The 261,318-nt window shown below is 43.7% G+C and overlaps 3 protein-coding genes across 4 annotated transcripts; all 3 read left to right on the top strand.

Moving 5' to 3' along the window:
- Positions 1 to 5,531: 5,531 nt before the first annotated feature.
- PTPN12 (protein tyrosine phosphatase non-receptor type 12) lies at positions 5,532 to 66,557 on the top strand. Its single transcript, XM_073551402.1, has 14 exons — positions 5,532 to 5,673; positions 9,714 to 9,790; positions 11,412 to 11,507; positions 12,983 to 13,021; positions 14,512 to 14,583; positions 15,041 to 15,100; positions 17,796 to 17,938; positions 18,027 to 18,093; positions 18,175 to 18,252; positions 27,757 to 27,852; positions 48,054 to 48,136; positions 58,829 to 59,763; positions 63,139 to 63,231; positions 65,743 to 66,557. Exons 1-14 carry the CDS (start codon positions 5,547 to 5,549, stop codon positions 65,796 to 65,798), a joined length of 2,022 nt encoding a protein of 673 aa, XP_073407503.1. The 5' UTR covers positions 5,532 to 5,546; the 3' UTR covers positions 65,799 to 66,557.
- Positions 66,558 to 80,963: 14,406 nt separating this feature from the next.
- LOC141054182 (uncharacterized) lies at positions 80,964 to 85,611 on the top strand. Of its 2 annotated transcripts, XM_073551404.1 has the most exons (3): positions 80,964 to 81,777; positions 81,965 to 82,030; positions 84,266 to 85,611. In XM_073551404.1, exons 1-2 carry the CDS (start codon positions 81,040 to 81,042, stop codon positions 81,983 to 81,985), a joined length of 759 nt encoding a protein of 252 aa, XP_073407505.1. In that variant the 5' UTR covers positions 80,964 to 81,039; the 3' UTR covers positions 81,986 to 82,030; positions 84,266 to 85,611. The 2 variants fall into 2 exon arrangements, with proteins under 2 accessions (XP_073407505.1, XP_073407504.1); XM_073551403.1 differs by having other exon boundaries at positions 80,964 to 82,030.
- Positions 85,612 to 101,606: 15,995 nt separating this feature from the next.
- On the top strand, positions 101,607 to 233,378 carry RSBN1L (round spermatid basic protein 1 like). The gene is made up of 8 exons (XM_073551405.1): positions 101,607 to 102,119; positions 151,892 to 152,008; positions 192,582 to 193,216; positions 199,681 to 199,818; positions 204,490 to 204,632; positions 214,933 to 215,100; positions 229,401 to 229,509; positions 232,323 to 233,378. The coding sequence occupies exons 1-8, from the start codon at positions 101,681 to 101,683 to the stop codon at positions 232,929 to 232,931; spliced, it is 2,358 nt and encodes a 785-aa protein (XP_073407506.1). The 5' UTR covers positions 101,607 to 101,680; the 3' UTR covers positions 232,932 to 233,378.
- Positions 233,379 to 261,318: the final 27,940 nt, after the last annotated feature.

Genomic DNA, 261,318 nt, shown 5'->3' on the forward strand with positions numbered 1-261,318 from the left:
TTGGATGATTTCTCCCTTTCTCTCTCTCTCTCCCTTTCTCTCTCTCTCTCCCTTTCTCTCTCTCTCTCCCTTTCTCTCTCTCTCTCCCTTCTCTCTCTCTCTCCCTTTCTCTCTCTCTCTCCCTTTCTCTCTCTCTCTCCCTTTCTCTCTCTCTCTCCCTTTCTCTCTCTCTCTCCCTTTCTCTCTCTCTCCCTTTCTCTCTCTCTCTCCCTTTCTCTCTCTCTCTCTCCCTTTCTCTCTCTCTCTCCCTTTCTCTCTCTCTCTCCCTTTCTCTCTCTCTCTCTCCCTTTCTCTCTCTCTCTCCCTTTCTCTCTCTCTCTCCCTTTCTCTCTCTCTCTCTCCCTTTCTCTCTCTCTCTCTCCCTTTCTCTCTCTCTCTCCCTTTCTCTCTCTCTCTCTCCCTTTCTCTCTCTCTCTCTCCCTTTCTCTCTCTCTCTCCCTTTCTCTCTCTCTCTCCCTTTCTCTCTCTCTCTCCCTTTCTCTCTCTCTCTCCCTTTCTCTCTCTCTCTCCCTTTCTCTCTCTCTCTCCCTTTCTCTCTCTCTCTCCCTTTCTCTCTCTCTCTCCCTTTCTCTCTCTCTCTCCCTTTCTCTCTCTCTCTCCCCTTTCTCTCTCTCTCTCCCTTTCTCTCTCTCTCTCCCTTTCTCTCTCTCTCTCCCTTTCTCTCTCTCTCTCCCTTTCTCTCCCTTTCTCTCTCTTTCTCTCTCTTTCTCTCTCTTTCTCTCTCTCTTTCTCTCTCTCTTTCTCTCTCTCGCTCTCTCTCTCTCGCTCTCTCTCGCTCTCTCTCGCTCTCTCTCGCTCTCTCTCGCTCTCTCTTGCTCTCTCTTGCTCTCTCTTGCTCTCTCTTTCGCTCTCTCTTGCTCTCTCGCTCTCTCTCTCTTTCTCTCTCTCTTTTCTCGCTCTCTTTCTCTCTCTCGCTCTCGCTCTCTCTCTCGCTCTCTCTCTCGCTCTCTCTCTCTTTCTCTCTCTCTCTCTCTCAAAAAAACCCTGATCTGTCGCATCAGTTTTTCGCAATCTGCGCAGGATCCGCTTTTTATAACTGACGGATTGCGACTGATTGGGAAAAAACTGATGTGTGAAAGAGGGCTAATCCGCAACGTGTGCACAAACCCTGAAGAAGACCCATCACCAGCTCAAAAAAGTGGCTTTCCCTCTTATTTCTGCTGCTTTCTATTTACATATTTTGACCTGGTATCTGGCCCTCTTTAATGCATTTTTTTAAGGTCCATGGCCACATTTCTCCATGCAGCGGGCGGTATGATGGCTGCCTCTCTGTAATTCAGCATGCTAGTAGTGCGCTGTCCTTATTATAATAATAATAATAAATTTTATTTCTATAGCACCGACATATTCCGCAGCACTTTACATTTCAGAGGGGATTTGTACAGACAATAGACATTACAGCATAACAATAATCACATAGATTATAACAGATACCAAGAGGAATGAGGGCCCTGCTCACAAGCTTACAGTCTATGAGGAAAGAGGGAGACACGAAAGGTGGGTGGTAACAGTTACCCTGATTGTATGGACCAGCCATAATGTTAAGTGTGTAACAGTACAGACACAGAGGGCTAATGGATGCATAAAGCATGTGGGAACATGATGCGGGGAACCTGGTTATGGTAAAACTTTTGACTGTGCCACACAGGGATAGATTAGGTTGTGTTGAGGCGGTAGGCCAGTCTGAATAAATGCGGGGGGGGCATGCTTAAAATTGTAGGGATTGGGGACTAATCGTATTGACCTGGGAAGTGCATTCCAAAGAATTGGTGCAGCACGTGTATAGTCTTGGAGACGGGAGTAGGAGGTTCTGATTATCGAGGATGCTAACCTCAGGTCATCAGCAGAACGGAGGGCACGGGTAGGGTGGTATACTGAAACAGGAAATGTAGGCTGGTGCTGAGCCATGGAGAGCTTTGTGGGTGAGGGTAATAAGTTTGTACTGGATTCTGGAGTGGATGGGTAGCCAGTGTAATGACTGGCACAAGGTAGAGGCATCGGTGTAACGATTGGTGAGGAATGTGATCCTGGCTGCAGCATTCAAGACAGATTGGAGAGGGGAGAGTTTGGTAAGAGGGAGACCGATTAGAAGAGAGTTACAATAGTCGAGACGAGAATGAATAAGAGAAACAGTAAGAGTTTTTGCAGAGTCAAAAGTAAGAAAAGGTCGAATTCTAGAAATGTTTTTGAGGTGCAGATGACAAGAGCGAGCCAGTGATCGGATGTGGGGGGCAAAGGAAAGCTCGGAGTCAAGTATGACCCCAAGACAGCGGACATGTTGCTGGGGAGTAATAGTGGAACCACACACGGAAATGGCAATGTCGGGTATAGGTACATTAGTAGAGGGAGGAAACACAAGGAGTTCAGTCTTTGACAAGTTCAGTTTCAGATATAGTGAGGACATGATGTTAGACACAGCGTTTTGACAATCGCCGGTGTTTATATCGCCGGTCCTTCCTTAATTCCTCCCGTTTTTATGAGTCTATATAAAATTGGAGGCCAATAGAAGTACTGTTTGGGCTATAACCGGCCACATGACACGGATAGACCTGTGCATGAGGCCTAATGAAAAGGATCTATAATGGAGCATGGCAAGACTGATCTGCTTAGTCCTGTTAGGGGAGTGTAATCTAAATGTGAGTGAATGGGGACTGAGTAATACTGTTGAGAGCAGGGTCCTAAAAATGGATGTAGTAAATCTGTCCAGGCAACATCATATGCAGTTTCCAATATGAGGAAGAATGACTAGCTCCACATGAACATGTAAGCTGATGGAGTGATTAGGTTTAGCCATGTACAGTGAAATCCCTTTCTATATTGCTAGTGGTTTATTTAGCTTTCTGTGGAGGGGACAGAAGCCAATGGGTAAACTGTCAGAAATGTGCCGTTGTGCTCGGTGCGGACATTGCCCAGGATTGTCTGGTTGTGTGAGACACCACTGTATGTACTGAACGTCAGCGCATTTTCTTTATAAAACAAAATGTTCTTTAAATACCCAAAGGCCGCCTGTTGAATAGTAGAAATGAGCGCTTTCTTGTTTTTGTCGGGGTGTTACTGTTTGGCTTGAGGTTTTCCTATGGGTAATGCGTGGGCTGAAATTGTAGGATGACATTACAATGGCTTTGGAGATGCTGCGAGTTATACCAATTTCTTGACTCGTTACTTCTTTATTGGAGGAAGTGCTGATTAGCAGGCGGTCACGTGGAGTGAGATGTGGTTTATACGGCAGGCCCTCGCCATCAGACCGCTGAGCGGCTGTACATGGATGGTCATGCCCTCTCTACTTCCCTTTAGCTACGTTGTGACACCCCTCACCTAAAATAAGAACAAAGCAACAAATATTACATCCAAATCCCCAAGCTCTCGTAGAACTCTACTTCTCTTTCTTTGTATGTAAAAGTTTTCAAGTGTCCATGAAAATGGAGGCCGACTCGTTTAGGGGCTGATAAGACGGCCATAATGGTTGTCACCAGCTCTCCTAGAAACCTTACTCCTATGTAGTGTGTACGTTTCCCCCACAGACGCCATGCCTGTGAGTGTTCGTGTGGACCCCATAGGAGGCCTGTCCTGCCTGCGCCGTGAGACCACTGTGAAAGCAGGAAGCAGAGTTTTGCCGCTCTCAATTGTTCCACTGACAGTGACATCCTTCATGCCATATGTGGTAAAGGCTGGTCACCCGTCTCGTGAGTAAGCAGGACTGGCGTGTGCCTTGTTTTCCAGCTGCTGCAGTCATACTGTGACCTCAGTGGATCTCTAATAGGGGGGCAGGCTAGTGATCCTCCTGGCCTTTTCCATCCCTCAGCCCCTTGATGCCTTTATTTCACATTGTAACGTCTGTCTCTGATGGCCATTTATATTATCCACAACCAACAAATGGAAATGTAGAAAATGAAGTATTGCCTCTCTGGGTTGGCAGAAATCACTGCTGTGAAACAAAGCATCAGATATGGAAACCATATCCTATCGCATTTCCCTCCCCCTCAACCCCGTGCAATGACGACCTACCCGATTTCTACAGAAAATACCATTGATGTCTCAATCCGTTATCTGCCGTCGTCACTGCTCATGCTTTGGCCACCAGTGCAACAGTGACCCCATGGCGTAATGCAACGTTCCTGGGCAGCTAAAGATTGACATGATTCTGGTTCCTGCTAATAAATGGTCTTTCCGTAATGAAAAATTGCCCAATGTTCAGTGTTGCACAATGTCCCCTTCCACTATCTCTGATGATTGTATGTTTTCCGGATCTCTGTTTGCTGCATATATAGAGGGTTAATGCGGCTGTAGCGATACACTGGCTTCCAGTCATGTTGCTGCACTAATGCACATTCTTGCCAATGGCCCTGGTGTTCCTTGGGTTTAATAGTAGATGTGTGGTGCATAAATAATATCCCAGGTAATGATTGGCAGTCAAGCTTAATATACTGTGTGATCTACAAATGTCTTTTAGGCTAAGTTCACACTGGGGGTTTTTGCAGCGCTTTTTTCATGCGAATTTTCAGCTGCGTTTTACAGTACCAGCAAAGTCTGAGATTTCAGAAATCTCATGCACACGGTTTTTTTGTCCTCAGGATTTTTGTGCTTTGCATGTTTTTTTTTTTTTTTTTTTTCAGCATTTGTTCAGCATTTTTCTCCCATTGAAATGAGTGGGAGCTGAAAAACACACCAAAAGCACAGGTATCAGGTTTTGCTGCGTTTTTTTGCCAAAACCAGATTCTGTAGAATAGGATTTTTTTTTCAACAGTAAACGTTCATCAGCGTGCACAAGACAGGATCTAGCATGCCAAAACCGCAAGAAAAAACAAGGAAAACAAGCTTTTCTTTTTTTTTTTTTTTTCTATAGCTTCTTTCCTGCGAAGAGATCAGTTTTTTTGCTGCAGAAAGAAAAGGTTGAAAAAACGCCTGGTGTGAACTTGCCCTTATGGTTTTCATAGGAACTGATCTTCCATATCTGGCAATGGCGGCTACACTCTGTATATCGTTTACGTCAAGTCAGCCCACCATCGGTGGGGGTGCCGAGGGTCAACCAGCACTCATCTGCTATTGATGACCCATCTTGTGGAAAGGACATTGATATCTTACTAGATACCTGTTCAGTATAGCAGTGGAGAACGCCTATGAATTGTATTTAATTGGATCCCTTCTAATTTTGGGTGGTATCTCCATACATGCTCATACAGGGACGGTCACCAGCCAGTGAGTGACACCGCCATGTGCACCTCTGTGGAATCCATGGATTTTATGCAGCAGAGTACAGGGCACAGACCGGCCGCAGGTCTCCTGGCCCCAGTCTGACAGCCTACCTATGGCCGCTGGGTTTGGTTGGCAGGGCCGCGGCCTTTCTCCGCACTGACTGTGATTCACAGACGTCCTAAAGTCTTTTCCCGACCTGTACGAAGTTGGACAACGTTTGCATGGTGACGGGTTCTAAACTAATGCAGTCATTATAACAAATTAGACTTGGCGCTTTTCATCATCCCATCTGATACTATACATTTTACCATGGTTTAATCGAGGCTCTCCGATTTGCCAGTAATATTGTATCCATGTCGTCTTTTTTACAGAGATTAAGAAGGCTGTCCACAAAATACAGAACGGAGAAGATTTACCCGACAATCACTGGAGAAAAAGAAGAAAATGTCAAAAAGAACAGATATAAAGATATCCTGCCATGTAAGTCAGTGTCCATTGTGTGGGGGAACCTTAATGTTCTGGTGCAGGTTTTCAGGCTAAAAATGGATAGGTGTCCGTGCTCCGAAATCTGTCACCAGGTTTCTGCTTCTTGATCTCAGGACAGCAAGCGATGGGGACGGAGACCCTGATTCCAGCACTGTGTCACTTACTGTGCCCTTTATAATAATCCCTGCTATATCTGCTAGGCATTTCCTGAATATCAGGGACCACATTGCAGGAGCTCATCATTCAGAGAACTAGCGGAACTGCAGCAAATAAGAATCTTGTATCAAAACTACAGCAAGCAGCCCAGGAAGCCCAACATTAGAATAACGATTTTTGCTCTAATGTATGCTGTTATTGATGGGAGCTTAAACCTGGTGACAGTATCTGCAGCTTTTCCCATGTAAGCTCAGCTTCAGCCCTTTGTGCATCCCATTCAGTTTTGGGGGCAGTAAGGGACGGTGTAGCAGATGCCCGATTTTAAATAAATTACGGTTCCTTTGGTCCATGATTGACAGCGGCCACACTTAGCGCACTTTTTCCCTTTCTTCTGTCACTGTAACAGATACCATTGTCACCCTTTTAACCAACTTTCGCTCTCCAGGAGTTAACAGGGAGTCATTGGTACTTTCGGTCCTCTCTAGCATTTAATCATAGTAGAAGAATGATACCGGACTAGGCCTCCCACTGTGCAGATGAGCTCTGATATAGTAATAGTTCCTAAAGGTATATTTCCGTCAGGGTACGTGTAACACATATAAGAAATAATGAGTGGCTTCATTGTGTAGTGTGATGGTGCGTCGGGGTTAGTGTCAGTACAACTGCAGGAAAAGAAAGTGAAGACAGGTTTAGACTCTGTTCACATCTGTGTCATATTTTTTTCTGGAATAAATTGAAATCCCAATGCTGTGACTGTCACTCGATGGACACCGGGGATGGGCGACAAAGTAGAGTCATGTTCCTAGTAATGCAAGTGTGAGCTCGGATTTCGGAACAAGTGTCCTACTATACATACTGTTCTGGGTCCGTGCCCACGACCAGGCATTGCTGCGGGTTTGACACTCCTTCTTTTTGCAGCATCAATCCCGCAGCAGGCAGCTGTGACAGCATAGTGAATGGGATACGTAGAAATTCCCTGTCCACTCTGTGTCTGTGCACCTGCTGATCACTCCGAGGCTGAATGCAGCATGTCCTTCAGGTCCGCAGCATGTCCGTATCTCTTGTGGAGACAACAGACATGTAATCAATAGAATATATTTAAATCTGCCCCGTCCAGTGAACACATGCACATATACCTGTGTTCAATAGAAGGCAGCGAGATTACTCTGCATCAAGAACGCTGCTACTTCCGGATCGTGGCCACATAACCTAACAATTTTTGGGTCATTTTTGCAAATCTGTTTTGGGAAGCTTCGATACAAGTGTAACAGTGTATTTGTGGTTCTTTCTATCCCTACTGTTCCCAATCAGGATGGGACTGAATGCTAAATTTGAAGAGCAACAATCCAATTTTGGAGGGGTACTGTCAAAGTAAAAAAGTGCTTTTAGTAGTTGTCAAAATTTAAGATAATGTTGGCTAGGGGCCCACTGCGTCCATGCACCGAGCCACTGTATATGTATGGAAGCCTTTACAGACATGTACTGTAACATCTCCATAGGCAGCCAGTCACCAGACGAAGGCTGACAGTGTGCTCTCTGTCTGGCCCGTATATGTCTGCAGATCATCTCACTTTCCTATACGGACACTACAAACCGCCTAGCCTATGTAACCCAGCAGTGTGGACCAGTGCTTTAGCATTTGTTCCAAAACAGGGGAAGGAGATTTTCTCCTCCATTATTGTGTTGGCATCTGATGAAGGGTCTGGCTGGCTCCGACTATTGTTTAAGCCAGCCCCCTTCTCTGATCATCTACATCATCTCTGACAAAGTTTTATTCTTTCACATTTTGACATCTTAAGAACTGTTATCTCCTTGGACAACACAGCTCAGCATTTTACAGCTGAGGGGAAAATCTCCATCCAGTGGCAAAAATGACAAAGCTAGACATGCTCGGCTGTTTTGTATAGCGTCCCCCCCTCCGGTCTGTGATAGACAAAAATGGGACCTTAGTGAGCCAAAAATCCCAGTTATTTGTAAGAGGGTTATAAAAGCAGCGTAGTTTAGTTGTGCTGGTGGGGTTCTGTAGCCTGCTCTCCTGCTAGTAGATTGGTCAACAACAGTGGTGCTCTGAGCATCTGTGGTTGGTTTGCAGTCGTTTGTGCTGATGGACTGCCTTCAGAGTCCAGAATCTTTTCTTTAGGCATCATTCACACTGCAGTTTTCACATGAGTGCTACCAGTATTCCTTATGGATGGCGCTCGTACGTGTGATAGTCTATAGGGTTGTTCATATGCTAGTGAATTTTTTTTCTTTTTTTTTTTTTTGTGGACAGAGAGGTCCAGGCAAAATCAGACATGTCCTATATGGATCCTAGTGTCGGATCAAATCAAACTCTGTGATGAAAGTCTATGGGTCAGTGAAAAAATTGAACAGCATTAAGATGCCATCTGTGCTGTCATTTTTTTCACTGACTGGGGTTCTCTACTCACATCCTGAACTTTTCGTTTTAGCTGCCTTCGGCCTGGGTCTGACACTGATCCCCAAACTTAAAATTTGTACTTTTTTTTTTTTTTTTTTTTCTACATAATGTTACTGTTTAATACAAAATTACACTAAGGGGAATTTCTCAGTAGGATCAACCCCCCTAAGCAGGCGATATGGGCATGTAGGTCATAGAAAGTAGAAAAAAACAATACCTTGATATCTACAATCCAATGTCTTATTCCAGAGAATTCCACATTTTTCTTGCCCCAATATAGTTAAGGGTAGCCGTAGCTCCTGGTCAACTCTCCTTCCCCCACAGCTGTTCTACTGGTGTCATCAACCTTGAAAGCTGAGCAGTGTGCAAAATGCCTGCATGGGAGTGTTTTCTTATATGGAAATGAGGTGTTAAGAACTATGGGTCTGACACTGATCAGCATGAGAATCTGCCTCCAGAGCTGCTTATAAATGCTAGGGAGAGTCACCAGTGTGTAACATGTGATCAACACTTAGAGTAGTAGAACTAAATTGTCTCCTTACAAACAGATGTGCTGCAGCTCTCACAGCTCTGCTGCATTGTAACGCTGCCTGTGAGATGGAAGCTCTGAGGAACCTGCAGATGTGTCAGGTATAATTACACCAAGCTCTGCAGTGAGAGCAGAGTGGCCATCACACTGGTATCCTTAACACATCACACTGGTGTAGCCATCACACTGGTGTAGCCATCACACTGGTGTAGCCATCACACTGGTGTAGCCATCACACTGGTGTAGCCATCACACTGGTGTAGCCATCACACTGGTGTAGCCATCACACTGGTGTAGCCATCACACTGGTGTAGCCATCACACATCACACTGGTGTAGCCGTCACACTGGTGTAGCCGTCACACTGGTGTAGCTGTCACACTGGTGAAGACATCACACGTCACATTGGTGGCCATCACACTGGTGAAGACATCACACGTCACACTGGTAGCCATCACACTGGTAACTCCCCTTCATGTAAAATAAGCTCTGGAGGCAGTCATTTACATATAAGAAAAAAGTTCATTTCTCTCTGGAATAAGACATCATACTGCAGATATCAAGGTGTCATTATATTCAGCTTTCAATGTCCTACGTGCCCATATAGAGGGCTTAGGAGGGTTAATCTTACTGATAGATTCCCTTTAAGGTGTAATGTGCTAGGTGTAATTTTCAGTGTGGGATTAGATGCCCACTTTCAGAAAATATTATTTTAATGTGTTTTATCATTCAGGTTTAGTTTTGCGTTTTCAAGATATAACAATTGTGCTGTCAGTGAAAGGGTTGAATGTCAGTCCATCGGGATCTGGAACCAGCATGCCCTACATTCCTGGCTCCTGTAATCACGGGGAGCGAGACACCAGATCCGTCGTATGTGAATATTTCTCTTCCTCTGTGTTAACATTGTAAACCCTTTTTGTCACTCACACAGTTGACCACAGTAGAGTTAAACTTGCACTGAAAATTCCACCTCATGAATCTGACTACATCAATGCAAATTTTATCAAGGTAAGCCATGTCCGTGTAGCCTTGGTGCACACAATGTTATGGTATATGCTGATCATCTCGACATACACGCCAATAGGAGAGAACGAGGGCAGCCGCCGGTCACTGGCTGGATCACCTCTGCTTGGCTTGTATCGTGTGCATCTACCTTCGGTACAATGTAGCTTCCACTTTCCTAGTAGCCTCACATAGGTGATTCTATATGGAAATGCAAATAACACATGGGAGTAATACCATATATACCCATGTATAAGCCGACCCACCTAATTTTGCCACAAAAAACGGGGAAAACGTATTGACTTGTGTATAAGCCGAGGGTGGAATCCATAGAATATGCCCCCATATGCTGCTCCATAGAATATGCCCCCATATGCTGCTCCATAGAATATGCCCCCATATGCTGCTCCATAGAATATGCCCCCATATGCTGCTCCATAGAATATGCCCCCATATGCTGCTCCATAGAATATGCCCCCATATGCTGCAAAAAAAAAATGCCATACTCTCCTCTCCTGGGTCCATCGCTGCTGTCTGCCGCTTCTTGTGTCAGTGACTGTTCAGCCAGCAGAGGGGCAGCGCGCACTAATCACATCACCGCGCCCCCTGCTGGCTAAATGTCACTGACACAGGATGCAGCAGAGACAGCGGTGAGCAGCAATGGACTGGGGGACAGGTGAATATCCTATACTCACCCATCCTGCCGCGGTCTCTGCTGCCTCGCTTCTCCACTGTCTCCCTTCCTGTCTTCAGTGGTCAGGCAGTACCGCTCATTACACTCATGAATATGCGCATATTCATGAGTGTAATGAGCGGTACCATGTGACCGCTGAATACAGGAAGGGAGACAGTGGAGAAGCGAGGCTGCAGAGACCGCGGCAGGACAGGTAAGTATGATCTCTGACACCCCCCGCCGACCCCCACGTATATGACCTGTGTATAAGCTGAGAGTGGGACTTTCAGCTCCAAAAAATGGGCTGAAAATCTTGGCTTATACACGAGTATATACAGTAAATCTATTGCTAGTTCTTTGTACAAAGTGTTGTGGCTAGGCCCTGTTCACATCTGCCCTCCATTACAGTGGCAGAGCAACAGAATTGAAGTCTGTCTCCTGATCCGTCACATGAGACACCATCAGCGCCTTACATTGATGTCTGTTGGGTATATCTTGGTGAATATGTTAATCTTGAATTGGATCTGTTACCATACTTCACAATGCAAACTGCATCTATTAATAGATCTCGTGGACCTTATAAGGCTGGTTTACTTTGAAAATCATGTCAGAATGGCTGTATATTTTTTTTTCAAACTTTTCCTTCCTGATATTAAAATTAGCAATTTATTAGTCCAGCCAGTCTTAATAATCAGGATTGTAAATGCATTTTGACATGGATTTTCGAACTTGGTACACCAGCCTCATCAGGTCTAAGATTTATTTTGCTAGTGGAGGCTGTCTGTATTGTAAAATCTTGTTACAGATCTGCTTTAAGTCTAACATGGACTTTGAGAAATGGAAACATTACCGTTAAATTGTGTACACAGTGATCTTTTTGTTTGGCACAGGTACCTGTGCAGATTACCATATGCGTTGCATACGGCTTTACATAATCATTTTCTCTCTTTCCAGGGAGTCCATGGCCCTAAAGCATATATAGCAACGCAGGGGCCTTTAGCTAATACAGTAATAGATTTTTGGAGGATGATTTGGGAATATCAGGTGAAGGTAAGTCAATAGAAATGTAAGTGTTCTGTTTAGCATGAAGGATATAAGACAGTATCCAGCTTTGCCTACCTAGATCCATTCTGGTTTTCAGGACGGATCCCTATAGTTTTGTGCCGATCTAGATTAGCAGTGATTGTTTCTACCTTAGAAATGTAAGGATGCCTTTCTTAGCTTCCATAGATGATGCATTCCAGGTTTTAATCCTTTTCACACATAGAAGACAGAGTTTTTCAATTGAGTTTGTGTTCAGAAAGAATATTATGTATTTGGTTTGGAACAATGCAAAAACCATGTAAAATGATTGCCTCCTAAAAATATTATTCTTTTTTTTTTAAAGAATATTGGATGGTTCATTTAGATTGTCATTAGGGTGTGTTCCCACGTGGTGTATTCACACTGGATTTTCTGCTGCGTATTACAGTGACTGCATTGTGGATAAGATTACATGATCTCATTCACATGCTCAGAAAAAAAATCTGCAGGATAAACTGGCCTGGCGTTGTAGATTCCATGTCGGCGTCGTGCCAATTCATGCTGCGTATGTCGCCTGATCAGCATGTAGTACCTACACGTTTGTGATGGGTATGGCACCCTTAATCATGGTGAATCTTAGTTTTTTTTTGTAGTGCATTTTCCACTGTGATACTCCTGTAGGTTTTATCCAGTCAAATGATATTGCTGACTTAGGCCGGTTTCACATTTGCGTATGGAGGAGCTGCGGACTTCCTCTGTGAAGCTCGCCCACAGCCGCACCTCCTCCGGTCAGCTCCGCTTCCGTCGACATTCGGCCTGCGTACCCTATCTTTAGCATTAGGTACGCAGGCCGTGCCGATGTATGCTGATGCCTCTGCATGTGTCGTTTTGACGGTGCTGCGACTTGCACCGAATGCAACGTGTTGCATTTTGGTGTGGTTGCTGCACCGTCAAAATGATGCATGCGGAGGCATCCGCATACACTGGCATGGCCTGCGTACCTAATGCTAAAGATAGGGTACGCAGATCGCATGCTGACGGAGGCGGAGCTGACCGGAGGAGGTGCGGCTGTGGGCGGAGCTTCACAATGGAAGTCCGCAGTTCCTCCATACGCAAATGTGAAACTGGCCTTGCCTGTAGAATCGGTCGTCACTATTAGATCGGCTCCCCCATAGATAAACGTATGGATGTACTGTGAATGGAGCTGCACTGCATAGCTCTTTTCATTGTGTAGTACTCAGCAGCAGCTCCTATCGAAGAGAACCATCCTGATCTGATGTCCTAAGGACAGGTCATCACTACCATCTGACCAGACCACCCCTTTAAGGTGCATGTGAGCAGTAGCATTAAGTTACAAGAGTGATCTTGTTTCACAGACAAATGTATAATACACAGGTTTTTCTTGTATCAATGTAATGATTGAGCCATTTGAAATAATGTGGAGGGAAAAAATATATTGTTTTAATTAAACTAATGTGACTTTTTCTATCTTCAATTTCCAGATAATTGTAATGGCTTGTCGTGAATTTGAAATGGGAAGGGTATGTATTGTGGAGACATCGTGAGTTGCATGAATCTGCACTTCCTTTGGGGTTTGAGTAATGCAGGATTTCCTTTAACTGCTTCTGACCAACTACAATGTGGGACCTAGAAGCTGAAGCCTGCTCGGGATAGAGGCCATTTATGAAGCATAATCTTGGGTTAGATTACGAGATCTTAAGCTTTTTGCCCTAAGTAAATGTGACAAGGGAGAGGAAACACGAATGTTTCTTTGCAGTTCCTCCTGTTGTGGACGCTTGAAGGAAATTACTGTCATGTGTAACATGTGATGGCAAAATGTGGAGTCATGTTTAATGAGGTATCGGAGCTTGATGAATGCAGTGCCTATAGCAGTATACTGTTAGTAGAGCACGTAAATCTAGAGATGGGCGGACCCCAGGATGTTCAAGTTTGGATGAACAGTTAAAAAAAAAATTCTGGTTTGGGTACCCGAACACTGTACTTGAATGGGGAGGCTGAATATGTAGTGTTTGCCACGCTGTCGCTTGTATGACATTGCGACATCCATTGCCTCTGATCGGTGTCTCATTTGACAGCATGGGAACCGTGGCTGTCTGACCGCTGGTAGTGATTTTTGCTGCCGATCAGAGGCAATGTTTGCGGCGCTGTCAAACACATGACAGTGCGAAAAACACCTGGTGTTTGTGGCGATCTTCATAATATTCTATGGAGGAAAAATGAATCTATAAGTGGCTAATAAAAATAATCAAAGAATCACAGTATGGGGTCTGACTTGCTCTACAGTAAGCCAAAATGGCACCAGAATTCCCTAGATACCCGAGTGGAGTGCTCCCACACTGCCCTCAATGGTGAGTGATGTCTTCCTTCTGTACCTGTATACACAGCCGCCTATCGGTCCGTGAGCAGGTGGAACGCTGTACTCCTATCAGAGTCTAACATATTCTTTGACTCCTTTCAGTCAATCTTTTTTTTTTTTTTTTGTGTAATAATCTTTTTAAATTTGCTCGAATTTCACTTTTTTTTTTTTTTGTGAAATACAGTCCTAACCTACATGTGGGAGCAATGCAATAAATACCTATCTGGGGTGTGAGGAGTCTCAGATTTCCCCACAGGGATCTCAAGTGAAATACTTGCTGCCGTTTATTGGTGTTGCTCTGTCCATCAGCACACCATGGTAGTGTGTATTGTGCCATTAGCTATTTCAGGGAAATGGTGAGGAAAATGCAATTCCCTGCATCCCAGCATAGTAATTACTGGAAGTCTATTCGTAAAGGGATTGATTTCAGTATTATATTAAGCACTGTAATTCTCTTATGCCATGTGTCATTTCCACATTTTGCGACTGAATACCCCAGTGACTGATTTTTCCACTTGTAAGATTTTAATATTGTCCATAAAGGTAACAGTTACTTGCTAATCAGCAGCTAGAATACTGTAGTTTTAACAAATATATATATATATATATATATATATATATATATATTTTTTTTTTTTTTTTGTGTTTTAACAGAAAAAATGTGAGCGCTATTATCCAAATTTTGGAGAACAAGCTTTAACGTTTGGAACTTTTCATATTTCTTGTGTAAGTATACCTTCATGAGGAGGTTGTATTTTAGGTGTAGTGTCACGCGTTCAGCACTACCTGTATGTAGAGCTACCGACTAAATGTAACACTGCTGCACTATTTCATGTTTGTGTAGTAAGTCATTTAAGAGTTGATCAAAAAATACACAGGACCCTGGCCCCGTCAGCCGTTTTGGTAGTCTTTGGCAGCCAGACCATAGATATGCAAACCCCTGCTTGCTGGTATCCCCAGTGCCTCTACTAATTGGTAGGCCCATTGAAAACGATGACGCCATACTGGACCTACTGATGAAAAGGTGCCAAGGATTCCGGATTCCAGGTTTGTAGGGTCTTGGTCTGACAGGCAAAGACTACTGATGTGATCACTGGATTAGGGTGAAGCAAATCTTTTTGATCATCTCTAGCCATGGATGTTACTAATAGACTGGATAATTCTGTCTTTTTATATTCTGTAGGAGGAAGAACAGTCCAGAAAAGATTACTTTGTTAGAACACTTACGGTGGAATTCCAGAATGTAAGTTTTGTACGATATTGGGCCAACAATCACAGTCTTCATTTTCTTTAAGATGGTTGTGTCCTGAATGATGATGCAAATAACAGATCACTTAAGGAGTTGTCTCACTAAGGCATCATCTTTGCATGAACCTTGGTAAAACATTTAGGCATTATGAGCAGCTGCCCCACAGGCAAGTTTGTTGTGGCTGATACTTATGGCAACTGCTGTTACCTTTCTTGCCACAGCTCACATTGATGTGCCGTCCTGGATGAGCTGCACTACCTGAGCAACTTCTGTGGGTTGTAGGCACTGTCTCATGCTACTGTACAGTATATCTAGGGGTGAGAGCAATAACAAAATGCAAAAGTAACCAAAACAGCCAAAAAGGATGAGAACCGAGAAATGGTCTGTAGTCACCACTTGCAGAACCACTTCTTTATAGGGGTTGTCTTGCTATTTTCCTATCATTTCTACCTGTTGCCAATTCCATTTGCACAACAGCAGGAGAAAATTGATTCGTAATCGGTGTTGCTTCATAACTGGACAGGTTGTTTTCGCAGAAGTGTGATTGACTTGGAGTTACATTGTGTTTTTTATGTGTTGCCTTTATTTTATTGAGCAGTGTATATTAAAGGGGTTGTCCACTTTATCTTAACAAATGTATATGGGATGTGATTTTTTTTTTTTTTTTGTCTTTTACTAATTTATAAGTATGCAACATAGAAAAAACAAGACGAGTCATAACCCATCAAACCCACAGAACTATGAGCAGAGAAACACAATGGTTAAAATCTGTCATTTGACATATGACAAAATCCTGTAAAGTGCCAGACATACTGTAGACATAGCCCTGCCTCACTGCCAGCTGTGCAACATTACCAGCTCCTTACAGAGTTGCGGAGTAAATGCTCCATGTGACTTCAATTATATCAGTATTCCAGAAGCACAGGTCCTCACCACTGCCACTGTTTAACAAGGTGGTATCCTTACCATTCACAGACCTTGCATTTGTAAATAGGGGAATTCTGACATTTTATGCTTGGTGACCACCAAGTGATGTAAAGCCAAATACCTGATTGCTCTCCCATATGTGCAATTGGTTGTGAAATGCTCTTTATGGAAGAAACGGCTTTGGTATTTTTTAATATGACAAAGAATGTACCGTATATTTTAATCCTTGTCATTCTGTAATTGTTGTTATAGGTTATGGCTCATCCTTTTTATAAAAAAAAAAAATATATAAAAAAAATTGCCATCTCCAATTATGACAGACAAGCACCTCTTATATTCAACAATTTTTTTTTTTTTATGGAAAAAAGGTAGGTTTGTGTGGCAAATGTCTTATGAAGGTATTTTGGTAATATTTAAGCATTACAGGTTCTTCTCCTGCACTTGTTATTGCAGCTTTTATCAGACTGTATAGGTCTCCTGTCCAAAAAATGTCTGCTGGTGGAGGAGCATGTGACCAGACTCCCCTAAATGAAAGTCTGCTTTCCCACATGCCGTGTTTAATTGGAGAAGCATGATGGCCAGATCTGATCACATGCTCCTCCATCATCTGCCGTTCTTATTGTGCAGTCTGAGGAAAGCGATACCAACAAGTGCAAGAACCTGCCATACCTATGTAATAGTAAGTGCCACAAAATCATGTCCCCAACACATCTGGTAAAGTAGATAAAGAGCAACCCACAGGAAACCCACCAGGATCAGGGAAATGTTCACATTTTCTTTAGGAATTTTTATATTTTTTGCTTTTTTTTTTATCTCCTTTCATTCCCTTAAAGGGAATCTAAACTATTAATATGGTCATGCAGGTCATAGACTACTGAGGAGAGTGATGCCGGTGTGTCTCATATCAGATGCCTTGTTTCTGATATATCTATCCCTTTATATAAGTGACCTCTTCCAGGCTCTGGGGAGGACGGAAGCTGACTGGAAGACAACTCTGCCTCCAGAGCTTATTTTACATGTAGGCGGCATTGAGAGTGTGCCACATGTAACTAACACAACAGGAGAAATTAAATTTGTCCGCTTGCAAACACATTTTTTGTTTTTCTCTGAGCTCTGCTGTGTAGTAGCAATATAGAGGAACCTGCAGACGTCAGGTATAATCGCACACCGCTCTGCTGTGAGAGCAGAGAGCGGCCATCAGTGGTAGCACCGGTAACCATTCTAAATCGAATACTAAACTAAGCTGCAGAATCCAGAAGTGGACATCAGTCTCTAAAGATGCCGTTCAGAATCCGATCGCCCTGTGTATCTAAGGACTTCTAGAAATTGCTTTATAATGGATTTGGCCAATACAAACTAGTATTCCAAGGGGATATTAAGATGTTAATTTTTTTCTTCTACTTTGTAATCTTCTTTGTGTTTCAAAGTACTCTTGTTATTTCTTGCTTTTAATTAACATCTGTAATAATATTATAGATTTGTTGTGCATTTTGCAGAAATTTTCAGTTGCGGTACTTCAGTTTTTATCAAGTATAGGAGTTTATTTACTTTTCTAGTTACTATCCTTTTATTCTTTACATAGTCAAATCAAAAGGTAGCTCCCGGCATTACCGAGAATGAGGAGCTCCCATTTTCAGATGGAGACTTGGTCACCTTTATGCAGCTGTTTTGAAAAGAAATAAATGTTAAGCCATGTGCACATGTGGCAGGTTTTGCAGTGCAGCAAAGCACAGTGTAATTTTTTTCCCATTCTGTTTGGAAGGAGACGCGTAGGATTCTTCAGTTTCATTATGTAAATTGGCCGGACCACGATGTGCCATCATCTTTCGACTCTATTCTTGACATGATTAGTTTGATGCGGGATTATCAGGCTCACGATGAGGTTCCATTATGTATTCATTGCAGGTATGCATCCTTTACAGAATTGTATGAAATGGTAACCCCATTGTCGCCTCATCAGACTGTAAGTTGAGTATTGTCGTCCTCTCTTTAGTGCAGGGTGTGGACGGACAGGAGCCATTTGTGCAATAGATTATACATGGAATCTGCTGAAGGCGCGGGTAAGTGGCAAGCATGAAAACCACAGTTCAGAAGATTCCAGCTGTCCGGAGGTATTAATGCATTATTGTCTTTGTCATCAGAAAATACCTGAAGAGTTTAATGTTTTTAGTTTAATTCAAGATATGAGGACGCAGCGTCATTCGGCTGTCCAAACCAAGGTATGGAATTTGCACCAGTTACAATTGGAAACCACCTGTAGGTGATGAATTATTTTTTTATTCAAATCTGAGCCATATTTACTTTTGATAATTAAGTTACATGCAGTTTTTGTATTCATTCAGTGTTAAATCTTGGGTTTAGTGTCAGCTTTTTTGAAGGAAAATTAAAATTCCGCTGTAACTTGGCAATGGGCTATCAATGTACTACTAATAGTGTAATCCAACATTGTGATCTCCAGAATATGTACTCTTTTCACCAACCATAAAACTTTTGATTGCTGTAGGAGCCTGTGCTGCACATGGTTTAAAGGGAATCTGTCACCCTATTTTTTGCCTATCAGCTGCCGGCACTGACATCAGGGGCTTATCTACAGCATTCTGTAATGCTGTAGATAAGCCCCCGATGTAACCTGAAAGATAAGAAATATGAGTTAGATTATACTCACCCAGGGGTGGTCTGGTTTTGGTCCGATGGGTGTCACCGTCTGGTCCGGCGCCTCCCATCTTGTAACGGTGATGTCTTCTCTTTGCTGCCTGTCGTGGCTCCAGCGCAGGCGCACTGATCTGCCCTGTTGATTGCAGAGTAGAATACTGCAGTGCGCAGGCGCCGGACCTCTGCCAGTGGTGCTCTGTTTGGCTTTTCATCTCTGGCTTCTGACAGATCACTGATCCCTCACTGACCTATCCCCTAACTTATATAATGACTGTATGTATATATGTGAAAAAAAACAAACCCTTCTGCAGGCAAGCGCCAGCTGTGGCATCTGTGCTGCAGTATAATCACGTGTACTTGTGTATACGTATAGCTCTGGCAAAAATGAAGAGACCACCACATCAAAACAGTGTCGTGGGCAGTCCATTCTCCAGACCTGAACCCCATTGAAAACCTCTGGAATGTAATGAAGAGGATGATGGATAGTCACAAGCCATCAAACAAGGAAGAACTGGTTACATTTTTGTGCCAGAAGCAGTGTGAAAGACTGGTGGAAAGCATGCCAAGACGAATGAAATCTGTTTTTAAAAATCATAGTTATTCCACAAAATATTGATTTCTGAACTCTTCCTGAGTTGATTCTAAATGATTATGAACTTGTTTTATTTGCATTATTTGAGGTCTGAAAGCACTGTTTTTTTTTTTTGGTTTTTTTTTTTTTTTGGTTTTTTTTAAATTTTGACCACTTTTCTTTGATAGAAAAAAAATACAAAATTTTTTGCTTGGAAATTCGGAGACATGTCAGAAGTTTATAGACTAAAAACAATTTATATTTTACTCAAAAATATACCTTTAAAGAGAAAAATCAGACAAACTGAACATTTGAAAGTGGTCTCTTAATTTTTGCAAGTGCTGTATAATTAATGTGGTTGATGTTATCCTGATATTCAAAAAAAAAAAAAATCCATTTGAAAATGGCACCTGCGAACTAACTAGCAGCTATCGGTGTATGTAGAGGTGATCCGATAGCTGCTACTGCGCCGGTGGCGCCATATTGGTGGAGGAAATTTTTTTTTCTCTAGCAAGATGGTGCTGCGTGCACAGCAGAAGCTATTGGATCACCTCTATATACACCGGTAGCTGCTACTGCACAGGCATGGCGAGCACCATTTTCAAATGGATTTTTCTCTAGTTACCCCCCCACGACAGCATACCTGGAGGACATTCCCCTTTTGTAATAGGGACAGGAAATGACAAAGGTTAAATAACATCCTCCCCCTCAGTTTTCTTTCCTATCCCTACTAGAGATGAAGGCATCATCCTCTGTGTACTGTGCCAGCAGCGGTCACTGGGGGAGGGAAGACATCTGACCGGGCAGCAGGGGAGCAGACTTGCCGCTGCTCCCGTCTCCATCTTGGACTCGGGACCTCCCCTCCATTCCGCACCTTCGGGCAAGGTCTGGGGGGATTCTTCGGCTGGAGTCCTCTCGGAGCTCTCCAGCCTCTCTCCTCCTCCGACGTTGCGCATCTGGGCGTGCACGCGAGACGACTTCCGGGTCTGAAGCTGGCGGTAGGATTTGACATTACACGCCGGCCAGTTTCACTATGTGGGAGAGACTTATTTGCGTTCCACGCTGGAACACATGGCTGTTGGTGGGCCTCAACCCCCCCTCCCGGACATCGGAAGGAGGAGTTCCTCTAATCAGAGGGCGGGTGCTGGGTCTGGTTGCCCATAAAGGAGCCCCGGACAAGGAAGAACACCTAAAGAAGGACCACTGTGTGGTGAATAAGCATGGAGATGTCAGGTTCCTCTCGCTCTGCATCTGCAGATCCAACACCCTCTTAGTCCCAGTAAGTTCTCTGGTATTGGCCATTCCCTGTGTGCAGGTTTAGGATCTTACGGTTCCTAATCCCATTTCTTGTAGGAGGACAAGGAACCTGCACCAGGAAGCAAGTCTAAGACTTCACGGAGAGATGTGCTGTCTGTACGAAAAAATTGGCCTCTTCACATAAAAAAAAGATTATTCAAGGAGGGCACGGAGAAGGTCATCAGGGAAGAACAACCATCCATGATGGAAAAACTAGGGGCCTAATCCAACAGGAGATTAAAACCTCTCTGGCTGCCTTTTCCCATCCCACTCCCTCTCCCAGTGCCCCTCCAGAAGCTAAAAAGAGGAAGCTTAATCTAGAGGAAGAAGGGAATGGTGACTCTTAGGATGAAGCGTCGATTCCAGACGAGCCTCTTGAAAAAGGCAAATTATTCTTGGACCCAGAGGTCTCCCAACAGGAGCGATATTCTCCTCAGGGGATATAGAGGAATTCCTCACGGCAGTGAGGAAGACAATGGAAATTGAGGAGAAGACTGTCCAGACAGTACAGGAAGAAATGTTTGGGGGGTCTACATTCTAAGAAGAAGCAAATATTCCCCATTCATAAATATGCAGGATCTAGTCCTAGAAGAGTGGGAATCTCCAGAGAAGAGGCTCACCATTCCAGCAGAGATGGACAGGTTCCCTGTAGACGACGAGACGGCATCATGCTGGCCAGAAATTCCAAAAGTCGACGTCCAGATTGCTAGGGTAGCTAAGAAAACCACACTACTATTTGAGGATGCCTCACAGTTGAAGAATCCTCTGGAACGCAACATGGATGGGCTATTGAGGAAATAATGGGAAACCTCAGCATCTTTATTGAATATCAATGCCATATCTACTTGTGTGGCCTGATCGATGTGCTGTTGGCTGGGGCAGCTGGAGGAACACCTGGCTACAGGCACCCCCAGAGAGGACATCATAGCTTCTCTACCTCTCCTCCAGAAGGCAACCGGTTTCCTAGCAGATGCCTCTGCAGAATTTGTGACAGTGGCAGCAAGATCATCAGGATTATCAAACACTGTGAGAAAAAATGAAACTGTGTAATATCCCCTTCAAGGGGAAATACATGTTTGGTCCTGCCCTCGATGAGCTGTTAGAAGAGGCTTCTGATAAAAAGACCTTACCAGACCCTAGGAACACTAGGAAAAGACCCTTCCACCCACAACAAGAGCAAACACCTCAGTATAAGGGGAAGGGCAAATCTGTGTGCTGGAGCTACCCGAAAGGGGGAAAAGACAAGAATCTTTTTCTTCCCCGCTCCCAAAGACAAAAGAAGCAATGACGCCATCACGGTGGGAGATCGCATTTCAAACTTCCTTCCGCAGTGGCAAAAGATCTGCTCAGATCAATGGACTCTAAAAGCAGTGAGGGAAGAAATAGTTTGTCTCATATCCTCAAAAGACAACGCGGCTCTCCTCTCCAGAGTTCAGTCCACCCTGATAGCGGGATTCGAAGACCTAATAGCCATAGGGGTAGTCTCCATTGTCCAGGAAAGAGAAAGGAAGAGGGGACATAACTCAAACCTGTTCCTCATAACAAAAAACAAACTGGTCTTACCGGATAATAATCAATCTAATACCATTGAATCAATATGCAGCATACAGAAGATTCAAGATGGAATCCGTCAGGTCAACAGTACCTCTGATTGATTGGGCAGGAGGATTTAGTCATGGCGATGATAGACCACCTACAAAATTCGTATTATCTCATCCCGATCCATCCAACCTATTGAAGATTCCTAAGGTTCGCAATCGCATAAGGGGAACACACAGATCGTTACCAGTTCAATGTCCTCCCTTTTGGACTATCTTCAGCCCCAAGGATCTTCACAAAGATCATGTCAGCGGTCATGGCTTACATCAGGGGCCAGCACGTATGTGCATAGTCCCATACCTCAATGACCTCTTGTTGGTGGCTCCTTTGGTACCCATGCTACAAGAACGCCCACAGATGACAACCCAAATCTTATCGTCTCTGGGCTGGATAGTGAACCTCAATAAATCAGATATGGTTCCTGCAATAACAAAGACATTCCTAGGAGTCCTATTAGACTCACACAACCAGATGTCCTTCTTTCCCAAACAGAAACAGATCTTACTAAAAGCAAAGATAAAAATACTACAGAGAAAGGAGATATCAAAACGGAAAAAAACGAAGAATATGTCCAATGTTCAATTGAATTAAATATTTATTATGAAGGATACAAAACAATAAATGCAGGGGTGGGAATGAATTACCAAAAGAAGGGGCAACACAAGGGGTCTATTGCACAGATATTATGCACTACAATGTACTATGACTGTATAGAAAGTAACATAGTTATAAGAAAAATTAATGAGCCACAAAAAATCCATCAGCCACAAAATTCATGTGCTGATATACATGATCATAACGTGTAAAGTAAAAAAAAAAGTAATAGAAAAGCACAAATTTATAGAATTATAAAAACCAATCCATGTATAAAGTGCAATGTGCAAACATTCATAAATAATGGGCTCAGGCACAGGTAAATAAAAAATAAATGAATCATTAAAGTGCAATATGCAAAAATTTAATAAACAATGGGCTGAGGCACAAAAACCGCATAGATGTATATCACCAATTAAACTTATGACTAGTGTAAAACGCCATATGGGCAAGGAATGTCACAGCAGATAACCATATAAGAATGCTCAGTGGCAGGTACAAAAAAGGTATCCAGTGACAATTAGTCATGTCTGCGGTTGCAAGTGAAATGTTTCCAAAATTACATATACAAGTGCCAGGAATGTTGCGCCCAATCAATACCTTATGCCGGCGTGCAATAGATCCCCAGGATGCACCCATCCCCGACGTGCGTTTCGGCGTCTGCCTTCGTCAGGAGATGGTATCATTAAGGTGGGCCTTGTCAGTTCTATGACATCCTGTATCCAAATGGTAGCATCGGCGCAAGCACACACCAGGACACTTCAGACCCATATCCTGGCAAACTGGGATGGATCCCCAGAATCCTTGGACAGGAAGATATGGATACCACCTTGTGTAAAGTCCTCACTGACATGGTGGCTAAAGAATGATAATTTAAGCAGAGGGGTTCACTGGACACAAGACCCAGCAGTCACTATAAAAGTAGACGCCAGCGGGAAAGGATGGGGAGCCATGGTATCCCAACACGTATTACAGGGATCCTGGTCGAACGAGGTAAGCCATCGGTCCTCAAACTTCAGGGAACTCAAGGCCGTAGAGGAAGTCCTCAAGACCGCAGTAACCTTTCACAGGGGGTACCCATGTGAAAATATATTCAGACAACATAACAGTTGCCCACCTTCGGGAAGTGCAAGACACAAGGATCTGAAGGCAATATCAAACAGAATATTTTTGTGGGCAGAAGAACATCTTCTCTCCCTGTCCGCTCTGCACATAAAGGGTGCGGTAAACATAGAGGCTGACTTTCTGAGCAGGACAAGGATTCATCCTGGGGAATGGAGTCAAGACACCGAGGTCTTTCAGATACTGACCAGAAGGTGGGGCCATCCAGAGTGGACCTATTTGCAAACGCTCAGAACGCAAAAGTGGATCAATATTATTCACTAAACCCTGCCGATCCCTGCCTAGGGGTAGATGTGTTAGCCCACACATGGACATTCAGACTGGCTTATGCCTTACCTCCACAACCAATTCTTCCAAGAGTTATACAAAAAATGAGGGAAAGGGTCAAGGTAATCTTAGTAGCTCCATTCCGACCCCAAAGAAGCTGGTTCGGGACCCTTGCCAACCTAAGGGTAGAAGGACCGATGGAGAAAGTTCCTGACCGAGCGTAGTTCTATCAGGCACCAATATTTCATCCGGATCTTGAGAGGTTGCACCTGTAGGCCTGGCTTCTGAATTCTCAATCTTGAAGACCAGAAGATTGTCAGAGAGTCTTTAAGACATTGCAGAGAAGCCGAAAGGCAGTGACCAACTCCATTTACCAAAAGATATGGAAAACATTTATTACATGGAGTGCACCAAAACGACCTAATCCACACCAGCCGAACATAGCCCGGATCCTGGATTTTCTGCAGGAAGGGCTAGAGAAAGGTCTCAGACCTAGCACCCTCAAAGTCCAGGTGGCGGCCCTAAGCTCATACTTTGACCAAGCATTAGCAAACCACCGATGGTTTTGAAGGTTTATGACAGCAGCATCTCGTATATGTCCAAAGACTATGAACTTAGTTCCATCCTGGGACCTCAATGTGGTCTTAAATGGGCTCACATTACCACGTTTTGAGTCCTTATCAATAGACGTAAACAGACTCGCCTGGAAAACAGCATTCCTGGTAGCAATAACTACAGCCAGGAGAGTGGGCGAAATACGGGCTATCTCTATCAGTGAACCCTACAAGAAAATCTTACAGGACCATCTTGTTCTTCGATTGGATCCGTCTTTGCTACCCAAGGTCGTCTCAGAGTTTCACAAGTCTCAAGAGATTATTCTTCCCTCCTTCTTTCAAGAACCGAGAAATAAAGAGGAAGAACAATTCCACACCTTGGATGTTCGAAGAACGGTACTCCGTTATCTCCAGGTGATGGAGAAAATTAGGAAGAACCAAAACCTGTTCATTCACCTTCGAGGTCCAAATAGGGTGAACACTTCCAGGTCCACAATCGCCAACTGGATCAAGAGAGCAATCTTGGAGGCATATCATGTACAGGGCCTTCCACCGCCGGAGAAATTTACAGCTCACTCAACGAGAGAAACATCTGTTTCCTGTGCTGAGAAAGCCAGTGCTTCCATCGAGCAGATATGCAGAGCCGCTACTTGGTCCTCGGTCCATACGTTTTCTTAACATTACGGGCTAGACCTGATGTCAAAAGAAGACTTGGGCATCGGGAGAAAAGTCCTTTAAACTATAGTCCCTCCCTAAATGTTACTCTTGGGTACTGCTCCAGATGTGCTGTCGTGGGGGGTTACTAGAGAAAATAGAACTAAACTTACTAGTAATTCGGTTTCTAGTAACCCACCACGACAGCAGGAGTAATCTCTCCCTTTGCTTAATTTAAGTTCTTTTAAATGGAATAAATATAATTTGAAGCATTCCTTCTCATGTGGTCCTTTATAATAACACTGAGGGGGAGGATAAGGGAAGGGTTATTTAACATCTTTGTCATTTCCTGTTCCTATTAGGAAAGGGGAACATCCTCCAGGTGTGCTGTCGTGGTGAGTTGCTAGAAACTGAATTGCCGGTAAGTCTAATCCTTTTTTTTTTTTTTTTTTTTTATTAGGATAACCGCAACCACATTAATTCTAAGCACAGCAAACATGCGATTATGCTAAAGTGCAGGTGCCACCACCAGCGCCTGTCTGCAGAAGGGTTTTTATATACTGTGTTTTTCGGACTATAAGATGCACTTTTTTGCTCCAAATATGTGAAGGAAAATGGGGGGTGTGTTTTATAGTCCAGATGTACAAGCTCTGGCTGTTGTGGGGAGGTGGAGGAAAGGCATTGGAGGAGCAGCGGGTCACAGGAGGCTGGAGCCGGCAGCTCCGGCTAAATCTTGTTCCTGCTGCTAAAGAGAAATGAATATTCCCTGCATTCCATGCCCATGGGTGTGGAGGACAATGAATATTTCTTTCTCTTTAATAGTATCTTGGTATGATTGCCCCCCAACCCTGGTTCTGGTATGCATGGCCCCATCAGAAAACATTAAAAAACTCAAACCGTTACACTTGCCTACTCGGCGCTTCCTTGCAGTGTCCTGCTCCGGTGTCAGCAACTGCTTTTTGCTTGTAATCAGCGCATGACAGGGATTTAATGCGCTGCTCACAAGCCGAGCACAGCTGCCGGAATGCTTGCCGGGACTGTGCTTGCAGAGAGCAGTGAGTATTTGTTGCTCTTCAGTACCGTGCAGTGTCAACCACCGGCTTCCTGCTGCTGCCGGCAGTCAAGTGTGCCGATACTCGAGAAATGAATGGGGGCCAATCATACCAGAATAGGGATGGGACCATGCATACTAGGACGAGATGGGGGCCCTGCAATAAAGATTAAACAACAACCTCAAGACAGATTTCATCACCCTAGGTCTCATTTTAATCAGTGTACTGGTGCTGACCTGACACTGTCTGTAGGTTACTGTGCACAATCCTGCTGACAGGTTCCATTTAACTCATTAGAACAGTAAGGGGTTTACTTGTTACTGGGATGGGAACAGTGGAACACAATCCAGGTATAATTCGTTATCTGAATAAGGATTTGGTTTGTATAGTTAGTAGGTATTGGCTGAGCAGCAATTGACAATTGTGTGTATATGTGTGTTTTGGTACGTGAGTGTATATTCACACACAAACCCACTTTCAAAATTTTGGGATGGTGTGTAAAATGTAAAGACAAGAATGCAATGATTTGGGATTCTCTTGTATCCATATTTTCATAACAGAACATGGATCACAGATCAGAAGGTGAAAGTTAGACTGTTTTTATTTGATTTAAAAAAAAAAAAAAAAATATAGAATTTTAGAAATTGGCAGCAACACATCTCAGAAAAGCTGGGATAGGGCTATGTGTGCTATTGTGCAGCATCATCTCTTTTTACAACAGTCTGCAAACAGTTGGCAAGTAAAAAGATCAATTTTATGAGAGGAGTTTTCTCATTTTTGTCTCCTTTGCCGAATATCATACAAATCATTGCATTCTTGTTTCCTTTATATGTTACATAGCTTCCCAACCTTTTTGGAATTTGGGTATATGTATATTATGTGTATATATTATACAACATGTATGTGGCAGCACCGTGGCTCAGTGGTTAGCGCTGTTGCTTTGCAGCACTGGGGTCCTGGCTTTAAATCCCACCAAGGACAACATCTGCAAGGAGTTTGTATGTTCTCCCAGTGTTTGCGTGGGTTTCCTCCGGGTTCTCCGGTTGCCTCCCACATTCCAAAGAGATAGGGAATTTTAGCTAGTGAGTCCTAGTTGGAACAGTGTCAATATCTGTAAAATGCTGAAGAAAATGTTAGCATGCGTAATACATTTTTTAATATTTACCATTACTCACTGTTACGATACTGCAGTCACATGTAAAGCGCCATGGAATAAATGGCGCTATAATAATAATGTGACTAAAGACATTTCTGCTAAGTGTGGATAACCCCTGTAACAGCTATTGTCTCAGGTGTTTTATACATAATGAAATCTTGTGCCAACTGTTGGTTGTACCAAATCCTGTTTTCTTCTCTGTGTAGGAACAGTATGAACTTGTACACCGTGCCATAGCTCAGCTTTTTCAGAAGCAGCTGGAGGTGTATGAAAAGGAGTCCAGAATGATTGGGGATGACTTGGTATGTAAAACTGAATTAGAAATATATTGCCATGTTCAGTGTTATTAGTGGCTATAGAAAAGTAAAGGGAACCTGTCCAGAAGCTCTTGCTGCCCAAACCGCGTGCAGCATGAATTTGAGCCTTTGCTGCACAAATGCAGGTAGTTATATTCTTCGGCATATCATAAAAAATATACTTATGATGATCTGGCTGGAGGCTAGTCTGACTCCACCCCGATTGGCTATTCCAAGCGCTGCTGAAACATTGCGTGTGCATACACAACACCGCGGTTCTGGGCTAGTCTGGTCTCTGGCTGGATCTTCAAAGTCTGTTTTTTATTCGGACTCCCATGACAGCACCACGAGAGAGGGGATCCGCCCTATAGGAACAGGAAACCTACAGATACAAAAAGGGCGGCACCTCTCCCACGCATCAGTTGGTTTCCTGTTCCTGAGGGGACGGGATCCTACAGAAGAACCGGATCCCAGGCCGGCCAGCCGATACCGGTAGCGAGGGGGTCTCTTACCTCGGCCTGGTGCGGATCTCCTGGAGGAAGCCACGGTGGCCCAGGATGGGTGTCACGGCGGTGGCGTGTGCAGCAGGGAGCGGCGTCCGGAGGATGTCCGTCTCCGGAATTAGGCCACCGCCGGTAAGTAGATTCCCCCCGGGGGTTCCCGGCTCTGGCGGCGCAGGTACGGCGCTGTGCAGCGGGCTGCGACCGGGTGGCGCTGCTTCCGGGGCTCCCGGGCGTCCCGCGTGACTTCCGGGGTTTCCCGGGGTAGCGGTGACGTCAGGGGGCGGGCGGAGGATGCGCTTCCGGGTCAGCGCGCCACTGCGCATGCGCGAGGATTCCAAAATGGCGGCGCCCATCGGAAACACTGATGGCGCCGGGTCCGGCGCCAGCTGGGGTAGGGAGCCCCGTTAAGGAGGGGGAGGGGCGCGGCATGGATACTGCTGACCGGAGGAGGGGTATTTAGGCGGGACCCTGGCAGGGTACCTTGCCTTGGCCACATTACTACATGCAGCAGCAGTGGTAATGGAGAGTGATCGAGAGCAGCAGCAGCGGCAGAAGCAAGGGCGACAGCAGCGGCAAACATCACTGCCGCCCCTGGATGACCTTCGGCAGGTCAAACAGAAAAAGAAAGTGTCCCGTGACAGTAATACGGGACGAAGTGACCAGTCCACTCGTAAGAGCTCCTCCAGGCAGACAGGAGCATCGACCGAAAGAAATCCCCCTCGTTCTCCGGTACTTGATTGTGGCACTGGTAAGTGATCTTCGTGAAAGCTCACTCAGTGACGGGACCCCCCTTCTGTGTTTTTTTTCTAGGGGAAAAAAGCTACAAGTAAAAATAAACATAGGGAATGCGCACTCTGTGCATGCCCATTACCGGACGCGTGCCTCAAAAGATTGTGCCCCCCCTGTATTCAGCAGACGGTGGCAGAAGAGTCGCCCGCAGTAGCGCCGAGTTTAAGGGACATTGTCAGGGCAGAAATGAGGGAAACCCTAAAGTCCTTGTCCCAGCCGCAAAGTCTAAAGGGCGAGGTCCCGGCGGAGTCTGATTCCTCGGTAGAGTGGAGAAAAAGCAGAGACTCCCAGGCTTCATCTCCCTCGTCCTCCTCAGGAGAAGAGGACTCGGGGCGATTTTGTCTGCCTCTTGACCGGGTAGACAGGCTGGTCAAAGCAGTCAGAGGGACAATGGAGGTAGAGGAGCCTAAGCCCCATTTGTCCATGCAGGATGTCATGTTCTGTGGGCTGGAACAGAGGAAGCGGAGAGTCTTTCCGTTAAATCAAAAGATACAGGATCTGATCCACAGAGAGTGGAAAAAAACGGACAAAAGAGGGTCGCTACCACCAGCCCTCAAACGAAGATACCCCTTCGACGATCCGGCAGTAAGTTCTTGGGACAGAGCCCCCAAATTAGACGCAGCCATTGCAAAGGCATCAAAAAAATCCTCGCTCCCCTTTGAGGACATGGGATCCCTTAAAGATCCCCTAGACAGGAAGGCTGATACTTTCCTGAAAAACACCAGCAGTGGCTTCAACGTGCACGGCCAGGTCCATGATGGTCTGGTTGGACCAGTTGGAGTCACAGCTAAAACAGGGTACATCAAGACAGACAATTCTTGTGGCCCTACCGACCATCCAGGAGGGGGCAGCCTTCCTAGCAGATGCCTCAGCGGATGCAGTGAGAATGGCAGCAGCAGCAGGTCTCTCTAATGCAGCTCGCAGAGCCCTGTGGCTAAAGTGCTGGCAGGGAGACATCCAATCCAGAGCAAAGCTCTGTGCGATTCCATGTGAGGGCGAATATTTGTTTGGAACTGTCCTAGACGAGCTGCTTGAGAAGGCGGGGGACGACAAGAAAAGATTCCCAAACCTTTCGTCAGCGTTCTACCGTCGTCCATTTGGTAGAAGGAGATTTGGTCAGGGGAGAAGGCGCAACTCTTCGCCTGTTAGAGATCGGCCCAGATGGGAAGACAGAAGGAGACGAGGTACGGGCTATATGTTCACACGCTCGTCGAGAGATCAAAAGAGACCAAATCAATGACTAGAAGTTCCCGTGGGGGGTAGACTGTCATCCTTCTTCCCGGCATGGTCACAGATTACGAATAGTGACTGGGTGCGTAAGGTAATATCCACCGGGCTTAGGTTGGAATTTACCCAGATCCCGCGGGACACCTTTAAACTAACCCCCTTAAGATCTTCTCATCTCGAACAAGCAGCTTTAGAAGCGGAAGTCTTGAGCCTATGCCAGAAAAATGTCCTGGTAGAGGTTCCAGAAGCTGAAAGGGGAAGAGGGTTTTACTCTCCCCTGTTTCTAATCCAGAAACCTGATAACACATTCAGAACGATTATAAACCTTCGTTCCCTTAACGAGTTTTTGATTAATCATACATTCAAAATGGAGTCCATTAATACAACAATAAAAATATTGTTTAAAGGTTGTTTTATGGCAGTCATAGATTTGAAAGACGCGTACTATCATGTACCTATCCATACAGACTTCCAGCAGTTCCTGAGGGTGGCAGTTTCAGTAGAGGGCACAGTGCGTCATTTTCAGTATAGAGCCCTTCCCTTTGGTCTCTCAGCAGCACCCAGGGTTTTTACAAAGATAGTGGCCGAAGTTATGGCTCACTTACGGGAGGTTGACGTCTTAATCATTCCATATTTAGACGATTCTTGATTGTAGGAAAATCGGTGGGTCATTGTAAATCCCAGATAGAAAAAGCTAGATCCAGGTTAGAAAACCTGGGATGGATTTTAAACTACGAGAAATCCCGACTCCAGCCCTTAAAAATACAGAAATTTTTAGGGTTAGTACTAAATTCAGAGACTCAGCGGTGCCTGCTGCCACTAGATAAATTACAAAAGATACAGGAGCAGGTTCTTCTGGCAATTGATAATCCATCTATGACCCTCAGACAGGCCATGTCCCTGTTAGGCTCTCTAACGTCGTGCATCCCAGCAGTAAGGTGGGCACAGTTCCATACCAGACCCCTTCAAAACGACGTCTTGGTTAATAGCAGAGCCCTTGGAGGCTCCTTACAAGGTCGGATGTGGCTAAGCCCCTCAACTGTTACATCACTGAGATGGTGGCTTGATAGCGAGAACCTAGCGTCAGGGGTGCCCTGGATAACACAGATAACCCGTATTATAACCACAGACGCAAGTTCCTTCGGTTGGGGAGCCCATATGGGGGACATAGTGTTACAGGGACAGTGGGATTCTGATTCTGATATCTCATCCAACCAGAGAGAGCTATTGGCGATAGAACGGGCAGTCAAGAAACTCATTATCTACCTACAGGGCCATCATGTGAGGATACACTCGGACAACCAGGTAGCGGTAGCATATGTCAACCACCAAGGTGGGACCCGCTCCAGCGCTCTGATGCAGATAACAGAACGGCTCCTCCAGATAGCAGAGAAAAATTGTCTATCTTTAACCGCGCTCCACATCAGCGGAAAGGACAACGTAAGAGCAGACTTTTTAAGCCGCAAGGCTCTAAGACAAGTAGAATGGGCTTTGAACAAAGATATTTACCACCAGATTGTCCGCAGATGGGGTCAGGCAGAGGTAGACCTCTTTGCCACCAGAAAAAACAGAAAAGAAAGATTGTTCTGCTCTCTGAACCCCAGGGAAAATCCCCTGGCGGTGGATGCCCTCCTGATAAGATGGGACTTTTCTCTGGCATACGCCTTCCCACCATTGAATCTTCTTCCTCTGGTAGTCAGGAAGATCAGAGAGGATCGGGCAAAAATCATACTGATTGCCCCCTTTTGGCCCAGGAGGACCTGGTTCGCGTGGTTGAGGACCATGTCGGTAGGCGATCCCTGGGTACTGCCGAACCTTCCGGATCTCCTCTACCAGGGGCCAGTCAGCCACCCACAAGTAGCGGGACTTCATTTGATGGCGTGGTATTTGAAAGGTCACTAATAAAAGATAGAGGGTTCTCCAAGAACTTAATTGACACCCTCCTAAAAAGCAGGAAATTAACTACCACTAATATCTATGCTAGGACCTGGAAACGCTTCCTGTCCACCTTTCACTTTGACATCAGAGACGGAATTCCCACGAAACATATTCTGGAATTTCTCCAGAAAGGTTTCGAATTGGGTCTCTCCACAAGTACGCTAAAAGTACAAGTTTCAGCCTTAGGGGCCCTGTTTGCAGGTGATATTGCAAAAGATTATTGGGTAGCAAGGTTCATCAGAGCAGCGGCCAGATCGAGACCTATACACAAAGACAGATGCGTGCCGTGGGACTTAAACCTAGTCCTTACAGCCATGACGGAAAGTCCGTTTGAACCTTTAGATTCCGCCTCACTAAAGATTGTCTCTTAAGACAGCATTTCTGGTAGCAATAACATCCGCACGTAGGGTGAGCGATATACAGGCACTTTCCAGATTGCCCCCTTACACAGAGTTCTTACAGGATAGGGTAATCCTAAGGGCAGATCCAGCATACCTTCCCAAGGTAGCAACACAATTCCACAGGACACAGGAGATAGTTCTGCCTTCCTTCCTCCCTAATCCAACCAACCCTAAAGAGCAGAAACTCCAGGCGTTAGATATTAGGAGATGCTTACTGACATATTTAGCAGCCACGGATCCTTGGAAGAAGGAGAACGCATTATTCCTATCCTTCCAAGGTCCCAGGAAAGGATACAGCGTATCAAAACGCACATTAGCAAGGTGGATTAGGGAGGCTATCTCTCTTGCCTACACAGCAGGTGGCGGCCCAGCTCCACAGAATCTGAGGGCACATTCCACTCGGGCCATGGCATCATCCTGGGCGGAAAGAGCTGGAGTATCTATTGATCAAATATGTAAGGCGGCCACCTGGTCATCTCCTTCCACCTTTTTTAACCACTATCGGTTAGACATGGGGGCCTCCTGATACCTCACCTTCGGGCTAAGGGTGCTGCAGGCTGTAGTCCCTCCCTAAGTTAGTTTACATCTCTGTAATTCTCTCGTGGTGCTGTCATGGGAGTCCGAATAAAGTATTAAGTTACGTACCGGTAACGGTATTTTTCGGAAGCCCATGACAGCACCCTTAGTTCCCTCCCTTGTTCACATATAGGGGTGCACTCCTTTAGAAGATTGTTCATAAAATCACCTTATGTGGGAGATGGTATAAAATAATTCTGGTAAATAGGGTAGATAGGTTGTATATATCATATGTTGTGTACTAACCATGGTAGCCTCTCAAGCTCTGTAATCCAACTGATGCGTGGGAGAGGTGCCGCCCTTTTTGTATCTGTAGGTTTCCTGTTCCTATAGGGCGGATCCCCTCTCTCGTGGTGCTGTCATGGGCTTCCGAAAAATACCGTTACCGGTACGTAACTTAATACTTTCTGAAACGGATTACTTCAAAGAATATACCTGGCTGCAAATGTGCAGCCAGGCTGCGATTAATGATGTCCATAGTTTGAGCAACATGAATTGCTGACAGGTTCCCTTTAAATTTTAATACAAAAAAAAAAAGTTTAGATGCGCTTCAGTTACTATAATACCTCCTTTAGGCTAGTTTCACACTAGCGTTTTTGAGCGCAGCGACGGCCTGCGCACGGCCGCCTCTAAGCCCCACCCCTGCCGCGCCTCCGCCGGTAGCTCCGCCTACCGGCGCATTACGCTGCATGCGCCCTGCGTCCCCTATCTTTATCACTGGGGGCGCAGGCCGTGCGCAGTATGCGTTTGGCGGCGCATGCGTCCTTTTGACGGTGCGCCGACCTGCACCAAACGCAACCTGCTGCAGTTTGGTTGCGCCGGCGCGCCGCCAAACGCATACTGCGCACGGCCTGCGCCCCCAGTGATAAAGATAGGGGACGCAGGGCGCATGCAGCGTCATGCGCCGGTAGGCGGAGCTACCGGCGGAGGCGCGGCAGGGGGCGGGGCTTAGCGGCGGCCGTGCGCAGGCCGTCGCTGCGCTCAAAAACGCTAGTGTGAAACTAGCCTTAGAACATGCTTTCATCTGCATCTCGGCCAAAATTCTGACACTAATTACGGAGTATGGGAATTTTCTCTTTTTGAGGCTCTGACACAGGAATTCATGTACTCTTTATAGAAAAGGGGTGCACAACATTTTTTGGTCCAAGGGCCACATTGCCATAATGAACCAATGGCCACCAAAAAATGTAGAGGGGTACTTACATGAATACATTACCAGAACCACCATCAGTACATGAATTCATCACAGAACAAAGTTTTGAGTAATTGAGCAGGATTTGGGGTTTGTTTAAAAAAACAAACAAAAAAAACGCTACCTTAGGGGGCTCATGCTCATCTGCATAAAAAACTAACAAGTGCAATCCGATAAAATCAGATTGCACGCTGACTGTTATTCTATGATAGCATTGGCTATGTACATAGGCTGATTTTTATGCACTCATTTCCTACAAAACCTGACATTTCATCAGACGAGTACAGTAAATTCACAGTGTGACCCGTTAGAATAGATATACAGTGGGGAAAAAAAGTATTTAGTCAGTCAGCAATAGTGCAAGTTCCACCACTTAAAAAGATGAGAGGCGTCTGTAATTTACATCATAGGTAGACCTCAACTATGGGAGACAAACTGAGAAAAAAAAATCCAGAAAATCACATTGTCTGTTTTTTTTTCATTTTATTTGCATATTATGGTGGAAAATAAGTATTTGGTCAGAAACAAAATTTCATCTCAATACTTTGTGATATATCCTTTGTTGGCAATGACAGAGGTCAAACGTTTTCTGTAAGTCTTCACAAGGTTGCCACACACTGTTGTTGGTATGTTGGCCCATTCCTCCATGCAGATCTCCTCTAGAGCAGTGATGTTTTTGGCTTTTCGCTTGGCAACACGGACTTTCAACTCCCTCCAAAGGTTTTCTATAGGGTTGAGATCTGGAGACTGGCTAGGCCACTCCAGGACCTTGAAATGCTTCTTACGAAGCCACTCCTTCGTTGCCCTGGCGGTGTGCTTTGGATCATTGTCATGTTGAAAGACCCAGCCACGTTTCATCTTCAATGCCCTTGCTGATGGAAGGAGGTTTGCACTCAAAATCTCACGATACATGGCCCCATTCATTCTTTCATGTACCCGGATCAGTCGTCCTGGCCCCTTTGCAGAGAAACATCCCCAAAGCATGATGTTTCCACCACCATGCTTTACAGTAGGTATGGTGTTTGATGGATGCAACTCAGTATTCTTTTTCCTCCAAACACGACAAGTTGTGTTTCAACCAAACAGTTCCAGTTTGGTTTCATCAGACCATAGGACATTCTCCCAAAACTCCTCTGGATCATCCAAATGCTCTCTAGCAAACTTCAGACGGGCCCGGACATGTACAGGCTTAAGCAGTGGGACACGTCTGGCACTGCATGATCTGAGTCCATGGTGGCGTAGTGTGTTACTTATGGTAGGCCTTGTTACATTGGTCCCAGCTCTCTGCAGTTCATTCACTAGGTCCCCCCGCGTGGTTCTGGGATTTTTGCTCACCGTTCTTGTGATCATTCTGACCCCACGGGGTGGGATTTTGCGTGGAGCACCAGATCGAGGGAGATTATCAGTTCTCTTGTATGTCTTCCATTTTCTACTTATAGCTCCCACAGTTAATTTCTTCACTCCAAGCTGGTTGGCTATTGCAGATTCAGTCTTCCCAGCCTGGTGCAGGGCTACAATTTTGTTTCTGGTGTCCTTTGACAGCTCTTTGGTCTTCACCATAGTGGAGTTTGGAGTCAGACTGTTTGAGGGTGTGCACAGGTGTCTTTTTATACTGATAACAAGTTTAAACAGGTGCCATTACTACAGGTAATGAGTGGAGGAAAGAGGAGACTCTTAAAGAAGAAGTTACAGGTCTGTGAGAGCCAGAAATCTTGATTGCTTGTTTCTGACCAAATACTTATTTTCCACCATAATATGCAAATAAAATGAAAAAAAAACAGACAATGTGATTTTCTGGATTTTTTTTTCTCAGTTTGTCTCCCATAGTTGAGGTCTACCTATGATGTAAATTACAGACGCCTCTCATCTTTTTAAGTGGTGGAACTTGCACTATTGCTGACTGACTAAATACTTTTTTTCCCCACTGTATACATAGAATAGATAGAAAGATATCAGTGTCATATATAATTAGTGCAGTGCATGTGTAGTTTAATTTTCATGTATTTAGTTAATTCAATAACTTAAAGAAGTGATGTTGGGTCCCTTGAAATTTTAATAACCAGCTGAGGGAAAGTGGACAGCAACTGGTGGCTGATGTTTATAGCCTGGGAATAGGGTAATAAACATGGTGCTTTTTAGCTCACAGCTGTATACATGGACTTTCCTTGTTATTAAAATGGAGAATTCCCCCCCCCAAAAAAAAACAAAAAAAAAACTACATGAGGCCCCCTTATTGATAACCAGCAAAGGCTAGGCAAACAGCTGCTATCTGATATTAATATACTAGGAAGGGGCCATAGATATTGACCACCTCCCAGACTAAAAACATCAGCTCTCAGCCACCCTACCAATGGCCCTGCCATAAGATTCCTGGCTTGGCCTCCGCTCTTCCAACTTCACCTGGTGCCGTGGCAAGTGGAATAATAGTATTGAAGTTGATATCCGCTTTGTATTGGCATCTGACATCAAGCCCAGGGGTTAATAATGGAGATGCGTCTATAAGACACCCCCATTACTAACTCCATAGTCATATATTTTAAAAGAAACGCAGCCTAAATTTCAAATATACGCCCCCCCTCTCTTTTACTCTTATAATTGTAAAAATTAAAAATGATAAAGCAAACTTAAACTTACCTGTCTGATGAGAAGATAAACTGATGCCCGTTTCCCCGGTAAAAGACAAATAATAAGCCACCATCATCCTCACCTATCCAACAAGAAGATAATCCCTTGAATAGTTTAGCTCTGCTACATCTCAATGCCTTTCTGAGCTTTAGCATGATGTGAGCATTTAGGCTGGCAACCAGCAGAGACACTGAGCTGCACGTGAAAGCATAGCATCAGTGTCTCACGGTGATGTAAATAAGGTGAGCGGAGTTCAGAGCTGATAAACTCCATTCACCTCACGGACGTTACCACTAGTGTGAGAAAGCGCTCATGCCCTAGCTGTTACATCAGTGAGGTGAATGGAGTTCATTGGCTATGAACACCGCTCACCTTATTCTTGTCACCACGAAACACTGATGCTGCGCTATCACACGCAGCTCAGTGTCTCTGCTGAATGCCAGACTGAACGCTTTCACCATGCCATTGTTCAGCATGGCATGACATCGAGATATACAGTTAGGTCCATATATATTAGTACAGAGACAAAATTTTTCTAGTTTTTGTTCTAGACATTACTACAATGAATTTTAAACAAAACAATTCAGACGCAGTTGAAGTTCATACTTTCAGCTTTCATTTGAGGGTATCCACATTAAAATTGGATGAAGGGTTTAGGAGTTTCAGCTCCTTAACATGTGCCACCCTGTTTTTTTAAAGGGACCAAAAGTAATTGGACAGATTAAATAATTGTAAATAAAATGTTCATTTCTAGTACTTGGTTGAAAACCCTTTGTTGGCAATGACTACCTGAAGTCTTGAACTCAAGGACATCACCAGATGCTGTTTCCTCCTTTTTGATGCTCTGCCAGGCCTTCACTGCGGTGGTTTTCAGTTGCTGTTTGTTTTTAGGCCTTTCTGTCTGAAGTTTAGTCTTTAACAAGTGAAATGCATGCTCAATTGGGTTGAGATCAGGTGACTGACTTGGCCATTCAAGAATATTCCCTTTTTGCTTTAATAAACTCCTGGGTTGCTTTGGCTTTATGTTTTGGGTCATTGTCCATCTGTAGTATGAGACGACGACCAATCAGTTTGGCTGCATTTGGCTGGATCTGAGCACACAGTATGGCTCTGAATACCTCAGAATTCATTTGGCTGCTTCTGTCCTGTGTCACATCATCAATAAACACTAGTGACCCAGTGCCACTGGTAGCCATGCATGCCCAAGCCATCACACTGCCTCCGCCGTGTTTACAGATGATGTGGTATGCTTTGGATCATGAGCTGTACCACGCCTTCGCCATACTTTTCTTTTTCCATCATTCTGGTAGAGGTTGATCTTGGTTTCATCTGTCCAGAGAATGTTCTTCCAGGCTAAGCAACAGCACATATGAAAAAGACTTGGGTATACTAATAGATCACAGACTGAATATGAGTCAACAGTGTGATGCAGCAGCAAAAAAGGCAATTCTAGGATGTATTAACAGAAGCATACAGTACAGTCTAGATCACGTCAAGTCATTATTTCCCTCTACTCCTCTTTGGTCAGACCTCATCTGGAATATTGTGTTCAGTTTTGGGCACCACATTTTAAAAAAGACATCAACAAACTGGAGCAAGTTCAGAAAAGAGCAACCAGAATGGTGACCGGTCTGCAAACCCTGTCTTATGAGGAAAGGTTGCAGGATTTGGGATTGTTTAGTTTGCAAAAGAGAAGACTGAGAGGAGACTTAATAGCTGTCTACAAATATCTAAAGGGCTGTCACATTGTAGAAGGATCAACTTTATTCTCATTTGCACAAGGAAAGACTAGAAGCAATGGGATGAAACTGAATGTGAGGAGACACAGATTAGATATTAGAAAAAACTTTTTGACAGAGTGATCAATGAGTGGAACAGGCTGCCACGAGAAGTGGTGAGTTCTCCTTCAATGGAAGTCTTCAAACAGAGGCTGGACATACATCTGACTGGGATGATTTAGCGAATCCTGCTTTGAGCAGGGGGTTGGACCAGATGGCCCAGGAGGTCCCTTCCAACTCTACGATTCTATGATTCTATTCTACTAAACTGTGCAGGCTTTTTTAGATGTTTTTTTAGCAAAGTCCAGTCTAGCCTTTTTATTCTTGATGCTTATGAGTGGCTTGCACCGTGCAGTGAACCCTCTGTATTTACTTTCATGCAGTCTTCTCTTTATGGTAGATTTGGATATTGATACGCCTACCTCCTGGAGAGTGTTGTTCACTTGGTTGGCTGTTGTGAAGGGGTTTCTCTTCACCATGGAGACTATTCTGTGATCATCCACCACAGTGGTCTTCCGTGGGCGCCCAGGTCTTTTTGCATTGATGAGTTCACCAGTGCTTGCTTTCTTTCTCAGGATGTACCAAACTGTAGATTTTGCCACTCCTAATGTTGTAGCAATTTCTCGAATGGGTTTTTTGTGTTTTTGCAGATTAAGGATGGCTTGTTTCACCTGCATGGAGAGCTCCTTTGACCGCTGTTTCCTTCACAGCAAAACCTTCCAAATGCAAGCACCACACCTCACATCAACTCCAGGCCTTTTATCTGCTTAATTGAGAATGATATAACGAAGGGATTGCCCACACCTGTCCATGAAATAGCCTTGGAGTCAATTGTCCAATTACTTTTGGTCCCTTTAAAAACAGAGTGGCACGTGTTAAGGAGCTGAAACTCCTAAACCCTTCATTCAATTTTCATGTGGATACCCTCAATTGAAAGCTGAAAGTCTGAACTTCAACTGCATCTGAATTGTTTTGTTTAAAATTCTTTGTGGTAATGTCTAGAACCAAAATTAGAAAAATGTTGTCTCTGACCAAAGATATATGGACCTAACTGTAGCAGAGCTAGACTCGTCAAGGGACAAATGGGATATGTTTTTGTCGGAGAGGTGGGTATAGGTTTGCTTTTTTAATTTTTTTTTTTTTTTTAGAATTAAATGGCTAAAAGACTGTGGAGGGGGATGTGGGGATGTTTATTTCAAGTTAAAAATTTTATTCAGGCTTTTTTTTTTTTTACAATTCGACTGGGGTTAATAATTGGGGCGTACTAACATCTTGGCTTGATGTCAGCTGCCAATACAAAGCTGACATTAACCCCAATACTATTTCCCCACTTGCCACAGCACTAGGGCAAATGAGAAGCACTAAGCACCAGGGCTGAGGTTTTTAATTTGGGAGGCGGACAATAACCATGGCCCCTTCCTAGCTTATAATTATCAGCCCGCAGCTGTCCGCCTAACCTTTGGCTATTAATTATAGGAGAGCCCCACTTTTTTTGGGGTCACCCAATTTAATAACCATGAATGGATAAGTGAACAGCTATGAGCGACATCTACTCAGTAGTATGGAGCTCCTGAGCTTGCTCGGTAGACCCCGCAAATGATCTGTGACTAAAATGTATGTCAGCTTGTTGAAGGATTAATTGGAAAGAAAAATATTTTAATCATCAGCTGTATTTAAAGGATTTGGAGACCTTCCTATAGAAATCTATATTTTATTGCTATGATTTACAAGGTTCTTTTGATATGATGAAAGAAACTACCTATGGTCAGCATGTCCTCCCTGTGGTTTTGTGGGTTTCCCTTTCGTACTCTGGTTTTTCCCCATACGTCAAAAATATGGGATTAATGTCTGTAAAGTGCTGTTGAATGTGATGGGGCTATAATAAGCAAGCATAATAAATGTATATATATCACTGTACACTGTCACGATTCTGAAGTTACATACTGACTACAGACATTGCACAATAAAAGGAAGTAAAATATATACAGTGAGTATGGAAAGTATTCAGACCCCTTTAAATTTTTCACTGTTTCATTGCAGCTATTTGGTAAATTCAAAAAAGTTCATATTTTTACTCTTCGCCACGACAGCACCCACTTGGAGAGAGGGATCTGCCCATAGGAACAGGAAACCTACAGAGATAAAAGAGGGCGGTCCGCCTCTCCTCCTCAGTTGGTTTCCTGTTCCTATCGGAACCACAGGATCTCTACAGAAGACATACCTGGGCCAAGGAACCGCCTGTGCAGTGTCCGTGCGAACGGCAGGGGTTCCGGTCCAGAAGCAGCGTCGGAGTGCTGGAATCCGGCTCCCCCCTCGTCTGAGACGGTGGCAGCGCAAAAAAACACCGGTACCGGGTGGAGCCGACCGGGGGTTTTCTTATATGGATACACGTCACCGGGATCTTGGAGGCAGCCATCCCGGTCCGTGTGGGAGTGCGGAGCCCAGATAGAGAAGCTATCTCTGGCGTTCTGAAACAGCGAGGACGCAGGTACAGCGCTGGGAAGAGGTAAGGAGGAACTTCCGGGTTACCGGAGGTTCCTCAGCGTACAGCACATGCGCGGTCTTTCACAGCCACGCGATACCAGCAGAGGAGCACTCCCCGCCCCCTCCAGGAAAAAAAAAAAGGGACATGATTTAATATAGCGGCGCCGGACGGTGTTTCCAGGCCGGGCGCAGGCTAAATGAATGCACCGAAAGCAGGCGCACCTTGGAGGGGGAGGTACCAGGTATTGAAGGGTGGCATAAAAAACCGAGGGGGATAGTGATAGAGCGTGCAGACATGTCTTCCCCAAGACAGGACACGCATCCCCAGGCAGGTGATACAGCGGCAGCGGAACGGCGAGGCTCCTCGGATAGGAGCCACAAAAGTCATGCCAAAAGAACCCCTTCTCAGCCTCCTGAACCGGTACCTACAGCTTCTCTGGGTGAGTGGACGACTCTCTGCCTATCAAGCTGTTAAAGAACCTCTCTCTCTCTCTCTCTCGCTCTCCCTCTCTCTCTCTCTCCTCTGCTATGTCCACCATAGGCTAAAAGGAAGGAAAAATCAAAAAACAAGGAATGTGCCCTCTGTACACGTCCTTTACCGGACTCATATACAAAGAAGCTGTGCAAAAAATGCATTTCTGAAAATACAAAACAGGCTTCAACATCAGCCACAGATATTAGGGCTATAATAAGGGAGGAACTACAGGCCCTAACCCAGTCTAGCGGCATATCTAAGAAAACTAAGGCTAACAAACCAACGGCAGTTAACTTAGATACTGATGAAGACGAAGCAGTAGTCTCTGACAGCTCCAATACGTCTACATCATCCTCTTCCTCTGATATGGAGGGTCGTTCATGTTTTCCGTTAGAGAACATGGACAACTTGGTGAAATCTGTAAGAAACACCATGGGTTGCACAGACACTAAGGAGCCGCAAACGACCCAAGAGATTATGTTTGCGGGATTGACAGATAGGAGGAGGAGGGTTTTTCCCGTTATACCGGCAATAAAGGCCTTAGTGAAAAAGGAATGGGAGAAGCAGGATCAGAGAGGTTATCTTCCCTCGGCTTCAAAAAGAAGGTATCCCTTTAGCGACTAGGAATTGTTAACGTGGTCTAAGGGTCCCGAAGGTCGACGCGGCAGTTGCCTCAGCCTCAAAGCAGTCGGCTTTACCAGTAGAAGACGCAGGGATTCTAAAAGACCCACTGGACCGGAAAGCGGATGCCTCACTAAAGAGAGCATGGGAGGCAGCCACGGGCACGTTTAAGCCGGCAATAGCCAGTACGTGCACAGCTCGCTCTATGCTGGTCTGGATTGATCAGCTAGACCAACAAGTGGAACAAAAAGTCTCCAGAGACAAGCTACGAGCAGCCATACCACTGATTCGTGGCGCAGCGGCATACATAGCAGACACATCAGCCGATTCACTACGCATGGCAGCCAGAACAGCAGGCTTGCTTAATAACGACAGATGAAGCCTATGGCTTAAAAGCTGGAGAAGTGACACCCAATCCAAGGCAAAGCTCTGTGTCATACCTTGTGAGGGTGAGTTTTTGTTTGGAAAAGCGTTGGACGAAATCCTTGCTAAAGCAAAAGAAAGGAAAAAAGGGTTCCCTAACCCCTCTCTCCCATTTTATAGGAGAGCGTTCAGGAGACGACCATTTGGTAGGGGAAGAACAGCAGAGAATCAGAACCGCTGGGCCACGAAAGAAGGAAAAGGAAAAGGTGCTATGTTTAGGGGATCCTCCTTCCGCAGAGATCGGAGCTAAAGAACCAGTCCCTCCAGTAGGAGGGAGACTAAAATTTTTCCTTCAGGAATGGGAGAAAATCACGACCAGCCCTTGGGTCCTGGGCATTATTAGAGAAGGACTAAAATTAGAGTTCCATCATGTGCCCCGTAACTCAGTCATCGTAACATCCCTTAACTCCCCAGTCCAACAGCGGGCCTTAGAGACTGAAATTTTCAGTCTTCTGGACAAAAAAGTCTTGGTCCAGGTGCCAAAAGGACAGGAAGGGAGAGGATTTTACTCCCCTCTCTTTCTGATACCTAAACCCGATGGCTCCTTCAGGACGATAATTAACCTGAAGAAACTGAATACTTTAGTAATAAATCATAAATTTAAGATGGAGTCTATTAGATCCGCAATTAAGCTCCTTTTTCCCAATTGTATGATGGCAGGCCTGGATCTGAAAGATGCCTATTATCATCTTCCCATCCATTACAGATTTCAGAAATACCTCAGAGTGGCGGTCTTCCTCAAGGGCACCATAAAACACCTTCAGTTCAGAGCCATGCCATTCGGCCTTTCCATCGCTCCAAGAGTCTTTACAAAGGTGATGCTAGAAGTGATGGCTTTCTTACGCCAGAAGGACACGCTGATAGTACCCTATTTGGATGATTTTTTGATAATAGGTAACTCAACTAAACAATGTAATGAACGAGTGGCTGATGCAATCTTATCCCTACAGGCTCTTGGTTGGGTAATAAATTTCAAGAAATCCAGAATCGAACCACAATCAGTTCAGTCCTTCCTGGGTCTTCAGCTAGACTCCATAAGCCAAAAATGTCTGCTACCACAGGTAAAGATTACAACAATTAAAACGAAGGTCAGATTAGCGATAAACGAACCACACATGTCGTTAAGGGATGCAATGTCCCTCCTGAGGTCCCTTACTTCCTGCATCCCGGCGGTTCGGTGGGCCCAATTCCATACAAGAGATTTACAGCATTAAATCCTCTTGGAGGAGATTCAGGACCAGGGGAATTTAAGTAAAAAAATCACTTTATCTCAGATAGTCCTAACCTCCCTAACATGGTGGCTAGACAAGAATAACTTATCGGGAGGAGTACCATGGGTAGTAACACCCTCCCGTATAATTACTACTGACGCCAGCCCCACAGGATGGGGAGCCCACATGGGAAGCACCTTCACCCAAGGCTTATGGGATATAAGGGAAGAGCACGATTCATCAAACTTGAAAGAGTTAAAAGCAGTGGGTCATGCATTATATCATTTTCTCCCACAGTTACAAGGAGAGAACGTAAGAATCCTGTCAGACAACACCACAGTGGTCGCATATCTGAACAGGCAAGGCGGGACTCGATCAGTCGCATTAATGTCTTCCGCAAGGAAGATCTTGTCTTTAGCCGAAAAACATTTTTCATCTCTCTCAGCCCTCCACATAAGAGAAGACAATGCGGAAGCGGATTTTCTAAGCCGCCACACACTACGGCAAGGAGAGTGGTGCCTGAGCCGGCAAATATTCACAAACATCGTGTCACTATGGGGCCTTCCCCAGATAGATCTCTTCGCCACCAGGAAAAACAAACAAGTGCGAAGATTCGCCTCTCTGAATGTGACAGACAGCCCAGAAATCCTGGATGCCCTCCAGGCCCCATGGCGGTTCAAACTGGCATATGCCTTCCCCCCCCAATCATACTACTACCGCAGGTGATAAGGAAGATCAGGGCAGAGAAGGCACGAATAATCTTAATAGCACCATTCTGGCCCAGGAGACCGTGGTTTTCATGCCTGCGGGCAATGTCAGTGACCGACCCTTGGGTGCTTCCTTCAACCCCCAGGCTACTCTCGCAGGGGCCATTCTTCCATCCTCAAGTGGACGATCTCCACTTGACGGCTTGGAACTTGAAAGGGAAATGTTGAGGGCAAGAGGTTTTTCGGAAGGGCTAGTCAACACTCTCCTACAAAGTCGGAAATTGTCTACAACAAAAATTTACACCAGGGTGTGGAGAAAATTCCTAGAGTTTCACACAGCCCCTGATTCCAGAGAAATTCCAATAACAGCAATCCTAGAATTTCTACAAAAGGGAAAAAATTTAGGACTATCTGTTAACACTCTAAAAGTCCAGGTGTCGGCTCTAGGGGCCCTCTATAGTTATAATGTGGCAGGGAATAGATGGATTACCAGATTTATCTCAGCCTGTGAGCGGAGCGAACCGGTACACATACCTAGGGTCCCTCCTTGGGACTTGAATTTGGTGCTGGAGGCCCTTACACGTGCTCCGTTTGAACCATTAGACTCAATATCCCTTAAACACCTATCTCTCAAAACAGTACTGCTAGTTGCACTAACCTCAGCCAGAAGGGTTAGCGACATACAAGCACTATCGATAGAACCCCCTTTCCTATTAACATTCCAGGATCAGCTAATATTAAAACCAGACCCCTCATATTTACCAAAGGTAGCAGGGAAGTTCCATAGATCACAAGAAATCCACCTCCCCTCATTTTTTAGTAACCCTTCTACTCCAGAGGAAGAGAAATTTCATACGCTAGATGTTAGAAGAGCAGTATTACAATACATCGAGAGATCTAGCAGCTGGAGGAAGAGTAGGGCTCTATTTATTTCCTTCCAGGGCCAAAAGAAGGGATATGAGGTCACAAGGGGTACCCTGTCACGATGGATCAGAGATGCGATCAGCCTGGCATACTCCGCGAGCAATGAAGATCCCCCGGAAGGTATCAAGGCACGCTCCACCAGAGCAATGGCTTGGGCAGAGAGGGGAGATGTCGCAATCGAGTCTATATGTAAGGCTGCTACTTGGTCAACGCCCTCTACCTTTTATAACCACTATAGACTGGAGTTATCATGCTCATCCGACCTAACCTTTGGTAGAGCGGTCCTCGGCACGGTGGTCCCTCCCAGGTCAAGGTCTCTGAAAGTCTCTCCAAGTGGGTGCTGTCGTGGTGAAGAGTAAAAAGCCGGATTACTTACCGGTAATACTCTTTTAATGAGTCCACGACAGCACCCGTTCACTAACCCTCCCTAGAAGTTAACATTATATATATATATATATATATACATACATACATACACCATCTTAGATGTAGAAATAGAATGAGCATATAGAATAATATAATGGCCTAATAATTGGCGGTCCTCCGGGTACTCTGAAATCCAACTGAGAAGGAGAGGCGGACCGCCCTCTTTTATCTCTGTAGGTTTCCTGTTCCTATGGGCGGATCCCTCTCTCCAAGTGGGTGCTGTCGTGGACTCATTAAAAGAGCATTACCGGTAAGTAATCCGGCTTTTTCTCAGTAATGTAAACTCTGCACCCCACCTTGACTGAAAAAAACAGAAATGTTGATTATTTTTTTTTTTTTTATGCAAATTTATTAAAAAAGAAATATCACATGGTTGTAAGTATTCAGACCCTTTGCTCAGTACTGAGTAGAAGCACCCTTTTGAGCTAGTACAGCCATGAGTTGTCTTGGGAATGATGCAACAAGTTTTTCCACATCTGGATTTGGGGATCCTCTGTCATTCTTCCTTGCAGATCCTCTCCAGTTCTGTCAGGTTGGATGGTGAACAGCCATTTTCAGGTCTCTCCAGAGATAAGTTGGGTTTAGGTCAGGGCTCTGGATGGGCCAGTCAAGAATGGTCACAGAGTTGTTTTGAAGCCACTCCTTTGTTATTTTAGCTGTGTGCTTAGGGTCATTGTCTTGTTGGAAGGTGAACCTTCGGCCAAGTCTGAGGTCCAGAGCACTCTGGAAGAGGTTTTCATCCAGGATATCTCTGTACTTGGCAGCATTCATGTTTCCTTCAATTGCAACTAGTTGTCCTGTCCCTGCAGCTGAAAAACACCCCCATAGCATGATGCTGCCACCACGTTTCACTGTTGGGATTGTTTTGGGCAGGTGTGATGAGCAGTGCCTGGTTTTCGCCACATATACCATTTAGAAGTATCATCAAAATGTTCTATATTCGTCTCATCATATCAGAGAATCTTATTTCTCATAGTCTGAGAGTCCTTCATGTGTGTTTTTTTTTTTTTTTTTTTTTTGAAAGAAAACTCTATGCAGGCTTTTCATACATCTTGCACTGAGGAGAGGCTTTTGTCGGGCCACTCTGCCATAAAGGCCCTACTCGTGGAGGGCTGCAGTGATAGTTGACTTTGTGGAACTTTCTCCCATCTCCCTACTGCATCTGTGAAGCTTAGCTACAGTGATCTTGGGGTTTCTTCTTTACCTCTCTCACGAAGGCTCTTCTCCAATGATTGCTCAGTTTGGCTGGACGGTCAGGTCAAGGAAGACTTCCGGTGGTGCTAAAATTCTTCCATTTAAGGATTATGGAGGCCACTGTGCTCTTAGGAACCTTGAGTACTGCAGAAATTCTTTGGTAACCTTGGCCAGATCTGTGCCTTGCCACAATTCTGTCTGAGCTCCTTGGCCAGTTCCTTTGACCTCATGATTCTCATTTGGTCTGACATGCACTGTGAGCTGTGAGCTCTTATATAGACAGGTGTGTGCCTTTACAAATCAAGTCCTATCAGTTTAATTAAACACAGCTGGGCTCCAATGAAGGAGTAGAACCATCTCAAGAAGGATCACAAGGAAATAGACAGCATGTGAGTGTCTGAGCAAAAGGTCAAGAATACTTATGACCAGGTGATATTTCAGTATTTATTTTTTTAAAAATCTGAAAAAATTTCTACACTTTTTTTTGTTTTTTTCAGCCAAGATGGGGTGCAGAATGTACATTAATGAGAAAAAAATGAACATTTTGGAATTTACCAAATGGCCGCAATGAAAGAGTGAAAAATTTTAAAGGGGTCTGAACACTTTCTGTACCCACTGTAAATACCTTACCAACCAATGCAGGGTTATGAGTCAAACTAGATAGATAATGTTTAAATAAGACTAAAATTTATACTTGTCTTCTAAACCTCTAGGATGAAAATTCTGAAAATGCAGTAAATCCCTCAGAGAATGATAAAATGGATTCTCCACCACCAAAACCACCAAGAATCCGCAGGTAAGTAAAGAGGTCAGATAGTCCTTTTGGAATTTGTGCTAATAGGTTTGAACATATATATATTTTTTTCTTAGTTTAATCATAAAAAGATTATATAATATAATGGTTTTAAGTCTATTTTTAGGCTTAAAAGCTTAAACTGATTTTCAGATCAATACTTTAATGACTTCCATAGGTTGCGGTGTGCCTGCTGTTCCCATAACCTTGGGTTTCAGCTCAACAAATTAAGTTCTTGTGGCAGTGTAGTAAAAAAGCAATTGCTGTGTTGTTGATAGCTGAGTCAGCCCTGCTTGGAAGACCAATGTTACGGTACTTTACCCCTTGCAGAGCTGACACAAACTAGAACATAATAATGGAGCGCTTCCTGTCTTGGCAGTGGACACTGCAGACCCTCACACAGCGCGCTTCCACCCAGATCTCCTCTATCCAGATGACTGTAAAAGGTCAGGTATTGACCGAAACGTCTCATTTTTTGGAATTTCTTCTTTCATTAAATAAGTTCTTGTGAGTGCCAAGTATTTCTACATCACAAACTAGAACATGGCTTCATGTTATGGCAGCATACAGTTAGAGGTGACAGTCGAGGTCCTGAAATGTGGAATCAAGATTTTAAGAAATCCTGAAATCTTCATTATTTCTGTCCTAGTTCATACATGGTTTGCAGCAGTGGGCCTACAAAATGTCCTTTTGTAAATGACACCTATTCAAAAAAAGAAGTCTGAATATTTGGCTGAGGAGCGAGTGCTTATTTAGAAAAAGCTCCAAAAAAGCTGCACCACTATGAACCCGCTGCAGTTTAAGTATTCGGTTTATATTTAGTTATATTCCAGTATGCAGATATTGCTACTTATCCGTAGGATACATGATGACTAATAAATCGGTGAAGGTCCTTCCGCTGAGACCTCCAGTGGCTGCCAGAGAGTCTTACACAGAAGGAGTGGAACAATGGTTGGGCATGTGCAAGGTTCCAATCCTTAGGCACATGCGTCTGGCGTTGTGTTGGTGATGACTACATTAAATAACACTAGTACTCCGGCTTTACAACTATCTTTGGGCTATGTCCCTACTAATGTAATACATGAACAAAAAGCTGCAAGTGGGCACAGAAATGTTTGCGCAGACTATTTCCCTTTGCTTGAATCCTCCCAAGACACTGTAGGTAGGCTGGGCACTTTCCTCAGGTCAGGAACAAAATAATATTGTAAGCTCTGTTTAATGTGAACAGGCTTCTTCTGCATGTTTTAGCAAATATGATCACTGTTTATACTCTTAGTAATTGTGTTTCTGAAGCAGTCATACGAGACTGATCTGCATATTCTGGATATGTGCGCTTCTTTTAGTGTGTTGTGTAGAATAGGCCGTGTATTCCATGACCCTGCCAGTGTATTGTCACTCTCCTCTTATGAATGCCACAATGTTTCTATTTTCGCGTCCTGGAAGAAAGTGAAGTGTTGTCTATTTCTGGCTAAGTGCTGCATTCCCCGGGCTTGGCACCAGAGCTGTTTGATGTTTAAACCCCACGCTCTTAAGACTTGAGGGTTTTTCTTTGGACTTTTGCCAGGAAGCCTCCAAAGTCTTGTTGAATTTGGTTCTTTGTACCCAGCTACACTTGTACTTGCAGTGCTGCTGTCACTCTTCCAGAAATGCTTTGGCTATTACGCACTATTGTGTCCTCTCTGAATGCATACATCCTTTGCCTTAACCTGCAGCAACAGATGACAAACGGCCACTTTGTTAGCGTGTACCCTCCCTGGTGAGACGGCAGCTGTGGTCTGCTACTAGGAAGCAACTGAAAGAATCTACATACCTTGTGGGAAAATGCCAGAAAAGTGGATCTGAAGTTGTGTTGCAGCGCCACGTGTGCAAATGCCACTTATGCAAGAACAATGGTTATTTATTAATGGCATTCACTTTTGTTTATATGGTAATATGTTGAGGAATGCTGAGGCTATTTTATACTGGGTGAACGACCATCTCTCTAGCTGCTAGACCCCACTGTGTTATCAGGGCTGTAGTCAGTGCCGAAGATGCCCCAATCCGTGTAGTATATAGGGTTATTGATGTGCGTTAGGAAAAGCACCGCTTATGGGTCGAGGGTACGAATAGGGCTTCCACCATGCGCCTCTGTAGTGCAGTAGTTTGCTAACGTGATCTGCATAGAGTACATTTACATGTTGTGGTGCGGTAAGATGACATGTATAATATATATATTTTAAAGGAATCTGTCACATCCAGAGACCCAGTCTGCCTCCAGGTAATCTGCAGGTAAATGGCATTAAAATTGTGTTCAACCCCTTCACGACATATGCCATACATGTGCATACCTAGCAAGGGATGGCTGTATGGTACAGCCAGGACCTACCTCTAACAATTGTGGGTGGAGCGGAGCTTTGCCCGTGATTGTTAACCTGTTAAATGCCACTGTCAAATTTTGACAGCGGCATCCGACACCCGCTGGCATGGGGGTGCATCATTCCATATGCCCATCTGCTTGCCTGTGACTTGATCACAGGCCACCGATGGGTTGCTGTGTGTGTGTGTGGGGGGGTGTCTGCTGAATGTTTAGAACTTTTGTTTTTCATAATTTTTTTTTTTTTTTTATCTCCATTAAAAATAAAGATCTTAAAGACACGTAGTATTGCGGTGCTCAGAAAACTCAGATCTATCAAAATATTTTTTATTTTTGGTAATTGAAAGTCTACAAAAAAAGGCTATAACTATCAGAATGTAATATTAATTCCAAAATGGTCTCCATTAACATTTTGCCAACCCCCAACCCCCCCCCCCCCCCCAGGAAAGAAGGGGCACACAGCATCATCGTCCACAAAAATGGAGAATGATGACATAACCAGGGCTGTGGAGTCAGTAAGCCAAACCTGCTACTCCGACTCCACAATTTCCCTTACTCTGACTCCAACTCCGACTCCCTCAAATATTGCTTATATTTAAGTGAGAAATTTATTGTAGTACAATGTGAACATCAGACATTTAATCATTTTTATGATACAATAATCAAGATATTTAGATCATAATATATTGGAATACAACTTTAGAACACAAAAAACTGTAATAAAATGTAAATATGTCATACACTATGTAATATCGATTACATATATACAGTACAGACCAAAAGTTTGGACACACCTTCTCATTTAAAGAGTTTTCTTTATTTTCATGACTATGAAAATTGTAGATGCACTCTGAAGGCATCAAAACTATGAATTATCACATGTGGAATTATATAATTAACAAAAACGTGTGAAACAACTGAAAATACTGTATGTCTTATATTCTAGGTTCTTCAAAGTAGCCACCTTTTGCTTTGATTACTGCTTTGCACACTCTTGGCATTCTCTTGATGAGCTTCAAGAGGTAGTCACTGGAAATGGTTTTCCAACAGTCTTGAAGGAGTTCCCAGAGATGCTTAGCACTTGTTGGCCCTTTTGCCTTCACTCTGCGGTCCAGCTCACCCCAAACCATCTCAATTGGGTTCAGGTCTGGTGACTGTGGAGGCCAGGTCATCTGGCGTAGCACCCCATCACTCTCCTTCTGGGTCAAATAGCCCTTACACAGCCTGAAGGTGTGTTTGGGGTCATAGTCCTGTGAAAAATAAATGATGGTCCAACTAAACACAAACCAGATTGAATAGCATGCCCCTGCAAGATGCTGTGGTAGCCATGCTGGTTCAGTATGCCTTCAATTTTGAATAAATCCCCAACAGTGTCACCAGCAAAGTACCCCCACACCATCACACCTCCTCCTCCATGCTTCACGGTGGGAACCAGGCATGTAGAGTCCATCCGTTCACCTTTTCTGCGTCGCACAAAGACACACTGATTGGAACCAAAGATCTCAAATTTGGACTCATCAGACCAAAGCACAGATTTCCACTGGTCTAATGTCCATTCCTTGTGTTCTCTAGCCCAAACAAGTCTCTTCTGCTTGTTGCCTGTCCTTCGCAGTGGTTTTCTAGCAGCTATTTTACCATGAAGGCCTGCTGCACAAAGTCTCCTTAACAGTTGTTGTAGAGATGTGTCTGCTGCTAGAACTCTGTGTGGCATTGACCTGGTCTCTAATCTGAGCTGCTGTTAACCTGCTATTTCTGAGGCTGGTGACTAGGATGAACTTTTCCTCCACAGCAGAGGTGACTCTTGGTCTTCCTTTCCTGGGGTGGTCTTCATGTGAGCCAGTTTCTTTGTAGCGCTTGATGGTTTTTGCCACTGTACTTGGGGACACTTTCAAAGCTTTCCCAAATTTTCAGACTGACTGACCTTCATTTCTTAAAGTAATGATGGCCACTCGTTTTTCTTTACTTCGCTGCTTTTTTCTTACCATAATACAAATTCTAACAGACTATTCAGTAGGACTATCAGCTGTGTATCCACCAGACTTCTGCACTACACAACTGACGGTCCCAACCTCATTTATAAGGCAAGAAATCCCACTTATTAAACCTGACAGGCCTCACCTGTGAAGTGAAAACCATTTCTGGTGACTACCTCTTGAAGCTCCTCAAGAGAATGCCAAAAGTGTGTAAAGCAGTAATCAAAGCAAGAGGTGGCTACTTTGAAGAACCTAGAATATAAGACATACAGTATTTTCAGTTTCACACTTTTTTGCTAATTATATAATTCCACATGTGTTAATTCATAGTTTTGATGCCTCCAGAGTGGATCTACAATTTTCATAGTCACGAAAATAAAGAAAATTCGTTGAATGATGTGTGCCCAAACTTTTGGTCTGTAGTGTGTGTGTGTGTGTGTATATGTGTATGTATATGTGTGTGTATATATATATATATATATATATATATATATATATATATATATATATATAATATTCACTATGACTTATCTAAGCTAAGACAAAGCCTAGATCCTCAGGCTACATTCAAACCATGGGCGAAGCCAGGATCAAACCTGGGGGGGGCAGAACCTCATGCTGCACACCTCAGCTGCTGCAGAACCTCATACTGCACACCCCTACATTTGAAAATAAAGTCTGCACCTTAAGAAGATGTGGTGATGAATGCAGTCTATTTATTCCAACTATCAACTGATGTTGACGTGTTACTGAAGACGAGCAATGCCTGTCCTGGGCGTCCTTTTGGGCAGCTATGAGGTGTACCTGACTGGTGCTAAAAAAAAAAAAAGACTGTTAGTCTGTGTGCTACCCGGCTTTCATTCTTTTTGGTACAGATAAGATATGGATAGACAGATACGGATGGATGGATAGGGCAGATTTCTAATCTGCTTTTGCTATTGAAAACATTATCTATGAGCTCAAAAACCCTTCAGGTGATGCGGTTTTTTAAAAAGCTGATCTGCTTTTGCAGCTGAAAAACGTATCCTCAAAAAACGCAGGAAAAATGCTGTGTGTGAATGTAGCCTTAGATCAGGAATAGAACAGCCATTTATAGGACATTTCATAACTTTCCCAAATTCTTATGAAAAAATATTCAGCACATTCTGCATTGAACTACTGTACCCAATTTATTTATTTTAGTAGTCGGACCATTTTATACCGACTCCGACTCCACCAAAATGACCACCGACTCCGACTCCACAGCCCTGGACATAACCCTCAAATTATTTTTTATGTAAACTTTTTTCCCCACTTTTTAGTGAGCAGTGACTGTTGTACTCCCCTGCACTGTCCCGATGCTTGGAAGCGAGCAGCTATAGGAAAATAGTTTAATTTTTCTCCCTGTATCTGCTGCTCCAGTAAGCTGGCTACACATGATTTACCACTATATCTGCAGGTAAATGGCATTTCTGGAGGTGACAGGTTCCCTTTTAAGTGGTAAGAACAGTTTTTGTAAAATTTTAAGGAAAAAGAGAAAAACAACGAATTTCAGAAAGCCGTAACTTTTTATTTTTTTCAGTTTATTGTAGCTGTGGGAGATTGTCTGCTGCCATATGGGGGTACATATGACACTTCAACCAATTTTTTTATTTAATATTTTTATGGAGGCATGGTGGCTAAAAATATAAATAAATATGCAATTCTCGTGTTTTCGTTTTTTCCTCCTTAGGCTATGTGCACACGTTGCGGATTCTGCTGCTTTTTCGCAGCGGTTTTGGCCCTGCGGAAACGCAGCAGTTCCGCTGACCATGTACAGTACAATGAAACCCTATGGGGTTTCAAAAACGCTGTGCTGACTTTTCTGCACGGTTTTGCTGCGGTTTACAAACCGCAGCATGTCAATTGTTTGTGCGGATTCCGCAGCGGTTTCATACCTTTACCATAGTAGAGGTGTGAAACCGCAGGGCAAAACCGCAGGTCACTTTACCTGCGTTTCCGCTCGGAAAAACCCACAGCGGAATCCGCAACGTGTGCACATAGCCTTACAGGGTTTCCTGTACAGATTCATTAATTTTATATCTTGATGGAACTTTTCACAGATTTGGCTATTCCAAATATGCTTTTTTATTAATTTATTAAAGGAAGAAAAAATGGTGACTCCAATTTTCATGTCTTATATTTTTCATATTTTTAACATTAATTTTATTTTTCATGTTTCATTATTATTTTTTTTAGTCCCATTAGGGGAGAAAAACTTGCGGTAATTACGGTACTTGTTCTGTATGCTGCAATACAAATGTATAGCGGTATATAGTTAACATGACGTTTTCCACAAGCTGTGCTTTATCAGAGGATAAAGATGGCAGTACGCCCCTGCTGCCATCACAACTCATCAGTCTCCTTGTGAGAAAACAAGGGCAACTTGGCACAATAAGAAGCAGCATACACTAGCAAATTAGATATTGATGCAAAAATAGTTTGCAAAAAAAAATACCAACCAAAACATGAATAACTCTGAATAAGTAATACCAGAATGTGGCAGGAGAAAGACTCCATGTGTCGCTGCCCAGCAGCCTCATCAGGGGTAAACCCAGCGAGTGTTTGCCTCTATCAATATAAGAGAGATGAGTGGATTACTGACAGGTGAAATAATGATTACGAGCATTTTCTCCGTGTGGCATCTGGTTTTCGCGCTCCAGACATTCCCATGCTAATTGCAAGGAAGTATTGATGAGCACATGTGAAAATACCTGACAGCATGGCAGATTATCCGGTCATGTCTAGTCACAGCGCACACAGTGTCAGCAGAATACAAGCGCAAGGAATCGATGCCCCTAAGTTATCTAAAGTGATAATAAAAGCTAATGATTACATGTTGGATCATGTGAGCACATAGCGACTTCTATAAGAAAATAGATAAGCACATACACAGTATATGTACGCTGGATATCAGGGAGGGGTCTACATAGAAAATAACCTATTGTTTAAATCAGATTTCTGTTGGTGATGGTTCTTTCACAATTTTCACAGAACTATTTAAAAGGAATATGACATGGGAACATAACCTTTATTTAAAGGGAAACTGTCTGATGTGTGATCTATGGACAGAAAATCATAAAGCAGAAAGAGCTGAGTAGATGTGTAGCTCTGTAGGAAATGATTAGGTGTACCTTGTATTCAAAAAATCCCTATTCAAATGTGCTGACAGACTAAGACTAAGCTTCATTTGACCTATGTGAACCACTAATATGGTCATACAGGTTATAGACTGCTGAGGAGAGTGATGCCGGTGTGTCTCATATCAGATGCCTTGTTGCTAAGAAATTATCTTTTATCACTTTATATAAATGACCTCTTCCAGGCTCTGGGGAGGATGCTGCCTGGAAGATTACTCTGCCTCCAGAGCTTATTTTACATGAAGGGGGAGTTACCAGTGTGATGGCCACTCTCTGCTCTCCTGATCTCAATGCAGAGCTGTGTTCAATTATACCTCTCCCTTTAGCTTCCAGCTCACAAGCAAACATTGTTGCAATATTGTTTCAATACAGCAGAGTGGAGAAAGGCCGAAAATGTGTTTGCAAGAAGAAAATGTTTTCATTTCTCCTGTTCTGTGTTACTTGTCTCACACTGGTAGAAGCCCCTTCATGTAAAATAAGCTCTGGAGGCAGAGTTGTCTTCCAGGCAGCGTCTTCCCCAGAGGCTGTAACAGGTCATTTATATTAAGTGATAAAATATGATTTTTTGGAATAAGACATCAGATCACATATATCAAGGTATCCTGAAAAACCTATATGCAAGGTGGACCAAAAATGCATACACACCTTAATAGTGGTTATTTATGCCCTTTTTAAAATAAAATTTATGGCAAAAATAAGTAGTATTGAAGGTTGCTAAAGATGTATGTAGTCACGATTGCTAGATCCCCCATGTTGGCAATCAGGAGAGTGAAAATTGCAGTGGCACACTTGACATTCAAGCAACGCAAGACCATTTTGAAGTATTATTGGAAATTTGACACTGTGGGTGAAGTACAACAGTTGTCAATTTCCCCCTCGTTCCTTTAACACCCTTCGAGTTCTACCTGTAGGTGAACCTTAAAGGATGTTTTGTACTGTAGAACACCATCTACACTGGCTGCACTATGAGACAAAATTGAAATGTTAGCAGAGCAATCCCTGTGGACACTTGAGTTAAAGCTTCTTGTGCAGTAGTTCACTTAAAATAGAAGTGTCTGGATGTTAGTGGTGACCACTTTGAGCAGCGATTTGATTGCAGGTGTCAAACACAACTTACTGATAACCTTTGTTGTCTATATAATTTAGTATTACAGCTTTGATACAGATATTTTTGGGGGGCCAACCTGTATATCAATATGTTCAGGTTGTACTGCTCTACAACATTTTGCTGGCAGATCAGGCTGCATATTCAATGTGACAGGTTCACTTGTAAGCTGGTATAACATGGCATTTTAGATACTGTGTGTATTTCTTTGCCTGAATAAAGAAGTTGATTGCCTGGTGAGATATAGTGAAGAGCAGAGAGAAGTAAGGCTGTGTTCACACACAGTTTTTTTAGCGTTTTTTACCGCGGTTTTCACTATAAAACCGCTAAAAATAAGGTGCACAGTCATTTCTATGCATTTTGCACTTTTTGCGCACATTGATGCGTTTTTTACCGCGAAAAAAACGCATCACGGTAAAAACCGCAGCATGCACATTAATTTTGCGGTTTTTGCCGCGGTTTAGGCTTCTCCCATGCTTTTAGAAACCGCTGCGGTAAAAAACGCATCAAAACCGCGCAAAAAACGCACAAAAACCGCCGCGGAAAAATAGGTGCGGTTTCTGGGAAGGGATTCAGGTTTTTGTGCAGAAATTTTCTGCAACGTGTGCACATACCCTAAAGGGTTTTGGCAAACAAAATGGCGCAGGTCCAGGCTTAGTAGTGTCTTGAAGGAATGAGAACTTTGATGTATGATGGATTGGCAGGGCTAGAGCATGAGAAGGACAGCAGTAAGCAGAGACTGAGCACTGGAGATAGACATTGGGTGGTACAGGACTCTAAGGGTAATGAGGACAGGCATCTGGCAGTGAGGAGGTTAACAGTGCCTCCACCTTCAGATATGCAAACTGTCTCTTCAGAGAGGTAGAGGACTAGAACTCTAGGGCCACCTACAGGGCCGGACTGGCCATCTGGCAAATGCCAGAAGGGCCTGTCTGGTGGTGGGCCACCTTGTCTGCTACATTAACAGAATTGCTGTTCTCAAGACACTATACTGTTAAAGGGAATCTGTCACCCCTTTTTTGAGATATCATATAATGATATCATTCAATTGTGTGTCACATAAGGATTCTCTTAGTACTTTTGCTTCCCCCTGATCCCGCACCTTTCATGCATAAATACCTTTTTTATATCGGTTCAGATGTATATAAACTGCCGCTGTCCGGTCCGATGGGCGGGGCTTATTCAACTGGCCCCCCCTCCGTGTCTTACTCTACACAAGAAGAAATGCATAGAGCAAGACGGGGAGGGGGGAGCAGGTGAATAAACCCCGCCCACCGGACCGGACAGCGGCAGTTTATATACATCTGAACCGATATAAAAAAGGTATTTATGCATGAAAGGTGCAGGGTCAGGGGGAAGCAAAAGTACTAAGAGAATCCTTATGTGACAAATTTGAATGATATCATTATAATGATATCTCAAAAAAGGGGTGACAGATTCCCTTTAAGAGTTGTGACGGAGCACAAAGTCTCTGACTCCGTCACTTACCCCAGCAGGCCACGGGTATCATTAGAAATATTGGTCTTGTAGTAAATCTCTTTCCTCCATCCGGGGAGATATTAGTAATATATTCCATCTGGTGCTTGGGGATGGGGACAACATGGGCCTGTGTGATTTCAAACGCCAGGGCCGAATTTTAGTCCCAGTCCGTACCTGGCCACCTATATGAAGTAGCAATAATAAAAGATAATATCGACCCTTTAACGAGATTTGGCTTTTACCCTAAGATATATGGCAAGGCTCATTAAAGGGTTGATATTGACTTGTAGGATTGCTACTTCCAATAGTTGGCAGTAGACTTCTAGTCCTCTTCCTCTTTGAAAAAGAAATTTGTATATTTAATTTCCCAGAGGAGCATGCATGGCGTCTCCTCATTCTGACATCGCTCTCAAGGAGGAGAAACAGTATCCCTTAGATCTCCACCTTCAGAGTAACACAGAAGGCTGGATACGGAAAGATTGCTGAAAACTTATTTTTTATTTTATTTTTTTGTGTGAATTGGTTTTGAAATGTGTTGGCATATGTGCATTATAAGTGTAAAACTGACAATGTTCATACAAAGTAGAGTCTCCACAAGTGTATAATCCAATGTATTTCATTTTTCAGTTGCCTTGTAGAAGGAGATGTTAAGGAAGAAATATTGCAACCACCAGAGCCTCACCCTGTTCCACCAATTCTGACACCCTCTCCTCCTTCTGCTTACCCAACTGTGACTACAGTGTGGCAAGACAGTGATCGTTATCATCCAAAACCAGTTATGCACATAGTATCCTCAGAAAATACGACCGACCTGAATGAGAACTATAACAAGGCGGGTGATGCAATGGAAAAAGGAGAACCCACTGTGGAGAAAAAGATAGAACGTAAACTAAGTATAGAAATAAAGAAAGTACCTCTTCAAGAAAGCCCAAAAAGTTTTGAGACCACTACAGGTCTTCAAAGGGGACTTGGCTTTAAAATAAAATCTGCTTCATCTTATGCAATTGACCAATTGCCTAAAACTCAAGTGTCTAGTTCTTTGGAATCTCTGTCATTAATATCATCCAATCCTTGTGTGGACTGTAGAAGTTCAAAATCTACTAAATCTTTAGAAGATGTGCCACTCGAAAGCCTTGATATCCCAAAAAGACCAGACCATCTTCCACTGGAAAAAGGACTTTCCACTTCCTCTACTGTGGATAACGAGCACATGGCATGTAAAAATAAGTCTTCCTCTGCTGATAAACATTTAGACATGTGTCATTCTGATAGTAAGACTTTACTAAATAGCAATGTTCTGGCTTCCCAAGCAGGAAGCCATATTGACCTCAAGAACACTCCTGCATTTCAGGCCCCCTTATCTTTTACCAATCCTCTTCACTCTGATGATTCCGACACCGAGGAGGGAAACTCGTATGGGTCTATGGAAAAAACCTTGTCTAACATATCAACCGCAAGTGCCACTGTTTCTGCAGCATCTGAGAATCCATCAACTAGAAAAGTATTGCCCATGTCCATTGCCAGGCATGATTCTTCTGTGAAACGCCTTGGTTCTGAAAAAGGTAAAACTGCTGAGTGTTTTGGCTGTGTTCACTTGTCTTTGTTTCCGTTGTGGTTTTCTTCGTTTCCAGGGGAAAAATAATGCTGCCTGCAGTATTAGTCTTTGTTCTTCTAAAAATAATTGGCCATGTGCTACAAAAGCTTTTTACTGAGCATCCAATGCCTTCTTAAAGGTTTTTTTTGTCAGTTGTAGTAGATCCAAATATCCTGTGTGTTAATGTACACATCTAAAGCATGGGTCTCAAACAAGCAGCCGCTGTGGCTGTCAACTACGGCCCACAGTGTACTGGAGCTCCAGAGACCACCTCGGGTCAGCCAAGAGTAGGCCGAAGGAGGAACATCTCATCACCCCTTAGTGGCATTAGGCCAGAGTGTGTAGTGTTTAGAGTCGAGGTGTCTTTTTTGTGATGCTGGGTAGCTGGTCCGTAGGTGAATATGCAAAGGAGGTGTTTTTAAAAAAAAAAAAAAAAAAATACTCTTCCTGTCATCTGCAGTACATGTACGGTGCAGTGGGAGGTGACTATCTGCAAACCACAGTACATGTACATGGCAATGATGGTGTTGGCTCACAAGCATAGGCAACCCCATAAATCTGTGGGTGTCAGCTGAATATTATATCTGTCACCGTGCTGAAAAAGCCACAAATTAGTATTAGCACCGATTGAGTCCATTTAACTCCTTAGATACCATTGTCCGTTATAATGGCAACCCAAGGTCTGGTAATGTCCTTTTAGTTTAATCCACTACGTTGGCCTGTAAGGCCCTATAGTAAGCGGGATCTAACAGGCGAAGTGTCAATGTAACATGGACAGATCTAGTATCTTGTGTCTTGCGGTACAGAAGTATAAAAATCTCAAAACATAACGGAAAAATATATGGCCCTAATAATGCTTTTCTATGTAAAAACTAATGGAAACAAAAAAAAAGCATTTCATATTGCCACACTTGGAATGATTCAAAGTATAGAACTGTACCATAACCCATATGATGAACGCCATAAAAAAAATACATAAATTAGGAGACGCACAATATGGAATAAAAAGATCAAAAAGTTGTATAGAAAATAAAATGATATAACTGAACTTATTTCCCTCAAGCAATGAGACCAGTGAACTTCTAAACAATTTTTTTTCCCTCTGTGTGTCCTTTTTACCCATCCAAGTTTGAGACCCCTGATAGAAAGCGTGCAGTCAGCTGTTAAATTTTTTCAGATTTTGAAAGATGCTTTACTACATTATCAAAAATGGTGTGCAAGGAATTGAAAGGCAAATCATCTAATATTTTTTTTTTCAAATGCGTATTCTTGTCAACTATAAGTGATCACCCTTTCTAATGCACTTTAGTGCACAAATGTTCCTACAGACAGGAGCCTAAACACAGAAGAATCTAACTTAGGAGATGTTTTTGCTGCAGATGCCTTTAATGAGAAATGGCACATTGGAATCAACAGTGGTAAATACTCTGACATAGCAAATATTGTGTGTTGTAGCTCCATCCACATAGTGGAAGGTGTGAAGTCTTTCTCAACACTTGCTGCATAAATTGACATGCTGTGCATTTCAAATCTGCCCATGAAACTTCTTGAAATCTCCTATAAAATACTGTTGTATATCCCAGTGGATTTTCATTTATTGGAAGCTGAGAACATCCACTAGCACAGTACAGAATAGTGTTTTGGCGCAGTGCACTGTATATTCGGCAACAACAGGACCAGTTAACAGAACTGTGTAGGCGATGGGTGTCAGACTACCTTGCAACATATTGTTGATGTCCTATTTTATGGATAGTCAAACTGCAAGATCTGGCTCTTTCCCCCTCACATTAAGTCATACACGTTAGGCCTCGTTCGCACAACCGTGTTTAAATGCATGAAAACTGGTACCAGTGCCATAAGTGTTTTGCATCAGTGCGTCCTTTTCCACCATCAGTGTGTCGTCTGTGTCTTTATAACCATCATAGTTTTTCACATACAAAACCATAAATTACAAAGCATTTTGTATACTTTGCGATGTTAAACACGGACGGCACACGAATGCCATCCATGTGCTGTGTTTTTCATGGACCCACAGACTTCTATTAGTTCTTGACATTGGTGGTGATACAGGACAAAAACGGACATGTGAATAGCACTATACATTATAATGGGTACTTGTCGTATTCGGTTTTTTTTTCATGGATACAAGTACTTGCAACACGGATGTTTGAATGAGGCCTTAAATGGTGGGCAATAATAAGCAGGTCGGCCAACTTTAATCAGTGTAGGGGAACTTTGAAGACAACATAAGAGCACATTCCTCTTTTTAGCCATTAGTGCAGCTTGATGAATTCTCTTAAGTTGGCACGTTGGTAAATGAAGGGAATAAAAACTTTATGTAGGCATAATGATTTGTAATTAAGTCCATTTATTACAATATTTTTTGGCTATTAAAGAGTAAATGCACATTTTGTATTTTTTTCTCCAGGCTTTGCAGAAGTATGTTTTTTTTTTTTTTTTTTTTTTGTAGTATACTTCATTTTCTCATTTTACGTCTTTGTCTCTCCTAAGCACGGCAACAATGCTGTTTCACATGCCTGGTTCATCCTCCATTTAACCGTTGCTCTTATACTCTGCCCCACTCTGTTTTTAATCAGTCCCCTTTTCAGAGGCTCTTTGTTTTCCACTCCAGTATTCTGACAAGGGAATGCATGTATTCCTTATAATTAGAGTACTTATCTTGGATGAGCAGCAGTTGAAAGCAGCTTCTGAAGAAGCATGAACTGCTCAGTTGACATGGCATTGCAGCATAGTATGTTTTTGGAGAGAAGGGGGCAAAATAAAGTATTTAAAAACTTTAGAATAAAAGGCATGTAGTTGTGAACAGAGGCAACTACCTGTCTGATGTACCCAGCGCCGGTCATTTCCCGCCCTTAAAGAGATTCAGCTACTCCCTGTCAACAGAGAAGCAGTTTCTCTTCCTGTTGACAGGGTAGGGACTACTAGTGTCATACAGATTGACAGACAACTCCCACTGTTTAATGGGGGAAGCTAGCTGTCAATCAGAATGACACCAGTATTCCAGCCCTGTCAAACAGGAACTGCTGCTTTAACAGGGAGCAGCTGAATCTCTGGCAGGAGCAGTCAATGACCAGCGCCAGGTATAACAGTCAGGTAGCTCTCGCTGTTAGAAACTACATGCCTTTTAAAGTGCTGGATATCCCCTTTAAAGTACATTAATAAAATCCATGACATTACAATGCCTGAAGCCAAAGTAAAATGTTAACTTTATTAATTGATCTTTTTGGTAGGTGGTGCACACCTGCCTACACATATGGTCTTGGTGGAAGAAATAATAAAATAAAAAGTTTACTTGGCTCTAATTGATATTCTTGCATTGTAGGCCCTTTGTCGAATACTACTTCAGAAACTGTGCAAGGAAAAAGCATGGATTTAAAAGATCAACCAATGGCTCCACAAAACAGTGCAGCAGATGGTATGTTCTCCTTATTCTGTCAGTAAAGTGAAATTGTCATCTACCTTTTCTATTATGTTTTTACTGTGTTGGGATAGTCTTTTAAAGGCAACACTCTTTATTAAATGCAAAAAAAACCCCTAAAGTGCAAGGATGGAGTTTTACAAAACCACATTCACATGTGGCAAATATCTCCGTACTTTGTGGTGTGCTGTGGATTTTCAACCCTGACAGCATGCCCATTTAGGTTTTGGATTTTTTGATTTCTGAAACCTCAAAGTTTCAAACATGGCTATAGGGAAAGTCTGCTTGTCTGTCTCAACAATTGCAGCCCATTCATTGTGTTTAAAGAGAACCTGTTGTCAGTATTTTATCTATCATGCTAATGGAATGTGTGTGTATATAAAGGCAATTTAATGCTGAGTAAATTATTATTATAGCGCCATTTATTCCATGGTGCTTTACATGTGAGGAAGGGTATACATAACAAAAACAAGTACAGTATTCTTAAACAATACAAGTCACGACTGGTACAGGAGGAGAGAGGACCCTGCCCGCGAGGGCTCACAATCTTCAAGGGATGGGTGAGGATACAGTAGGTGAGGGTAGAGCTGGTCGTCCAGTGATTTGGTGGATCAGTGGTTACTACAGGTTGTAGGCTTGTCGGTAGAGGTAGGTCTTCAGGTTCTTTTTGAACGTTTCCATGGTAGACGAGAGTCTGATATGTGGTGGTAGAGAATTCCAGAGTAGGGAGGATGTATGGGAGAAATCTTGTATGCGATTGTGGGAAGAGGAGATAAGACTGGAGTAGAGACGGAGATCTTATGAGGATCGGAGGTTGCGTGCAGGTACTTGGTAAGTACCGGGAGACAAGGTCACAGATGTACGGAGGACACAGGTTGTGGATGGCTTTGTATGTCATGAATAGGGTTTTGAACTGAAATCTTTAGGTAATGGGGAGCCAGTGCAGGGATTGACAGAGGGGAGAGGCCAGGGAATAGTGGGGGGACAGGTGGATTAGATGGACAGCAGAGTTTAGAATAATTGGGGGGGTGCAAGAGCATTGGAGGGGAGGCAACAGAGCAGGAGGTTGCAGTAGTCAGGGTGGGAGATGAGAGCATGGACTAGAGTTTTTGCAGATTCTTGGTTGAGGAATGTACGGATCCATGAAATATTTTTGAGTTTAAGTCGGCAGGAAGTGGAAAGGGCTTGTATATATGTGGCTTGAAAGAGAGATCAGTGTCAAGGATAACTCCGAGGCAGCGAGCCTGTGGGACTAGGCAGATTGGGCAGCCGTTTACTTTAATGGATAAGTCCGTTGGGGGGGGGGGCAGGGTCACGTGAGATGGGGGAAAGATGATGCGTTCTCTTTTGTCCATATTAAGTTTTAGAAATCTAGCGGAAAAGGATGAAATATTGGACAGACATTGAGGGATTCTGGTTAGTAGGGAGGTGATATCTGGTCCAGAGATGTAGATCTGTTTGTCATCAGCATAGAGGTGATACTGAAAGCCATGAGATTTTATGAGCTGTCCAAGGCCGAAGGTGTAAATGGAGAACAGCAAGGGGCCCTAGGACTGAACATTGCGGGACTCCGACAGATAGGGGGCACGGTGAGGAGGTGGTGTGTGAGTGGGAGACGCTGAATGTCCTTTCTGTTAGGTATGAAGCGATCCAAGATAGGGCCAAGTCTGTGATACCAAGAGATGAGAGGGTCTGTTGTAATAGGGAATGGTCCACTGTGTCAAAGGCAGAGGACAGGTCCAGGAGGAGGACAGAGTAATGTCGCTGGGCTTTGGCGGTTAATAGGTCATTGGTGACCTTAGTTAGAGCAGTTTCAGTGGAGTGGCCGGAAGCCAGATTGTAAGCGGTCAAAGAGGGAGAAAAAGGAGAGGTGGGAGGACAGTTCAAGATGGACCTGTTGTTCCAGTTGTTTTGAGGCATAGTTTTTTTTTTTTAGAAATCAATTTTACTGTTTGAGAAATTCATAGTTGAAATTGTGTGCTACTGAGTTGTTTAGTGGAGTGGGTGGCCCGTGCACTTACAGCTCTAGGACTTCTCTAACTTTCCACACTCGCTGCCTGCCTCCTGTAACATAAGTAACCTGTCAGAGACAGGAAGACGGCAGGGAAAAGGTGTAGAATTGAGAGTTGTTGAGCTGCTATCAGTCTGCTGGGAATTGGTTACACTCTCTATGTACTGACTGATGACTGAAGCCGCACCGATGCACGCATGAGTGAAAGCCCAAGCCTGCCTGGAGGAATAAAGTTAATTTCCTTCCGGTAGCAGGCTCAATGGTGGTGCTGGGCAGCTTCTGAATGCTGTTAGTCTGCATATTAACCCCATTTCTGCAGGTTAATGGCGTTTTTTACATGACCAGTTTTCTTAGCCTATGTGCATGAAGTTTCAAGTGATGTAATTAGCTGATGTTTAATATCTCATATAGTAAAATCAGTAGAAAAGTGTCAGCTTAGAGGTTAGAAAGAAAAATTCTGCCTTTTCATCTAGAAGAATAACCTTCTCTCTTTACAGGTTTTGGTGAAAGTGGAAAATCTGGATCCAGGAACTCCCCATCACAGTGCACATGATGGCTACCAAATCTGTGAGGAGGAATAAGAAAACTTTGCCTTTCCAATGGACAGTGATTGAGCCTGCAGATGGAGGAGCATATAAATCTACTCATGGATTACAAGACTGTACCATAAAAAGTGCCACTACTAGGACAGTATTCCATTTACTCTATGTAGGTTTGCCTGCACCATGGTACATACTACTGTACAATTCCATATCTATAGAATATCTTGCATATTTAAGATGGTTGATTCCAGTATCAGTGCTTCATGTTTCTTTGCTGGGACCATATACCTGCCTTATATAACACTTTGGTTTAAAACAGAAAAGTATTACATATGATTTGGTAACTTAATGTATTACAGTACTGCCTTAATGTCTTTTAACCCTGTTACACGCTGCTTGTAGATCTGTTAATATAGTAAGACTTTTATGATAGTTTACAGACTACTTTTTTGCTAACTTTTGATTAAATTGTATGCCTTTTTCTATTTGTACAGGGCAAGCAGGTATATATATTTGACAAAATTGCAGTCATAAAATATTAACAGAAGATGTAAGAAATCTCAGCATGGTATTAACCTATTCTTTATACAGAATGTAAATTATTGGCCCTGATGTGTTGTTTTTTTATTTTATTTTTGTTTTATTTTTTAAATCATTCTAGCTGGATGAAAAGGCCAGCATTGCAGGTTAACCAATAAGATTGTAATACAGTTTGTAAATTGTAAGCTAAAGGTTATTTTTATAATATACATTGTTTCATTGTCAACTCATTTTGTCTTGGGATTATTTCGTTCTGGGCCATTCTGGTTCTGAATATTTCTGCCATTGAGTCCTATTGACATATTTGCCTCCATGTTGATTTAAGCTACATTTTGCGTTTTTGTAATTTGATTTGTATTTAATTGTGCAGAAAAAATATGGACACTGGCAGAATATGCTGTATGTTTCACATGGCTACACATTCCTCATTGAAATTCAATCGACATATCGATGATATGCAAATGATAAAAAAAAAGTAAATTTTCAAAACCTCTCAATTTAGCATGGAGTATGAGCGGCATGCTCCTTTGCTGGCTCTTAAAAATGTTAATGGTTGTATGAGGAATATTCTACCATGCTGAATGCACACAAATCATGAAGATCCACTTCTGGAAGCCTTCTTTCCAGTTACCAGCCAGTGACGTCCACAATGAAATACAATCAGGAGATGCTACAGGCCATGGAAGAATGTTTGCTCACCTTAGCACAAACAACATGTGGCCATTCATTATCGTGTTGAAAAATAGCCACTGGTCTACTTTGGGGAAAAAATAGTCATACCATTGATTCCACGACCAAATAAATGTACCTGGCATAAAGTCTAAACGGTCCAGCTACCATACAATATTTATTTTACTCTTGTATAGCGCCATTAATTCCACAGCATCATACAGACATTATCATCACTGTCCCCAATGGGGCTCACAATCTAGATTCCCTATCAGTATGTCTTTGGAGTGTGGGAGAAAACCGGAGACCCCGGAAGAAACCCACACAAACACGGGGAGAACATACAAACTCCCTACAGATGTTGTCCCTGGTGGGATTTTAACCCAGGACTCCATTGCTGCAAGGCTGCAGTGCTAACCACTGAGCTGCAATATGTGACCGGTGTGATGTTCTTGTTCTCTTGTGAAGGCCTCTTTGTGATGTTGCCACACGGTCTCCAGAACAATCTCCGGCTATCATTCCATAAAAGACTAAAGCAGGACTACAAGGCCGAAAAGAATTTACCTCTTGGTTTGCAGTAGTATAGCCTTTGACAGCTGTGACTTCAGGTCAGTGGATCCGGATGTCTAACTTGTAGTCCAATGTTGTGCAGACTCCTGATGGTTTGTGCAGACACTAATCCCTTAGGCTTGGTATGTGATATCTAATTTAACTTGCAGTACGGAACTAATTGTGTAAAGAGGGGTAAGACCATTTTTTACAAAGTGTTCCAGGAGCATTTTTTAATAAGATGCCAGGCCACATGTGCCTTGTGGTACTGTGAGCAGCTTTCATGGCCTTAACCCCTTCACCCCCAAGGGTGGTTTGCATGTTAATGACCAGGCCAATTTTTACAATTTTGACAACTGTCCCTTTATAAGGTAACTAGATGGAGGCCCGATGCTATCGCATCGGGGAGGGGGTTATGTCACGATGGGGGCAGGCTTTGCAGCGTTGAGAATCCCCCCCCCCATGTGCTCACCCACCTATCCACTCCGTCTTTCTCCATGTGCTGACTTCTCCTATCTGTGCTCTCTTCTTTGACCTGTCTACCCCATGTGCTATCTGCGGTCTCTCTCCTTCCTGTGCTGTTTTCTCCCCTCATGCGCTGTCCCTTTTGAGCTGTCTCCCCCCTGTGCTCTGTCTCTGACCGTGTACAGAGCATACCACAGCTTCTGGGCAGGGGAGGAAGCAAAAGACAATACTGACATTACAGCAGAAGATAATAATCTTTTTAAATTGCGCTTACATATTCCACAGCACTTTACAGTTTGCACACATTATCATCACTGTCCCGATGGGGCTCACAAGCTAAATTCCCTATAAGTATGTCTTTGGAGATTCCAGAGGATACATTTTGTGAGGTAAAATATTGTTTACAAACAGTCAGTGAAATATTTTACCTCACAAAATGAATCCTCTGTGATCCCCTGCTGTAATGTCATTATTGTCTTTTGCTTCCTCCCCTGCCCAGGAGATGTGGTATGCTCTGTACATGGTCAGACGCAGACAAATTTTAAAATGAACTTTCGTACGTAGGAAAACTCTTTTAATGTGACCGGCTTCCTCTGCCTGTACACACTTTGCACATCTGCCACCGGGATCAGCCAAATGATTCACTGCGCCTGCGCGGAATTCATGCAGGCACTGTGCGATTCTTCTGCTGGTGGTACCGCGCAAGAGGCTGTGTACGAGACTGTGTGTGGTGAGTATGGCGTATAGAGTGTGTGTGGTGCAACGGTGTTCCGCTGGTGGTACCAGCAGCAGTTTCCATATTGAGACACCCATCACTTGGGTGTCCCAATATGGCGGTCGGTGAATCTCCTCCGCTTGGAATTTTGGGATACGGTGACATCTGGACAGAACAGGAAATGAAAACATTACAAGGCAATTATATGAATAGATATCTCTGGAACGCTTCCATGGATCCCGGTGATTCTGACATTGTTTTCTCATAACATATTGTACTTCATAATAGTGGTAAAATTTCTTTGGTATGACTTTCCGTTTTTTTTCACAAATAAACGCAATTTGGCAAAAATTTAGCAATTTTCCAACTTTGAATTTTCATGCCCTTAAATCACACAGATATGTCACACAAAATAAGTAACATTTCCCACAGGTCTACTTTACATCAGCACAATTTTGGAACCAAATTTCTTTTTTGTTAGGAAGTTATAAGGGTTAAAAGTTAAACAGTGATTTCCCATTTTTACAACACCATTTTTTTTAAGGAATCATTTGAAGTCACTTTGAGGGGTCTATATCAGGGGTCCCCAGCACCGGGCCGCTGCAGTGCCCTTGCCGGTCCACGGACACAAGGGGAGCCAGGGGCAGTGCAGCAGCTGATTCTTCTAGCCGCGGTCAGTGGCGTAGCGTGGGGGGGGCGGTCCACCCCAGGCGGCACGTGTGTGGGGGCGGCACGTGTGTGGGGGCGGCACGCAGCAATTCCTAGATTGCCCTCATGTGTAGCGGCGGCCAGGGAGTGATCCAAGCAGCTCCGCTGCCTGCAAGAGGGAATAGCAGGAGCGGAGCTGCAAGGACCCGTCCAGCTTCCTGCCCGCCGCCCGCACTTCCTGTCTCTGACTGACAGAGAGGAGCGCGCCGCTGAATGACGTCATCATTCAGCGGCAACTGCTGTGTCAGAGCGAGGAAGCGCAGGCAATGCTGCGGACAGGTGAGAGGAGAGAGGTGGTGTCTGTGTTTGTGTATATATAATGTGTGTATGTATGTCTATGTGTGTATGTATGTATGTGTGTTTGTGTAAGTTAGCCTGGCCCTGGAGGAGATGGGGACATGAGGAGAAGACCGTGATGGGGAGAGAAGGTCATGATGCCTGGGGTGATGGGAGAAGGCCGTGAGGGGGTGATGGGAGAAGGCCATGATGGGGGTGATGGAGAGAAGGCATTGATGGGATCATGGGAGTGATGGGGAGAAGGCAATGATGGGAGTGATGGAGAGACGGCAGTGATGGGGTGATGGAGAAGGCAATGATGGGGAGAAGGGAGTGATGGGGTGAAGGCAATGATGGGGGTGATGGAGCAGGCAGTGATGGGGAGAAGGCAATGATGTGAGTGATGGGGAGAAGGCAGTGATGGGGTGATGGAGCAGGCAATGATGGGAGTGATGGGGTGACGGGGCAGGCAATGATGGGTGCTCTTCGGATGCTTCCGGATTATCAACGACCAAAGGGGCAGCAAATTTTTCGACCGCCCGGGCGCCACAAACAGTTGCTACGCCACTGGCCGCGGTCCCTGTCGGCGGCGGTTTCATCCGGCGCTGAGCGGTCACGTGCTACCGCTCATTTAAGGTCATGAATATTGACGCCACTCAACTCCCGTAGGTGTGACGTCCATATTTATGGACCTTAATGAGCGGTAGCACATGACCGCTCCGCACAGGAAGAAGCTGAAGCGCCGCGAGATGCAAGGACGTGCAGCGACGGGAAGGAAGTTCAGCGACGTGAGGGGTAAGTATGATGGGGGAGCCGAGCGGAGCCATATATACATGGGATGGAGAGTGGGAGCTGAGCCATAAATAAGGGAAGGAGAGTGGGGAGCGGAGCCATAAATACATGGGATGGAGAGTGGGAGCGGAGCCATAAATAAGGGAAGGAGAGTGGGGAGCGGAGCCATAAATACATGGGATGGAGAGTGGGAGCGGAGCCATAAATAAGGGAGGGAGAGTGGGAGCGGAGCCATAAATGCATGGAAGGGAGAGTGGGAACGGAGCCATAAATACATGGGATGGAGAGTGGGAGCGGAGTCATAAATAAGGGAGGGAGAGTGGGAGCGGAGCCATAAATACATGGGATGGAGAGTGGGAGCGGAACCATGTATACAGGATGGGCCAGTGGAGCCATGTATACAGGATGGGAGATTGGAGCCATGTATAAAGGATGGGAGAGTGGGAGCGGAGCCATGTATACAGGATGGGAGGGTGGGAGCGGAGCCATGTATACAAGGATGGGAGCATGTGAGCAGAGCCATGTATACAAGGATGGGACAGGGGAGCCATGCATACAACAGGGGGAGCCACACAGAGCTGGACAGGACGGGGGGAACCACACATACATTTTCTGATGATTAGAAAATAATCAACATGTACAGTACTCCAGTACAATTTTTTCTAAGTGCTCAATGCTCCATTTCCTTGTAGGTTCCAATCATCTTTAGCAGTGACGGTCATCAGTAGAAGTAGCCCAGTGCTCCCACTGAAACAGAGAAACAAGCCAGGTGCTCCCACTCATTCAAAACCAATGGTGAGTTGAGTCACATTATAAATGTTATAATTAAATGATAAGTATGCACTGCTAAACTACAACTGCGTCCATAGCCCCGCCCCCTTATGACCAAAGCCCGGCCCCTGCCACACCTCCATCCCCGACCTGCCGGGCCATGGAAGAATGGTCTTGCTTGAAACCGGTCCCTGGTGCAAAAAAGGTTGGGGACCACTGGTCTATATGATAGAAAATACCCAAAAGTGACACCATTCTAAAACCGCATTCAAGAAGTTTATTAACCCTTCAGGTGCTTCACAGGAATTTTTGGAAAGTCAAATGAACATTTAACTTTTTTTCACAAAAAATTTACTTCAGATCCATTTTTTTTTTTTTTAAATTACCAAGGGTAGCAGGAGAAATTGGACTGCAAAAGTTGCTGTGCAATTTCTTCTGGGTATCAGCATACTTAGCGTATGCAGGTAAACCACTGTTTGGGTGCATGGCAGAGCTCGAAAGGTAAGGAGCGCCGCCTGACTTTTTCAATGCAAAACTGGCTGGAATTGAGATTGGATATCACGTCATATTTGGAGAGCCCCTGATGTGCCTGAACAGTGGGAACCCCCCACAAGTGATACCATTTTGGAAACTACACTGTGTTCCAAATTATTATGCAAAATATATTTCCTCATATTTTCTCTAAATTACCTATATGAATTGTAGTCATTGTTATTTTCCAGTCATCTACTATTCTAGTATAATTGCAATGTTTTTGAACAAACTACCTATGAAAACAGTATATTTTTAAAATAAGAAACGCTCAAAATGCATGTTCCAAATTATTATGCACAGCAGAGTTTTCAACCTTTTTATTTTTATTTTGAACAAAAAAAATGGTCAATTGTGAAATTATAAGCATTATCAGCTTATTACAAAATGAAATCAAACAGTTTTCAAGTCAAAACTTTATTCTAGGTGATGTTACATTTGCACATAGGACCCCTTGTTCGAAAAAAGCTTCTGAACTCTCTCAGCCATTGAATTTGTCAGTTTTTGGATGGTTTGTGCTTCAATTGTTTTGCATGTGGACAGAATACCCTCCCAGAGCTGTTGCTAGGATGTGAACTGCCTCCCGCCATCATAGACACTCCTTTTGATGATGCTCCAGAGGTTCTCAATGGGGTTGAGGTCAGGGGAAGATGGTGGCCACACCATAAGTTTGTCCTCTTTTATGCCCATAGCAGCCAGAGATGCAGATGTGTTATTTGCAGCATGAGACGGTGCATTATCATGCATGAAAATGATCTTGCTGCGGAAAGCACGGTTCTTCCTCTTGAGCCATGGCAAGAAGTGCTGTTTTAGAAACTCCATATAGATTATGGAGTTCATCTTTACCCCTTCAGGGATCCTAAAGGGGCCGACAATCTCTCTCCCCATGATTCCAGCCCAAAACATTACTCCACCTCCTCCTTGTTGGCGCCTTAGCCGTGTTTTGATGGGGTGTCCATCAACCAGCCATCCTCCACTCCATCCATCAGGACCATCGAGCGTTGCACGGCACTCATCGGGGAACAAAACAGTTTGGAAGTCAGTCTTCATGTATCGTTTGGCCCACTGGAGCCGTTTCTGCTTGTGTGCAGTGGATAGAGGTGGTCGACAGGATGGCTTACGCACAGCTGCAAACCTCTGAAGGACCCTGCATCTTGTTGTTTGGGGGACGTTGGAGGCACCAGCAGCTTCAAAAACTTGTCTGCTGCTATGACAAGGCATTTTTGCAGCTGCTCTTTTAACCTGACGCAATTGCCTGTTGGAAAGAGTCCTCAATTTTTCCTTATCAGCACGCACACGTGTGTGCTGGGAATCAGCTACAAAACTTCTTGTGCGATGATCACAATAAAGTGTCTTGGCAATGTTGATTGTAGTCATGCCTTGACCTAAATACTCCACAATTTGTTGCTTCTCAGCAGCTGACACATCCTTTTTCTTTCCCATTTTGGCAAAAAATGTAGGCTGCTTAATAATGTGGAACAGCCTTCTTAAGTAGTCTTGCCTTTATTTGGACACACCTGCCAAACTAATTTGCACAGGTATCTGCAATTGCTTTCAGTGATATAAAGAGCCCTGACACACATCACCATCAATGAGTTTAAATGACAAACAAAAAAATTCTAACCTTATCACTCCTAAACTCTTTTTGCATAATAATTTGGAACACAGTTTAGACCCCCTAATGAGCTTATCTAGATGTGTGTTGAGCATTTTGAACCCCCAAGTGCTACACAGAAGTTTATAACGTTGCGACGTAAAAATAAAAAATCATTTTTTCCACAAAAATAATCTTTTCACCCCCAATTTTTTATTTTCCCAAGAGTTATTGTGCAATTTGTCCTGAGTACGCGAATACCCTATATGTGGGGGTAAACCACTGTTTGGGCACATGGCAGAGCTCAGAAGGGAAGGAGCACCAGATTTTACGGTTATGGTTTGCAGGTACCATGACCCACTGGGAGAGCCCATGAGGTGCCAGAACAGCAGAACCCCCCCATAAGTGACCCCATTTTACGAACTACACCTCAATGAATTCAGCTAGGGGTTCAGTGATCATATTGACACCATGGGTGTGTCACAGAATTTTATACCATTGGGCAGCCATGCGGAGAGACTCGGGAGGAACGTAGAGCCATTTGCCTAGTGTAAGTGAATGGGTCTGTGCACAAGTCAGTTTGTTTCCACGGGCCGTGTGCATGGGCAAAACACGCTGATATGTCCGTTTTTTAATGTCAGCACAGGCCACAAAACATCCAGCACGTGCATACGCATAACACCACGAAACATCCAGCACACATGCATACGCATAACACACATGGATGTCATCCATGTGACATGCATCGATGCTGGGTGCTGAACACGACTCATCATTCTCTCCTGCTTGTGCCGATCGCCGGCAGAACAGGGGAGAATGATGAGAACCGTGTTCAGCACCCGGCATCGGGGAACAGCGCTTACTGTAATGCTTCTCCCCTGGCGCTCGTCCTTGTGGTACTGATGCGGCACACGTGTGCGGCAAGTATTACACACACGAACACTGACATCTCCGGTACCGGAAATATCAGGACGTGTGAAAGAGGCATTATAATGGGTTTTTATGTTTGGCAGCTGTCACACACTAAAAGACTTTTTATTGCAAAAAATAGTTTTTGCATCACCATATTTTGAGAGCTATAATTTTTCCATATTTTGGCCCACAGAGTCATGTGAGGTCTTGTTTTTTGCGGGACGAGTTGACGTTTTTATTGGTATCATTTTCGGGCACATGACATTGTTTGATCACTTTTTATTCTGATTTTTTGGGACGCAGAATGAACAAAAAACAGCAATTCATTAATTTGGGGGGGGGGCGTTTATACTGTTCCACATGTGGTAAAATTGGTAAGGCTGTTTTCTTCTTCGGGTTAGTACGATTACAGCAATACTCATTTATATCATTTTTTTGTTTTGGCGCTTTTATGCAATAAAAACTATTATATAAAAAATTATTTTTGCATCGCTTTATACTGAGAGCTATAAATTTTTATTTTTCCAGTGATGGAGCTGTATGGGGGCTTGTTTTCAGCGGTACCATGTTTATTTATAGCTGTCTTTTTTTGATCGCGTGTTATTCCACTTTTTGTTCGGCGGTATGATGACAAAGCATTGTTTTTTGCCTTGTTTTTTTTAATGGTGTTCTCTATAGGGGTTAACTAGTGGGACAGTTTTATACGTTCGGGTCATTATGGACGCGGCGATACCAAATATTTATACTTTTTTTTTTTTTTTTTTTTTTTTTTGTTTTCATTCAAGTATTTATTTAGTGATAGAATATTATTGTTTTTTAAGTTGTAAATATTTAAGAACATTTTTTATTATTTCAATCTATCTTTTACATTTTGTCCCATTATGGGACACTCATTTTTTGCAGGCTGATTGCTTCTATAGCATGCAGAAGCAGCATCTGCATGCTATAGAAGCTGTCAGTGCTGCACTTACTGCACACTGTCAAAATCGGAGAACAAAAGAGTATAGTGATAAAGTGCCAGTGCAAATAAACTCCCCAGTAGCCATACCAAGTTAATCGCTAGCCATATAAGCCAAATTAGGAGTAAGCTGTACAATAACATATAAAGGATGGCTTACCAGGGCAGTAATGACCATATTACTATGGAAAGGTGACCCTTACCTATTATTGTACTTTCCTGGGTGTCCTCACTTATTGTGACATTGTTACTATTGCTATTTTTGTCTACTTTGATATGTAATAAATGATAGCTTTTACATTTAGCACTTCATACTCTCTTGTTCTCTGTTTTTGATTATGTACTATAGAGTGAGTGCAGTTTTCTAGGGGGTGTCTGGGTCACCCTCTAATAATATCATAAAACTGGATTGGCTTTCACTTACTGCACACTGACCTGAGAGACTTCCTCATCATGCACAGCACATGACCGGGAAGTTTCTCAACTATGGTATGTCATCATGACAACATCAGGTTACCATGGCAGCGATCGGGACCCCGTGTCATGCAGTGTGGTCAACCCTCTGCCTGCTCCTGGAATGCTGTGATCCTGTTTGATTACAGTATTCTGGGGTTTAAAGTGCTGGGAGCGATCTGTGACTGCTCCTGGCACCTAGTGCCGGGTGTCAGCTGTGAGTCAGCTGACAACCGGCTGCACACCACCCGTGTGCGTGGCCGATTGCTGAGACGAACTATTCCGTCCATGGTCAAACAGGTCCAGGGCACATGGACGGAATAGTATGTCTGATGTCAGAAAGAGGTTAAACAAGTTTTTTTTCTTAATATATTGTAATCATATGATGAGACACTGTGTACTTACAATTGCTCATTTTGCATTTCTACCCAGATAATTCTTCTTTTCCCTGCTCTATGTAGAAACAGTCTCTTGTTCCTGCATTTATCAATCAGTTCTTAAATTCCAAACCCAGCTGCTCCCTCTTCCCCCTGACAAGGACTTTTGCAGTAACTCATGCAGGGAAATTCCTTCTACAAGGATTCAGATTGTCAGTTTTTAATTACGTGATGTCACAGACCTGATGGAAAACAGAAGAATTAGCTGGGTAAAAAAGCATTATGGGCAATAGTAACTACACAGTGCTATAGAATATAACGGCATTATATTAATAGGATTAACATTTTCATGGGAGTGCTTCTTTAATGAGCTACCATGGCCTGTAGCATGTCTAGACTTGTCTTCCATCACACACAGGTGGGACATCATGGGTTATCAATTACACAGGGGACTTGTCATAAGTAGATGCATTTACGTGTCCAATTGTATTCAGCTTGGCAGATTATACCTTAGACAACCATTAACAACCTCATTGAGAGTATGCCAAGGCGTGTAATTTGCTGTATTTCTGCACATTGCTCATTGATATTGAATAAATTGAGATCTTGTGAAAACGGTTTCGATTCTTTTTCCCCATCAATTACATATCATTAAAGGAATCTGTCACTTTTTTTGGACTATGAGCTGCCGGCATCGACATCAGAGGCTTATTTACAGCATTCTGTAATGCTGTAGATAAGCCTCCAATGTAACCTGAAAGATAAGAAGAGTTAGATTATACTCACCCCGGCGTCCGGTCCGGCGCCTCCCATCTTCATACGATGCCGTCCTCTTCTTCCCTTCCTGTCGTGGCTCCGGCGCACTGCTCTGCCCTGTTGAGGGCAGAGCAGAATTCTGCAGTGCGCAGGCGCCGGTCCTCTCCCGGAGCCTGCGCACTGCAGGACTCTGCTCTGCCCTCAACAGAGCAGAGCAGTGCGCCGGAGCCACGGCAGGAAGGGAAGAAGAGGACTGCATTGTATGAAGATGGGCTCTTAGATACCCAATGTTTACCTTGGAAACAAGCGTGTACGCTGGTTTCCAAGGTATACAGCGGGTATCCAAGAGCCGCGGCTCCTGGATACCCGATGTTTACATTAGAAACCAGCGTCGCTGGTCCTTATCGCTGGAGGGGCTGTCTTGTGACAGCTCACCAGCAATCAGCCTATGTCCCAGCAATCCCATCATGTCGGATCGTTGGTGGCCTCGCTGGGACATCGTTATGTGTAACGGGGCCTTAACTTATTTCTTATCTGTCAGGTTACATCGGAGGCTTTTCTACAGCATGCTGTAGATAAGCCCCTGATGTCGATGCCGGCAGCTCATAGTCCAAAAAAAGGGTGACAGATTCCCCTTTAACATCTCTATCGATCATATGATTTCCATAATTCTACGAGGCTTCCTTCTTGAAGTTGCAATTTCAAGGCCAAGGAGTGTATACAGAATAATTGGAAAAAGCATCAATAGCACCATATTCAGTGTCTCTACATAATGAGGCATACAGTGCCTTGTGAAAGTTTTCGGCCCCCTGGAACTTTTCAACCTTTTCCCACATATCCTACTTCAAACATAAAGATACCAAATGTAAATTTTTGGTGAAGAATAATCAACAAGTGAGACACAATTGTGAAGTTAAACGAAATTTATTGGTTATTTCAAATTTTTGTGGGAATTCAAAAACTGAAAAGTGAGGCGTGCAATATTATTCGGGCCCTTTAACTTAATACTTTGTTGCGCCACCTTTTGCTGCAATTACAGCTGCAGTCGCTTGGGGTATGTCTCTATCAGTTTTGTACATCGAGAGACTGAAATTCTTGCCCATTCTAACTTGGCAAACAGCTCGAGCTCAGTGAGGTTTGATGGAGATCGCTTGTGAACAGCAGTTTTCAGCTCTTTCCACAGATTCTCGATTGGATTCAGGTCTGGACTTTGACGTTCTAACACCTGGATACGTTTATTTGTGAACCATTCCACTGTAGATTTTGCTTTGTTTGGGATCATTGTCTTGTTGGAAGACAAATCTCCATCTCCGTCTCAGGTCTTTTGCAGACTCCAACATGTTTTCTTCAAGAATGGTCCAGTATTTGGCTCCATCCATCTTACCATCAATTTTAACCATCGTCCCTGTCTCTGCTGAAGAAAAGCAGGCCCAAACCATGATGCTGCCACCTGCCTGCTCCACTCCAGGCTGTGGAGTCAGAGTCGGTATAAAATGGACCGACTCCTAAAATATATAATGAATTGGGTACAGTAATTCTGGCAAGAATGTGCTGAATATTTTTTCATAGGAATTTGGGAAAGTTATGAAATGTCCTATAAATGGCTGTTCTATTCCTGATCTAAGGCTACATTCACACACAGCATTTTTCCTGTGTTTTTTGAGGATACGTTTTTCAGCTGCAAAAGCAGATCAGCTTTTTAAAAAACCGCATCACCTGAAAGGTTTTTAAGCTCATAGATGTTTTCAATAGCAAAAGCAGATTAGAAATCTGCTCTATCTATCCATTTATCCATATCTTATCTGTACTAAAAAGAATGAAAGCCGGGTAGCACACAGACTAACACACTTTTTTTTTTTTTTTTTTAAGTTAGCACCAGTCAGGTACACCTCATAGCTGCCAAAAAGGATGCCCAGTAACACATCAACATCAATTGATAGTTGGAATAAATAGACTGCATTCATCACCACATCTTCTTGAGGTGCAGGCTTTATTTTCAAGTGTAGGGGTGTGCAGTATGAGGTTCTGCAGCAGCTGAGGTGTGCAGTATGAGGTTCTGCGGAACAGTATGAGGCTCACACACACACACACACACACACACACACACACACACACACACACACACACACACACACACATCAAAAGTTTGGACACACCTCATTCAAAGAGTTTTCTTTATTTTCATGACTATGAAAATTGTAGATTCACTCTGAAGGCATCAAAACTTTGAATAACACATGTGGAATTATATAATTACCAACAAAGTGTGAAACAACTGAAAATACTGTCTCTCATATTCTAGGTTCTTCAAAGTAGCCACCTCTTGCTTTGATTACTGCTTTGAACACTCTTGGCATTCTCTTGATGAGCATCAAGACGTAGTCACCGGAAATGGTTTTCACTTCACAGGTGTGCCCTGTCAGGTTTAATAAGTGGGATTTCTTGCCTTATAAATGGGGTTGGGACCATCACTTGTGTTGTGCAGAAGTCTGGTGGATACACAGCTGATAGTCCTACTGAATAGACTGTTAGAATTTGTATTATGGCAAGAAAAAAGCAAAGTAAAGAAAAATGAGTGGCCATCATTACTTTAAGAAATGAAGGTCAGTCAGTCCGAAAAATTGGGAAAACTTTGAAAGTGTCCCCAAGTGCAGTGGCAAAAACCATCAAGCGCTACAAAGAAACTGGCTCACATGAGGAACACCCCAGAAAAGGAAGACCAAGAATCACCTCTGCTGCGGAGGATAAGTTCATCCGAGCTACCAGCCTCAGAAATCGCAGGTTAACAGCAGCTCAGATTAGAGACCAGGTCAATGCCACACAGAGTTCTAGCAGCAGACACATCTCTACAACAACTGTTAAGAGGAGACTTTGTGCAGCAGGCCTTCATGGTAAAATAGCTGCTAGGAAACCACTGCTAAGGACAGGCAACAAGCAGAAGAGACTTGTTTGGGCTAAAGAACACAAGGAATGGACTTTAGACCAGTGGAAATCTGTGCTTTGGCCTGATGAGTCCAAATTTGAGATCTTTTTAGCTTATGTGTTTGGGAACTGGATGTGCGCGTGCGTGGCCAGGGACTCGGTGTTTCTCGACACATGCATCGGATTCCCCTTTTGGGCTTCTCGGACATGGTCGGGTACCTCTTGTTTTACTGGCTACGCATGCGCCGCTTAATCCAGTCACCCTTCCACATTTGGAGGTGTGCTTATACCATGTGAGTGGATGGCCTGTGCGCACGCGCAGCCTGAGTTCCGGCTTCCCTATTCCTACGTCAGTGTCTGGCATCCTGTTACTAGGTTACCGGTCATGTGACGGGAGGGCGGATCCATTTCCGGCCAACATGGCGGCGCGCGCGCCGTGATAGGTTTAATCCTCCCACATGTTATTTGCACAGGAGTATTTAGGGAGATCTGTGATTACACACTCCACCCCCTGACGAAGGATTCATTCCGAAACGTACGTCGGGCGTGTGTAGCTCATCCAGCAGCGTTCCTCCAAGGTATATACCCTCTATTCTTCCCTCCTTTCCCCTACACTCACTCTTTTATTTATTTTTGGAATTTGCATTTTTTGCACTTTATACCATCACATTGGTTTCTCTCCTTGTTGATTGTTTTGCATCACCACATGGTTCTATGCACAGACACTTGTTTGAGCCTATATGGTCTCCATATATTTTGTCACTTTTTTAAGGAGCCAATGTATAGAGGGATAAAATATAGTTATTTATTAATGGGGAACGCCGTGCTTTATTAACCTATATAGGTGTATATATAAAATTCTTTTGAGCACACATCTTTTTTATATGTATTCGTATTACTATTACTTAATAAAGGTATTTTAATCGTATATCTGTTTTATGACTTTTTTATTATTCATATATCTTATTTAATTTTTATATACATTTTTTGACCAAAATTTGGGTTTTTCTTTGATTCGGTTTACAAATCTTTTCTCGAATGGTCTACCATTCTTCCAGTGGCACACACTTATACACGTTGAAAAAGGTATACTAATAGAATTATAACCATTTCATTATTATTGTTATATATAAAAAAAAAAAATATATATATATTTTTTTTTTTTTTCTTTCTTTCACGTGTTTTTTGTGGTATTGCCTTAAAATCAGGTTAATTTGAGTTATCATTAATTGTCTGTGTTTTGCACAGGTTTTTCTACCTGAATATGGATTTCAAAGCCAGGGAATTATCCTGGCAAGGACGTGTTAAAGAAGTCTTCTGTAATAGTGGTACCACAACAATGGTGACAAGTGGTTCACAATTTAATTCTGTTTTTAATGTGATTAAGAATCTAACACATAAAAGAATCCGCTTTTGGTGGAATCGGGCTTTCTTGGAAAACTATTTTGAGAGACAATTAATTCCCAGAGGCCTGAGAGTCCATGTCACTCCATCTTTTATAGTGAGTGACCAAGAATTTATTTCAAACTGGGAAAGCGTTTGTAATGATACGTCTAAGAAACTTATGGAGCTGTTAATTAAATTGAACATTAACTCTTTGGCAGAGATTGATAAGTCCCTTGAAGAGGCATATACTAGTGCCAAAGCTAATTTATCTACAGACCAACTGCAACTGATTGGTTTACAATTGGATAAACATATCGAACAATGGATTAAGGATATACAAGTTAATCAGAGCAATAAATTGATGAGGGATCAAAGAGATTTCAATTTGGGTAGAGTATACAGATGGCGTAAAAATGCAACCAATGAGAATAATGGTGACCGTCAACATAATCGTAATCCATCTATGTCTTCCAATCCATCTGTGAGTGATATTTCTGGTGCCTCTACTTCCGCCTCTGTATCAACTTCCATTATCTCTACACCTAAGAGAAAACGTGATGTACGGTATCAACCGATGAAAAGACTTACTAGATATACTCCTGACAATAATCTTAAGGTAATTAATTTGAGTACTCACATTTTTTCACCTGTTGAAATTAATTTGCTCAATAAAGGTCTTATGTTCTGTCCTACTCCACTCTTCGACCAATTTACGGCAATCAAAGATTTAAATCTTTTTGCAAGAAAATTATTATTCAAACGGCATTTTCATGACGAGACTATTTTTCAATTGTTCCCTACAGAGGCGGAACAAGAGGCGCTAGATATTCTTGATAATCTGGCTAATGATCATAATACATTGGAGAAAGGTAAGATCCCTGAATCAATTCGTCCACGTTCTCGAAAATTCCCACCATTATCATCATGTCCAGTAATTGATGTTTTCGTTAAGACAGTGAGTAAAGAATTTGAAAAAATACCACGGTATCCCAGCAATAATAATCTAAGTAGAGAAGAAAGACTGGGTCTCAAGCGGTTACAGGATCTGAAAGATGTGGTTTTTAAACCTGCAGATAAGGGTGGGAATGTGGTGGTTTGGCCAAAATCACTATATGAAAAGGAAGCATTTCGGCAAATTAAAAATACCACGTGCTATAGAAGACTGACATTTAATCCCTTGATCAAATATCAATCTGAATTGGTGTCTATCCTAAGTAATGCAAGGGATAATGGCACTATATCAAAGGAACTCTTTATGGCCTTACAGATAGATGAACCATCCATTCCCACCCTTTACCTGCTACCAAAAATTCACAAGAACCAAAATATCCCTCCGGGTAGACCCATTATTTCAGGGTGTGGGAACTTTATGGAGAATGTTAATAAATTTATAGACTCAAAGTTACAACCATTAGTAGAAACATTACCCTCGTTTACTAAAGATACAAATGAGTTTTTAAAAAAAGTTGATGGACTATATATTGGTGTGGACACACTATTTGTGACATGTGACGTTGAATCACTCTATACGAACATACCTCACTCTGATGGCATTAATGCAACCAAATTTTATTTGCAATCCTCAACCATGTCTCCATCTATGAGTCAATTTGTAGAGCAACTTTTATCCTTTGCACTGTCTCACAATTTTTTTCTTTTTAAAGGGTCCTTCTACCTGCAGCTCCAGGGCACTGCGATGGGTGCATCTTATGCACCGGCTTATGCAAATCTTTTCCTGGGGCTGTGGGAGAGGGACCTTTTCCTGTCGGATCGTTTGTCATCAATGCACCGCGTTCTCTTTTGGACGCGGTACATTGATGACATATTTTTGATCTGGCAGGGATCCGTTGAAGCACTCAAAGAGTTTATTTTAAATTTAAATGATAATACTATGAACATACATCTCACTTATCAATCTGATAAAGATGTGATTGACTTTCTGGATGTAAAAGTAAAAAGAGATATGGAGAATTGCATACAGACTGACTTATTTCGGAAAAGTACCTCAGTAAATTCTTTCCTTCATGCTACTTCAGCGCATCCCCCAGCTTTGGTGAAATCTATTCCCATTGGACAGTTCCTGCGATTACGTAGGATCTGCTCAAATGAGGAAGACTTTTTAAAACAAGCGGATGAGCTTAAACTTAGATTTTTTGATCGTGGCTACAGCCACAGATCTGTGAAAAGGGCATTCAATAGAGCAAAAAATGTATCAAGACATCAGGCTCTATACTCTTCGAGACCATCAACATCTGATAGGAAAATAAGATATATTACCCAATATCACGGTCAGACGAATATGATGATAAAAATGTTGGAAAAAGCTTGGCCCATATTACATACTGATCCAATTTTATCTCACTATATTGGATCTAAACCAAGCATAACCTATAGGAGACCAGTAAATTTGGGGGATAAATTAGTTAAAAGCCACTATGTTCCAGAACCCATCCAGTCAATGTCCTTTTTGGATTCCAAACCAGCGTGGGGTTATAAACCTTGTGGTAAATGTGTGGCTTGTTCAAATATTGATCAAGCCCAGACATTTTCTAGTTCGGATGGCTTAAGTATGTATAAAATCACTCATACAATAACTTGTACAACCAAAGCAGTTGTCTACTATGCCACCTGCCCCTGTTCCCTAATCTATGTTGGATTAACAACCCGTCAACTAAAGGTAAGGGTTCGGGAACATGTTTTGGGAATTTTAGCGGCAAAGGAAATTGAGGATATAAATATATTGAAAACTATACCGAAACATTTTAAACTTTTCCACAACTGCAACGCCAACGAATTGAGGATAATTGGCATTGATATGGTAAAACCAAACATTAGAGGTGGTAGAATAAGTGCCCCTTTAGCACGGTTGGAAGCTAAGTGGATTTGGAGCCTCAAAACAGTCTCACCTTTAGGTCTTAACGAAAATCTTAGCTTTGCACCTTTTCTGTAAACTGTAATATATTCTTATTATATATTTATATATTTTTATTTTTTATTTTTGTTATTTTTTAATATTGCGGACCCCCTTGTCTCACCCTTCTCCCCCCCTTTTTATCCCTCCTTTCTTTTATGTCTTATTAATATTTTATATTTCTTTTGTTAAGGAACTATGTTTCTTCCCTTCTTATGGTTTGAGTGATGAAAGACGATCCGGAATTATTTGATGCATGAAGAAATACATACCTGTGACTGTCCATCGTGTTTAGTACAAATCCATGGAAGAAGATTTATTTATTTATTTATTCAATTAATTATTCATTCATTATGTATTCAATATATTATTTTTATTTTTAAAAAAATATTTTAATTTTTTTTTTAATTTTTTTTTTTTTTTCCTTCTTCCTTTACCTTGTTTTTGTACTCTTAAATGGTAATCCATTCTTGACACCTTTAATGTATGTACTATACATCATTATATAATATGTGATAACATTATTTTTATACATGCTCTCATTCTATTATTATTTGTATATGGATTTCTATATGGTATTCTTCGATTGAAGTAGTCCAGATGCATATGGATATATTTCTATTATGTGGTTTTTATATATTGATTGCTATGCGTTTTTGAAAGTACACATATATATATATATATATACTCTTTTGTAAAGAAATTTCTTTTCCGGAGTCTATGTTTATTTTTTCTATTTTGTTTTCATATATATTTTTTAGCTTATGTGTTTGGGAACTGGATGTGCGCGTGCGTGGCCAGGGACTCGGTGTTTCTCGACACATGCATCGGATTCCCCTTTTGGGCTTCTCGGACATGGTCGGGTACCTCTTGTTTTACTGGCTACGCATGCGCCGCTTAATCCAGTCACCCTTCCACATTTGGAGGTGTGCTTATACCATGTGAGTGGATGGCCTGTGCGCACGCGCAGCCTGAGTTCCGGCTTCCCTATTCCTACGTCAGTGTCTGGCATCCTGTTACTAGGTTACCGGTCATGTGACGGGAGGGCGGATCCATTTCCGGCCAACATGGCGGCGCGCGCGCCGTGATAGGTTTAATCCTCCCACATGTTATTTGCACAGGAGTATTTAGGGAGATCTGTGATTACACACTCCACCCCCTGACGAAACGTACGTCGGGCGTGTGTAGCTCATCCAGCAGCGTTCCTCCAAGGTATATACCCTCTATTCTTCCTTCCTTTCCCCTACACTCACTCTTTTATTTATTTTTGGAATTTGCATTTTTTGCACTTTATACCATTACATTGGTTTCTCTCCTTGTTGATTGTTTTGCATCACCACATGGTTCTATGCACAGACACTTGTTTGAGCCTATATGGTCTCCATATATTTTATGTCAATTTTTAAGGAGCCAATGTATAGAGGGATAAAATATAGTTATTTATTAATGGGGAACGCCGTGCTTTATTAACCTATATAGGTGTATATATAAAATTCTTTTGAGCACACATCTTTTTTATTTTTTTTTTTTTTTATATGTATTCGTATTACTATTACTTAATAAAGGTATTTTAATCGTATATCTGTTTTATGACTTTTTTATTATTCATATATCTTATTTAATTTTTATATACATTTTTTGACCAAAATTTGGGTTTTTCTTTGATTCGGTTTACTATTCCTGATCTAAGGCTACATTCACACACAGCATTTTTCCTGTGTTTTTTGAGGATACGTTTTTCAGCTGCAAAAGCAGATCAGCTTTTTAAAAAACCGCATCACCTGAAAGGTTTTTAAGCTCATAGATGTTTTCAATAGCAAAAGCAGATTAGAAATCTGCTCTATCTATCCATTTATCCATATCTTATCTGTACTAAAAAGAATGAAAGCCGGGTAGCACACAGACTAACACACTTTTTTTTTTTTTTTAGTTAGCACCAGTCAGGTACACCTCATAGCTGCCCAAAAGGATGCCCAGTAACACATCAACATCAATTGATAGTTGGAATAAATAGACTGCATTCATCACCACATCTTCTTGAGGTGCAGGCTTTATTTTCAAGTGTAGGGGTGTGCAGTATGAGGTTCTGCAGCAGCTGAGGTGTGCAGTATGAGGTTCTGCGGAACAGTATGAGGCTCTGCCCCCCCCCTAGGTTTGATCCTGGCTACAACCATGATGTGAATGTAGCCTGAGGATCTAGGCTTTGTCTTAGCTGAGAAAAGTCATAGTGTTATATACAGTACAGACCAAAAGTTTGGACACACCTCATTCAAAGAGTTTTCTTTATTTTCATGACTATGAAAATTGTAGATTCACTCTGAAGGCATCAAAACTTTGAATAACACATGTGGAATTATATAATTACCAACAAAGTGTGAAACAACTGAAAATACTGTCTCTCATATTCTAGGTTCTTCAAAGTAGCCACCTCTTGCTTTGATTACTGCTTTGAACACTCTTGGCATTCTCTTGATGAGCATCAAGACGTAGTCACCGGAAATGGTTTTCACTTCACAGGTGTGCCCTGTCAGGTTTAATAAGTGGGATTTCTTGCCTTATAAATGGGGTTGGGACCATCACTTGTGTTGTGCAGAAGTCTGGTGGATACACAGCTGATAGTCCTACTGAATAGACTGTTAGAATTTGTATTATGGCAAGAAAAAAGCAAAGTAAAGAAAAATGAGTGGCCATCATTACTTTAAGAAATGAAGGTCAGTCAGTCCGAAAAATTGGGAAAACTTTGAAAGTGTCCCCAAGTGCAGTGGCAAAAACCATCAAGCGCTACAAAGAAACTGGCTCACATGAGGAACACCCCAGAAAAGGAAGACCAAGAATCACCTCTGCTGCGGAGGATAAGTTCATCCGAGCTACCAGCCTCAGAAATCGCAGGTTAACAGCAGCTCAGATTAGAGACCAGGTCAATGCCACACAGAGTTCTAGCAGCAGATACATCTCTACAACAACTGTTAAGAGGAGACTTTGTGCAGCAGGCCTTCATGGTAAAATAGCTGCTAGGAAACCACTGCTAAGGACAGGCAACAAGCAGAAGAGACTTGTTTGGGCTAAAGAACACAAGGAATGGACTTTAGACCAGTGGAAATCTGTGCTTTGGCCTGATGAGTCCAAATTTGAGATCTTTGGTTCCAACCACTGTGTCTTTGTGTGATGCAGAAAAGGTGAACGGATGGACTCTACATGCCTGGTTCCCACCGTGAAGTATGGAGGAGGTGTGATGGTGCTTTGCTGGTGACACTGTTGGGGATTTATTCAAAATTGAAGGCATACTGATCCAGCATGGCTACCACAGCATCTTGCAGCGGCATGCTGTTCCATCCAGTTTGCGTTTAGTTGGACCATCATTTATTTTTCAACAGGACAATGACCCCAAATACACCTCCAGGCTGTGTAAGGGCTATTTGACCAAGAAGGAGAGTGATGGGGTGCTACGCCAGATGACATGGCCTCCACAGTCATCAGACCTGAACCCAATCAAGATGGTTTGGGGTGAGATGGACTGCAGAGTGAAGGCAAAAGGGCCAACAAGTGCTAAGCATCTCTGGGAACTCCTTCAAGACTGTTGGAAGACCATATTCCGGTAATTACCTCTTGAAGCTCATCAAGAGAATGCCAAGAGTGTGCAAAGCAGTAATCAAAGCAAAAGGTGGCTACTTTGAAGAACCTAGAATATGACATATTTTCAGTTGTTTCACTCTTTTTTGTTAATTATATAATTCGACATGTTTTAATTCATAGTTTTGATGCCTTCAGAGTGAATCTACAATTTTCATAGTCATGAAAATAAAGAAAACTCTTTGAATGAGGTGTGTCCAAACCTTTGGTCTGTACTGTATATATGTAATCAATATTATATAGTGTATTACATATTTACAATGTATTAGTTTTTTGTGTTCTAAAGTTGTATTCCAATAAATATATATGTGCTATCAAAATATCTTGATTATTGTATCATAAAAATGATTCAATGTCTGATGTTCACATTGTACTATAATAAATTTTTCACTTAAATGTAAGCAATATATGTGGGAGTCTGAGTCGGTGTATGGGAAATTGAGGAGTCTGAGTCGCATGTTTGGCTTACCGACTCCACAACCCTGGCTGCCACCACCATGTTTGACAGTGGGGATGGTGTGTTCAGGGTGATGAGCTGTGTTGCCTTTACGCCAAACATCGTTTGGCATTGTTGCCAAAAAGTTTGATTTTGGTTTCATCTGACCAGAGCACCTTCTACCAAATGTTTGGTGTGTCTCCCAGGTGGCTTGTTGCAAACTTTAAATGACACTTTTTATGGATATCTTTAAGAAATGGCTTTCTTCTTGCCACTCTTCCATAAAGGCCAGATTTGTGTAGTGTACGACTGATTGTTGTCCTATGGACAGACTGTCCCACCTCAGCAGTTCATCCAGAGTGATCATGGGCCTCTTGGCTGCATCTTTGATCAGTCTTCTCCTTGTTTGAGATGAAAGTTTAGAAGGATGGCCGGGTTTTGGTAAATTTGCAGTGGTATGATACGCCTTCCATTTCAATATGATCGCTTGCACAGTGCTCCTTGGGATGTTTAAAGTTTTGGAAATCATTTTGTATCCAAATCCGGCTTTAAACTTATCCACAACAGTATCACGGACCTGCCTGTTGTGTTCCTTGGTCTTCATGATGCTCTCTGTGCAGCAAACAGAATCCTGAGACTATCACAGAGCAGGTGCATTTAAACGGAGACTTGATTGTATTTATCATCATTAGTCACTTAGGACAACATTGGATCATTCAGAGATCCACAATGAACTTCTGGAGTGAGTTTGCTGCACTGAAAGTAAAGTGGCCGAATAATATTGAACGCCCCACCTTGCAGTTTTTGAATTTCCACAAAAATTTAAAATAACCAATAAATTTTGTTCAACTTCACAATTGTGTCCCACTTGTTGATTCTTCACCAAAAATTTACATTTGGTATCTTTATGTTTGAAGCATTATATGTGGGAAAAGGTTGAAAAGGTCCAGGGGGCGCTATACAATTGATTCTAGCAGCCAATAGTTGGATTGTGTGGTTTATTAAATCCTGTCATAGATCTAGACTGAACCCTAGCCCAAAGATTCCTCCTTTGGATTTGAATATAGTTCTAGAAGCCCTGGTGAAAAGCTCCTTTTGAAACCTTACAGAAAGCCTCCATCAAGAATCTGACCCTTAGGGCTATGTATTTCTATGCAGCTCCGATCCGAGTGTCGGCGGCAGTGCCAGGTATTGACGTGCGACACTTGTCCGAAAGCTCTGTTGAAAGAGCTGAAAACTGCTGTTCACAAACTATCTCCATCAAACCTCACTGAACTTGAGCTGTTTGCCAAGGAAGAATGGGTAAGAAATTCAGTCTCTTGATGTACAAAACTTATTGAGACATACCCCAAGCGACTTGCAGCTGTAATCGCAGCAAACGGTGGCACAACAAAGTATTAAGTTAAAGGGGCAGAATAATATTGCACGCCCCACTTTTCAGTTGTTGAATTTCCACAATAATCAATAAATTTTGTTCAACTTCACAATTGTGTTCCATTTGTTATTGATCACCAAAAATTTACATTTGGTACTTTGTTTGAAGCATGATATGTGGGAAAAGGTTGAATAGTTCCAGGGGGCTGAATACTTTCGCAAGGCACTGTACATTAGTACAAATGTGAATGTTCCATTTGGGCCACTTTCATGTCAGTATTTTGTAACTCTGTCAATATGGGTCCAAAACTTGGAAGATTCGCAGACTTTTCCATTATACTTTTTTCTGTTTAAGTCCCGTTTATGGCATAGGTGCAAATACTGATCATGTGACTGTGCCCTTATGTCCGCCATAGATTTTTATGGGGCAGACTTGTATCAATGTAGCACTTTAAGCAAAGTTTATATGGAGCAGTTTGTAGCTCCTAAAGTAAGGAATACTATTAATGAACTAATTTATGTATCCACTGCTTGTACTTTCACCTTCACAGCCATGTCTGTTTTAGTGAATACTTTTTTTCCAGTAAATAACAATTATAGATTGTTTTCTTAGAACCAACACTGCGGGAACAGCACTGGACTCCAGTATAAGCTTTACTATTTTATGGTGGCCAAACATTTCGATCAAGAAGAGTTTGTCCTAGTAATCGACATCAGCTTTAATGAGCAGCAGCTTAATTGGGCATATGCTCAAGAGTATCATGGCATAAACCAGGTTCATCTTCTGACATTTGTGTATGAATTGGACTAATGCATTACTCTGTCAGGTTCTGTGTAATTTACCAGTTCTAAAAATTAAAACCACACCTTCATTACTGTACCTATTCACACAACAAGTGTGGTTCTAAAATATCAAGGAAGTTAGTTATGAGTCAGATGGAAATGTTTTATATGCACTAATCCAGGTCTGGAAGAGAATCATCCCTATTCCTCCTCTCCCCCAAACACAATCTGCAGTCTCATCCAGATTCTGCCCAGACCATGGTGGGAATACCTAAAGGCATGTGGGGAACCTTGCACACAACTGAGTCGCATTGAGTTTGTCGTGTTGAAGTTCACACATTGTATCCACCTGCAGTTATTTTTCTTTGATTTTTAAGATAATTGGGATTCCAGTCATCAATTCATTACTTTGGTTTCTTGTCACCACTTAATTTTGTTCTCAATGACTTACGTGATTTATCAGTAAAGATTTTCAACTTTCCTATTTTAGCCCCTTAGGGACCGGGCCAATTTTTTTTTTTATCTGACCAATGGCACTGTGTGTTAACTCTGGAATGCTTAAATCCCAGTAATTTTGAGATTGTTTTTTCGTGGCACATTATAATTTACGATGCTGCTATATTTAGGTCGATATGATGTTTATTTACGTATTAAAAAATCAGAAATGACAATGTATAAAAACTTGCAGTTATCACCTTTGAATATCACTTTAATCCAGATAGTCATACCATATAAAACATTAACCCCTGGGGGTGGTTTGCACGTTCATGACCGGGCCAATTTTTATAATTTTGACCACTGTCCCTTTATGAGGTTATAACTCTGAAACGCTTCCATGGATCCTGGTGATTCTGACATTGTTTTCTTGTGACATATTGTACTTCATGATAGTGGTAAAAACTTCTTTGCTATGACTTGCTTTTATATGTGAAAAAAATCAAATGTGGCAAAAATTTCCACAACTTGCCAACTTTGAAGTTTCATGCCCTTAAATCAGAGATATGTCACACAAAATACGTAACATTTCCCACTTGACTACTTTACATCAGCACAATTTTTTGTTAGGAAGTTAAGGGTTAAAATTTAAACAGCGGTTTATCATTTTTACAACCTTTTTTTCTTTTAGGGACCACATTTGAAGTCACTTTGAGGGGTCTATATGGTAGGAACTACCCAAAAGTGACACCATTCTAATAACTGCACCCCTCAAGGTGCTCAAAACCACATTCAAAACATTTATTAAGCCTTCAAGTGCTTCATAGGAATTTTTGGAATGCTTTAAAAAAAATTAAACTTTTTTTCACAAAATAAACTTTAGTTCCAATTATTTCTATTTTACCAGGTGTAGCAGGAGAAATTTGACCCCAAAAGTTGTTGTTCAATTTCTCCTGAGTACGCCAATACCCCATATATGCAGGTAAGCGACTGGGCGCACGGCAGCGCTCGAAAGGGAAGGAGCACTGTGACTTTTTCAACGCAAAATTGGCTGGAATTAAGATTGGACGCCATGTCACGTTTGGAGAGCCCCTGATGTGCCTTAACAGTGGAAGCCCCCCCACAAGTGACCCCGTTTTGGAAACTAGACCCCCTATTGAACTTATCTAAATGTGTGGTGAGCACTACTTTGAACCCCCAATTGCTTCACAGAAGTTTATATAGTAGAGCCGTAAAAATATTTTTTTTCACAAATATTTTGCCCCCAATTTTTTAATTTCCCAAGGATAACAAAAGAAATTCGACCCCAAAAGTTATTGTGCAAATTGTCCCGAGTATGCCCATACCCCATATGTGGGGGTAATCCACTGTTTGGGCACATGATAGAGCTCAGAAGGCAAGGAGTGCCAGATTTTACTGTTAGGCCGGGGTCACACTGGCGAGGAATATGGACGAGTGAGAGGCGTTAAAAGCACGCATTACACACGGACAAATTATTCTCTATGGGTTTGCTCCCAACAGCCGTATATTTCTCGGGCGTATTCTACGGTCCGTGCCAATCGCAGCGTGCTACGCCCGTAATACACCAATGCAAGTCTATGGGTGCGCTAAAAAACGGTAATTAGACCTACCGGTAATTGTGTTTCCAGGAAGCCATCCTGACAGCACGCTGGAGGACATCCTTCTTATCCACAGTGGGACAGGAAACCACGAGAGTTCAAAAGGACCCTCCCCTCACCACCCTTCAGTGTTTTCTTAAAGTAACACATCTGGATGGATGCAAGAAGATTTTTATTTAACAAAATTTCCACATACACGTTACATCACAATAGTACGGATGAGTATTCTAGGGAGGGAACTAATAGTGCTGTCAGGATGGTTTCCTGGAAACACAATTACCGGTAGGTCTAATTACTGTTTTCCAGGTCACCACCTGACAGCACGCTGGAGTAGTACCAAAGGAGACTGGTCCTAGGGTGGGACTACCGCATGGAGTACCTTTCTGCCGAATGCTAATTGTGCGGATACCACATCTAATTTATAATGTTTAGAGAAGGTACCGAGACTGGACCAGGACGCGGCTCTGCAGATCTGCTCTGCCGAGGCTCCCCCCTCTCTGCCCATGACGTGGCCATGGCCCTAGTTGAGTGGGCTTTAAGGTTCCCAGGGGGATTCTGCCCCTGTGTCCTATAGGCTAGACTAATTGTGGATTTAATCCATCTCGCAATTGTGGACTTAGACGCCTTTCTCCCTTTATTCGGACCACTATATTGAATGAAGAGATTATCTTTCCTCCAAGGCCTGGTTGCGTCTAGGTACCTGAGTACTGACTCCCTGACGTCTAGGTTATGGTAGGTGCTCTCTTTCCTATTCTTAGGGAACTGACAGAATGATCCCTTCATTCTGTCAGTTCCCTAAGAATAGGAAAGAGAGCACTACCTCCTGATTCATGTTTGAATCTGAGACAACCTTTGTAAGGAAAGCCGGGTCAAGTCTTAAGATTAATCTATCGTTAAACACCTGTAGATAAGGGTCCTGGATAGACAGGGCCTGAAGTTCTCCTAGCCTCTTTGCTGACGTGATCGCTACCAGAAATGCCGTTCTGATCGAGAGGTTACCAATCCCTATGTCTGCCACTAGCTGGAATGGGTTTTTACATAGTGCATTGAGGACTAGGTTAAGATCCCAGGGGGGAACCGACTTCCTGTACAACTCTGTACTGCAACCTGAAGAAGAGCAGCGCGGATGCTCAGAAGTGCTTTTCTTGGATCCTCAACTTATACCTAGTGGACGCTGTCCACCTGCACGAGCTCTGCAGCAGCTATATGACTGCAACAAACGTTGAGAGTGGTTGTGTCTGAACACAACCCATAAAGGGTGAGTACTCCAGAGTACTTTTATATTTTAATTGATTTATACCAGGTGAAGCCCTATATCTGCGCCCCCGCCCTTGTTTTCTCTTATTAAAGGGCCTCAGCATCTGAACTGCCCTGGAGATCCGGGCTACCCAAGGGTGTGCTGACAGGGCGCAGTCATAGAACACACTAAAGGCTGCGATCAGTACTCTTAGCGTACTGGCTCTAAGACCCTTTTTGAACCCTGCCTGCAAGAAGTCCAGGATTTTTGGGATATTGGGGTGGTCAGTCTCAACTGTCATCTCTCCACAGAAGCTGCAGAATCTTTTCCAGATGTTGTTATATATTGCAGCGGTTACCGGTTTCCTACTCGCCTGCAGGGTAGAGATGACGTCGTCTGAGAGGCCCTTTGATTTTAAGACCTGCTGCTCAGGATCCAGGCCGACAATTGGAGTGCTTCTGGCGCCAAACCGGACCCTGGTGGAGGAGGTCCCTTCTTTCTGGTAGAATGGGTTCTTCCTCTGCCATCTTCCCCAGCAAGGGGAACTAACTTCTCTTCGGCCAGAATGGCACTATTAGTATGACTCTGGCTCTGTCTTCGCTGATTTTCCTGAGAGTTCACGGTATGAGAGCGAGAGGTGGGAAGGCGTATAACAGGCCCCTGCTCCATGATTGTGATAGAGCGTCGATTTCTGCTGGGTTCCTCAGAGGGTTCAGAGAGTAGAAGGTCTTGACCTTTGTGTTCTGCTTGACTGCGAATAGGTCTATCTCCGGTGCTCCCCACCGGCTGCATAGGTTGTTGAATACCTCGCTGTTCAGCTCCCATTCCGTTGCGACAACTCTTCTGCTGAGAAAGTCTGCCACCCGTTTTTTTTTCGCCCTCTAGGTGCACTGCTGAGATCGAGAGGGTGTTCTTTTCTGCCCATCTGAAGATCTGTTCGGCTAGGCGCTGCAGTCCTGGGTGTCTTGGACCGCGTTGGTGACGCAGGAAAGCTACTGTCGTGGTATTGTCCGATAGTACCTTGACGTGCCTGTTCCTCACTAGTGACTGGGCGGACGATAGTACCTTCCATACCGCATGAAGCTCTCTGAAGTTGGAGGACTCCTTGCTGTCCTCTCGACCGCATCGTCCCTGGTAGTATCTTCCCTGGACGTGTCCGCCTCAACCTTGCTGACTTGCGTCTGTGGTGACTATGACCTCTGGGAACTGGATCCATGAGACACCGGTGCGTAGATTCTTCAGAATGGTCCACCACATCAGGGAATTCCTGACTCTGAGACAATCGGATCTTCTTGTCTAATGAGCTCTGCCTTCTGTCCCAGGAAGACAGAACTGCCCGTTGTAGATCTCGAGAGTGGAACTGGCTCCACCTGACACAGGGAATACAGGATGTCATTAGGCCCAGAATCTTCATGGCCTCTCTGATAGAGACCCGTTGTCTTGCGAACTGGCGAATCCTTTCCCTCGTGCTGGTCTGTTTTACCTCTGGAAGGTAAGACATTCTTTCCTCTGAGTCCAGCATTACTCCCAGGAACTATATATTTTTGACTTGGGTACTAGATCTGATTTTTGCCAGTTTATAATCCAACCCAAGCTCTGCAGCGTGGAAATCAAAGACCGACAGTCGAGTCTGAACCGGGCCACTGAATCTAAGATGAGGAAATCGTCTAGGTAAGGGACCACCGTAATATTTCTGATTCTTAGGTAGGCAACTACCTCTACCATCAGCTTCGTAAAGACCCTTGGAGCTGAAGCTAGCCCGAAGGGGAGGCAGCGGAACTAGAAATGATAGATTCTTCCCTCTTTCCTGACTGCAAACGTGAGATATCTCTGACGGTCTGTGTGGATGGGAACATGGTAATATGCACTCTTTAAATCTAAAGTACACATTACCACCCCCTTGCCTAGGAGAGGAATCGTGGATTTTATTGATTCCATTTTGAACCTTTTGTATCTTAGCCACCTGTTTAGGGGTTTGAGATTGATTATAGTTCTGGACTCTCCTGACAGCTTTCTTATTAAGAAAAGGCTTGAGTAGTGCCCTCTGCCTTCCTCTCGTGCGGGTACTGGGATAACTGTGGCCGTTGTTAGGAGGTCCTGAATATCCAGCCACATGGGGGAGGCAGAGTGGAGGTGAGAGTTGGTTATCAGAAAACGGCTCGGAGGGAGTCGAATTCTATCCTATACCCCTGCGAGATCACCTGTAGCACCCAGGGGCTGCTGGAAATTTTCTGCCATCCCTCTAGGAACCCCAGCAATCGTCCCCCTACTCTGGTGGCGTCATTTCCTTCGGGAGTTTGACTCGGAGAAGATGCAGTCGTTATTTCTACCCCTGCTCTCTCCCACTTGGGGTAGCTCCATCTTCCAGTTTTCCCCTTCCCTCTGTAGTCACACCTTTGGTTAAAATGGGGTCTACGAAAGGGCTGATATTTTTTGCGTTTCTCTTCCGGGAACCCTTTTTTCTCGTCAGAGGCTCTCTCCAAAATATCATCGAGCACCGGCCCGAAGACTTTGCCTCCTGAAAAGGGGATGGAGCAGAGCTTATTCTTGGACTGAACATCCCCCGACCAGCTCTTTAGCCAGATGGCTCTCCTGGCCACGTTGGTCAGGGACTGATTCCTGGCCGTAAATCTGACTGTTTCCGCTGAAGCGTCAGCTAGAAACCCAGTGGCTAACTTTAACAAGGGAAGGGATTTTAGGATAGTCTACCTTGGGGTTCTATCTGTAAGGTGCTCCTCTAAGTCATCTATCCAGAGGTGCATTGATCGCGCTACAGACGTTGCTGCTATATTTGCCCGTATGACCGCGGCTGAACTTTCCCAGGCTCTCTTTAAGAGGCCGTCTGCCTTCCAGTCCATGGGCTCCTTCAAAGTGGAGGAGTCCTCAAAGGGAATTACCATCTTTTTAGACACCTTTGCAACCGGGATATCTATTTTTGGGATTTCCTCCCAGACCTTGACCTCCTCTGGGTCAAATGGCAGTCGCAGTTTAAAGTCTCTAGGGACAGTAAGTCTCTTCTCTGCCTCTTCCCATTCCTCCAGTATCATTGCTCGTATATGCATATTTACTGGGAAGACCATCGAGGTTTGCGACCGCAGTCCCCCAAACATCTCGTCCTGTACTGATAGTCTCTGGGGGTTCCTCGACCTGCATAGTGTGTCTTACAGCACCTAACAGTTCGTCCGTATCCCCTGATGAAAAGAGGTATCTCTTCCCCTTTTCTGCGGGTTCTCTCATCTCCTCGTCTAGCCCTGATTCGGACGGGTCACCTTCCGACGAGGAGTCCGACTCCCTTGGCCTTTTACCGGATACCTGGGGAATCGGCTGCGGAGTCTGGGGGCATCTTAGGCCTGATACTGAAGCCTGTACCTCCTCCCTTATAATGGATCTCATGTTAGACATCATAGTGGCTTGCTCATCCCCCACTATGCGTCTGGTGCATGCGTCACATAAGGGCTTCTGCCATGTGTCTTTTAGTTTTTTGGCACAGATTGGGCACTTTCTCTCCTTTTTCTTAGACTCCTTCTCTGCAGGGGTCCCCTGGAATACATAGAATATGTGTCCTATGGGATCTGCCTACCTAGGGTCCTGGAGTAACCTTTGGTGAGGTACTCACGTGACCCTGGCCATGTCTCAGATTTCGCCTGATCCTCCATCTCTGCAGGAGTGGCTGTATGGGGCTGCTCTCCACCGCTAATCCGGGCGATGTCCGACCTGCTCTGAATCCTCCTGGAGGGGACGTCGCCTGTCCACACCGGGGCGCGGGGGTTCAGTTCAAATCCTGTGACAGAACAGCTACCCAGAAGTACTGCCATCGCCCGGGCCCGTCCCCTGGAAGTGACGCGGCCGCTCGGGTCGCAATCCGCCCTCCCCCCGGAAGCTGACGTCATGGACCCCGTGACCGGAAGCCCTGCGACGCCGCCTGGAGAGGCGCGATCCACCCCACGCCGGCTCTGCTTCACCTGGCTGTGGGTCTTCTGCCGCGCTGGCTGCGGAGATGTCCTGCGGTCCTCTGGTGCCGGGACCGCTTACAGGATACGGCTCTGTAGAGGCGGCCTGGCCGAGGGACATCTGAGGCGACGCCTGGAGTCGAGAGCCCCCTCAAGGGAAGAGACTCCATCCCCCAGGAGCAGCGCTACACTGGGTCTGCTGAGGGACCCTCAGGTGGGTGTCAGCCTGCAGAATTCTTGAGGCGGGAAAGGCTGGGCCCCCCGATCCTCACCATCTGCTCAGAACGGTCGGATCTCTCGTCGTTCCAATCCGCAGTGGGACAGGAAAAAACACTGAAGGGAGGTGAGGGGAGGGTCCTTTTGAACTCTCGTGGCTTCCTGTCCCACTGTGGATAAGAAGGACGTCCTCCAGCGTGCTGTCAGGTGGTGACCTGGAAATACACTTTACACACGGACCACACATGTGACTTGCGAGAAATACGCACCGTGTCTTTTAGAAAAGCCAGCAATTCAGTGCGCTATACAGTAAACTCACACTGACAAGTTTAATAAATGAAAGAATACATACATATACATGTCATTGTGACAAACATATATATATATATATATATATATATATATTTCCTAGAGTTCTTCATAGCAGAATAGCCGCTAATTAAATTGGCAGCTTCAATCAAATCATTCCCCAACCTGACATGGAATGACACATGGTTTACATTCAGTAAAGCATTTCATTTCATGTTTTTTTATACGTCCCTGACTAATAATTAGATGAGGGTTTGTGTGCAAAATTTGGGAGTTGGTTATTTTAAGGGGTTAATTCGTTAAAAAATGCGTGGGCTTCCCATTGCCCTATAGTGGTGGCGAGTGGGTTAATCTAACAAAGGGTTAAGTGACATTAACCCTTTGTTAGATTAACCCATTCGCCACCACTATAGGGCAATGGGAAGCCCACGCATTTAACGAATTAATCCCTTAAAATAACTACAACTCCCAAATTTTGCACACAAACCCTCATCTAATTATTAGTTAGGGACATATAAAAAAAAAAATTGAAATGAAATGCTTTACTGAATGTAAACCATGTGTCATTTCATGTCGGGTTGGGGAATGATTTGATAGAAGCCGCCAATTTAATTAGCGGCTATTCTGCTATGAAGAACTCTGGGAAATATATAAATATATATGTTTGTCTCAATGAGATATATATACACACACATTCTATGTGTCTATATCTATTTCGTTTCTGTTATAATGGAGCCCTATGACAGGGTTTCTATGTCCATTTTGCAAGGCGGCGAGAAAATCTCACCATACGGATTGCATACGGATGCTGACATGCGCAAAATACCCAGACACACCTTGCTTACGGATGACATACGGAGCACTATTTAGGGGTCATTCATCCGTATTATGCCTGTAAACTACGGACCATATTTTGCGTCGGTTAGTGTGACCCCGGCCTTAGGCTAAGTGCACACGTAGCAGAAAGTTTCTGCTGGAAAACCTGACTCCCTACCCAGAAACCGCACGCTTTTTTTCTGCGCGTTCTCAAAACGCATAGAAATAGCCAGAAACGCAGAAAAGTCAGCTAAATTAATGAGCATGCTCCATTTACCGCAATGCATTTTTTCACGGTAAAAAACGCATCAGTATGCACAAAAAGTACGAAATGCATAGAAATTACTTGGAAGCTCATTTTTAGCGGTTTTAAAGCAGTTTTATTGGCAAAACCGCTAAAAAACCGCTGTGTGTGAACACAGCCTTATGGTTTGCAGTTTCCATGAGCCACTGGGAGAGCCCACGAGGTGCCAAAACAGCAGAACACCCCATAAGTGACCCCATTTTACAAGCTACACCTCTTAAATTCATTTACTGATCATATTGACACCATGGGTGTGTGACTTTTATACCATTTGGCAGTGAGGACAAATTAACTACGTTTTTACCATCAAAATTTTGTTTTAGTCAAAGATTTTACATTTTCACACAGGAAGTGGATAAAAATGGCAACAAAATTTGTTCCACAATTTCTACTGAATGTGGCAATACCCCATATGTGGCTGTGCAGTGCTATTTAGCCATGCGGAGAGACGCGGGAGGAAAAGAGCGCTATTTGCCTATTCCAAGTGATTGGGTCTGTGCACGTGTGTTTTCATGGACCGTGTCCGTGGGCAAAACATGCTGACATGTCCGTTTTTTAATATCATCACGGGCCACAAAACATCCCACATGTGCATATGCATAACACACATGGATGTCATCCATGTGATAAGCATCGGCACCAGGGAGGAAGTGTTACGGTAAGCGCTGTTCCCTGGCGCTGGGTGCTGAACACAGCTCTCATCATTCTCCCCTGCTTGTACTGATCGCCGGCACAGCAGGGGAGAATGAATTCATTATCATACAATAAAAGACTTATATAGGTTATATATAAAAATCTACTACCAAAGAAAGGAAGAGAAGTGGATGCCACTCAAAAGTCAATAAACCCCCAAAAACTGGGAGACTCTTATAAAAGCCAGGAAAAATTATATATCTGTTTATAATTAAATTGATAGATATCCAGACAGAGAAAATGTAATTTAAAAAGATGCCTTTATTAGAAGTATTGGCAACAAAACAAGTGCTGTAAAAGGTGCACCACACAAATATAAAAATACATGAAACTCAAGAGATATATAGATAAAATATAGCCGGGTCCAATATTAGAATATTAAGTCTAAAGGTGCAAAAATATCTTTATACAAATAATTAAATAAAGTATTGTACAACATTAGATAGATAAAACTACATGCTGAATGAATTATAAAAAAAATTAGTAATAAATACTGATAAGCCATATACCAATATAAATGGTATATATATATATATATATATATATATATATATATATATATATATATATATATATATAGCGCAAATCCAGAAAATACAATATAAATCAAAAATAGTGCATGATTAAAAATATGTCAAATGACCCAAAAATAACAAATAAAAGATTAAATAATTATATTCCTATATCACAGAAAAGTCACCAAATAAATATAGCCAAAGGCATAAAGTTGGGAATGGCGAACATCAGTGGAAGATATCAGAATGAATTGAGAATGTGCAGCATGAAAAAGATTACCTAAGACAAGTGGTGGTCCCGGGAAAGGTGCGGATGCACGCCCCGACGCGCGTTTCGGTAGATTCCTTCGTCAACATGTTGCGTTTGACGCGTCAAAACGATGCACGAACTGCATACCCAATGTTAAAGATAGGTACACAGACCGCATGCAGATGTAGGCGGAGCTGGATGGAGGAAGTGCGGCAGTAGGTGGAGCTTCATGGAGGAACTACGCAGCTCTGACATCCACAAACGTGAAACCAGCCTAAGACCACTTTGACTATTTTTTATGTCACGATTTGTAAGCCAAAACCAGAAGTGATGTTGTGTTTCCATGATACTTCTCCCGATTGTTCCTCTCCTGCTTTTGGCTTACAAATACTGATGTCAATTACTGACCAAATACTGAACATGTGAATGTGGTCTAAAACCTATTCTTTCCTAGTCCACCATAACACTGTAGGCAATGTTCATAAACTTGGGGTAAAATCTGCTGCTGTGAATAATAACAACCACCTTGCGATCAGTTGAGGGTTCTTCCCCTCAGCCCACAAGCGCCATAGGAACCGTCCGGTACAGCCTGAGAGAGGCCGCCACATCCCGTGACAGTCCAGCGCTACGGGCCGCGTCCCCTCTGCTGCGCGCTAACAGCCGAACGCCTCACACAAACAACATGCGGTCCCGGAACCAGTGACGAACAAAAACATCCGCTGTCCAGTCAGCCAATGCCGCCAGCCTTACGTAAGCAGCAGGAGTTCTTTCCGGAACATGGAGCCACGGCGCCGCCCGCCCCTCACTCCCCCTGTCAGCCCAACTCTCCTTCCCTCCGCGGCGATACTAACAAAATGGCCTCGGCTCCCATGCGCCTCTCCGACTTTCCACGCCGCGACACGCCCCTCCGGTATCACGCGATTGGCAGTTATTGTTCAGGACCCGCCCCAGCCTCTGAACGCCTTTGGTCGCTTGCGCTTGGCCCCGCCCAGTACTCCCTGGCAGTTCGGCGGCGGAGTCTAGGCATCGCAGGAGCCCAAAATGGCGGAGCTGTGGAGCAGTGTTCGTGCTGCGCCAGCTGATAAACACGAACCGCTGCCCAAAGCCCGGGAGGTGATTGTAGTGAAAGCCGGCGGGCAGGGGAAGCCTCGGCCGCCCATCTCCAGCACGAGCAGCCGTGACTTGCATCCCTCCAAGAGAATCCGAACGGAGGAGAAGGTTCCCAAGCCCAAGCGTGTGAATGGCGAGGGCGGAGGGGGCGGGAGCCATCGACCTGCTGCGGGCTACGCTACTCCAGCGACATGGAGCTCCCCGGTAGCGGCCAGCGGCACCCTGTGTCTCGCCCCGCCCGGCTCTACCCGCTCCCCGCAGCCTGCGCCTCCTCCCGAGAAGCCGAGAAAGCCCAGCGACAAGCGGGAGAGGAAGAAGCCGCGGCACGAAGATGGCGCCGGGGAGAACGGAGGTGTCCCGCCTGTCACCGGTGAGTGTCACCCTGCCCGGGACGTGCGTGCAGGCGGCGGCATCTCCTGTGCGTGCGGCCGTGTACACCCTGCTGTCACTGCGGCCATTCATTGCTCAGGGGCACGGAGCCTGGCTGCTGGCATCATGGCTCCAGCCGTAGGCAGCTCACAGTGACCGACAGTGTGGGGGGGGTGTACCTCATCTAGTGTGTGTGCACCTCATCTAGTGTGTATGTCTGTACCTCGTGTGTGTACCTCATGTGTGTGTACCTCATCTAGTGTGTATGTCTGTACCTCGTGTGTGTACCTCATCTAGTGTTTGTATGTCTGTACCTCGTGTGTGTGCACCTCATCTAGTGTGTGTGCACCTCATCTAGTGTGTGTGCACCTCATCTAGTGTGTATGTCTGTACCTCGTGTGTGTGTACCTCATCTAGTGTGTATGTCTGTACCTCATGTGTGTGTACCTCATCTAGTGTTTGTATGTCTGTACCTCGTGTGTGTGTACCTCATCTAGTATGTGTGTGTGTGTGTACCTCCATCTAGTATGTGTCTGTCTGTACCTCATCTAGTGTGTGTACCTCCATCTAGTATGTGTCTGTCTGTACCACATCTAGTGTGTGTGTACCTCCATCTAGTATGTGTCTGTCTGTACCTCATGTGGTGTGTACGTCATCTAGTGTGTGTGTGTACCTCATCTAGTGTGTATGTCTGTACCTCATCTAGTGTGTGTGTGTACCTCATCTAGTGTGTATGTCTGTACCTCATCTAGTGTGTGTGTGTGTGTGTACCTCCATCTAGTATGTGTCTATGTCTTTACCTCATGTGGTGTGTACGTCATCTAGTGTGTATGTCTGTACCTCATGTCGTGTGTGTGCCTCATGTCGTGTGTGTGTGTGTGCCTCATGTCGTGTGTGTGTGTGCGCGCCTCATGTCGTGTGTGTGTGCCTCATGTCGTGTGTGTGTGTGTGTGTGTGCCTCATGTCGTGTGTGTGCCTCATGTCGTGTGTGTGTGCCTCATGTCGTGTGTGTGTGCCTCATGTCGTGTGTGTGTGTGTGCCTCATGTCGTGTGTGTGCCTCATGTCGTGTGTGTGTGCCTCATGTCGTGTGTGTGTGTGTGCCTCATGTCGTGTGTGTGTGTGTGCCTCATGTCGTGTGTGTGTGTGTGCCTCATGTCGTGTGTGTGTGTGTGCCTCATGTCGTGTGTGTGTGTGTGCCTCATGTCGTGTGTGTGTGTGCCTCATGTCGTGTGTGTGTGTGCCTCATGTCGTGTGTGTGTGCGCCTCATGTCGTGTGTGTGTGCGCCTCATGTCGTGTGTGTGTGCGCCTCATGTCGTGTGTGTGTGCGCCTCATGTCGTGTGTGTGTGCGCCTCATGTCGTGTGTGTGTGTGTGCGCCTCATGTCGTGTGTGTGTGTGTGCGCCTCATGTCGTGTGTGTGTGTGCGCCTCATGTCGTGTGTGTGTGTGCGCCTCATGTCGTGTGTGTGTGTGTGTGTGCGCCTCATGTCGTGTGTGTGTGTGTGTGCGCCTCATGTCGTGTGTGTGTGTGTGTGCGCCTCATGTCGTGTGTGTGTGTGTGCGCCTCATGTCGTGTGTGCGCCTCATGTCGTGTGTGCGCCTCATGTCGTGTGTGCGCCTCATGTCGTGTGTGTGTGTGCGCGCCTCATGTCGTGTGTGTGCGTGCGCGCCTCATGTCGTGTGTGTGTGTGCGCGCCTCATGTCGTGTGTGTGTGTGCGCGCCTCATGTCGTGTGTGCGTGCGCCTCATGTCGTGTGTGCGTGTGTGTGCCTCATGTCGTGTGTGTGTGTGCCTCATGTCGTGTGTGTGTGTGCCTCATGTCGTGTGTGTGTGCCTCATGTCGTGTGTGTGTGCCTCATGTCGTGTGTGTGTGTGCCTCATGTCGTGTGTGTGTGTGTGCGCCTCATGTCGTGTGTGTGTGTGTGTGTGCGCCTCATGTCGTGTGTGTGTGCGCCTCATGTCGTGTGTGTGTGCGCCTCATGTCGTGTGTGTGTGTGTGTGCGCCTCATGTCGTGTGTGTGCGCCTCATGTCGTGTGTGCGCGCCTCATGTCGTGTGTGCGCGCCTCATGTCGTGTGTGCGCGCCTCATGTCGTGTGTGCGCGCCTCATGTCGTGTGTGCGCGCCTCATGTCGTGTGTGCGCGCCTCATGTCGTGTGTGCGCGCCTCATGTCGTGTGTGCGCGCCTCATGTCGTGTGTGCGCGCCTCATGTCGTGTGTGCGCGCCTCATGTCGTGTGTGCGCGCCTCATGTCGTGTGTGCGCGCCTCATGTCGTGTGTGCGCGCCTCATGGCGTGTGTGCGCGCCTCATGGCGTGTGTGCGCGCCTCATGTCGTGTGTGTGCGCGCCTCATGTCGTGTGTGTGCGCGCCTCATGTCGTGTGTGTGCGCGCCTCATGTCGTGTGTGTGCGCGCCTCATGTCGTGTGTGTGCGCGCCTCATGTCGTGTGTGTGCGCGCCTCATGTCGTGTGTGTGCGCGCCTCATGTCGTGTGTGTGCGCGCCTCATGTCGTGTGTGTGCGCGCCTCATGTCGTGTGTGTGCGCGCCTCATGTCGTGTGTGTGCGCGCCTCATGTCGTGTGTGTGCGCGCCTCATGTCGTGTGTGTGCGCGCCTCATGTCGTGTGTGTGCGCGCCTCATGTCGTGTGTGTGCGCGCCTCATGTCGTGTGTGTGCGCGCCTCATGTCGTGTGCGCGCCTCATGTCGTGTGCGCGCCTCATGTCGTGTGCGCGCCTCATGTCGTGTGCGCGCCTCATGTCGTGTGCGCGCCTCATGTCGTGTGTGTGCGCGCCTCATGTCGTGTGTGTGTGCGCCTCATGTCGTGTGTGTGTGCGCCTCATGTCGTGTGTGTGTGCGCCTCATGTCGTGTGTGTGTGCGCCTCATGTCGTGTGTGTGTGCGCCTCATGTCGTGTGTCTGTGTGTGTGTGCCTGTATCTAGTGTGTGTGTACCTCCATCGCGTGTGTGTACACCTCCGTTTGTACACCTCCATCTAGTGTGTGTGTACACCTCCATCTAGTGTGTGTGTACACCTCCATCTAGTGTGTGTGTACACCTCCATCTAGTGTGTGTGTACACCTCCATCTAGTGTGTGTGTACACCTCCATCGAGTGTGTGTGTGTGTACCATATTGTTTGTGCGTACCTCATTGTGTGGGTGTGTGTGTACCAGGGCTGTGGAGTCGGTGCTCATTTTGGTGGAGTCGGTATAAAATGGACTGACTCGTAAAATATATAATAAATTGGGTACGGTAGTTCAATGCAAAATGTGATGAATATTTTTTCATAGGAATTTGGGAAAGTTATGAAATGTCCTATAAATGGCTGTTCTATTCCTGATCTAAGGCTACATTCACACACCGCATTTTTGCTGTGTTTTTTGAGGATATGTTTTCAGCTGTAAAATCAGCTTTTTAAAAAACCGCATCACCTGAAAGGTTTTTGAGCTCATAGATAATGTTTTCAATAGCAAAAGCAGATTAGGAAAACGCCACACAAACTGACATGCTCATTCAGCCCAAAAACGGATCCTCACAAAACAATGTGTCTGAATGTCATATCTTGAAACCCATTGACTTTGCTGGGATGCCCAGAGTCACTGCAGTTTACTGCAAAAAACGGATCCGCAAAAACACTGTGTGAATCATGGCCGTAGTCAGCGAGGGGCAGGGGGGCAGTAGCCCCCCCAGAAGCAGGGGCACGCACCTTCAAAACTCACTTGTATATGCTGCAGTGCTCCCGTCCTGCACCTGCTCCAGACTGCAGAGGGCAATCTCCCCTCCTCTGTCCAGTCTTCTGCTGTCTTCACCTGAGAGAGGAGGGGGAGGGGTGCCTGCCTGCACAGGATCCGATTCCTGGGCCCCGAGCTGGAGCAAGTGAGAAAGTTGTGCACACGCTGCAGCTGGCAATAAGAGAGTGTCTGCAAGAGGGACATGCTGGAAATCTGATAGGAAAAGTGAGGAAATTGGTTATTGCCGCCAGAACCCCTAAAATTGATTCCATCTTGAAGAGACGTGCTGGGAAAGGGGCAATTGTCGATCAAGCCACTCGGTGGGGCAGCACTTATTTAATGATTAACACTAGAACTACTGAGGTAGTCATTTTGACTACTTCGCACTATGTATTTCTATTAGGTGTCACGAGTCCAGTAGTTCTAGTGTTAAGCGATTGCTTGAACTAAAACCGTGTCTTATAGATATGGCGAACCCTCAGGTAAAGGAATTGCTTAATCACCCTTTTACTGTGATTAAAAAATTACAAACTGAGGATTTAACTCCTGGCATTTTCATAAGGGAGTGGAAGAACTTGCTATTTAGCCTGTCCCAAAGAGGAGGTTTAATCACAGATGGCATTTCTGCTTCAATGAAACGGAGAGAGACACAGCTATTGGAAAATAACATTTTTCTGGCATCTGTTTATGTGGACCCGAGTCATCGTATATTGCTGGATGATCAACAGCTTACTAAAGGAAAACAAGCTCTGACTGAGGCAGCAGTTGGGATGAGTGGCCTACAGGAGGACTGCCAGGCGCAAGAGGACTTGGGTCCTGACAGTGCCACTGCTGCCATATCTTCATCCTCATCAGATGAGGAGTTTGACTTTGACAAGTATTTGGATGATATGGAGCAGGCAAAGCGTTGCCGCAAGGAAAAAGATTTCACTCCGTCTCCTATAGCAAGTAGATTGACCATATTTCAGCAAAATGTTTCACTTGCTCTGAAAGAAAAAGAAAAATTCAACTGTTCATCAAAACTGACTGTGCATGAGGCAATTCCTTTATACCCGGAAATTGTTAGAGATGTTGCCCATGTGGTTACGGCTTTGCAGCCAACCCAAGGTAGTTTAGAGAGGTTGTTCTCTAGCCTTAAAATTATTAGGTCAGATTTTAGGTCATCTATGAAGGAGGATCTGATGGAGGCAATTCTATTTCTTAGAACAAATTCATAGACTGCACAAATGTTATTTAGTATGTTTTTGTTGAAAACTGTATTTTGCCACTTACATAGTTTATTACATAGTGAGACATACAATGTGTGTGTGTATATATATTATACTGATTATGTACAAAAGAGAAAAAAAGTGATGGCGCTTACCGTTCTGTCGTGAAAACATGAAAATTCTTTATTGATTAAAAGGCATTGGCACAGGAGGTCCTCAGGACCCGTTGACGCGCAAGTGCGTGAAACGGCCGTTGTCCACTCTCTGTACGTTCCTCCCGTGCCAATGCTTTTTAATCAATAAAGAATTTTCACGACAGAACGGTGAGTGCCATCACTTTTTTCTCTTTTGTACATAATCAGATTACATGTTTGCTTTTCTAGATTGAGCACCCCTTCGGACGGTAGTTTGGCAGTCGGTCCATTTTGGATTTTGTACTTGAATAGCAGTCATGGAACTGCTTAGGGGTTAAGGAGCAGTGCCGAATCTTCTGTCTCTTACATTTTTACAATTTATTAGTTTTTTGTGTTCTAAAGTTGTATTCCAATAAATATATATTCTATCTAAATATCTTGATTATTATTTATCATAAAAATGATTAAATGTCTGATGTTCACATTGTACTACAATACATTTTTCACTTAAATATAAGCAATATATGTGGGAATCGGAGTCAGTGTAAGGGAACTTGAGGAGTCGGAGTCGCAGGTTTGGCTTACCGACTCCACAGCCCTGGTGTGCACCTCATCGTGTGTGTGCGTGCACCTCATCGTGTGTGTGCGTGCACCTCATCGTGTGTGTGCGTGCACCTCATCGTGTGTGTGCGTGCACCTCATCGTGTGTGTGCGTGCACCTCATCGTGTGTGTGCGTGCGCCTCATCGTGTGTGTGCGTGCGCCTCATCGTGTGTGTGCGTGCGCCTCATCGTGTGTGTGCGTGCGCCTCATCGTGTGTGTGCGTGCGCCTCATCGTGTGTGTGCGTGCGCCTCATCGTGTGTGTGCGTGCGCCTCATCGTGTGTGTGCGTGCGCCTCATCGTGTGTGTGCGTGCGCCTCATCGTGTGTGTGCGTGCGCCTCATCGTGTGTGTGCGTGCGCCTCATCGTGTGTGTGCGTGCGCCTCATCGTGTGTGTGCGTGCGCCTCATCGTGTGTGTGCGTGCGCCTCATCGTGTGTGTGCGTGCGCCTCATCGTGTGTGTGCGTGCGCCTCATCGTGTGTGTGCGTGCGCCTCATCGTGTGTGTGCGTGCGCCTCATCGTGTGTGTGCGTGCGCCTCATCGTGTGTGTGCGTGCGCCTCATCGTGTGTGTGCGTGCGCCTCATCGTGTGTGTGCGTGCGCCTCATCGTGTGTGTGCGTGCGCCTCATCGTGTGTGTGCGTGCGCCTCATCGTGTGTGTGCGTGCGCCTCATCGTGTGTGTGCGTGCGCCTCATCGTGTGTGTGCGTGCGCCTCATCGTGTGTGTGCGTGCGCCTCATCGTGTGTGTGCGTGCGCCTCATCGTGTGTGTGCGTGCGCCTCATCGTGTGTGTGCGTGCGCCTCATCGTGTGTGTGCGTGCGCCTCATCGTGTGTGTGCGTGCGCCTCATCGTGTGTGTGCGTGCGCCTCATCGTGTGTGTGCGTGCGCCTCATCGTGTGTGTGCGTGCGCCTCATCGTGTGTGTGCGTGCGCCTCATCGTGTGTGTGCGTGCGCCTCATCGTGTGTGTGCGTGCGCCTCATCGTGTGTGTGCGTGCGCCTCATCGTGTGTGTGCGTGCGCCTCATCGTGTGTGTGCGTGCGCCTCATCGTGTGTGTGCGTGCGCCTCATCGTGTGCGCGCGCCTCATCGTGTGCGCGCGCCTCATCGTGTGCGCGCGCCTCATCGTGTGTGCGCGCGCCTCATCGTGTGTGCGCGCGCCTCATCGTGTGTGCGCGCGCCTCATCGTGTGTGCGCGCGCCTCATCGTGTGTGTGTGCGCGCGCCTCATCGTGTGTGTGTGCGCGCGCCTCATCGTGTGTGTGTGCGCGCGCCTCATCGTGTGTGTGTATGTATATATATACATATATATATGTGTATATGTATATATATATATATGTATATATATATATATGTGTATATGTATATATATATATATGTATATATATATATATGTGTATATATATATATATGTGTATATGTATATATATATATGTGTATATGTATATATATATATGTGTATATGTATATATATATATGTGTGTATATATCGTGTGTGTATATATATATATACACACCTCAGAAAATTAAAAAGAACACTAAAATACCACATTGTAGATATCACTAAATTAAATGTTCCAGTTGAAAATATTTATTCATTACATAGTGGAATGCGTTGAGAACAATAAAACATAAAAATGATCAAATCAGTGTAATTCAAAATTAATATCCCATGGAATGATCTGGATTTGGAATAATACTCATAATCAAAGTGAAAAATCAATTTACAGGCTGTTCAAACTTCAGTGGAAATGCCTCAAGACAAGGAAATGATGCTTAGTAGTATGTGTGGCCTCCACGTACCTGTATGACCTCCCTACAACACTTGGGCATTCTACTGATGTTCTGAGGAATCTCCTCTGAGATCTGGATTAAAGCATTAGTCATGTCCTGGACAGTCTGTGGTGCCTTGATGGATGGAACAAGACATGATGGCCTATATTTTCTCCTGTTTTCTTGATTGAATTCAGGTCTGGGGAACAGGCAGGCCAGTACATGGCATCAATGCCATCATCATGCCGAAACTGCTGACACACTTCAGCCACATGAGGCGTAGTATTGTCATGCATCAAATGGAACTGAGGACACACTGCACCTGCATATGATCTCAAAATGGGTCTGAGGATTTCATCCCTGTACCTCAAGGCAGTCAGGGTACCTCTGGCTAGCACATGGAGGACTGTGCAGCCCCCCAAATAAATGCCTCCCCACACGGTTACTGACCCACTGCCAAACCGGTCATACTGAAGGATGTTGCAGGCTGCAGATCACTCTCCACGGCGTCTCCGGACTGTCACATTTACTCAGTGTGATCTTGCTTTCATCTGTGAAGAGCACAGGGCGCCAGTGGCGAATTTGCCAATCCTGGTGTTCTGTGGCAAATGCCAACCGTCCTGCACGTTGTTGGGCTGGGAGCACAACCCCCATCTGTGTACGTCGGGCCCTCAGTCCATCCTAATGGAGTCTGTTTCTAACCATTTGTGCAGACACATGCACAATTGTGGCCTGCTGGAGGTCATTTTGCAGGGCTCTGGCAGTGCTCCTCCTGTTCCTCCTTGCACAAAGGCGGAGGTAGCGGTCCTGCTGCTGGGTTGTTGCTCTCCTACGGCCCCCTCCACGTCTCCTGGTGTACTGGCCTGTCTCCTGGTAGCGCCTCCAGCCTCTGTACACTACGCTGACAGACACAGCAAACCTTGCCACAGCTTGCATTGATGTGCCATCCTGGATGAGCTGCGCTACCTGAGCCACTTGTGTGGGTTGTAGAGTCCGTCTCATGCTACCACGAGTGTGAAGGCACAACCAACATTCAAAAGTGACCAAAACATCAGCCAGAAAGCATTGGTACTGAGATGTGGTCTGTGATCCCCACCTGCAGAACTACTCCTTTATTGAGGGTGTCTTGATAATTGCCAATAATTTCCATCTGTTGTCTATTCCTTTTGCACAACAGCATGTGAAATTGATTGTCAATCAGTGTTACTTCCTAAGTGGACAGTTTGATTTTCCAGAAGTTTGATTTACTTGAAGTTATATTCTGTTGTTTAAGGCTAGTTTCACACTAGCGTATGGAGGAGCTATGCAGGGATGCGGACTTCCTCAATGAAGCTCCTCCCACTGCTGCGCCTCTTCGCTTCAACTCCGCCTCCGTCGGCATGCGTACCCTATCTTTAGCATTGGGTATGCAGGCCGTGCCGATGTATGCAGATGCCTCCGCATGCGTCTTTTTGACAGTGCGGAGACCTGCGCCCGAACGCAACGTGTTGCATTTTGTTGTGGTCGCCGCACTGTCAAAAAGACGCATGTGGAGGCATCTGCATACATTGGTACGCAGGCCGCATGCCGATGGAGGCGGAGCTGAATGGAGGGGCGGGGCAGTGGGCGGAGCTTTGCTAAGGAAGTCCGCATCCCCCTGCAGCTCCTCCATATGCTAGTGTGAAACTAGCCTAAGTGTTCCCTTTATTTTTTTGAGCAGTGTATATGTACCTCATCTGGTATGGGTACAGTCCTATGCAAAAGTTTTAGGCAGATGTGGGGATAAAGTGATGAAAAGAAAGTTTGCTTTTACAAATAGAATTGTTAGTGGAAGATCTTGCTGGACCTTGGAAGAATGAGTTTCTGCTCCCCCCCCCCCCCCCCTTTCATGTTTTAACAATATAAAGGTATTTTAAAAACGTCTGGAGTCCACTTGCCTGAACATGGGAAGACTCCTTTTAATGGTTTATTATCAATGAGCAAAAAGAGAAACCTAAATTAGAGGCTAAATTTTTTATTGATAGCCTATCCTTAGACAATGGAGCTGCTGTTTTTCTGGCAGCATCTGAGAGAGGTTCTGGCTGCCACCGGTAATGGTTGGTTGGTGGAGTGATGGATGTTTCACTTCCAAAGGATAGACCTAATAGAAAAGTAGTGGCCAACTCCTTTAAATCAATATTGTTAGTGTGATCACCATTTACCTTCAAAACCGCTTCAATTCTAAGTACACTCGAACACAATTTTTGAAGGAACTTTTCAAGGAAGTTAGTCAAATCGTTTTGGAAATCCAAGCACACATCTTCGTAGGATGTAGGCCTGCTCCAGTCTTTCTGTTTCTCCATGTAATCCAGACATACTGGATGCTTAGATTAGCACTCTGTGGGGGCCATATCGTCATATATAGGACTTCTTGTTCTCCTCTACACTGAAAATAGTTCTTAATGATGTTGGAGGTATGGTTGAAGTCATTGTCCTGCTGCAGAATACCTTTGGACCCAGGTAGACGCCTCCCTGATGGAATTGCATGATGGATAAGTATCTGTCTATATTTCTCAGCATCTAGAACACCAATAAATGGGCAATGTTGAGGACTTTGACATTGGCCAAGGACACTTAGTGCAGCAAATGAAGGACTTGCTTCACCTGCTTACTTCACTTTGATGTCTGAAGAAGTACAGCAGTGCCATCAACTCAATTGGCAGCAACTAATAGGGCTAAGCTACCCATCTACTGTTAGTTTGCTCAAACGTGGGCTTCATTGAAGAACTGTGACCATAAGCAAAAAAATATACATTTGCTATGGAAACAAGTTCAAGCAAGTCAGCTACGCAGAAAAACACAGGAACTATGGTGCCAAAAAATGGCAATGGTAGCTTTGGACTGATGAGTCAAAATTTTAAATATTTGTAATAGAAGACTGTTTACTGAAGGGCTGGAGTGTGATACAGTAATGAATGTCTCCAGGAAACTGTGTTCCAAGGTGGAGGCTCCATTCAAGTTTGGTAGCAAATCCCCAACTCTGTTTCACCAAATGGAATTGGGGCTTTGGTCAGAATTAATGGTGTCCTCATTGCTGAGAAATACAGGCCACTACTTATCCATCATATACCATCAGGGAGCCATCTGGCTCCAAATTCAGCTGCCGGACAATCGCAAACATACAGCCACTGTCATTTGGAAGTATCTTCAGTGTAAAGAGGAACAAGACATCCTGGAAGTGATGATATGGCCCCCAAAGAGCTCCAGTCTCCACATACAGCCTGTATGGGATTACATGAAGAGACAGAAGGATTTGTGCAAGTCTATATTAACAGATGATGTCTGGTGTTATCTAATGATCCTTCAAAACTGAATAAAGGTACCTTGAAAAGTTGATGCTGTTTTGAAGGCAAAGTGTGGTCATTAAATATTGTTATTTAATAAGGTTTGTTGTTTTCACTCAATTTGCATTTTTTTAATTGATAACAATAAGCTATAAGCAATTCTAATTTAGAAATCATTCATACTTTGCAGAATTCTTTCCACACCTGCCTAAAACTTTTGCACAGTTCTCTGTACCTCATCCAGTCTCATTTAATGTGTTCAAGTACCTTACCTCACACTTATCAATTTTGGGTTCTGCTCCTGAGTTTGCTCCTATCACACCATCTATAAAACGTGGAGATTGCCATGTTGTGCATGGTGTCTGATCTCCAAATAGCATTTTGTAGAACAGGTCTATAATTTCCCACAAACATTAATTTAACTTGTATGCGATCCACTTTGTTTTCCTTTCTTTCTATGCTTTGGAGTTCAGTGGGGTGGTCTTACTCATTGATTTGACGGATATAACTTTGCACAGTCATATAGGGAATGCTATTAACCCCATCACCCTCCCTAAACCTGTTTTCACCTTCATGACCAGGCCAAGTTTTAAGATTCTGACCAATGTTACTTTATGTGGTAACTCTAGAACGCTTCAACGGATCCGACTGATTGAGATTGTTTTTTTTCGTGACATATTGTGCTTCATGATAGTGGTAAAAATTTTTCAACATGACTTGTGTTTGTGAAACAAATGGAAATTTAGCAAAAATATAGCAATTTTTTTAAAATGTAATGTTACTTCCTTAAACCAGAGCTTTGTCACACAGAATAGTTACCATATTTTTCGGACTATGAGACACACAAGTTTTAGAGGAGGAAATTAGGAATAAAAAATTGAAGTAAAAAATGTAGTCAATTGTGTACTTAATATCCCCTATCCTGGTATACAGTGGGTAGGGAAAGTATTCAGACCCCTCTAAATTTTTCACTGTTTCATTGCAGCCATTTGGTAATTTCAAAAAAAGTTCATTTTTTTTTTCTTATTAATGTACACTCTGCACCCCATCTTGACTGAAAAAAACAGAAATGTAGAAATGTTTGCAAAATTATTTAAAAAAAAAAAAAAAAAAAAAAAAAAGAAAAACAAATCAGTCATAAGTATTCAGACACTCATTTAAGTCACATGCTGTCCATTTGTGATCCTCCTTGAGATGGTTCTACTCCTTCATTGGAGTCCAGCTGTGTTTTATTAAACTGATAGACAGGTGCATGCCTTTACAAACCAAGTCCTATGTAAGACCTCACAGTGCATGTCAGACCAATTGAGAATCATTAGGTCAAACGAACTGGCCAAGGAGCTCGGAGACAGATCTGCCCAAGACTGCAAAAGAATTTCTGCAGTACTCAACCTTCCTAATAGTAAGTTTGGGACCATCAGAAGTCTTCCTGAACCTGGCCGTCCAACCAAACTGAGCAATTGTAGAAGAGCCTTGGTGAGAGAGGCAAGGAAGAACCTCAAGATCACTGTGGTTGAGCTCCACAGATGCAGTAGGGAGATGGGAGAAAGTTCCACAAAGTCTACTATCACTTCAGCTCTCCACCAGTCGGGCCTTTATGGCAGAGTGGCCCGACGGAAGCCTCTCCTCATTGCCAGACATATGAAAGCTGACCTCATGCCACTCCTGGTACAAAAATTTAAGCAGTTCTTTGTTTGATGGCTTGTGACTATCCATCTTCCTCTTGATTACATTCCAGAGGTTTTCAATGGGGTTCAGGTCTGGAGATTGGGCTGGCCATTACAGGGATTTGATGTGTGGTGGTCTTTCATCCACACATTGATTGACCTAGCTGTGTGGCGTGGCGCATTGTCTGCTGGAAAAACCAGTCCTCAGAGTTGGGGAACAGTGCCTCAGCAGAAGGAATCAACTGTATTTTCAGGATAACCTTGTATGCGGCTTGATTCATACGTCCTTTGCAAAGATTAACCTTCCCAATTACAGCCTTGTTGAAGCATCCCCTGATTATCACCGATTCTCCACCAAATTTCACTGTGGGTGCAAGACACTGGCTTGTATGCCTCTCCAGGTCTCCGTCTAAACATTAGATGACCAGGTGTTGGCCAGAGCTGAAAATTAGACTCATCAGAGAAGATTACCTTACTCCAGTCCTCTATGGTCCCCTTATGGTATTTAGCAAACTTCAACCTGGCTCTCATTTCCTTCTCATAGAATCGTAGAGTTGGAAAGGACCTCCTGGGCCATCTGGTCCAACCCCCTGCTCAAAGCAGGATTCGCTAAATCATCCCAGTCAGATGTCTGTCCAGCCTCTGTTTGAAGACTTCCATTGAAGGAGAACTCACCACTTCTCGTGGCAGCTTGTTCCACTCATTGATCACTCTAACTGTCAAAAAGTCTAATCTGTGTCTCCTCCCATTCAGTTTCATCCCATTGCTTCTAGTCTTTCCTTGTGCAAATGAGAATAAAGTTGATCCTTCTACAATGTGACAGCCCTTTAGATATTTGTAGACAGCTATTAAGTCTCCTCTCAGTCTTCTCTTTTGCAAACTAAACATTCCCAAATCCTGCAACCTTTCCTCATAAGACAGGGTTTGCAGACCGGTCACCATTCTGGTCGCTCTTTTCTGAACTTGCTCCAGTTTGTTGATGTCTTTTTTAAAATGTGGTGCCCAAAACTGGACACAATATTCCAGATGAGGTCTGACCAAAGAGGAGTAGAGGGAAATAATGACTTCACGTGATCTGATCTAGACTGTATGCTTCTGTTAATACATCCTAGAATTGCATTTGCCTTTTTTGCTGCTGCATCACACTGTTGACTCATATTCAGTCTGTGATCTATTAGTATACCCAAGTCTTTTTCACATGTGCTGTTGCTTAGCCCTATTCCTCCCATTCTGTATATGCTTTTTTCATTTTTATTGACCAGATGTAGTACTTTGCATTTTTCCCTGTTAAAAACCATTCTGTTAGTTGCTGCCCACTTCTCCAGTTAATTTATATCTTTTTGAATCCTCTCTCTCTCTTCTCTAGTATTAGCTATCCCTACTAGCTTTGTGTCATCAGCAAATTTAATCAGTTTACCCTCTATTTCTTCATCTAAATCATTGATAAAGATGTTGAACAATACAGGGCCCAGGACAGAGCCCTGTGGTACCCCACTTGAGACATTCTTCCAACTGGATGTGCAGCCATTTACGACCACTCTTTGGGTCCGATCACTAAGCCAGTTATGAATCCACCTAACAGTTGCCTTGTCCATTCCATACTTAGTCATTTTTTCAATAAGGATTGTATGAGATACTTTGTCAAATGCTTTGCTGAAGTCAAGATATACTATATCTACAGCATTTCCTTGATCCACCCAATCAGTGATTCCGTCATAGAAGGAAATTAAGTTAGTCTGACATGACTTATTAGTTACAAACCCATGCTGACTCTGTTTAATCACTTCATTCTTATCCAGGTACTGACATACATTTTGTTTAATAATCTGTTCATAGATCTTTCCTGGTATAGAAGTCAGACTCACCGGCCTATAGTTGCCTGGGTCCACCTTCTTCCCCTTTTTGAAGATAGGAACAACATTTGCTCTTCTCCAGTCTTCTGGGACTTCTCCTGTTCTCCAAGAATTTTCAAAGATTATGGAGAGGGGTTCAAAAATTTCTTCTGCTATCTCCTTCAGTACTCTGGGGTGTAATTCATCTGGACCTGGAGACTTGAATTCATTTAGGTTAACTAAGTGTTTCCTCACTATCTTTCTGTTTATAGATATCCTGGATTCTTCTGTTCCCTTAATAGGACAGTGAAGAACAGTTGATGTTACATTTCCTTTCTGAGAGAAAACAGATACAAAATAGGAATTTAAAAGTTCGGCCTTCTCAACATCCTGTCTTACCATTTCATCATTTTCATCCTGTAAAAATCCTATAGCATCTTTGACTTTTTTCTTTTACTTTTGACATATCCCCAAAATCCTTTATTATTGCTTTTGACATCTTTTGCAAGCCTCAATTCATTTTCAGCTTTAGTAATCTGATTTGTGCCCTGCAGGTTCTGCAGACAGAATTATATTCTTCTTTAGATATGCCTCCCTCTTTCCATTTTATAAACATTTTTTTACTTCCTTTTAGCATGTGCTTAAGTTCTGTGTTCATCCATCCTGGTTTCCTTAAATGCTTCCTATTCTTCCCTCTTTTCGGAATTGTTAACAATTGTGCTTTGAGAATTTCATTTTTCAAGATTTCCCATCCTTCCTGGACATTTTTGTCTTTAAGGATATCCAGCCATTGGATCCCTCCAATTCTCTTTCTGAATCCCTTTAAAATCTGCCTTTCTGAAATCTAACCTTGACGTCTGAGTCTTCACAGGTCTTCCTCCTCTAGTTATCCAAAATTCTAAAATAGCATGGTCGCTACCTCCTAGGGTCCCAGCCACTTTTACCTCCTCAACCATTTCCTCCCTGTTTATAAGGATTAGATCCAAGGTAGCAGTTCCCCTTGTTTTCTCCCCTACCTTTTGGAAGATAAAGTTGTAAGCAAGAGAGGATAAGAATTTTATTGACCTGTTAGTTTTGCCTGAGAGAGATTCCCAACAAATGTCTGGATAGTTGAAATCTCCCATGACAACTGTCATATTTTTTGGAGAACTTGGCCATTTGATGCATAAAGAGTTCATCCATATCTTCAGCTTGCACAGGCGGCCTGTAGTAAATGCCTACAATGGTGTCCTTTCCATTGTTCTGTCCTTGTATTCTTACCCAAACAGTTTCCACAGAACTCCCAGTCCCTGAAGCTTCAATCTCTGTGCAGATATACACGTTTCTAACATACAATGCAACACCTCCTCCTCGTTTATCAAGTCTGTTTCTTGCAAATAAGTTGTATCCTTCTAGTCTTGTATTCCAATCATGTGTATCGTCCCACCAAGTTTCAGTGATTCCAATGACATCATATTTCTTTTCCTGTGTTAGTAGTTCCAATTCTCCTTGTTTGTTGCCCATGCTTTGTGCATTAGTATAGAAACATTTTAGTTTGTGATTGGTTTCTCTTTCTCCAATATTTTTTATTAATTAGATTCTTTTGTCTTTGTTCTTCCTTTCCACTTCTAATAGCAGAGTTCTCAATAGCATTTGTCAGGTGTATGGCTTTTTCTGGTCTTTTGCTTCCCTTCCCATGTTGTTCTAGTTTAAAGCTCTCCTTACAAGTGTAGCAAGGCGACTTCCAAATACATGTTTTCCAGTCTTTGTAAGGTGCACCCCATCTCTAGCAAGTAGTCCATCGTAAAGGTAATTCATTCCGTGATTCATAAATCCAAATCGTTGCTGACGGCACCATCGACGTAGCCAGTTGTTCACCTGCAGAATCTTATTCCACCTCCTTGTTCCATGGCCATCCACTGGGAGGATGGAAGAGAAGACCACCTGTGCTCCCAGTTCTTTCACTTTCTTGCCTAAGTCTTCAAAGCCTCTGCAGATGGTTTCCAGGTCATTTCTTGAGGTGTCATTTGTCCCCACATGTAGTAGCAGGAATGGTTAGTCATCTGTAGGTCTGAAGAGTCCTGATATCCTGTCAGACACATCTTTAATTTTTGCACCTGGAAGACAGCACATTTCTATTGAAGTTATATCCGGTCTGCAGATAGCGGCCTCTGTTCCTCTCAACAGGGAATCCCCCATGACCACCACTCTCCGTTTCTTCTTCACAACATTTTTCTTTCTCCATCCAGGAGGACTCTGAAGGCGTACAAGGTTTCTATTTGTTGGCAAAGTCTTATCCTGATGTATTTATTCATCGTTTTCCTGCGTGAGAGCCTGGTACTGGTTCCTGAGCAGTATGGGTGCTGACTGCCTCCTGATCCTCCTGCTTCTCTGGGTCACATGCTTCCATTCCTTTCTTTCTTCAGGTGCACTTCGAATTTCTTATCTTTCTGTAACATGAAGAGATAATTCTGCTCTGTCCAAGAACTCTTCACCTTCCTTAATGATTTTCAACGTAGCTAACCTCTCTTCGAGATTTTGCAACTTTTCCTCCAACAGGGACACAAGCTTGCATTTGTGGCATGTGAAGTTTGGCTTTTCCACTGGTAAGTCTGTGAACATGTAGCAAGAAATGCAGCTCACCAAATGGCTCCTGGCCTCTTCCATATTGAGATTTCTTAAAAACGATGAAAGATGAGCCAAAATTCGCTTATCCCAAAAGGCACTGGGAATATGCAAATGATCTCCTCAAGACTCTTCCCCTGGTTTTGATGAAAGGCTTTTTTCTAGCTTTACATGACTTGAGCCCTACCTCTAGGAGCCTGTTACAAACTGTTCTTGCCATGCACTTCACCCCAGCTGCCACTTGCCATTCCTTTTGTGGGTCACTTGATGTCTTCCTGCAGTTGCTGAGTGACATTCGAATAAGATAACGGACATCCTGGTCAGTGGAGAGTCATTTTCGCCCTCTACCGGTCTGTAGCTTTGTTGTCCCCAATGTCTGCTGCTTGACCTTGTTGTAATGGACTGCCGTCTTAGAAATTTTAAGGATGGATGCAACATGACACTGTATCCCTCTGCTAGTAAAGCCAGAATTGAACCCTTCTTTTTTTCTCCTTCGTCTCATTGGGGGACACAGATACTGTGGGTGTATGCTTCTGCCGCTAGGAGGCTGACACTAAGTGGGGAAAAAAAAGAGGTTAGCTCCTCCTCCGCAGTATACACCCTCGCCCCTATTGCGGGCGGAAATCAGTTTTTTGCTTAGTGTCCTATGGAGGCACACAGTCTGGATCTCTGCAGACTATTTTTTTCTAGTTTACTATGAAGATGAGACAGGGGCGACGGACCCTATTGAAAGGGTCCGATCTCCCCAAACCATCAGCGGGCGAGCACGCGTTGAGTATCGCCTCCGCTTATACTTTCCCGCACCGAGGGACATATCTGGGACTTTTCCCCAGACTTCTATTTTTATTTGTTATTTTATGAAGATAAGACAGGGGCAATGCATCTTATTGAAAGGATCTGATTTCCCCATACCATCAACGGGCGAGCACGTGCGAGTATCCCTCCACGTATCTTTTCCCGCGATGTGGGACATTATGCCAGACTTAGACCTGTCCACCCCTAGGTATTGAAACCATGGGCTTGCACAGAGGCACAAGACTAGTCTGTGCGGCCCCCACTGCTCCACCAACGCTAGACGGCGGTGCTGCAAGGCGGCGGACGGTCCCTCTCCTCACCCCCTGAAGGGTTAGATGGAGTTAGGGTGCCTGCACCGTCCTATTTTTTTTTTTTTTAATCAAGACCCCCTCGCATACCTGCGCTCAGGCTGAGAGGATCATCGGTGAGGAGAGGGTCGGGGCGGGCTCCTGCGAAGATTTCGGGCTGGTGACCACTAGCCCTGCAAGAGAAGGGCTGTATCGTCATGCGGCAGTCTGGGAGCATCCACGTCGGGGGGGCGCAAGACTGGGGTAAGTGCTGCCAGAGAGGCCACGTAATAGGGGAAAAAAGAGGGGCTACCTCTTCTCCATATCCCCAGCAGCGGACGGATACAGCATGTCCTAAAAGGCAAAGACGCACGTTCTTTTACGCTGCATGCATCTCTTGTCGGGCTGCGTTTCCGCGGGCGCAGAGCAAGCGTTTATGCGAAGCCTGTGAATCCAAATGCGCCCAGGAGCCCTCCCATGCGACCGATGCGTCAAATCCCCCGGAGTGGGCCCGATCACTGTCACAGTACATGACGTCGCTTACGAGAGCAATAGAATCCCTTCAAGCCCCAGATAGGGGCAGGGACAGTGTCTCGCCGCCTTTAGAGGGAACCTCCACCTCACAGGAGCCTCCGGCCTGCAGGGGCCGCTCCCACTCCAGGCAGACCTGGGGGAAATGAATCCACACGGTGTCGCCCAGTCCATCCGGTGCCTTCGGCATCCGTAGGTTCTGCTTCTCGCTCCCCGTCACCAGTGGTTCATAGCAAGCAGACCTCAGATGGCGACTCAGACGAGCCCCTTGACCTGGACACTCCAGGGTCACGTGAAACAGTGGACAGCCTCATAGAAGCCGTCAATCAGACCCTGGGGATTGAGGATGATCCCGCAGCGGCTACGGGGTATAAAGTGGCATTTAAACGAGTGAAGCGGCCGCACAGAATTTTTTCGTCTCACCCTGAGTTTGAGGACATAGTGCAGCGTGCCAGAACGTCCAGACCGGCGTTTTCTCGGGTTAAAAGGCACTCGAAACGAGGTATCCGTTTGCTCCGGACCTACGTAAACAATGGATGGAATCCCCGATAGTGGATCCTCCGGTTTCACGCCTGGCCACTAATACCCTGTTATCTGTTCCTAGGGTTTCCTCAATTAAAGATTCCACGGATTGCTTTATTGAGAGCCTTGCTCGTTCAGTATGAGGCGTCAGGGTCTGCACTCGCTCCCTCGTTCGCAGCAACTTGGGTAGCTAAGGCCATGTTATCATAGTCAGAAACATTAAACAAGGTCGCGCAGGAGCAGGATCTACCTGCAGAGATCTCGGAGGTCCCAGGTCAGATGGCGATAACCGGAGACTATGTAATGAATGCGTCTTTGGATGCGGCCAATTGTTCAGCAATCGCTGCAGCTAATGCAATCTCTATCTGAAGAGCCCTATGGTTGAGGACATGGCGTGCCGATTCTACTTCCAAGAAGTCCTTGTCTTCCCTGCCTTATCAGTGCGGCCGCCTATTTGGAGAAAAGTTGGATCAACTTATCTCCGACTCCACAGGAGAAAAGAGCGGGTTTCTCCCTCAACAGAAGGTTAAACCGCTTTTCGTCACCCGGTTCAGTCACTTTTTCGGGCCTTTCGCAGTGCCACCGGCCATTCTAGGCCGAGCGTGACTGCATTCGTCAGGGGGCGGCTGCTAAGCAGCCTGAGCCTGATCCGGGACCCAAATAGGAGACCGGTCCGGAGTCATGCGTTAAAAGACTCCGGGTGGACTACGGGCCCAATTCCGCCACCTCAGGCCGCCCCAACCAGAATAGGGAGCGTCAGGTCTCATATAGAGCCAACCCACTGGGGAGAATGCGTGCTCAACAGGTCAGATCGAGGGACCCAGATCCTAAAGATCATCGGCCAAATGACTCGAGGTATTTACCAGACGACACCAGCAAGGTGGGCGGCCGCCCACTCTGGTTTCACCACGTCTGGATCAACATCGCTCACGACGTATGGGTAAAAGAATTGGTGTCCTCAGGTTACAAAATAGAATTTGTCTGATACCCTCCAAGATGGTTTTTTTTCTGTCCCGGCTTCCCAGGGTGGATACCTAGGTAAGGGCTCTATTGGGAGCCATCAAGTCGCTCCTGCACAACGGAGTCATTGTTATAGTGCCGGAACACGGAAGAGCTCAGGGGTTCTATTCCAACCGTTTTGCAGTTCCCAAAAAGGACGGGTCTGTCAGGCCTGTTTTGGACCTGAAGCTTCTGAACAAATTCATCAGGATCAGACATTTCTGGATGGAGTCTCTCCGTTCAGTCATATCGGCCATGGAGCAGTGAGAATACTTGTCCTCAATAGACAACCAGGACGCATTCCTGCATATTCCCATTTTTTCCTCCTCATCAGAGGTTTCTACGCTTTGCCATCAGCGTTCAACATTTTCAGTTCGTAGCACTACCCTTCGGGCTAGCCACAGCTCCCAGAGTGTTCACAAAGGTTATGGCAATTGTCATGGCCACACTGCATTCTCGAGGCATAGTCGTCTTGCCTTATCTGGACGACCTCTTGGTCAAGGGCCCGTCAATACAGGCATGTGAGGAAGGTGGCAACATCACGCTAGATACTCTTGCCCGCTTAGATGGTTGGTCAATACAAAGAAATCATCCCTTGTGCCAGCTCAGAAGATCTCCTTCCTAGGAATGATCTTCGACACTTGCCGATGGTTGGTAATTCTTCCTCAGGAAAAGGCGCTAGTCTCCGGCAGGGAGTCCGGACACTACGCCAACCAGTCCCTCATACCATCCGATCCGGGATGACGATCCTAGGGAAAATGGTGGCAGCAATGGAAACGATACCTTTCGTCCAGTTCCATCTTCACCCCCCGCAGCATGCCTCGTGTCAGCCTGGGACAAGAATCATTTCACGCTCGATCGGCGGTGCCAACTGTCCTCTCAAGTCAGGCAGTCGCTCGGATGGTGGATAACCAGTTCCCTCTCTGGCCTAGGGGAAACCTTTCCCTCCAGGTCATGGGCTGATAATGACAATCGACGCCAGTCTCCTCGGTTGGGGAGCGGTGTTTCGCCACCACACAACCCAGGAACGGTGGTCGCCACAGGAGGCACGCCTCCTGATCAACTTATTGGAGATACGAGCAATTCGGCTGGCTCTGCAGAAGTTTCATCACCTTCTAGCAGGCCGCCCCGTCCGGATTCCATCGGACAACGCCACGGCGGTGGTTTACATAATTCGTCAGGGGGGCACCCGCAGCAGAACAGCCATGCGCGAGGTGGGGCACGTTCTTCAGTTTGCTGAAGCAAACCACTCGGTGATTTCGGCTGTCCACATCCCTGACGTGGAAAATTGGGCGGCAGACTTCCTCAGCCGGCAGGGTTTTGCATCCGGAGAGTGGTCTCTACATCCCGAAGTTCTTCAGCAGACTTGTCAACTGTGGGGAGCTCCGGATGTGGACCTGATGGCTTCCAGAGTGAATGCCAAGGTGCCCACATATGTCGCTCATGCCAGGAGCCCGCAGGCATTCGCGGTGGACGCGCTGGTTCTGCCATGGAACCAGTTTCGGCTTCCATATCTATTTCCCCCACTGCCACTACTCCCGAGAGTCAGCAAAGGGATCAAGACTGAAGTGGGGCCGGCGATCCTGCTGGCCCCAGACTGGCCCCGTCGAGCGTGGTACGCAGATCTAATGCAGCTGCTCGCCGACGTTCCTGGGCGCCTGCTAGAGCGCCCAGATCTACAGTCTCGAGGGCCGATGTGCCACCCGAACTCAGGGACCCTGTGTTTGACGGCAGGGCCCTGGAATCTTGGATTCTAACCCAGGCAGGGTTCGGGAGCAAGGTGGTCGCTACAATGATTTGCACCCGGAGGCCTGCTTCAGCATGAATTTACCACCACACCTGGAAGGTGTTCTTTGCTTGATGTCGAGGCGTGGTGTTTTTCCGCTGAGATTCTCGATCCCCGACATCTTGGCTTTTCTCCAGTCGTGCTTAGAGAGCCCGGATAGCTCAGTCGGTAGAGCATTAGACTCGGGCTTTGCCCCAGGTTTCCTCAGGAGACAAATATCGGCCTTATCCGTCCTGCTCCAGCGCAGAATTGCTACCAATTTGCAGGTGGAGACTTTTTATTCAGGGAGTCTCCCACTTGGTACCTCCCTATAAGGTGCCTATGGACGCCTGGGACCTTAACATGGTCCTAAGTGTTCTGCAGGAAGCTCCAGTTGAACTGCTTCAGAATATCTCTTTGAGGTACCTTACCTGGAAAGTGGTGTTCCTAGTGGCCATCAGGCGGGCTTCAGAGCTGGCGGCCCTATCCTATCGAACTCCGTTCCTCACTCTCCATAAGGATAAAGTGGTCCTCAGACCAGCCCCTCTCTTTCTGCCGAAAGTCGTGTCCTCTTTTCACATTAATGAAGATGTTTTGCCTTCATTTTGTCCAGCACCCGTGCACCATGTGGAAAAGGCTCTTCACACGTTAGACTTGGTAAGAGCCCTCCAGAGGTACGTGTTGCAGACGGCACCCTTTCGTCAGACGGACACGCTGTTCATGCTCCCCGAAGGGCGCAGGAAGGGACTCGCTGCCTCAAAATCGACCATAGCCAGATGGATTCGTTGGAGGGTTCAGGAGTCCTACCGCATTAGAGGCACGCCGATTCCAGCAGGGATCGGAGCGCACTCTACCCGGTCAGGGGGCGCCTTTTTGGGCGCTTCGGCACTAGGCTTCGACGGAACAGGTTTGCAAGGCAGCAACCTGGTCCAGCCTGCACACATTTGCCAAACATAATATCCATGCTCAGGCCTTGGTGGATGTGAGCCTGGGTAGAAGGATTCTCTAAGCAACGATGGCGCACCTTTAAACAAGAGGTGCATGTAGCTTGGAGCGGTGAGTCAATCTCCCACCCAGGGACTGCTTTAGGACGTCCCACGGTATCTGTGTCCCCCAATGAGACGAAGGAGAAACATGGATTTTTGTGAGTACTCACCGTAAATCCTTTTCTCAGAGACGCTCATTGGGGGACACAGCACCCACCCTATTAGCCAGTTGGCTCTTGTTTTGATTAAATGAGTATGTGTTTACCTATTTGATATAAGGGTGGTGTTTTCCTTTGAACATGTTGTACCTGTATTAAGGCTGATTTGTTGTTCTCCTACTGCTTTGGCAGCAAACTGATTTCCGCCCGCAATAGGGGCGAGGGTGTATACTGCGGAGGAGGAGCTAACCTCTTTTTTTTTCACTTAGTGTCAGCCTCCTAGCGGCAGAAGCATACACCCACAGTTTGTGTCCCCCAATGAGCGTCTCGGAGAAAAGGATTTTACGGTGAGTACTCACAAAAATCCATGTTTTTCGTCGCTCAAGACTTTTCAACTTCTTTGGCATGGTTAAGTTATTTTTTCATTTCTATTACTTTTGGGATATTACTATCACTTATTTTGCCATCCAGCTTGTCCTATTGCAAGAGGATTGTGAACACCACAGCAGGGCTTTTTTTATACTTCATTAAATACGATTTGGTTTAGGTGATCATGTGAATGAGGTGCACTCTGGTTGGAATTCAACTGACACTGGAATTGAAAGGCTGTCAGACATGTAGAAGCATCAATCGCATGCAGATGACACTCGGATCAAAGTCTGACAGTTTGACGAGTTTCATTAGCATAATTGGCTTGATTTTCTTCCATGAATGAATATACGGCAGTGTGAGCGTACCCTTAAGCCCTCCTTCCATCAAAGTTTTGATCCTCTTAATATATTGCAGTCATCATTTTACAGTATATAGCACTGTGTACTTAAAAAAGCTCATTTTACCTTTCTACCCTGTTAATTTTAGACCTATGATATCTTGTGATTAGACTTTTTAGCTGAATCCTTCCAAGCTCTATGTAGAAACAGGAAGTCTGTTTTCCTGGCAGTGGGAAAGAGCAGAACTGAAAGAGGGGGTGGAGCTCGATTGCCAGGGCCTTTGCTGTGATTTAAAATTGTAGTTCTAATGATGACTCGTGTAGGGAAGAGAGACCTCCTGCTTCTACATAAAGCTTAGAAGGATTCACTACTCAGTTTTTAATCGTGATGTCATGGGCCTAATGGAAAAAGATAATTAGATGGGTAGAAAAGCAAAATGAGCAGATGTAAGTACGCAGGGCTATAGAATATGATTGCAATATGTTAAGAGGATAAAAACTTTGATAGGAGTGCTTCTTTAATGACCTCTTTACACTCTCCAGCTGCCATGCCATAACTTTAGTTCTTTACTGACGTCGCTGTACGAGGCTGTGTTTTATTTGGGATTACTTGTATTTTTAGTATAGTTTTAGTGCTGTTACATGTAAGTTGTGTAATTTGTGTAGTAAAAAAAAAAATTGTAACACGAATGAAAAGCAGCTAATGTTTTTTACTTTAGTATTTATTTTGTTCATATTTAACGGTCACACCAAATAACCTGGAAAATTCATTCCGCATGTTATTTGGGTGGTGTGTACATCAATTGTTTTTTTTTTCTTCTATTTTTATTGTTCTTATGTATGTAATAGCTATATAATTTTTTATTTTCAAATAAAATACTTTTTAGCATTGTAATTTTTTAATTTGTGATAAGGATGGCTTTTACCCCCAACATGTTTTATACAGACATTTTAATTTTTTTGATCTCTTGTGCATTTAAAAAAAATATCTAGGGAATGTTTATCTCTTTACTGCTCATTTATTTCACTGTGGCCCTAGCATCTTTACAGAAAAAAACATCCCATCATAGTTACCGAATATGCAAATTGCCTCTACAGCGAGGAAGAGGACAGGTACTCTAGTGCCCTCTTATTGGGTGTAGCAATCCTAAAAATCGACATGTTACCGAGCCTTGCCAAATACAATAAGACGCCAATCCATGAACCCCATTTACAGACCTGTGTATGATGGACATAGATCACTTCTGGTAGGACCCAGCAGCTGAGCTCGGGTGGGCAGAGATTGTGATAGCCCGGCCCCACAGAAGCCTCATCAGTATTGTGTGCCCACCAAAAGAGAAAACTGAAGTGGTGATAAACTGCTTATTTGCTCCCCTGCATCCTGGCTCTGTCTGACAGCTGGGGAACAGACCTTCTCCTACTAGATTGCAGGAGCAGTCCTGCACTATAAATTTACAATAGCATGGAATTAAAGTACAGGACCGAACAATGAACACAATCTCATCCATGAGATCCTCAATTCACATCAGGACTACAAGATCCCAGATACTTTCAGCTGCATTACATCTAATGTGGTGTACTTAATTATTTGTACTAAATGTCCAACTGGGTGTCTTTATGTGGGGGAGACAGGGCAAAAGCTTAGGACAAGGATGAATGCTCATCGTCACACAATAAGAGAAAAAAGAATGGATCTACCTGTGGCAAAACATTTTTGTATGCCTGATCACAACACCATGGATATGAAATTACTGGTATTGAAAAGTAACTTTACATCTCAGAGAGACAGGAGGGTTTGGGAGTATAAATTTATGACGACCTTTGACACTCTCAGTGCTGGAATGAATGTGTCGCATGGATTTATGTCTTTTTACATCAATTAAGGAATTTGCTAAGATCTTGTGGGGGCATCACAACACATTAGGAGACCCCAATCAGAGGACAATAAAACATCCAGACTCCTATCTATGAACTGGTCCAATATTTGTTTCTCCCTATCCCATAATGATAATTCTGCTTCACTTCACTTATCTATTGCATTTTTTTCTGTGCTGTGTTGTGCATATATATGTGATTCTTCAGATGTTGTATTAGTCAATGCCTGATGAAGAGACCTGAGTAGTCTCAAAAGCTTGCAATGTGTTACCATCTTTTCAGTTAGCCATTAAAAGGTATCAGCCACTCAGGACTCTCAATTCTGAATATTTTTGTAAGAAAGCAAGCATGGGAAAAAACACCATGTGTGGTGACTAGGGTTGATCGAATAGCTTCGGATAAGAGCTTATCTGAATAGCTACATCGGGAACCCGGATACCTGGAGTGCTCCTGATAAGGCCTGTTTCACACATCCGTTCTTCAGATCAGTTGAAGTCCGCGAAAATGACGGAAACGGATCCGCCGGCGGATTGACAGCAACGTGTGGCACCGGACCGTTGCTTTGACTAATCCGGCGAAGGTTGAATTTTAAAGGAACCCGTGCCCTGTAAAAAAAAAAAAAAAAAAAAAAGAGAGAGAGAGACTTTAATTTCCGATCCCGGAACGGCATTACTGGGTTAAAAATGATCCCAGAGCAAAGCTTCCGGGCATGCGCACATGAAAATAGCGGTCCGTCAAGAAGAAAAAACGTTGCAGTGTCCGTCTCATCCGCCCGGGAGCCAGAAAAATTTTGGCGGATCCGTCAAAAACCGTGGGTGACGGACGACCGTCAGTCAAGATCCGCCAATAATGTAAGTCTATGGGGGGAAAACGGATCCGCCCCTTTTTGGGCGGATCCGTTTTTTTCAAAAATTGGCGGATTATGACTGACGTGAAAAAACTGATGTGTGAAAGAGGCCTAATCAGCTGTTTGGTGCCGCCGCAGCTCCATGTGTCATGGTTGTGTGATTGTCACAACACATGCATGGAGAGCCTGTTTGTTGGGCTCTCCATACATGTGTTGTGACAGTGAAACAGCTGCTACACATGCAGCTGCGGCTCCGAACAGCTGATCATTGGGAGCGCTCCAAGTATCCGGGTTCCCGATGTAGCTACACGGTAAGCGCTATAGCTATTCGGGTAAGCTCTTATCCGAAGCTATTCGATCAACCCTAGTGGTAACAGTTCATACCAAATTTTCTTTAAAATTATCTCCTTAACCCTGTATAACATAATGGCTCTAAAATGAGTCAATAATCCTTCTATCCTAGAGACTGCAGCAGCCAGATATAGGCTGGTGCTGCTTATAACCACTGCTCTGTAGTGATGCCCCCTAGATGTCAAGGTGTGGCAGTCACTTCCATACCCCATTATACACGAGCTCCTACTGTTAGTTAGGCTGAGAGTCTGTGTTCTCAACAGGGAGCTGCAGTAACTTTTATCATGTAAGAAAAATAGGCACACCTATATATTCTAGGTGTCTGTTGGTATCAGTGGATTGGTTGAGTCCATACAATTTTATGACCCCCCTCTAGAGGCAGGGTGACGTAGTCTAAAAAGGTCCCATATACATTAGACCAGTGTTGGCTGAACCTGTCAATATCAGCAGATTTGGCCGACAGCCAAATGTGTATGGAGGTCCCTGACCAATGATTGTCTGGGGATAGAAAATTCCAGTATGTCCGATTTCAGACTGCCGATCCTTTTGTTCTCTCATTTATAACACAGGCACTCTTGGCCGATGGCGCACTCCTGTGCACGTGGCAATTCAGCTACAGCGCATTTGGCCGTCAACTATATAAAGTGTATGAGGGGAGTGGGGGTCGCCACGAGTTTTCAGTTCTGAATGGCATGATTTTTCTTTACAAAATACATTTTTGTCGTACCCAATCAGAAATGGGGACAGTCTAAGCAATTATAACGTACTGTATACTGTAACACTAATGCAGAGGCTTTGGCCAGAAATACAGTAAAGGTGTCATCTATGTATTGGTTGTTATGGTAACACTGCAGAATCATCTAGCAGTTTGTGTGGAATAAATGGGTTTCTCGCACACAGTGCTAAAAGGCTGTATGGCCTCTTCCTGAGTGCACGTGCCCTGCCATAGGCTCACTCTGTGCTTGTGGTGCTGTCAGTATGTAATATCTGCTTCCAAGCCAAATTCCTGCACTAAAAAACAGGAGAGGATATCCATCAGAAGAAAGAAAAATGTCAAACATCCCTCTTTTTGAAAGCCCTGTTTGCATGTGCATATTCCAGCTTTATATTCCCTTTTGGGTTTAAGGAAATGAGGACTCATAACCATAGGTCTTATAGGAAATATCTTTGCTGTGGTTGATGTTCTTGGTTGTTTTCTTGACATTCCATCCTGTATATACTACCGTTCAAAAGTTTGGGGTCACCCAGAAAATTTTGTGTTTTCCTTGAAAATTCATAATTTTATTAATCAAATGAGTTGCCAAATGAATTTAAAATCTAGTCCAGACATTGACAAGGTTCGAAAAAAAGATTTTTATTTGAAATAATTTTGTCCTTCAAACTTTGCTTTCGCCAAAGAATGCTCCCTTTGCAGCAGTTACAGCATTGCAGTCCTTTGGCATTCTAGCAGTTAATTTGCTGAGGTAATCTGGAGAAATTTCACCCCATGCTTCCAGAAGCCCCTCTCACAAGTTGGCTTGATGGGCACTTTTTGCGTACCATACGGACAAGCTCCTCCCACAACAGATCAATGGGGTTGAGATCTGGTGACTGCGCTGGCCACTCCATTACAGATAGAATACCAGCTGCCTGCTTCTTCCCTAAATAGTTCTTGCATAATTTGGAGGTGTGCTTTGGGTCATTGTCCTGTTGTAGGATATAATTGGCTCCAATCAAGCGCTGTCCACAGGGTATGTAATGGTGTTGCAAAATGGAGTGATAGCCTTCCTTATTCAAAATCCCTTTTACCTTGTACAAATCTCCCACTTTACCAGCACCAAAGCAACCCCAGACCATCACATTACCTCCACCATGCTTGACAGATGGCATCAGGCACTCTTCCAGCATCTTTTCAGTTGTTCTGCGTCTCACAAATGTTCTTCTGTGTGATCCAAACACCTCAAACTTGAATTCGCCTGTCCATAACACTTTTTTCCAATCTTCCTCTGTCCAATGTCTGTGTTCTTTTGCCCATATTAATCTTTTCCTTTTATTAGCCAGTCTCAGTTATGGCTTTTTCTTTGCCACTCTGCCCTGAAGGCCAGCATCCCGGAGTCGCCTCATCACTGTAGGCGTTGACACTGGCGTTTTGTGTATACTATTTAATGAAGCTGCCAGTTGAGGACCTGTGAGGCGTCAATTTCTCAAACTACAGACTCTAATGTGCTTGTCTTGTTGCTCAGTTGTGCAGCGGCGTCTCCCACTTCTCTTTCTACTCTGGATAGAGCCTGTTTGTGCTCTCCTCTGAAGGGAGTGGTACACACCGTTGTAGGAAATCTTCAGTTTCTGGGCAAATTCTCGCATGGAATAGCCTTCATTTCTAAGAACAAGAATAGACTGTCGAGTTTCACATGAAAGTTCTTTTTATTATTTTTCTGGCCATTTTGAGAATTTAATGGAACCAACAAATGTAATGCTCCAGATTCTCAACTAGCTCAAAGGAAGGTCAGGTTTTATAGCTTCTCTAATCAGCCAAACTGTTTTCAGCTGGGCTAACATACTTGCACAAGGATTTTCAAGGGTATTCTAACCATCCATTAGCCTTCTTAAGCCTGTTTCACACTTCCGGTTTTTTTACGTCAGTCAAAATCCGCCAATTTTAGAAAAAAACGGATCCGCCAAAAAAGGATCGGATCCGTTTTTTCCCCCATAGACTTACATTAGTGGCGGATCTTGACTGACGGTCGTCCGTTCCACCCGTTTTTTGACGGATCCGCCAGGATTTTAACGTCTCCTGGGCGGATGAGACGGATCCTGCAACGTTTCTTTCCTCGATGGTCCGTCAATTTTAAGTGCACATGCCCGGAAGCTTTACTCCGGAAAGCATTTTAACCCTGAAATGCCGTTCCGGAAGCGGCGAAAAATTTTCTCTCCCCACTTTTCTTCTTCGGCGGATCCGACCATATTAGCATCCGCTGACATCCGTATGTCACAACGGAGGCGAATCCGTTAATTGTTGTTTTTGGCGGATGTCAGCTGTCCGCCATAAACGGAAGTGTGAAACAGGCCTTACACAGTTAGCAAATACAAAGTACCATAAGAACACTGGAGTGATGGTTGTTGGAAATGGGCCTCTATACACCTATGACGATATTGCATTACAAACCAGACGTTTGCAGCTAGAAGTCATTTACCACATTAACAATGTATAGAGTGTATTTCTGAATCATTTAATGTTAGCTTCATTGGAAAAAACTGTGCTTTTCTTTCAAGAATAAGGAAATTTCTAAGTGACCCTAAACTTTTGAACGGTAGTGTATGTGCTTAAAAAATCTGTATCTGGTGCTTTCACATGTGGGTGGCGTTTCACATTGTCAGCACATCTCACAATGTATAAAGGGATTGTGGAGTGCCTCTGTTCTGCCTGATATGACTCGGGGTGTGGAGAGATGCTACTGCATCCATCGCCCAGCAAGTACTGGCCTTTTCTAAGGCTGGGCATTATATGTATGCTTTGCTTACAGCACCGTCTTTAATGTTCTGTTCAGTGGAAGAGAGATCCACTGCACAACCCCTTTATAGAGATCCTGTCACTAGGATTTAACACTATAAAGTAAGGGCTTGGCCATAATGGCGCTGTTATACTAATTAAATTGATACCTTTTGAAGGAATCTGTTCTCTGGTTGTTTAATCCACCTGTAAAGTTTTCTCTGCGTCGGGGTGGGATTGGGGACAGGGTCTTCTGTGCCTTCACCCCTCTGCTTGCCTTCTATATGTCTATGGCAGATCACTGATTATATAATGACCTGCCTCCTTTTTGAAACTTTACTCAGCCGTCATTGCAATGGACGATGAGTGCACAGTGTGGTGTTAGACGGTTCTCAATAAAACTGTGCCGATGGCACATGCACAGATCAAGATCTCAGCTCAGTGACGTCTTCGTTTAGGCAAACTCTGCATCTGCCGCTTTCGGTGCCATTTTATTGAAGGCAGTCTGTGGAATTGCACTGCGCCCGCGCCACCCATCCCAATCAGTAGAGAGTGACCGTGGTCCACATGGGAAGGAATGAGGCAGTTAGAGTTCTTGCAGTTTGAAAGGTGAGAAAAAGGTCAGATTCTGGAGATGTTTTTAAGATGTAGGTAACATAGGTGAGAGTGATTTGGATATCTGAAATGAAGGAAAGCGTTAAATATAACTCCAAGACAGCGAGTGTGCTGCTTGGGAGTAATGGTTGAAAGGCCTAAGACAACTGCAATATGTGGAATAGGTAGGTCAGTAGAGGGAGGAAACACAAGAAGTTCAGTTTGAGAGGTGAAGTTTCATTGCGTTTTTTATTTTATTTACTTTTGGAAAGTGCAGAGCGCTTTTCTTACAGGTTGGTTTAAGGCTCATGTCCCTCTATGCGCTTGTTATGGAGATAGTTTGCGTGACAGCCACTGGCGTGGACCTCCAGCTTAGCACAAAGAGGTCCTATTTCCACCTCTGCTATGTGAGTGTATGAAGCCATTTATTTCTTTAAACAAATAGTTATACATAAAGCTGTTTTTGATCTTGTGTGGGGCTAGGACCAGCTACTTTTCTACTGGAAAATGACTGTTCCAATATTTACTTTGTTTCTCGCCTTTCTACTTCTTGCAGGTAGTGAGCATAAATCAAGCGCATTCACATATTGTGGATTTTGGCGATAAGTATTTTGGCTGCCTTCCATTTTGGTTGAATTCTTTGTAAGGGTTTTTAAAGCTTAGAAGCCTGAAATATGCATTGAACAGAAATGAAGCATTTATAAATGTCAGATCTAGTTCTTGAAACAACCATTCAGTGATTAATTTAAAAATGTATAAGTCAGTTCCTCTAGATGATTATTAGCGGTTTTTCTGTTGCTGTTTGGCCGCTTTTACCCAATTTCCATTATGGCACGCCTGTGATGTGTGACTACAGTTAATCAGCAGTGTTTCCTCGGAGGCTGAGAGTCTAAAACACACCCCTGTTCTCCTCCTCAGTCCAGACTGCTGCTCTCTTCTAAGATTGGCAGCTAAGTATAAACACAAGTCTCACAAGATGATTTCTATATCTGCAAGGGTAGAGAAATTATAAAGTGCACACTACTAAAGGAACAGACGAAGATGAATTTGGGGAACTGCTGTACATATTCTGAGGGGAACAACCCTTGATGGTCACTGTGAGCACCTGTGATGGTCAACGTGTGACTGGACACACCGCCTCCAGCAGGCCGAATTTCTCTGACACGCGTGACCCTGGATACACCACCTCCAGTAGGCCGAATTTAAATAATAGAACTTGCAACCGGATACACCGCCTCCAGCAGGCGAATTTCAGAATTACACGTGTATCTGGATGCACCGCCTCCAGCAGGGCGAATTTAAATAATAAAGGGAAATACCAGGGAAACTGATAAAATGGAGGGCCCTGCGATAGGGAACGGGGACGTGGAGGCTGCACTCCCCTGAGTCAGTGTCTCTGCGTTCCCAACAGTCCCTATACAGGTTCCACACCTGGCGACGATCAGGATACCTAAAAACCCTAGCTCGCCCTGCACCTAGCCCTTTCTAGTGAAATCGACGGTGCAGAAACTAATCCCACCACTGCACTGAAACACACAAAAGGAAAGGTTCAAACAGGGGTATCACCACTTAGCTTTGCTCTGTTGCTATTGCTCCCAGCAACAGAGTCCAGAACCTCAGTACAGCTTTCCTCCAGAATAGCTGCTGCTTCACCAACCTTTGTCAGAGCTGCAATGAACACCTCTCTGTGGTTCCTTCCACACCAGGACTCTGACTGAGCTGCAAGGAACTCTCTCTGGCTCCTTCCTCCACCAAGGATGGTTGAAATGACCAATATCACCAAACAGTGATTGCAACCACCTGACACTCTTTTATAGGTAACAGCCAGCAATCACACCTGCTTCATAATCACGTGCACTAAAGTACCCAGAGTGCAGTGACTCTAACGGCCACCGGGGGAAAAACTAGAACTGAAACCACCACAGTGCAATGACCCTAATGACCACCGGGGGCAAAACTAACCTTTAAGCACACAGCTTAAGGAAAAAAAAAAAGGTTACTAGTGCTTTTATCTGTCATAATCTAGCATGGACCATGACAGTACCCTCCCCTTAATGAGGGGCCTCTGGACCCTCAAGACCGCTCCTCATCAGGGAACCAACTACAGAGGGGACGCCCAGATCTAGAGTACACCCCTGCAACTACCTGCACTTCAGGTTTATGATACACGAGCACCGCTGGTATTGGCAATGTATGTTTCGGAGGCACCACCCATCTCCGAAGCGCCGACCTGGGGAATGAGTTGTGTATGTGTATGTTTGGGGTTAACTCGAGCTGGTAAGACTCCGCAACACACTTCCACTGGATGTTTTTGGTGGCCACCCATACATGCTCGTTCACACAGGTACGGACCTGAACGTTTATTGCCACACATTCGTTTGTCAAAATAGGGTGAAGTCTTTCTGGAACTGACAACAGAGGCATCCCCCTGTGTCACCACACTCGCACCCCCGCAATTCACCAAGGGAAACACAACCCTCCAACCCCTCCTACTACGAGGTCTGCGCCTCTCAGGGTTGGCTAATGGCGAAGGTTGAGCCTTGCCCCTACTCTCCTGCAGCATCTCCGCTGCTCTCACTGGAGAGGAAGGGGACGATTTTAGAGAGACGGCAGGGACAGTAGCCCCTAGGCAGCAGCCCTCACACGACTGCTCCCAGCTGACTACTTCCCTAGTCCGCCAATCTAAGACCGGGTTGTATTTTTTTAGACCAAGGGGGGTCCAAAACGATAGGTGCTCGATTTCCCTCCAAGACGTAGTATGACTGGGACTCATCATGATGTTCACTATACAGCACAATGTCTTCTACGACTTGGTTTAACCCCCCTGGCTCAGTTGGGACAGAGTTAATGGCCTGGACGCTTATGGGTTTGTCCGGCGTCTCACCACTCAGTCCATGAGTCTGGACAAACTGAGCATCCACCAGACTGACTTCTGCTCCACGGTTAACAAGCACCGGTATGCCCTCAGGTACCTTGCCAACCATCACCTCAGCTGACATAGTACCTTCTGAGGGCGAGAAGGAAATATACACTCCCAGGATGTCTTCCACCACACGACCAGGGGGGCACGGCTTCTCTGACAGTACAGAAGTTTCGGCGTCAGTGCCAAGGACTAAATCATTAGTCTGCTCACTACAGGGATGTATCCCTTCACCTTGGGGAACACCAGGCAGCACCATGGGGACACCTACTCCACCCACCTGCCTGGGTACGTCCGCCTGTATAAGCAAGTCCTGCTACCCAGCAGTGACTCCACGGCACATCCTCACCAAAGCCGTATATGGACCCTCTAGTTGAGGCAGAGGATAGGCCTCAGACCCATAATTCCGCTGCAGGTGCTGCTGAAACACATCATTCATTTCCTCAGTAACCTCAGTGAGGGCCAGCAGCAACTGCTCACCGATCTGCACTTGGCCCATGGCTCCACAGATAAAAATGTTAGGGTTGGTGATAATGTGATGGTCAATGTGTGACTGGACACACCGCCTCCAGCAGGGAGAATTTCTCTGACACACGTGACCCTGGATACACCGCCTCCAGTAGGGCGAATTTAAATAATATAACGTGCAGCCGGATACACCGCCTCCAGCAGGCGAATTTCAGAATTACACGCGTATCTGGATACACCGCCTCCAGCAGGGCGAATTTAAATAATAAAGGGAAACACCAGGGAAGCCGATACAATGGAGGGCCCTGCAATAGGAAACGGGGACGTGGAGACCTCCTGCACTCCCCTGAGTCAGTGTCTCTGTACTCCCAACAGTCCCTATACAGGTTCCGCACCTGGCGACGATCAGGATACCTAAAAACCCTAGCTCGCCCTGCACCTAGCCCTTTCTAGTGAAATGGACGGTGCAGAAACTAATCCCACCACTGCACTGAAACACACAAAAGGAAAGGTACAAACGGGTAACACCACTTTGCTTTGCTCTGTTGCTATTGCTCCCAGCAACAGAGTCCAACTCCAGAGTGCAGCTTTCCTCCTGAATAGCTGCTACTACACCAAGCTTTGTCAGAGTTGCAAGGAACACCTCTCTGTGGTTCCTTCCACACCAGGACTCTGACTGAGCTGCAAGGAACTCTCTCTGGCTCCTCCACCAAGGATGGTTGAAATGATCAATATCACCAAACAGTGATTGCAACCACCTGACACTCTTTTATAGGTAACAGCCAGCAATCACACCTGCTTCATAATCACGTGCACTAAACTAAAGTATCCCGAGTGCAATGACCCTAACGGCCACCGGGGGCAAAACTAGAACTGAAACCACCACAGTGCAATGACCCTAATGACCACCGAGGGCAAAACTAACCTTTAAGCATACAGCTTAAGGAAAAAAAAAAAGGTTACTAGTGCTTTTATCTGTCATAATCAAGCATGGATCATGACAGCACCCCTGTCCTAGGAGCGCTAAAGTCCTATTTATATCGGCCAATTGATGGTAAAAAAGTGACCTATGTGGATGAAGAGCCAGAAAATACCCATTGGTAATCTCGTGTTTTTTGCCTCCGCAAATAATCTTTAGCTGTGGCACAATTTGGCAATCTAATTGCTGATTTTAGCAACTTTTTTTTTTGCAGTTTTGTATTTAAATATTTTTTATTAAAGTTTTTATAAAACAGGGAGGTGGATAGGGAGGGGAAAAGGGTAAATGTACATAGGGAGGGTAAGGGTCATAAAACATAGAGAACCCTTGTAACAAAGCATACATTAATAAGTATACAAAATACTAATGTCAATAAGAGGCACAATAATACTGAACCTTTAAGGATTTTAGCAACTTTTAAATAAAATATTTGTGGTCTCAAATCTAGGCAAAAAGCTTCATGTATGGAGCGTGGGAAAGCTTTACACTAAGTGCTCATTGTGATTATGAAAATGTCATCCCTGCGCTCAAGAATTGCTGCTAGGTTCCTGGTTGTCTTCTTGCAGCCTGCGCTGCGCGTAGATTAAGGGTATGTGCACACGTTGCAGATTGGCCTGGAGAGAGAGAGATGCCAGACTTAAAACCGCTGCTGCGGATCCGCAAAAAGAATTGACATACTGCGGAAAAAATAACGCTGCAAATCTGCTCGGATTTTTCCGCAGCATGTGCACAGCAATTCTTAATTTATCATTAACTAACATTGGCTGTGCACTACACTGCGTATTTGATGCAATTCCACGCGTCCGAAAACGATGCGGATCCGCATTAAAATCCACAACGTGTGCACATAGCCTTAGAGTAGAGTTTCTACATAGTCTGAAGCCAGGCAACAAGCAAAAGTTAAATATATTGCTGCTCTTTTTTAATAGCGGTTATTTTTAGTATTGAAATTAGGGTAAAAGTTGAAACTGCCTTGTTTTGTATTTGGAAAGCACAAAAACAATCACAATAGTAAAGCTTCTTCAATAATTAGAGATCTAGATATTGTGTATGTATATGCTGTGCAGGTGAGGGGGCCCACCAGCACAAACTGCAACTGGATGTGTGTACTTGGACCATGGGCCGAGGATGGGGGAAGAGCTGTACCAGCATGGGCCGAGGATGGGGGAAGAGCTGTACCAGCATTGGCCGAGGATGGGGGAAGAGCTGTACCAGCATTGGCCGAGGATGGGGGAAGAGCTGTACCAGCATGGGCCGAGGATGGGGGAAGAGCTGTACCAGCATTGGCCGAGGATGGGAGGGGAAGAGCTGTACCAGCATGGGCCGAGGATGGGAGGGGAAGAGCTGTACCAGCATGGGCCGAGGATGGGAGGGGAAGAGCTGTACCAGCATGGGCCGAGGATGGGAGGGGAAGAGCTGTACCAGCATGGGCCGAGGATGGGAGGGGAAGAGCTGTACCAGCATGGGCCGAGGATGGGAGGGGAAGAGCTGTACCAGCATGGGCCGAGGATGGGAGGGGAAGAGCTGTACCAGCATGGGCCGAGGATGGGAGGGGAAGAGCTGTACCAGCATGGGCCGAGGATGGGAGGGGAAGAGCTGTACCAGCATGGGCCGAGGATGGGAGGGGAAGAGCTGTACCAGCATTGGCCGAGGATGGGAGGGGAAGAGCTGTACCAGCATTGGCCGAGGATGGGGGAAGAGCTGTACCAGCATGGGCCGAGGATGGGGGAAGAGCTGTACCAGCATGGGCCGAGGATGGGAGGGGAAGAGCTGTACCAGCATTGGCCGAGGATGGGGGAAGAGCTGTACCAGCATGGGCCGAGGATGGGGGAAGAGCTGTACCAGCATTGGCCGAGGATGGGGGAAGAGCTGTACCAGCATGGGCCGAGGATGGGAGGGGAAGAGCTGTACCAGCATTGGCCGAGGATGGGAGGGGAAGAGCTGTACCAGCATTGGCCGAGGATGGGAGGGGAAGAGCTGTACCAGCATTGGCCGAGGATGGGGGAAGAGCTGTACCAGCATGGGCCGAGGATGGGGGAAGAGCTGTACCAGCATGGGCCGAGGATGGGGGGAAGAGCTGTACCAGCATTGGCCAAGGATGGGGGGAAGAGCTGTACCAGCATTGGCCGAGGATGGGAGGGGAAGAGCTGTACCAGCATGGGCCGAGGATGGGGGGAAGAGCTGTACCAGCATTGGCCGAGGATGGGGGAAGAGCTGTACCAGCATTGGCCGAGGATGGGAGGGGAAGAGCTGTACCAGCATGGGCCGAGGATGGGGGAAGAGCTGTACCAGCATGGGCCGAGGATGGGGGGAAGAGCTGTACCAGCATGGGCCGAGGATGGGAGGGGAAGAGCTGTACCAGCATGGGCCGAGGATGGGGGGGAAGAGCTGTACCAGCATGGGCCGAGGATGGGGGGGGGGGGGGAAGAGCTGTACCAGCATGGGCCGAGGATGGGGGGGGGGTAGAGCTGTACCAGCATGGGCCGAGGATGGGGGGGAAGAGCTGTACCAGCATGGGCTGAGGATGGGGTCATTCCATTTCAAGTGATCCAAATCTGAATATTTTTTTTACTTGATTTCTTAGGATATTTATTTTCTTTTGGTGTTTTTTTGAAGTGCTTCATGAATTAAAAAGAAGTTTTGAATTGTTGTCTTCATTAGTTTTTTTATATATAGATTTGTAAAGTTTTGAAAAAAACTGAATTTTGGGCTTGTATGACCTCGCATTTATCTTATCTCCAGCTAGAATTAATATAAAGAGCTGCTTGGTTGACCATTTTGTTCAGAATTGTGCAGACTTTAATTTAATATTTTGTTTTTGAGGAGTGAAATTCTAAATTGTGATGGACTGTTTTGGAAAAACTATTACCGTAATTTTTCAAAAAATGCATATGAGTTACTTGTGTTCTTGGTTCATTTGTTCAGGAAGTCAATTTGCAATCTCCATAGGATCATATTTCTAAGCTTGGTTTTCTAAATGCAGTCTCATCCTAAGGCCTGTTTCACACTTCAGTTTTTTACAATCAGTCACAATCCGCCAGGTTTTGAAAAAAAACGGATCCGCAATTTTCTTTTGAGGATCCGTTTTTTCCCCATTGACTTCCATTAATGGCGGATTGTGACGGATTGCCGTCCGTTGCATCCGTTTTTTTTGCGGATCCGCCAAAAGTTGCTGTCCGTCACTACCTCAAAGATTTCAAAACGGAGCTTGCAACTTTTTTTTTCTCCGGCGGATCCTCCAGACACTGATTTAACCCGAAATTCTTTCTGGGTGCCGGACAAAAAAAATCTCTCTCTCTCTCTCTCTCTCTCTCTCTCTCTCTCTCTCTCTCTCTCTCTCTCTCTCTCTAAAAAACGGACGGGTGGCATCCGTTCTCATCAGTACTAAAACGGATCCGCCATCCGTCCTTTTGGTGGATTTTGACTGATGCAAAAAACTGAAGTGTGAACGAGGCCTTATCAAATATCTTTAATGCCAAATTAAAATAATATTTTAACACTTTTTTTTTAAATATACATGGAACAATTTTGTATTATTACATCACTAGACATGTCCTCTTAAAAGTTTTTATGAAGAAAAGTATAGTAGTTAAATCATCAAGCTGTAAAGTAAAACAATATGAACTAGTCTTACACAATTAATACTAAGTCTCTACACTGACTTTTTATCATCAATTTGTCCCTTCCACTGGGTGAAACATAATCTTGTCTGCAATCTCTTAATAACAAAGGTGGTTTCCTTCTGTCCAAGTATGTACGGCTGTTACGGGGTTTGGGTTCACCGGAGTTATATCTGATTTTCTTGGGTGCACACAGGCCGGTGAAGGACCAGAGGGTGCAGAAAAGTCACTTCTACTTCTTCATTGTTATAATCTTTTGGAGAGTCCATTAACCAGCCAGCAGTGCTGATCATATTCACAGGTCACATAGCCAGTTATGTCATCCATTGTCAACCTTGTGCCACCGTCAATCACTTCATGGACTTCACTGTTGTAGCTACATGAAAAAACCTTGTTTTTATTTCTTTTTCACTACATGGAATGAAAGTGTGGTATTGCCGAGTCTCTGTGATGGGGTCTGCTTCCAGAAACCAATGTTTATCCAAACTCTCCTCTTCTTCGTTGTCCTTGTGTGTACAGTACATGAACTGGATGTTAGGAATATTTTTCTCATTGCAGATGAATAGTTAAATGGGTTTTAAGATTTGGTCTGAATATGGCCTCTGGAGGCTACCTCGAGCTGCAAGACGTTTCATGGTGCCTCCTAAACCACCACATTCACCTTTGCCATGAGCTGTGGCAAAAAAGTGCCTCTCAAATTTTACTCCAAATCTTTCTTGTGATGGCATACTTTTATAAAGTTTTTCCTATTTTTTTAAACTGCAGAAGAGCCCTCTAAGAAGGTTTTTACAATAGTGATGAAGTGAGACGAATTATACTTGGCAAGAAAGACTGTATATGAACGTAACCGGAAAGAAAACCGATGGTAGTAACAGACATTCTACCAAGTTTGAGCAAGGTCTACACCAGCGAGAACACAATTCTTAGGTCGCAGGTCAGCACTTTTTGAAAATTCTATTTTGGCAGAAGTTGAATTTAAGAAAAAAAAAAAATCATAGGTCCCTTTCAAATTGGCAAGAACCAGCCTCTTCTGGACTTGAGTTTTCTTACTGGTCATTTTCATAGACAGTCTTTCTTGCCAGGTATAATTCGTCTCACTTCATCACTATTGTAAAAACCTTTCACTGTATCTACTCTAAATTTAGCTAATGACTTGCCTGGTTTAAGATCAGGACAAGTCATTAAACTTTTTTAATTTGGAAAATCTAGACCCTACACTTTCAGACCACAGGCTGAACAGATCTGAATTTGAGATTTTCAAATTGACACTGTTCATATAGTTATTTTTTGAATTGTGATCCCATTTAGATCCCAACTTGAATTTTGGTACAGATGTGGCTAGGAACATAGGTACATGTGAATTTTTTATCATGTAGTTTTTTTTTTAAATGCGTTTCAAAATTTTGCATTTGAGTCCACATGGGTAAAATATTAACAGATATTCTTGTGACATATCAGTTTGAAAGCCTGTATAGATCTGAGTGTAATGGTGTTTTTTATGTTTCTCTATCTTGGTTCTGGCCAGAGTTATGAGGAGAAACGCAAAGGCAGGCAATACAGAATTTCATATTTTCAAAACTTTGAAAATCAATAAATGAAAAAATATTTTTTTTAACTTCATATTTTGCAATCTCTAACACACTACTACCAAAGAACAAAATCTCAAAAGAAAAATCTAGAGGAATAATGCATTAGTTCACTTGTCATGGATTGACCGGAATGACCCGATGGGAAAGAGATATACTAGGATGGACCAAGGATGGGGAAGAGAGAGACAAGTTGGGGCCAGGATAAGGGACATAGATACCAGAAAGAAGCCGAGGATGGTGGACATTATAAAAAAATGGGGTAGGGACTTCAACTCACATGTCCTTTTATAGGATTTAGTGTGCTATAAGGGTTCATACATATTGACTAACATGGGGGGGCAGGATCAAATTTTGCATCGTGCCCCATCAGGCTCTCGTTATGCCACTGTATATATGTATATGTGTGTGTGGGTACGGAAAGTATTCAGACCCCTTTAAATTCTTCACTGTTTTTCATTGCAGCCATTTGTTACATTCAAATAAGTTCATTTTTTTTTTTTTTTTTTAATAAAGTACACTCTGCACCCCATCTTGACTGAAAAAAAACAAATGTAGAAATTTTTGAACATTTATTAAAAAAGAAAAGCTGAAATATTATAGTAGTAGTAAGTATTCAGACCCTTTGCTCAGTATTGAGTAGAAGCACCCTTTTGAGCTAGTACAGCCATGAGTCGTCTTGGGAATGATGCCACAAGTTTTTCACACCTGGATTTGGGGATCCTCTCCAGTTCCGGCAGGTTGGTTGGTGAATGTTCGTGGACAGCCATTTTCAGGTCTCTCCATTGATGCTCAACTTGGTTTAGGTTTGGGCTCTGGCTGGGCCAATCAAGAATGGTCATGTGGACGTGTAGTAATTTCCAGATGAAAAAGTCTAACTACTTTGAAATGCGTTGAATAAAAACTACATTTTATGTAATCACACCAGATTGTCAGTTATTCAGAGCAGAAGTCCAGATTTCCCCAATCTCTATTTCTATGATGACCATTAATGGACATGTGGATCTGCTGCAGCGTATATTGCTATAAGCTCAATCTAAGTTCAACCTGGTGAGTACAATTTGATTGTATTAAACCAGTTTCATCTTGGATAAGACACTATTAGCGATATTTTCTCCAGCAGCATCTATTGCACAGTGTCCAGAGCATTTTGCTGATACCAGGAGACATGCCAGTACACCAGGAGATGTGGAGGGGGCCGTAGGAGAGCAATATCCCAGCAGCAGAACCGCTAGCTCCTCCTTTGTGCAATGAGGAGCAGTGCCAGAGCCCTGAAAAATAACCCCAGAAGGCCACTAGCATCTATGTTTCTGCTCAAACTGTCAGAAACAAACTCCATGAGAGTGGTATAAGGGCCGGACGTCCACAAATGGTTGTTGGGTTTACAGCCCAACACCTTGCAGGGTGATTGTCATTTGCCAGAGAACACCAAGACTGTCAGATTCGACATTGGCGCCATGTGCTCTTCACAGTTGAGAGCAGGTTCATTCTGAGCACATGTGTCAGAGTCTGGAGATGCTGTGGAGAACATTTTGCTGCCTGCAACATCCTCCAGCATGACTACTGGTTTGGCAGTGGGTCAGTAATGGTCTTGGTAGGCATTTCTTTGGAGGACTGCACAGCCCTCAATGTGCTAGCCAGAGGTACCCTGACTGTCATTAGGTAAAGGGATGAGATCTTCAAGCGACCATATGCAAATGCAGTGAGCCCTGTGTTTCTTCTGATGCATGACAATGCTTGGTCTCATGTGGCTGAAGTGTAAGCAGTTCCTGCATGATGAAGGCATTGATGCTATGGACTGGTCTGCCCATTCCCCAGACCTGAATCCAAATTGAGCACATCTGGGACATCATGTCTTGTTCCATTCACCAACGCCACATTGTACAAGAGAATGTCCAGGAGTTCACTGATGCTTTAATCCAGGTCTATGAGGAAGATCGCTCAGGAGAACATCCGCCGCCTCACGAGGAGCATGTCCAGTCGTTGTAGGGAGAACATACAGGCACTTGGAGGACACACACACTTTTGAGCATCATTTCCTTGTCATGAGGCATTTCTACTGAATTTTGATCAGACTGTAATTTGATTTTCCACTTTAGTTTTGAGTATCATTCCAAATCCAGACCTCCATGGGATATTCGTTATATTTTACTTTGATCATTTGTATGTTTTATTGTTCTCAACACATTCCACTATGTAATAAAGATTTGCAACTGGAATATTTCATTCAGAGATATCTAGGATGTGGTAGTTTAGTGTTCCCTTTATTTTTTTTGAGCAGCGTGTGTAATTTTTTTTCCATTACTGTTATTTTATGTGTGTATGTGTGTATATATATGTGTATATTGTGTGTGCGTGTGTGTATATATATATATATATATATATATATATATATATATGTGTGTGTGTGTGTATGTATATATAGTACAGACCAAAAGTTTGGACACACCTCATTTAAAGAGTTTTCTTTATTTTCATGACTATGAAAATTGTAGATTCACTCTAAAGGCATCAAAACTATGAATTTACACATGTGGAATTATATAATTAACAAAAAAGTGTGAAACAACTGAAAATATGTCTTATATTCTAGGTTCTTCAAAGTAGCCACCTTTTGCTTTGATTACTGCTTTGCACACTCTTGTCATTCTCTTGATGAGCTTCAAGAGGTAGTCACCGGAAATGGTCTTCCAACAGTCTTGAAGGCGTTCCCAGAGATGCTTAGCACTTGTTGGCCCTTTTGCCTTCGCTCTGCGGTCCAGCTCACCCCAAACCATCTAGATTGGGTTCAGGTCTGGTGACTGTGGAGGCCAGGTCATCTGGCGTAGCACCCCATCACTCTCCTTCTTGGTCAAATAGCCCTTACACAGCCTGGAGGTGTGTTTGGGGTCATAGTCCTGTTGAAAAAGAAATGATGGTCCAACTAAATGCAAACCGGATGGAATAGCATGCCGCTGCAAGATGCTGTGGTAGCCATGCTGGTTTAGTATGCCTTCAGTTTTGAATAAATCCCCAACAGTGTTACCAGCAAAGCACCATCACACCTCCTCCTCCATGCTTCACGGTGAGAGCCAGGCATGTAGAGTCCATCCGTTCACCTTTTCTACGTCGCACAAAGACATGGTGGTTGGAACCAAAGATCTCAAATTTGGATTCATCAGACCAAAGCACAGATTTCCACTGGTCTAATGTCCATTCCTTGTGTTCTTTAGCCCAAACAAGTCTCTTCTGCTTGTTTCCTGTCCTTAGCAGTGGTTTCCTGCAGCTATTTTACCATGAAGGCCTGCTGCACAAAGTCTCCTCTTAACAGTTGTTGTAGAGATGTGTCTGCTGCTAGAACTCTGTGTGGCATTGACCTGGTCTATAATTTGAGCTGCTGTTAACCTGAGATTTCTGAGGTTGGTGACTCGGATGAACTTATCCTCCACAGTAGAGGTGACTCTTGGTCTTTCTTTCCTGGGGCGGTCCTCATGTGAGCCAGTTTTTTTGTAGCGGTTGATGGTTTTTGCCAATGCACTTGGGGACACTTTCAAAGTTTTCCCAATTTATGGGACTGACTGACCTTCATTTCTTAAAGTAATGATGGCCACTCATTTTTCTTTACTTAGCTGCTTTTTCTTGCCATAATACAAATTCTAACAGACTATTCAGTAGGACTATCACCTGTGTATCCACCAGACTTCTGCACAACACAACTGATGGTCCCAACCCCATTTATAAGGCAAGAAATCCCACTTATTAAACCTGACAGGGCACACCTGTGAAGTGAAAACCATTTCCGGTGACTACCTCTTGAAGCTCATCAAGAGAATGCCAAGAGTGTGCAAAGCAGTAATGAAAGCAAAAGGTGGCTACTTTGAAGAACCTAGAATATAAGACATATTTTCAGTTGTTTCACACTTTTTTGTTAATTCTATAATTCAACGTGTAAATTCATAGTTTTGATGCCCTCAAAGTGAATCTACAATTTTCATAGTCATGAAAATAAAGAAAACTCTTTGAATGAGGTGTGTCCAAACTTTTGATCTGTACTGTATGTGTGTGTGTGTGTGTGTATATATATATATATATATATATGTATGTATGTATGTATATATTACATAATACACACACCTGCACACTGTGTATCCCCATTTTTGTTGCTGTAGAGTCTAACCCCCACATAGCCGGCTGTGCTGCTGCTTTTGATGTGATTCTGACTACACAATACTCTTGGCTGCTGTGAGCTCAGGGCTAAGCCATAGCATAATAGACCAGTTTCAGCATACTATGGGTGCATTTCTGTGCCTATATTGCATCTGACAAACTCCGCTTGGCTATGGTCTGATTATTACCCAGACTGGCAGAATTGTGAAAAGCTATGAACCTACAATAGTTTGTGTATGGCCTCCATAATTCCTGGATTGCAGCTGTAATATTGGTGCAGAAATGAAATAGAAGAGAGACGATAGCATAGTCCCATGTGCTGGGGCTGGAGGTAACAAAGGCAGAGGAGAAACTTCTGGAAAAACGCTGTACTGATGCACGAGAGCTAGTGAAGGCAGCAGCACCCTACAGACACAGGCCTCATAGCCAGCATGTATTAATGGGTAAGGCCTGAGAATAGGAGCAGAATGAAGACTCCATATTACTGGAGAAATATGCAGCTTGAAATGTTTTTCAATGTTTTTTTTTTTTTTTTTTTTTACTTGAAGCAATTGGTAACATGTAAAAATTAAAAATGTTGTCCACCATGTCAGAAGTGACCATAATATTTAGGCGCAAAGGCACCCTTAGTCAAAGGGTGCCTTTGTGCACCGGAAACGCGTCAGGTGTTTTTTGCATTTTAATATGGCATATTAGCCTAATAAAGTTTTTTTCATTTATGCCGGTGTGCTGAACGAACTTTTTCTTCTTGTGGACATCTGCCGTGCTCACCAGCGTATTCATGCACCCACCTGTGGATCAATGAACTCAGCCCAAAGTGGTTTTCATTTGGATGCGATGCAAGCTCCCAGTCCTCCCTCTCCTGCATAATATTTAGGACCCACACTCATGTTTGCATTAAGCACCAGCTAAGACCTGTTTCACACATCCGTTTGTGTACATCAGTCAAAATTCGCCGTTTTGCAAAAAAAACGGATCCGCCATTTTTCTTGGCGGATCTGTTTTTTTTTTTCCCATTGAGTTGCATTACTGGCGGATCTTGACGGATGGCCATCCGTTGGATCCGTTTTTTTGCGGATCCGCCAAAATTTTGGCATCCGCCGACATGCCCGAACGGACCATGTAACGTATTTTCGGGCGGCCGGATCCGCATTTGTCACTGCGCATGCTCGAAAGACTTCACTCAGCCGCAAATTTAACCCTATACTCTGTTCTAGCGGCTGCAAAATTCTCTCTCTCTCCTTCTCTCTCTCCTTCCCCAGGCAGCGGTTCCTTTAAAATTCTTCCTTTGACGGATCCGTTAAAATAACGGTCCGGTGCCAAACGTTGTGGTCAGTACAGGAACGGATTCGTTATCCGCCATTTTAGCGGATTTTGACTGACCAAAAAAACTGATGTGTGAAACAGGCCTTAGTACATATTTTGATAAAATAAAACACATAACCAATGGCGCTAAGGCCTGTTTCACACATCAGGTTTAGGGTTAAATTTGTGGCTGAGGCAAATCCTCTGGGCATGCGCAATGTAAAATGTGGATCCGGCCGCCCGAAAAAATGTTGCATTGTCTGTCCAGGCATGTCGGCGGACGCCAAAATTTTGGCGGATCCGCAAAAAATACGGATCCAACGGATGGCCATCCGTCAAAATCCGCCGGTAATGCAACTCAATGGGGAAAAAAACGGATCCGCCAAGCAAAATGGCGGATCAGTTTTTTTTTTTTTTTTTTACAAAACGGCGGATTTTGACTGATGGTAAAATACGGATGTGTGAAACAGGCCTAAGCACTAGGTTTCCTTGATACACAGCGGCGATATAGTTATACTAAACACGGTAGACTATGAAAGAGAATCTTGGCCTATTTTGGCATATACACGCACCTATGAACTACTAAATAGTGATCCATCCGACGATTATCTTGCAGAAATACGAGATTTAATAAGAAGCGGATTTGAAAGAGGTTTTTTAAACAAGCAAGAAATGGATTTCATTAACACCTCACACCCAAGAGTCCCATACTTTTATTATCTACCTAAGGTGCACAAAGACCTAGTCAATCCACCTGGGAGACCTTTTAGATCAGTAATAGGGGGCCTAACATCCAACCTATCTAAATTTGTAGATTGTCATCTGCAAAGATTAGTTCCTGCAGTCCCGGCCTATTTAAAAGACAGCACCCACGTTTTAAGAATTGTAAAAAATGTAGAGTGGCAAGACCACTACATTTTGGGGACCCTTGACATAATTTCGCTATACACTATCATTCAACATGAAAAGGGGTGTGGATAAGTAGAGTACTTTATGTCTAAAGATGGCACAGTATCAAGTGACCAAATCCATTTTATTCTAGACTGTATAAATTTCTTTTTAACCTACAATTACTTTCGTTTCGGAGTGCACTACTACTTCCAGAAGTGGGGAACTACCATGGGCACCAGGTTCGCCCCCTAGTTACGCTAATTTGTACCTGTGTTGGTGGGAACATGAGACCATCTATCCTGGCTGCAAGCTACGGGCGAACCTGGTGCTATGGCACCGTTTTATAGATGATCTCATGTTCATCTGATCTGGTGGGCCCATTCTATTAAAGGAATTTTTTATGAACTAAATAAAAATTGTTACTTTTTAAATTTCACTATTACCACCAGCCCCAAAGAAATTAATTTTTTAGATCTAAAGATTTTTTAGAAAACAATATCATCGAAACTCAACTATATTATAAACCCACAAATTCCAATAATTTCATTTCCTTAGACAGCTGTCACCTTCCAAGCTGACTTCTAAATGTTCATAAAGCCAGCTTATAAGAGCTCACAGGAATTGCTCTAAAATACAGGACTTCAATAGGGAGGCGGAGATCCTAACCAAGAGGTTTTGCCATAAAGGGAATGACCTCCACTCTTTGCAAAAAATTAAGGAATCAGTAAGAGAAATTCCACGAGAACACTTACTCAGACATCAAGAAAAAAAAGAGTGATTTTTCTATCATGGAAAAAATTCCCATCATCAGGCAATATAATGCCAATACAAAAATCCTTAAAAAAAAATTGTGAATAAACACTGGAACATCTTGAGGAATGACAAATTTATCTGTGAATCACTATCAATTTACCCTAGGTTCATTTTCAGGAAGGCCAACAATAGGCAATATTATAGCCCCTTCTATTTCCAAACCACTGATGGTGGACACTGTTCATTCACAATCACTTCCTTTCGTTTTTTTTTCCAAGTAAGCAATGTGGGCCCTGCAAGAAGCTAGGTACCAAAAAACAATTTGCTATTGCCAATAAATCTATTGAGATAAAAATTAAAGATTTTATCACTTGTGATACTAAAGGAGTAATCTATGGTATCACATGCCCCTGTGGAAAACTGTACATTGGACGCACTATACGTCCAATGAGTGTAAGGATTGCAGAACATTTGCGCAATATTGCTAAAATTCACAAGCCATCCTCTTTCAAACCACTTCTCTATGAATCATGGAGGCTCTATTAAAGACATTAAAGTAACTGGCATTAAAGTGGTTAAAAAAAATTGGAGAAAGGGAAATTTTATCCACCAGATGTCTAGAGAAGAGAGCAAATGGATTTTTGAAATGAACACACTGATGCCTAATGGCCTGAATAGTGGGATCGAACTTTTCTGCTTTTAATATTTAATCCAGGTATATTGATGTCGGGTATATAAGCACTACCTATGCTGTATGGACCATCCCTGACGAAGGAATCCACGCATTCCGAAACGCTTTGGATAGTAATTTGTTTCTCCCTGCGCTTCTTAGCCAGTGACATGAGCAATCATGTGACCGTGACGTCACGCAAGGCCCTGCAGGTCCTCTGCACCTTACCGGCTACAGCCTACACTCGGTGTCTTCACTGCCCACAAGAGGCGGGTGGTACACTGCAGGCAGGACGTCTGTCACCGGCTGGGACAGCGTCCGATACCTGAGACATCATCTTCTTTCCTCAAAGAGTAATGAAGAGTAGCATCCATTCCAGGTGAAAAAACATGTAGAAATTTATTTCGCCATGAAAACATGCAACGTTTCGATCATCACATGGTCTTTTTCAAGCACAGTATAAAACAACAAAGGCGGTCTTAAATAGGCCAAAATGGCCAATCAGCATCTAATGTCCGCCCATTGTGAGACAAATAGCCAACAAATATACCAAAGACATATACAAATACAAAATAAATACATTACAATGCACAGCAAACATAACATTTAAAATACAATACAAAAATGGTACAATCTTAACACAACACATGGTAAAGGTAAACAAAGATACATCCAATCACATATATGTTACCACTAATGTGTCCGTGTCCCCATGTATCATAGCAACCCTCCACCAATCCTATGTAGTCATACAAAAAAGTATCAACAAAAAAACAATCAGCCAATGGATGTAGTCATCAAAAACGGCGCCAATCCTAGTGACCTTTTCCATTATTGTGTTGTGTTGTGTTATTAAGATTGTACCATTTTTGTATTGTATTTTATGTCTTTGTTGTTTTATACTATGCTTGAAAAAGACCATGTGATGGTCGAAACGTTGCATGATTTCATGGCGAAATAAATTTCTACGTGTTTTTTCACCTGGAATGGATGCTGCGCTTCATTACTGTTTGTGACTTTTGATGTCCAACTGGGTCCCTGGACTTAGAGTGTGCGTCTCCTGATCCTGGAAGTGCTGTCAGCCATATTTTATGTTTATCATCTTCTTTCCTGGCACCAACTGGCAATTTGCGCCTTGATCTACATTGGGACTCGGACATCTGTCTGAACAAGGGTCCCGTTCTATATAGGACCTTCCAGGGGAACACTCTATTGTCCACATCCTAAAAGCCAACATTAAGGTACTCTACTGCGTATTTATATTTTCTGTGCCACATGTTCATTTGTTTACCTGCTTTCAGCAGTTACTTGGAGCATTTATCTGCTGATGCAATATATTATCTACTACCTGAATAATTTGACCTATGTGAGTTTACCAGTTTTACACAATACGTCCCAGTTGATATAATTTCTTTTTTAACATCCGGATACTGTTTTAGCACAAATATAAACCAGTAAATGTCTATTTTGCTTTGTGATTCAGGGCTATAGGCAAACAGCTGACGTGTTGCAGCTTCTTCTAGGTAAATGCTTGGTATAATGAGCAGAATTGGACAGTTTCCTTTTTCTTCAGACACTATCCCCATTTACATAAAAAAGACACCTTCCATTTAACTTCAGAATTTCTGTTGCCTAAAGAGATTGCATTATTTCTTCAACATTTATCTTCCAAACCCATAATACTGGTTTAATTATTTTTTCAAAGGTGAGATTAAAGAAAAAATCAAGATCAAAGATAAGGAGAAACAGAAGGAGAAAAAGAAACATAAACTGATGAACGATTCCAAGAAAGAGAATGGAGAAGTGAAGTTACTACAGAAAGGTATAATATGTCCATGGCTGTGTCCTATGCATTGAAATGGCTAACACTGAAAGCTCCACATTGATTCTTTGTTGTCCCAGTGTAGATTAGTGGTTTCGGATCTACAATGGCACTAGTAATGGACCTATAATATCAGCAGTATACCTAGTAATGTGCTCGGGTGTGCTGACAAATGCCACTTACAACTAAATAATCGACACCAACAACTACATGTATTAAATGTTTGGTTTTTTTAATTATTCATGCAGTTAAAACAGTGAGATGGAATATACATAGAAAAAGTAGGCGAATCAACGGCAAACTGATAGCCTATTGTGGTGCTAAAAGTCACATGGCTAATTACTAAACCTAATGTTTGCAGACAGACTGCAACTTGAGCCACATTAAAAGGAACCTGTCACCAAGCCTTTTTTCCACTTTGAGAGAGCAGCATGACTTTTTGTGATGTGTCACTTACTCTGCTGCGATTGTGTCATTTATAAAATCACTGTTTTATCTGCTACCGATCTACCAGTTCTCACCATTGATTGGCAACTTTCTGTCTATGCACAGTGTACCAGAAAACTGCCAATCGGTGACGGGAGTGGGGTTATACAGAGCTCATGAATATGAAGGACTTCTTGGCAGCAGGTTTACTAGTCCTCTAGTGGTAGTCGCCTTATAAAATGGTGAATTTGCCAAAACTACAGCAAGCAGCCCTAGTTAGTTACATGTCAGTGGAATTGAGGTCTACTTCTTTACATTATGCTGATCCTAAAGGGAACCTGTCAGCAGGATTGTACTCAGTAACCTACACACAGTGTCAGGACGGTGCCGTTATACTGATTAAAATATCTGGGGTGATGAAATCCATCTTGTGGTTGTTGTTATAATCTTTACTCTCAGTTTTGATTTAATGATATGCTCTGGGGCAGCCTGTGGGTGGGGGGGGGGGGGGGTCTTCATGTGGTGCTCTGGTTAGGTATTTATCTGTATGGCTTCTGACAGGTCACTGATCCCTCAGTGTCCTGCCCACTAGTTTACATAATGAATATTATATCTCTTGGGGAAAAAAAAAACCTTCTGCAGCCTGATCGCATTCATTTACTTGAGTCTATCCTGAAATTCTTTAAAGAATAATAAAAAAAAAAAAGGTGCCAGCAGCGCCATCCTTGTAGAGAAAAAAAAAATTTCCTCCTCCAAGATGGTGGATTTTTTTATGAATTTCAGGATAACCTCAAACAAATGAATTATATAGACAGTACATATGTGATCAGGCGCTGCAGCGCTGGCGCCTGCCTTCAGGAGATTTCCCCCCTCACAAATATATGTAATATTCATTTATAAACTAGGGGGCAGGTAACTGAGGGAAGTTTCCCCCCCGCACAACCTCATCCCGATAACGGGCATATCATTAACTCAAAACTGAAAACAAAGATTAAACAACCACAAGACGGATTTCATCACCCCAGGTCTCATTTTAATCAGCATAACGGCGCTGACCTGACACTGTCTGTAGGTTACTGTGCACGATCCTGCTGACAGGTTCCCTTTAATGTGTTTAGATAAAAATTAGGTTTAAAACAGCATTTATATTGTCCCTGTTTTCTATGCTAATTAGGGCATTGACTTGTCGATGGGGCATTAGTTGCCCCAGATTAGTCAGCCCTCTTTCCTTGTTATCATGCCCCTGTGGGCGTGATTATATAATTTGGAGGGGCTGCCATCATTGCTAGCCCCTGTAAGTCTGTGCACTTGCGCTGTCTATACAGACAGCGTCACTGCATCTCTGCAGCCGAGTGTACGCTTCCTGGCTTTCAAGGCTCACTGCGCATGACCAGAAGCCATCTCCTGAACTTCCGACCATGCACAGTGCACCTCAGAAACTAAGCGTACGGTTCTCCGACTTCACAGTTGCACTGCACATGACCATGAGCTATCTTCTGACCTTCCGGTCATGCTCAGTGCACCTCTGAAGCCGGGAAGCGTACACCCAGCAGTTATTCTGCCGAAATGTCTAGCGTACTTGCATGAGATTTGTAGGGGCTGGTGATGGCGCCCGTTCCTGCAAATTGTTATCACGCCCACAAGGGCGGAAACAGGGCTGACTAGTCTGGGGCAACTAATACCCCACTGACTAGTCAAAGCCCTAATTACAATAGATAACGGGGACAATATAAATGCTTTTTTTAAACCTAATTTTTGACTAAAAACATTATAAAGGCATAGGCATTGCCAAACATATAGGCACAGAATTTACTGATACAAAAGTGAATGGTGCTGGGTTAGAGAGCATGGGGAACCTGATAGGTTCCCTTTAAATAACGTGATGAAAAGCTGGTGATAAATTCCCATTAACCCCTTCATGACCCAGCCTATTTTGACCGTAATGACCAGGCCATTTTTTGCATTTCTGACTAGTGTCCCTTTATGAGGTAATAACTCAGGAACGCTCCAATGCATCCTAGCCATTCTGAGATTGTTTTTTCGTGACATATTGGGCTTCATGTTAGTGGTAAATTTAGGTCGATAATTTTTGCGTTTATTTGTGAAAACGGAAATTTGGCGAAAATTTTGAAAATTTCACAATTTTCAAATTTTGAATTTTTATTCTGTTAAACCAGAGAGTTGTGTGACACAAAATAGTTACTAAATAACATTTCCCACATGTCTACTTTACATCAGCACAAATTTGGAAACAAAATTTTTTTTTCTTAGGACGTTATAAGGGTTAAAAGTTAACCAGCAATTTCTCATTTTTACAACAAAATTTACAAAACCATTTTTTTTAGGGACCACCTCACATTTGAAGTCATTTTGAGGGGTGTACATGACAGGAAATACCCAAAAGTGACACCATTCTAAAAACTGCACCCCTCAAGGTGCTCAAAACCACATTGAAGAAGTTTATTAACCCTTCAGCTGCTTCACGAGAACTAAAGCATTGTGGAAGGAAAGAATGAACATTTTACTTTTTCCCATAAAAATGGTGCTTTAACCCCAAATTTTGGGATTAAAGGAGAAAATGGACCACAAAATTTGTTGTGCAATTTCTCCTGAGTACGTCAATACCCCATATGTGGTGGAAAACTACTGTTTAGGTGCATGACAGGGCTCTAAAGGGAAATGACACCATTTGACTCTTGTAGCGCAAAATAGGCTGCGAATCGATAATGGACGTCATGTCACGTTTGCAGAGCCCCTGATGTGCCTAAACAATGGAAACCCCCCACTAGTGAGACCATTTTGGAAACTAGACCCCTCATGGAGTGTATCAAGCTGTGTGGTGAGCACCTTGAGCCCCCAGGTGCTTCACAGAAACTTATAACGTTGAACTGTAAAAATAAGAAAATCAAATTTTTTCTACAAAAATGTTGCTTTAGCCTCAAATTTTTTATTTTCACAATGACAACAGGAGAAAATGGACCCCTACAATTGTTATGCAATTTCTTCTGTGTACGCTGATACCCAGTATGTGGTGGGAAAGTACTGTCTGGACACACTGCCGAGCTCGGAAAGGAGGGAGAGATGTTTTGGAACGCGGATTTTGATGGAATGGCTTATATGCACCATGCCGCGTTTGGCGAGCCTCTGGTGTGCCTAAACAGTGGAAATCCCCCCCCAAATGACCCAATTTTTTAAACTACACCCCTCAAGGAATTATCTAAAGGCATAGGTACTGTAATGATGACAATGCTTTTGGGTATGTGTAAGTTGTGCGGAATACATCAGATTATAAACGTTGCTGAATTAACAGGGTAAAAACAAAAGTTATAGTTTTTCTGATGTGTGGTATTCTTTGAAGCAATTCTTAAGGCAGACAAGGTTTCTCAGGGCAGGTTTTACAATGGTAAATTGTGCCCTTTCAAATTTGCTTCTTGGACCATACTCTGCACCTTTTCTGTGATCTTCTCTTCTGCATTGTTTGGGGAACCTCTGCTGGAAAAATGTTGACCTGGTATGATACGGGCACCATCAGTTTCAGAAGTACTGGGACTATCATCTTCCTGTGTGTCAACCATTAGGGCCTTGATGACTACCTCCTGAAACTGAAGGAAGGTCCCTTATTGCCTGCAGATGGAAACAGCGCAAAAGCATTTTACAGTGCCATCTGTACAATGTGCACAGCCAATTTTTTGTCCCATACACTAGCTTTTTGCATGGCACTGTATGGTTTGAGGACCTGATCTGAGAGATCTACACCCGTCGTATACTTATTGTATTCTAAGATACAATCTGGGTTTGGGACTTCTGTTATTGTAGTTAGGACAGTGACAAGGGAGCTGTTGTCACGGTATATAGTGGTCAAGATAAAGACATCCCTCTTGTCCTTATACTTGACCACCTGTATGTTGTCGCTGCATTGGGCTCTGCTTTTGCCCTTTCTCAGCAGTTGCCCATTTAGCGGCTTAGGGAGGTCTCTCTGATTTTTTTTTCCCGCACGGTTCAGCATACAACTGTTCTTCTGACTGAGAGGGTCTTGAAGAGGGGGTTTCTGGTGTAAAAGTTATCTATAAAGGAGGGGTTGGGTCAATAAGTAAGGCATCAAATCAAAAAATGTACCAAATACAATAGATGAAAAAATAATAGTAAAATGGCAAACCAAAAATTGACATAAATAGGGTTCTTTGTAGTCCTTCACACTTCTTTAGGAGAATATTTTTCTACTAAGAATTTTATCTCTCTTGTTTCATGTAATATCCTGTGTAGTTAGTCCATCAGTTTTTATGTACAATCTCTGTACAATATGTGATGGGTTCCTGTTGCCAAATTTTTGCTTTCCCACTTTTTAATACCTGTTAATTTTTGTTTTTCTCTGTCAATAAAATTTTGTATTTTTTACATGATTGGTTCCTGTGAACATTTTTTTCTTTTTCTTATTCTTAAAAGTTATCTTTGTAGAGGGGATAACACTTATCCAACAGTGAGTGCAGCAATTCCCACAAAATTTTCTCACCGCCAGGACAAGGTTTCATTCAATGCGGGTCAATCGTTGTGTCCTTCCCTTCATATACCCCAAATCTGTAGGTGTACTGTGAGGTACTCTCGCACAGCTTGTAAAGTTAAATTCCACACCTGGCCCTCTTACTGGACAGGTATTGTCGGAATTTCAGCCTCCCTATGAAATCAGTGATTCATCAATAGCGATGTACCTCTGGGGTGTGTACCCCACAGCAAATTTTCTGCTGTAGTGGTTAACCACTGGGCAAATTTTATATAGGCAATCAAAATTTGGATCGTCTCGGGTAGGACACTGCGCATTACCACTATAGCGCAAACATTCTTGGATCACTTCTAATAGTGTCATTGTCAGTGCCATGTGGTATACCGGTGTACTGTAGAGAATATCAGCACTCCAGTATTGCTGAAGCTCTGGTTTTCGGATTATGCCCATATGCAGCACAATGCCCTAAAAGGTCATCATTCCTGCTGCATTTAGGCTAGTTTCACACTAGTGTTTTCTGGAGCTGCGGAGGGATGAAGTCAGCCGGAAATTTAACCCTGAAATCATTTCTGGCGAACAGAAAAAATTCTCTCCCTCTCTCCCTCCTTTCAAATTCTTCATTCATCGGATCCGTCAAAAACACGGTCCGGTGACATCAGTTCACATCAGTTAGCAATGGATCCGCTTTCCGCAATTTTGGCGGATTTTAACTGACACAAAAAAACTGAAGTGTGAAACAGGCCTAAGGCTTTAGAAACGGTTTTATGGAAGTTGATTTCCTGCATCCACATTTTTGACACGAAGCTTCGTGGACACAATTGTTTTACATACGTGTTGGTTGTGTGTCAGAAATCGCAGTCCTTTTTTTTTTTTTTTTTTTACAGAAGGGTAAGGCTATAGGCCCCGTCACACTAAGCGATCTCAGTAGCGAGATCGCTGCTGAGTCACAACTTTTGTGACGTAACGGCGATCTCACCAGCGAGATCGCTGTGTGTGACAGCGATCAGCGAGCGGCCCTCCTGCCGGGATCGCTGATCGCTGGAAGAAACCTCTGGACATTTCTTTGGTCGCTGGTCTCCCGCTGGCCAGCACGCATCGCTGTGTGTGACAGGCGGGAGACCAGCGATCAGGTGTAAAAAATAATAAAAAAAATAAAAAATATTGTTATTCTCACCTTCCGACGTCCCGTTCAGCCATCCTGCCTCTCTCCACGCTCCGGTCCCAGTGATGCTTTGCACGAATGACCGCGAGACTTTGTTATCCCACGAGACCGTGACATCTCGCGGTCATTCTCGCAAAGGATCACTGGGACCGGAGCGTGGAGAGAGGTAGGATGGCTGAACGGGACGTCGGAAGGTGAGAATAACTATATTTTTTATTTTGATTCTATTTTTTACAGGGATGGCCAGCGATGCCGGGCGCTCGGCATCGCTGTGCTGATCGCTGGTGAAGCTGTCTGTGTGACAGCTCACCAGTGATCACGTAGCGACTTACTAGCGATCCTGACACCTTGATATCGGTGTCGGGATCGCTGGTAAGTCGCTTAGTGTGACGGAGCCTTATGTACACACCATGTGTTTTTGATGCATTTTTGCTGCGTTTTTTTCCACGTGGAAATGGTCCAAAAACTTAATGGCATCCTTATACAAGGTAATTTAATGACAATCCTGAAATGTTGTGCACATGATCAGTAAATTTCCATCCATATTTGCAGTGCGTTTTTTTTCTGCAGCATGTTAATTCTTTTTGCGTTTCTGCACCCATTGATTTCAAGTGAGTCAGTCAAATCCGCAGCACAAACACAGGTATAAAAATGTTTGCGGATTTGCTAAGTTTTTCCTTTGTGTTTTATTGGCTTCCTATGGTGTTTACCACTTTCTGTGTGACAGCATGGGAAACACCGGTGTGGTAGCTTCCACCGGTAGGACTGCAGGTCAGAGTGCTGCGGAATCATGCTGTCAGATGTCAGCGTGACCCCCGCAGCCAATGACTGGGACCTGTGGTAGCGCTATCGCAGACTGTCGGTCACAGCGCCGCAGGATCATGCTGTCATGTCAGTGTGACCCGCAGCTGTGACTGGGACCCACAGGCGTGGGCTGATGAGACTACTGCTCCCATTGGGCTACATCTGCTGTCACTGATAACAGTGACAGCAGGTGCTGCTGATGGGAGATGTGGTCGCATCTGCCAGCGCCTGTACTCACAGTTAAAATCAAATAAGCAAAAAAATAAATATAAAATTATATACGTATTCAAATAAAAATAAAAACTCATTATACTCGCCTAACCCCAAATCCTCGATGCCCTTGTCTGGGATTGCCTGGGCGCTGCTGCCTATAACTTGTGATGTCACGTGAGCTTTTTTTTCCACTGTCGAAGTCAACACTGCCTTGGTCTAGTGGCCATGCACATCCCTCCGCATCTCCAGGAAACGCTAGTGTGAAACTAGCCTTACAGACATCCGTTTGGTGTATGATGACATGGGAATTTGGGTGAAAAATTGGGGGGTGGAGGGGTGATATAAATTTGTCTGGGCCACCATAACAGTTATATTGTCGCTGAAGACTTTGAAAAAGTGATTTTGGTGAGGCCTGTAGTGTCAATTTGGATTCATGAGCTGCTCATGAAATCTCGAATAACAGGCTGATAAAAAAACAAAGCATCCCATGCAATCCTATGGCATTCCGCACATGCTGTGCTAATGTTGCGTATTTTTCCGCGGCGGAATTGTATCGCAGAAAAATACGCAGCATGTTCATTCTTTGTGCGGAATCGTGGGAAAATCCGCACACATAGGAATGCATTGTTCCACTTACTTTCCGCATGTGGCTGTGCCCACCATGCGAAAAGTAAGCAGAAAATTTGCGGATGGTACCCAGGGTCTGGAGGAGAGGAGACTGTCCTCCGGGCTCTGGGTACCATATCCCTGTTAAAAAAAAAAAAAATTAAAAAATCGTGATATTCTCACCTTCTGGCATCTCTCGCAGCGTCACCAGGCCTCAGCGATGCTCCCGGCATCTCCCGTTCCCAGCGATGCCTTGCGACAATGACCTTTGATGACGTCGCGGTCTCGTCATCAGAGGTCATTGTCGCAAGGCATCCCTGGGAACGGGACATGCTGGGAACACTGCGGGGGACGCCGGAAGGTGAGAATATCATGATTTTTTATTTTTTTTCTTATTATTTTTAACATTAGATCTTTTGACTACTGATGCTGCATACGCAGCCTCAATAGTAAAAGGTTGGTCACACTCGTCCATCACTGTTTGACAAGTGTGACCAAGCTGTAAATCAGTTTTCCAAGCGATGCTACAGATCACTTGGAAAACGCTAGCATTCTGCAAGCTAATTACGCTTGCAAAACGCTAGTTTTTCCGCAGGAATTAAAAATGCGGATTTCTCGCGTATTTCCCGCTGCATGGAATTCCCGCCGAAATTTCCGCGGGAATTCCGGACGTGTGCACATAGCCTAATAGGGGAGTTTTCAGAAAACTAGCCTCTAAGATTTCCAGTGATATCTGCCATTGTACAGATGCTTTTTCCAGCTAATTATCTAATATGCACTGTATCTTTACATTGGGTACGGAAAGTATTCCTTTACATTTTTCACTTTGTTTCATTGCAGCCATTTGGTAAATTCAAAAAAGTTCATTTTTTTCTCATTAATGTACACTCTGCACTCCATCTTGACTGAAAAAAAACAAATGTAGAAATTTTTGCAAATTTATTAAAAAAGAAAAATTGAAATACCACATGGTCATAAGTATTCAGACCCTTTGCTCAGACAGTTATATTTAAGTCACATGTGGTCCATTTCCTTGTGATCCTCCTTGAGATGGTTCTACTCCTTCACTGGATTCCAGCTGTGTTTAATTAAACTGATAGGACTTGCTTAGTGAACTCATATACAATTAAACATTAAAGGCAGCACTCTGTAGCGCTATAGCATGCAAACATGAAAACTGAATTGCATTTACTACACTAGAAATATGAAAAATTGAAAATGCTTAGTGCTTAAATTGGCCAATTCATGTGTACCTGGCAGCTACGATAAGGCGATTCTCGTTGTCAGGACCTAATGCAGGCCTGTCTTAGGCTGTGTGCACACGTCACAGATTTAGATGCGGTTCCGCAGCGGTCTTGGCCGCACAGATTCACATCAGATTTGCTGTTTTGTGCACAGCCAATGTTAATCTATGGGAAATGGGGATTTGTTGTGCACATGCTGCGGAAAAATCCGCGCGGATTCGCAGTATTTTATTTTCTGCAGCATGTCAATTCTTTTTGCGGATCTGCAGCGTTTCTGCACTGATTGACTTGCACTGAGTTAGTCAAATCTGCCGCAAAACCGCAGATGTAAAAAAGATCTGCGGATGTGGGTGCTAGAAACGCTGCAGATCAGGAGGAGGGAAGTTTGTGTGCATGTTCTATAGATTTATCTATAGATAGTTGGCTATATCAATCCATGTATCTATCTATAGATCTGTGTGTGTAATCATTATTCTTCAATAGAGTATGCAAAATATGAGGTTTGACAAAGAAATTACATCACAACTTTTTTTTGTCAAAGAATAGATCTTTAGCTTACAAAAACGCATACAAATCCGCATAAAAACCACACAGATTTTTACCTGCTTTTTCTGCCAAGAGGTGCAAATTCTGTGCAGAAAATTCTGCAGGCAAATCTGCAACGTATGCACATATCCTTAGACAGTCTACATCTCTCTGTAAACCTAATATGAATCCTCTTAGACTGAAGTCTGTCTCTGTGGAGGGGTAGGATACAGGTACACATGAACTGGCCAATTTATGCGCTAAGCATTCTCAATTTTTCATATTTCTAGTGCAGTAATGCAATTCAATTTTCATATTTTATATTTGCATGCTGTAGCGCTGCAGTATGCTGCCTTATTTGTTTGATTATATATGAGTTGGCGACTCTAGGTAAGCACCTGTTCAGGCCTGATTAATGTTTGGCTGTGACGGTCAGTTTTTTTGATATTTGTATGTATTAGCCTTCTGACTGAGCACTCCACCCTAGCATTAGGTGCTTTTAATTGCAGCAGGAACCTTCAGTCTAAGGGTATATGTGCACATTGCGGATTTGGCTGCGGATCGGCAGTGGATTTGATCCTGCGGATCCTCAGCAGTTTTCCAAGGGATGTACAGTATCATGTAAACCTATGGAAAACAAAAACCGCTGTGCACATGCTGCGGAAAGTTCCGTGCAGAAATGCAGTGGTTTATTTTCCGCAGCATGTCAATTCTCTGTGCGGATTCTGCAGCGTTTTTACACCTATTCCATTCTAGGAATCCGCAGGTGTAAAAATGCAGGCGAAATCCGCACAAAATCTGCAGAAAATCCGCAGGAGATCTGCAGAAAATCCGCAGGTAAAACGCAGGTCATTTTACCTGTGAATTCTGCGCGGAAAAATCCGCACAGGAATCCGCAACGTGTGCACATACCCTAAAAGAAGATTCATGTTCAGTTCACAGAGAGATGTAGACTGTTTAAGAGAGGTTTGGCATTGTTAGGTCCTGGCAACAAGAATCACCTTATTGTGGCTGCCAGGTACACATGAATTGGCCAATTTATATGCCAAACATTCTCAATTTTTCTTATTTCTAATGCAGTAATGCAATTAAATTTTCATATTTCATATTTACATGCTCTATAGTGCTGCCTTATTTGTTTGAATATATACGAGTTGGCAACTCCAGGTAAGCACCTGTTCAGACCTGATTTATGTTTGGATGTGACGGTCAGTGTTTTTTTTTAATATTTATAAAGTAACAGCTTGGCAACATGCAAGGGAGCAGCTAAACTGCTGCTGCTGTTGGTCAAATGGGCGGCATCTTGTATACCAAAAATTTTCTTCGTGGATTTAGAAAGGAAAAATTGTGTTATCATGAATTAAAATGTAAATAGCATTTTTAAAATAAAATTAGAGGAGAGTCTTTATGGGAAAGGAAACTATAGCTATATTTGCATCAATCTGAAGACAGGCAGTACATGTATAGCTATGTTGTGAGAATAACATCGGAGTATAAATCCAATTAAAAATAATTTTTATTCAAATTTAAATATTGAAACAACAGAGAGTACACAAGCAAAAATTAGGAGGAGCTGGGTGACAGACATATGTTTAAAAAAAGAATAAGTATCTACAATTCATGAATAAATTTATGCCAAAAGTGCATGAAGCAAGCTAGCTTATCATGAGTACACTAATAGTTTGTGTTAATAGCAAAGGTTTTAAAGTTATCTACATAATGTTACCAATGATTAGAGCATTATTAAAGATACAATGTAGTACTTACACATTTACACTGTTACCATTGCTCCCCTTCGCCCTTCCAAGTGGTAAATGTGTAAGTACTACATTGTATCTTTAATAATGCTCTAATCATTGGTAACATTATGTAGATAACTTTAAAACCTTTGCTATTAAAGGGAATCTGTCACCTTTTTTTGCCCTATTAGCTGCTGGCATAGACATCGGGGGCTTATCTACAGCATTCTGTAATGCTGTAGATAAGCCCCCGATGTAACCTAAAAGAGATGAAAAACACGTTATATTATACTCACCGAGGTGGGCGGTCCGGTCCGATGCCTCCCTTCTTCATGCGATGACGTCCTCTTCTCCCGTCCTGTAATGGCTCCGGCGCATGCGCGTTGCTCTGCCCTGTTGAGGGCAGAGCAGAATTCTGCAGTGCGCAGGCGCCAGACCTCTCCCGACGCATGCGCACTGCAGGACTCTGCTCTGCCCTCAACAGGGCAGAGCAGTGCGCTTGCGCCGGAGCCATTACAGGACGGGAGAAGAGGACGTCATTGCATGAAGAAGGGAGGCGCCGGACGGGATGGCGACACCCATCGGACCGGACCACCCTCCTTGGTGAGTATAATATAACATGTTTTTCTTCTCTTTCAGGTTACATCGGGGGCTTATCTACAGCATTACAGAATGCTGTAGATAAGCCCCCGATGTTTATGCCGGCAGCTGAAAGGCCAAAAAAGAGGGTGACGGATTCCCTTTAACCCCTTCACCCCCAAGGGTGGTTTGCACGTTCATGACCGGGCCAATTTTTACAATTCTGACCACTGTACCTTTATAAGGTCATAACTCTGGAACGCTTCCATGGATCCCGGTGATTCTGACATTGTTTTCTCGTGACATATTGTACTTCATGTTAGTGGTAAAATTTCATTCAAATAACTTGCGTTTTTTTGTGAGAAAAACGGAAATTTGGTGAAAATTTTGAAAATTTCGCAATTTTCCAACTTTTAATTTTTATGCCCTTAAATCACAGAGATACAGCACACAAAAAACTTGATAACTAACATTTCCCACATGTTTACTTTACATCAGCACAATTTTGGAACCAAAATTTTTTTTTGTTAGGAAGTTATAAGGGTTAAAAGTTGACCAGCAATTTCTCATTTTTACAACACCATTTTATTTTTAGGACCACATCACATTTGAGGTCACTTTGAGGGGTCTATATGATAGAAAATACCCAAAAGTGACACCATTCTAAAAACTGCACCCCTTAAGGTGCTCAAAACCACATTCAAGAAGTTTATTAACCCTTTAGGTGCGTCACAGGAATTTTTTTGAATATTTAAAAAAAAATGAACATCTAACTTTTTTTCACAAAAAAACTACTTCAGGTTCAATTTTTTTTATTTTACCAAGGGTAACAGGAGAAATTGGACTGCAAAAGTTATTGTGCAATTTGTCCTGAGTACGCTGATACCTGACATGTGGGGGGGAACGACTGTTTCGGCGCATGGCAGAGCTCAGAATGGAAGGAGCGTCGTTTGACTTTTTCAATGCAAAATTGGCTGGAATTCAGATCGGACGCCATGTCACGTTTGGAGAGTCCCTGATGTACCTAAACAGTTGAAACCCCCTACAAGTGACCCCATTTTGGAAACTAGACCCCCCAAGGAACTTATCTAGATATGTGGTGAGAACTTTGAACCCACAAGGGCTTTACAGAAGTTTATAACGTACAGCGGTACAATTAAAAAATCATATTTTTTCCACAAAAATGATCTTTTCACCCCAATTTTTATTTTCCCATGGGTAACAGGACCCTAAAAGTTATGTGCAATTTGTCCTGAGTACGCTGATACCCCACATGTGGGGGTAAACCACTATCTGGGCGCATGGCAGAGCTCGGAAGGAAAGCAGCGCCATTTGACGTTTTTGGCTGGAATTGAGATCGGACATCATGTCGCGATTGAAAAACCCCTGATGTACCAAAACAGTGGAAACCCCCCACAAATGACACCATTTTGGAAACTAGACCCCCTAAGGAACTTATCTAGATGTGTGGTGAGAACTTTGAACCCCCAAGGGCTTCACAGAAGTTTATAACATACAGCCATACAATTAAAAAATCATATTTTTTCCACAAAAGTAATCTTTTCACCCTCAATTCTTATTTTTCCAAGGGTAACAGGACCCTAAAAGTTATTGTGCAATTTGTCCTGAGTACGCTGATACCCCACATGTGGGGGTAAACCACTATTTGGGCGCATGGCAGAGCTTGGAAGGGAATATGCGCCATTTGACGTTTTTGGCTGGAATTGAGATCGGACACCATGTCTCGATTGGAAAACCCCTGATGTACCAAAACAGTGGAAACCCCCCACAAATGACACCATTTTGGAAACTAGACCCCCTAAGGAACTTATCTAGATGTGTGGTGAGAACTTTGAACCCCCAAGGGCTTCACAGAAGTTTATAACATAAAGCCGTACAATTAAAAAATCATATTTTTTCCACGAAAATGCTCTTTTCACCCTCAATTCTTATTTTTCCAAGGGTAACAGGACCCTAAAAGTTATTGTGCAATTTGTCCTGAGTACGCTGATACCCCACATGTGGGGGTAAACCACTATTTGGGCGCATGGCAGAGCTCGGAAGGGAAGCAGCGCCATTTGACGTTTTTGGCTGGAATTGAGATCGGACACCATGTCGCGATTGGGAAACCTCTGATGTACCTAAACAGTGGAAACCCCCACAAATGACACCATTTTGTAAACTAGACCCCCCAAGGAACTTATCTAGATGTGTGGTGAGCACTTTGAACCCCCCAGTGCTTCACAGAAGTTTATAACGCCCGGGCGTGAAAATAAAAAATTCGTATTTTTTCCACAAACATGATCTTTTAGTCACCATTTTTTTATTTTCCCAAGGGTACCAGGAGAAATTGGACCCCAAAAGTTGTTGTCCAATTTGTCCTGAGTATGCTGATACCCCATATGTGGGAGAAAACTACTGTATGGGCACACGTCGGGGCTCGGAAGGGAAGTAATGTTTTGGAATGCAGACTTTGATGGAATGGTCTGCGGGTGTCATGTTGCCTTTGGAGAGCCCCTAATGTACCTAAACAGTGGAAACCCCCCACAAATGACCCCATTTTGAAAACTAGACCCCCTAAGGAACTTATCTAGATGTGAGGTGAGCATTTTGAACCCCCAAAGGCTTCACAGAAGTTTATAATGCCCGGGCATGAAAATAAAAAAATCGTATTTTTTCCACAACCATGATCAATTAGTCCCCAATTTTTTTATTTTCCCAAGGGTAACAGGAGAAATTGGACCCCAAAAGTTGTTGTCCAATTTGTCATGAGTACGCTGACACCCCATATGTGGGAGAAAACTACTGTATGGACACACGTCGGGGCTCGGAAGGGAAGCAGTGACATTTTGGAATGCAGACTTTGATGGAATGGTCTGCGGGTGTCATGTGCGTTTGGAGAGCCCCTGATGTACCTAAACTATTGAAACTCCCCACAAGTGACCCCATTTTCGACACTAGGCCCCCCACGGAACTTATCTAGATGTGTGGTGAGCACTTTGAACCCCCAAGTGCTTCACAGAAGTTTATAACGCCTGGGCGTGAAAATAAAAAAATCATTTTTTGCCCCCAATTTTTTATTTTCCTAAAGGTAACAGGAGAAATTGGACCCCAAAAATTGTTTTGCAATTTGACCTGAGTAGGCTGATACCCTACATGTGGGGGTAAAACACTGTTTGGGCGCATGGCAGAGCTTGGAACGGAAGGAGCACCATTTGACTTTTTCAACTCAGAATTGGCTGGAATTGAGATCAGACGCCATGTTGCATTTGGAGAGCCCCTGATGTGCCCAAACAGTGGAAACCCCCAATTCTAACTCCAACCCGAACCCCAACACACCCCTATCCCTAACCCTAACCCTAGCCCTAACCCTAGCCCTAACCCTAACCCTAGCCCTAGCCCTAACCCTAGCCCTAATGGGAAAATGGAAATAAATACATTTTTTTAATTTTATTATTTTTCCCTAACTAAGGGGGTGATAACGGGGGGTTTGATTTACTATTCATGGCGGTTTTTATGTTTGGCGGCTGTCACACGCTAAAAGACGCTTTTTATTGTAAAAATAGTTTTTGCATCACCACATATTGAGAGCTCTAATTTTTCCGTATTTTGACCCACCGAGTCATGTGAGGTCTTATTTTTTGCGAGACGAGTTGACGTTTTTATTGGTACCATTTTGGGGCACGTGACATTTTTTGATCGCTTTTTATTCCGATTTTTGGGACGCAGAATGAACAAAAACCAGCGTTTCCTGAATTTCTTTTGGGGGGGTGCGTTTACACCGTTCCGCGTGCGATAAAATTGATAAAGCGGTTTTATTCTTCGGGTCAGTATGCTTACAGAGATACCTTATTTAGGTTTTTTTTTTTTTTTTTATGTTTTGTCGGTTTTATGCAATGAAAACTATTTTATATAAAAAATAATTATTTTTGCATCGCTTTATTCTGCGAGCTATAACTTTTTTATTTTTTTGCAGATGATGCTGTATGGCGGCTCGTTTTTTGCGGGACAAGATGACGTTTTCAGCGGTACCATGGACATTTATATGCGTCTTTTTGATCGCGCGTTATTACACTTTTTGTTTGGCGGTATGATAATAAATCATTATTTTTTGCTTCGTTTTTTATTTTTATTTTTTAAAGGGTTCGCTAAAGGGGTTAACTAATGGGACAGTTTTATAGGGCGGGTCGTTACGGATGCGGCGATACCTAATATGTGTACTTTTTATTGTTTTTTTTTTTATTTAAAAAAAATGGATTTATTTGGGGGAATATTTTTTTTTTTTTCTAATTTATTTTAACACTTTTTTTTATTTATTTTTTTACTTTATTAAATAGTCCCAGGTGGAACATCACTGTCCTGTGACAGATCGCTGATCTGTCACATCACAGATCACTGTGACAGATCAGCAATCTGTCACAGGCACTGCAGAAGGCTTCCTCATGCCTGCGCTTTGCAGGCACTGAGGAAGCCAGCTTCCTGCAGGCCCCCGAAGGCCCCCGTCGCCATCTTAGATTCGGGGGCCTGCAGGAAAGGAGCCCCCGGCAGCAGCGCTGCACATTGCACTGCAGTGGGGGGCTCAGGGAAGCACGGAGGGAGCCCCCTCCCTGCCGATGCTTCCCTTTAACCCCCGGTACACCGCGATCGGTGTGCAAGGGGTTAACGTGTTGGGGGCGGTCCGTGACCGCCCCTGACACATTGTGCCGGGTGTCAGCTGTGATAATCAGCTGACACCCGGCCGCGATCAGCGGCGCTCACCATGTGGGCGCCGCTGATCGCGGTAGACGTACTATCCCGTCCATGGGCATAGGGGCCCGGGTCCCATGGACGGGATAGTACGTCTCATGTCAGGAAGGGGTTAATACTGAAACTATTATTGTATTCATGATAAGCTAGCATGCTTCATGCACTTTTGGCATAAATGTATTCAAGAATTGTAGATACAGTTAGGTCCATATATATTTGGACAGAGACAACATTTTTCTAATTTTGGTTCTAGACGTTGCCACAATGAATTTTAAACAAAACAATTCAGATGCAGTTGAAGTTCAGACTTTCAGCTTTCATTTGAGGGTATCCACATTAAAACTGGATGAAGGGTTTAGGATAACTGTACTTATTCTTTTGTTTAAACATATGTCTGTCATCCAGCTCCCCTAATTTTTGCTTGTGTAGTCTCTGTTTTAATATTTACATTTGAACAAGAATTATTTTTAATTGGATTTATACTCAGAGCCACTATTGTGTTGTTGTACATTGATGTGAGTTGTTCCTTCGCAATTAGTTGAGCATTTGTGTAATATGTTGTGAGAATGTATAGAAACATGACTTCTAAGAAAAATTTCCGGGTTCCATGTGGAAAGAAACATTTTCTGTTAAAATACCTTGTTCTGTGGGCCTGTACGAGTATTTAACCAGAGTAGCTGATAATTTTAGCTCTTTGGGAATGTCATATATTTGATAGATTTTCTACATTTTGTAGTATTTGGGCGATGTTCGTTGCAGCCAGAGTTTTATGAAGAAACTGTTATTAAGATAATCATAGGTTTTTCTGCAGCTTGTGCAGACTAACCATGTAATTCAACCTTACCTCAATGCTTGGAGACAAAAGGCCTGAAAATAAATCTGCCGACATGTATGCCTGCCAGGCCCATATCTATGCTGTTCAGGTTAATTATTTATCAGCATAGTGTCACTTTGACTAGATTTATATGGTTTTCTAGTTCAAATGCCAAAATACACTTGATGAATGAAGCCCCTCTTTTGTACCAGGTTTTTGGCTCGGTTTATCATTATACATTGATTTAGTACCTTGATGTCTGTGTTTCAAAGGTAGTCATCATTTTCGACAATAGGTTTTCTGGTATCATAGAACTTCATGGGGTGCTATAGTGTATCCCCAAATGTGACCGTGCACCACTTCAAGACCACACATTAAAAACACGTCTGAAAAATACTCAGCTTTGCAGGGGACTCAGTGTATTAATGACTGTACAATTTGTTGTCATAGACTGGTTCACACATGCAGTATTTTTTTGTATTACTGTTAAATTGATGCAGTAGCCCCAAGGTAGAGCATTCAAAATGGGCTACTAAACAATTGTACATAACACTGTTGTGTATTGAATGAAAATGCCACTGTCCTACACAACCCTACTTCGGACAATATTTTGTTTTTTTTTGTCCAATACAGAAAATATCCCTGTGTTTTTTCTGATTACTTTTCTATTTCTGATTTTGGTTGACAAATTTTGATGCAAGTTTGATTTTTATTTTTGCACATTTACTCTAGCATGTTCCAGCACTCGTCACATTTATAGTAGTATTCTTCAAAAGAATCAGTCGGCAGGTTTTCCCCTTGTATACAACAGCCACCTCTTTATATATCTCTTAATGCACATCCCTACAACCCCTTTATATTGCCACTGTATCCCCACGTAACTTTGTAAAATAATTTTTCCACACTGAATGCATACATGAGCCATACAGTTTGGTGGGTGTATCTGGACCGCCCCCTCTGCCCCCCCAGTGGCCACTCCCTCTACCCCCAGTGGCCGCCCCCTCTGCCCCCCAGCAGCCGCCCCCTCTGCCCCCCAGCGGCCGCCCTCTCTGCCCCCCAGCGGCCACTCCTCTGCCCCCCAGCGGCCGCCCTCTCTGCCCCCCAGCGGCCACCCTTCTGTGCCCCCCAGCAGCCGCCCTCTGTGCCCCCCAGCGGCCGCCCTCTCTGCCCCCCAGCGGCCACCCCTCTGCCCCCCAGCGGCCGCCCTCTCTGCCCCCCAGCGGCCACCCCTCTGCCCCCCAGCAGCCGCCCTCTCTGCCCCCCAGCGGCCGCCCCCTCTGCCCCCCAGCGGCCGCCCCCTCTGCCCCCCAGCGGCCGCCCTCTCTGCCCCCCAGCGGCCACCCCTCTGCCCCCCAGCAGCCGCCCTCTGTGCCCCCCAGCGGGGCCGCCCTCTCTGCCTCCAGCTGCACCCCTCTGCCTTTAGTGTAATCTTTAGATGGTATTGAGACTTTTAAAGGCAGAGCGATCACAGACAGGTGGTGCTGAGCGTGGTCCACAGACACCCACTGCTTGGCACAGATTTGCATGAAGCTTGGGAGTTTTATAAAATTATTCTTCAAAGGTATCCACTGTGAGGCAACAAGGCGGTTGTCAGGACTGGAGGTGGTGACAGCAGGATATATAGGGAAACCTGCTGACATGTTCTATTTAATTAGAAACCTTGCTTTTATCTAAGAGTCCAATGGTGCTCGGAGTCTGTGAAGCGCTGTACAGAGGAGCCATACTGTCGCCATCTACTCATGTACAGGCTTTGTGAGGGTTTGCGTGAGCACTACACAAAGGCAATGCATTCCTTTTTACTATATACAGATACTGAAACCTATTATTTCTTCTGTGGGCAAGATTCTGCTGATTAACCCCTTACAAGCGGGAATTATTTTTCTTCATGTCTGTGGTGTAAAATATCTGTTCTTTATGCAGTTATGCAAGTTTTCTTTGTCTACATCAGGGCTCATTCAAATGTCAGTTTTTCATGTATGTGTTCTATCCGTGTTTTTCACCAATAGGATCCCTACCTATTTTAGTGCATGGGGCTGTTCACATATCTGTGTTTTGAGACAGAGTAATTTGCATCAAAACATGGAAACGTGCTGGATTTTGATTAAAGGCAGGGGATCAAACGCTCCAAGGCAATCCTAACGGTCAGTGAAGTAAATCGCACAGCGGTTTGATGCCTCTTGGGTGCTTTTCGGTTTTTGTTTGAAAGGAGAAAGCTTTAGAAAACGTCTATGTAAAAAAAAAAAAAGCCTTGACACGCTCTCATAATAGAAACTGAAACTAACCAAACACTAGTGAAATCTGATCCATAGAAAATCTGCTCATTTATTGTGTATGACAGTCATCAACGTCTAACTAAAGGTCCCATTCCATTTAGTGATGCACCAGCGATCCTGACAATGATACAACCTGGTCAGGATCACTAGTGCATCACTAAATGGTGCAGCAGCGATACAGCGGTCCGTGAGGGGTCGCTGTTACCTGTCACACCGCAGCGATTCTGACGACTTCCGCCTGCGTCCATGAGTTCTGCGACGTTGCTACTCGGCGCCGAACACAGCGATGCATGACAGCCAGCGGGACGCCGACGATCAGAAAATGATCTGGGACGTTCAAGCACGATCAGCAATATCCAGCAGGGGGGGGCCGGTCGCAGGTACGTGTCGCACAAAGCAAGATCACTGGCGAGATCGCTGTTGCGTCACAAAATAGGTGACTCTTTAGCGATATCGCTATGTGAGAAAGGCCCTTAAGGCTTTATAAAAGTGATGCGCAGTCAAGAACGATGATCTTCTGTGAAATCCAAAAGATGATTTCACCCTTAAAAGATCATTTTGCTCGTTAAACGGATGGTCGCAGCCTGATTTTACTGCAAGATTATCGTCAAACGAGAGTTCCCACGTATAGTCATTCATGATAATCTAGCAATGTAAATTCACCTTTAGCTTCACTTTCATTTCACCAGTGGACAATTACCAGAGGGAGTTATCTATTTCAACATATTTAAAATTTTGTTTTAACATAGTTAACGGGCTGTGGAGTCGGTAAGCCAAACCTGCGAAGTCCTCCGACTCCTCAATTTCCCTTCCACCGACTCCGACTCCTCGACTCTGACTCCAACATATATTGCTTATATTTAAGTGAAAAATTTATTGTAGTACAATGTGGACATCGGACATTTAATCATTTTTATGATACAATAATCAAGACATTTAGATAGAACATAATATATATTTATTGGAATACAACTTTAGAACACAAAAAACTGTAATAAATTGTAAATATGTAATACACTATGTAATATTGATTACATATATATACAGTATATATATATAACACTATGTAATAAACTATGTAAGTGGCAAAAAACAGTTTTCAACAAAAACATACTAAATAACATTTGTGCAGTCTTTGAATTTGTTCTAAGAAATAGAATTGCCTCCATCAGATCCTCCTTCATAGATGACCTCAAATCTGACCTAATAATTTTAAGGCCAGAGAACAACCTCGCTACAGTAACTTGGGTTGGAGGCAAAGCCGTAACCACATGGGCAACATCTCTAACAATTTCCGGGTATAAAGGAATTGCCTCATGCACAGTCAGTTTTGATGAACGGTTGAATTTTTCTTTTTCTTTGAGAGCAAGTGAAACATTTTGCTGAAATATGGTTAATCTGTTTGCTATAGGAGACGGAGTGAAATCTTTTTCCTTGCAGCAACGCTTTTCCTGCTCCATATCATCCAAATACTTGTCAAAGTCAAACTCCTTATCTGATGAGGATGAAGATATTTCAGCAGTAGCACTGTCAGGACCCAAGTCCTCTTGCACCTGGCAGTCCTCCTGTAGGCCACTCATCCTAACTGCTGCCTCAGTCAGAGCTTCTTTTCCTTTAGTAAGCTGTTGATCATCAAGCAATATACAATGACTTGGGTCCACATAAACAGCTGCCAGAAAAATTTTATTTTCCAATAGCTGTGTCTCTCTCCGTTTCATTGAAGCAGAAATGCCATCTGCGATTAAATCTCCTCTTTGGGACCGGCAAAATAGCAAGTTCTTCCACTCCCTTATGAAAATGCCAGGAGTTAAATCCTCAGCTTGTAATTTTTTAGTCACGGTAAATAGGTGATTAAGCAATTCCTTCAATTCAGCCACCTGTGTCCATTGACCTTCATTTAGGGTTACCTGAGGGTTCGCCATATCTATAAGAAACGGTTTTAGCCAGGATCAAAAATAGGGGGGGCCGAACCTCATACTGTTCCGCAGACTCTCATACTGCACACCTCAGCTGCTGCAGAACCTTATACTGCACACCCTTAGGCTGGAGTCACACTAACCTGCGCAAAATACGCTCCGTATTTTACATGCGTAATACGGATGAATCACCACTAAATAGTGGTCCGTAGGTCATCCGTAAGCAAGGTGAGGTCGCGTATTTTGCGCATGTGTGTATCCGTATGTAATCCGTATGCAATCCGTATGGCGAGATTTTCTCGCAGCCTTGCAAAATGGACATTTAACGGTTTTGAGGCTTGCAAACAATTTAAATCATTAGCCTGCACCCTATTTAGACACTCAGAAACAGGTGGCTGCCTACATTCTGTACATTTGTCACCTTGCTTTCACGAGGTGTGTTGGTGTTCTTTGTGCAGCATGGCAGAGGGTCTGACATTCAATACAACTGAGCAGGTTCTCTTTACCTGGCTTTTGTCACGGCGGTTTGGCCAACCATATCCTGTGATAGTGGATCCGCGGAGGAGGAGACGCATGTGGGTACATCCACTTTTGAGGCAACGACTCACAAGAGGTCATTTTCACCGCCTCTATTCGTCTCTGCGGGAGCATCCGGAGAAATTTTACCAGTACTGTCGAATGAGCATTTCCACATTTGATCGCCTCTTGGAGACAGTGCGCCCTGGGATCACCTTTCAGGACACTATGATGCGCAAAGCCATATCTGCAGAGGAGCGACTTCTCACAATACGGTATGTACTACACAACCACATTCTCTATGTTCATAATGTGTGTGTTAATTTATGTTTTTTGACCTTCTTGGACAAAGTTTAATACCCTCATCTTACTCAAAATATGTTTCTCCTGACACAGCAGAATGTTAGATCTAATATGTCCTGCATATCACTTAGTCATTGTGCCACCAAATATGTGTGTGTTGTTCTCTCTCATTTCCGAACAAGTTTGGTCGGCATGTAACTGATTTTTTTTTTTACTTTAGCCATTCTAAACTGTACTATTTCTGTTGTTCTACAGCTTCCTGTCCACTGGCCTGTCTTATGCCGCCCTCCACCATGAGTTTCTCATTGGAAAGTCAACCATTTCAGGCATAGTGAGGTCTACATGTGCACAAATCTGGACAAGACTCCATCAGGTGGTCCTACCCGAGCCCAGGATGGAAGACTGGTTAAGGATTTCAAGGGACTTTGAGGAGGACTGCCAGTTTCCAAATTGTGTTGGGGCCCTGGATGGCAAACATATCAGGGTGCGTAAGCCGCCGAACTCAGGCTCCCAATTCTTCAATTATAAACAATACTTTTCTGTTGTATTGTTGGCTCTGGTAGACCCTCAATACAAGTTTATAATTGTTGACATTGGGGCCTATGGAAGGACGGGAGACTCTAGAGTCTTCAATACTTCCATAATGGGTCGGCGGCTACGCACCAACCAGTTGGATCTACCACCACCACGCCAGCTACCAGGCTCCCCCGAACAATCAGTCCCTTATGTCCTTGTGGCAGATGAGGCCTTTCAGTTATCACGCAATGTCATGAGGCCATATCCCCGGCGCAACCTTGACCACAGGCGCAGAATTTTTAACTTGCGCCTATCACGTGCTAGGCGACTGGTGGAGTGTTCCTTTGGGATTCTTTGTGCCAAATGGCGGGTACTCCAGTCTGCCATTCAGTTGAGTGAGCAAAATGTGAATGAAGTTGTCAAAGCCTGTGTTGTTCTGCATAACTTCACCAGGATCCATGATTGTTCCTCCTCTGATGGTGTTGTGCGTAGGCCGGACAATGTGCGCAGGGTGAGACCACCTATCATCCCTCAACGTAGACCACTCTCTGGCCTCAAAGTGCGTGATATATTCACAAATTACTTTATCTCACCTGAGGGGGCAACTTCTTGGCAAGAGAATGCTGTGTCTATGTTATAATTTGTTTCTTTATAAGTGTGTCTAAATATATATTACTCAAGCCTTTATGATTCTATGACTGTTTCATTGCATTGGTTGGTGTCTGTTAGTATGTTGTGAGGGATTGTGAAAAATCAGACGTTAACTAGAGTAGACAAATTTTTAGTTTTGCCTTTTTTTTTTTGGTTTTGCTTAAAGGCAAACATAATTTTGCCATAACACAAATTTGGCAATGGCCAAATTGACCCTTTGTGCCTTCTTTAACTTGGTGTAACATTAACATTACAGAAAAAAACTGCAACAAACATTATGCAATAACAACATTGCTGCATGCCTACATTAACCTTGATTAGGCAACAAAGGGTGAGCTCCATCACCTAAATAAAGTCAATAAGATAACACTCACATTTCCTCATAATGTTATCCAATCATAGAAAGATTCCACCATGACAGGCAAGGCTACCTCACATCTTTCACACAGATATTACCTGTCTGTAGAACAGATAATATTTAAGCATGCTATACTGGAAAGGATGAAAATACAAAACTCACTTGTTAAGACATAGAGAGAGCGTGATATTCTGAATGCTGGTCGCCTCAAATTGTTTTACTAGAGATTGCTAACAACCAAGTTGACTACTTAACTAAGGCGAGCACGCCTTTCCTATGCGTTAGCAAGTGGCTAGTGTATTTTCATCCTTTCATGTAACAGTATAGCGCATTTAAATATTCTCTTTTATACACACATGTAATATCTGTGTGAAAGGCGTGAGGTAACGTGTCCTGTCATGATGGATTGTTTCATATGTTTGAAAAACATTGTTTAAAAATGTGAGTGTTAAATTATGTTCTAAATGTTGGTGAAGGAGAACACCTGTTTTTTTGTCTAGATTAGAAGCACCAGTTACATGTCACTGGACATCTCCAAACTTTTGAATCATAAATCCTCATATGTAGGGGAAGGGGAACGTGGAGTACCATCCTGTGGGTGCTGCTGGACATTGTGGGCAACATCGCCCTGTGTGGGGCCATACTGTTGCCCATGATGCTGTAGTTGTCCAGCCTCCTGGGCCTGTTGGGGATACTGGCCAGAGTAATGATGATGGTGTGGGGCTTCTTGTTGGCTCTGGTAGGCCCGTGGCTCATACCCACCAAGATAGCCAGATCGTCCCCAACCAGGTTGGGACCAGCCTCCAACACTGGGTGGGTACAAGTGGCCATATTGGTGGGGTTGGCTTGAGGAAGACATTTGGGGCTGCGGAATAGAAGGATGGGTAGGGGGAGGAAGGGGTTGAGGTGTTGGCCCACATATTAGGGGCTGTTCAGACCCCGCTTGAGCAAGCATCTGTGTGGATGGTCTCTTGCGCATTAAATTTCTTGGTGAGAGCTGCCACCTCTCCAGAAATTCAAACACCTCATATGGGGTATTGGGGGGGTGCTTGCATCAAGCAGGATCTGAATACATCCCCTAATACGGAGCCTGACCTCACGGGTAAGGGCACGGAGATAAAGGGTGAGGCTACGTGCATAGGCCTCCTCACCATCATCTGTAGTGACTCTGGACAAGTAATTCAGCACCCCTGTGTCCACATTGGTCCTGCTCTCTTGAATGGTGACCTGGCGCCTTCTTATTTGCCGTGATGCTAGAGCAGCCTGTGGGGAGGGCCTGATCTGGGCAGTTGGGCTGCTGCTCAAGTTGCCCGGCTCTTCCAGAATGGGTGAGGTTGCAGCAGCAGACCGTCCTGGTGGTGTGTTGTGTAGGGCAGCCATTGTGTGTTCTGGTGATGCCTCCTCTTCAGCCATCCTTCTTGTAGGGGGAGAAGATGGGCCAGCCACCTCATCCCCTACAGGATCTATAATGGGCTCTGCCTCTGAGGCCGTTCCTCGATCCGAAAGGTTGGATTGAGTTCTGTTATGAAATAGAACAGAGGCAAAAATACATCAATATTTTTGTCCCTGTAAAGTATTTGTGTAATGTTTTTGTGTCATGTGGTGTTAGGTATGTACTTACGGTCTCAGAGCCAGAATTGGGGCGAGGAAGTTCAGCCGGTCATAGCATATATATTTGCGCTTTACATGGCCAGCATCCCCACTCCTGGACCGCTGCTGGCGTTCCCGGCGGTACTGGTCCCGGATGCTTCTCCACCGTTTCATCACATCTTCCACTGCAATGTGACAGGAAAGATTGTCAAAATCACATATTTGAGAGGTCACATTTTCTACCAGTAGTCTAGGCATGGGGCCTTCTGGGGTGTGCGTTCTACCCATGGTGGCATATGTAATTGGGCCGATACCCAGGGTCTCATTAGCTCCACTGAAACTAATTTTATTGGCTAGGAGGATGAGGAGCTTGTGGCCTAACCCCTAATTATGGCTGTGTGAAGCCACGTGTCACATCCTAATGTAACGGCCTCATGAGGCTAATAAAAGTACATGCACAGGAAGGGGGTGCTGATTCTAGATTCATTTTATAGCGCGCGCTAAGGTTAATGATGTTTTTATGGTTGCACTTACGAATTTTCTGCTGCTCATCACGTGGTCTGTCACCAAAGTCATGGTACATCTGGCGACAGATGCGCCTCCATGACGCCTCCTTTCTTGTGCGGTTAGCATAGTTTGCATCGCGTGGGTCCCATATTTCGGGCAGCTCGTGCACCAGCACAATGAGCATCTCTACATTAATATATGTGGACGCCATGACGCTGCTGTACTCCGCGGAGGCTGACTTCCTGGATGTCTGGAGCGGTTTTTGAGCTCATTTGCATGTCTAGGCTTCCTGATGATGGATTGGCCCATTTCCTGTTCACCAGCCAAAAGACCTGCATATTGCTCGCAGGTCACACATGTGTTCCGTGTGTAATCCGTATTTTTTGCGCACCCATAGACTTGCATTGGCGTACTACAGGCGTAGTACGCTGACAATCGCAGCATGCTGCGAGTGGCACGGAGCGTAGGATACTGAGGAGAAATATACGGCTGGTGCGAGTGACCCCATAGAAAATCATTTGTCCGTGTCTAATGCGTGCTTTTTGCGCCTCTCACTCTCCCGTATTCCTCGCCAGTGTGACCCCGGCCTTACACTTGAAAATAAAGCCTGCACCTTAAGATGTGGTGAATGCAGTCTATTTATTCCAACTATTAATTGATGTTGACGTGTTACTGAAGACGAGCAATGTCTGTCCTGGGCGTCCTTTTGGGCAGCTATGTGGTGTACCTGACTGGTGCTAAAAAAAAGGAGTGTTAGTCTGTGTGCTATCCGGCTTTCATTCTTTTTGGTACAGATATGATATGGATAGACAGATATGGATATATAGATAGAGCAGATATCTAATCTGCTTTTGCTATTGAAAACATCATCTATGAGCTCAAAAACCTTTCAGGTGATGCCGTTTTTTTAAAAAGCTGATCTTGTTTTGCAGCTGAAAAACGTATCCTCAAAAAACGCAGCAAAAACGCTGTGTGTGAAAGTAGCCTTAGATCAGGAATAGAACAGCCATTTATAGGACATTTCAAAACTTTCCCAAATTCCTATGAAAAAATATTCAGCACATTCTGCATTGAGCTACTGTACCCAATTTATTATATATTTTAGGAGGCGGAGTCGGACCATTTTATTCCGACTTCACCACAATGAGCTCCGACTCCAACTCCACAGCCCTGGGCTGAAAAAAGACATTTGTGCATCCAAATTTTGTTTTAAACCCTTCCACTATGGACATTTTTTCTCTTGCTTTTTTTTTTTTAATAACATCCTTTAACCCCTTCCCTATCAAGTGATTTTCTCATTTTGCGCCTATGTTTTTTCGTTGAATGTGCTGATAATAAAATCACACAAAAATCATCAATGGAAATCAAATTTATTAACCAATGGAGGCCTGGATTTGGAGTCACACATAAAATTAAAGTGGAATGTAATGTCCTTAAAACAAGTCAAAATGAGGCTCAGTATTGTGTGTGGCCTCCACGTGCCTGTATGACCTCCCTACTGTACAACACCTGGGCATGCTCCTGATGAGGTTGCGGATGGTCTCCTGTGGGATCTCTTCTCAGACCTGGGCTAAAGCATCCGCCAACTCTTGGATAGTCTGTGATGCAACGTGACTTTGGTGGATGGAGCGAGACATGATGTCCCAGATGTGCTCAATCAGATTCAGGTCTGGGGAACTGGCGGGCCAGTCCATAGCTTCAATGTCTTCATCTAGCAGGAACTGCTGACACACTCCATCACATGAGGTCTGGCATTGTCCTGCATTATAAGAAACTCAGTGCCCACCGCACCAGCATATGGTCTCACAAGGGGTCTGAGGATCTCATCTCGGTACCTAATGGCAGTCAGGCTACCTCTGGCGAACACATGGAGGGCTGTGCGGCCCTCCAAAGAAATGCCACCCCACACCATTACTGATCCACTGCCAAACCGGTCATGCTGAAGGATGTTGCAGGCAGCATATCGCTCTCCACGGCGTCTCCAGACTGTCACATGTGCTCAATGTGAACCTGCTTTCATCTGTGAAGAGCACAGGGCGCCAGTGGCGAATTTTCCAATCCTGGTGTTCTGTGGCAAATGCCAAGCGTCCTGTACTTGTAGGGCTGTGAGCATAACCCCCATCTGTGGACGTCGGGCCCTCAGGCCATCATCATGGAGTTGGTTTCTAACTGTTTGTGCAGACACATGCACTTTTGTGGCCTGCTGGAGGTCATTTTGCAGGCCTCTGGCAGTGCTCCTCCTGTTCCTCCTTGCACAAAGGCTGAGGTAGCGGTCCTGCTGCTGGGTTGTTTCCCTCCTACGGCCCCCTCCACGTCTCCTGGTGTAATGGTCTGTCTCCTGTTAGTGCCTCCAGCCTCTGTACACTACGCTGACAGACACAGCAAACCTTCTTGTCACAGCTCGCATTGCTCGCATTGATGTGCCATCCTGGATGAGCTGCACTACCTGAGCCACTTGTGTAGGTTGTAGAGTCCGTCTCATGCTACCACAAATGTGAAAGTACAACCAACGTTCAAAAGTGACCAAAGTATCATCCATAAAGCATTGGTACTGAGATTTGGTCTGTGGTCCCCACTTGCAGAACCACTCCTTTATTGAGGGTGTCTTGATAATTGCCAATAATTTCCATCTGTTGTCTATTCCATTTGCACAACAGTATGTGAAATTGATTGTCAATCAGTGTTGCTTCCTAAGTGGACAGTTTGATTTCACAGAAGTTTGATTTACTTGGAGTTATATTCTGTTGTTGAAGTGTTTCCTTTATTTTTTTGAGCAGTGTATAGGAGTATGTATGTGATGTGTGGCGCTTCCTGATGAAGCTACACATGTGAAACGTGCGTTGGAGATTCTGGCTAGTGTGCTGCATAGATACAACTAATGGGTGCTTATCTTCTTTTAATTGGGATTTATGCATGTCATTCTACTATGTATTAGGCATATAACCTTTCGACAATCAGATAACAGCATAGCTTTATAATAAAGTAGAGCCTGATCAAGTATATGACTGCTGTATATGGAAGACATTATTCTATTTTTGTAGACCTGCATCTACATGAAAAATTATGTGTAGTCGCTTGGCTACTGCCCCTTTTTATGTATATGACACTATGGTCTATTGTTTTGGGTTTTTTCAAGCAGCTCTTCCAGCCTATTTCTGGGATCTTTTCATCACTGAATCAGCAAGTGAGCCCACTTGCTTTAAAATGTAATTTTAAATAACATTTAAAGGGGTTTTCCACTATTATTTTTTCACCCTCTGTTATATATCATAGCTTTTCAAAACAATATCTTTTGTAGTATACTGTATTAGGCTGGGTTCACATTACGTTTAGGCAGTCTGTTAACGCTGCCATTGCCCTCCATTGTCGGGGGCAACGCGACGTATGCCGTAAAGCGGCACGCGTTCGCGATGTGCTGTCATTCAGTGAAGGAGCCTCAGACACGGGCTGCAGCGTCTGAGGCTCCATCACCGCTAGCGCTGATAAATTATCAGCGCTAGCAGGTATAGCATTTCGCGTTATGCTATACCGTTTAACCAGCCCGTCAACGCTATGCATTGAACGGGCTGGTTAAACGCAATGTGAACCTGGCCTTAGAGGTATAGTTTCTATGAGCGCATCTCAGCAAGGGATCACATGGTACTGGATTGTTATGGAGATACTTTTACCTCCTCTGTTTTGTCTTATTCTTCCCTTTTCCAGCACAGGAATGGTAGGAAATGAAAGGAAGTGGTCACTGTGCTCCTGGTGGTGGGTGTAGACGTTTTTGGATTGAATGACAGCTTGCCTGAGCATGTGTCCTGAAGACAGACACAATTACTCTGCCTCATGCAAGCTACTAGACAGTGTGACAGTAAAGCAGGGGCCAACACCTTTGCTAGTGATGTGCTGCCATCTACATTTCAAAAGCAAAGTGGTTGTGCCTGACAGGCAGATCTCACCAGCGGCGCAGCAGCGATAAGCGATCCGTCGGCGGTCGCTGTTACCTTTCACACCGCAGCGATGATGACGACTTCCTCCTGCGTCCGTGCGTCCTGTGTCGCCAACGACGTCACTCGTCAGCCTCGAACACAGTGATGCGCGCAGGCCAGCGGGACGCCAACGATCAGAATGGCTCAGGACATTCGAGCACGATCAGCGATATCCAGCGGGAAGGGGGGGGGGGGGCGGTTGCAGGTACATGTCACACAAAGCGAGATCGCTAGCAATATCGCGGTTGCGTCACAAAATTGGTGACGCTTTAGCGAAATCGCTAGCGATCTCGGCTCGCTATGTGTGAAAGGCCCTTAAGCCTTTTGCTTTAGAATACTGAGAGAAATTTGCATAACAACCACAGTGGGCTGCATGTAATCAGTAAAAGTGAGGGGGCATAATAAGTGCTGGCTCACATACCACTGCAATGCATGATGGAACTTGTAGTATTAGGGTATGTTCCTATGGTCAGTAAACACCCACCCCGCAGCATCTAGATGTTACAGCATAGTGGACAGGATTTGAAGAAATCCCATCTCCACTATACGTGCTCAGTCACCCATGGCTTCCCTGCAGAGTCGGACATGCGCCGCGTCTCTCCAGACCACAGCATGTAAATTTATGTTGCGGAGACGCGAGTCTCCGCAATTAAATGTCACCCGTACAATGTATTGAGTGTGGTGATTCCGCACAGTTCAGTGAACACAGAGGATTCACCTGCGTTCAAAAGCCGACAGTGCTTTGGACGCAGCGGACATGTGCTGCGTCCAAAGCGCTGCCGATTACTGACGGTGGGGACGTAGCCTTAGAACACAGTAAGGCTGTGTTCACACGTAGTGTTTTTTTTCGCGGTTTTACCAAATAAACCGTGTCAAAAACGCTTAAAAGAAGCTTACCATTCATTTAAATGAATTCCGCAATTTTTGTGCAGCTGTATGCGTTTTTTACCGCAAAAAAACGCTTTGCGGTAAAAAACGCAGCATGCTCATTTATTCAGGGAAAATTCCGCATTTTAAGCTATTTTCTATGGGTCTGGAACCGCGCGGAAATAAACGTGCGGATTTTACGCAAAAAAGGCGCAAAAGCCGCACAGAAAACTCGCGTAAAAAAACACGTTTTCTGGGAAGGATTCAGGATTTTTTGCAGAAGTTTTCTGCATACGTGTGCACATAGTCTAAACCTGGGGACAGGAAGTGATCAATGTAAGCATCCGCGCTGCATGATAAAAAATTACTTATAATAAGAGTGTGGAGGCAATTACTTTGACATTATAGCAACATTAATGAATAAAAAATGAAATGTGTTAGGGTAGTGGATAACTTCGTTTAACTTTTTATTTAATAGCATGGACTCTTGGATCTGATAAACATGTAGATATATAGACCTATATCTATCTATAAGTATATATTGTAGTACAGTAAAGGGGGTTTTACTGGATGGGAGATACATTTCTCCCAGCAGATTAATATTTGGCCGGGTTTTTCCCTAGAGACAGGACCTGTGATGATGTCATGGTCACGTGATCAGCCCATGTGATGTCTACCTCACCGGTGGGAGGGGTTATGGGTTATGTAATGGAGGTTGGAGTTTGGCACATGGTGAGTGTGTCTGGAAGTTACTGGAACTTGGCTGGAGTTAGCCTGAACTTGTATACAGGATCCCCGTGCTGCAGGACTATAGCAGCAGGACTCTCAACAACCCTGGGAATGGCACCTGGCGGATGCCGCAGAACCTGGCAGCCGCTTAGTTAAGCCCGTCCCGTGCAAGGGGTGAGTCTGGGAACAATGGTTCCCCAGGCTGGAGTGTATATATGTTTTTCCTTATTTTCTGTTAACCCACTGTTTGCAACGTGACATTAAACCACTTAAATTGGACTTTAAGCCTGTGTGTTGTCTCGTTACTGCAGCCCTGCCATTACCTACCAGAGCGAATCCCTACAATATACTGTATATACTGTAAATATATATATATTAGCTGAAGAGCACGGCGCTGCCTGGGCGTAGTAACTAACTACGGTTAGTTATAGCAAATTATAATCAATATATATATATATATATATAAAGCTGAGTGTAGAGCCCCGCCCATTCCGCATAGCCACATTCACTATAATATCCCACATCATCCCGTCAGCCAGAGCTACCGGACTGCTACCCATAATATCCCACATCATCCCATCAGCCAGAGCCACCGGACAACTACCACTAATATCCCACATCATCCCGTCAGCCTGGAGTCAAAACGAGAGCGCTGAGTGGAACGGTCCAAACTTCCATGCTGGGGATCCCTTTAAGAGAGGCCTGGCGTCAGAACCAGAGCACTGAGTGGATTTGCCCTAACTTCCACACCAATGATCCCTTTAATAAAAGCCTGGTGTGAGAAGCAGAGCGCTGAGGGATTTACCCTAACTTACATACTGGAGATCCCTTTAAGAGAGGCCTGGGGTCAGTACCAAAGCGCGGAGTGGATTTTCCCTCACTTCCGTACCGAGGATCCCTTTAAGAGGGGACTTGGATCAGAACCGGAGTGCTGAGTGGATTTACCCTGACTTGCATACAGGAGATCACTTTAAGAGAGCCTGGGGTCAGTACCAGAGTATTTGAAGGCAATTGCCCTGACTTCCATACCGGGGATCCTTTTAAGAGAGGCCTGGGGTCAGAATTAAAGCGCTGGATGGATTTGCCCTAAATTCCATACCAATGATCCCTTTAAGAGACCCTGGGGTCAGAACCACAGAGCTGAGTGGAACTGTCCTAAATTCCATACCGGGGATCCCTTTAAGAAAGGCCTGGGGTCAAAACCACAGCGCTGGATGGATTTGCTCTGACTTCCATACCAATGATCCCTTTAAGAGGGAAGATGTGCTTACGGGATGGAGGATGTGTGATGGGGATATGAGCACGGGAGGGGGGATTCATTTCTGTCATGTGTTCTCTGCCCCTTTCAGGGAGGCAGACAATGGCTGGGAGCTTACAGTTGTGGCCAAAAGTATTGACACCCCTGCAATTCTGTTTCTGCAGTTTCAGTTTCTTCCTGAAAATGATTGCAAACACAAATTCTTTGGTATTATTATCTTCATTTAATTTGTCTTAAATGAAAAAACACAAAAAGAATTGTCCTAAAGCCAAATTGGATATAATTCCACATCAAACATAAAAAAGAGGGTGGACAAAAGTATTGGCACTGTTCGAAAAATCATGTGATGCTTCTCTAATTTGTGTAAATAACAGCACCTGTAAGTTACCTGTGGCACCTAACAGGTGTTGGTAATAACTAAATCACACTTGCAGCCAGTTGACATGGATTAAAGTTGACTCAACCTGTGTCCTTGTGTGTGCCACATTGAGCATGGAGAAAAGAAATAAAGAAGACCAAAGAACTGTCTGAGGACTTGAGAAACCAAATTGTGAGGAAGCATGAGCAATCTCAAGGCTACAAGTCCATCTCCAAAGAACTGAATGTTCCTGTCTACCGTACGCAGTGTCATCAAGAAGTTTAAAGCCCATCATCAAGAAGTTTAAAGCCCATGGCACTGTGGCTAACCTCCCTAGATGTGGACGGAAAAGAAAAATTGACAAGAGATTTCAACGCAAGATTGTGTGGATGTTGGATAAAGAACCTCGACTAACATCCAAACAAGTTCAAGCTGCCCTGCAGTCCGAGGGTACAACAGTGTCAACCCGTACTATCCGTCGGCGTCTGAATGAAAAGGGACTGTATGGTAGGAGACCCAGGAAGACCCCACTTCTTACCCCGAGACATAAAAAAGCCAGGCTGGAGTTTGTCAAAACTTACCTGAAAAAGCATAAAATGTTTTGGAAGAATGTTCTGTGGTCAGATGAGACAAAAGTAGAGCTTTTTGGGCAAAGGCATCAACATAGAGTTTACAGGAGAAAAAAAGGCATTCAAAGAAAAGAACACGGTCCCTACAGTCAAACATGGCGGAGGTTCCCTGATGTTTTGGGGTTGCTTTGCTGCCTCTGGCACTGGACTGCTTGACCGTGTGCATGGCATTATGAAGTCAGAAGACTACCAACAAATTTTGCAGCATAATGTAGGGCCCAGTGTGAGAAAGCTGGGTCTCCCTCAGAGGTCATGGGTCTTCCAGCAGGACAATGACCCAAAACACACTTCAAAAAGCACTAGAAAATGGTTTGAGAGAGCACTGGAGACTTCTAAGGTGGCCTGCAATGAGTCCAGACCTGAATCCCATAGAACACCTGTGGAGAGATCTAAAAATGGCAGTTTGGAGAAGGCACCCTTCAAATATCAGGGACCTGGAGCAGTTTGCCAAAGAAGAATGGTCTAAAATTCCAGCAGAGCATTGTAAGAAACTCATTGATGGTTACCGGAAGCGGTAAGCAGTTATTTTGGCTAAAGGTTGTGCAACCAAGTATTAGGCTGAGGGTGCCAATACTTTTGTCTGGCCCATTTTTGGAGTTGTGTGTGAAATGATCAATGTTTTGCTTTTTGCTTCATTCTCTTTTGTGTTTTTTGATTTAAGACAAATTAAATGAAGATAATACCAAAGAATTTGTGTTTGCAATCATTTTCAGGAAGAAACTGAGTATTATCTGACAGAATTGCAGGGGTGTCAATTCTTTTGGCCACAACTGTATGTTCCCAGGGATGCTATATTTCTCCCACCATGTCAGTGTCTGCTGAGGTGTTGTCAAGTGGGAAAACTGTTGGTCATAGCAACCAATCACAGCTCAGCTTCTTTTAACCAGCTCTGTTGAAATGAGAGATGCTTCGTGATTGACTCATTTTTATCTAGAGAGATATAATGTGTGTGTGTGTGTGTGTGTGTGTGTGTGTGTGTGTGTGTGAAAATAAATATATATCTTTTTTTTTTTTTTTTTTTTTTTCCTTTTATAAACATTTGTAAACGAAAAAAAAATTCTCTTGTCACCATACTCTGGGACTGGATTATGGTACCATTTTGGGCTAGGTAATATCATAGAATGGTAGAGTTGGAAGGGCCCTCCACGGTCATCATGTCCAACACCCTGCTTAAACCAGGATTCACTAAACCAGGGTTCCCCAACTCCCGTCCTCAAGGCCCACCAACAGATCATGTTTTCAGGATTTCCTTTGTATTGCACAGGTGAAGAAATTCTCACCTGGGCAATACTAAGGAAATCCTGAAAACATGATCTGTTGGTGGGCCTTGAGGACTGGAGTTGGGGAACCCTGTACTAAACCATCTCGGACAGATGTCTGTCCAGTTTGAATACTTCCATTGTAGGAGAACTCACCACTAGAGTTGAGCAAATATGTTTGGAATTGGTCGCCAAAACTAAAAAATGCCCTATTTGTGACTTTTTTTATGTTATTTGTGTCGAATTTATGTTTGATGATAGGTTCCGAACGCATTAGGTAATTTCTACTCCCATTGACTCCAATGACATTTGGCTGCGTTCAGTGAATATTGCAAAAATCAAAATTTTCCACCGATTGTAATCGGAACAGTATTTTGAAAAACTTGCTCAACTCTACTCGCCACCTCTCGTGGCAGCCTGTTCCACTCCTTGATCAACCTCACTGTCAAAAAGTTTTTTTTTCCTAACATCTAATATGTATCTTCTCCCTTTTAGTTTCATTCCATTGCTTCTCGTGTTTCCATGTGCAAATGAGAATAAGGATGTTCCCTCTACACTTTGATATCTTTTGATATATTTGTAGACAGCTATTAAGTCTCCACTTAACCTTCTTTTTTCCAAGCTAAACATTCTCATATCCTTTAACCATTCCTACTAGGACAAACTTTGCAGTCCGCTCACCATCCTGGTAGCTTCTCTCTGAACTTGCTCTAGTTTTTCAATGTTTTTTTTTTTTTTAAAACGCAGTCCTCAAAACAGGACACAGTATTCCAGATCCTGCATGACCAAAGAGGAATAGAGGGGGATAATGACTTCACGTGATCTAGACTGTGTGCTTCTCTTAATACATCCCAGAACTGTATTTACATTTTTTGCTGCTGCATAACACTCTTGACTCATGTTCAGTCTGTGATCTATTAGTATACCCAAGTCTTTTTCACACGTGCTGTTGCTTAGGTCTGTTCCTCCCGTTTTATAGGTTTAATTTTTGTTTATCTTGCCCAGATGTAGAATTTTGCATTTCTTCCTGTTAAATGCCATTCATATTAGTTGATGCCCATTGTTCAATCTTATCTTGATTCCTTCTGAGTCCTTTCTGTGTCTTCTCTAGTGTTAGCTATCCCTACTAGCTTTGCATAGTCTGCAAATTTGATCAGTGACTGTCTACCTTCAATTCCCTTAGATAGATCATTTATAAAAAAGTTGAACAGCACTGGGGCCAGGAAAAGGCATTGTGGTACCCCACTTGAAACACTCTTCCAATTGGATGTTCAACCATTTATTACCACTCTTTTAGTACGATCATTGAGCCAGTTAAAAATCCAAATGCTTTGCTGAAATCGAGATATGCTATATCTACTGCATTTCCCTGATCAACCCAGTCAGTGATTCCTTCATAGGTTAGACTGGCATGATTTGTTTGCTACAAACCCATGTTGGCTCTGGTTAATTACTGTATTCTTATCCAAGTACTTACATGTGGGTTAATAATTTGTTCAAAGACCTTTCCTGGTATAGAAGTAAGGCTCACTGGCCTGTAATTTCCTGGCTCCATCTTCTTCCTTTTTTAAAGATAGGGACAACATTTGCCCTTCTCTAAACTTATGGGACTTCTCCTGTTCTCCAGGATTTTTTTTTAAAGATTCTGGCTAGTGATTCAGCAATTTCCCCTTCTATCTCTTTCAGTATCCTAGGATGTTATTCAATTGGTCTAGAAAATTTATGGTATGGGCTCTTTTATTCCTTTGATAGCCCCATGAAGATCAATTGATGTTACAATTGCTTTCTTAGAGTACAGATGCAAAATAGGCCTTCTCAACATAATTTTTTACCACTTCACCCTTTTCATCCTGTAAAAATCCTATAGCATCTTTGCCTTTTCTTTTGCTTTTAGCATAATCCCCAAAATCCTTTTGTACTACTTTTGGTCTCCCTTGCAAGCCTCACTTCATTACTGGCTTTAGCTCTTCTGATGCTTGCCTTGCAGTCGCTGCAAACTACATTATATTCTTCTTTAGATATGCCTCCTCTTTACATTTATTATACATTTCTGTTTTCCTTTTTAACAAGTGATTAATCTGTGTTCATCCATCCCGGTCTCTTTAATTTCTTCCAATTCTTCCTTCTTTTTGGGATTGTTGCCAATTGTGCAGTGAGAATTTCATTTAGCAAAATATTTCGTCCTTCTTTGATAGCTTTTATTTATTTTTTTGTGTTGACCGAAAGACTGTAATTTTTTTTTTGTTATTAGAGTCTAATGATTTGGATAATTTTCTATTTTGATAGATCAGTAAGATTTGAACCCAGGACCACAGCGCTGCAAGCCTGCAGTGGGAACTAGTTATTGTGCTGCGCATTAAATCTGATGATTGGTTCTCTTTAAAAATTGTATTAAATTGGAAAATGTTTGCAAGAAAAAAGAAATTGCTTTAGCTATTGGCTATTTTTGGCAGGAAATATACAAGAGTAGTCTGACTCGCTTTACCAACAGCTCTATGGAAACATTAGGTCACTTAGTGATAATGCATTCTTCTCCAATGTCTGTAGCTTTCCCTTACACCTAGAATATACATGTTTGTGTGGATTGTGTTTTCATAGAAGTGTGTAGAGAAGTGAGAATGAAGTGCGCCATGGCGTTTACTGTCCGCCTCCTCCTCACCAGGCACAGACTGCAGACAGTCTGCTAGAAATAGTGCACCTCCCCGAATCTGTACTGCACGGTGTGTGTCGGGGATGTGTGCCAGGCTCATCTCCTTTCTCATCATGTTCTATTGCCTCTGTTTACCTTGGTATGAGCTCCTGACAGAGAGAGTGACTGATGCTAAACAGTGGTATTTGTCATCCGGAACCATAACAGCACCCATTTAAATGATGACATTGAGTGCCGGACAGTGGCATCCGTCATAGGCTTCCCCCTTTTTTTATGAAGAAAAGCATAATGTTAGCTTGTTCAGTAAAATTCTTCTCTAAACCAATCTGTTCTGTTATTGAATTTTCTGTACATTTTCATATTTATCCCTCGTCGAATTCACAATCCGGTTCTCTGCGTTTGGAGATGACCCCTTCATTTATTAACATAAATCAGCTCTGTATGTCCTCTCCACAGTAATCAAGGTGACTTATAGAAAATGGGGAAAACCTGGACATGTTGGGTACCAAAAATGGGTAAACTAGGCACAGCGTTTAACTTTGAATGTTAACCCCTTCACAACATAAGCAATTTTACAATTTTTTTTCTTCTTCCTCCCTATTTTCAAAGAGCTATATTTTCCTCACTTTTTTTATTCCCCATAAATCCGAGGAAATTAAGTAAAACACCAAGTATATTGGAAAATAATTTACAGTGATTAGATGCTATTGACATAAAACTAGATTCAGCGAGGACCCATGAGCTCTCCTCCTAAATCGCCTGCGTTAGTAAATCCCGTAATTATTTAGTTATTCCTCCTAGAAATGTATGACCATATTGTCACAGGGTGTGCCCCTTCCCTGCCATTGTCAGAAGTGATCAGCCAGTGTACGTTATTCCTGAATTTCTAGTAGGAATAGCAGGAGTCGTGCAGCAGAGGTGTTTAGTGTAATGGACGTCCTCCTGGCGGCTGCACCGGCCAATGTGAGTGGCGGTCTCCATCGCTGGGAGGCCCCTGGCAGAAGACATACTGCTGTGATCTCAGAAAGGTGAAGAGGATGTGCCGTAAAATCTCGGACGGTGTTCACATATCCATGTTGCATGTACATGTTTTGTTTGTGGTCTTCACCGATAGAACATGTACCCGAACCCGTGGCGCTGTTCACATGTCCTTTGTTTGTTTGTTTTCCTCCATTCTTTTTCACAGATCGTAAAACTCTGAGACTTGTCCATTTTTTTCCGTGCAGCATGTATGAAATGTGCCAGTATAAGTCTACGGGTCTGTGAAAATCACGTACATCACACGGATGGCATCAGAGTGCAGTCCGTGTCTAACATGGCAGTGGATTGGAGAGGCCTTGTCATTTATCCATACGTAAATGATGATGCACTGACAAACACTGGCACCATTTTTGTGTATGTGAAAAATACTGGTGTCTGAATAAGGCCTAAGGCAGTACAATGTGAGGGCAAATATTTTTGCTTAAATGTTGTAATTTGCTGTTAGAGCAGCATGGACTCCATACTGCTGTACATGAGGAGGCGTCACATACCGGATACAGATAGAAATGACAGAGGGCAGACGGGTGCAGAGGGAGAGGGCCCTGCCCTTGCAGTCTACCGGAGTATATAACATATGAGAGCGTTTCAGAGCACAGAAGCCTCTTGATCAGGCTAGTTTACAAATGCCATAAACCCTTTTGTATTTTTATGTTGTCCCTATTTTGTTTCAAAGTTTTGCTCTTTCACAAAATAGCACACTAGTCCTTACCCTGCGGCTCCACTGCTGCGCCTCACACCATAAATGCAGCCTCTGCGTATGTCATCGATGTCTGTAAATTTGTTTTTGCGCTTTAATGTGCCTATAATGAGTCTCATAGGTGAGCCTGACTGCCTGCAGAAAATCAGAGTGGGGTCACGGAGTGGTACATGAGAATTTTGGTCAATGAACATCTGTAAGCGCCACACCTGGCAGCAGAGAAGAATCAGTTGTACTAATGAGTAAGATGCTCTGCACAATGAGGTCAGGCGTGCAAAGAACTATGTTCATTTCACTTAGGCTCGCTGTCTAATGTGTTTAGGGGCCTTTAAGGGCTATTTCCATCTCCAGTATCCTATCCAAACATGTAGTACGTGTAATAATAATACTATCAAATACCTCCAATTAGAAATGTAGTATAGTTCTTCTGATTCGCTATGTTGCTTACCCCATGTACAGAGCATTGCAGTTGCTTAGGCATCCATGGTTGCGACCACTTGTATAGTGACAGTTGTTGATTATAACCATGGATACCTCAGCTACTGCCATGCCCTGCACATGGTGTAAACGACATAGCGAATCAGAAGAACTATACTACATTTCTAATTGGAGGTATTTGCTAATAATATAGTACACATTGAGATGGGAATATCCCTTTAACTCTCTATTCCTGCTTGGAAACATTGCTATAAGATAGTAACGTTTCCCTGCATAAACAGTGAGGGTCTCCAGTTTATAGTACATAAGTATACATCGTGGGGAGTTACTGCAAGTTACGTACTCCTCTGTGGTTAGCAATACTCCTCAAAATTGCTAAGATGATTATATATTTTACAGTGTACTAAAAATAATGCAAGGCTTGAAAGCTGCAGCCAATCACTGGGCTCATTTGTCATGTTAATGCATTAGTTCTGGGTTTTTGTTTTTTTTTTTTGTGTGGGGAAAGAAGCCAGAACTAATACAGACATGAAATATGCAGGTCAGAAGCCAGTCTAGAATTTTGGGAACGTTGTAAAGTGGGCAAGCATACAATGCAATCTATTATTGATGCAGGCGGCTTTTACTTTCACCGAATATGCGATTTCTAGAACAACCTTTCTAAAATGACTCTTTTTGTTTTATCGGCAGGATCAAATGAGAAGGCAAAACCGAGCACAGAAGAGCTGCAAATAAAGAAGGTGAAGAAGAAAAAGAAAAAGAAACACAAAGAGGGTGAGAAACGCAAGCTGCCCAAAATGTACAGTAAATCAATTCAGACCATCTGCTCAGGACTGGTGTCTGACCTGGGAAAGTATGACAGCCAGGAAGCCAAAGTAGGAATTCGCGAGGCTTTTACGGACTTGGTGGTGAAGGTCGAGGAAAAAAAGGGGGTGGCGGAGAATGAATCTCCATTTGTGTCTCTGAAGGAGCCTCGTGTTCAGCACAAGCTCAAGCGATTGGACTCTCTGGAATTCAAGCACCTCATCCACATAGAGCACCAGCCCAATGGCGGAGCGCCCCTAATACACGCGTACAGCAGTGAACTCTCTCACCTGTCTCCTGTGGAGATGGAAAGGTTTGCTGAGGAATTTGTTAGCCTGGCGTTTAGCGAAAACGAAAACTGTGCAGCTTATTACGTCATGGGGATTATACACGGGGCAGCTACCTATTTACCTGACCTTCTAGATTACTTTTCCTATAACTTTCCCAATTCACCAGTCAAAATGGAGATCTTGGGGAAGAAAGACATAGAGACAACAACCATTTCTAACTTCCATGCTCAGGTAAGGAGCTTGTCGGATTATTCTTTGGTGAATGTAGAGCTCACTAATTACTTGTGTGGTAATGGCTTGGCTCTCTTGCTCTACCGGTGTTTGTGGGAACTCTCAGACAGCAGAAAACCGTATGTCATGGGTCCAAAAGGAGCGGCGGCTCCTGTAACGGTGAGTGCAGAGGAGGCCAGTCGGATGCTAACTTGCTTTATGTAGGAATTGCCGTATGTATCACCATTGGCTTCATTGGACATCTGTAAGAATAGTCACCATCATCCTCTATTCTTGGGTGTCTTCTGCCCGAAAGGTGACCATCCACTTTCACTAGCGTATTCCACCACCGGCTGAACTTCCTGCTCCCTCTGGCTGCTCGTCTTCTCAGTGGGGAGTGGAGAATGAGCTGCTTATCTCCTGTGGGAACATAGGGGAAAGAATTGGCCATGTGGATTTTCAAAATGACACTTTCTGATGAGAGAGTACGGGCACTCACATACCTATGAGAGTTGGCTGATTCTGATATTAGCGGGTTAGGCTGACTTATCTTTGTGTTTTGCATCTTAAAGACATATTACAGTTGCAATAAATTGTGTACACATAGGGAAATCAAACCCTTTTCTAAAGAACGAGTAATAAAAATGTCGCTCACACTACTTTTATCTGTGCCAACCACGGTAGATCTGAATGGCCCTAAACCTGGCATCAGTCAGGCTCTGTGCACACGTATGCAGAAAATTCCTGACTGAAAACCAGACTCCTTCCCAGAAAACGCGCTTTTTTTCAGCGTGTTTTCTGCCCGTTTTTTTTTGCGCAAAAAAACGCATGTTTTTTATGCGTTTTTTTTTTTTCGGAGCGTCCCCAGTCTCATAGAAAATAGCTAGAAATGCGGATTTTTCTGCAAAATTAATGAGCATGCTGCGTTTTTTACCGTGATGCGTTTTTTTCGCGGAAAAAAAACGCATCAATATGCACAAAAAGTGCAGAATTCATTAAAATGAATGGGATGCTTCTTTTAAGCTTTTTTTTTGTAAAAATGCTTAAACGTGAAAGAACCGCTTACATGTGCACACACCCTCCATGTTAGCATTGCACAGTTATCTGCCAGGTGTATAGTAGCTTACTGTACACTACTATCGGTGACATGCCTGTGTCTGTAGAAGCACTGATGTTATGTAATTCTGGGTTTCTGTTCTAGGAATCGAGGATGGATCGGTCACATAATGGGGGCAAAAGGCGCAGGAAGGATCCCATAGACTAGTGAGGGTTCATTTGGTTTCAGTCCTTTTACTGGAAAGTGCAGCATACTGTGTTACATCTGTCACGGACACATAAGATCTGTCAGCCTGGGTAATATTTGTCCAGGTCGATGCTTATAGCAGGCGACTTTTCATTTTTTAGTGACTAATGCACACGCAGGCAGCTACATTTTCCAGTGTGTTTCTATATATAGGTTTCTGATTCACTCGTCTGGATGATTCTCAAAAATTCTGAATGTAAACCTTGACCCGAGTATTAGCAGAATCTGTGTCCTGTCAAGGCTTTTGGTGTTTAAAGCCCTGAAATGTTTTGCTTTTAAGGCATTTTTCCAGTTGTGTTGGCAGCGTTGTACATGCTTGATCTGTTTAACTGCTGCAACTTGTGCCCGGCTCCATTTATAAGCTGATGGCATCTGACACAAGAACAAGGTGTGAAAAGTGAAGCTCCTCTGTTCCTCCCTGGCCACATTGTCACCAGTTACACTATATTTTACGTGGCCATGCTTGCGTTGTGCAATACCCATTCACACTATGCAGTAGGCAACTAGAATATTTTCTGAGCATGTCTACATAAGATAAAGGGAATCTGTCAGATCAATCCTTGTAAGACTTCTATATGAGCATGTACGTCATATGAAGTTGGATAAAATGATCACTTTGATATTTGGGGTCTCATTCCAGAGAAATAAAGTTTTCTCTTATGTGAAAATGAGCTGTTAAGAACTATGGGCCAGACACAGGTCTCCATGAGAATCTGCCTCCAGAGATTATTTTTGTTAAAAGGGATTGTTACCAGTGTGAGACAAGTAACTTACACAGTAGGGTAGAACTGAACTTCGTCTCCTTACCAACACATTTTCTTCATCTCTCACAACTGTCTTTCAACCCTGTCTGCCTGTGAAATTGGAGCTGATAGGGACCTGCAGATGTGTCAGCTATAACCACACACAGGTCTGCAGTGAGAGCAGCCATTACACATCATAACTCCCCTTCTATTTAAAGCACCATTCCAGTGTTTTTTTATTGCACTGCTGGAATGGTGCTTTAAATGTAATTCCCCTGCTCCTGTCTCATACTTACCTGCCGCTACCTTCGTTCTTTTCCACTGTCAATCACATTGGTCTCCGGCAAAAAGTCACCTGCCGGCAGCTCCAGTGATCCATGGAGCTCACATTAATTCACATAATTCATTTGCATGGTTTACAAGGTGTGTTTGAAAATGTAACATACGGATAGAAGTCTGGCAAACGTGTTTTGTACACACAAAACCATAAAAGCTTATATAGCAGGAGCTACAGCTGAGGGTGTCTTGGAATAGAGAGAGTTAAGTTTGTACCAACCAGTCCAAGGTGTCATGACCCACAAAAGATGGGCAGATGATACGCTGAATATGAAATAGTTCATTTTTTTGAATTTGCACCATATCAAATGACTGCCAGTTATTGGCCTAAAACTTCTCTAATAAAATGACAGGCAGTTGTGGAAACATGAGCCCAAGATTGGTGCTATGGAAAAGGGGACCTATTGATGTGATGGCAACGCATCGCTGACCCCCGATCACGTGACGGGGGTCAGCGATGCACATATTTCTGGCCCGGCGGCCGTAAGCGCTTGTTAAATGCCACGGTCAGCGTTTGACAGCGGCATTTAACTAGTTAATATGCACGGGCAGATTCCACTCTCGCCTATTGCGGGCACATGTCAGATGTTCAAAACAGCTGACATGTCATGGCTTTGAGGTGGGCTCACTGCCGGAGCCCACCTCAAAGCAGGGATCAGGGCTGTGGAGTCGGTAAGCCAAACCTGCGACTCCGACTCCTCAATTTCCCTTACACCGACTCCGACTCCACGACTCCGACTCCCACACATATTGCTTATATTTAAGTGAAAAATTTATTGTAGTACAATGTGAACCTCAGACATTTAATCATTTTTATGATCCAATAATCAAGATATTTAGATAGAACAGAATATATATTGGTGTACTACCCGGTTTTCATTCTTTTTGGTACAGATACGATATGGATAGACAGATATGGATAAATGGATATATAGATAGAGCAGATTTCTAATCTGCTTTTGCTATTGAAAACATTATCTATGAGCTCAAAAACCTTTCAGGTGATGCAGTTTTTTAAAAAGATGATCAGCTTTTGCAGCTGAAAAACGTATCCTCAAAAAACACTGGAAAAACGCTGTGTATGAATGTAGCCTTAGATCATGAATAGAACAGTCATTTATAGGACATTTCATAACTTTCCCAAACTCCTATAAAAAAATATTCAGCACATCCTGCATTGAATTACTGTACCCAATTTATTCTATATTTTAGGAGTCGGAGTCGGTCCATTTTATTCCAACTCCGACTCCGACTCCAACTCCGACTCCACAGCCCTGGCGGGGATACTGCCAGCTGATGTACTATTAAATATTAGACAAAGATAACACCAGTAAACACAAAATGCAGTTTTTAAATGAAAGTCTTCATTATTAAGGGAAAAAGAAAGCCAAACCTACAGGGCCCTGTGTGAAAGTGATATCCCCCTTTAATTTATGTTTTAACTGTGGCTTATCACATTTGGGAAGGGGAGTTCAAATTACCTAGCCACTTGAATGTCTGATTGTTGCCACACCTGTTTTCAATCAAGAAATCACTTAAATAGGACCTGTCTTGGAAAATGAGGTAGAATACAAGTTCCTGTATAGCTAGACATCATGCCGCTATTCACAGAAATTCTGGAACTAATGAGAAACAAAGTAATTGAGATCTGTTAGTCTGGAAATGGTAGAAATGGTTTAGAAAGATATTTTTAAAGCTTTGGGACTCCACCGAACCACAGTGAGAGCCATTATTCACAAATGGCGAAAACGTGGAACAGTGGTAATCCTTCCCAGGAGTGGCCAACCAACCAAAATTACCCCAAGAGAGCAGCAACAACTCATCCAAGAGGTCACAAAAGACCCCACAAGAACGTGAAAGAACTGCAGGCCTCAGTTAAGCTCAGTGTTCATCACCACCATAAGAATGAGACTGGGCAAAAATGGCCTGCATGGCAGAGTTCCAAGATGAAAACCGCTGCCGAGAACTAAGAGCATAAAGGTTTGTCTCCGTTTTGCCAGAAAACATTTTGATGATGCCCTTGACTTTTGGGTTATGCAGCACGACAATGTTACAAAACACACCAGCAAGTCCATTTGTCACTGGCTTAAGAAAAACAAAATGAAGACTTTGGAGTGACCTAGTCAAAGTCCTGACCTGAATCCGATTGACATACTGTAGCATGACATTAACAAGGCGTGTCATGCTTGGAAACCCTCTAATGTGACTGAACAATTCTGCAAAAATAAGTGGGACAAAATTCCTCCAGAGCATTGTAAAAGACTCATTTCCAGCCATCACAAACGCTTGTTTGCAGTTGTTGCTGCTAAGGGTGGCCCAACTATTTGTAAGGTTTAGGGGGCAATCACTTTTTCACACAGGGCCCTGCAGGTTTGGATTTCTTTTCCCTTAAAAACTGCATTTTGTGTTTACTTGTGTTATCTTTGTCTAATACTTACACTTGTTTGGTGATCTGAAACATTTAAGTGTGACAAACATGCAAAATAGGAAATCAGGAAGGGGGCAAACACTTTCTCACACTAGTGTAGGTTTAAACTTTAGTTATTTTCTATTACGTCTTCTATTTATTTTTATAACTGTTTTACATGTTTATATGTTGCCTTATTTTATTTATTTATTTTTTATAAAGCGCTGTACTGTTTATATTAAATCCTGAAACCTTTTTAAAAGCTTGGTCCTTTTGACTGTTGGACATTAGTGCCTATTTTAGGTCACTCCATTTGATTAGGGGTGCAGTGTGCTGGGTATTTGGGATGTGGTTTTATGTTGAATGCAGTTCGGAGTGAGCGGAGATAAGGCTGGTTTCACACTTGAGTTTTTTGGCGCTGTTTTTTAGCGCAAAAAAAAAAACGCATGCGTTTTTTCCCCCTATGTTTTACATGGGTGCACATACACATGTGTTTGTACGCGTTTGTATGCACATGCGTCTTTTTGTAGTGTGCGCTCGGGCGCACAAAATGCATCCTGTTGCATTTTTTGTGCGTCCAACTTGCCCCAAAAAACGCATGCGTACCCAATGCGTTTTTTTTACAGCAAAACACCCATTATAGTCTATGGGTGCTCATTGTAATGCGCACGTATGCGCAAAAAAAGCATGCACTTTTTTTTTAAAAAAAGCACCAAAACCCGCAAAAAAACGCACACAAACGCATGATGTGGTTTTTTTTCATGCATTTGTGTGCGCACAAAAACGCACAGCAAAAAAACGCAAGTGTGAAAGTAGCATAAAGCCCTTACAGACACAGCCTTGTCACATGCATGTGTGTATGATGCATAGCAATAGTGGCATGGCTTTTTGCTGCCCCACAAGCCATACTAGTGCATGTAGCCAAAAGCACAAATGTTACCGGAGTACATTATACTATCTTCATCCACCCGTAGAGGGCAGTAACTGCACACTGTTATCCAGTACACGGTACGCTCCCATGCTGCAGGCGTCCCACGCAGTACCTTATACATCTGTATGCACTGAGTCATATAGTAAGAAGTTAGAAAAGCTGTCGCTTAGGCCTGTTTCACAGTTCCGTATTTTTCTGTCAGTCAAAATCCGCCAAGTTTTTCTCTCTCTCCACCTCCACTTCATATTTCCGCGTCCCGTCCGCACGATCTCGCTCAAACTCCCGATCTCGCTCCAACTACCGGAATTTCTCGATCCACCTCCCGGCCGACCGCTATCGATCCAACTCGCGGTTGCTTTAAATTACGCCACGTCGCTTCTCCCACGGATGCTTCCTACAACAACTGCGCTGCCATCCGTTCGTCAAGGATCAGTTGCTCTCATCCTTTGGCGGATTTCAACTGACCGCCGCCACCGGAGGTATGAAACAGGCCTTACCTGACGCTGCCTCTGACAGCAGCACGTAGTACTGTACAGGATTTCATGTCTAAATATAGGGTCATTGAAATTAGTGGCAGCCAGCAAGTGGGATGTGTTCCAGGTCTGCCCCTGATTGACGGCAGAACCTCCATACACTGAACACATCAGAATACGTCATTGGACATGGCTGCTGCTCTCACCTGTGCACTGCAGCAGTTGTGACGCTGAGCGTCCACATCCGGGCGATGACCAGCTCTGTCTCACATGCGCTTTCTTTGCTCTGTAGGTAAAGAGGACGTACTCTCACGGTACTTACAGAGCAGGGGCAATGAGGCAGATCAGCCTGGTGGGAGCGGTTGATGAGGAAGTAGGGGATTACTTCCCAGAATTCCTGGACATGTTAGAAGAGTCTCCTTTCCTGAAGGTAAGAGAACGGTGTATATTGTTCTTCCCCTGCATGTCTCACCATTTTCTTTACAGGATTTGACCCCTGGCTGCTTTCCCCCAATCGCTGCCATACCTATTATTTTCGCTGTGTCAGACATTGCCTCTTACCCCTATTGGTCTGAATAGAGCTGAGCTACAATACTTCCTACTTCTTTTGGCTCTCTTTTCTTCTCTTAAGGTTGAAGCTTTAGTTTATTACTTATTGAAATTGCTTTTTTTTCCTTATTTTTCTGTTATAAAAGCCATAAGTATTTTTCCATTGGCATTACCAAGTGAGGGTTTACGTTTTTTGCTGGATCAAGTATTTTGTTTGTTACCGGGTTTAATGTATGGGATGAATATGTTAATTTTATCAAACCAGTCGTTACTGATGTTTGTTATTTTGAGCATTTAATAGGCTTTTGTACCTGACAAATCTAAGGAGCATTTTTAGGCCCCTGGTTGTTAATTAGAAGCAGGTGCCAGTGGTCTTACAGATGGCTCCCTGTTTCTGTCTAACCACATAGATGCTGCAGTCTGTGCCGTCCCACCTAACAGTTACCCTGCCAGACTTGCACAGGCACATCTCCTATGTCCGTGCCTTCAGCGACACCAAGCGATCATAGATTTATCATAGATTTATCTCCCTTGTCTCTCCCCTCTGCAAATCCCTCCACTGGCTCCCAATTCCCCAATGAATCCAGTTCAAACTACTAACACTGATTTACAAAGCCATGCACAACCTGTCCCCTCCTTATACAGTGCCTTGCGAAAGTATTTGGCTCCCTGGAACTTTTCAACCTTTTCCCACATATCATGCTTCAAACATAAAGATACCAAATGTAAATTTTTGGTGAAGAATCAACAACAAGTGGGACACAATTGTGAAGTTGAGCGAAATTTATTGGTCATTTTAAATTTTTGTGGAAATTCAAAAACTGAAAAGTGGGGCGTGCAATATTATTCGGCCCCTTTACAGTGCTGTGCAAATTAATTGGGACAAAGCATTTTTTAAGTAAAATCGTAAGTTGGTTACCAGTCAGTGATTCAAACCAGTTTTAACTGTTTTGAACAGGCACTCACACCTGTTCAAAGCAGTTAAAACTGGTTTGAATCACTGACTGGTAACCAACTTACGATTTTACTTAAAAAAATTGCTTTGTCCCAATAAATTGGCACAGCACTCTAACTTAATACTTTGTTGCGCCACCTTTTGCTGTAATTACAGCTGCAAGTCGCTTGGGATATGTCTCTATCAGTTTTGTACATCGAGAGACTGAAATTCTTGCCCATTCTTCCTTGGCAAACAGCTCAAGCTCAGTGAGGTTTGATGGAGATCGTTTGTGAACAGCAGTTTTCAGCTCTTTCCACAGATTCTCGATTGGATTCAGGTCTGGACTTTGACTTGGCCATTCTAACACCTGGGTACGTTTATTGGTGAACCATTCCAATGTAGATTTTGCTTTATGTTTGGGATCATTGTCTTGTTGGAAGACAAATCTCTGTCCCAGTCTCAGGTCTTTTGCAGACTCAAACAGGTTTTTTTCAAGAATGGTCCAGTATTTGGCTCCATCCACCTTCCCATCAATTTTAGCCATCTTCCCAGTCCCTGCAGAAGAAAAGCAGGCCCAAACCATGATGCTGCCACCACCATGTTTGACAGTGGGGATGGTGTGTTCAGGGTTATGGGCTGTGTTGCCTTTACGCCAAACATATCGTTTGGCATTGTTGCCAAAAAGTTCGGTTTTGGTTTCTTCTGACCAGAGCACCTTCTTCCACATGTTTGGTGTGTCTCCCAGGTGGCTTGTTGCAAACTTTAAACAACATTTTTTATGGATATCTTTGAGAAAAGGCTTTCTTCTTGCCACTCTTCCATTAAGGCCAGATTTATGCAGTGTACGACTGATTGTTGTCCTATGGACAGACTGTCCCACCTCAGCTGTAGATCTCTGCAGTTCATCCAGAGTGATCATGGGCCTCTTGGCTAAATGTCTGATCTGTCTTCTCCTTGTTTGAGATGAAAGGTTAGAGGGACGGCCGGGTCTTGGTAGATTTGCAGTGGTATGATACTCCTTCTATTTCAATATGATCGCTTGCACAGTGCTCCTTGGGATGTTTAAAGTTTTGGAAATCATTTTGAATCCAAATCCGGCTTTAAACTTCTCCACAACAGTATCACGGACCTGCCTGTTGTGTTCCTTGGTCTTCATGATGCTCTCTGTGCTTCAAACAGAACCCTGAGACAATCACAGAGCAGGTGCATTTATACAGAGACTTGATTGCACACAGGTTTATTATATTTATCATCATTAGTCATTTAGGACAACATTGGATCATTCAGAGATCCACAATGAACTTCTGGAGTGAGTTTGCTGCACTGAAAGTAAAGGGGCCGAATAATATTGCACGCCCCACTTTTCAGTTTTTGAATTTCCTCAAAAACTTAAAATAACCAATAAATTTTGTTCAACTTCACGATTGTGTTCCACTTGTTGATTCTTCACCAAAAATTTACTTTTGGTATCTTTATGTTTGAAGCATATGTGGGAAAAGGTTGAAAAGTTCCAGGCGGCCAAATACTTTCGCAAGGCACTGCACTTGTATCTCTGAGCTGATCTAATATCTTCCCTCATGTAATCTTCGATCCTCCCAAGACCTCTAAAGCCCCTTTCACACACAGCGATCTCGCTAGCGAGATCGCTGCTGAGTCACAAGTTTTGTGCGCAACTGTGTTCTCACCAGCGAGATCGCTGTGTGTGACACTTACCAGCGACCGGCCCCCCTGCCGGGTATCGCTGATCGTCCTGGAATGGCCAGGATATTTTTTTGATCGCTGGTCTCCCACTGGCTAGCATGCATCGCTGCGTGACAGGCGGGAGACCAGCGAGCTGGCGCTGGTAACTAAGGTACACATTGGGTTTCTAAGCGGCGCGCAGCGTTTAGAAACCTGATGTGTACCTTAGTTACCAGCGCGCTGGTGGAGGGAGCTGGTAACCAAGGTACACATTGGGCTTCTAAGTGCCGCGCGCCGCTTAGAAACCCGATGTTGACCTTGATTACCAGCTCCCTGCACCAGCGCGCTGGTAACTAAGGTACACAGTGGATAACTAAGCGACGTGCGTCGCTTGTTACCCGCGTGTCGCTTTCCTGATTGCTGGTGAAGCTGCCTGTTTGACAGCTCACCAGCGATCATGTAGCGACATACCAGCCTCCTGACAAGGTCATATCGTTGTCGGGATCGCTGGTGCGTCGCTGTGTGTGACAGGGCCCTTACTCTCCTAAACACTTATTCGTTCCTCGCACAACTGCCTCCAAGATTTCTCCCAAATATCCCCCATCCTCTGGAATTGTACGCCTCAACACGTCCGATTATCCACCACCCTCGGATCCTTCAAACGGAACCTGAAAAATCATCTTTTCAGGAAAGCTTACAGCCTGCAATAACCATTCTGCCGCCTCATCACCACTAGAGCTGCTGCACCCCCGACCTTCTGTCTCTTCCCCTCTATCCCGTAGAATGTAAGTCCGCAAGGACAGGGTCCTCTCCCCTCTGTACCAGTCTGTCATTGTAAATCTGTTTACTGCTAACGATATCTATAACTTTGTATGTAACCCCCCTTCTCATGTACAGCACCATGGAATTAATGGTGCTATATAAATAAATAATAATAATCTATAATGTAGTTGAGTAATGTATTTAGTATGTATTTTCCTCATATAGAATTGGAAAATTTTCTTCAAATGCGAAAAACCGAAAAAAAAGAGAAAGGAATGTCTCTCTGATGGACATTTAAAAAATGTTTCATTGCACCTGACAAATATTGGTAAGGTGCTCAGAGATGCGGGGTTTTTTTTTCAGGTTTTTGGCATTTGAAGAAAATTTTCCCATTCTATATGAGGGGTAATAAATAAATAAATTTAAAAAATGCTCTTTATGCACAAAACATTTTGGATTCCATAACTGAACACGAAATTTCCTGCATGTATGAATTCTAACAAATGGCTTGTTCTACATTTATTAGAAGGTTTTTTTTTACAGTTTTCAGCAACCACATTTTGCACATATGTAACTAATGATTGTTGTATTTTGATTGGTTTGTTCTTTGTACATATATTTGTTTCATTGCATGTTCTTGTATCCTATGACTAAGCGTGCATTTGTTGCACTCGAAACGCGTCAGATTTCTTGCTTTCAATATGGCTTGATTTGCCAAAATAAACTTTTCTTTTATTTTTTCACTTTTGGCGTGCCGTCATCATCTTCTTCTTATGGTAGATCACATAGTTGAGTTCTAATGATAGACGCATGGATGAACTTACTGACCAGTTAATCAACATTCTACTATAAATTACATCCTCAGATATGTCATTATCTAGCCATTATCATTTATTTTGTTATTTTTTCCATATATGTAATACATCTGTAAAATACAGTAAGCTGTGACATACTGTTATACAGACCAGGAGGACCCTGCCCTCACTGCATTGGAGGGGGAGACCGTATGTTAGGGGTTATAGATTACCTTTTGTTTTATATTATGCGCAGTGTAAATGAGATAAATCTCAGTTTTGTGTCCATTCTACAGATATCTGTTTGCTAATGATTGACTTTGTGTTTATCAGCAAATGTGTAGAAACTGACTGTGTCCGCCTTTCTCTTGACTGACAGCTCACTTTGCCTTGGGGGACTCACTCAAGCCTTGAGCTAAAGAGCCGCAAAGAGAGTGATGATGGCCCTATAATGTGGGTGCGCCCAGGGGAGCAGATGATTCCCGTCACTGATATGCCAAAGTCTCCTTTTAAAAGAAAAAGGTATGTAAACCCCCAGTGTATGTGATATTTGTGTGTGGTAGAAAATTGGACCGATCCAAGAACTGTTCAGTCCTGGTCCTTTGAGGTACAGTAGCTCTGTCTCTGGGAAGTGGAATGGATAGTGGCATTCGCTTTACAGCTACTCTTACTATAGGCTGTAATCTAAAGACCTACTAATGGGGAATTTAGATTTTGAGCCCCATTGGGGACAGCGATGATATCTGTAAAGTGCTGTGGAATATGATATATAAGCAAAGCATAATAAATCTATGCATGAATTGTGAGCTCAGTTGTAGAGCAGCCAGCACAGGGGATTTTGTATTACTATTTGATCAGATCACGATCACTCTGTAATTTCCTAATCCTAAAGCTGGCCATACATGAGATATCTGATTGCGCTCTCTCCTCACTCCCCTAAACATAAGAATGCTTGGCTCAGTCGTGTGTCCCTGTGTTTTGAGAGAACCAAAGCCAGACTCCTGGCAGAAGTCGGATTCACGCTGCCCGTGGTTTGTGTAGCACAGATCTGATAAGTTTCCTGTACATGGCTTGAACAGACACATACACCATGCCCTGATACGACATTGGTTGTGGAGAGACACTCATGCATACTGAGCCATGCAGTTGCCAAGGCAACAGTCCAGCCCCTAGCGAGTATTGTGCATGGATCCCATTAATTAGAACAGACCCCATACACTACACTCGCTAGGCATCAAATGGTGTCATTTTGTTCTGAAGAGTGTGACTAGACACTTTCTTTAATTTGTTGCAGAAATTCCCGAGACTGAAAATCCAGGGTTGTTCTGGCAACAAGCAAATGGATTTTTGCAAGCTCCATTCTCCGAAATATCCACATTTATAAGAGCCATATACTTCCATTGATGTCTTTTTTTAAAAATATTTAAAACTTACGTGCATGCTGTCAAACGTACAGTGCTGTGCAAAAGTTTTAGGCAGGTGTGGAAACTACTGTAAAGTAAGAATTCTTTCAAAAATAGAAATGTTAATTTTTTTTTTCATCCTTTAACAAAAAAAAATGATTGCACAAAAGAGAATTCTTAAACAAGTCAATATTTGTAGTGTGTCCACCTTTTGCTTCTAAAACGGCATCAATGCTTCTAGGGAAGCTTATACTGTTTAAGGAACTCAATAAAGAGGTTGTTCCAAACATCTTGGAAAACTATCCACAGATCTCACTGATGTTGAGCTCATGGCTCTGTAGGGGACATCTCATCACTTCCAGGACTCTTGTTCTTCGTTACTGAAAATAGTAATTAATTTGATTGCATGTTTGGAGTCGTTGTCCTGCTGCAGAATATGTTGGGAGCCAATCAGATGCCTCCCTGCTTATATTGTATGGTGTATGAGTACCTGCCTGTGTCTTCTAGCCTTGTGGACACCAAAAACCTAGCTCCGTTTGCTGACACAGAGCAGCAAACTTGTAAGGAACCTCCACTGTGCTTCACTGTTGCCTGCAGACACATCTCTATCCCTTTGACAAACAAATGTTTACAGCAAAATATTTCACATTTTGGTTTTTGAGTTCACAGCATCTGCTGACCTTTTTCTGCACCCAAGTTTCTATGTTTTGTGCATAGTTGTCTCTTGGCCTTGTTTTCATGTTGAAGGTATGGATTTGTGGACCCAATTCTTGCACAAAACTATATGTAACTACCACGGCAAAGAAGAATATCAAGTGAATCCAATGCGAGTTATTTATGCAACATGTAGCAGGAAGTGTCTGTACATGATTCAGGCCAAAGTTTCGGTCGGACAGACCTTTTCTCAGGGCTTACAAAACCCCCCGTATTTTTTGAATGATAAGGTGCACTTCTTTCCTCGAAAAATGGGGGGGTGCGTCTTATAGTCCGGATGTACCGACTCTGGCTGTGGTGTGGAGGTGGGGGAACGGCATCGCTGGAGTCGCGAGTCACAGGAGGCTAGAGCCAGCGTCTGCGGCTAACTCTTGTGCCCGCTGCAAAAGAGAAATGAATATTCACTGCATTCCACGCCCATGGGCGTGGAGGGCAATGAATATTCTTTTCTCTTTGATAGCGTCTTGGTATGATTGTCCCCCAACCTCGGTCCTGGTATCGATGGTTCCATCCTTATGATTGGCCCCCACCCACCCCATCCTGGTATGCATGGCCCCATAAGAAACCCCCCCAAAAAAATTACACTTACCTTCCCGGCGCCACTTGGCATTATCATGTCACAATGCCAGCAGCTGCTTTATGCTTGTAAGCAGTGCATGTCAGGGACGTCATTCACTGCTTGCAAGCCGAAGGGCAGCTGCCGGAATACCCACTGCTTTGCACGCCGGGACTGTGCGTGCAGAGAACAGTGGGTATTCGTTGCTCTTCAGTAGCACGCACAGTGTCAGCCGCCAGCTTCCTGCTTCTGCTTGCAGTCACGTGTGCTGCTATTTAAGAGAAATTAATATTCACCTCTCTCCACACCCACACGTGACCGCCGGCAGCTGCAGGAAGGCTCTCTCTGACACTGGTGAGCGCTACTGAAGAGCAATGAATACTCACTCCTCTCTGCGTGCACAGTTCCGTCGTGCAGAGCAGTGAGTATTCCAGCAGCTGTGCCCTGCTTCTGAGCAGCACATGACGTCACTGCCATGTGCTGCTTACAAGTATAAAGCAGCTGCTGGCATCGGAACTAGTTGCTGCGAGGGAAGGTAAGTGTAATTTTTTTTAATGTTTACTGATGGGGCAATGCATACCAGGATGGGGGCCAATCATACCAGGATAGGTATGGGGCCATGCATACTAGGACGAGATGGGGGCCCTGCATACGAGGATAGGGACGGGGTGCTCATTCCTGCCAGGATATGGATGAATGGGCGTGCATACCAGGGTAGGGATGAGGGAGCCATGCATATCAGGACAGGGGATATTAAGTACAGAATTGACAACATTTTTTGCTTTATTTTTTTTCCCCTAATTTCCTCCTCTAAAACCTAGGTGTGTCTTCTAGTCCGAAAAACTGTGTGTGTGTGTATGTGTGTATATATATATATACATACATAGGCGTTGCCTGGGCATAGTAACCAACTTGTTAGTTATAACAAATTATAATGATAATATTGCACATAAAAACATTTCACATCATATATTCAACACTACAGATTTGCAACACAAACGATTACCCGAGTATTGATAGTATTTTATTTTCAACTCATTCAAGATTTTTGTTTTTTCCTTTCGGTGCAAAGATGAACAGATTTTTGGCAGTTCCAACTCTTGAACAGACCACGTAAAGTTGACCATGAGAAAAACATGGAGATTGCAAATCGATCCCTACTACTTTCAAGGACTGTCCCTGAGCATTGTTAATGGACATTGCAAATAGCAGTTGAACTGGAAACTGGAGGCGTTTAAAATCAAAAAACAAATCAGATGGAATGAGTGGAATTCTTGGAATGAAAATGTCCTCTCCTTTGGCACATCCTGTTTCTGAGCTGTGTATCTAACCCTATCCTGTGTGATAATGTCTGCTGAGCTGTGTACCTAATCCTCTCCTGTGATACTTTCTGCTGAGCCGTGTATCTAATCCTATCCTGTGTGATACTGACTGGTGAGCAGTGTATCTAATCCTATCCTGTGTGATATTGTCTGCTCAGCCTTGTATCTAATCCTATCCTGTGTGATACTGACTGCTGAGCCGTGTATCTAATCCTATCCTGTGTGATACTGACTGCAGAGCCGTGTATCTAATCCTATTCTGTGTGATACTGTCTGCTGAGCCATGTATCTAATACTAATCTGTGATACTGTGTGCTGAGCAGTGTATCTAATCCTATCCTGTGTGATACTGACTGCTGAGCTGTATATCTAATCCTATCCTGTGTGATACTGACTGCTGAGCTGTGTATCTATTCCTATCCTGTGTGATACCAACTTCTGAGCTGTGTATCTAATCCTATCCTGTGTGATACTGACTGCTGAGCTGTGTATCTAATCCTATCCTGTGTAGTACTGACTGCTGAGCCGTGTATCTAATCCTATCCTGTGTGATACTCACTGCTGAGCTGTGTAACTAATCCTATCCTGTGTGATACTGACTGCTGAGCCGTGTATCTAATCCTATCCTGTGTGATACTGACTGCTGAGCCGTGTATCTAATCCTATCCTGTGTGATACTGTCTGCTGAGCCGTGTATCTAATACTATTCTGTGTGCTACTGTGTGCTGAGCTGTGTATCTAATCCTATCCTGTGTGATACTGTCTGCTGAGCTGTGTATCTAATCCTATCCTGTGTGATACTGTCTGCTGAGCTGTGTATCTAATCCTATCCTGTGTGATACTGACTGCTGAGCTGTGTATCTAATCCTATCCTGTGTAATACTGACTGCTGAGCCGTGTATCTAATCCTATCCTGTGTGAAACCGACTGCTGAGCCGTGTATCTAATACTATTCTGTGTGATGCTGTGTGCTGAGCTGTGTTTCTAATCCTATCCTGTGTGATACTGTCTGCTGAGCCGTGTATGTATTCCTATCCTGTGTGATACTGACTGCTGAGCTGTGTATCTAATCCTATCCTGTGTGATACTGACTGTTGAGCTGTGTATCTAATCCTATCCTGTGTGATGCTGACTGCTGAGCCATGTGTCTAATCCTATCCTGTGTGATACTGACTGCTGAGCTGTGTATCTAATCCTATCCTGTGTGATACTGGGCTCCCCCTGCAGTCTCTGTCAAAGGGTGGTCTGTGTTGGCACAGTAATAAATTGTGTTATTTCCAGCTTTACAGAAGGACGATAACACCATAGAAATGATAAGAATAATAGGCAAAATTGTTTGGTGAATTGGAACGCGCGGGGTTAAAATTTCGCCTCACAACATAGCCTATGACACTCTCGGGGTCCAGACGTGTGACTGTGCAAAATTTTGTGGCTGTAGCTGCGACGGTGCAGATACCAATCCTGGACATACACACATACACTTTGAGCTTTAGATAAAATATATATATATATATATATATATATATATATATATATATATATATATATATATATATTTACATAGTTATTAAGGTTGAAGGAAGTCCATCTAGTTCAACCCATATCCTATCCTAATTGCTTTAACATGTTGATCCGGAGGAAGGCAAAAAAAAACCCATGTGGCAAAGGCAAACAGTAATCTTCACATTGGGGGAAAAAAATCCTTCCTGACGCCGCATACGGCAATCAGACTAGCTCCCTGGATCAACGCAATATTAAGGAAACTAGTGTATATACCCTGTAATATTATACTTTTCAAGAAAGGCATCCAGTCCCTTCTTAAATTTTAGTAGAGAATCACTCATTACAACATCATATGGCAAAGAGTTCCGTAGACTCACTGCTCTTACAGTAAAGAATCTGCGTCTGTCATTTGGCTTAAACCTTCTTTCCTCCAGACGTAGAGGATGCCCCCTTGTCCCCGTCACAGGTCTAAGAGTAAAAAGATCATTAGAAAGGTCTTTGTATTGTCCCCGCATATATTTATACATTGTAATAAGATCACCCCTAAGCCTTCGATTTTCCAAACTAAATAACTCCAGGTTTAATAACCTGTCTTCGTTTTGCAGACCTCCCAGGTCTCTAATAACCTTTGTCGCTCTTCTCTGCACCCGCTCCAGTTCAGCTATGTCTTTCTTATCCACCAGAGACCAGAACTGTACGCAGTATTCTAAGTGTGGTCGCACTAGTGACTTATATAGAGGTAAAATTATGTTCTCCTCATGAGCATCTATGCCTCTTTTAATGCATCCCTGATGTGAACACTTGTGACCTGACTTCTGAGTTTGGGCTCCCTCTGGTGGTTGCTGCGGGTAATGGAGCTGGTCGAGTTGACAGAAGTCAATCACCTGAAGAGGATGATTGGTGTTCAGATGTTACAGACTGGGAAGATTTAAGTGAGCAGGCTTCCCTCAGTTGTTGCTGGTGATTTGGTTTTCTTCCTGAGGATTTTGAAGTCCGCTTGCCCCCGGCTTGGTCCTGCATCGTTCAGATAAGTTATTTGTTTGCTGGAATCTTTTTGCATTAGATCCAGTTTTTGCCTTTCTCTGCTTTCTGCTTTGCTGTGTGGGTTCAGCATTGTTCCCTGCTGGGACCAGTGCTGGACCCCGTTCCATATGCCACAGCCTATGTGAGTCTGTTCAGTATTGCTAGTCCCCTGTTACATCAGTATCTTTTTTTTTTCCAGTTCACACCAGAATTCTGATCTAGTGGGGGAGAGGTCGTGTGGCCTCAGTATTTTTGCATATCAGATGTGTTGGATTTTTCTTAGGGTTTTTTGCGTGATTGCAGACAGTATCTTTCCTGTCCTGTTCTATCTAGACAGTTTGGGCCCCATCATTTGCTTACTCTATTTTCTGCCTGTGTTTGCTTCATCTTGTCTCACCGGCAATATGTTTGGGGGCTACCTATTCCTTTGGGGTTCTACTCCGGAGCAGTTTAGCTTTCCCCTTTTTTGCTTTAGGCTTAGTTAACGCGTTGGCTGTGATGGTGGATAACCAGTTCCTCTCTGGCCCAGGGGAAACCTTTCCCCCCCAGATCATTGGCTGGTAATGACAACCAACGCCAGTCTCCTCGGCTGGGGAGCGGTGTTTCGCCACCATACAACCCAGGGACGGTGGTCGCCACAGGAGGCACGCCTCCCGATCAACTTATTGGAGATACGAGCAATTCGGCTGGCTCTGCAGAAGTTTCATCACTTTCTAGCAGGCCGCCCCGTCCAGATTCAATCGGACAACGCCACGGCGGTGGCTTACATAAATCATCAAGGGGGCACCCGCAGCAGAGCAACCATGTGCGAGGTGGGGCACTTTCTTCAATGGGCTGAAGCAAACAACTCGGTGATTTTGGCTGTCCACATCCCGGGCGTGGAAAATTGGGCGGCAGACTTTCTCAGCCGGCAGGGTCTTGAATCCGGAGAGTGGTCTCTACATCCCGAAGTTTTTCAGCAGATTTGTCAGCTGTGGGGAACCCCGGATGTGGACCTGATGGCGTCCAGCGTGAACGCCAAGGTGCCCACATATGTCGCTCGAGCCAGGGACCCGAAGGCGATCGCTGTGAACGCGTTGGTTCTGCCATGGAACCAGTTTCGCCTCCCATATCGATTTCTCCCGCTGCCACTACTCCCGAGGGTCATCAAGAAGATCAAGACTAAAGGGGTTCCGGCGATTCTGCTGGCCCCAGACTGGCCCCATCGAGCGTGGTACGCAGATCTAATGCAGCTGCTCGCCGACGTTCCTTGGCGCCTGCCAGAGCGCCAAGATCTATTTTCTCAATGGCCAATTTGCCACCCGAACTCAGGGGCCCAGTGTTTGACGGCATGGCCGTTGAATCTTGCATTCTAACCCAGGCAGGGTTCAGGAGCAAGGTGGTCGCTACAGTGATTAGCGCCCGGAAGCCTGCTTCAGCACGAATTTACCACCACACCTGGAAGGCGTTCTTTGCTTGGTGTCGAGACCGCTGTGATTCTCAATTCCCAACATCTTGGCCTTTCTCCAGTCGGGCCTAGACTCGGGCTTAGCCCCAAGTTCCCTCAGGAGACAAATATCGGCCTTATCCCTTCTGTTCCAGCGCAGAATTGCTACCAATCTGCAGGTGAAGACTTTCATCCAGGGAGTCTCCCACTTGGTACCTCCCTATAAGGCACCTTTGGACGCTTGGGACCTTAACCTGGTCCTAAGTGTTCTGCAGGAAGCTCCATTTGAACCGCTTCAGGATATCTCCTTGAGGTACCTTTCCTGGAAAGTGTTGTTCCTAGTGGCCATCACTTCTATCAGGCGGGTTTCAGAACTGGCAGCCCTATCCTGCCAAGTCCTGTTCCTCACTTTCCATAAGGATAAGGTAGTGCTCCGACCAGCCCCTCCTTTTCTGCCGAAAGTCGTGTCCTCTTTTCACATTAATGAAGATGTTGTCGTACCTTCATTTTGTCCACCACCGGTGCACCGTGTGGAAAAGGCTCTTCACACATTAGACCTGGCAAGAGCCCTCCGGAGGTACTTGTCGAGGACGGCACCTTTTCGTCAGACGGACACGCTGTTCGTGCTCCTCGAAGGGCGCAGGAAGGGACTCGCTGCCTCAAAATCTACCATAGCCAGATGGATTCGTTTGACTATTCAGGAGTCCTACCGCATTAGAGGTACGCCGATTCCAGCAGGGATCAGAGCGCACTCTACTCGGGCAGTGGGCGCCTCTTGGGCGCTTTGGCACCAGGCTTCGACGGAACAGGTTTGCAAGGCAGCAACCTGGTCCAACCTGCACACATTTGCCAAACATTATAATATCCATGCTCAGGCCTCGGCAGATGCGAGCCTGTGTAGAAGGATTCTCCAAGCAGCGGTGGCGCACCTTTAAACAAGAGGTGCATGTAGCTTGGATCGGTGAGTCAATCTCCCACCCAGGGACTGCTTTAGAACGTCCCACAGTATCTGTGTCCCCCAATGAGGCGAAGGAGAAACATGGATTTTTGTGAGTACTCACCGTAAAATCCTTTTCTCCGAGACGCTCATTGGGGGACACAGCACCCACCCTATTAGCCAGTTGGCTCTTGTTTGGTTTAAAATTATAATATATGCATATACTAATTTGATGTAAGGGTGGTGTTTTGGACATGTTGTACCTGAATTAAGGCTGATTTTGTTGTCCTCCTACTGCTTTGGCACCAAACTGATTTCCGCCCGCAATAGGGGCGAGGGTGTATACGGCGGAGGAGCTAACCTCTTTTTTTTTTCCACTTAATGTCAGCCTCCTAGCGGCAGAAGCATAGACCCACAGTATCTGTGTCCCCCAATGAGCGTCTCGGAGAAAAGGATTTTACGGTGAGTTATCACAAAAATCCATGTTTTTTCATGTTCCGATTTCTTTCATCTTGTCTTTTTTTCCTTTTATTCCCCACTTCACATTTTTATTTTGCTTGGGTTATCATGTTCATTTAATTTTTTTTGGCCAATTCCTTTTTTGGTTTATTATATTATGGTTCTCATTCTTAAACCTGTGCAGCACATTATTATTTATACTTGTTTACGTAACACATTATTCACGTCACTGTATTTTTATTTTTTTCCGTGCATAATTTGTTCTCCTAATAAGTATACATATAAAATTTAGCGGGCCCTAAGAAAGGTCTCGCCGACCGTAACATTGGCCAAAATCATATACTCTTTGCTGCAGAAATCATGTTTTATGCATTTGAATTTCGTTGCTGTGGTATTTACATATAGTATCTTGATCTCTCTACCACCGAGCACAAAAATAAGTTTCTACCATCGAGTGCCCATCATAATTCTCTCTAATTCTTGAACGAAGACCACTTTTCCAAACAGTAGATGGGTGTAGCTGGATTTCACTGGTTGCAGCCAGGATTGAGCTGAACATTCTCCAGATTTGATCGGTGTTAAACATGTCTTTCATCTGCTGCAAGTTTTCTAGGCCAGCCACTACATCTATGTCCCTCAACGCTGACCATTTCTTAGTGCTTAAAAAAAGGCTTAAACAGCACATGTTGAAACTCCATTCTACTCTGAAATCTTTTCCTGCGAGAGACCTTGCTAATGCAGTATAACTACCTTGTTGCTGTGCTCAGACTTTCCATGGTCTGTGACATAAAAAGGTATGTCTTCTATTACCTTCCCTTTGAAGCAGAGTTTGGCTGTTCCTCACCCAGGTTTACACCTTTTACAACTGTTTCTGTTTCAGTTAATAACGTCTCCAATCTACATGTGAAACTAATGATCATTATCACCTGTTTGGTGTAACTGATTAGTCATACACCTGACACCTGACTATCATCCTACAAAATCCCTGACTTCATGTAAATATTACTGAAGACTTGATTCCATTTTGAAGGCTGAGTGGTCATAAAGGAGTAAGGGTGCAGAATGTACCAGAAATGCGTGGATGATTTGATATTCCAATTTATGGCCCACAGATGCATATAAACGTGTTTTAACGATGTGTTAATAAAATGGAATATATTTTTTATCTGTTGATCTGTATTCCTTTCCTACTCCAAGTGGTCACACCAAATATTGATTTGATTTAGATGTCTATGTTGTTCCTTCACTTTGCGTATTATTTGATAGATATATATACTAGTAACACCGCTATTCTTGAAATATTACTACTTTGCAGAATTTGTTCCACTTCAGACTAAAAGTTTTGCACAGTTCTGTGAAGCCATGTCCCCCTCCTGTATCACAGTTAAGCATGGTATGAGAAGTGCTTCACATATAACTGTGTTCTGTGGACAGGAACGATCTGTCATTTTAACAATCTCTGTTGTGCTGTCTTACCAGGACTACCAATGAAATAAAAAACCTGCAGTACCTACCTCGAGCTAGCGAGCCTCGGGAAATGTTATTTGAAGATAGGACAAGAGCACATGCTGACCACATAGGGCAGGGGTTTGAGCGGCAGACCACGGCAGCTGTAGGTGTGCTGAAGGCTGTGCGTTGTGGAGAATGGTAAGTCATAGCTGCTTCTTTCCCCATTGCAGGAGTTATGTTTAATGCTATACTTTCATAAATGTTGTACATGGTGTCCTGTCCACATACAGGCATATTGTAGAAAGCATTGATCCCCCCAGTGCTATGGCTGCGCTGTGTCATAAAACATTTAATAGATGCCGCTCCAATATCTATCTCCAGAATGAGGGGTTCTTGATCCATTGATGGGAGAGGTGGCTGTTTTTGTTCCTATTTCTATATTAACCCCTTCACCTTTCACGTACATATATGTCAGAGATAGTGTCCCTGCCTTTTCATGTGGGTCACATGCTGAGCCCACATTTTCCCCGCACTTGATGGCTGATTTGATTAGCTAGTAAGTGCCTCTAACATCCGCGGGTGGAGCGGTGCTTTCCCATCGGCTGTTAACCAGTTTAATCCTGCTATCAATCACTACTGACAGCGGGATTAAACGTTCTTTCCAGAAGCACATCATTCATCTTGCCCATCGGCGCCCCTGTCACTTGATCATTGGGCGCCGATGGGATGTCATGACAGCTGGGGGTCTACTGACGACTCCCATGTTTGTCATTACAAACCACCTGAGAAAACCCACCCCTGGCTGGCATTCATAAGTTGTGATTTCTGTTGTATATAGCACAGATGATCCGATGATCGCTGCTTCAAGTCTCCGGAGGAGATTACTGAAGACAGTGTTAATAAAAAAGAAGAGGGTTTTAAAAATATGAAAACATCGCCCCGATTTTGCTCCATTAACCCCTTCCTGACATCCGACGTACTATCCCGTCCATGGGACCCGGGCCCCTATGCCCATGGACGGGATAGTACGTCTACCGCGATCAGCGGCGCCCACGTGGTGATTATCACAGCTGACACCCGGCACAATGTGTCAGGGGCGGTCACGGACCGCCCCCGACACGTTAACCCCTTGCACACCACGATCAAACATGATCGTGGTGTACCGGGGGTTAAAGGGAAGCATCGGCAGGGAGGGGGCTCCCTCCGTGCTTCCCTGAGCCCCCCCACGGCAGCGCAATGTACAGCGCTGCTGCGGGGGGCTCCTTTCCTGCAGGCCCCCGAATCCAAGATGGCGACGGGGGCCTGCAGGAAGCTGGCTTCCTCAGTGCCTGCAAAGTGCAGGCATGAGGAAGCCTTCTGCACTGCCTATGACAGATCGCTGATCTGTCACAGTGATCTGTGATGTGACAGATCAGCGATCTGTCACAGGACGGTGATGTCCCACCTGGGACTATTTAATAAAGTTAAAAAAAGAATTAAAAAAAGTGTTAAAATAATTTTAAAAAAATCGCCAAATAAATTAGAAAAAAAAAAAATATTCCCCCAAATAAATCCATTGTTAGGAAATAAAAAAAAACAAAACAATAAAAGTACACATATTAGGTATCGCCGCGTCCGTAACGACCCGCCCTATAAAACTGTCCCATTAGTTAACCCCTTTAGCGAACCCCTTAAAAAATAAAAAACGAAGCAAAAAATAATGATTTTTTATCATGCCGCCAAACAAAAAGTGTAATAACGCGCGATTAAAAAGACGCATATAAATATCCATGGTACCGCTGAAAACGTCATCTTGTCCCGCAAAAAAACGAGCCGCCACACAGCATCATCAGCGAAAAAATAAAAAAGTTATAGCTCGCAGAATAAAGCGATGCAAAAATAATTATTTTTTATATAAAATAGTTTTCATTGCATAAAACTGACAAAACATAAAAAAACGACCTAAATGAGGTATCGCTGTAACCGTACTGACCCGAAGAATAAAACGGCTTTATCAATTTTACCGCACGCGGAACGGTGTAAACGCACCCCCCCAAAAGAAATTCATGAAACGCTGGTTTTTGTTATCACCCCCTTAGTTAGGGAAAAATAATAAAATTAAAAAAATGTATTTATTTCCATTTTTCCGCTAGGGCTAGGGTTAGGGCTGAGATTAGGGTTAGGGGTGTGTTGGGGTTCGGGCTGGAGTTAGAATTGGGGGTTTCCACTGTTTGGGCACATCAGGTGCTCTCCAAATGCAACATGGCGTCTGATCTCAATTCCAGCCAATTCTGAGTTGAAAAAGTCAAATGGTGCTCCTTCCCTTCCAAGCTCTGCCATGTGCCCACACACTGTTTTACCCCCACATGTAGGGTATCAGCCTACTCAGGACAAATTGCAAAACAATTTTTGGGGTCCAATTTCTCCTGTTACCCTTAGGAAAATAAAAAATTGGGGGCAAAAATATCATTTTTGTGGAAAAAAATGATTTTTTTATTTTCACGTCCGAGCGTTATAAACTTCTGTGAAGCACTTGGGGGTTCAAAGTGCTCACCACACGTCTAGATAAGTTCCGTGGGGGGTCTAGTGTCCAAAATGGGGTCACTTGTGGGGAGTTTCAATAGTTTAGGTACATCAGGGGCTCTCCAAACGCACATGACACCCGCAGACCATTCCATCAAAGTCTGCATTCCAAAACGTCACTGCTTCCCTTCCGAGCCCCGATGTGTGTCCATACAGTAGTTTTCTCCCACATATGGGGTGTCAGCGTACTCATGACAAATTGGACAACAACTTTTGGGGTCCAATTTCTCCTGTTACCCTTGGGAAAATGAAAAAATTGGGGACTAATTGATCATGTTTGTGGAAAAAATACGATTTTTTTATTTTCATGCCCGGGCATTATAAACTTTTGTGAAGCCCTTGGGGGTTCAAAGTTCTCACCACACATCTAGATAAGTTCCTTAGGGGGTCTCGTTTCCAAAATGGGGTCATTTGTGGGGGGTTTCCACTGTTTAGGTACATTAGGGGCTCTCCAAAGGCAACATGACACCCGCAGAACATTCCCTCAAAGTCTGCATTGCAAAACGTCACTACTTCCCTTCCGAGCCCCGACGTGTGTCCATACAGTAGTTTTCTCCCACATGTGGGGCCTCAGCGTACTCAGGACAAATTGGACAACAACTTTTGGGGTCCAATTTCTCCTGTTACACTTGGGAAAATAAAAAAATTGTGGACTAATTGATCATGTTTGTGGAAAAAATACGATTTTTTTATTTTCATGCCCTGGCATTATAAACTTCTGTGAAGCCCTTGGGGGTTCAAAGTGCTCACCTCACATCTAGATAAGTTCCTTAGGGGGTCTAGTTTTCAAAATGGGGTCATTTGGGGGGGGTTTCCACTGTTTAGGTACATTAGGGGCTCTCCAAAGGCAACATGACACCCGCAGACCATTCCATCAAAGTCTGCATTCCAAAACGTTACTACTTCCCTTCCGAGCCCCCGACGTGTGCCGATACAGTAGTTTTCTCCCACATATGGGGTATCAGCATACTCAGGACAAATTGGACAACAACTTTTGGGGTCCAATTTCTCCTGGTACCCTTGGGAAAATAAAAAAATGGTGACTAAAACATCATGTTTGTGGAAAAAATACGAATTTTTTATTTTCACACCCGGGCGTTATAAACTTCTGTGAAGCACTGGGGGGTTCAAAGTGCTCACCACACATCTAGATAAGTTCCTTGGGGGGGTCTAGTTTACAAAATGGTGTCATTTGTGGGGGGTTTCCACTGTTTAGGTACATCAGGGGTTTTCCAATTGCGACATGGTGTCCGATCTCAATTCCAGCCAAAAACGTCAAATGGCGCTGCTTCCCTTCCGAGCTCTGCCATGTGCCCAAATAGTGGTTTACCCCCACATGTGGGTTATCAGCGTACTCAGGACAAATTGCACAATAACTTATAGGGTCCTGTTACCCTTGGAAAAATAAGAATTGGGGTGAAAAGATCATTTTTGTGGAAAAAATATGATTTTTTAATTGTACCGCTGTACGTTATAAACTTCTGTAAAGCCCTTGTGGGTTCAAAGTTCTCACCACATATCTAGATAAGTTCCTTAGGGGGTCTAGTTTCCAAAATGGGGTCACTTGGGGGGGTTTTCACTGTTTAGGTACATCAGGGACTCTCCAAACGTGACATGGCGTCCGATCTGAATTCCAGCCAATTCTGCATTGAAAAAGTCAAACGGCACTCCTTCCATTCTGAGCTCTGCCATGCACCGAAACAGTCGTTCCCCCCCCCCACATATCAGGTATCAGCGTACTCAGGACAAATTGCACATTAACTTTTGCAGTCCAATTTCTCCTGTTACCCTTGGTAAAATAAAAAAAATTGAACCTGAAGTAGTTTTTTTGTGAAAAAAAGTTAGATGTTCATTTTTTTTTTAAATATTCAAAAAAATTCCTGTGACGCACCTAAAGGGTTAATAAACTTCTTGAATGTGGTTTTGAGCACCTTAAGGGGTGCAGTTTTTAGAATGGTGTCACTTTTGGGTATTTTCTATCATATAGACCCCTCAAAGTGGCTTCAAATGTGATGTGGTCCTAAAAATAAAATGGTGTTGTAAAAAAGAGAAAATCGCTGGTCAACTTTTAACCCTTATAACTTCCTAACAAAAAAAAATTTTGGTTCCAAAATTGTGCTGATGTAAAGTAAACATGTGGGAAATGCTAGTTATCAAGTTTTTTGTGTGCTGTATCTCTGTGATTTAAGGGCATAAAAATTCAAAGTTGGAAAATTGGGAAATTTTCAAAATTTTCGCCAAATTTCCGTTTTTCTCACAAATAAACGCAAGTTATTTGAATGAAATTTTACCACTAACATGAAGTACAATATGTCACGAGAAAACAATGTCAGAATCACCGGGATCCATGGAAGCGTTCCAGAGTTATTACCTCATAAAGGTACAGTGGTCAGAATTGTAAAAATTGGCCCGGTCATGAATGTGCAAACCACCCTTGGGGGTGAAGGGGTTAAAAATAAAACAAACTAAAGAATACACATTTGGTTTTGCTGCCTTAAGAGACGTCTGATCTATCAAAATATAAAATAAATCCGATTGGTGAGCAGTAGGGTTGATCGAATAGATGCATATAATGTATATTATTATTTATTTATAAAGCACCATTGGTTCCATGGTGCTGTTCATAAGGGGGGTATATGTGTGGTTTTTTTTTGTTTTGTTTTTTTTAAAATTTACATTTTTTAAAAAAAAAAAAATAAACAAAACAACAACTCTATATCTTTGGTATCTGCGTACCCATGTTGCCCTGAGGAATGATATTGGCAGGTCAGTTTTTTTCTTTTTGTAAATTCGTTTATTGAACTTCAGGACATAAAACATGTACAACATACAATTGGCCCATGTTAGGCTACTTTTACACTTGTGTTTTTTTGCTGCGCGTTTTTTGCGCACACAAATGCATGAAAAAAACGCATCATGCGTTTGTGTGCGGTTTTTGCGGGTTTTGGTGCATTTTTTAAAAAAACAACCGCATGTGTTTTTTTGCGCATAAGTGCGCATTACAGTGCGCACGTATGCGCACCCATAGACTTTAATGGGTGTTTTGCTGTAAAAAAAAAAACGCATGGCGTGCGCATGCGTTTTTTGGGGGCAAGTCGGACGCACAAAAAATGCAACAGGATGCATTTTGTGCGCCCGAGCGCACACTGCAAAAAACCGCATGCGCATGCAAACGCGTACGTGCGCATATGTATGCGCACATATGCGCACCTATGTTAAAGTATAGGGGAAAAAACGCATCCTTTTTTTGCGCTAAAAAGCAGCGCAAAAAAACGCAAGTGTAAAACCAGCCTTAATAAACATTTTCCACAGAGCATACATGTTTCCATCCATTATTAGAACATAAAGCCAAATAATTATACACTATTTTTTTTTTCTTAAAAGAACACAGTAGTATTATACATAACCTTCCCAGTATGGGCAAAGGACAGTTGGTTATATATCATAAAACATGTATATCGAACAAATCACATAAGCCTTTTAACATATTATTCGGATGAGGAAATCTAATCAGAAATTCCTAAACAAAACTACAACAACCACTACATCAACCTGTATCTACTATTTCGCAGCCTAGCATCCTGCAGCATATTATCTCGTATGTGATGTCTCAACCTTGCAGGGTAAGGTGGGAGGAGTTCCACCTCCCCCAAATCTTTTCAAATTTACCCGGGCATCCCCTGTTTTGGTATAACGTGCGCTCGTATGGTTTAATCGAATTCACCAAGTCAACCCCAATTCTAAGAGAGGGGGACAAAGTTCCCATCCACCGTAATGCCAGTACCTTCCGTGCCATAAACAACGTCTCACGCAGGAAGACCCCATCATATCGACCCCAAATATCCTCATCCCCTACCCCAAACAAGCAGACCAGTGGCTCCAGAGGGACCGGGGCCTGTATTAGGGATGACAGTAATGATATCACCTCTCCCCAGTAATGCAGGACAGTGGGACACTGCCATATCATATGAATAAAATTTGCGTCTGGAGCGTGACACCTTAAACATTCTGATGACTGGTAACGGCCCATCCTCAAAAGTCTTGTCGGAGTCAAGTACGGCTGGTTGATTATATATAATTGTATCATTCTGTTGTTAATAGATGGTGATACTCCAATTGGAGATTCCAAAATTGGCAGGTCAGTTTTACCATATAATGAACAAAAAAAAAAATGTGGAATTGCTCTTTTGTTTTTGCAATTTCAGTGCACTTGGAAATTTTTTTCCCAGTTTTCCAGTACACTATGTGGTAAATTAAATGGTATCCTTCAAAAGTACAAACCATGTGGTTAAAAAAACAAGCCCTCATACGGCTATATTGCCAGAAAAATTAAAAAAGTTATGGCTTTTGTAAGAATGGGAGGAAAAAATTAAAGCGGGAAATTGCCGAGTATTTAAAGGGTTATCTGCTGTGGAGAGTTGAGCCTAATGACAGATTCCCTTTAAAGGGAACCTGTCAGCAGGATTGTGCACAATAACCTACAGACAGTGTCAGGTTGGCGCTGTTATACTGAATAAAATGATACCTTGGTTGATGAAATCCGTCTTTTGATTGTTGTTTAATCTGTAATTTCAGTTTTGACTTAATGATATGCTCGTGACCCGGGGCGGCCTGTAGGGGCTTCATGTGATGCTCTGATTAGGTATTCATAATGCAGACTGCTGACAGATCACTGATCCCCCACTGACCTGCCCCCTAGTTTGCATAATGAATATCGGTATATATGTAAAAAAAAAAACTTTTGCTGGTAGCGCCATTTTGCTGGAGAAGAAAAACAAATCCCTCCTCCAAGATGGCGCTTGCGTAGTAGCAGCTATCGGATCAAAGCTATATACACCGATAGTTGCTACTGCGCAGGTGTGGTGGGTGCCATTTTCTAATGGATTTTTTTTTCTTGCTGAATTACATGAAGAACAGGTATTTTTGGCACATGAAACATGTGATTATGCTGCAACGCAGGTGTCACGGCTGGCACATGCCTGCAGAATTTTTTTTTTTAATGTACAGATATTATGTAAATTAGGGGCAAATCAGTGAGGGATCAGTGATCTGTCAGCAGTCTGCATTATGAATAGCTAAGCAGAGCACCACATGAACACCCCCTCGACATGCCGCCCCGGAGCACGAGAATATCATTAACTCAAAACTGAAAATAAAGATTAAACAACTACCACAAGACGGATTTCACCAACCAAGGTATCATTTTATTCAGTACTAGATGAAGAGCCCGGCGTTGCCTGGGCATAGTAACCAACTGTGGTTAGTTATAACAAATTATAATGATTATATTGCACATAAAAACATTTCACATCATATATTCAACACTACAGATTTGCAACACAAATTAACTAAACGATTACCCAAGTATTGATAGTATTTTATTTTCAACTCATTCAAGAAAACATAGCCTATGATGCTCTCGGGGTCCAGATGTGTGACTGTGCAAAATTTTGTGGCTGTAGCTGTGACGTTGCAGATGCCAGTACATACATACACTTTTTCTCCATTATGTAGATAGAGGCAAAATTGTTTGGTGAATTGGAACACGCGGGGTTAAAATTTTGCCTCAGAACATAGCGTATTATGCTCTCGGGGTCCAGACGTGTGATTGTGCAAAATTTTGTGGCTGTAGCTGCGACGGTGCAGATGCCAATCCCGGACATACACACATACATACATACATGCACTTTTCCCCATTATGTACCTAGAGGCAAAATTGTTTGGTGAATTAGAACGCTTGGGGTTAAAATTTCACCTCACAACATAGCCTATGACGCTCTCGGGGTCCAGACGTGTGACTGTGCAAAATTTTGTGGCTGTAGCTGCGACGGTGCAGATGCCAATCCCGGACATACACACATACATACATGCACTTTTCCCCATTATGTACCTAGAGGCAAAATTGTTTGGTGAATTGGAACGCGTGGGGTTAAAATTTCACCTCACAACATAGCCTATGACGCTCTCGGGGTCCAGACGTGTGACTGTGCAAAATTTTGTGGCTGTAGCTGCGACGTTGCAGATGCCAAACCGTACATACACACACACATACATACATACATACAAACATACACACACATTGAGCTTTATATATTAGACAAGCTGAAGAGCCCGGCGTTGCCTGGGCATAGTAACCAACTGGGGTTAGTTATAACAAATTATAATGATTATATTGCACATAAAATCATTTCACATCATATATTCAACACTACAGATTTGCAACACAAATTAGCTAAACAATTACCCAAGTATTGATAGTATTTTATTTTCAACTCATTCAAGATTTTTGGTTTTTCCTTTCGGTGCAAAGATGAACAGATTTTTGGCAGTTCCAACTCTTGAACAGACCACGTGAAGTTGACCATGAGAAAAGCATGGAGATTGCAAATCGATCCCTACTACTTTCAAGGACTGTCCCTGAGCATTGTTAATGGACATTGCAAATAGCAGTTGAACTGGAAACTGGAGGCGTTTAAAGTCAAAAAACAAATCAGATAGAATGAGTGGAATTCTTGGAATGAAAATGTCCTCTCCTTTGGCACATCCTGTTTCTGAGCTGTGTATCTAATCCTATCCTGTGTGATAATGTTTGCTGAGCTGTGTACCTAATCCTCTCCTGTGTGATAGTTTCTGCTGAGCCGTGTACCTAATCCTATCATGTGTGTTACTGACTGCTCAGCCGTGTATCTAATCCTATTCTGTGTGATACTGACTGCTGAGCTTTGTATCTAATCCTATCCTGTGTGATACTGACTGCTGAGCCATGTGTCTAATCCTCTCCTGTGTGATACTGACTGCTGAGCTGTGTATCTAATCCCATCCTGTGTGATACCGTCTGCTGAGCTGTGTATCTAACCATATGCTGTGTAATACTGACTTTTGAGCTGTGTATCTAATCCTATCCTGTGTGATACTGACTGCTGAGCCGTGTATCTAATCCTATCCTGTGTGATACTGACTGCTGAGCCGTGTATCTAATCCTATTCTGTGTGATACTGTCTGCTGACCCGTGTATCTAATTCTATCCTGTGAGATACTGGGCTCCCCCTGCAGTCTGTGTCAGAGGGTGGTCTGTGTTGGCACGGTAATACAGTAAATTGTGTTATTTCCAGCTTTACAGAAGGACGATAACACCATAGAAATAAGAATAATAGGCCAAATTGTTTGGTGAATTGGAATGCGCGCGGTTAAAATTTCGCCTCACAACATAGCCTATGACGCTCTCCGGGTCCAGTCGTGTGACTGTGCAAAATTTTGTGGCTGTAGCTGCGACGGTGCAGATGCCAATCCGGAACATACACAAATACATACATACTTATACTTTTTCCCCATTATGTAGATAGGGGCAAAATTGTTTGGTGAATTGGAACGCGCGGGGTTAAAATTTCACCTCACAAAATAGCCTATGACGCTCTCGGGGTCCAGACGTGTGACTGTGCAACATTTTGTGGCTGTAGCTGCGGCGGTGCAGATGCCAATCCCAGACATACACACATACACACTTTCAGCTTTATATATTAGATAACAGCAATAAACGTGTAAAGAAAAAGCAAGTCAGCACTGCCAATACTACTGCCGATGTGAGACTGTCATGTCCATGCTCGTGGAGGCTGAACCCCGAGATCTCGGGTGCTAGTGCAGAAAACACAATGTATGTATCCAGTGAGAGGAAAGAATAGCATAGCACTCACTGATCCAGGTGAAAAAGTCCGCTTTATTTAGCAATCCACATTTCATGGCCGGGAGGCTGGAGGGAGGAGTAAGCAGTGTCTGACGACGGCCGTTTCGTGCTTACTAGCACTTGGACGGATCGGTGAGTGCTATGCTATTCTTTCTTCTCATTGGATATTAGATAACAACGCAGACCTGACACTGTCTGTAGGTTACTGTGCACAATCCTGCTGACAGGTTCCCTTTAAAGGCTATAGGAGTTCTGAATACAGCTGAGTGCTTTTGCTGAGACTATTGGTTCCTCAATTAAAATGACTACCTCCTATAATCATATATGGAAAATAACCCCCAAAAATAAAAACAGATTAGAAGAAAAAACAGTTTGTAGTTTTAAGGAAAAAGTGTGATGCATTCCCTTTAAAGGGAACCTGTCATCAGGTTTGTCCCATATGAGGTAAGTCCAGTATTTTTCAGCCCTGATATACAGCATTTTAATATGCTGTACATGCCCCGAATTCTGGAAAAACACCTATTTATAGTACTCTCCTACAGAGCGGTCATGATCCAGTGGGCGTCGCTCCTTTTCTTGCGATACCGTCGTCCTCTGCTGCTTCATGTGGATGATGCATGCTACATCGTCCTCAGTGTCGCTGGCTTCATGCTCCTGCACAGGCGTGCTTCTCTACCCTAGAGTACAGTCCTGCAGTGCGCATGCGCCGGGGCGCTTTGGCCTTTTCCTATGCATGTGCCCTCAACAGGGCAGGGAAGTACTCCTGTGCAGGAGCGCGGTGCCAGTGACACTGTGGATGGTGTAGGACACTTTATCCGCACTAAGCAAGAGGAAGGTATCCCAAGAAGATAGAAGGCACCGGACCAAGACAGCGATGCCCATTGGACCAGAGTGCCCCGTAGGTGCGTATACTAAAAGGTCTTTTTCTTGTCTTGTAGGCTGGATTGGGTGCTTATATACAGAATTATAGAATGCCATTTCTCATGCCTGAAAGATGGTGGCCTTATCTCACGTTGGACAAACCTGGTGACAGGTTCACTTTAAGGCAGATTGTACTGTATAGTAATTCCTGCCCCGTCATACAGTAGTAGCAGAAACGAACAGTCAGTCCTGTGTTCCTGAAGGGGGATGGTAACTGTAAATGACTTAGGCCATCGCCATGGAAACCCATGACGTCATGATGTCACAAGCCTGTGTGTGTCACATATAGGAAGGATGCTGTGAAGATATGATGTCCTCCCAGCATTCCTGTGTATGCTGATCAGTGCCAGTGCTCATCTTGTGGCCAGCACTGCGGATATCTCTCTTTGATATGCAAAATTCCTGCAAAACTACACTGCTTTCGCCCTTCAGCTTGCTAGAGAAAGTGCTGGGACAGAACAGTTTTTTTTATTTTTTAACCACAGCAAAGAGTTTTTTAAAAAAAGTGAAAAAATAAAATCTGTAATTAAAAGTAGCTTTACCCAAGACTATCGTCCGGGACATGAACACATTTTACATTAGCTTTGTATGCACATCTAATATTAGGGGGGGGGGGACCCTTCTGCAGGCAGGCTCCAGCCATGGCACCTGCACTGAAGCATAATCACATGTTTAGTGTCCTAGTAATCACTGTTCTTGATGTGATTGATAAAGTACAAAAAAAAAATTGAAAATGGTACCTGTGCGATAGCAGCTACAAGTGTGTATAGAGATCTGATACCTGCTATTACGCAGGCACTGGCAACAAAAAAAATTCCTCCTCCAAGATGGCACAGCCTGCGCAGTAGCGGCTCCCGGCGATCTATACATATGATTATGCTGCAGGCTGGCACCTGCCTGCTGAAGGTTTTTTTTTCCTTCAGTATGAACAGGTATTCATTATGTAAACTAGGGGGCAGGTCAGTAAGGGATCAGTGACCTGTCCGAAGCCATACACATGAATACCTAATCAGAGCACCACATGAAGACCCCCCCACAGGCCGCCCCGGAGCACAGGCATATCATTAACTCAAAACTGAAAATAAAGATTAAACAAGAACCACCAGACGGATTTCATCACCATGTATCATTGTAATCAGTATAATAGCACCCACCTGACACTGTCTGTAGGTTACTCAGCACAATCCTGCTGGCAGGAGTCTTTATTTTCCCCCCAACATCAATAGCACATGTGAAAACAAGAACCTGTGTAATATACCTTTTCAGAGAAATCTGCTTCTTTCTTTTCCTGGATTGATAATTATCAAAATTCACAAAAAAGATTTGTTTTCGGTGACTACAGACTTTCCCATTACTGATACGTTGTTGCTCAAAAAGTTCTATGGTTCTTGGAGAACTTGCAGTAAAATGTCTGTCGGCCTCTATCTCCTCCTCCTATCTCCATACAATTGTAAAATCACCAACTGTCTTCTCCTGTCTCAGTAATGGGAAAGTCTGTCTTCACTGAATACGGATTTTAAACTTTTTTCTATTGAACTCTCACCTCAGTTATACAGCAAGGTACATTATGGATTCATGGTGTACTTTCTTGAAAAGTCTATATATATACAGGCCACCTGTATTCAATTAAAAAGCATACGTAAACAACTAACATCTATTACAGTTACAAAATGAATATGGTAATAGCTATATATTTCCAGCTGGGGACCCAACTTCTCTCCAATATCAGGAATCAGAACTTTGGAAACCTATCGGCTTTGATCACTCTACCAAGGTCAGAGGGCAGGTGGGACCTGAGGGTGTTAAAAGAAAAAGAGGTCCTAGGAGGTGCGCACCATCCACCCCAAACTTTAGTAAATTTTTTAATACAATCGTATTTTTGTATGCCAAAACTTTCATAGGGAATTGTCATAATATTCTTCTATTGAGAAAACAACAGGGATCTAACCCCCATCCACCTGAGGGCTATTGTTTCCTGGCCAGGAAGAGCATTTCCCGTAGAAGGATTCGATTATGGTGATTACATCAGGGCTCTTCTAAGATGCCCAATAAGCAGACCTCTGGTGTGTGGGATGGGACTGAATACTGATTTCACTCCATCAATTGAGAGTGAAGGCTCAATCCAGGAGGAAAAGGAATCAAATTTCGCTGATGAGGCCTAATACGAACTGCTCTCTCTGCCTCCACACTTATCTGTGATCGGTGCAGATCAGGAAAGGAAGCTTACTTATTCCTGAACAGAGGTTGTAAGATGTCGTAATGTATAGAGTGTGTATGTGAATGGTGAATGTGCGTGTAGCAGAGCGGTGTGTCTGTGTAAATGTACATATACCAGAGCTATGCTGGTATGAAAAATGTCCATGTAGAAGAGCTGTGTGTGTATCTAAATGTGCATGTAGCAGAGCTGTGTATGTAAATGTGCATGTAGCAGAGCTGTGTATATAAATGTACATGTAGCAGCGCTATGTGCATGTTACTGCATGAAGCAGAGCTGTGTGTATGTAAATTCATGTAAATGTACATGTAGCAGCGCTATGTGCATGTTACTGCATGAAGCAGAGCTGTGTGTATGTAAATTCATGTAAATGTACATGTAGCAGCGCTATGTGCATGTTACTGCATGAAGCAGAGCTGTGTGTATGTAAATTCATGTAAATGTACATGTAGCAGCGCTATGTGCATGTTACTGCATGAAGCAGAGCTGTGTGTGAATGTAAATTGTGTATGTAAATGTATATGTAGCAGATCTGTGTGTATGTAAATGTATACGTTGAAGAGCTGTGTTTGAATGTAAATGTGCGTGTAGCAGAGCTGTTTATATGTAAATGTGTATGTTGTAGAGGTGTGTGTATGTAGGTGTGCATGTAGCAGCGCTGTATGGAAATGTGTAGTAGAGTTGTGTAAGTATGTACATATGCTTGTAGCAGAGCTTTGTGTTGTGTATGGCAATGTGCATATATGTGAATGTGCATGTAGCAGGGCTGTGTGTCTATATGTAAATGTAGCAGAGCTCTGTGTCAGTATGTATGCAAGTAGCGGAGCTGTGTGTCTCTATGTACGCATGTTGCAGAGCTGTGCAACGGTATTTTTCAAACATTTTGCTTCCATGCGCCTGTCCTCATCTGCTGAGTCTGTGTAATCCTGTAGTTACACCACATCTATGAGCCAGCGTCTCGGCCATCACTTCACACTGGTGTACAGTAGTAATGGAGGTAGCCTGAGTCGCGTGAAGCCCACACACCACAGCCAAAGACCCGCTTATGTTTTCAGATAAATTCTGTGTGTAGAAATTGTGCTGCTACTTTAATATTTTTTTTCTTTACTCACAATTAAGGAATGAACAGCCTCGGATAACCAAAGATGTAATATGTTTTCATGCTGAAGATTTCTTAGAGGTGGTACAGAGATTGCAGCTAGACTTGCATGAACCCCCGCTGTCACAGGTAACCATGTGGGAAGATTTCTAGACTGATCTTAACATTTCCTTCCCTGCAATGTGATGTTTGTAAAGGGTTGCTCATTTCCACATCAGAAGGTTAGTGGCACTGAGGAGCTGTCATGAAGCCGGCAGGTCATATCTTACTCCATAGGACATGTCACACATACTGGCAGACGCTTGTCAACCAGACATCTGCCACTTGCCTCCTAATGCAGAAGTGAGCAGAGGCCAATAAATGTTTTTGAAAATGACTTTTGGCAGTCTGTATTTAACTCCTATAATGCTCCTTAATTCAGTTTTCACCCTGATAAGTAAGAACGCTTTTCAGTCTGTTAAAGCTGATCAGCCATTGGCCTGAAAAGGTTGAATATCCTACCCAACACTAAAGGGGATATCCACACTATAAACCTTGACATGATGGATTACTATTAGTGATGAGCGAGTATGCTCAGGTGTTCTCCGAGTATTTCGAAGTGCTTGGAGATTTAGTTTGTTGCTGCAGCTGCATGATTTGCAGCTACTTGACAGCCTGAATACATGTGGGGATTGCCTGTTTATTAGGGAATTCCCACATGTTTTGGGATTGCCTGTTTTTTAGGGAATTCCCACATGTATTGGGATTGCCTGTTTGTTAGGGAATCCCCACATGTATTCAGGCTGTCTAGCAGTCACAAATCATGCAGCTACGGCAACAGAAACTAAATCTCCGAGCACATCCAAATACTCTGAGTTCACCCGAGCAACGATTATACTCGCTCATCACTAATTACTATGGCTGCTCCAGGGACCTTGTTAAGGCCCTGGTCACCGCCACCTTGTTCTTGTGAAGCTCAGCTATATGCTGGATTTTACACTACTGTAGTATTGCTGTCTATAGTATTAGCTGTCAAACCATTTTCCTTCACCAATCTTCCTTAAAGCGAACCTGTCACCAGGTGTGGCCAATAAGAGTTCCGGCCAACCCCTTTCAGGGCTTATCTACAACATTCGATGTTGCTGTAGATAAGCCACCGATCCATCCTGTAAGAGAAGAGAAATAACTTTTATTATACCCACCCGGGGGGGGGGCGGTCCGGTCCAATTGGTGTTGCAGGTCCGGGTCTGGCGCCTCCCATCTTCTAGCGACGCCGCCCTCCTGCTTTCTTCCTCTCTTTCGGCATCGCACTTCTCTGCCATGTTGAGGGCAGAGAAAAGTTCTACAGTGCGCAGGTGCTGGGAAAGGTCAGAGAGGACCAGCGCCTGCGCACTGCAGTACTTTGCTCTACTTTTAACAGAGCAGAGAAGTACGCCTGCGCAGAAGCGCAATACCGGGGAGCAATGAAGCAGGCAGGAGGGCGTCGTCGCAAGAAGATGGGAGGCGCTGGACCCGGACCTACGACACCTGGCTGAGTATAATAAAACTTAAAGAGGTGATATCCATGATTTAATTTGCCTGTATTTGGTGATATATAACTGTATATAAACTATAACATATTATGTCCATATGTATAAATACTACTTTTTACTGTCTGGTATTGGCTCTGCACCTTTGAGGGGCACTCTGATTTATGTTTTTTCTTTTAAATATTATTTGGTTTAATATACTTGTTTGTTCTCTGGGCTGAAATATGCCTGTGAAATAAGTGTTAGGGTATGTGCACACTGTGGTGTAGTGACCACTGTGTCCACTAGAGGGTGCTGTATGGATGTCCCAGGAGAGTGGATGAATGGCAAGATACTGAATGACCGTTATGTATCTCACGGTGCGTGGCCTTGAGATGGAGATTTATGTGTGTGTTAATCAGCGGTGATACTGCTGAGGTGCTGGTTCAATGTGTCAGGGACTAGTTACCTGCAAACCCACCCAGGGGGTGTGTTTAATAACGCTATTGTAAAGTGTATATGTGTGTGTGTGTGTGTGAAGGACCTGTGATGAGGTCATAGTCATGTGACCCGGTGGGCGTGGCTATGGACCATATAATGTGGCCAGGGTAGGTCACATGGGTGAATGCTGGGACCCGGTTGGTCCAGTGTGGAAGGTCCTGCTAGGAGAAGCATCTCCTGGCTAACAGCCTGTGGAGTGGCTGTGTGTCATGGCTGCCAGCGTCTGAGTGTCCCAGAGAAGAGAGTGGATGTCTGCAGTGTGGGGAAACAGCCATGAGGAAACCCTGACGTGGGTGAGATAATGATGAGACTGAAGAGCCTGAGTGTGTGTGACCACAGACTTAACCAGCACTAAATCCGCTAGAAATCCGCAGGTGAAACCCAGGCACTTTGACCGCAACATGTGCACATACCCTTATAAGGTTTTGCCTGAGGTTTTTTTTTTTTACTTGTTACATATAGGATTACATGTGGGATATTTTTATAGTTAATGCATGAAATTGGTTTTTTTTTATTAATAAATAAGATGCCTGCCAAAATCTTGAAACCCAGCCCCATAGTGTTGTTTCTCCTTCTGCACATTTTCCAGTAGGCATTATACATAGACATTTTGCTTCAGGCATCGGAGATGGTGAAATGTATTTCTTCACTCCAGAGAACACGTGTCCGCTGCTCAGTGGTGGCGTCTTATACCATCGCAGCCAACATTCACCGTAGCACAAGGTGGTGTCAGACTTGTGGTCAGCAGCTCGGATGTACGGTTCTTGTGCTGCAGTCCTTTCCAGATTAGCAATTAGCCATGTGCTGTAGTACCCAGCGGCCCTCCATGTGCTTGTGTAACCTTGGTCTGTTTTCTAGTCGGTCTGCTTCACAACGCTTTCACTGCGTTTTCCGAGCTTTCTCTATAGCTTTACAATTTCCCACTAACTAATAAGGCTTATTTTTCAATTCCAGTGTGTCCAATGGATTGACGATGCGAAGCTAAATCAGCTGCGCAGAGAAGGCATACGCTATGCCAGGATTCAGTTATATGACGACGACATCTACTTCATCCCAAGAAACGTTGTGCACCAGTTCAAGACCGTATCAGCTGTATGTAGCCTAGCATGGCACATCCGACTCAAGATGTACCATCCAGAAATGGCACAGAACAGCAGTAACTTGGAAGAAACTGCTGGTGACAGTGAGATCAAACCAGATGTTGGGAGAGAAGACAATATGTTGTGTGCAGCAAGCACAATTACCTCTCATGTACAGTGTTCGAACATCTGGCAGCTGAAGGACCTTGAGCTAAAGACCCAGCAAGTAAAACGGGAGCCGGTGTCACCCCACCAAATTAATGAGGCTTTTGGCAATATAATCCTTCCACCTGTCTCCACCACAGCCACAGAATGTGTGATGTATACAGTGAAGACTGATCAGATTAAGGACACCCAGAGCAAGAACGGGAGGGAATCCCTCTTGGGACTGATGAACACGGACTCTGCAGAAAGTAGAGATGACACACAGCAACCTGTATCAACAAACCCAAATGTGCGGACAGAAGAGGAACCTCTGTGCTAAAATCTGTATATAGTTTTCTTTTCCTTTTTACTCTACATGACGTAATAATAATAATCTAAAGATTGGTAAATGGAGGGACAAGCTCCGGCTTGTTCTGTAGTCTGTTACTGAATCTAGTTATGTAGCGATGTAACATTCCTCAGTGCCTGTCCATAACTGTGAACTATCAAAGCACTTAGGGCCAGATGCACTGTAAACACTGCAGGTTAACATAAAGTCTCTGACGTTTTCACTTTTAGGTTCTAGGATAGAGCTGACATTAACATATATATTTTTTGTAAGATGAGCCAGAATTCTTTTTGACAATTCCCGGCTTTTCCATAGAGCTTATTTATATCAATTTTTCATTTTAAAGGTGTCAGCACTGTAGTGTAAATAGCTTTTTTAAATCTTTTTAGTGTGATTTATACTGAAATGTGAACCACCTAATAAAGGTTCATTACAATGCATTTGGTTTTATTTGCCGACAGTTTTGGAACTAATGTCATAATTTCCAGTTCTTCCTTTAAAAATGGCATTGTACAGTAGTAAGAACACACGGCTAGATCTGCACGTTTCATATTATGCAAAGGCAATTGTTGAAAATACAACCACCGCTTCAAACCCTAATTTCTGATATGAGCGGATTTCGTTCTTGATTATCAGCTCCCCCCTTTCGCATTCAGATATGCAAGAACCTTCCCTTTTGTGGGTGGTCAGCTAAAAGTGCTGCGAAGATCACATTGATGGCGTCTGAGCTGAGATCTAGGATTCCTGCACGGGTATGGTGCTGGCAAACCTTTAGCCTCCTATGTAGTTTTTCAGTAATGGAAAACCATCTTAGTATTGCAGAGGTTGAGTAAATAATGCTCGGCCTAGAATGGGGTTAAATTAGGCCTAAATGCAGATTCCAACACGTAAGTCTTCCAGTCTGACGGACTGCTTCCTCAGTAAGGTATGACAGAAAGGAAGCCGCACACCAGAGGTGCAACTACAATGCTGATTCACAGTTTGTACCACAGCCGATCTGTTGGTTGAATGTGCTCCCCTCTGTAAGGATTATGTATTACTGCTGCAGGTCTGCACATCTAGTAGGCAAAATATAAAAGAAAGTAACTTGGCTATTAGGAGTGCTGTAGAATACACACACAAATCCTGAGCCCCGCTATATTCACGTGGTGAGCGCCTCTTTGGAGGGGACCAGCAGGCTTCTATGTGTTTAGTCATACACCTCAATGTGGCAATCACGGCCCTGGAGGAGGCTGGGGGGGGGCAAACACCCTATGAATACCCTGGAATCACTGTGTCTGCTGTATTCACTGCTCATAGTAGCCAAATGGCACAAGATACTTGTGTGATGCTGAAGCATCTAGGTAATGGTTTTTTTTTTGATAAGGGTGAATGTGCACTTCGTGGATTTTCTAGTGGCAATCCACATCTTAATTCTGCCATAAATTCTGAGCAATTTTCCTGTTAGGCTATGTTCACATAGCCTTTGACCCTACCTTCAGTGGCGTAGTCAGGGTGTACGTCCGATCCCCCGACAAAGGCCGGGGTCAGACTTGTGTGTGCAATGCGAGAAACTCGCGCATCAATACCTGGCACTCGGACCGGAGTGTGCGGCTGCATGTATTTCTATGCAGCCGCACATTCTGGTCCTAGTGCTGGCGGCAGTGATGGGTATTGATGCGAGAGGCTTGCATTAGTTTCTCGCATTGCACACGCAAGTCTGACCCCAGCCAAAATGGGATTCCGGTTTATGTGTTGACCGGTCCCTTGACTATAATAGTCACAGTGTGCTCTGTTGGACATCATTTTTGGCCGAGTAAACCTATTGGAGGCGGGCAGCCAGCATGGCTCAGCTAAGTCTTATGTGTTCTCCATGAAGAGAGAGGAGTAAGCTAGGAGCGGCTTATATTCTCCAAGAACAAGGGAGGGCTTGGTAAAATGTATAAAAGAAGCCATCTTTCCCCAAGTATTTGCCTTTAGAGGTTTTGGGAAGGAGTCAGGACACCAACTTACTTTGTCGAGGAGGATTTCCTGACTAGTACCGCCGTATAGGTATGCATCGACCATGGGTTCCTATGTTAAGAATCCGCCCACCACACAATATATGTTCTGTATAGTGAACTGTGCTGCTATATACAGCAGCTAGATATTCCAACATATACTGGAGGCCAGTGGGACACTTTTCTGGCCTAATATTGGGCAAACATGACCCTCCTGATGCCACACCTACCTCTCTTTGAAGCTTTTACATTTCTTATTAATCTTTTGCATATTGACCTAGAATGTGATTGGTTACTATGTACAACATGTTCATGGAAATGTAAAGCGTTTAAAACCTGGCGCTATACTGTCTTTTAAAAGGGCTGTCCGTTCCCCTCGTGATGTGATTAGTTATGTCAGAAGCCCCCTGCAGTCATAATTTACAAAGTTCTATCAGGAAGTCATACATGTACATGGGGAGCACCGCAGTTTACAGCCATTCTGTGGTCTGGAGGAATGCACAACCAGCAGACCCTCTTTATAAAGGGGATTTAAGGCAGACCACCTATTTAATGAGTAGTGTCTGCCAATGTATTCAGACCTGATGATAAATGGATATACTTACAGGGTCTCTAAATAAAAACCTTTTGTCATTTACCCACGTTACACATTACCTGGACAAGTGAGGTAGTAATGCTTTGCACAATGATGGATTTGATGACATTGGATCTAACCAATCTTCCTATTTATATTACTTTACTGACAAATAAAAGACTATATTGAAGGCAAGATTCAATGGTGCGCTCTTTTCACGTGACTTGTACTTGCCAAAATATTACACTAGTGATAGGCTGGGGGCTAGGGCTCCTTTCCTGAATGAGAGGATCCACTTGAGGCTTCTCAGAAGAGGTGACATTCACATGTTGAATTCAGTGGGGGGGGGGGGGTGTTACATTACAGAGTAGCCTCAGAATGGTAGGATTCCTAGGCATTGTAGTGTTGTTCGTCACCCACACAGCCTGCTGACAGATTTCCTTTATGTAATCTGACAGCAGCATGTTGAAGGGACAGACACCCCTGCCCACCAGCGCTGTATCAGCTGGTGGGTGTGGATGGACTGAGGGGAAGCTAGTCCGGTGGTTATAATCTCCTGCTGATAAAACACTGATTGTATTGAATGCATGGCTAGAATCAGGGTCTCTGTCACTGTTATGGCGCTCTGATTACATAACAAAAACCTGGTGACAGATTTCCTTTATTAACTCCTTACTCAATCCCCAAAAAAACTGAAAAGCAGAATGTACCATTAAGCTTTCAATATGCAAGTGATTTAGGAAAAGTTATTGCACATGTCACTGACGTGGAATCGGTTTCCGTAAAATTGTAGGTTCTCTTTAAATTGTAGGTTTTCTAAAAATTTGTTTAAATATATGCAGTGCAGTTTAAGTGGCAGAATATAGTACATTTTCATTCAAAGGGAATGTCATCAGAAAATGACTGTTTTAATCAGTTTTATAAAAATAAACATTATTGTTTTCGTATCACAATCTGTATTTAACAAAAATATATGAATTTTGATAAGTGTAAAAAAATGGCCACTGGGACGATTTTATTCTTAAGCTGGAGTCACACACAACGATTAAAAAATTGGTCCGATTTTAACGGTCCGAAATCGCAGAAATGTTTCTTGACCAGTGATCCGTTTTTGATGCGATTTTTCTTCATTGATCCGATTTTATTCGCATGTAAGCATCCGTTTGACATCCGTCTGGCGATTTTTTTTCTGACCATTCCAAAATTGACAAATAACGGTTTTTAGGCCTGAAACTCATTTAAAAAATCATCCCGCCCTATATTTATGGGCTCTCCAACAGGTGTGAGCCTGCTACCTTTGACATACAGTCACTGCTTGGATTTGGTTAGCTCTGCTTTGTGCTAAACATGACAGACAGGCTGACTTTTAACACCACTGAGCGTGTTCTTTTCTATTGGGTTATATCCCGACGTTTTGGGGAGCAATACCCTGTGATTGTGGATCCGAGGAGGAGGCGTAGACGAATGTGGGTCCATCCACTTTTGCTCCAAAGGATATCTAAAGGCCATTTCCACCGTCTCTATACATCTCTGCATAGCCATCCGGAGAAGTTCTATCAATATTGTCGGATGAGCCTTGCTACCTTTGATATTTTGCTTGAGATTGTGCGCCCTGGGATCACGTTTCAGGACACGAGGATGCGCAAAGCTATTTCTGCAGAGTAGCGTCTACTCCTCACCTTACGGTATGTCTCAAACCAATATGTTGATGATGTGTGAAGCAGCATATTTCCTTACCAGACCTTGAACCTTATTTCTTATTGCCCTATTTTCTTAAATTATTTCCACTACATTTCCCCAAAGCATTTATATGCTTGTGGCTTACGGAACCAAGCCATGGCATGTAATTTAATGTTCATCATGCCTGCTTTAGAATTCCTCGACTTTAAATGTGTTTGAAACTGTATCTGTTGTTTGTTGGGCTGTGTACTCATGTTTGGTTTTTTTTGTATTTTAGCTTCCTTTCAATTGGCCTTTCATATGCTGGTCTGCATTTAGAATTTTTAATTGGGAAATCCACAATCTCTGGCATAGTACGGTCTACATGCTCCCAAATCTGGACCAGACTCCATCATGTGGTAATGCCGGAGCTCAAAATGCCTGACTGGTTGCGTATCTCCCGTGGATTTGAGGACACGTGCCAGTTTCCACAATGTATTGGAGCCCCAGATGGGAAGCACATCCGTGTGCGTAAGCCGCCGAACTCAGGGTCCCAATTCTATAATTATAAACAATATTTTTCTGTAGTATTGTTGGCTTTGGTCGACACTCACTACAGGTCTATAATTGTAGATATTGGGGCCTATGGAAGAACTGGAGACTCCAGAGTCTTCAATTCTTCCATTATGGGTCGGCGGCTGCGTAATAATGAGCTTGACCTACCACCACGTCAGCTTCCCAACTCAAATCTGGAACCGGTGCCTTATGTTCTTGTAGCAGATGAGGCGTTTCAATTGAGCAGATATGACATGAGGCCATATCCACGACGAACCCTTTACCACCGGCGTAGGATATTTAACTTTCGCCTATCACGTGCTCGGCTAATGTCAATGAAGTTATTAAAGCCTGTGTTGTCCTACATAACTTCACAAGAATTCATGACTGCCTCTCACATGATGATGCTGAAGTGGAGTCTGCTAATGTGTCTAGGCCTAGGACACATGTTAAACCAACCCCGTCGTCCAATTTCCGGACTCAAAGTACGTGATGTGTTTACAACTTATTTTCTAACACCTCAGGGTGCTACTCCCTGGCAAGATGATGCCTTATCTATGTAGTGCTTTGGTTGTGTTGTGTTCTCATAAAGATTGTTTGCTTGGCCTTTTGTTTGTTTTTCTTTCTTTAAACAGTACTTTTTACTATATCTAACACATTACAGAACATGTACTAACATGAACAGACACACATTGTGAATGTTAACAAGTTTATTACTTGTTTTTTTTTTTTGTTATTGCCGTACCAAATAACCATAGTAATGGCATATGGCCTAATGTTATCAGCACATTAGTATTTAACAGTCCAATCCAAAAATGAAACATCATGTAAAAAACACAACATTACATAAAGGGAAAAACGAAAACCTACAAGTCATGGTAGGTTGGGGGTGGTGAAGGTGGAGGGCCTGTTTGGACATTTGGCCTTGGTTGCTGACCCACATCTCTGTCCCCCTGTGCGATGGCAGCTGGCTGTGCCATCTGTTGCATCCTGCCAGGATCAATTTGTGGGTTTGGGTAGGGGTAATTTTGATATTAGTGTGGGTAGTCCTGGTAGGGCTGCCCTAATTGCCCATATCCCCCAATATGTCCATGTCTTACATACCCATGTTGTGGCCACCCACCAACATTGGGTACGTTAAAGTGGCCATATTGGGCATGTGTGCCCTGGCCCATATATTGGACCTGTGGAGCCACATTGGGGATGTGTGCAGGCTGAGGCGGAGGTGTTGGCACCCGTGGAGGAGGAGGAACACGTTCCAAGGATGGTTGACTTGTCACATCAAGTCCAACCAGCCTATCAATTTGATTCTCATCTGACAGCTGCCACCTTTCAAGAAACTGAAACACACTGCGGGGATTATTGGGTAGTGTGCTGGCATCCAAAACGATTTGGAGAGCCCCTCTCGTACGCAGCCTGTACCCGCGGGGAATTGCCCTCAAATACTTTGCCAGACTGCGCCCATAAGCCTCCTCCCCATCATCATGAGCAGCTGTGGACAAGTAGTCCAATACACCTCGGTTCACCTGCATTCTTGTTCCCAAAGGTGCTCCCTCTCTCCTGCGCCTGCCTCGTCATGGTAGGGCCGAAGGCTGAGGAGAGGTATCCAGTGGCATGGTGGGGCTGCTACTGTTGCCTCGCTCATCATGCTGTGCTGCCTGGCTAACAGATTCTGGTGGTGATGATCTTGGTGGTGGTGGTGTGGCTCTGGGAAGTCCTGCAGATGGGCCAGACCCTGCAGCAACATCCAACTCAGGATCAATCACCACCTCAGAATCGGAACCCGTCTCCCTCTGTGAGGTTTGACTCGGTGCTACAATGGAAAAAATAGCATAAATTAAATGTTGCATAGAGAATATCCAAAGTACTACATTAAACCATGCACTTACTGTCTCAGATCCATCACAGGAGCCAGGAAATGTAGGCGGTTGTAATAGAGGTATTTCCTCTTGGTGGTTCCGGCCGCTCCACTACGGGACCTCAGCTGTCTCTCCCTCCTATATGTGTCCCTGCAGCTGCGCCAACGCCTTGTCACATCAGTCACTACAATGTGAACAAAAACACAGGATTTTGGTACACCACACATATGGCTATGGTATCAAGGGTTTACCTATGCATAGGCACACATTTTACAAATGATATGATTTATATTCCTGATGGCTCCACACCAATCAAAAAAATAAGGAAAAGGTTGAGGCCTACTACAAAGGACCTTCTAACCAACAGAATTGCTAACAAAATTTAGAAAAACCTGTGGTAATAATGCGAACATCTATGATGTTTTGAGTCAAAAAACAAAAGTTATATAGTGGCTAAGATACGGGCAAAAAAACAAGGAGAGCACTGCATTTGGTGGCAGAACAATTAGCTAAATATTTCAAATTTTGGTAAGGCAAATTTGTCATGGTGCCACCAGTCAGGGAGTGGTAATTTAGATGTTGTAAATATGCACACAATAAAAATGGCGGAGTAAATATGTCCAGATATCTCAGCAATGATGACACATATTGGGAGTTACATTGAGCAGATAAGATTTGGGGATTTGATTATGTGTACACATTATTTCACTTACTAATTTGCTCCTACTCCTCCCGAGGTCTTGCCGCATAGCCACTGAACATCTGGGCACAGATTCTTCTCCACGCTGCCTCCCTGCGTGTCCGGTCAGCATAGTGGGGATCTCTCTGGTCCCATAGTTCTGGCCTCTCCTGGACCAGAACTTTCAGTATTTCCACATTGACTGGCGTGGACATGATGGAGGACTCCGTGGAGGCGTTCTTCCTGTTTTTTTTTTTTATTGCTGCAAGAGAAATTTGCATCCCAAAGCTTCCTGCCATGCCTCCTGCTATTTCCTGTTCACCATGAGAAGTCGTGCGATTTAATCGCAAGTCACACGTGTGGTGCGTTTTCAATGCGATTTTTAATCGCATCCATAGACTTGCATTGTCGAATCCGATCCGAAAATCGGCGACAATCGCAGCATGCTGCGATTGTCTTGGTCCGAGGAACAGATCCGATAAAAAAAACGCATGATGGAAGCTGCCCCATAGAATAACATTGGGACAAATGCAATGCGATTTTTTTTATCGCATTGCATTCGTCCGATTTAATCGCCAGTGTGACTCCGGCCTTAAGTTCCTGTTCTTTGCAGAAGACATCAGGAATCGTTCTCATTATAGGCAGGCTACCGGTATCTTGTCTACGCACAGCTTATAAGATCCGCCATTCACAATGGGTGATGGCACAGATGGCACAACTCCCCTTTCCGTCACAATCACCTTTGCACATGCTCACTACATGCTTCAATACAATAGATGAGTCTGTTGATGCTCATGGGCATGTGAATTTCCTTAAACAGGAAGCTAGTTAAAAAAGATCCTAGTGGCCAGTGTGAAAATTGCAAAAATATTTTTTAAATGTATCTACCTAATGCATAAACCTGATTTAACCCCTTCACTACCAAGGGTGGTTTGCACGTTAACTACCGGGCCAATTTTTACAATTCTGACCACTGTCCCTTTATGAGGTAATAACTCTGAAACGCTTCCATGGATCCTGGTGATTCTGACATTGTTTTCTCGTGACATATTGTACTTCATGTTAGTGGTAAAATTTCATTCATATAACTTGCGTTTATTTGTGAGAAAAACGGAAATTTGGCGAAAATTTTGAAAATTCCGCAATTTTCCAACTTTGAATTTTTATGCCCTTAAATCACAGAGATATGGCACACAAAAAAGTTAATAAGTAACATTTCCCACATGTTTACTTTACATCAGCACAATTTTGGAACCAAAATTTTTATTTGTTAGGAAGTTATAAGGGTTAAAAGTTGACCAGCGATCTCTCATTTTTGCAACACCATTTTATTTTTACGGACCACATCACATTTGAAGCCACTTTGAGGGGTCTATATGATATAAAATACCCAAAAGTGACACCATTCTAAAAACTGCACCCCTTAAGGTGCTTAAAACCACATTCAAGGAGTTTATTAACCCTTCAGGTGCGTCACAGGAATTTTTTGAATATTTAAAAAAAATTAACATTTAACTTTTTTTCACAAAAAAAATTACTTCAGGTTCAATTTTTTTTATTTTACCAAGTGTAACAGGAGAAATTGGACTGCAAAAATTATTGTGCAATTTGTCCTGAGCACACTGATACCTGATATGTGGGGGGGAACCACAGTTTCGGCGCATGGCAGAGCTCAGAAGGGAAGGAGCGCCGTTTGACTTTTTCAATGCAAAATTGGCTGGAATTCTGATCGGACGCCATGTCGCGTTTGGAGAGCCCCTGATGTACCTAAACAGTGGAAACCCCCCACAAGTGACCCCATTTTTGAAACTAGACCCCCTAAGGAACTTAACTAGATATGTGGTGAGAACTTTGAACCCACAAGGGCTTCACAGAAGTTTATAATGTACAGCGGTACAATTAAAAAATCATATTTTTTCCACAAAATGATCTTTTCACCCCCAATTTTTATTTTCCCAAGGGTAACAGGACCCTAAAAGTTATTGTGCAATTTGTCCTGAGTACGCTGATACCCCATATGTGGGTGTAAATGACTGTTTGGGCACATGGCAGAGCTCGAAAGGCAAGCAGCGCCATTTGACACTTTTGGCTGGAATTGAGATCGGACACCATGTCACGTTTGGAAGGCCCCTGATGTACCAAAACAGTGGAAACCCCCCACAAATGACCCCATTTTGGAAACTAGACCCCCCAAGGAACTTATCTAGATGAGTGGTGAGAACTTTGAACCCCCAAGTGCTTCACAGAAGTTTATAACGCCCAGGCGTGAAAATAACAAAAAAAATTTTTTTCCACAAAAATGATATTTTTGCCCCAAAATTTTTATTTTCCTAAGGGCAACAGGACCCTAAAAGTTGTTTTGCAAATTGTCCTGAGTAGGCTGATACCCCATATGAGGGGGTAAAATACTGTTTGGGTGCATGGCAGAGCTTGGAAGGGAAGGAGCACCATTTGACTTTTCAACGCAGAATTGGCTGGAATTGAGATCAGACGCCATGTTGCGTTTGCAGAGCACCTGATGTGCGCAAATAGTGGAAACCCCCAATTCTAACCCTAGCCCTATCCCTAACCCTAATGGGAAAATGGAAATAAATACATTTTTTGAATTTTATTATTTTTCCCTAACTAAGGGGGTGATAACGGGGGGTTTGATTTACTATTTATGTCGGTTTTTATGTTTGGTAGCTGTCGCACGCTAAAAGACGCTTTTTATTGTAAAAATAGTTTTTGCATCACCACATATTGAGAGCTATAATTTTTCCATATTTTGACCCACCGAGTCATGTGAGGTCTTATTTTTTGCGGGACGAGTTGACGCTTTTATTGGTATCATGTTTGGGCATGTGACGTTTTTTGATCGCTTTTTATTTCGTTTTTTGGGATGCAGAATTTACAAAAACCAGCGTTTCATGAATTTCTTTTGGGTGGTGCGTTTACGCCGTTCCGGGTGCGGTAAAATTGATAAAGCGGTTTTATTCTTCGGGTCAGTACGGTTGCAGCGATACCTCATTTAGGTCGTTTTTTTATGTTTTGGCGCTTTTATACAATGAAAACAATTTTATATAAAAAATAATTATTTTTGCATCACTTTATTCTGCGAGCTATAACTTTTTTATTTTTTCGCTGATGATGCTGTATGGTGGCTCGTTTTTTGGGGGACAAGATGACGTTTTCAGCGGTACCATGGATATTTATATGCGTCTTTTTGATCGCGCGTTATTGCACTTTTCGTTCGACGGTATGATAATAAATCATTATTTTTTGCTTAGTTTTTTATTTTTATTTTTTAAGAGGTTCGCTTAAGGGGTTAACTATTGGGACAGTTTTATAGGTCGGGTCGTTACGGACGCGGCGATACCAAATATGTGTACTTTTATTGTTTGTTTTTTTTCTATTTCCAAAAAATGAATTTATTGGGGAATATTTTTTTTTTTTTTTTAATTTATTTAGCGATTTTTTTTTTTTAATTATTTTTACACTTTATTTTTTTTTTACTTTATTACAATGTCCCAGGGGGGACATAACTGTCCTGTGATCACAGGCACTGCACAGGCTTCCTCATGCCTGCGCTTTGCACGCACTGAGGAAGCCAGCTTCCTGCAGGCCCCCGGAGGTCCCCGTCGCCATTTTGGATCCAGGGACCTGCAGGAAAGGAGCCCCCCGCAGCAGCACTGTACATTGCGCTGCCGTGGGGGGCTCAGGGAAGCACGGAGGGAGCCCCCTCCCTGCCGATGCTTCCCTTTAACCCCCGGTACACCGCGATCGTGTTTGATCGCGGTGTGCAAGGGGTTAACGTGTCGGGGGCGGTCCGTGACCGCCCCTGACACATTGTGCCGGGTGTCAGCTATGATAATTAGCTGACACTCGGCCGCGATCAGCGGCGCTCACCACGTGGGCGCCGCTGATCGCGATGACGTAATATTCCGTCCATGGTAATTAGGTCCATGGTCACATGGACGGAATATTACGTCAATTGTAGGTAAGGGGTTAAACAAGAAGTCATTTTCTGATAACACATTCCCTTTAAGAGGAGTTGACAAGCAGGATTTTACTAAAACATGGAAGTAAAGCAAAAATTGTATGTGTGTTAGCATAATGATTCATAAATCTGAATATTAGACTTGAATCAGGAAAAACAGACCACAGTTAAGCAAAGAATTAACAGATTTGACAATAAATCTGGTGGGAATTTGAAAGGAGCATACTTTTGCTACTTACAGGGTTTTCCTACAAATAAAGTACATTTGAATCACTAGATCTTGGAATAATAATAACTTCCACAATTGCATGTGTTAAAAAAAAAAATGTTCCTGTGCTGACATAATCTTATAAGTGTGCCCCTGCTGTGTACTGTGTGTCTGACCGTACAGGAACATGGAAAAAACACAAAAACTGAGCTTGGTTTAAGTTGGTATACATGCAGCACATAAATGCATGTTCACATTGGCCACAAGGCATACAAAACCTACAAGAAGCAAAATGAACATTAACCCTGCTGTAACTAAATAAGTGAAAAAGCAAAAGTGCATTTAAATAACACAGGGTCCTTAGTAACACTGTTTTTGATCAAAAATAGAATAAAAGCCATCCCACTGTCGACAAGGAGACCTTGATCGGGACGGTCCTACACTGTCTAGTATTAAAACTTTACCATGTGTCTCCTGGGCAGGGGAGGAAGCAAAAGAGTATACAGACAGGACAGCATGGGATCATAGCTGATTCTCACATCCATTACACAGTTCACAGCAGGGGCACATTTATAAGATTTTCTCTGCACAGGGACATTTTATTTTAGTACAGCCAATTTTGGAAGTTATTTCTTCTCCTGTACTTTGTCCACGGTAAAACCCCTTTAATTCCTGCAGTAGGTTTACAGTCAACTTAAAAAATGGGACTTGGTCTATAGCTCCTGGGAGTTCCTGCACTCATACCACCAATGATCGGACTTCAGACACTCTGTGAAAAATAGTAAAGCTACAGTCAGGAATCCTAAACATATAATTAATCTTAGAAACTGTACAGTGAATGGCAATGGATATGTATTCACTCATCAGTTCTTAATCAGTTTTATGTAAGCCAATAGCAGGAGCAGTCTCAAAATACAAAGCAGATGTGGCTCTTTAAAGGGGTTCTTTGGGAATAGAAAAAAAAACTTTTAAGTAACCAAAGTAAATATCAGTATAAGTAAATTCCTAAATACCTTTAGCAAATCACAAACATTTTTTGTTTAGGGAGGTAGTCACTATACAATTAAAATGGCCGCATTGTTTTACTGAGAAACCTGCAGTAGAATCTTAGAGCAAGCTTGTGCAGTAGGAAGCTTCACCCCTCTCCTTTCATATATAGAAAGCTGTGATCCACTAATACTGCTGGAGATAGCAGAGGTGCTGAGGTAAGAAGAGGCTGCTCACACTGCTGTCCATTATGTCTGATCTAATACTGTAGATACTGGAGGTGCTGGGGTAAGAAGCTGCTCACACTGCTGTTCATTATGTCTGTCTGATCTAATACTGGAGACAGCAGAGCTGCTGAGGTAAGAAGAGGCTGCTCACACTGCTGTCCATCATGTCTGTCTGATCTAATACTGGAGATACCATAGCTGCTGAGGTAAGAAGAGGCTGCTCACACTGCTGTCCATCATGTCTGTCTGATCTAATACTGGAGATACCATAGCTGCTGAGGTAAGAAGAGGCTGCTCACACTGCTGTCCATCATGTCTTTCTGGATAACAATTGAAGTATTTCCAGGTCATAGTAGAGGAGCTTCATGCTCACAGGCATCTATACTAACATTCTAGGACTGGTCAGTGTAACATGGTAGCAGCCAGTTTAAATCTATAGTGATTACCTTTATTGACAAAACTATTGTGAAAATGAAATACATTTGGGAAATTTATAATGACATTTCCTTCAGTTACTTTTTTTTTTTTTGCTGTTCCTGTAGAACCCCTTTAAATGGAATATTGTTTAAATCACAATTTTATCTTATATGGGTTTTTTCTTCTTATGCCATAATCTTTATTAAAAGCAAAAGTAGTAATTTTACAATTTTTCACACTGCCTCATTGTTAGACTCTTCCTGTTCTTTCAGGTAGCATTTACAGAAGTTGCATTACCCGAGGCAAGATTACAATGCCTGATAACACAACACGGATCCACCAATCGTTGTATGTGATGTAACTGCTGACCTTGTTACCTTCACAATGATCTTTGCAAATGCTCAGTAGATGCTTCAGTACAAAAATACTGTCAGTCTGCTCATGGTGGCTAATGAACATGTACAGCATAAAAAAAAAAAAACCCAGTGGCCAGTGCGGTAGTTGCAAGAGATCTAAAATGTGTTTTTTTAGTAAGGATTCTGATATGGGAAAAAAGTTCCAACATTTTTTAAATATTTTTTACCCAAATTAAACTTGAAACGAAAAACTGATTTTAAACGGATATTCTCATCTACAAGATCCTATCCCAACATACAGTAGGTGTAATAATAGGAAATACCTCCAGTTAGAAATGTAGTATTCTTCTGATTCACTGTCACTTACCCCATGTGCAGGGCATTGTAGTAGCTTAGGTATCCATGGTTGCAACCAATCGTATAGAGGTACTTAGGCCACATTCAGTATTTGGTCAGTATTTCACATCAATATCTGAAAGCCAAAACCAGGAGTGGAACAAGCGCAAAAAAAAGTATAATAGAAACACGTCACCACTTCTGTATTTTTCACCTGCTCCCGGTTTTGGCAAAGACTGAAGTAAAATTCTGAACGTGGCATTAGTTAGCTGTTAGTGGTCTTACACGTTTACCTAATAGTGATGAGCGTGAATATTCGGGTGTTATCAGAGAATCTTAGGCGTGCTTGAGTAATATGTTCGAGTCCCTGTGGCTGCATGATTCGCGGCTGTTAGGCAATCTCCCCACGTGTTGCGACTGTTTGTTAGACGGCCGTAACACATGTGGCCGCAGGGACTCGAGCATGCCTGAGACTATAAATAACACCCAAGCATGCTCCCTCATCACAAATACCTATGCTTCCTCAATACCCTGCACATGGGGTAAGCGACATAGTGAATCTTAAATACTATACTACGTTTCCAAGTAGAGGTGTTGACTAAAATTAATACTAAACCTGCTACATATTGGCATAGTATCTTGGAGATGGTGGAAATACCCTTTCAATTAGAGGTCATTTTCTGATTACATTGTGTTATCAAGGTTTTGTCCCTCAGACAATTTTGAGTGTTCCTGATAGATTTTTTTCATGCTGACTTCAGAAATGACTTCAGATATTCTGTTATAAATCTAAAATCTCATATATGAACTTTTTCAGAAATAGTATATTCTGAATTTTCTACTGCAATAACATAAATCGCTGATCTACACATATGCACGCACTTATGCAAATTCCGCGCATGCGCAGTGAATCATTCGGCTGACTGTGTACGGAGCATGCCACATCTCCTGGGAAGGGGAGGAATCAAAAGACCTGTTATAACTTTATATACTCTGTGTAATGGAGGTCAGTGACATGGATCAGAAAAGAGGCCTGAGCTCATAGGTTTTCAGTTCTGTAGTATTTATCAGAATCAAGCAGGTTTACAGATAAGACACAGCAGGGTAAAAGCAGATGAAGATAATAACGCAGTGAGCAAACGTACAGAGGGTGGAGACGTATGAAGTCCAAGTTGCCAGATCCAGAGACCTGGAGAGCAGGCCAGGCCTGCTAGCAGGAAACAGTCCTTGAAGTGGAGGTGGGTGCAGAGCTGATCCTGAAGAAACAAGTCTTTACAATGAGACCAAGATTCACAGGCAGGCGGGGTATCCCAAGGTAACGAAGAGACGAGCTAGATAGCAGTCCTTCCAGCTTGATAACAAGTCCAAGAACAAGTATACTCAAACAATGAGTAATCATACAGAGCATCCTTATATACAGAGCAGACAGGAACAAGAGAGATCAACACAGGAAATAAGATGGCCCCCGTTGAGGCTCGTGACTCCATCTTGGATGAGGGCAAAAATGAACTAAACTAAGGGCAAAGCAGAAACTGAGCGACAGACATAAGGCAAGGATTTCAGAGAAACGGATATGTAGGCCAAGTCCTTACAAGACCATACTGACATACTTAGAGCATGGCTTTAATGGATCACGACCTTCAATTCCGTTCGCTGTCCCAATGATATGGAGAGAGCAGTGAGATCATGTAACAGTGTTATATTATACTAACGTTCTATGAAGCCCGATGACGTAGGTCAGAAATGAAGACAAACACTATATCACAGTTCAAGATGTAAATATGTATTGTAGATATGCACTTCAGATGAGAGATGCAAACTGCGACTCTACAGCTAAGCAGGCAAATAAGACAGTCTCAACAAGTGTGCAGATGTAATAGTACAGACCGAGGGAGCGAGTACCAGTCCAGCAATGCAGGATCCAGAGCCCGGGCCGGCTCCTAATGAAGGGCAGACCGTAGTAGAGGTGGGTGCAGAGCGGGTGTAAGCAGCAGAGTCCTTCCATGGTATGTAGATCCAGAAACAAGCGGGGTATCCCGAGGAGTAGAAGAGGCAAGCAGATTGCAAGTTCTTCCAGATACAAGATACACAAGCAAGGTATATTGTGCAGAGTTCCTTTATTCAGCAGACAGGAAACGAGTATTAGACAGGAAACAAGATGGCCCCCGTGAAGCCAGCAACTCCATTTCGGGTAAGGGCAGACTCCAACCAAACTAAGGGCAAGAGCAGACAAAGCAGGTACACAGTCCTTACAAACAGATTTCTACTTCTGCCTTACAAATGTAACAGGATATTCAGCAAAGAACAAGAAATCAATAGAATATCCTAGTCTTCCTTCAGCCATAACACAAATGCCACACGATGAAAGTCTTCGTGTTCCAAAGCCGCCCAAAGTATGGACAGTGGAGGACGACGAAGATGAACTAACAATGTCTGGAATATTAAACTGCTGCAGACCCAGACTTTGAGCCTTCTACATCTAATCCACATCTGTTCAGTCAAGCTGATCTGAATGACTTGGTCAGAGATTTGAAATTGTCAAAGAGGCAGGGAGAATTATTGGGATCAAGGCTACAAGAACAGAATATCTTATTACACCAGGAAGAAGAGTTTCTGTTTTTCGGTGTCGTCAAGAAGACCGTAATCAATTTTTCAAACATGTCGACAGTTTAACCTTTTGCAACAACGTCTTGGGGTTGTTTGGTTCTCTTGGATGCGAACATGACCCGAAGGAATGGCGACTGTTCATTGACTTCTCAGTTTTAAGTCTGAATGCTGTTTTACTACACAGTGGAAATATCTACCCTTCTATACCTATCAGACACGCCGTACACATGAAAGAAACGTATGAGAATATGGAGTTACTGTTGACCCACATTAATTACAGAAATTATAACTGGATCATATGTGGTGATCTAAAAGTTGCACTTCTTCTTGGACGGCAGCTTGGATATACCAAGTTTTGTTCTTTTATTTGTGAGTGGGACAGTCGTGCACGAGAAAAGCACTATTTCAGAAGGACTGGCCACTCCGCGAAAACCTGGTTGCTGGACAGAAGACGTTAAACATAATCCTCTCATTGATCCAGCAAAGATATTTCTCCCTCCTTTGCATATTAAACTTGGGCTTATGAAGAATTTTGTCAAGCCAGTGAACAAAGAATCAGAAGTAGAGTTGAGCGATACCATCCGATACTTCAAAGTATCGTATCGGATGGTATCGGCCGATCTTTAAAAAAAGTATCGGTATCGCCGATTCCGATACCGGAAGTCCCATTCAAGTCTATGGGACTTCCGGTATCGGAATAAGAAAAACCCTTTCCTGCCCTTGTACAGCCTCTCTGGGGTCTGTACGGGCCTTTCGGGGGGCTGTGCCGGCCTGCCAGGGGGTCTGTGCAGGCTCCGGTGGTCTGTGCCGGCCTGCCGGTGGTCTGTGCAGGCTCCGGGGGGCTGTGCCGGCCTGCCGGGGGGCTGTGCAGGCTCCGGGGGGCTGTGCCGGCCTGCCGGGGGACTGTGCAGGCTCCGGGGGGCTGTGCCGGCCTGCCGGGGGGCTGTGCAGGCTCCGGGGGTCTGTGCAGGCATCGTCCGATGGGACTACAAGTCCCATCGGGCGATGCCTGCTACCATGACAGTGATTGACACATTAGCCAATGATGGGACAGTAGTAGTCCCATCATTCGGCTAATGTGTTAAATGTAAAAAAAAAATAAAAAAAAAAAATTACATGCTACATACATACAACATGCATACTACATACATGCTACATTCATACTACATACTACATACATGCTACATTCATACTACATGCAACATACATACTACATATATACTACATGCATGCTACATACATACTGCATACTACATGCTACATACATACTACATATATACTACATGCATGCTACATACATACTACATGCTACATACATACCACATACATGCTACATACATGCTACATATATACTACATGCATGCTACATACATACTACATATATACTACATGCATGCAACATGCATACTGCATGCTACATACATACTGCATGCTACATGCATGCTACATACATACTACATACATACTACATGCTACATACATACCACATATATACTACATACATACAATACATTCATACAATACATACATAGACATACAGTACATATAACATAGAGTAACATACTTACCAATACTTGTCACATTGTTCCCCGAAGCCATTGTCGTCTACGGAATAAATATTAACATAACAAACCACAAAAATACTCACCCACGATCCGAAGCAGTCCACGAGTGTGTCCCACGACGATCTTGGGTAGAGAACTGCAGCATCAGCTGTTGCTGCCGTTCTCTACGGGCTGCAGGAATCCAATGACGGAAGGTAGGTATCCTTCCGCACTGTATTCCTCCGCCACTTAAAAAAAAAAAAAGTCCCTAGTCTCACTTTATGCCATTGCTGTGTGGGAATTTCCCACACAGCAATGGCATAAAGTGAGACTAGGGACTTTTTTTTTTTTAAGTGGCGGAGGAATACAGTGCGGAAGGATACCTACCTTCCGTCATTGGATTCCTGCAGCCCGTAGAGAACGGCAGCAACAGCTGATGCTGCAGTTCTCTACCCAAGATCGTCGTGGGACACACTCGTGGACTGCTTCGGATCGTGGGTGAGTATTTTTGTGGTTTGTTATGTTAATATTTATTCCGGAAAGACAATGGCTTCGGGGAACAATGTGACAAGTATTGGTAAGTATGTTACTCTATGTTATATGTACTGTATGTCTATGTATGTATTGTATGAATGTATTGTATGTATGTAGTATATATGTGGTATGTATGTAGCATGTAGTATGTATGTAGTATGTATGTAGCATGCATGTAGTATGTATGTAGCATGCATGTAGTATATATGTAGTATGTATGTAGCATGCATGTAGTATATATGTAGCATGTATGTAGTATGTATGTGGTATGTATGTAGCATGTAGTATGTATGTAGCATGCATGTAGTATGTATGTAGTATATATGTGGTATGTATGTAGTATGTAGTATATATGTAGTATGTATGTAGTATATATGTAGTATGTATGTAGCATGTAGTATGTATGTAGCATGTATGTAGCATGCATGTAGTATGTATGTAGTATGTATGTAGTATGTATGTAGCATGCATGTAGTATGTATGTAGTATGTATGTAGCATGTATGTAGTATGTATGTGGTATGTATGTAGCATGTAGTATATATGTAGCATGTATGTAGTATGTATGTGGTATGTATGTAGCATGTAGTATATATGTAGCATGCATGTAGTATGTATGTGGTATGTATGTAGCATGTAGTATATATGTAGCATGCATGTAGTATGTATGTAGTATGTATGTAGCATGCAGTATGTATGTAGTATGTATGTAGTATATATGTAGTATGTATGTAGCATGCATGTAGTATGTATGTAGCATGTATGTAGTATGTATGTAGTATATATGTAGTATGTATGTAGCATGTAGTATGTATGTAGTTTTTTTTTTTTTTTAACATTTAACACATTAGCCGGATGATGGGACTACTACTGTCCCATCATTGGCTAATGTGTCAATCACTGTCATGGTAGCAGGCATCGCCCGATGGGACTTGTAGTCCCATCGGACGATGCTTGCACAGACCCCCGGACATCAGCACAGCCCCCCGGCAGGCCGGCACAGCCCCCCGGCAGGCCGGTACAGACCCCCACAGGGTGCACAGACCACCGGCAGGCCGGCACAGCCCCCCGGCAGGCCGGCACAGCCCCCCGGCAGGCCGGCAGAGACCCCCGGAAGGCCCGAAATGACGGCGCATCATGATGCGCACACACCGCGCATCATGATGACGTCAGGCCGTCAATCAACTGAACTTCCGATTCCGATGCCGAATTCCGATATTGAAAAAATATCGGAAGTCGGTATCGGAATTCCGATACAGCAAGTATCGGCCGATACCCGATACTTGCGGTATCGGAATGCTCAACACTAATCAGAAGCCTTTTCTTACTTGCGACAGAAATCTCCAAGAGTAAGTTATGCAAAGATTAAAGAAGGTATTTTTATATGCCCACAGATCAGAGATCTAATGAATGACAGTAGCTTTGATGGTCTTTTGCAAGGTGCTGAACAAGTGGCATGGAGAGCCTTTAAAGATATGACCTTCAACTTCCATGGCAACAGCAGGGCACCGAACTTTGAACAACTCGTGGACAACATGCTCACAGCATATAATTTGATGAATTGCAGTATGTCATTAAACATGAATTTTCTACATTCTCACTTGGACTTTTTTAAAGCCAATCTTGGTGCCATTAGCAATGAACACGGTGAAAGATTTCACCAAGACATTGCGCTGATAGAAAAAAGGTACCAGGGAAAGTGGAGTACATCAATGCTGGCTGACTATTGCTGGAAACTTATTCGAGAGGCATCTGACACGGATTATAAATGAAAGTCATCTGCAAAACACTTTTGAACGATTGCTTTTGCTACTGACATCAATGAACATGTATGTAGTGCCTCGGACGTCATAATGTAGACTATAAACTTGTCTCTTAACCCCTTACTGCCAGCTGACGGAGTAGTACGTCAGCTGGCAGTATTCCCCGCTTTGAGGTGGGCTCTGGCGGTGAGCCCACCTCAAAGCCGTGACATGTCAGCTGGAGACCTCTATGGTTGTTGATGGCAGATTGCTATGAGCGCCACCGTGTGGTTGGCGCTCATAGCAAGCCTGTAATTCTGCTGCATAGAGGTGATCTGAGCATCACTTCTATGTAGCAGAGGCGATCGCCCTATGGTAGGTTATAGCTCAATAGGAGGCTCTTGAAGCATGCCAAAAGTTTTTTAATAGTGTTTAAAAATATAAAAAAAAATAAAAAAACATAAGTCCAAATCACCCGCCTTTCACCCCAATCAAAATAAAAAAATCAAACCAACACAAATTTGGTATTGCTGTGTTCAGAATCGCCCGATCTATCAATGAAAAGAATAAACACCAGAATTAAGTTTTTTTTGGTTGCCGCGACATTGCATTAACCCCTTAACTCCCGGAGCTTTTTTCAATTTTTCGTTTTTCGCTCCCCTTCTTTCCCTAGCCATAACTTTTTATTTTTCTGTCAATATGGCCATGTGAGAGCTTATTTTTAGCGGGACGAGTTGTACTTTTAAATGACACCATTGGTTATACCATGTCTTGTACTCGAAAACAGGAAAGAAAATTACAAGTGCGGTGAAATTGCAAAAAAAAGTGCAATCCCACACTTGTTTTTTGCTTGGACTTTTTACTAGGTTCACTAAATGCTAAATCTAACCTGCCTTTATGATTCTCCAGGTCATTACAAGTTCATAGACACCAAACATGTCTAGGTTCTCTTTTATCTAAGTGGTGAAAAAAATTCCAAAGCTTGCTAAAAAAAAAAAAAATTGCGCAATTTTCTGAGACCCGCAGTGTCTTCATTTTTCGGGATCTCTGGTTGGGTGAGGGCTTATTTTTTGCGGGCCGAGGTGACGTTTTTAATGATACCACTTTTGTGCAAGTAAGTTCTTTTGATCGCCTGTTATTGCATTTTAATGCAATGTCGTGGCGACCAAAAAAACGTAATTCTGGCGTTTTGAATTTTCTCACTACGCCGTTAGCGACCGGGTTAATGCTTTTTTTTTTTTAATAGATCGGGCGATTCTGAATGCAGCGATACCTAATATGTGTATGTGTGATTTTTTTTGTGTGTGTGTTTTATTTTGATTGGAGCGAAAGGGGGTTGATTTGAACTTTTAGTTTTTTTTTATTTTTGAACATTTTTTTTTTTTTTTACTTTTGGCATGCTTCAATAGCCTCCATAGGAGGCTTGAAGCATGCACAACTCAATCGACTCTGCTACATATGGGCGATGAGCAGATCACCCATATGTAGCAGATTTACTGCAGTGCTTTGAGCGCCGGCCACCTGGCAGCGCTCAAAGCGATCTGCTTGCAACAACCATAGAGGTCTCTATGAGACCTTTGGTTGTCAGTGCAACGCATCGCTGACCCCTGATCACGTGACGGGGGTCGGCGATGAGCTCACTTTCGGCCCGGCGGCCGGAAGTGCTATTTAAATGCCCGCTGTCAACTTTGACAGCGGGACTTATGTTAATAGCCCCGGGCGATGGCGATTCCTATTGCGGGCACATGTCAGCTGTTCATAACAGCTGACATGTCGCGGCTTTGAGGTGGGCTCACCGCCGGAGCCCACCTCAAAGTAGGGGATCCTTACCGATTACATACTATTCCGTCATCGGTAAGGAAGGGGTTGAAATGCAGGAATGGGCAATCAAAAGAATGTATCTGCACAAATGGTATCTTTAAAAACTTCAGCTCAGCACGCAAAAAAAAAGCCCTCACCCAACCCGAGATCACGAAAAATGGAGATGCTACTGGTTTTGGAAAATTGCGCAATTTTATTTATTTATTTTTAGCAAATTTTTTCATTTTCTTCATCACTTAGATAAAAGATAATCTAGACATGTTTGGTGTCTATGAACTCGTAATGACCTGTAGAATCATAATTGCAGGTCAGTTTTAGCATTTAGTGAACCTAGCAAAAAAGCCATACAAAAAACAAGTGTGGGATTGCACTTTTTTTGCAGTTTCACTTCACTTGGAATTATTTTCCCATTTTCAAGTACATGACATGGCAAAACCAATGGTGTCATTCAAAAGTACAACTTGCCCTGCAAAAAATAAGCCCTCACACGGCCATATTGATGGAAAAATAAAAGTTATGGCTCTGGATAGAAGGAGAGCGAAAACGCAAAATCGAAAAATGCTCCGGTCATGAAGAGGTTAAAAACCTTACGTGATACAGACTTTTGGAGCACATATTTATGTTCAGCATATCAAAATCTATAAGATACAGTAAAATTTTCTCAGGGGACAAGAATGTCCCTGAAATTTGTTGCGCAGTGTTACATATTCGGTTTAAAGGGGTTGTCCCACGGACAATTTACATTTTAATTAATGGATGTTGAAATAAAAATAAGTTTCATAATTGAATGTGTTAAAATAAAATGTTCCTGTGCTGGGATAATCTTATAAATGTGCCCCAGCTGTGTACTGTGTAATGGCTGTGTCTGACCACGCAGGGACATGATCTGATCATAACACAGCTCCTGGGCGAGAGAATACACAAAGAGGACAGCAGGGGATCACAAATGATTCTTTTTGGGAGCCAAAACCTTTTCCTATTTTTAAGTAATGTTTTACCTCAAAGACAGATTCATTTGCAATCCTCGTGCTGTCCTGTCTGTATAATCATCTATTCTTCCCCCCTGCCCAGGAGCTGTGGTATGATCAGACCATGTTCCTGTACAGTCATAGTAACATAGTTTTGAAGGCTGAAGGAAGACCTTATGTCCATCTAGTTCAGCCTATTTTTAGTGCAGCTGTTCTGCATTGTTGATCCTGGGGAAGGCAAAAAACCCACAGAGTAGAAGCCAATTTTCTCCATAGGGAAAAAAATACCTTCCCCTAAGCTGGGTCAACCATCTACCTACAGTTGTGGCCAAAAGTATTGAGACCCCTCCAATTCTGTCAGATAATACTCAGTTTCTTCCTGAAAATGATTGCAAACACATTCTTTGGTATTATCTTCATTTAATTTGTCTTAAATGAAAAAACACAAAAAGAATTGTCCTAAAGCCAAATTGGATATAATTCCACACCAAACATAAAAAAGAGGGTGGACAAAAGTATTGGCACTTTTTGAAAAATCATGTGATGCTTCTCTAATTTGTGTAATTAACAGCACCTGTAACTTACCTGTGGCACCTAACAGGTGTTCTCAATAACTAAATCACACTTGCAGCCAGTTGACATGGATTAAAGTTGACTCAACCTATGTCCTGTGTCCTTGTGTGTACCACATTGAGCATGGAGAAAAGAAAGAAGACCAAAGATCTGTCTGAGGACTTGAGAAACCAAATTGTGAGGAAGCATCAGCAATTTCAAGGCTACAAGTCCATCTCCAAAGACCTGAATGTTCCTGTGTCTACCGTGTGCAGTGTCATCAAGAAATTTAAAGCCCATGGCACTGTGGCTCCCTAGATGTGGACGGAAAAGAAAAATTGACAAGAGATTTCAACGCAAGATTGTGTGGATGTTGGATAAAGAACCTCGACTAAAATCCAAACAAGTTCAAGCTGCCCTGCAGTCCGAGGGTACAACAGTGTCAACCTGTACTATCTGTCGGCGTCTGAATGAAAAGGGACTGTATGGTAGGAGACCCAGGAAGACCCCACTTCTTACCCCGAGACATAAAAAAGCCAGGCTGGAGTTTGCCAAAACTTACCTGAAAAAGCCTAAAACGTTTTGGAAGAATGTTCTCTGGTCAGAAGAGACAAAAGTAGAGCTTTTTGGGCAAAGGCATCAACATAGAGTTTACAGGAGAAAAAAGAGGCATTCAAAGAAAAGAACACGGTCCCTACAGTCAAACATGGTGGAGGTTCCCTGATGTTTTGGGGTTGCTTTGCTGCCTCTGGCGCTGGACTGCTTGACCGTGTGCATGGCATTATGAAGTCAGATGACTACCAACAAATTTTGCAGCATAATGTAGGGCCCAGTGTGAGAAAGCTGGGTCTCCCTCAGAGGTCATGGGTCTTCCAGCAGGACAATGACCCAAAACACACTTCAAAAACACTAGAAATGGTTTGAGAGAAAGCACTGGAGACTTCTAAGGTGGCCAGCAATGAGTCCAGACCTGAATCCCATAGAACACCTGTGGAGAGATCTAAAAATGGCAGTTTGGAGAAGGCACCCTTCAAATATCAGGGACCTGGAGCAGATTGTCAAAGAAGAATGGTCTAAAATTCCAGCAGAGCATTGTAAGAAACTCATTGATGGTTACCGGAAGCGGTTGGTCACAGTTATTTTGGCTAAAGGTTGTGCAACCAAGTATTAGGCTGAGGGTGCCAGTACTTTTGTCTGGCCCATTTTTGTAGTTTTGTGTGAAATGATCAATGTTTTGCTTTTTGCTTCATTCTCTTTTGTGTGTTTTCATTTAAGACAAATTAAATGAAGATAATAATACCAAAGAATTTGTGTTTGCAATCATTTTCGTGATGAAACTGATTATTATCTGACAGAATTGCAGGGGTGTCAATACTTGTGGCCACAACTGTATAATATTATGTTATTCGTAACCTTCTATACTGTTACAAGAAAAGCATCCATTCCTTTCTTAAATTCATTCAGTGAGTTGTGTTAGGCGTCGGATTTTCTACATTTACTCCGCAGGGATCCAGACCCTCACATTTCGCAGTCTCCTGCTTTTTGTCTACTGCAGAGGAGATTGCAGAGGAGATTGCCTTGCAGCAAATATCTCCTGAGGCTAAGTCCTTCTGTCCTCCTACTGAGCATGCTCATGAGATGATCTCCCATTGGAGATTGGGAGTCATGTGCTCAGGTCCCGCTCCAGATCTCGTTGGTCCATCTCAGAGATCTGGAAGCTTGTGGAAGGCCCCGGCTGCTATAAAAGGCGCGCATGGCTGTTCCGCCATGCGCTAGTATAGACTTACTTGCTGCTGTGTGTATGAGGACAGATGTATGATTCTGGTGAATGACTCATTAAAAAACCCCTTCCCTCTGATATTACGTATGTGGTCAGGGACTGAGTTGGAATCAGTGCCAGCGCTCCTCTGCTGCAACATCCACAGCTGCTAGCGTCCGACATTGAGCTTGCGCCTTAGCCTTGTCGTTTAGCGGCAATGTCCATGCCGCCGTACTGCAGTAGCAGCCCCTTTGCGTCTGCAGTTGCGACGCTCCGCACACACGGTAGGTCTAGACGGATGTAGTGCCGCCGTCTTGAGCTACTCCTGTGACCTGATACCGTGTGTGCATTTTTACTGAGTACTGTGACCTCAACAGGCTCAGTCTTTTGTGTTTGTACTTATTTGGCATCTCTGTGACTTAACAGAGATAGCCCTGCGCACCTGGGAGAGGTTTAACCCTGTGCGCATTTCCGTCATATTGCTCCTGCCACCACTTAGCAGCGGTTATATCACCTACTGCACGGTGGACCCCGAGCGGCGAACACACTTTATTATTATTTTTATTTAGTGCGTTCCGCCGTTCCTAACATTATACTAGCTCCAGGGTCTGGCTAGTGATGGCAGAACAGCAGCAACTATTACAGTGTATTCGGCAGCTTGAGGGCCGGTTGGCCACTCTTGAGAGGGCTCTCTCAGCTGCACAATCCACCGTAGCTGCTGTAAAGGCAATCACAGACGCGGTTTCCCGTATGTCCACGTTCTCCCTCGCGCCGACAGTTACCCGCCTCCCGTTGCCCGATAAATTTTCTGGCTATGGCGCCTCCTGTAGGGGTTTCATCAGCCGTTGCTCTATTCAGCTGGAGCTACTGGCTACGCGATTCCCTACGGAGCGGGCCAAAGTGGGGTTTATTGTTTCCCTTCTGTCGGGCAAGGCGTTGGAGTGGGCTACGCCATTATGGGAGCGTGGTGACCCAGAGGTTCGGACTGCTGCTCAGTTTCTAACAGCTATTAAGCAGGTCTTCCTCGGTCCACGGGTCACGCACGACACCTCTCTTCAGCTTCTTGCTTTGACTCAGGGTTCTCTCTCGGTTAGTATGCCGTCCGTTTTCGGACACTGGCTTCCGAGCTGGAGTGGTCTGATAAAGCCCTCATCCCTGTGTTTGGGAGAGGTTTGGCGGAGCATGTTAAAGATGTTCTCTCTACCAGAGAGGTTCCTGCAAGTTTGGAAGAGCTGATTGCCATTTCCTCCCGCATTGACCTCCATTTTTCGGAGCACGGTATGGAGCGTGCTCAATCCAAACAGAAGGTTACCTCGGCTCCCAACTTTTTTGAGCCTCTGGAACTACCCGAGCCAGAGGTTCCACCCCCAGAACCCATGGAGGTGTCTCGTGCCGTTCTCCAGGCGCATCCGGCACAAGACTCCAGTTGCGGTTATATTTGTCAACATGCTGTTTCTCAGAACAACAGTGCCCCGCAACGGCCAAATTCTGTGCCGCCGGGCAAGACCTTTGTTCCTCCCCGCCTTCGGCCGAAGGTTCTCGTGTGGGCACACGCGTCCAGAAGGGTTGGTCACTGTGGCTATATGCAGACCACAAAACTCCGGGCAGGGTCTTACTGGTGGCTGCAAAGGGTTCGGGATGTTAAAAAATATATTCGGGCCTGCGCCTTTTGTGCTCGGAATAGCCTCCTTAAACGAAGGGTGGAGACGCCTGCCGACACACGGTGGCATTCCACTTTAACTTCGGCTCCCGTTGTCTCCCATGGGTCCCTTCTCAAACCTGGCAATCTTGCCGCCCCTGATGCCCTCCATTTGTCCCGGGTCTCCCTGTCACCTACCGGGACATCAGACTTGCCTTCGGACGAGTCTGAGGCCTATATCTCTGATGGGCACAAGTTGGTGGATCAGAAGGCTCAGGGAGGAGGGGGCCCTAGGAGGGGGGGTAATGTTAGGCGTTGGATTTCTGCATTTACTCCGCAGGGATCCAGACCCACACATTCTGCAGTCTCCTGCTGTTTGTCTACTGCAGAGGAGATTGCCTTGCAGCAAATCTCTCCTGAGGTTAAGTCCTTCTGTCCTCTTACTGGGCATGCTCATGGGACGATCTCCCATTTGGAGATCGGGAGTCATGTGCTCAGGTCCTGCTCCTGATCGCATTGGTCCATCTCAGAGATCTGGAAGCTTCCGGAAGGTCCCGGCTGCTATAAAAGGCGCGCATGGCTGTTCCGCCATGCGCTAGTATAGACTTACTTGCTGCTGTGTGTATGAGGACGGATGTATGATTCTGGTGAATGACTCATTAAAAAACACCTTCCCTCTGATATTACGTATGTGGTCAGGGACTGAGTTGGAATTAGCACCAGCGCTCCTCTGCTGCAACATCCACAGCTGCTAGCGTCCGACATTGCGCTTGCGCCTTAGCCTTGTCATTTTTTTATTTATTTTTTTTTCAAAAAAACTCGGCACTCAAATGGCAAAAATGATTTTGATCCTTTGTTTTATTGGCATCCAAATTATGTTAAACGTTTTCGATCCAACAACGGATCTTCATCAGAACTTCTCTATAAAGGTATATTTACAAAAATAGAAAATAAATCCATGTTACTAGATATTATATTTAGTAGAGATAACATACAATACAATGCATAATACAAGAAGCTTGATTAAGCTACTCATCAGAATTTACATAAATCCCGTCAAATAAAGTCTTGAAGGTGATTTTTCCGATGTGAAGTGATCCGTTAGGTAAGGTATATAGATCTGCATTAAGGAAAATTCCGCCAACATCACTTAGAGAGTCTGTAAAAACTATATCATAGATAGGCTCAAGGATATGATATTCAGGTAACAAGTGTCAAAAAGGTGAACTATGACTGAAATACATGTGTTGTGTGAACTATATCTTTCCCTGTAAAAAGGAGAGAGCAAAAAGTAAATAAAGTGCAGAGTGAGACATTATGCAATATTTAAAGAGCAATAGCAGTGGCGCACGTGTGTGAACATAGGAGCGTTGCAAAGGCAAATATGAATCATGAATT

Source organism: Dendrobates tinctorius, unplaced genomic scaffold (genome assembly GCF_039654945.1).
Source record: "Dendrobates tinctorius isolate UK_male_01 unplaced genomic scaffold, ASM3965494v1 ptg000176l, whole genome shotgun sequence".
Lineage (NCBI taxonomy): Eukaryota > Metazoa > Chordata > Amphibia > Anura > Dendrobatidae > Dendrobates > Dendrobates tinctorius.

Excerpts from the sequence above, each read along its gene's own strand:
- PTPN12 (XM_073551402.1), top strand. The coding sequence starts at position 5,547 with ATGTCGTCTTTTTTACAGAGATTAAGAAGGCTGTCCACAAAATACAGA. Across the intron at positions 9,791-11,411 it reads TCAATGCAAATTTTATCAAG|GGAGTCCATGGCCCTAAAGC; the intron begins GTAAGCCATGTC and ends CTCTCTTTCCAG. Across the intron at positions 27,853-48,053 it reads GAATGATTGGGGATGACTTG|GATGAAAATTCTGAAAATGC; the intron begins GTATGTAAAACT and ends CTAAACCTCTAG.
- LOC141054182 (XM_073551403.1), top strand. The coding sequence starts at position 81,040 with ATGGATTTCAAAGCCAGGGAATTATCCTGGCAAGGACGTGTTAAAGAA. Across the intron at positions 82,031-84,265 it reads TCATAATACATTGGAGAAAG|GAACTATGTTTCTTCCCTTC; the intron begins GTAAGATCCCTG and ends TCTTTTGTTAAG.
- RSBN1L (XM_073551405.1), top strand. The coding sequence starts at position 101,681 with ATGGCGGAGCTGTGGAGCAGTGTTCGTGCTGCGCCAGCTGATAAACAC. Across the intron at positions 102,120-151,891 it reads AGGTGTCCCGCCTGTCACCG|GTGAGATTAAAGAAAAAATC; the intron begins GTGAGTGTCACC and ends ATTTTTTCAAAG. Across the intron at positions 193,217-199,680 it reads TTTCTAACTTCCATGCTCAG|GTAAAGAGGACGTACTCTCA; the intron begins GTAAGGAGCTTG and ends TTTGCTCTGTAG.